At 46.6% G+C, this 284,058-nt stretch overlaps 10 protein-coding genes and 3 pseudogenes across 17 annotated transcripts in view; 5 read left to right on the top strand and 8 right to left on the bottom strand.

The window, feature by feature from the left end:
* NAE1 (NEDD8 activating enzyme E1 subunit 1) overlaps window positions 1–4,631 on the top strand; it is a 24,118-nt gene extending 19,487 nt beyond the window's left edge. Inside the window, exons 17-20 of the mRNA XM_079800352.1 lie at window positions 713–805; window positions 2,960–3,074; window positions 3,158–3,207; window positions 4,421–4,631. Coding sequence (XP_079656478.1) covers window positions 713–805; window positions 2,960–3,074; window positions 3,158–3,207; window positions 4,421–4,530 — 368 coding nt within the window. The 3' untranslated portion in view covers window positions 4,531–4,631. The remainder of the gene's footprint in view (window positions 1–712; window positions 806–2,959; window positions 3,075–3,157; window positions 3,208–4,420) is intronic.
* Window positions 4,632–8,872: 4,241 nt separating this feature from the next.
* Window positions 8,873–42,520, top strand: TERB1 (telomere repeat binding bouquet formation protein 1; the record flags this gene model as incomplete). The annotated part of the gene is made up of 17 exons (XM_079799647.1): window positions 8,873–8,903; window positions 10,970–11,080; window positions 11,276–11,404; window positions 14,641–14,772; window positions 16,061–16,121; window positions 16,217–16,332; window positions 16,794–16,916; window positions 21,488–21,640; window positions 22,787–22,918; window positions 24,299–24,424; window positions 25,537–25,697; window positions 30,816–31,156; window positions 32,233–32,297; window positions 32,604–32,699; window positions 38,450–38,599; window positions 38,891–38,956; window positions 41,814–42,520. 17 exons carry the CDS (start codon window positions 8,873–8,875, stop codon window positions 41,999–42,001), a joined length of 2,181 nt encoding a protein of 726 aa, XP_079655773.1. The 3' UTR covers window positions 42,002–42,520.
* Window positions 42,521–46,523: 4,003 nt separating this feature from the next.
* On the top strand, window positions 46,524–71,592 carry DYNC1LI2 (dynein cytoplasmic 1 light intermediate chain 2). 2 transcript variants are annotated; one of them, XM_079799397.1, is made up of 13 exons: window positions 46,531–46,821; window positions 46,988–47,061; window positions 49,088–49,204; window positions 55,420–55,650; window positions 60,894–61,063; window positions 62,198–62,291; window positions 63,229–63,364; window positions 65,426–65,537; window positions 66,007–66,066; window positions 66,836–66,877; window positions 67,269–67,386; window positions 68,471–68,587; window positions 69,746–71,592. In XM_079799397.1, the coding sequence occupies exons 1-13, from the start codon at window positions 46,715–46,717 to the stop codon at window positions 69,844–69,846; spliced, it is 1,479 nt and encodes a 492-aa protein (XP_079655523.1). In that variant the 5' UTR covers window positions 46,531–46,714; the 3' UTR covers window positions 69,847–71,592. The 2 variants fall into 2 exon arrangements, with proteins under 2 accessions (XP_079655524.1, XP_079655523.1); XM_079799398.1 differs by lacking the exon at window positions 55,420–55,650 and having other exon boundaries at window positions 46,524–46,821.
* Window positions 71,593–92,540: 20,948 nt separating this feature from the next.
* On the top strand, window positions 92,541–143,962 carry CMTM4 (CKLF like MARVEL transmembrane domain containing 4). Its single transcript, XM_079800709.1, has 4 exons — window positions 92,541–92,942; window positions 131,565–131,741; window positions 134,374–134,472; window positions 135,838–143,962. Exons 1-4 carry the CDS (start codon window positions 92,757–92,759, stop codon window positions 136,000–136,002), a joined length of 627 nt encoding a protein of 208 aa, XP_079656835.1. The 5' UTR covers window positions 92,541–92,756; the 3' UTR covers window positions 136,003–143,962.
* A 575-nt stretch (window positions 143,963–144,537) lies between these two features.
* Window positions 144,538–153,212, bottom strand: CMTM3 (CKLF like MARVEL transmembrane domain containing 3). Its single transcript, XM_079800708.1, has 5 exons — window positions 152,912–153,212; window positions 149,295–149,450; window positions 147,192–147,287; window positions 146,716–146,836; window positions 144,538–145,655 (listed from the first exon to the last, which is right to left on the bottom strand). Exons 1-5 carry the CDS (start codon window positions 153,056–153,058, stop codon window positions 145,627–145,629), a joined length of 549 nt encoding a protein of 182 aa, XP_079656834.1. The 5' UTR covers window positions 153,059–153,212; the 3' UTR covers window positions 144,538–145,626.
* A 9,823-nt stretch (window positions 153,213–163,035) lies between these two features.
* LOC307092469 (CKLF-like MARVEL transmembrane domain-containing protein 2) lies at window positions 163,036–174,562 on the bottom strand (the record flags this gene model as incomplete). The annotated part of the gene is made up of 4 exons (XM_079759752.1): window positions 174,095–174,562; window positions 173,838–173,996; window positions 163,946–164,047; window positions 163,036–163,251 (listed from the first exon to the last, which is right to left on the bottom strand). Exons 1-4 carry the CDS (start codon window positions 174,395–174,397, stop codon window positions 163,036–163,038), a joined length of 780 nt encoding a protein of 259 aa, XP_079615878.1. The 5' UTR covers window positions 174,398–174,562.
* A 14,180-nt stretch (window positions 174,563–188,742) lies between these two features.
* On the bottom strand, window positions 188,743–196,906 carry LOC307092470 (chemokine-like factor; the record flags this gene model as incomplete). Its single annotated transcript, XM_079759753.1, has 3 exons — window positions 188,743–188,859; window positions 191,710–191,805; window positions 196,844–196,906. 3 exons carry the CDS (start codon window positions 196,904–196,906, stop codon window positions 188,743–188,745), a joined length of 276 nt encoding a protein of 91 aa, XP_079615879.1.
* Window positions 196,907–201,268: 4,362 nt separating this feature from the next.
* Window positions 201,269–226,523, top strand: TK2 (thymidine kinase 2). 4 transcript variants are annotated; one of them, XM_079800704.1, is made up of 11 exons: window positions 201,269–201,441; window positions 202,350–202,381; window positions 208,738–208,812; window positions 211,192–211,245; window positions 213,734–213,823; window positions 215,712–215,785; window positions 220,789–220,877; window positions 221,491–221,570; window positions 222,780–222,860; window positions 223,260–223,325; window positions 223,962–226,521. In XM_079800704.1, the coding sequence occupies exons 1-11, from the start codon at window positions 201,327–201,329 to the stop codon at window positions 224,058–224,060; spliced, it is 855 nt and encodes a 284-aa protein (XP_079656830.1). In that variant the 5' UTR covers window positions 201,269–201,326; the 3' UTR covers window positions 224,061–226,521. The 4 variants fall into 4 exon arrangements, with proteins under 4 accessions (XP_079656830.1, XP_079656832.1, XP_079656833.1 ...); XM_079800706.1 differs by having other exon boundaries at window positions 201,270–201,441; window positions 223,202–223,325; window positions 223,962–226,523; XM_079800705.1 differs by lacking the exon at window positions 201,269–201,441 and adding an exon at window positions 201,452–201,995.
* An 8,097-nt stretch (window positions 226,524–234,620) lies between these two features.
* Window positions 234,621–254,063, bottom strand: BEAN1 (brain expressed associated with NEDD4 1; the record flags this gene model as incomplete). The annotated part of the gene is made up of 5 exons (XM_079759754.1): window positions 234,621–234,915; window positions 235,837–235,981; window positions 240,963–241,181; window positions 241,236–241,273; window positions 253,999–254,063. 5 exons carry the CDS (start codon window positions 254,061–254,063, stop codon window positions 234,621–234,623), a joined length of 762 nt encoding a protein of 253 aa, XP_079615880.1.
* A 202-nt stretch (window positions 254,064–254,265) lies between these two features.
* On the bottom strand, window positions 254,266–256,406 carry LOC307092472 (guanine nucleotide-binding protein subunit alpha-12-like; annotated as a pseudogene). The gene is made up of 2 exons: window positions 256,403–256,406; window positions 254,266–255,298 (listed from the first exon to the last, which is right to left on the bottom strand). The product of its transcript is annotated as a guanine nucleotide-binding protein subunit alpha-12-like (transcript).
* A 9,352-nt stretch (window positions 256,407–265,758) lies between these two features.
* Window positions 265,759–268,473, bottom strand: LOC307092473 (casein kinase II subunit alpha'-like; annotated as a pseudogene). Its single transcript has 2 exons — window positions 268,332–268,473; window positions 265,759–266,567 (listed from the first exon to the last, which is right to left on the bottom strand). The product of its transcript is annotated as a casein kinase II subunit alpha'-like (transcript).
* Window positions 267,061–268,026, bottom strand: LOC307092404 (Y-box-binding protein 3-like; annotated as a pseudogene). The gene is made up of 2 exons: window positions 267,637–268,026; window positions 267,061–267,413 (listed from the first exon to the last, which is right to left on the bottom strand). The product of its transcript is annotated as a Y-box-binding protein 3-like (transcript).
* A 9,078-nt stretch (window positions 268,474–277,551) lies between the features above and the next one.
* The window catches only part of CDH5 (cadherin 5), a 34,755-nt gene continuing 28,248 nt past the window's right edge, over window positions 277,552–284,058 (bottom strand). The window contains exons 10-12 of the mRNA XM_079800710.1: window positions 283,992–284,058; window positions 281,644–281,889; window positions 277,552–280,312 (exon numbers count right to left, since the gene is read on the bottom strand). The exon at window positions 283,992–284,058 is cut by the window's right edge and continues 42 nt beyond it. Coding sequence (XP_079656836.1) covers window positions 279,792–280,312; window positions 281,644–281,889; window positions 283,992–284,058 — 834 coding nt within the window. The 3' untranslated portion in view covers window positions 277,552–279,791. The remainder of the gene's footprint in view (window positions 280,313–281,643; window positions 281,890–283,991) is intronic.

Here is a 284,058-nt window from a genome sequence, read left to right on the forward strand (position 1 = left end):
GTATAAATGTACCGCAGCTTTAATTTTAAAGAGATTAATATTTTATGTATAATAATAGTGAGTATATGGTGATAATATAAATGATAATGGAAATATTTATACTCTAAATTTAATTCTATAAACCTATCCAAGTAGTCATAATTTCACAATGTAAAACTTAATACATATATACAATTGTATTTAGGTAGGTTACTAAGTTGTGTGATAAATAGAAGAGCTAAAGTCAGCATGTTACTACTTTATTTTTTAAAAATATATATTTCTTTATTGACTTCAGAGAGGAAGGGAGAGGGATAAAGGGATAGAAACATCAATGATGAGAGAGAATCATTGATTGGCTGCCTCCTGCACGCCACCTACTGGGGATTGTGCCCACAACCTGGGCATGTGCCCTTGGCCGGAATCGAACATGGGACCCTTCAGTCTGCAGGCTGACGCTCTATCCACTGAGCCAAACCGGCTAGGGCAGCATGTTACTACTTTAGTAGAGATTATGGTGACTACATAATAGTCTAAGACAACTGGGTTTTATCTTAATGTATCTCCCTTTATTTTACTATTATTTATCATTTTCTATTTTATTGTCACAAAATACTAAAATTTTGTGGTAAAATTGCCTTGAGACCTAAAATTTGAGTATATAGTAAGGTCCATCCTTTATTGTTTTTATGTCATGAATTATCCAAATTATATTGAATTCTTTCCCTTTCAGTTTCCAGCATGGACAGTCCAGATAATGAGGTAGTATTATACTTAATGTTACGGGCTGTGGATAGATTTCATAAACAACATGGTAGATACCCAGGTAAGAATAGCAATCGAATTATCAAATATAATAAAATCTTAAGTAGACACTTGAATTAAATCTTAAAAGTGTTCTTGGGTGTTTACAATTGGTCCTTGATTTTTACATTGCAAACAGTTTACATTATATCTTATTGAGGAACTACCATTTGTTTTGTAAGTGTAACTATTTGCAAATAGTGTTTGATTCTAAACCATTACAAGGGAATGTTGGTTGAATGGATAGCATATAAAAGAAAACATTTTTCTGTCATTTTTCACAGTTTACCTCTAAGAGTCACTGAGTTTAATTTAGTGGAAATGGAAAGTCACAAGAAGTATGCCAGTGACTCCTGAACTCAGAGCTCTGAAGATATAGAGATTTCTTTGCTTAATATCTAATTTTTGTTATCTGTTAAATATAATGATTAGGTAATTGGCATAATTTCAAAGATTTTCAGTTGCCCAGAAAATTGTTATTAAGATAAGTTTACTTATGCAGGATTATTGCATAGCAGTACATTCTAGGTGTATCATAAAACCTGTTGCCCCAATTGATGTCATATGTCTAGTGAGTTACAGTCTTAATGAGCTAGAAGAAAGAAAATGCATAAACACTATATGTATTGCTTTATTTGTATTATTTGATTAGAATGTTTTTTTATTATTCATTGAATAACAAACCATCTCAAAACTTAGTAGTTTAAAACAATAAATTATTATATGATGACTTTGTGAATTGGCTGGGCTCAGTTAGGCCTATCTCAGTGAGGAGCAAGGATCTTATTGATGCCTGTAACTGGAGTCATTCTGAAGGCTTGACTGAATTCGACATCCAAGAAGTCATTTTTGCTCAGATGTCGGCCCTTTAGTCAGGAGTACTGGAACTGCTGGGGGCTTGTCAGGCATCTGTCACCACATAGCTAGCTAGGGTTTCCTTTTAGCACGGCAGTTCTAGGGTAGACTTCTTACATGGTGTCTGGCTTTCCTAGAATTAACATTCCAAAAGACCCAGCTGGAAGGTACAAGGCTTTTTATGACTTAAGTCTTAGAAGTCACAGCATCACTTATGTTGTGTTCTATTTGCTTCACAGGGCCAGCTTAGATTGAGTAGAAGGGGGCTACATGAGGGCACAAAGGGGTATACATTGGGGAGCCATCTTGGGAGAGTAGCAACCACATAGAGCATAGGCTTTGAACCTAGGTTCAGATCCAAGCTCTGTCACTTACTATCTCTTGAACTTGGATGAGTCACTGTTTCCCTCTAAGTCTCAGGTCTCATATTTATGAAATGGCAATAATAGTATCTACTCTATTAGACTGTTAGGGTTAAATATGTGATGTATGAAAATCACTTTACACACTGCCTAGCACCTTGTAAGTACTCAATAAATGGTAGGTATTGCAATTATGAGGAAGAGTAGTGGTGATCATTTTTAAACCATAGTAGTTAAAAAATACTGATTTTTTTTTAATACGTGAATGTTATGGCAATTATATTTTAACTTCCAGTAGTAATAACAATTAATAGCTTACCTTTGGAGATGTTATAGCTTAATTATTAACAACTGTCTGGGCTTGTATCTGTTTTGCTATTTATGAGCTAAGTAACTCAGGCAAATAATCTGTGTCTCAGTTTTTTCATCTGTAAAATGGGAATAATAGTACCTACTTAATAAGGTGATTGTGAGGATTAAATTAATCAGTATACATATGGTATTTATACTAGTAACCAGCATCTGTTAATGCTCAATGTTACCTGTTGTTATAGTTTTATGTCTTCTGTGTCATTTAATCTCTTGGAAATGAATAATAAACACCATAATTTTTACAAAGGGTATAAATAGGACATCACTTTCTCATTCATTCAATTCTTCTATCAAAGTATTGAGCACCAACTGTGTGCCAGACACTCTTCCAGATACTGGAGATGGAGCAGTGAACAAAGCAGGCTTATCAAACTCAAATTTCAATAGGTTTTTGATGGTTTCTTTGATTGTTACAGGTTTGTGATGTTTGCAAATATTGGTCTCATACATTCTGTTATTTTTGTTCTTCATTTTCACACCTTACTTTTTTTATTAGAACACCTGAAACTAGAGTAAATAAAGGAGGTAGCCATTCATTTTGAATCATGTTTATTTCAATTAAAATTAATTTGCATGTATATTTGTAGGGGTATCTAATTATCAAGTTGAAGAAGATATAGGAAAGTTGAAGTCTTGTCTCACTGGCTTCCTTCAGGAATATGGACTATCTGTAATGGTGAAAGATGATTATGTCCACGAATTGTGAGTATTTAAGCCATATTAAGAAATAATACTTGTGCCTGTCCTAAGCTAGTTGAAGTTCATATCTCCTTTCTTTCCTAAAGTTGCCGATACGGAGCTGCTGAGCCACACACCATTGCTGCGTTCTTAGGGGGTGAGTTCCAAGGATGAGAAGACTGGCATCTGTTGTTATATAGTATAGTTATGAAGTTTTTTTTTGTTTTTTTTTTAAGGTTTTTATTGATTTCAGAGAGGGAGAAATAGAAACATCAATGATGAGAATCATTGATTGGCTGCCTCCTACAAACACACCCTTCCCTCCGCCCGCCCCCCCCCCCCCCCCCCCCCCCCCCTACATGCCCTTGATGAATCAAACCTGGGACCTTTCAGTCCGAAGGCCAACGCTCTATACACTGAGCCAAACCGGCCGGGACAGTTTTGTTTTCTTAACTATTTTACCGAGGGAGGTCAGTGAAGCAGGATGTTGAATATTAAGTGGCACAACGCCTTTATATTTCTTCACTTTGTCCAGGTTTTTGTTTTAAATATCTTCCCTGTGAGACCTTCCTCACTCCAATTTAAAGCTGAGGCCCCCCCTCTTGCACTCATGCCTTCTTCCTGATGTTTCTCCTTAGCACTAAGGCCATTTGAGATGCTGTTTTACTCATTTGCAAATGGTCTCTCCCTCACTGTGCTGGAAGGGAAGGTCCATGGGGCACTGACTTTGTCTTCTGTTCCTACCATATTCCTGGTGCCCAGAACAGCATCTGGTACAGAGTAGAGTCTCACATTGTACTTAATTAACGAGTATTTGTGAAAGATCAAGCTTCAGGTTATAAAAGATGAAGAATTTTTTCTTAGTAATTTTTTTGTTTGTTCTATTTTTGTTTTGAGTAGTTACAGCAGTATTTAATAGAGATTCTTTCCAAATTACAAATGTATTTAGAACAAATACACCTTTATTCCCTTTTTATTGTAAAAGTAAAGCAGAAGGGAGTCCTTAGAGAATTTTTTCTGCCTATATGTATCCTTTAAAATGCAATCAACTATACTACTATTTGGATTTTTTTTACTTAATATATCTTGCTAATGTTTCAAAACCACCATAATTAAAAATACTTCATTCTTTAAAACTGTGGCACAATATCCCAAGCTATGAATGTATAAAACAAAACTTTTAATAACATAGTTATTAAAAATTATGGTCCTTTATTTTGATATGACCGTAAATTATGTCTGTTTTGGATTACTTTTAAACACCTTTGTTTTTAGAAAATGGGAAGGTTTTCTTTACAGAATTGATATTTTTATATAATTCTTGAAACTTACCTTTTTCAAAGATTTGCTTTTTTCCTTTCTCCTTGCAGGAGCTGCTGCTCAAGAAGTTATCAAAATAATCACCAAACAATTTGTAATTTTTAATAATACTTACATTTATAGTGGCATGTCACAAACTTCAGCAACTTTTCAGTTGTAGAATAAGTATCCTCTGTAGTGTGTTAATAATTGAGACTGTAATTGCCTTTGGGTTGTGCTCTAATCTGTAAAATTCTGCCAAGGGAAAACTGTTAAATTGTTTGCTTAATAAACATTTTCTCATTTGTAATAATGTAGTCTTGTTTGGGGGGCACTGGCGGGGGGGCCGGGAGGGGGATAGTGTGTGAAGGAAGCAGTCATGTTTCCCAGAGAGTAAGAGCTATCCATTTATAATTGAGTTCGCTATTTTCAGCTTGCTATTTCAGTTACTTATAGAAATGGTGTTTCATCAGAAATAGCTTTAAGTACTTTTTTCTTACAGTCTTAAATAATGAATTTAACACATGTGTAGATTTTAGCTCTGGACATCTTAGGACCACCCCCATTTGTTAAAATTAATAGAATTTTAAAAGCAAATATTTCAGACGTATTAATTTTATCAGAAAACAAGGACATAATGCACCTCGGAGGGAAGGAGGGCCCGACTTCCGGCGCCCCTCGTGCGGCGCCCCTCGTGCCCCTCCAGGCCATACTCCGTGATGGGTGATCGCCTCTTCCATCAGGGAGCCCTCCCAGCTAAGTCTTTGGGGTGAACACCCCTCTGAGTAAAGGAAGCATTTACGGGCAGGGAGATTGGAGGATTTACCCTTGAAGTTGTGACTTTTCCACCACTTAAAGACGTCAATCCACGGGTTTGCTAACACCTGCCCTTGGGGAGAGATTCCCCCTGGGGGCGGGGATGCCGGAAGTCCCGCCCCACGGAAGTGATTCTTGTCCTCTCGGTGGGAAACGGGCAGCGGCGTCGTGGTAGGCAGGCAGCAAAGGATAAAGAGTGGAAGCCCAGAGCCTGGCGACTTGAGGGTAAAGACCGTGGCTCCCTGCGTGTTCGTGTTCGGGTCCCCCCTCAGCCCGGCCCCGGAGCTGTCCATTGCCGCCCGCGGGCCCAGGTGTTCCTCACAGTGGCCAGGATGCCGAAGGCCCCGCTGTGCCCTTAGCCGGCCCTCGTGAGGGGATGGGTTGTGCGTGTGGGAAGGGACCTTTCTGAGGAGGCTGCAGTCCCCACAGCAGCTGGTGGACAAAGCGTTGGCTCCCACCATTTAGTCAGGTGTCTAGAGCGTGGCAGTTTTCGACTTCAGACGCCACGGCGCCGCCCCAGGTGATTCTGATGTAGGGAAGGGTGGGAACCACTGGGGAGGTCGTCCCGGGACAGTGGGCGGACCCTGCGCCCAGCCGCACCTGCTGCCGCCAGCACCGCAGCTGGGCCCACCCGCTGCTGGGGAATCGCTTGGTGGTGGGGCCTTTAGCCAGCGCCCTGTCCCTCGCGCGGCGTTGGACAACCTGGTCTACGGAGAGCCTGAGGCACCGCCTGTGCTTTTTTTTTTTTTCCTTTATTGATTAAGGTATTACATATGTGTCCTTATTCTCCTCTTGTCCCCCCACCTCCGCACCGCCCCCCCCCCACACTCAGGCCCTCACCCCCCTGGTGTCTGTGTCCATTGGTTAGGCCTGTTCCAAAGGAGTTCTGCCAGCTCTGTTCTGCCAGTTCATGAACGGAAATTCAGGAAACTGGGTGGGCTTAGCCTTCCCTCCTTGGAAAGATCACGTACCTTTACTTGTGCAAACGGGTGAGATGAGGAGGATTTAGGCGACGGCTGCTCCAATCTACTGACTAAAAATATAGTTAAAAGGTTTCTAGAACAGTGCTTGGCCTCCCATAGGACTTATGGGACATTAGAAACTTGTATTATAAAAATTGTGATAAATAGAAAACTGGAATACAACACCATAGAACCACCAGCTAAAGACAAGTGTTATGTTGCTGTTTTGTAACAGAAGTATTTTTCCTTACTTTTAAACATTTTGAGTAAACAGTATCCTGTGAATGTACTGTAATATGCTTAACCATTTTAAAAAATATATATTTTATTGATTTTTTACAGAGAGGAAGGGAGAGGGAGGGAGAGTTAGAAACATCGATGAGAGAGAAACATTGGTCAGCTGCCTCCTGCACACCCCCTACGGGGGATGTGCCCACAAACCAAGGTACATGCCCTTGACCGGAATCAAACCTGGGACCTTTCAGTCCGCAGACCGACGCTCTATCCATTGAGCCAAACCAGTTTTGGCCTAACCATTTATAAAATGGAATATTTAGGTAAAAAATGGCAAAACTAGTCTACGTTTGTATATTACTTTGTAAAAGATTCTCACATTTAAAATTGTTTAGTTTGGGAATTTTATTTTCATTTTGAGAGAATGAAAAATAGAAAGGATAATTCGGTGTCTCCCATGAACCACATAATGATGAAGTACATAAGTATTTTAGAGTTCTGTAAGTTCTGATTTATTGGTCTAAGAAGTTAATTGGACTGATAGATTTTTTTTTCTAAAAAATTAGCATTTAAAAATAAAGCAGCCGAAACCGGTTTGGCTCAGTGGATAGAGCGTCGTTGGTCTGCGGACTGAAGGGTCCCAGGTTCGATTCCGGTCAAGGGCATGTACATTGGTTGCGGGCACATCCCTGGTGGAGGGTGTGCAGGAGGCAGCTGGTCGATGTTTCTCTCATCGATGTTTCTAGCTCTCTATCCTTCTCCCTTCCTCTCTGTAAAAAATCAATAAAATATATTTTAAAAAATAAAAATAAAGCATATAAGAGGTCAGTCATATCAGGGCTGCTGGTTATTTTAAAAATTATTATAACAAATGACATATAAACAAAGATTTAACAGTGGAATACTATCTTGAACAAGCCATGGGTTGTTGGAAAAATTTTTAGTATTAAGCTTAGCTTATGAAGAGAAATGCAATTCTAATGACTGTGTATGTGTGTGTTAAACTTCTGATTCATGAAGGGATGCCCAATCTGAAAGGATGGGATGAAAATTTATAGGAAAGACAATAAGAAGGACCAGAAGAGGACTAGTTAGATTTAGTTAACCAACTATTAGTGTGTTTATCTATTTATTAAATATATTTTTATTGATTCAGAGAGAGAGAGATAGAAACATCAATGATTATCATTGATTGGCTGCCTGCTGCATACCCTCTACTGGGGATCAAGTGCCATGTACGCTCCTGAGCCAGGAACCTGGGCATTTGCCCTTGATGGGAATCGAACCGGGACCCTTCAGTTTGCAGGCCAATGCTCTATCCACTGAGCCAAACTGGGTAGGGATTCTGTGTTTATTTAATAGAATGTGTTGAATGCCTGTAGTACTTAAGAATACCAGCTGCGCCCTAACCTGTTTGGCTCAGTGGATAGAGCGTCAGCCTGCAGACTGAAAGGTCCCAGGTTCGATTCCAGTCAAGGGCATATACCTTGGTTGCAGGTACATCTCCAGTAGGAGGTGTGCAGGAGGCAGCTGATCGATGTTTCTAACTCTCTATTCCTCTCTGTAAAAAATCAATAAAATATATTTTTTTTAAAAAAGAATGCCAGCTGCATTTTTAAATGTTTTCAAATATAATTCATGTAACAACTCTGAAGTAGGAATTTCCCATTTTACAGATAAGGAAACTGAGCCTCAGAGAACTAAAGCACACCTTGTATCACAAATGTAATAATTTGTAGATTCAATCTCTGCTCTCTGGCTTCAGGAAAACTATTCCTTCACTGTCCCTTTGCATTTATAATCCTGGACTTCTCAAATGTTCATCCATCCATCCATCCATCCATCCATCTATTTATTTATTTATTTATTTATTTATTTATTTATGTGAAGGAATTGTTTTTTTAAAGAATTCTTATTGAAATTTATTGGGGTGATATTGGTTAATAAAATTATATCGGTTTCAAGTATACAATTCTATAATACATCATCTGTATATTTCTTTTTTTAAATATGTTTTTATTGATTTCAGAGGGGAAGAGACAGGGAGAGAGAGATAGAAACATCAGTGATGAGAGAGAATCATTGATCGGCTGCCTCCAACACACTCCACACTGAGGATTGAGCCTGCAAACCAAGCATATACCCTTGACCAGAATCAAACCCGTGACCCTTCAGTCCACAGGCCGACTCTCTATCCACTGAGCCAAGCTGGCTAGGGCTGTATATTTCTTTTTTTAAAATCTGTTTTTATTGATTTTAGAAACAGAGAGGGAGGAAGGAAGAGGGAGAGAGAAACATCAATCGGCTGCCTCCTGCATGCCCCCAACGGGATCAAGCCTGCAACCCGGGCATGTGCTCTGACCGGGATCAAGCCTGCAACCTCTGTGCAGGGGACAATGCTCAACCAGCTGAGCCTCAGGGCTCATCTGTATATTTTAAACATTGATTTAAGTGGAGAAAAATACCTTTATCTTATAGGTGAAATATAAGGGGGAAAAAAAACAGACAAGCATGGAAAGTGAGGACACAAAGAAAATACAAGGTGAGAAATTCATGGATCATATGTCTGGAATTAGTTTCATATATTTGTGGGTAATACTGCAGATTATCTGATAGGATCCAGAAAATGAAAGAATAATTCAGCAATTTACATAAATATTTATCAAGCACCTACTCTGTGCCTGTCACAGTCACTGGGAAACTGACATTCTAATGGGAAAAGATATACTGATAATTAGAACACCATATGATAGTTGATTTAATGGAGGTAAATACAAGAAGAGTTGGGAACCTCAGAGAACTACCATCAAAGTATGCCTGGAAGATTTCAGACTGATCCTCAGTATAATAAAAATGAAATCCATGGGCATGGAGAAAATTACCAGAGAGGAAATATTAAGAGAGAATAGAATGGGGAATAGTGTTCCTCTTAATGCACACCATCACATAAGGATTTGGCTAAAGACTGAAAAAAACATTTCAGAAAGGTGAATGGAGAGTCAGGAATGTAATGTGGGATTTTGGAAGTCAGCCTTAGTGTTATTGACCCTTCAGGTCCTGGGACCCAAATCAGAGTCCTTCTGCCCAGTATTGTTTACACCAATAGAACAAAACCTACTTTGGTAAAGCAGAAGGAATGGAAAGGGTGAGCTCATGCTCTAATGGCACCTTCTCTCCAACTGGGAAGGACCCTTCTATATTTATAGGCTGTGGCATGGAGTGATTAAATTCTTTTTTAGGCATGGGTAGTTATTCTTCTGTTGCACTTGGCCCTTTTGTGCATGGCCTTTTTTTTGCACATGATGCCCCATACCATCTTGGTCTTTGCGCTCACCCCTCTTCATTTTGAGGTCAGGAATCTTCTCTAGTTCCTATAAGCTAGCATAGCTTTGATATAGTTTAGGTATTGAGAAATGTTAGGTCTTTTAGATGATAGCCAGATGACATTAGAAGAATGCTTTGTGAGAAATATTGCTTGAAAGCATCAGTGTCAAATGTTCATAGTTGTGTAGAATCAATATTATTTCTTCCTTAAATATTTGGAAGAATTTACAAATGAAGTCATCTGAATTGAACCTGGAGGGTTTTTAAAAATATATATTATTTTTATTAATCTCAGGAATGGGAGAGGGAGAGAGAGATAGAAAAATCAATGATGAGAAAGAATCATTGATCGGCTGCCTCCTGAACACCCAACACTGGGGATCAAGCCTGCAACCTGGGCATGTGCCCTTGACGGGAATCGAACCTGGAACCCTTCAGTCTACAGGCTGATGCTCTATCCACTGAACCAAACCAGTAGGGCTGGAGGGTTGTTGGTTTTTTTACAGAAAGGTTTTCAACATTGGTTTTAATTTCCTTCAGAGATATGATTATTTAGGTTATCTGTTTCTTCTTGGGTGAGTTTTAGTAATTTGTGTTTTTCAAGCAATTTGTCCATTTCACCTAAGTCATACAGGTATGAAGTTGTACATAACCATTATTATCTGTAGAATCTATGGTGATGCCATCTCTCCCATTCTGATATTGGTAATTTGTGTCTTTTCTCCTTCATTCCTGATCAGTTTGTGTAGAGGTTTTTCAGTTTCATTAATCTTCTCAAAGAATCAGCTCTATTGTTTTTCTCTTTTCTATCTCATTAATTTCAGCTTTAATCTTTATAATTTCTTCCCTTCTATTTGCTTTGGGTTTAATTTACTCTTTTTCTAGTTTCTTAAGGTAGAAGCAAGATCATTACTTTGAGACCTTTTTTGTAAAACAGGCTTTAGTAGCATCCCACAAATTCTAACGTCATATTCTCATTTTTATTTAGTTTATGTCTAAATGGCAGATATTTAAACCAGTGTAGCTTTAAAGAGAATAATATTTGGATTTTCTATTCCTATATTTCATGAAAGGTAAAGATCAAATAATTTTAAGAAGTTCAAGTTCTTTTATTTAAGGAACATAATTGTTTTATATGTCTTTATTTGTTAGACTATAAAAGTAATGCATACTTATTTTTAAAAAGCAAACATTACAATGATATATATTTAGAAAGTGAAATTTAAATGGTTACTTTTTAAAAAGAAAGATTTGGTTTAAAATAATGAAATTTTTGTTCTTTAGAAATGAAGACTGACCTGAACTTATTATTGGAGTGTCTGAAGTATCAAATGGACAACCCTTTATCACAAAAGGAAGCTTTGGTCACTATTCATTCAATTTGTCAACAAAACAGTAAGACATGATAGTGAATTTTTATCTATGATTCTAGTTCTTTAGTATTGTGACATATGAAATATGCATAGCCCTTTTCCTTCCACTCAGTTGCTCTATATGTTTTGTTACTATGTTCATATGATTTATTTTATTCTTAAAAGAATAATCATAATAAATATGATTTCTGTCTTGTTTTGTTTGCACATCCTACAGGTGATGCAGGTGTATATTTTCGGGAAATTGGTGGTTTGATGTTTGTAAAAAATCTTGCAAGGTCAAGTGAACATAGCATGGTGAAAGAAGCAGCCTTATATACTTTAGGAACTGTTGCAGAAAAAAATGGTAAAATATAAAAACTTTATTTCATTATCCTTCAAGCATTGTGTTATACGTTAATAAACTACTAAAAATAATTTTAGAATTAAATGTCTTTTGTATGTGTCTGGATAGTTTTATCCAGGTATTTTATTTATTTATTTATTTATTTATTTAAATTAATGTATGCCGGTCCTAGCCAGTTTGGCTCAGTAGAGAGAGCGTTGGCCTGTAGATTCAAGGGTCCTGGGTTCAATTCTGGTCAAGGGCACATACCTGGGTTGCAGGCTTGATCCCCAGTCGGGGGAGTGCAGTAGGCAGCCAATTAATTATTCTCTCTAATCATAGATGTTTCTATCTATCTCTCCCTCTCCCTTCCTCTCTGAAATCAATAGAAATATATTTTTAAAAATTAATGTATACCAAAGATTTTATTTAACTTATTAACTAATGAAGGAATCAGTAAAAGGTCACAAGTGTTTTAAAGGCAATGGCAAAAACCAATATAGGCATTTAAGAATGCTGAAATCCTATGTAATAAAAGGCTAATATGCAAATTGACCAAACGGCAGAACGACTGGTCGCTATCATGCACACTGACCTCCAGAGGGCAGACACTCAATGCAGGAGCTTCCCCCTGGTGGTCAGTGTGCTCCCACGGGGGAGCGCTGCTCAGCCAGAAGCCAGGCTCACGTCTGGCCAGCACAGCAGCAGTGGCGGTAGCCTCTCCTGCCTCCATGGCAGCACTAAGGATGTCCAACTGATGGCTTAGGCCCGCTCCCCCAAGGGGCTCCCAGATTGCAAGAGGGAGCAGGCAGGGCTGAGGGACCCCCCCCCTGAGTGCACGAATTTCGTGCACCAGGCCTCTAGTAGACTTATAAATAGGCACTTAATTGGTCAATATCTGCAGGGCAATAATTAATTGCATTCTAATGTCCAAATGTTTTGCATTTCTGTTGACAGGTGTAACTTGCATTACTATCAGTTTAAAAAAATAATTTACAGAATTGGGAAATAGCTCAAAGACAGTGAAAGACACAGATAATCTAGAAGGGTGCACTAGATAGGACATTCAATAATAATTTTGTCCATTCAAAATCTTTCACATTCTCCTTGGCATTAGTTGGAAATAATTATTTTCACTTTATTTTTTACTACCATGCATACGTTTTATTTTTTTTTTAATGAAAATAAAATTCATCCTTCTTTCCCATTTTGTTTTGTATTTTGAGCCATAGGAAAGTTTTCCATAGTCCCAGCTTATAGTGGAATCTACCCACATTTTCTGTTGGTATTTGTATGGTTTTTTATTTCACTTCTACATTTTTGATTCTTTTAAATATTTTCTGAATTATGGTGTGATGAATAGCTCCAGTTTTACCTTTTTTTAAAATGGCAACCCAGCTATCCTAACACTTCTTATTTAAAAAGTAGTTTTTTTCACACTGATTTGAGATAGTACCATCATCAATCACTTAATGAATTTTTATATGCAGTGGGTCTAGAACTGATTTTTCTATTTTGTTCATTGAATCAAAAGATGGAGATAACCTACAACCATCTTGTATATGGATAAATATACTCTAGGTATACAAATTCATACAATTTTTCTGAAATGAGTTTGAATCTAAACCATTGATTTGTTAAACAACTTTATATTCTTACTAGAGTACCAGTGCATGAAATTTGTGCACAGGTAGGGTCCCCAGGACTGGCCGGGGATCAGTGCTGATCGGGGCCTTCTGGCTGCTGGCCGGGGCCTTCCTTTCCTGGCTGCCAGCTGGGGCTTTGCTTTGTTCCGCGCCACCCCCTGGTGGTCAGTGCACGTCATAGTGAGCGATTGAACTCCCTATGGGACACTTTGAATATTAGCCTTTTATATATAGAGATATTTTTATCCATTAAATATTCATTACTTGCTAAGATTTAAGCTGTGTGCTAGGCATTGGGGATAGATTAGATCAGTGATGGGCAACCTTTTGAGCTTGGTGTGTCAAACTTCGCCAAAAAACTGAGTATAAACTCGGGTAGTGTGTCACTTTGAGGAAAAAACATTATTTCGCAAATGTTTCATCCTCAGGAGCAGCAAATGTTTCATCCTCGGCATGCAGCTGCCTCAGCGGCCACGTGTCATCAGAAATGGCTACGCGTGTCAGTGCTGACACGCGTGTCATAGGTTCGCCATCACTGGATTAGATATTGTCCTTGCCTTTAGAAAGAGTCTAATAGCTGGTTTTAGACACCGGATAAAATATTGATTATAGCCCTAACCGGTTTGGCTCAGTGGATAGAGCGTTGGCCTGCAGACTGACAGGTCCCAGGTTCGATTCCGGTCAAGGGCATGTACCTGGGTTGCAGGCACATCCCCAGTAGGAGGTGTGCAGGAGGCAGCTGATCGATGTTTCTCTCTCATCGATGTTTCTAACTCTCTCCCTTCCTCTCTGTAAAAAATCAATAATATAGATAGATAGATAGATAGATAGATAGATAGATAGATAGATTATATATCCATGTGTTCACAAATTATTTTTTTAAAATCTGTTTATGATTATCACACAAAAATTCCTACTGTCATGTAGGTATTTTTTGGGAAGATATTTTTATTTCTAAAAAAATCTTAAAAAATAGCACAAATATCATTTCTTCCTCTGTTTTCTAAAGTAGGCTTCTGAATTTTCTTAAATTTTTCTCTTGCTATGTGTTGGTTACTTACTCATCCTCTTAAATTTTGTGTGTGTCATATATTTTTTTGTTGTTGTTAATTTTCACCTGAGGATATTTTTTCCCATTGATTTTTAGAGAGAGTGGAAGGGAGGGAGAGAGACAGAGAAAGAAACATTGATGTGAGAGAGACACATCAATTGGTTGCCTACTAGGGATCAAGCCTGCAACCAAGGTACGTGCCCTTAACTAGAACCGAACACGGGACCCTTCTGTCTGCAGGCTCTATCCACTGAGCCAAACTGTATGGGGCTGTGTGTGTCATATTTTAAGTTTTTATTCAGTTAGGTTTTTATTGGAAATTCTATGGGGTTGTGGTACATTTTTTAGAGCCTAGATCAAGTACTTTTGATTAAGATATTGCTTCTTGGGAGGTGGGCGGGAGGGAGGAGGAAAAAAAAAAGATATTGCTTCTTTGGTCTGCTAATTTAATAAGCACGTATCAGTTTGTCAGAGATTTTGTTTATGTACAATAAATGTCAATGAAATGATATTTGATTTGTACTATGCAGAGAAATTAAAATTATATTTTTATATTTCAGTTTATTGTCAGCAGACTTTGTGCACTTCAGAATTGTTTGAAGACTTAATTTGGTTCTTATCTAATAATGATTCAAACACAAATTTGAAAAGAATGTCTGTCTATGTTATTTTGGTTCTAGTTTCAAATAATAGTAAGTACATTCTTTTATGTTGTAGAAACAGTTTTTAAAAACAATAAGTTGGGATAATCATTATTAATCCTTTTATTCTAGTCCTTATGTTTTTTGTTCTTACTAACTTATGAGAACTACTAGCTTTAAGAGAATTAATAGCATGCATTTAATTGTTCAATATTTATTAATTTTAACAAATAGTAAAGTGATTTATATATTTAATTAACATAGAAAAGAAACAGCTTTAAAAGCAAAAGAGAGGCATTTAATGGATTAGTTTGGTTGGTATATCACTAAATTGGCCATTTAGTTAGTGTTTGCTTTCAGTCAGCAATGACCTTAAATTTCATGTAGCTCTTACTAAAGTTTTTGTTTTGTTTTTCAGTTTTTATTTTGGAATAATTTTAGATTTGCAGAAAAGTTGCAAAGATAGTATAGCATGTTCCTGTATACTTACTGCTCAGGCCAAGGTTATTTTTTAGCATTGCTTTATTTACATCTTCAAATTGTTAGAAATTTTATAATCATTTAAAATGCTTCTAGATTTTATTTTTTCATCTTTGAATTTTTTAATATTTTGGAACATTTTATTTTGTAACACATAACCATGCAAAATACATGTTTTGTAATTTTTTTATAATTATCTTTTAATATATATTTTTTAATTGACTTCAGAGAGGAAGGAAGAGGGAGAGAGAGATAGAAACATTCATAATGAGAGAGAATCATGGATCGGCTGCCTCCTGCAAGTCCCCTACTGGGTATCTACGGGCCTCATATACAGTATATAAATATATATTGTGATATATTCATGCATTTCAGGTCTCTGTTATATGTTTTGAAACTTTGCTATTTTTTCATATCACTTCATATTGTTATTTTTTAGTGATTTCTTCCTCAATACTTCAACTGTCCTTTCGTTCTTTTATTTTTCTCTTTCATGGATGCCATGTTCTTTGGAAGCTTGTTTAGACCAAGTTAATGGCCTTTTAGGCTTCCTCCATGTGAATAGCTCACTTTTTGAATAATAAGAATTATATGTCACGGGGAGTGGGGAGACATCAGGATTTTAGAGATACTTAGGTGGGACATGGCCAAAAAAAGGTTGGGAACCACTGCTATAAGCATAACTAATATATTTCCCATAATCTTGATTAGGTTTTATCTACCATAATTGTGTTATACTTTGTAATACTTTAAAGTAATTAAAAGTTATTTATTAAAATACTACTTAAATGTTTTCCATTTCTGCCAAGTTACTTCTAAACAAAGTCATATTCCTGTAATATGTGGCTATTCTTTTAAGGGACTGGACAAACACTTGTGAGAGAAACAGGTTGTTTTAAAATTCTGTCAGAGTTGTTCAGGTAAGCAAATATAAATTTCTTGTTATTAATTAGTCATTACTTAAGACCTTAACACATTTTTATTAATTCACTTCCTTTTCTTTTTAATATAATAGGGCAGTCCTTTCAAAATATGAGTTGAATTTGTCAGATAAAAATGTTTTCCAGAATTATCAGTTGTGGTCGTCAGTGTGTGGTACTCTGTGTGTCTGTGTCAACAATCCTCAAAATGGTAATTATCTCAAATATCCTATATAATAAAACCCTAATATGCAAATCAAACGAATGGCAGAAAGGCAGACAACCCATCACTTTGATGTGCACTGACTACCAGGGGGCAGACGCTCAATACAGGACCTGCCCCCTGGTGGTCAGTGTGCTCCCACAGCGGACCGCGCAGCCAGAAACCAGGCTCAGGGCTGCGAGTGAGCGCAGTGCGCAGTGGGGATGGTGGGAGCCTCTCCCACCTCCGCAGCAGCACTAAGGAGCAGCGAGCAGGCGGGCAGTAAGAAGCGAGGGGTCCTGGACTGTGAAAGGGCACAGGCCAGGCTGAGGGCGCCCCCTCTCCAGCCCCCCAGTGCATGAATCTCGTGCACTGGGCCTCTAGTATGAATATAAAAATAAAGATAAGAACAAATGAAAATTTATATTTTCCAAATATATTAAAATATGATTAACTTTGTCTTCTTTCAGATGAAAATCAAAGACTTTGCTGTTCACTTTTTCCACATGCTAATGACTGGCTAAAAAATTGTATGATGCCTGAGATAATTCGCCCTCTTTGTTCATTTATTGGACTCACTCTTGCAAATAACAGTAAGTATACATTATTCTACGAGTTGTATTTGAAGAAGCTATTTCAAAGCATAATAAAAAACTATTGAATTAGTTATTGTATTAGTTGAATTAATGGATTAATTTTATTCCAGTAAATTGGGTCATTTTAGATGCACTTAGACTATCACAGATAGGAAAATCTTAAAAGTAAATGTGTTGGGTAGATATTGGGAAGTATCACATGATCTCACTCGTATGTGGACTCTAACGAACAAAATAATAGATCTAGAGACATAGAAGCATAGTACAGACTGTAGAATTTCAGGTGGGAGATGGGGGAGGTGGAAGTGATCAACCAAAAAACGTGTGTGTGTGTGTGTGTGTGTGTGTGTGTGTGTGTGTGTGCGCGCGCGCGCGTGTGTATGTGTATATGCATAACCCATGGACATAGACAATAGGGTGGTGAAGGCCTGGGGTGGAGGACAGGGGCAGGTTAGAAGGGGTCAATGGAAAAAAGGGGACATATGTAATACTTTCAACTTTACTGGTATTGATTAAAATTTTTTTTTAAATGCTAGTAATACGAAATATTGATGAAGGTGTGAGCAACTAGAACTTTCTCACGCATTGCTGATATTTATTTTCAGATGTTTAAAGCAAATAGTCATGTTTCACATGCAAAAGAACATATATCTCTATGATTTCAAAAATTGGAATCTATATTCCTAGCTGGTATTGCTCAGTGGATAGAGTGTTAGTCTGCAGACTGAAGGGTCCCCGGTCTGATTCTAGCCAAGGGCACATGCTGGGGTTGCCGGCTCAATCCCCAGTAGGGGGCATGCAGGAGGCAGCTAATCAATGATTCTCTCTCATCATTGATGTTTCTATCTCTCCCTTTCTCTCTGAAATCAGTAAAAATATTTTTTTAGAAATTGGAATCTATATCCATGGTGCTTTGACATTTCCTCTTTCTCTAAAAGCCATCTTGAATGAGTAATCGTAATAGGACCCTGTTACTCTCAGCAGAGTGGTATGAAATATAGATTAGAGGAAATTTGAAATATTCAGTGTACAAGTATAGACCCGCGGTCGCCAATCTTTCGGACCTCACAGACAACCAGTGGTCCGTGGACCACCAGTTGGCAACTGCTGGACTAGACTGTTGTTTATAAGCCTAAATTTTCATTACTTACGTTATAAACTAAAAACCTCTGTGGTAACACAGTGTCGTTTTCATCTAAGCATTTAAAAATACTTACTTTTAAAAAATTTTTTAAAATATGCTGATTTTAATAATTATTATATTTATTTTAAATTATTCTAAAATTCATGTGTAGTTTGATTTAGGGTTCTCCCCCCCGCGCCCCCAGAAGCTATATTTAAAATTTTTTGAATTGCAGTTTACATTCAATATTATTTTGTGTTAGTTTCAGGTATACAGCATAGTGGTTTGCATATACTTTATACTTCACAGTGTTTGCCAGATGTTGTCAGTACCCGACTGGCATCATTCATAGATATCACAGTATTATTGACTATATTTTCTATGCTGTACTTTACATCCCCATGCCTGTTTTGTAACTACCAATCTGTACTTCTCAATCCCTTCATCTTTTTCTCCCAGTTCCCCAACTGCACTCCCCTATGGTAACCATCAGTCTATTCTCTTTATCTATGAGTCTGTTTCTGTTTTGTCTATTTGGTGTGTGGGTTTTTCCCCCCAAGTTTTTAAAAATGAAAATACTTTGCTGTAAAGAATCCTGTTTGGAGTCTCTATAATATTGAAAATGTTTGCTTATCCTTAAATATTTCCTAACTTTCTCAGATGTAGAAAATTCTGAACATAATTTTTTATTTTATTTTATTACATATTGTTTAGAATACTTATTATATTTTATTTTTTTATTAATCTGCACTCCAGGATATTTTCTTTATTGATTTTTAGAGAGAGTGGAGGGGAGGGAGAAAGGGAAGTAGGGCTAGGGAGAGAGAAAGAAAGAGAGAGAGAGAAACATTGATGTGAGAGAGATACATCAATTGGTTGCCTCTCAAATGTGTCCCTACTGGGCCAGGGATCGAACCTGCAACTCAGGTACACGCCCTTGACTGGGAATCAAACCCTCGACCCTTTGGTGCTCGTGTTGATGCCCTAATCACTTAGCCACATCTCCAAGGGCAACACGATTTTTTTAGATTAAGATCTTTGTTTTGTATGGAACAATACCAAAAGTAATTCTTTTGTTTAAAACATCTTGGCTCAATTTGTGGTACTAGGGTAGGCTGGGAAGAAGGTTTATGGCAGAATTGTAATAACTAGCCCATATATTCATTGATGTAAGCTCATTGCTGGAATGGGGGTTTTAGAGACTATTGTATGCACAGACTCATAGATACTTTTTTTTATCAGAATCATTTTCACAAGGGAACAAAAGAATTTAGACTCTTAAAAAAGATATCTGTCATTGATTCTTTTCTTGGAACAATTGTCATGACTCAACATGTTACAATTTTATGCTCCAAGAAATAAAAGAATTAGGCTTAAATAAGATGGATGAAACGTGTTCTTTTGGAACAGTTAAATTACTTAGCTGTTTGTAGATTAAAGCAATCTGAGGAATGACTTATGTTGGAATTCAGAAAATAGGCAGCTTGCTAATTGGACTACCAAGCTAGATCAATGAATCTATTCTTTATAGCTCTTTTGAAGAATTTTAGTTTAATGTCATTTTTGCAAAATATGCCAGTTCTCACTAAAGGAAGCAAAAGAGGTATCTAACACAAGCAAAAAAACTATACTGTACATATACCTGTACTATGTCAAAGTGAATTTCTTACATAAGGAAGTAATTTATGTTACGACTATGTATATGTGCAGGTAAAGATGGGATTTTTCATTCTTTAATTTTGAGATTTTTATACACTTGGCCCTGTATATGTGGGTTCTGCATCTACAAATTCAAGCAACTGTCAATAGAAAATATCTATATAAAAGCCCAGGGACCGAATGGCATAACAACCAGAACGACTGGTCAACCAGTCACTGATGCGCACTGACAGCCAGGGGGCAGACGCTCAATGCAGGAGCTGCCCCCTGGTGGTCAGTGTGTTCCCACAGTGGGAGCGCTGCTCAGCTGACTGGGATGAGTGGAGCTCCCACAGCGGGCCGATCCCTGCAGGCCATGCCCTCCACGAATCTGTGCACTGGGCCTCTAGTTCAAAAAATAAAGTTCTATTGTTGCTGACATGTAGTTAGACATATGATGGTTACGTCTGTACTGAACATGTACAGATTTTTTTCCTTGTCATTATTCTCTAATCAATCTACACTAATAAAAGAGTAAGATGCAAATTGACTGTACCTTCGTGATGCCCACCAGCCAATCAGGAGTGAGTATGCAAATTAATACAACAAAGATGGTGGGTTAATTTGCATATGCAGGCGCCAAGCAGCGGGGGGCGGGTTAATTTGCATACGCAGGTGCCGAGCCGCTCCGGGCCTCTGGGCAGCGTGGGAAGGCAGAAAGGCAGCTCCAGGCCTGAGCAAAAAGGCGGCTCCGGCCAGAGCAAAGGCGGTGCCAGCAGCCAGGGTAAGGAAGGCCCATTCTTGCATGAATCTCCATGCATCAGGCCTCTAGTACAGTATAAAAACTATTTACATAGCATCTACATTGTGTTAGGCATCATAAGTAATCTAGAGATGATTTAAAGGATGTGTATGGGTTATATGCAAATATATACATATATATATATTTATACACACACATATATAAAGAGATAAAATATATATATATAAACACACACACACACACACACATATATATATATATATATATATATATATATAGAGAGAGAGAGAGAGAGAGAGAGAGAGAGAGAGAGAGGTAATATGCAAATTGTCCAGGACGCTGTAACATCACAACCACTCAGGAGGAGGCTGCACGCACAGGTGGGTGGGAGGGGACTGCGTGCGAGGTGAGGCAAGCCATGGATGGCGCAGGCCCAGAGCAGAGATGGGGGCCTGCCAGCCGCTGCGCGCCAGCAGTCCTGCCTCTGCGCGAGCTGCAGAGGAAACACCTTTTCTGACCGCTCATTGGCTAAGCTCCCGGTACGCCACTCACAGTGTTCTTGGTAACTTGGGTAATAAGAATCCAAGAAGGTGATCTAGGGTTTTCCACCTCCTAAAGGAAAAAACGAAGGTCTGCTGCTGGAGGGGCTAAGAAATGTCATATCCTGCCCTAGCTGGTTTGGCTCAGTGGATAGAGCCTTGGCCTGCGGACCGCAGGGTCCGGGTTCGATTCTGGTCAAGGGCATGTACCTAGGTTGCTGGCTCCTCCCTGGCTGGGGCCCAGGTCAGGGCTCATGCAGGAGGCAACCAATCGAAGTGTCCCTCTCACATTGATGTTTCTCTCTGTCTTTTCCTCTCTCTTCCATGCTCTCTAAAAATCAGTGGAAAAATATCCTCAGGTGAGGATAAAAAAAAAAAAGAAATGTCATATTCTATGAAAGGACACCTTAAAAATGCCTAAAGAAAGTTGTCATTTTTTTGTGGTGAATGAAACCATACAATTGTTTTTGTTTGGGGTGTTAATCGTTCTACTTTATTCCTTAAGCACATGTTCAGAAATACTTTATATCTGTGGGTGGACTGGATGTATTGTGTCAAGTTCTTGTGCAACTGGAATCTGATTCACATAAGACTCTTTCAAGTGCTAAGCTTGCAGTGGTGGTGACAAAGACAGTGGATGCATGTATTGCTGATAATTGTGAGTAAAAATGCTTAGTAATTTTTCTACAATTGCATTTTGCTTGAGTTCAGCTTGTGAGGGTTGAAATGGTAGCTTGAATATGGATTATCTATTTTCTCATAGAGGTTATAACTTCCCTAAGGGTTCAAATCTTCTGACTTCAAGTCTAATTATAGATTCTATCATTTCTAAGCCTTTGTTTCACTTAAAGTGGCATTGAAGAGTTTAGATGAGAAATCAAGGGACATTTTGGAGACATAAGGAATGGAAAACTATCTATAAATTTTTAAAAATTTTATAAAGAATTAAGGTATGCCTCTTTCTGGTAAGTGTGAGGTCTGACTTACCCAGCCATTACTAGTGAGTGACAGAACCAGAGTTGAACCCATGCCTGCTTCTCATAAACACTGAGGAATGATAATCTGAAAATTTGTAATAAGCAACTCTTGACATTCACAAATAACTGAAATAAGTAGGTTTTTAAAAAAATCAGTTATTGAGGGCCTGCTATGCATAGGACTCTATGTGAGCTCTAGAGATGCAAAAATGATTAAGATATAGTCCCTCAAGAAATTCACAACCTTATTAATGATATAAATATTATTAGACTCTTGGTGAACTCTCTTAAGAACACTGTGAGCAGAAGTATAGTTTAAAATGGCAGACTTCTTGAATTCTGTCACATCTCAGCTTCAGGTATGCTTCACTGCATCATCAACATCAATAGAATCATGGCCAGTTAGTAGTGGATTTCATTGACAAGCAGGAATTGGTTACATAGGAAGGTCTTTACTGTCCAATCCAGATAATAAGAGGTGTGTAAGATGAGAATAAGCATATTCAACTTTTAGGAATGCTTCATATTACCAACATTATGCAGGATAAATAAGAAACCATTCTTTAAAAAACTTGCTTTAGTAAAATATCTTTAATATGAGAAAAAGGATTAATGATGGCTATATAAGCCACTCTCTTATTAGAATTCATTTATTTATATTTATGTATATATGCACACATATATTAGATGTTATATAGATATATAAGATCATTCTCTTAGGATAAGATCTGAAAAACAGTATATGTAAGATATGAGAAATAGTATATGTATAGTTATAAGTTTTAAGTTTGTATTTACTCTTTTTCTTTTCTATTTTATATTAATAGCTACTTTTGGTGAAGTATTATCCAAGTACCACATTGTTTCAAAACTTCTGGCATTACTGCTTCATGAAAGTCTGGATTCAGCAGAAAAATTTAGCATCATTCTTACTCTTGGTCATTGCACAGAGACTTGCGGTAATACTGGATTTACTTAGTGTGCTTATTAAAACATTGGGTGGAAATACACTTTTTTTTTCCTCCTAGTTATATGAAAGGCTTAAAAATAGTGCCTTTCTCCCATTCATTCAGGTCCCAAACCAGTCATTTTGTTCTTCATCCTTTATAATTTATTGTATTTAGTTGGCCCCTAAGACCTGTGGTTCTGCATCTTTTTACCCTTCTGTATATCCCTTGCTACCCAGTTCCGATGCTTCTCTCCCAAGACCCCCAGCCCCTTCACATCTTTTACCAATGTTATTGCAATAGACTGTTCCCTGTTTTCTCTTCCATCTCTATTTTTCAGTACACACTTCACACTGCTGCACAGATTTAATCATATTCTTCTTCACTGAAAACCTTCAAAAGTTCTATCATTTCCTTCTCTACCTCTCTTTTTTCTCCTTGCTTCCATTTTCCTCCCTCTCTTCACTCTCCTGCTATTCTCCCTCTTCCATTCTCCTCCTTTCCAACTCTCTTCACTTTCCTCTTTCCCTCTCTTCCAATTTCCACTCTCTCCCCTTCCACTTTTCCACTCTCCTCTGTTTGCTCTCTTGTTTATTCTACTCTTCCTTTCCTCATTTTCAGTTCACTCTATTCTCTTTTTTTAAAATATATTTTTATTGATTTTAGAGAGGAAGGGAGAGGGAGAAAGAGATAGAAACATCAATGATTCAATGTGCCTCCTGCACATCCCCTACTAGGGATAGAGCCCACAACCCAGGCATGTGCCCTTGACCGAAATCGAATTGGGACCCTTCAGTCCGCAGGCCAACGCTCTATCCACTGAGCCAAACCAGCTAGGGCTCTATTCTTTTTCTTCTATATAGTTTAGGATTTAGTATACTTTTTAAATTTTTATTTTTTTAATTGAGGTTTAGTTGAGAACTATACTTTAAAAAAATGTTTTTATTGATTTTTAGAGAGAGAGGAAGGGAGAGAGATAGAAACATTATCGATCGGCTGCCTCCTGCACGTCCCATTCTGGGGATTGAGCCCACAAATCGGGCATGTGCCCTGACTGGTAATGGAACCATGATTTCTTGGTTCCTGGGTCGACGCTTAACCACTGAAACACACCAGGCGGTTGGGAACTATACGTTTTTAAGAACCAAGTGAAGGCATTTGTTTACACTCATGAGATATGATGCTACTCTGTGGTTGTATTTCAGAGATCATCACTTATGATACATCTTATGTGAGTCAATTATTTCCTAAATTGAATATGCTTTTGAAACTGTTGGTTTTTCTCTAATTTGGACTATGTTCATAATTACCACAAGGAAGACTTATGATCTTATGTAAATAGTTTATGGTAAAATAACTTTCTTCTACTTTACTTTTTTATATCTTTTCCAGAGGAAAATCAGTATGACCTTTTTAAAAACAATGGGCTTCCACTCATGATACAAGCCTTAACTGAATCTCAGAATGAGGAACTAAACAAAGCTGCCACTTTTGTGCTTTGCAACTGCAAAAAAATTAGTAAGTTTATCATTACTTAAAAAAAATACCAACCAAAGTTTATGAAGGGGAATTTATATCTGCTTTGATGAGCCAGCCCCTTTAGCTCCCAGGCTCTTCTTACATCTGAAGAGCAGAATATTTAATTTGGACATGACACGTAGAGTATTTTGGCATATAAAAAACCTATATGGAAGAGAGCAACAGTACAGATAATTCACATATTTTATGTAGTGTGGACAAATATAGTTGTAAGACTTAAGTTTGAGGGCTATGGGTAATGATTAAATCATAATGCAAAGTGTTATTATTTATTTGAAAAATGTTTGAGTGCCCATTATTAGCCAGGCACTGTGCTAGGCATTAGGAATATAGTGATGAGAAACAGTCTGTGCACTCACAGAACTTAGTTTAATTAGAGAAATAGATAGTAATTGAATAGTCTCAAAAGTGAATGTATTATATAAACTAACCTAAGAGTTTAGAATGGATAGAGCACAGATCTTAGAGTCTGTAACAAAGGACTAAGACCTAGACAGTAGGGCAGAAAAGGCTTCAGGAGGAAATGATTATTGAGCTGAGATCTGAATGTATAGAGTTCATTAGATGAAAAGAAGGGCATTTTCTATGGGCGAGGATCTCAGGGCTAAGCAACAGTGAGGCACAAGACCTTGTGATAGGAAGGAGCCTGGTGCATTGAAGGAATTGATAGGGCCATGGCCATGAAAATGATTTTTGTCTTTGTGTAAGAAAAATTGCTGCTACATCATGTGTAAAGAGAATTTTAAGGATTATAGGAAGGAACTACTTTATGAAAACTATTTTTATGAAAAACTACTTTAAAACCGGTATCAATACCTGAGGGTGTTTATATGCCTGGGATAACATATTTTCATGCTATTCTCTTTCCTATAACTCTGAAAAATAAAGTCTGTTTTATGACACTCTGGGTCCTGGACCTCTGCCAACCACTTGCTTTCCACTTATTTTCAGTATCACTTGGGTGGTTGAGATAGTCTAGAAGGGCAAAATTTAGGGCAGGTGTGGGGTATGAAGTTGTCCTTATTTAAAGTGTTAAAATAACATTTCTGGTAATGGATAAACTCACTGTTTTTTCCCCCCGTATTGCAAAGCTGAGAAATTATCTCTAAACCTAAGAGAATGTCCTTTTGATGAAAAAGAAGCAGAACAATTACAAGACATAAATATGAAAGAGAAGAATATTGAAGAGTACTGGAAGAAAGCAAAGGACATTCTTCACAGAATAGAACAGCTTGAAAGAGAAGAAAATGAGGTTGGCTTCTTTGTTTCAAAGAATATAGAACTTTTTTCAAGTATTTTTTTTAATCTTTATTGTTCAGATTATTACAGGTGTTCCTTTCCGCCCCCCCCCCCCCATAGCTCCCCTCCACCTGGTTCCCCACCCCACCCCATGCCCTTACCCCCTGCCACTGTCTTCATCCATAGGTGTAAGATTTTTGTCCAATCTCTTCCTGCACCCCTCAGGCCCCCTTCCCCCTGATAATTGTCCGTCCCCTCCCTTTCTATGTCCCTGATTCTATTATATTCACCAGTCCATTCTGTTCTTCAGATTTTTTATTCACTTGATTTTTAGATTCACTTGTTGGTAGGTATGTATTTGATGTCTTTTTGTTGTTCATAATTTTTACCTTTACCTTTTTTTTCTTCTTCCTCTTCTTAAAGAATACCCTTCAGCATTTCGTGTAATCCTGGTTTGGCGGTGATGAACTCCTTTAGCTTTTTCTTGTCTGTGAAGCTCTTAGTCTGACCTTCAATTCTGAATGATAGCTTTGCTGGGTAGAGTAATCTTGGTTGTAGGTTCTTGCTGTTCATCACTTTGAATATTTCTTGCCACTCCCATCTGGCCTGCATAGTTTCTGTTGAGAAATCAGCTGACAGTCGTATGGGTACTCCCTTGTAGGTAACTAACTGTTTTTCTCTTGCTGCTTTCAAGATTCTCTCTTTGTCTTTTGCCCTTGGCATTTTAATTATGATGTGTCTTGGTGTGGTCCTCTTTGGATTCCTCTTGTTTGGGGTTCTGTGCTCTTCCTGAACTTGTAAGTCTATTTCTTTCACCAGGTGGGTGAAGTTTTCTGTCATTATTTCTTCAAATAGGTTTTCAGTATCTTGCTGTCTCTCTTCTTCTGGCACCCCAAAAATTCGGATGTTGGTACACTTAAAGCCGTCCCAGAGGCTCCTTATGCTATTCTCACACTTTTGGATTCTTCTTTCTTTCCGCCTCTCTGGTTGGGTGTTTTTTGCTTCCTCATATTTCACATCTTTGGTTTGACTCTTCGGGTACCGTGATCTACAGTTGAGTTTCTGTGTATTCTTTATTTCAGACAGTGTGTGCATAATTTCTGACTGGTCCTTTTCCTTTTTTTTTTATATTCTCATTAAGGTCCTTGAAGGTCTCTTCAAGTTTCTCAGCGGTTTTTAGAAGATTCTTGAGTAACCTTATAAATGTGGTTCTGAACACTGTGTCGTCCATTAGTTTACTTTCCTCTATCTCTTCTATTCGTGACATACTTTGGTGTCTCCGCATTTTGGCTGCCTCCCTGTGTTGATGGAGTGGCTTTGTGTGGTCAGTGACCTATAGGGGCCGGTAGCTCAGCTTCCCCAATCACCCTAGGTGGTCGCTCTTGGTACACCCCTTTGTGGGCTGAGTGGAAAGTCTTGGTGTAGTTAAAAGCCTTGATTGCTGTTGGTACACTGGGAGGAATTGACCTCCAGGCCAATTGGCTGTGAGGACCTGCTGTGTCTATAATGGAAGCACTGCTGCACTGGAGACACGCTTGTGGTACAGGGCTTGTTTGAGTGGGGCTTTGGTGCTCACTGAGTCCGCCTCCCGAGTGTGTCACTTATGGATGTGAGGAGTTGAAATCTGATGCCTCACACTGACCATTAGGTGCATTGGCTTCTGAATCTCCAATGGGGTGCAGTTCAGCTGCTGTCTGAGGCTACCCTGCAGGAGCTACAGCGAGAACTGCCGTCCTCTCCTCCCTGCTTGGAGCTTGGAGTCCTTGGAGCTGTCTGTACGGGGTTGCAAGTTTACTAGTTTAAACTGCAATAGAGAAGGCCATTCATATGCAAAAGCCGCTGCTAGGAGCTTGGGTGTGTTTGTAGATTGTGCGGGGCGGAGTCTCAGGCGTCAGTAGGCTAAGGCGTGGCAAACAGCAATGACTGGCAGTGAGCCGCCTCCAACTGTTTCCCCACGCCTCCGACCATGTCCTCGCCGTCTCGCACCTGGCGCAGCCAACAATTCTACCTCCACGCAGCTCTGCTAGTAAGCCACCCTCACTCCGACCCAATGGCAGACAGCCCAGTCTCTCCCCAGAAACTGGATTTCAGAGAGATTGGGGGCTTGTCTCTCTTCGGATTGAAGAAAGCAACGCCCGCCTGCAGCTGGGCTCCACCGCCAGCTTGTATCACCCGTGCGCACTCCCCTGTACCTCAGTTTTTCAGCGTTTGTGCCCTGATTGCGTCCTTCGGTCTAGTTGTAGAGGTTCCGCTCAGCCAGCCTTCCCGCGGTTCTGGGTGATAGACGTTCTTTTAGTTGTAGTTTTGGAAATTGTTGTGGACGGCAGCAGCCCAGCTGTTTATCTACGCCGCCCTAGAGCCTTTCCTTTTTTTTCAAGTATTTTTGAGCAATCTAGGTTAGAAGGTAAAAGATTTTTCTTGCACAGGATGTTGCCCAACCAACTGAGCCACACTGGCCAGGGCTAGTTGCTACTCATGTTTAAGAGTCAGATGCTAAAATTCTCCTTGGAAAATTAGTTGACTGTGGATTCTCATAGGATTAAGTGGGTGATTTGGAGAACCTCCAATGTCTAATCTCCTGCCTAGAGATTGTCAACTAGTGTTCTGGAATCAAAATGGGGGACGACAGCTTGGGGTCTTAGAATTCAGTACATAAATATTAGCTTATTCTGTTTCTTGTATAGTATTCTGCCTTCAGCTTTCCTTGGAGTCTTCCAGTGTGGAGACTGTTTTGTCCCTTCCAGTGATTATACCGGTACTAGAGGCCCGGTACATGAAAATTCATGCACTGGAGGGGGGGGGGTCCCTCAGCCTTGCCTGCCCCCTCTCACAGTTTGGGAGCACTCGGGTGGGAGGCGACCTGGCAATCAGGGGAAGGCGACCCCCCATCACACCTCTGCTGCTGCCACTGCTGGCAGTGCAAGCCTCGGCCGGCCCTGGTTCCCTGAGCCTCGGGGGGCCCTGGGTGGCTGGGCAGCTGCCATCTGAGGCTTGTCTGTACCTTGGGCCAGCCCTGGGCGGCTGGGGGGCCGAGGGGGCTGGGGACTCCGGAGGCAGGCGTGCGGCAAGGCCGGACCCGCATGAGGGCGGGCCTGGCTTTGCTGCATGCCTGCTGCCCCAGCAGGACTGAGGGGACTGGGCACCACCATCTTGTGGCTGTGGGCGCTGCCATCTTTAAGGGTTGGGCAGTCAATTAGCATATTCCCTCCTTATTGGCTGTGGGTGCCGTCATCTTTGCGGCAGCGTGAGGGTCAGTTAGCATATTCCCTCTTTATTAGATAGGATTTCCAGCCTTGGGAAGGGAGAGGACTTTCTGGTGTTAGTCAACTACCTGCTAAGTGTGTGTTGAGAGCTTGGTAGCATATGTTAGGTAGTTTCTTGACTTTTCCCATTGTAAGCTTTGCATTCAGGTTTATCAAGACTGCTAAATAGGTTATCATTCACCTATTTGCTACTCAGTTTCCAAAATGTTGTTGCTTTTATTTCTTCTTTCATTTCTCCTGTCCTTGTGGGGTTTTGCCTTTTTTTTAAAAAAACTGCTATTCTAATTGGTGTTTTAGAAGGAACAAAAATAACCCTAGCTGGTTTTGTTCAGTGGATAGAGTGTTGGCCTGTGGACTGAAGAGTCCCGGGTTTGATGTGCCCAGGTTGTAGGCTCAATCCCCAATAGGGGGTGTGCAGGAGGCAGCTGATCAATGATTCTCTCTCACCATTGATGTTTCTATCTCTCCCTCTCCCTTCCTCTCTGAAATCAATGAAAAAAAAAAATTATTTATTTATTTTAAATCCTCACCTGAGGATATTTTTCCATTGATTTTTAGAGAGCGGAAGAGAGAAGGAAAGACAGAGAGAGATATCGATGTGAGAGAAACACATTGATAGGTTGCCTTCTGCATGAGCCCTGACCAGGGCCCAGGCCAGGGAGGAGCCTGTAACCGAGGTACGTGCCCTAGACTGGAATCAAACCTGGGACCCTTCGGTCTGCCGACGCTCTATCTACTGAGCCAAATCAGCTAGGGCAATAAAAATATATTTTTTTAAAAAATGGAAGGACCAAAAAAATTAATATGGGTGTTAACTTCATCATCTTTACCTGGAAGGCCTCTTTATTCTTTTTTTTTTTTTTTTTTTTTTTTTTTTTTTACAATTTCAGAGCATTCCATTGAGGAATATGCTAGCTTCTACCTTAGCTATTACAAACAATGCTGCAGTTAATAACATCAACATTTTGTAATGTAAAAGTGTTTATAGCTATGCATAATTTTTATTATGAAAGATACTGTCAAACTGTTTCTCCATAGAGGTTGTACCAACTTATACTCTCACCTGTAATGTACGAGTGTTTCTCTATACCCTTTTGATCTCTGCCAATGTCATAGATGAAGAAAGCTATCTCAGTATAGCTTTAATGTTTATCTTATTCTAAGTGGGATGGAGCACTTATTCATATGTTTAAGAGTGATTTATATTTTCTTTCCTGTGAACTGTTCATCTTTTTTGCCTATTTTTCTACACTATTGTTCTTTTTCATATTTTATTGTAGTAGCTTTTTGTAAACATTAGTAGAAAAATTATACTGTAGTTCAAGATATGATATACATATTCTTTCTAGGTGTTTTGATTATCATTGGGTTTGCTTCTGGCCCCTTTTTCCTCTTGAGTTCCTTCCAACCCCCCACTCCTTACATTATTCTTATTCTCTAGCAGAACTTTTAAAAAATGTTATGTGGTAAACTATATTAGTTTTTTTCTTTTATGATTTGTAGATTTTGTGCAATAGTTGGAAAGGTCTTCCTCCCCTTGAGAATATTGAAATGTCATGTTTTCTTTTAGAACGTACATCATTGTCATTTTTATATATCAACATTTAGTTCATTTCTTGTGTAAATTGTGAGAAATGGACCCAATTTATTTTTCCCCAGATGGCTACCCAGTTGTTTCTAAATAATTTATTGAATAAACTTCCTTTTATTTCTAATATAAACTGCTCCTTTTATCATGTATATTCTATTCTTTTATCATATATATTTATAATGTATAAACTTTCCCTACATTATTAAAAGGGTATAAATTGGATTATACAGCAAATGGATTACCTTGAAATTATTTACTTGTCATTTTTACATTATAGGAAAAAACACAAAGAGAAAAATATAAAGATAATGTTTCATCTATGAACATAAATATTCAAAATACATTGAAACACCTCCATACGGATAGTATTGGTCCCAAAGCAGAAGATAAGGATACAAGCCAGTCTAGAAAGCTTCAGAGTTACAAATCTCATGGATTTATGTCTAAAGCATGTACAAAAGATAACCAAATGAAGACCCTGTTAAAAAGTGCAAATCCAGTTAATGCTTGTTACAGGGAGAGTGGGCAAAGTAAGACTTTATATAAAGCCAATCCAAGCTGCAATCAAAACTTACAGGAAGAAACTTTTGAAAAAAAAGATTCTGTTTCTCAATCAAGGTACGTCTAATAATTGTTTCTAACATTTAGAAAATTCAGCAAATATTTTTTGTTCAGTACTGTGTGCCACACTATATAAGCACTGGGATATAGAAATGATAAAACAATGTCTTGGGAGCAGCCTAAAGTAGGAAATGTTGGGAAAGTAGTTTTGGATGAGGAAGTAGGAAGTATGGGCCAGTTCATCTAGGGCCTTGCATGTTATATTCAGGATTTTCAGTTTTAACTCGTAGAGTGTAGGGAGCCATTGACAATTTTAAATTATATGTCATGATCAGATTTGAATTTTAGAAAGGATACTCAAAAAAAGTGAAACCCTGTACCATAAGTAACAATGCATGCACTGATAATCCATCAGCAATGTAGCAAAAACCAGTTTGTAAGTTTAGTTTGATAAAGGGAATAGGATGTGATGAAAATCTGCTTTAGGCTTGCCTTTTCGTTTGTTCCCTACACCTCACTTCTGCTACATGTCCTTTCTCGCTCACAATGTAGCCTGTGGGGCTGGATCTGGGATTGTAGCTTTCTTCTTAAATCCTTTCTTGTGTTCTGCTCTTCTGATGGTTACTGTGCTATAAGGAAAACTTAAAAGGATGCTCCTATGTTTGGGGAAGGTTGCAGAGTAAACTAAGTATTAGAAAGATGGACTGTATAATTATCATCCATTTTTTTTCTCCTCAAAACCATTCTTAATGTTAATTTTAATTGATTTCTCAGGGATGTGGAATTGGGAAGCCGTGAGATGCGTTCTTGGGCCAGCCTTTAGCACTTTAGCCCTCTCAATTCTTTCTCTTTTTTTGTGCTCATTTCTTCCTATATTCCTCCTTTACGACTTTTTGTTCCATGTTTCTGTTGGCATCAATGTTATTGCCCTCTGGAGTCTTGTTTCAACTCCACTTTTAGAAACAAGGTTACCACCATCTCATACCTTACTTTGGCAGAATTTGATAGATTTTGGTTGATCCCAGCTCCAGCTCCTTCTGCCTGCCAAACACTCAGAATGCTTACAGAAACATTTGTACACACACCAAACTGTATATTTACTTTTAGTAATCTGGTATCTTATTTTCTTTCAGTGTCTGTGTTTTTAAACATCCAAATCCCATTGTCAAAAATAGAAAGCAGCAGTTACCAGTAACAGGTATGATTAAAATTTTTTCTTCTTTGATTTTTCAAGAAAACACATATTTAGGTGACTAATATAGCCAAAAATGTCCATCAGTATATCTGCCCTCTAACATGTCAGCCACACCTCTGACTCTCTTTCTGGTATATGCTCAGTTACCTTTTATTGACATCCAGAACTTTTTTGTTTATTCATTGGATGACTGGATGTGAAATACTCGGCTAATGTTTATGAAAATCTCTTGATAACTAATAAATCTTATAAAAATGTCAGGTTCTTTTTAGTATTCAAAAAAATCTTGCATTTTGCAATTTTTTTTAGATCCATTTACATTATGTTCAGATATAATAAATAAAGAAGTCATCAATTTCCTATCAGCTGACAATTGTCCCAAAATATTCAAGTATAGATGCTCAGGTAAATATTTTTTAATTAAAGTTATTTCATAATTAAAGTTTTATCTGGTAATAAGTAGAATTTGTAATAGGTTCTGCATGCATGATTTAATTTCCTTTGGAAAAATAACCATTTGTAGTATCATAAAACATTCAAAATATTGCCTTCTATCTGTATCATCCTGTGCTCCCAATATTTGTTTATATGAATCAATGTAGCTAAATTTTATTACTGTATTATTCTCTTTTTGTCAGAAGTAATACTTTTTTTATAAGTTTTACTTGTGACAAAGTAAACTTTAAGTTCAACTTTACTGAAAAAGTTAAACATGTTTTCTGTATGCTTATAATAAATGTATAAGTGTTTCTAGTGTTCCATGCCTCATCATTTTTTCTGCAGGACTATTTAAAAAATTTTTTTCAATTAGTTTATATTTAATATTATGTTGTATTAGTTTCAGGTGTAAAATATAGTGGTTAGATAATCATTTACTTTACAAATTAATTCTCCTGATATTTCAAGTACCCACCTGGCACCATACATAATTATTTCTGCAGGGCACTTGTAAATGTTCCATAGTGCTTATTCCATCCCTTCTCCTTCTCCTTCATACCCCATCTCTTTCATCTTATTCTCTCACTGTGCACTCTATGGAGAAAATTGAGGCTATTGCACATTAGGCTCAAAATATTACTATTCTTCTGCCTTGGGTGTAGAGTTTAATTTTATTACTCTAAAACTGATTTCTAGCTATAATCTGAATCCCATCTCTTTTTTTCTTCCCATTTTAATATTTGTGAAGTCTTTCTCTTTATTTCCTCTCTATCCATTAACTCCTTTTGTCCCACCTTAAACTATATTACTTTCTCCTTACCTTAAAAATCCAATAGTGTGATTTGCTATTGCTTCAAATATTGATCTACTCTTCTGTCACCATTTATTACCAGATTCATCTTTTGCTCCCTTCTCTCTCAGTATATTCATTCCGGTTTTAACTCTCTGCAATCTGGCTTTTTTTATTGCCTTTCTACTAAACATTAATGTTAAAGGTTACCTGAAGAGACATCCCTCCCCACTCCTAATCCAATGACTTTTACCAAAAATTCTTACCCTCTACTATCGCTGCACTGTTGACTACCATTCCTTGAAATACTCTTCTGTCAATAATTTAATGCCACAGTTCCCAAACTATTCACCCAGGCTTCCTAAGGCTCTGCAGTGAACTCACAAGGGCACTACACAATATTTTAAATTTTATAAGTGAAGCATAAAATGGTCAATATTTTTTGGATACTACATGAACTACTAGCTCAAAGTAGTTCAGAGTTTCAACATTAGATTGCACTACATTCTTTTTGATGATATCATGTCTTTGTGGAGCTATGTTTTCAGTAATAGTTGTGATAAAAATCAAACATCACATGAAAATCAATGTGGAACAGGAAATAAAGTTGGAAGTACCTAGTCTGATTCCAGGGTTTGAGAAGTTATTCTATACCCAGTAGGTACACACATTTCATTAGGAAGTAATTCTAATTAATAAGAATGAAATACAAATATTTTTTTCTTTCAATTTAGGTGTCTTGTTTTTTCAAGTAGCTACTAAATTGTTAGAACATAAGTACTTATTAAGTTGCTTTGAACCTAACAGGATGGTTGGCATTTCTTTTGGCTTAGAGGTGCCATAAAAAAATCACCAAGATCTTAAGGGTGCCATGAAGCAAGAAAGTTTGAGACCTCTGGTCAAAAGTATTCCAATTGACAGAGTGGACGCTCTATAACTGTTAACTTCCTTTCAACCCTTAGTTAGTTTGTGATGTTTCTTTCCCAGTTCCTTTCTTCCCTCAGTGATGATTCATTCACTGATTTCACAGACACTTGGGGAGTGCTTATTCTACGGCAAGCACTGGAATCAAGATGAATAGAACTCATTCCTCACCTCAAGAAGTTGATGGTCTAAAACAATTCCATTTAATCCCCTTTAGTGCTTTATCATTATCTTTCTGCCAAATTTCTGCAAATATTCCCCCTAAGACATAGTTTACAGTACTTACTCAACTCTGTTGCATCAACCATCATCCTATATAATAAAGAGGTAATATGCAAATTGACCATCACTCCAACACACAATATGGCTGCTCCTATGTGGACACAAGATGGCCACCACAAGATGGCCAGCAGGGGAGGGCAGTTGGGAGGGACCAGGCCTGCAGGGGAGGGCAGTTGGGGGCGACCAGGCCTGCAGGGGAGGGCAGTTGGGGGCGACCAGGCCTGCAGGGGAGGACAGTTGGGGGCGACCAGGCCTGCAGGGGAGGACAGTTGGGGGCGACCAGGCCTGCAGGGGAGGGCAGTTGGTGATGACCAGGCCTGCAGGGGAGGGCAGTTAGGGGTGACCAGGCCTGCAGGGGAGGGCAGCTGTGGGGGACCAGGCCTGCAGTGAAGGGCAGTAGGGGGCGACCAGGCTGGCAAGGGAGGGCAGTTAGGGGTGACCGGGTCAGCAGGGGAGGGCATTTGGCGGTAACCAGGCCTGCAGGGGAGGGCAGCTGTGGGGGACCAGGTCTGCAGGGAAGGGCAGTTAGGGGCAATCAGGCCAGCAGGGGAGCAGTTAGGCGTCGATCAGGCTGGCAGGGGAGTGGTTAGGGGGTGATCAGGCTGGCAGGCAGAAGCGGTTAGGGGCAATCAGGCAGGTGAGTGGGTGGGAGCCAGCAGTCCTGGATTGTGAGAGGGCAGTCGGACATCCCTCGAGGGGTCCCAGATTGGAGAGGGTGCAGGCTAGGCTGAGGGACACCCCCCCCCCCCGTGCATGAATTTCATGCACCAGGCCTCTAGTTTTACTGATGATTTTCAAATCTGTATCGCTGCACTTGGCTTCTTCCTTGGGTTATAACCTCATTCTTCCATTTCCAGCTGTACCCAGGATATACTTATGTCAATATCTTGCTTTTATTTCAAGCTTAATATATTCAAATCACAGCATCTTTCTTCCTCTTAAGTTGCCCTTTGTTCATCCACTCCATTTCTATTGCTGCTGTTCTTCTGGCCTCCCAGATTTCAAACCTTGAATCATCTATAAATATTTTTTCTCCTTACATCCCCTATTTCTAGTTGTTAGATTTTGTTCTGTTTTTCTTTCCCACATAGGCTCTTTTTGCTTCATGCCTAAATCACTCCTGCAACTTTCTAGGAGTCTTCACTTTCAAGTCTCACCAACCCCCAACTGTAATGTACATATTGCTGTTAACTTCTCTTCCTAATATGTGCTTTTTGTCATGTCACCATGCTAAAGGACCCTCAGTGCTTCTCTATCAAATTCTCTGAATCAAATTCTCTGCTTGGCTTTAAAAATTTTGTGAAATTTTGTCCTGCTTCCACTTCTTAAATTTTACTGCACATTTATTCTCTTTGAGTCTGTCAGAAATGTGTCATACTATGCCAAACTTTGTCAGTCAATCAACCACCAAATTATTTGAGGTATCCTAAACTTCTCCCTAACCCCAACAGCTCATTAGTCACCAATTTTAACTCAGAAATCTCTGCATTCTTACTGCAAATGCTCTGTTTCAGAATCCCCTCATTTATTTTCTGGAATGTTGACGTAACCCCTCAATTGATCCTCTTATCTTCAACTGAGATTTCTGTAAGACAAATGAAATCATGTCATTTCCCTGCTTAATAAATATCCTTCAGTGCCTCCCCACTGACTACGATATTTAAAAATCTTCAGCATGGCTTTTAAGACACTTCTTGACTTTACCCTTTCAACCTTCACCAGCCTCAGCTTTTCTCCCACACTTCTCTCATACCTTTTACTACAGCCACACCAAAGTACCTCTGATTTTGTGAACACACTATGCGTTTTCATTCTTCTGTGCTTTTGCACATGTTCATTGTGCTAGAAATGTCCTCATCCCAGCCAACTTTTCTGCCTGGATAATTTCTCCTTGTCCCTTCCAAATGGGCCACTAATACCATTAAGTGACAGGCAGATGGAGAACTTTATAATAAATAGATGTGGCTAACATTACCTGAACGTACTGATCAACCTTAACACTAAAAACACATAAACTCTATGTGCCTCTTAATATGATGCAGTAAGAAGTATACAATACTACCTGTGAGGAATTCTAAAATCAATTGAATCTGAATCTGATCAATCCTTTAGATCTAATTACTAATTTTGGGGGTACACAGGAACATTTTAAAGGCTATAACTAGGATATAATCAGCAAAACCCAGGTTTTGGGAAACTCCATAGTTCAAATGTTCCAGTATTTACAACAAGTAAATGATAAGGAGGAAGAGAGGAGACTTGATAGATTAAAATAAACTGAATGTAATGGTAGACTTTGTTTGGATCGTGATTCAAAGAAAACAACTGTAAAAAGAAAGTTTTGAAATGATGGGGAAATTTAAACACTAGGTATTTAATTATATTAAGCATACTTTTCTTAGGTGTGATAATTTATTTTGTGTTTTTTTAAATCCTTATCTGTTAGGGATGCATACAAAGTATTTATAGATAAAATAATGCTTTAATGCAAATTCCAGGCTTCATGATCTAGTGCAGCAGTCTCCAACCAGTGGTCTGTGGACCACTGGTGGTCCGTGAGGTTCGAAAGGTTGGCAACTGCTGATGTAATGTGTACATTGGGGGCAGGCAGACAGAATACATGGAGTATAGATAAAATGTGATTGCCTATCTATCTATCTATCTATCTATCTATCTATCTATCTAATAGAGAAATATGCTAATTAACCAGGACACCGTAACAGGTCGACCAGACAGGAGGAGGTTGCATATGCAGTGTCAGGGGCAGGGTGGCAGGGGCCTCTGTGCGCCTGCACTGGGAGGTGAGGCCTGATCAGCAGCGGCTGTGGCTGCTTCAAGGGCCAGAGAGAGAGGCAGGGCCTGATCAGCAGCAGCTGCGGCTGCTGTGGGGCCCAGGGAGTGAGGCAGGGCCAGACCAGCGACTCGAGGGTTGGCGGCGCTGTGCAATTTCGAATTGTGTGTTGGGCTCCTAGTTAGTTAATAATTATTGAAGCTGGGTGATGGATACATAGAGGTTCATTATGCTTTTTCTTTTCCTCTAGTGTGTTTGAAATTTTCCATAATGAGACATGAAAAAAAATACAACTGGACATGAGTTATTTCTTTAACATATCTTTTCCTAACAGTGACTCCTGCTTAGAACCAGACCAAAGTAGATGCTCCTTTGCTATATCACCATAACTCTGTTCACACCTCTATCGTAACACTTATTTCAATACTAGAGGCCTGGTGCGCGAAATTCATGCACTGGGATGGTGAGGGTGATCCCCTCAGCCTGGCCTGTGCCCTCTCGCAGTCTGGGAGCCCTCGGGGGATGTCTGACTGACAGGGAGGGGGCCTAAGCCAGCAGTCATCCTTAGTGCTGCCGCCACCGCCACTGCGCCCGCCAGCCATGAGCCCGGCTTCTGGCTGAGCAGCGCTCCCCTTGTGGGAGCACACTAACCACCAGGCAGCTCCTGCATTGAGCGTCTGCCCCCGATGATCAGTGCACATCATAGCGACTGTTCGTTCCACTGTTTGGTTGCTTTGCATATTACCCTTTTATTATATAGGATGTTGTGTTCGTTATATTTCCATCTCTAACAAGACTTTGAACTTCTCGACATATTTAATTAAATTCCTGATTTGACTTCAGTTACTATCATAAAGATATTTGTTTTCATAGATTTGTTATTAGACATTTTGTAACATTTATACATCACTTTAATTTGTTTTCTTTTAGGTTGCATAGCAGTAGGAAAATCCCTGAATAGCCGAAATTTTAGCAAGCTCTTGCACTCTTGTCCATATCAATGTGATCGTCACAAAGTCATTGTGGAAGCTGAAGACAGATATAAAAGTGAACTAAGGAAATCACTTATCTATAACAAAAGTAATTAATTCAGTAGCTTTAAAATTGTAATTATGACTATACCTTCTGAACTATGACCTAGAACATATATTAAAGCTCGAGGGTAAAATAATTTTGAAAAGAAAATCTGTCTCTGATTTATGATGTATCCAGTAAGCATACTTAGTTTTTGGTGGTTTAAAAATTGTTCCTAATCCACTTAAGGATTCCTATTAGAAAGGGAAAATAAGGGAAATAACATGCTAATGGAATTGATGTGCTGTTACTCAGATTGATATACTAAGTATGCTAAATGTTTTCCATATTTTTCAGAAATTCTGCTGACCCCACGTAAAAGACAACTACTCAATAATGAACGTACTACCTCTGGAGGAATAAGTGAATATATTTAATTTAAAACATTTTTATTGATTGATTTGAGAGAGAGCGGAAGGGGGGAAAGAAAAAGAAACATCAACTTACTGTTCCACTTATTTTACAAAGTAAAATCATTTGCAGAGCCTCATGAAATGTACATAATTAGGGCTACACATTGATTATACAAAGGGATCCTAAATACTGTTTTGTGACATTCAGTTCATACATGCATACATCTTTTTTTTGTGGGTTAGAATTGCTTTAGCTAAAAACAAATCTATAATAATAAAAAGGGTAATATGCTAATTAGACCAGACATCCTTCTGGACGTCATTCTGGATGAAGCCGGGGCCAGAGGGAAGCCGCTCGGGTTCTAGGTGCCTGCTGGCAGCTGGAGGGAAGCCGGTGCCGGCTGCTGGGGGAAGGAAGGCCTACTCTTACACGAATTTTCGTGCATCAGGCCTCTAGTAGTTAATAATTTGGCCTGCTTTTTTAGAATGTAGAAAGGCATCTTGAGGAGGTAGTGATTAGATTGGTCTCATATCTCTCACAAGCAGGCCAGGAAAATTTGATATATTGTCATTCCTCCTTGATAAATTTCTCTTTTGTGTTAGAAACAGTCATCACCACTCAGTCATCACCATACAGAGGGATCCTAAATACTGTTTTGTAACATTCAATTCATACATACATAAATCTTTTTGGGTTAGAATTGCTTTAGCTAAAAACAAATCTATTGTACTAAAAAGGTAATATGCTAATTAGACCAGATGTCATAAATTTGAGATGATTCTTTTGAGAAGGGACCATCGCAGCATCTAATCATTTAAAGAGTCTCAGTGCCCTGGCTGGATTTCTCCTTTGGTTAGAGCAGTGGTTGGCAAACCGCGGCTCGAGAGCCACATGCAGCTCTTGGCCCCTTGAGTGTGGCTCTTCCACAAAATACCACGTGTGGGCGCGCACGTACAGTGCGATTGAAACTTCGTGGCCCATGCGCAGAAGTCGGTTTCCGGCCTGGGCCAGCCTATTTTGAAGAAGTGGCGTTAGAACACTCAAGGGGCCAAAGAGCCGTATGTGGCTCGCGAGCCGCGGTTTGCCGACCACTGGGTTAGAGCATTGTCCCAACACGCCAAGGTGTGGCTTTGATCTCCAGTCAGGGTACATATAAAATGCAGCCAATCAATGCATAAATAAGTCGAACAATAAATTGATATCTCTCTCTCTCTCTCTCTCTCTCTCTCTCTCTCTCTCTCTCTCTCTCTCTCGCGCGCGCGCGCGCGCGCGCGCGCGCGCGCGCGCGCGCGCCTGTCTCTCTCTTCCTCTCTCTCTTTAAAATCAATTTTTAAAAAATTTAAAGCGCCTCAGGGACAAGGCTCTTTTTTGAGATGGATTGCTATCTTAAAGGGATTTGAACAATAAGAGTCTAAAACTGGGCCTTCTTGCCTGTTTTCCTAATGCTCAATCAGTATCAAGAGGAACAATGAAGCCACAGAGGAGAGCCTTGTGCTGTACAGAGCTGCTGCTTCCTTCTAGGCTGCCTACTACCCGGCTGCAGTAACCTTTGGGGAATTGGGCACAGATGTTAAGTGTAGGAGTCAGTGAGGTGGCAGCTGCAATGGAAAAGCGGGGATTAGCTTTACATGAACAATTCTGTACCCTAATCTCCTGAATGTTATAATAACCCATCCAATACTGATTACAATGAGTTGAAATCATTTAGCAAGTGAAACAAATCATTTCTTAGATAACCTCAGTTTTCCAGTAGACCCAAAAGTAAGGAGTAATTTCACTGATAAGCTTTAAAACAGTTTTTACCGATAATAACTTCTTTCTTTCAACAAATATTTATTGATCACCTCTTATGTGTCAAACACTGTTTTAGGCCCTGGGGATACAATGGTGAGCAAAACAGACAAAAATTCTGTCTTCATGAAGCTTGCATTCTAAGTAAGATCATTAAGTTATACTCAGACATTATTTTCATTTATCAGCCTTCTGCTGGTAAGACTTTCTCTTCTCTTTTAAAAGATCTGAACTGTGGCTCCTATCATAGGAGAGGTGGACAAATAGCTAATAGTCTTGACGTGCAAGGACAAGATTTTCTAAGCGTTTTCCAGGTCCTACTAAAGTAAATAAATAGCCTTATGTGAATATACCAGAAAAACCCTCCTCATTAGCATCTACATACAGTGATAACATGAATTAGCAATGAATGAAAAAGCTAAAAAGAACTATTTCCTAATAATCATCACCAGAAGATATTTGTGTTTACAGATACCAACTGTACATTCTTTCTGTTGTAGAAAGTATTTCTAAAAGTCAGTTAAAATTTTCCTTCCCCTTTTGCAGCCATTTTTTAAAAAGTTTTAACAACAACAACAACAAAAAGTTTTAACAAGTTGAGCATATAAGTATTGAATTTTTAAAGCAAATTTCAGAAGCCCTTTATTCTTTAAAAATATTAAGACATAATTAAATAACAAGTGTTGATATTCTTTTTTATTCTATGAAGTTATGAAGCCCTTTGGGAAGACTGTATCTATAAGATAGGTAAGCTGTTTATTAACTGTCCTCACAGGAATGTCGAAAGAATTAACAGTCAAATGTTTGTGAACTTTTGTGTTTCTTTATTGAAAAATGTTGTAAGTATTATTCCAATAGGATAAAATTAATGAAGGAGTCACAGTGATAACATCTAGCTTAATAGAAAGCACTCAGCTTCTAAAAATTGAAATGGGTTTCTATTTGATAAGTAACCCAGGCATGAAGTTTTCTCACTATATAGTTCTTATCTTTAGAATAAATTAAGTACTTATTTGGGTCTCAAGATTTTTATTTTTCCAGCAGGTACTAATATGTACTCCAATTCTCATTACAGAAGAAAGAAAAAATCGTAAAAACTTTACTGAAGAAGAAGTGAATTACATTTTCAGTGGAGTTAAGAAAATGGGAAATCACTGGAATGCAATTTTGTGGTCTTTCCCCTTTCAACAAGGACGGAAGTCTGTTGACCTTGCTCAGAAATACCACAAGCTGACCAAACGCCCCAAGTTTGTGGGTCCTTAATTGGAAGAAGACTTGTCAGTTCCTATTATGAACTCTTTTTATTTTATTTTTATTTTCCTATTGTGAACTCTTAAAATACAGTGCCTTGAGGATACAAAATTTAAAATATTCTTCTAAACTTTCATGAGACAGGGAATGTGGAAACAGGAATATTGTTTTCATTAAATCCTTTTTGTGATGTGATGAGCTACAGCAAAATATTAAAATAGTTTAGCCTGGCTGGTGTGGCTCAGCGGTTAAGTGTTGACCCATGAACCAAGAGGTTCCCTTATTGATTCCTGGTTGGGTCGCAGGCTCCCATTGTGGGCTCAATTCCCATTAGGGGGCGTGCAGGAGGCAGCTGATCAATGTTTCTATCTCCCTCTCTAAGTCAATAAAAACATATTTAAAAAAATTGTTTATAAAATACATTTTCAAGATATGGATTAGTAAGACAAAATGCCTTCATTAGGTCAAACATTTGTTTAAGAATATGCTTTTATTTTTCCTTAAGCTCAAAGAACATAGGTCAGAGAAAAAATCAGCCTTTACACTTTGACATTATATTGTAATGAATCCTGTGTGAACATTTGGATTTTAGTATTCTTACCCAGTGAAAATTACTCTCCAGAAAGATAGAATAGTTTCCCAAGCTGCTCAGGTGAGGTTCCCATACACCAAATCAATGTTTGACACTTTGTTAATTGAAATGTTTCCTTGCCCTTGCTGGGTAGCTCAGTTGGCTAGAGCATCATCCCTATGGCATAGGTCAGGGCTGCGGGTTCGATCCCAGATCAGGACATATACAAGGGTCAACCACTGAATGCATAAAGAAGTGGAGCAACAAAAATTAATGTCTATGTGTGTGTGTGTGTGTGTCCCTCCCTCCCCGCCCCCCTCAAATCCATTAAAAAATTTTAAGTTTTCTAAAGGCTAATTGTAAAGTTGCTTTGAATACTTTAAAATTCTATGGTTCACTTCTTTTTGGTGTATGTATATTTACTTTTGCTTTTTAAAAATTCAGAAGAGCTTTTTATTGTTACATCTCAATTTTCCTACTCTTTTTTTGTATTCCATCATGATCCCCAAAGATGTCCATTATACTTAAAATGTTGCTGTGGCAGAGGGATCAAGTATAAGGGCCTGAAAGCTTCGCTGTGCTTCTGCACCCTTTGGAGCACTGCGCCATGTCATTGTAGTAGATTCTTCAGCCCCAAAGGGCATTTCCGTGTAAGCATGAGTTCTTTGACCTTTTCAGATCACGACTATTTCTACTTAGATGAAGCATAATTTTTATTAAATTTCTTCTTTTAAATATATTTTATTGCTTTTTTTTACAGAGAGAGGAAGGGAGAGAGAGAGTTAGAAACATGGATGAGAAAGAAACATCAATCAGCTGCCTCCAGCACACCCCCTACTGGGGATGTGCCCGCAACCAAGGTACATGCCCTTGACCGGAATCGAACCTGGGACCTTTCAGTCCACAGGCCGACGCTCTATCCACTGAGCCAAACCGGTTTCGGCAATTTTTATTAAATTTCTTATTTTCTGACCCACATTGAAAATTCCAGAGGGTCAATAAGAAAATTTTCTATTTAAATCCAAAATTTCCTCTGGGCAAAAGAATAATTGGCAATTAGTAAAATCCCTTGCAGCATTTAAAGTGTAAATGAATCTAGTCCAATATCTGTCTGTTTCCTAAGCACTTTGGGGATTATTTAAATAGTCTTGCTGAGTTATTTTGATTTGTACTTCTCAAGATTTGTGAAAGTTGTTTTAGGTCAAAGGGGTGAACATTTTGGCTGTTGCCTCAGCCTCATTGGTTTAGATAATCAGTTGTCTCTTACCATTGTTCAGATACCATTTAAACATATTTTTCCACATTAAGTGGGTCTTACATAACAGTTCTTTGGAAATTATGTATGTAACACAATCATCAAACACTGCTTACAGAAGCATCCCCACAGTATGACATACTGTAGTTTAGACACTTTTGTGTTTGTCACTGACACTGCATTCAAAATAACCTACTGTCTTCTGAAACCTTATTTTATCCTAACCCTTGGCTAATCTTTGGTTAGCATAAGCTGCTTTCCCCCCCGTAAAATGGAGATATCTATAATAATAAAGGCATAATATGCTAATTAGACCGGACGACCTTCCGGAGGAAGCTGGGGCTGCCCGGGTCCTAGGTGCCAGCTGGCAGCCAGAGGGAAGCCCGGGTCCCAGGTGCTGGAGGGAAGCTGGTGCTGGCAGCCGGGGGAAGGAAGGCCTACTCTTGCACGATTTTCGTGCATCAGGCTTCTAGTTTGGTAATAAAAGAAATGAATAAAAGAAAGCCAAGAAATGACATATTAGAAGACTGTGACTGTAAGAATTTAGACCTAGCCAAATCAACAGGGATTTTAATAATGACAGACCCTTGGAGTTGGAACTGACCTTAGTTATAATTCCTAGTCAGAGGCATGAATTGCTCTATAACAATCTGGACATTGGTGGCTGGCTTTAATTTTGTATATATCCTCAGAAACCTTGATGTACTACTTCACAGGATGGTAACTGATGGTCAGTTCTTCCTTAGCTAAAAGAAAACGTGCCACCCTGCAGCATCTTCTGAAGAAACACAAAAGTTGAATTCCTTTTCCATATGCCAGCCCTTGGGACAGTTACAGATAAGTGTCTATCACTTTCCCCTGTTTTCTCTCTACATCTTATCCTGCATGCTGATGAGTCCCAGATACTTCATGCTTCATTAGAACAGTGTCATATCTCTTTCTGGGCTTAATCACTGACCACTGGATACCTCTGTTTATACACTGTGTCCAGAAAGAATGTGGCCCGATTGGCAGAGTAGGGCATCAGCTTTGCTAGGCCCAATGAGGTTTTATGGACCTTACCTAAAATGCTGCTTGGCATTCTATATGACCAACTCTCAGGTTATAGTTAATATGGTTACGATTTATAGATTATAACTTTTATTCCTATCCTTATGCATTTTTTTATTTTTTTAATTATTTATTTATTTTTTATTTATTTTTAAAATATATTTTATTGATTTTTACAGAGAGGAAGGGAGAGGGACAGAGAGTTAGAAACATCGATGAGAGAGAAACATTGATCAGCTGCCTCCTGCACACCCCCCACTGGGGATGTGCCCGCAACCAAGGTACATGCCCTCGACAGAAATCGAACCCGGGATGCTTCAGTCCACAGGCCGACACTCTATCCATTGAGCCAAACCAGTCAGGGCCATTTTTTTTATTTTTTAAAAATATTTTTGTTGTTGATTTCAGAGAGGCAGGGAGAGGGGAAGAGAGAGAAACATGATGAGAATCATTGATCAGCTACCTCCTGCACGCCCCCTCCTGGGGATGGAGCCCTGCAACCTGGGCATGTGCCCTTGACTGGAATCGAACCCGGGGCCCTCCAGTCCACAGGGTGATGCTCTATCCACTGAGCCAAACCGGCCAGGGCCTGTCCCCAGCTTTAATAAATGTTCCCTCATGTCACCTGGACTCTTGTGAAGTCAAGAACCCACACACTACTGGCCAGTTCTAGGCAGACCCGCCAAGGGCCAGGTCCCCTTTCCTGTAACATGTCATTTTTGGATCCTATAATCCATTTGGCATAGCCAGCCAGGATCAGAATCCTACCCATCTGGAACCCATGCAGGTGGCTGCTTTTCTGCTATATCCCACTTCCTTGTGATATTTAGAAACACCTTGTAAAGTTAGCCTGTTTCCCCAGAGCATATAGTAAGAGCCCTCAGGTGGTGGCCACACCTAAATTTAAGTTTGATAGGTAAAATGTATTTTTTCTTCCATTATATTCTTCGTTCCCCTTTCTCTTCCCTATTTCTTCCCCTTTCACATCTCTTCCTTTTTCTCCTCCCATCCCCAAGAAAGGAAATGAAAGCCGCCAAATGCTGGCTTCCTGATATTATTTTTTAACCTGTTTATAAAGTAAACTCAAGTGTATTGTCAATTGCGGTAAAGACTACCGCCTCACAATCTTCATAGGGTCAATGAAGGAGTGGGTGAAAGAAGGGATATTTATGAGAATTTAAATCTGGTTTAAAGCTCCTCTTTCAATGCGGGGCTTGATTAGGATTAGGCAGACTCCTGATATAACCGGTCAATATCTGTGAATAAGATTGCAAGAACCGGGACGCTATCTTCTAGCATTGAGTTCTTTGGCGGGTTTCTTAAGCTTTATGAACTTAAGGTTCCTCATCTATAAACGGGTTAGATACGATTCAGGGAGAAAATGTGACTCTGGCATACAAGTAAGAGCTAGATAAATGGTGTTATGTATTATCTCATTCCAAAACCTGGGCCTCGCGTCTGTCCATTTCGCTCTCTCGGCCTCCGACGGCGCAGCGGGAGCGGCCAGCGGGAGGACCCGGGAAGGGATGCTGTTGCACCTCTCGGCCGGCAGAGGCCGCCAGCGCGCCCGGTCCCCGCGGCTCTCGCTCCCGCCGCCGCCTCCCCGCGCAGGGCTGCCTCAGCTGCCGCCTGGCCGCCGTCCGCCTCCTACCAGCGCAGCGGCCTCACGACCCGTGAGAGCCTGTGGACATCGCGTTCCAGACGGCGCCCAGCCGGCGACGCGGATCTGCAGGGCAGGCGACGTGAGGCGCGGCGAAGGAGGCGGCGGGCGGCGGGCGCCCCGGCCAGGGTCCTCGCGGGTCCTCGGCGGGCCCGGGGGAGGGCCCTCTTTGTGGCTGCAGTTGGCAAGATGGCGCCGGTGGGGGTGGAGAAGAAGGTGCTGCTGGGCCCCAACGGGCCCGCGGTGGCGGCCGCCGGCGACCTGACCAGTGAGGAAGAGGAGGGCCAGAGCCTATGGTGAGTCCGCGAGACGGCCGGGCTGGGTCTGCCGGGCCGGGGAGGGCGCGGCCGGGCGGGGAGCCGGCCGGGCTGGGCCGGACCGTCCGACAGACTGACGGGCCCTCCGGCGCCGGCGAGGTCCAGGCTGGTCTCGGGACTGACCGCTTTGCCGTTGTCCCCATAGGTCCTCGATCCTGAGCGAGGTGTCCACCCGCGCCAGGTCCAAGCTGCCGTCCGGCAAGAACATTCTGGTTTTCGGTGAGCGCCGGCGGCGGGGCGGTGCCCGGGGAGCCGGGGTGGGCGAGGCGGGCGCCCCTCTCACAGGTCCCAGCCGTCCTCTCCCCTGCCGCCTGCCCGCAGCCTGCCTCGCCCGGTGGCCAGGAGACCCGGGCTGGACAGCCGGAGAGTGGCCAGGTCCCCCACGCCTGAGGTTGGGGTGTTGTCCCCTTTGGGGAGCCCAGTGATGCTGGCGTGGGGTTGTCCGGGATATTCCTTAGTCATTCGGCCGCAACGTGAACGCTTTCCTTCAAACGCTCCTGACTCCCTGCGCTCACAACCTCGACGTTCACCAGACGTGAGCGTGGAGTGGGGGGTGAGTGGGTACATGAGAAAGTTAGGTGGAGGAGGTGGGGGAACAAGGTGACTTGGGGTCGGGGAGATGGTCCAGGAGTCACTCCTCGGTTTTCATGAGTAGTTAAAGGGACTCTGCAAAGAACAGCTGGCCTTGGGGTCTTGGCCAAGAGACTCCACTGCCTTATTCCAACCCTCACTGCTGGGTTACCTGGGTCAGGTCCCTTAACGTCTCTGGTTTCCGTCTCATCCTGCAAGTGGGGGAGTCTGACTGGGTTCATTTCATAAGGCAAACCCATTTGGTGAGTGGGAGCTGTAGGCTGGCACCCGGGCAGCACAGACAACTGTCAGACAGGACAAGAATCTCTGTCCAGGGAGAGACAGATGTGTTGGTGATTGCACTGTACTAGCGAGGCATAGTCAGATTCTTGTGGGAGCATCACACTGCTTGGTGCTGTTTTGAAAGAGGGTGATTTGGGGGGTCAGGTGTTTTGAAGGATAAGTATCACCATGCTAGGGTACAGAGGGTTAGTCATTGCAGAAACACAGGTGACAAGAAAGTTGTGGGGGTTTGGAAGCTGCCAGAAGTTCTTTGTGTGAGATGACTGCTGTGGTGTATTGGGGGTAGATGGTGGAAGGCTGAAAAGTTGATGCTTTTCTCCTGGAGGCCTCTGATTGTCAAGGACCTTTTATTTCACCTCCCTCCCTCCCTTAATCCTCCTGGGAGTCCCTTCGAGGAGGGGAGCAGGTGGTCTTCTTTAGGTGATGACCATTGCACTGGATGAGAGAGGACTCTTAGAGACCTTCCAGAAGTCGGGTATCCAGGTACTCGATCTGTGTTGTAGAAAGGGAATTCTGGCAGCCCAGTAGCAGGTGGCTCACAATGAGCAGGTACTCAAGTCAGGCTGACAGTACCTGCTGGGTACCACGTGATCCAGATGGAGGGCCTGAGTAAGGAAGTGGCATTGGGGATGGGGAAGGAGACCTTTGATGTGTGGAATGCCTGTCAGTTCTCATGTAGGTTCATATTATTAAATCCCAGGGGTGCCTAGGGATATTCCTTGGTGGTGGTGGTTCTTCATGTTTAAGGTTTGTTATTTGGAGGGGAGTGGTTGTTAGTTGGCTGGAGGGGGATGAGGAAGTGCTTGATAATTACTGAGATTGTGCTTAAGCGTTTTGCTTAGGTCTGTAATTATTTCCATTAGTTTCCTAGCCTTCAGGATGCTTATGAAAGAGATATACTAAAATGAAAAGTGAGTAATAGCTTCCATTCTTCTTCATTGTGATGCAGGATCAGATTTTTTTTTTAGTTCAGATTTCCTGTGTTTTAAGGTTAATTATATTTGGAAGATTTCTTGCTTTTCTTGTGGTAAAAGTTTATTTTGTGAGCAACTAACTCCGTCTTTTACTTTCAGTTCTCCAAATGCATGTCTTATAAATTGTAGATAGGGCCTATGGACCTGCTCTAGTCCTTCCCTTGTAAAATAAGGACAACTGCAAGAGAGTGTCATTTTAGATCTTGGAATTTGCCGCCTTTATCACCCCTCCCCACACCAACCACTCTTAAAGCAAAGCCTGCTTTGTTTATGACTGCAGGTGAGAGACTTCAATAGCACGCTTTGCAGGAAATGCTTAGTTCTTAGTGTGAATGTCAAGACTCCTCATTCCTGCCTACAGTAAACAGTACACTTTGTCTTATACCCATTATTTGTAGGTGAAGATGGTTCTGGGAAAACAACCCTCATGACTAAACTACAAGGAGCTGAGCATGGCAAAAAAGGAAGAGGCCTAGAGTATCTCTACCTCAGCATTCATGACGAGGACCGAGATGGTGAGTGAAGCGTTGGTCCATGGTGAGGGCTGAATGCAGGTCTCTGACTCTTTGGTTGCAGCTCCTGCAACATGGCTAGGCATTCTCAATTTTCTGTTTAGTTCTGTCAACCAATGGTCGTTGTTGCCAAGTCAATGCCAACAAGAATCCCCAATTTGGGGTGTGTTGAAGAAGGAAACTTTATTTAGTGCAAAAAAGCTCAATCGTGAAAACAGCACAGCTACGAAACAGCTTAATAGTGTTACATCTCAGTGAGGAGCAGCGCCTGGCTTTGAGGAGGCCCTGGGGCGAGGCCTCTCTTTCACTCAGCTTGGCTCTGCTCCACCTGCTCCTGTGTGCTCCGCTCTGCTCTAGTGAAAGATCTTCAGTGGGGAAACAGTCTTCTGTCTTCAGTAAAAAGGGAAAGTGCACTTCCCAAGGTAGAGGGGAGCTGACGTATATAGACAGAAGTCCCTGTCCCTAGACTCTGATTGGTCAGTGAAGATGCTGATGGGGATTTAGTTGTGTAGCTCCTATTGAACTGGGGAAGTTTCAGCCCTATTGGCTGTTACAGGATTCCAGGAACTCCTCTATAAGGGCTGGCTCAGATGGCAGGAAGGCAGTCAGTGTAGGAGGCAGGCAGCTTGGTGCAACTTCTCCCTGAAGCGTGGTTTGCATGAGAGGCCCCTGTTTAGAAATGGATGCTAGACCATGTTTTTTGTTTTTTTTTAACAAATAGGTATAATTTAAAAAATAAATATTTTTATTGATTTCAGAGAGGAAGGGGGAGAGAGATATAAACATCAATGATGAGAGAATCATTGATCAGCTGCCTCCTACAGGCCCCCTACTGGGGACCGAGCCCACAACCCAGGCACATGCCATTGATCAGAATTGAACCTGGGACCCTTTTCAGTCTACAGGCCGGCCCTCTGTCCACTGAGCCAAACCAACTAGGGCTAGGCCCTGTTTTTTTTGCTTTGTTTTTATTTTTTGTTTGTTTTGGTTTTTTTTGAGCCCAGTAGCCACCAGGAACCCTTCTTCGTAGGTATCTTCTTTCTTGGAGAATAATTCACAGGGGAATCAATGAAGTGTATGTCTTCGTAGGACTTTACTCACTTTCCTTTTTAGAATATGTTAGTGAAAATGGGGAATAGGGCTGTCAGCTGCTGCTCTGGGCAACCCTCACTTTCAAGGAGATACTGAAGCTAGTTTCAGATGTACATAAAGGTAATAAGATGTTTTTAAAAGCTCTAGACTTTTCTGTGAGAGAAATGCATGGCAGACTGATCCATTGTTACTCTTCCTGGTTCTAGTGGAGGATCTGAAATGGGTGTGGTTCAGAGTGTAACAGTTCAACAAATATTCACAGGAGACTTTTCTGAGTCTCTTTGTGACAGTGTAAAAATGCTAATTTCCTGTGTTTCTTTCAGTGGAAGGAATAGGAGCTCATATGTAACTAGAGGCACAATGCACGAAATTTGTGCAAGAGTAGGCCTTCCTTCCCCCAGCTGCCAGCACCGGCTTCCCTCTGGCACCCGGGACCCGGGCTTCCCTCGCAGCCCCGGCTTTGCCTGGAAGGTGGTCCAAAAGGAGGTCCGGAAGGACTTCTGGTCTAATTAGCATATTATGCTTTTATTATTATAGGTAATATTCTCTTTCAATTCCTCATCTCTAGAATGTGAATAGTAATAGTTTCTACCTACAGGGTAGTTGGGTTGATTAATAGTGTGTGGTAAGCACTCTTATAAGGATTAGATGTCATTTTACAATTTGAAAAAATATATATTTGTATTGATTCAGTAAAGAAGGGAGAGGGAGAGAGAGATAGAAACATTGATCGGCTGCTTCCTGCATGCGTCCTATTGGGGATCAAGCCCGCAATGTGGGCATGTGCCCTTGGCTGGAATTGAACCCGGGACCTTTCAGTCTGCAGGCTGATGCTCTATCCACTGAACCAAACCAGCTAGGGCTCATTTTATAATTCTTTCTTGTAAGTATAATTATGAGCTGGATTGGAGTAATGGTTTTTGGTTACCATTACTCAGTTGCCTCCTTTTTAAACTTTTAGGCTTTATATTAGGGTTGGGGCCATGGGGAGATTATTTATTTTAATGGCTCTAAAATAATTATTGGTGTCTAGGTCTTTTTATTTATAGGTAAGTTATATAGTTAAGGATGGGATATAGTCATTAAATTTCCTTTTTTTATACATATATTTTTATTGATTTCATAGAGGGAGAGAGAGATAGAAACAATGATGAGAGAGAATCATTGATTGGCTGCCTCCTGTATACCCCCTACTGGGGATTAAGCCTGCAGCCTGGGCATGTACCTTGACCAGGAATCAAACTGTAATCTCCTGATTCATAGGTCAACACTCAACCACTGACCACACCAGCAGGGCTAAATTACTTTCTTTATGTTTTCCTTTACCCATTTAAACAGTAAGGATCATAATATAAGGGTGATTATATATAAGAGGGCAGATCTCACCACCTCTGGCCCTCTATTTCCTTATTGCTAAAATGAAGAAGCTGGACTCAGGTCCTTTCCAGTATGAAAATTCTTTGATCTCCAAGAGTCATTATTAATAAGAGGGCACGGGTAAGGATTGCTTTTTAAAGCTTGGAGAACTGCATCGTATTAATGGTAACTTACTGGTTATCTTAGAACTCCAGGGTCTTTATTCCTCCTCTTCCTCCCCAGTTTCCTTTGCCATGCTGAAAATTTCCTGAAGGATGTGAAAGAAAGGTAGAAGGTAGACCCAATGCTGAGGATTCTCCTTGTGTAAAAAGGACAGAGGCATTCAGGTGCCATTTAGGCCGAATGGAGTCCAAGTGACTAGGACAACTGAGCCAAGCCTGAGAGTCTCATGTGTCTGAGTCTTTTGCTTCCTGTCTTGGTTGGGCAGCATGGTTATTGTGAAAAGAAATTGGGCATTGGAGCCACATGGAACTGGTTCAGAAACCCATATAGTCACTAGCTGTGACTGACTGAACCACTCTGCACCTCAGTTTCCTCAGTTTTAGAATTGGGTAATATATATTTTGTAGGTTGACAGGATGAGAGGTGGTATGTATCATGTGTAGCTCAGTGCTTAAGACACAGTGGGATTTATAGTGCCCTTTTGAAAAACATGGTGTAGATACTCTGTGACTCTAAGGCCTCTTGTTTCAAGATGGCACAAGCATATTTCATGCCAAAATATCATATTAACCATATTCATTTGCCGTTGAGTTGAAGTACATGTTAACTTTATTTCAGATTCTTTAAAAACTTTTTGGTCTTTGCATTTATGGGATTTTTTTCTAGGCCACCTGTTTGCAGGTTCCTCTTTGAATCTGTGGTTAACTATATCTTTCAGCTGTAGTTTTTTAAATTATTATTATTATGTGATGAGACTAGGTTATAAATATAGCTTGTTCCTGGTTTGTGGTAGGACATGACATGTCAAAGGACCACTGCCATCAGGGCTAGGGGCATTTATTTAATCTTCACATGGGATGTGTATGAGCTCCATGCATATGGGTGAGTTATGTGTAGTGGGCAGTGGGAAGAGAGACTGAAAAAAGGAACTGTGCCTGGTAAGGGGCAGGCTTTAAAATCTGTGGCCTTTATATACAGAGCAGTATTTTTGAAGGAATTCACATAACCCAAACCAAAACTGCTATCTAAAACGTATTAGAGTTTTGATACACCCTAAACAAATAAAAAATAATACTGAATGTAAACTGGAATTGAAAAATAAAATGTATTAGAGTTTTGAAAGTTTAGCCAGATGTAGATACCTATACTGTTGTAATAAAGTTAGGATAATAAGTATTTTTTACAGTATGTTGATTATACAAAAAAAGGTAGTTAACAGCAGACAAATTTTTAAAATGTATGTTGGAATTTATTGGGAAATATGTTTAACCTTTTGCACTCGGATGTCGAGTGTGACTCGACACGGTTAGCATCGGTAGCAGCTCGAGAAAAAAGCAAGCGAGTGCAAAGGGTTAATGTCATTATATTTTGATCGTAGGTGTTCTTCCTCGATGCGCTTTTGAAAAAATTCTTTTTCCTTAAACATGATGACTAAACTTTTTTTAGATATATTATCAATTTGGAGAATTATCTTTTATAATTTGGTCATCCAGTTATGATTATGGAAATATGTTTCATTAAATGTCAGCACTAGCACATTTGTGTGAATGTTTTTAACTTTTTATTAATGGAAAACAAAAATTATATATATATATAAAATCATATATATATATATATAAGGCTAATATGCAAAGTGTCCCCTCAGGAGTTCGACCAGGAGACCGGGAGTTCAGTTGCTCGTTATGATGTGTGCTGACCACAAGGGAGTGGCGTGGAACATGGCAGGCGACCAGCGGCAGCGGTGGGGTGCTGAGGGAGCGAGGGAAGGAGGAAGCGGGGAACGGCACGTGGGTGGCAAGGGAAGGGGGAGGCGGGGAACCTGATCGGCCCTGATCACTGGCCAGGCCTAAGCACCCTACCCCTGCACAAATTTTGTGCACTGGGCCTCTAGTATACATTATAGAGTGAGACTAGTATGAACCCCAATTTGCTTATCATTTGTCTTCAATAGTTACCAGTTCTTGATGAATTTTATTTTAACTAGAGGCCCAGTGCAGATTCATGCACCGGTGGGGTCCCTCAGTCTAACCTGCAGGGATCGGGCCAAAACTGGCTCTCCAACATCCCCTGAGGGGTTCCAGATTGCGCGGGGTGGTTCTCGGGTGACGCACCCCGGAATTGGGCTCCCTCCTCTCTGGTTCCACATGCATCACCCGAGCACCACAGCTGCCAAGTCACTGCACCTCAGCAGCTCCTGTGTTGAGTGTCTGCCCCCTGGTGGTCATTGCGCATCATAGCTATATCGGTCGGATGGTTGCTTAGGCTTTTATCTATAATAATAAAAGTGTAATATGCTAATTAGACCGGACAGCTGAACGACCTTCTGGACGAAGCTGTGGCTGAGGGCCGAGCCCCTTGCATGAATTTTGTACATCGGGCCTCTAGTATATATAGATTATTCTCACCCTTTTCTTCCTTCACTTCATATTGGATTCTTATGAAGTAAATTTCATACATCTGCAAATACTTCCATATGTATATCTAAAACAGGCGTCCTCAAACTATGGCCCGTGGGCCACATGCGGGTGTTTTTGCGGTTTTGTTTTTTTACTTCAAAATAAGATATGTGCAGTGTGCATAGGAATTTGTTCATAGTTTTTTTTTAAACTATAGTCTGGCCCTCCAACGGTCTGAGGGACAGTGAACTGGCCCCCTGTTTAAAAAGTTTGAGGACCCCTGGTCTAAAAGATAAGGATTTTAGCCCTAGCTGGTTTAGCTCAGTGGATAAGAGTGTTGGCCTGCAGACCAAAGGGTCCCAGGTTCGATTTCAGTCAAGGGCACATACCTTGGTTACAGGCTCCTCCCCGGCGCAGGCCCTGGTTGGGCGCATGCAGGAGGCAACTAATCAGTGTATTTCTCTCAACATCGATATTTCTCTCTGTCTTTCCCTCTCTCTTGCACTCTCTCTAAAAATCAATGGAAAAATATCTTTGGGTGAGGATTAAAAATGTAGAGAAAAAAAAAGGTAAGGATTTTTAAAAATGACCATATTGTTGTATCAAAAATAATTGTAATTTCTTAAATCATCAGGTATCCAGTGATTCACATCTTAATTTATATAAGTAATGATTTTATCTTAGCATTTAAATACAAAGGTGTCCTGTCTCTTTGGCACCCTTCGTAATATGTGAACATACTGCTTAGTGTGACAGACACAAAAAAAGTGTTTAACCACAGGCTCAGCAGCATAGCTTGCTCCCTCACAGATTGCTGATGTTTTAAGAAGAATAGGTTATTTAGACTATGGAACAATTGACCAGTAGCCTTTCTTAGTATCTTTTAATTCTTATTGAAAGCTAAAGTGTCCTTTACTTTTTACTCCTCATACATTGCTGGAATCTTTTTATAATGTGGACACAATAAGTTATAGTAGTTTAAAAAGTTTAAAGTTTAGACAAGTCCCTAGGCATTTTGACCAAGAGTTGCTGTCCACTGAGCACTTGGGCCTTTTCTGGTTAAGCATTCTACTTGCGTTCTGTGTGGAATTTTGTGACTGTCACCTTCCAGTTGTTTCCTGGTGTGGCTCTTCTTTCAGCTGTGCTGGTGGTCATTGTCAGGTAGTAACTTAGCTTCAATTCCTTTCTTAGATCACACGCGCTGTAATGTGTGGATTCTGGATGGAGACCTATACCACAAAGGGCTACTGAAGTTTGCAGTTTCTGCTGAATCCTTGCCGGAGACTCTGGTCATTTTTGTTGCAGACATGTCTAGGCCTTGGGCTGTGATGGAATCTCTACAGAAATGGGCTAGTGTTTTACGTGAGCACATAGATAAAATGAAAATTCCACCAGAAGAAATGAGGGAGCTGGAACGGAAGTGTAAGTAAAATAAGGTTTTCTTAATGGGAAAATTCAGTAGTCTCTTTGGATGGTTCCAGCCACCTTTCTTTTGACAATGTCGAGAGGCTGCAAAGCTTCCCTTGCAGAGTGTTTGTGTTTTGTTTGCACCATTACAGTTGCTCCTGTAAAATCAGTAGTCAAAAAGTAGTCAAAGCAGCCCTGGCCGGCACAGTTCAGTGGTTAGAGCATCGGCCCATGCACCAGAGGGTCACAGGTTCAATTCCAGATAAGGGCCTATACCTGGGTTATGGGTTCGTTCCCCACTCCCGGTTGGGTGTGTGCGGGAGGCAACCAACCGATGTGTGTGTCTCACATCAATGTTTCTCTCTCTTTCTCCCCTCCCACCCCCCTTTCCAGTTTCTCTAAAAATCAATGGAAAAACTATCCTCGGTTGAGGACTCAAAAAAAAAAAAGTATTTAAAGCAGTTTTTATATCAAGTGTCACAGTTGAAGAATATTAATGAACCAATATTTTGTATTATCTTCATTGGTTCTCTTGTAAAATAAGGTTTTCCCCTTTCCCCCCCAAATGTGATCAGTTGTGTGCATCTTTTTATATTTCTACTAGAGGTCCGGTGCACGAAATTCGTGCACGGGGTTGTGTGTCCCTCAGCCCAGCCTGCACCCTCTCCAATATGGGACCTCTCGAGGGATGTCCAACTGCCCAGGCAGTCCAACATCCCTCTCACAATCCAGGACTGCTGGCTCCCAACTACTTGCCTGCCTGCCTTCCTGATTGCCCCTAACCGCTTCTGCCTGCCAGCCTGATCACCCCCTAACCACTCCCCTTACAGCCTGATTGATGCCTAACTGCTCCCCTGCCAGCCTGATTGCCCCTAACTGCCCTCTCCTGCAGGCCTGGTCACCCCTAACTGCCCTCCCCTGCAGGCCTGGTCCTCCCCAACTGCTCTCCCCTGCAGGCCCGGTCGCCCCCAACTTCCCTCCTCTGCAGGCCTGGTCGCCCCCAACTGCCCTCCCCTGCAGGCTTGATCGCCCCCCAACTGCCCTCCCTTTTAGGCCTGGTCCCTCCCAACTGCCCTCCCCTGCTGGCCATCTTGTGGCAGCCATCTTGTGTCCACATGGGGGCAGGATCTTTGACCACATAGGGGCAGCCATCTTGTGTGTTGGAGTGATGGTCAATTTGCATATTACTCTTTTTATTAGATAGGATTACTCTCTGCCTGCAGAGTTAGCGTCAGTGGTATGGGGACTTACTGTGATCCCTGCAGCTTGAGTCCTTTGCCTGGATTCCATTGAGGTCCTATGGACCCTCTTATTGGCAGATTTAAAGGAAGCCCACAAGACACATCTTTCACTCCTACCTTAGTTCATTTTGGGATCCAACAAATATGATTTTAGTTCATATAAATAGGAAGGATGTTTTTTGTCATTAAAATGAAAGGCTATTTTAAGACTAAGGATATCCTGGTCCTTTTGAAAACAAAGAACTTTCAAATTAAAGGAAATTTTTTTTGTGTGTTTTTCTCTCTCTTTAATGTGGCTCAGAAGCTTGTTTTTCTTTTCCCTTGCTTCTGTGCAGTTACATCAGCTTCTGTCCACTTGCCAGGAAAATGGGAGGGGTAGGGGAAGGGACTGGAGCTGTGGCGGCGGCGGTGGCAGCAGCAGTCTTGGCCAAGGCAGGCTTGGCTCAGCTTGGCTTATTTCCACAGGATGACATCATTCCCTTTAGTGAATTAATGAGGGCTTCTGGGGCATGGCACATGGGATCCTCACACTTCCTGGCAGAAGGGTTCAGAAATGTTGATATGCTTTTCAAATGGTATTTCTTGCTATGTATCTTCCTGTCATAACTTGATAACGTGCTCCTGTCCCACATTGGCTTAAATAGGGAGTTTTGCATCTAATCTTTAGTTTGCTGTGTTTATGTGTGCTGCATTGATTGGTATGCAGCTCAGCTCATCTGTCTCCAGCCACTGACCTTTCTAAATAATGCCTCTTTTCCCCCTGAAATAGAGATCCTAAAGACAACTTCTCAGAATAGTTGTGAGGCTGAAAAGCAGTTTTTCTTTCACTGCATGTTTAGCATCGTGCCTAGATTAGTGGGTTAATGCACTGACAAACTCAGTTTCCGAATCTGTTTTCTTAGAGTTATATGTAACTTTGTAGATTTGTTAAAACAGAAAAAAAAAAAAAAATAGAGATAGAGCCTGTTCCTTCCAGACAGGGAAAGTGTCTGCCTTGTCAGGTCTGGTCTAGATGTTAGGGATGCATACAGCAGACTAGATGCCTGTTCCTTGGGAGCTTGTGTTCCCATGACAATGGCACACTAAATTAATTTTGTGTTCTTAGTTGTTGATGTCTGTCACTTAGGATTCAGCTGCATGTGACACAAAACCTAAAGTAACAGTGGCTTAAACAAGACTGAGGTTTATTTCTCTCTCATGTAAATAAAATCCAGAGGTAAGCAGTTCAGGCCTGGAAAGCAGCTCTAAGAAGACAGGTTAAGGACCCTGGTTCCTTTTGGCTTATTGCTTTGTCATCTCTAGGGTGTGGTTCTCTTCCTCTTGACAACTAGAGCTCTAACCCTCACATCCTTGTTCCAGACAGCAGGATGGAGGAAGAGGAAAGAAGGGCTGAAGGGCTCGTGCCTGGAGTCTATGTGGCCCTGTGTTTAAGTATCAGGGTTTAATTCATTTATAAGGAAGAAGAAGAGAGAGGACCCTGGAAGGCAACAAGTAATTGCTGGAACCGATCCATGCCCCATGACTCTGGTCAACCTTCTGAGGACCTCTCTTGTTTTCACCACCCCTCCTCTGAGATACTGCATGTTGAAGGAGTATCTTTGTTACTGCTGGTTTTAGGTTACATTTTAATAAAGCAGCTGTCTATCCTTTTGCTCAGAGTACTCACGCTTTCCAGATGAATGGGACTTTAGGTATTGTATTGAATGAGCGAAGGGTTGTTACCCAACCTAGTTTCCAATCCAGCACCAGTCTTCTGCCTGCTGAGTTTGGAAAGCTATTCCATGGCCAGCCACTGTCTTGCAGAATTAGGTTCTCCATTGGTCCTGAATCTGTGGCAGCTGTTTGGCTGCAGGACCCATCTGAGGGGAAGGGCAGAGCAACCCGCCCCCAGAGCCGCCAGAAGATTGTGCTTTTGTGTAGATTAGTCTTTCCTGCCTGGGGGTTCCCTTGCTTATCAAGTAGAGCAGGGGTGGAGAACTTTCTGCCAAGGGCCATTTGGATTTTTTTTTAATGTATTTTTTATTGATTTCAGAGAGGAAGGGAGAGGGGGAGAGAGATAGAAGCATCAATGATGAGAGAGAATCATTGATTGGCTGCTTTCAATAATTTTCCAATTAAAATGCCCAATTGTCCAGACAGTAGTGATCTTTTCAATCACTTAAAGATGTAGGCAACCTGGATACAGCATAAATATGTGAGCCATCTCTCATATGTGATTCCTTATTGACTCACTTTGGTTCTTCTCCAGTGTCTCCTCTTGGAGTTATACCCCGGTTTTATTACCAGTTTTCATCTGAATCCATGAGGAATGGGCTGATTTGCTTTTGTTTCTTGTCCAGGAACTGCTTGATCCTGAAAGTCTTCTGAGAAGACATAGGGAAGGAAAAGCAACTGCATGGCAGAGAAAGAGAGTGCTTTTGCATTTTCTTAATGAACATGTGGATGAGAGTATTTTTGCATTTTCTTAATGAACATGTTGTGGATGAGAGTAAAAGGGCTTTGACCCTTTAGTCTTATTGGGCATAGAAGGGTAGAACTGCCTATTTGCTCCTCTGGCTCAGAGTAGCTTTAATCATCATGTCCTTATTCTCTGGCCTTACGTGTGAGCCTTGAAGCACCCATGTGGCTTTGTGTTCACTTGGCTTAACTAAGGCCATGGACCACTCAGCCTGAAGGCCTTCTGTGGGTTGCACCTGGGCAAAGTAGTGTGGGTGCCAAGAAGTGGATGTTGTACCACTGACCCCTTGTGTTAAAACAGGTCCTTGAACAGTGTACATGTGACTCAGGATCTCCTACAGATGAGACCAAGTCCACGAGAGTGAGGATGACGAGATGGGGGTGGTACTGGGCAAGCCCAGCCTCCCTCCTCAGTGTGGACATATCTCAGCTCTATGCAAACAGTTCTTGTGGAATTCAGATGGTTTTATTCATTCTAATGAGGACTCTGAGGAATTTTAGAAGTTAGCTATTTTTGGTGGTTGCCTCTGCTGAGGTAACACAGTCCAACTATCCTGATATTTTGAAAAAGTATGATATTTAAGAAAAGTGGCTTTTATAGTAGGAATTATTGAAGCCTTGAAGTTTTTTTTTAAAATATATTTTTATTGATTTCAGAGAGGAAGGAAGAGAGCTAGAGAGAGAGAAACATTAATGATGAGAGAGAATCATTGATTGGCTTCCTCCTGCACATCCCCTACTGGGCGGGATTGAGCCCGCAACCCAGGCATGCGCCCCTGGCCAGAATCGAACCTGGGACCCTTTGGTCCGCAGGCCGACGCTCTATCCATTGAGCCAAACCAGCTAGGGCAAAGCCTTGAAGTTTTTAAAAAACCTGTTTAAGAGTTGTATGCAGCCTTAGCTGGTTTGGCTCAGGGGATAGAGCATCAGCCTGCGGACTGAAGGGTCCCAGGTTCGATTCCAGTCAAGGGCACATGCTGGGTTGTGGGCTCGATCCTCAGTAGGGGGTGTGCAGGAGGCAGCCAATCAATGATTCTCTCTCATCATTGAAGTTTCTATCTCTCTCTCCCTCTCCCTTCTCTGAAATGAATAAAAATACATCTTTTTTAAAAAAGAGTTGTATACAATTGATGATGTCTAGGGGAATGTGTATTTTTTTTAATATGTTTTTATTGATTTTTTTTAGAGGGAGCGGGATAGATGAGAAATATCATCAATTGGCTGCCTCCTGCATACCCGCACAGGGGAGCGAGCCCCCAACCCGGGCATGTGCCCTGACGGGGAATCGAACCGGTGGCCTCTTGGTTCATGAGTCGATGCTCAACTGCTGAGCTACACCGGCCAGGCCAGGGGAATGTTTTTGCTGCTTTGAAGTTATAATGTTCAAACTGAATATGTCAGAATGGCATTTTGCATCATCATCCCTAATATTGCAGTAGGATGCATTTAGGAAATTTGTCACAATTCTTTTTGTTTTGTGCTTGTCCTACCTTTTTTCAGTTTTCTGAAGTTGGCATGTATCTCTGTGTATGTAATTTTCTCTTCCTTTTTCACCTATAGTTGTGAAAGATTTTCAAGACTATATTGAACCAGAAGAAGGTTGTCAAGGTTCCCCACAGAGAAGAGGGCCTCTGACCTCGGGTCCTGATGAAGAAAATGTTGCCCTGCCTCTTGGTGACAATGTGCTGACTCATAATCTGGGGATCCCAGTGTTGGTGGTGTGCACAAAGGTGTGTGCCAGGGAGCTGCAAACTTGGCTGGATTTGGCGAGTGAACAGTCACCATCTGAAAGAAACTAGGAAGCTTTAATTAGGCGTCTTCCCAAGGGAGATTTGGGCTAATTCGGGATTCATTAAGGTACATTGAATGTGTCAGCATAGAAAATGTCATTTAAACATTGTTGCTGGAAACATGACATAACTCAGTCTGCTCATAACCTGGGTTGATCTCTTCATGAAGCACTATCAATTTATTGAGTGATTCAAACTTAGAACTAAAAACAGTTTTCATTAGGCTGTTGAAAAATATATATGGAAGAGCAGAATTCTTTTGAGCTTTGGTCTGTAAAGTCTGTTGGACTTGAGATGATTTTCAGAAAGGAACATAAGCCTAGGAAAAGAAGGAAGGGAACTTGAAATTTCAGTTTCTTTTATCCTGCAGAATAATGAAGTAGAAATAGAAATTAAGTTCAGGTATAGAGAAAGAAAGTTGTGTTTCTTACAAAATAAAAAGAAGTGACTTTAAAAACATTGTGAGTTTCAAAAGTACTTTAGTCCCAGTCAGAGCCACTGTGTTGCCCAACTATAGGGTGTACCTTTTGCATCAGGTTCTGTGAGAATGGAGCCCTATGGAATGTGCAGTGCCCCACCATGCCCAGTAGGCCTGTTTCTTGATGTGACCTTGTTTGATTCTTGGAACCTGAGTGAGGTGATCAGGGCTATTGTATTCCCACTTTACAGATATGAAAACTGAGGTCCAGGATTAAAAAAAAATATTCAGTTGCTTTTTTTCTTCAAATTGTGTGTGTGTGTGTGTGTGTGTGTGTGTGTGTGTGTGTTTATTGATTTTAGAGAGGGGGGAGGAAGAGGGAGAGATAGAAACATTGATTGGCTGCCTCCTGCACACTCCCTTCTGGGAATCGAACTGGTGACCTCTTGATGCATGGATCAACGTTCAACCATTGAACCACACCGGCTGGGCCGTCCAATTGCCTTTCACTCTTGTCTGTTTAATTAATGCTTGGACTTTTGCCTGTGGCTTTCTTTGGAGCTGTAGTACTTTACTCTTGAAGAAGACACTCTTCTCATGTGCATCAGGCAAAGATGCAAAAAGATAACTCATTTTTCTTTCTGTCTTCCCTGCAGTGTGATGCCGTGAATGTCCTGGAGAAGGAGCATGATTACAGGGACGAGCACTTTGACTTTATCCAGTCACATCTACGGAGGTTCTGCCTCCAGTGTATCCTTGGGGTGCTGTTTTGGGGCCCAGGGGCACAGGCTTCCCTCCAAGTGGAGCACCTTCAAGGAGAAAAGTACTTCCTGAATCCAGAAAGATTCTGCCAGGGAGATACTGTATACATCTTTTTACTAGTTTTGTATTTTACTATGTTGGAATTTGAGACTTAAGAATTTTTGCCTATATTTGATCACTTTTATTTTTAATGTTATACATTTGATAGGCTTTTATATTTAAGAAGAAAGCTGATGTTTGATTTTATTACCAAGATGCTTTTATCATATCTTGGAAGTCTCTTTAAACTTTGCTTCTTTTGTAGAAAGGGTTAATTACCCAACACAGTATTGTTTTAGATGCTACATGTGTTTTGTGCTGAACATGAGAAAGATACTGTGTCAGTAGTTTCTTGAGTCCAGTGTCTATAAAAATCCAATAGCAGTTGGTGCCATAGTCCCACTCCCTAGGGTGGGAGTGAGGGATACGTTCCTATCACTTCTTTTGGACCCTTTAGCTTGTCCGGCTCAGTGGTGGTTACCAGTACATGTAGGTGCCCATCTCATAAAAGTTTGCTTAATGATAAACTTAATCACATGTGAGCATCTGTGTGGGAAAGAATCTGTACCTTGGATATGCTGAGGGTGTTTCCTGGGCTAGCTTCAGAGTCATTAATTTGACTACTAAGAAGCAATCTTAATGGTTCAGAAAACAAGTTTACATGTTAAAAATGAACTGCATGGCCCACTAGCAACATGCTCTTTACTTTTGACCTGGTTTGCCTGCTACTATTATCGTTTTCGTTTTTAAAATTTTAACGCTTTTCTATTGATCATGTATTAATCAAAAACTGGTCAACCTATGGGTAGTATTGTGAGGATTGTGCTTGTGTGTGTTTGCTTTTGTTTCCTGTAGTGAATTGATTTTCCTTAAGCAGATTGCTTAGATGGAGCTGCCTTGATTTACACGTCAGTGAAGGAAGAAAAAAACCTCGACTTGTTGTATAAGTACATCGTTCATAAAACATATGGTTTCCACTTTAACACGCCTGCCTTAGTTGTGGAAAAGGATGCAGTTTTTATGTGAGTTCTTTGTTAGGTGATGCTTTGACATGCTTTTCTTTATTGTACATTTGCTCTTTACTTTTTATCTTTCCAAGTAAGGTGCCTTCTGTCTTACACAGCCAGCTTTCTGCGGCCTTGGGGCAAAGTGTTTGGGCTGGACCTCACATGTGATAGGTACACTCAGATTTCCCTCTCCGCTCCTTCCCAGATTACTTGCCATTCTGCTTCCAGTCTGAGAGAAGTGGGTAGTGTGAGGTCATGGGTGCTGCCTTTCGTCCTTGAGAGCAAGTTGCCAAAACTGATGCCAGCCATTTTTGCCACTTATTGTCTACTCTGGTAAAATACTAGCTGAGGGAAGGAGTTGAAGTAGAGGGAATTGGCGCTTTGGGGATCCTGAATGTTTTCTGTCGAAGCATCTGGTTTCTCTCTGCTTATCAGCAGGCATCCCTGTCAGCATCGGCTTTGGCCATACTGCCTGCTTAGTGTGTTTCACATTTTGGGAGCCCCTGGGCAGGGATTTGGGTACCTGTTTGCCCGAGTTTGTGTCTTTCACTCACTGGAGAATGATAATGCTGTGGATGCATAAATAAATGTTGAAGCTGTGGTCTCTGAGAGGACTTATGCCAGTAGATCAATGTTTTTATGATATTCTCTTGACTTAAAAATACAGGATATTCAGCAAATACTGAGCACCTCGTAGGTACCTGGGTTCTATGCTGAGTACACAGAAATGAATGAGAAGTGGTCCCTGCACATGGCACTATAGAGACATAACCACAGCCAAGGAGAGGTAGGGGAGTAGTGGGATAGTGGAGACAGTGCAGCAGGGAAGGCAGAGGGGTGATGCTAGAAGGATGAATGGTGTGGGCCAGGCAGGCCAGAAAGAATGGAGGATGAGGAGGGACAGTCTATGAGAAGACTGAAGGTGTGAAAGCCAAGAGCTCAGTACTGAATGGATTGCCTCCTAAACATTCAGAGAGAACCTCACTTGGGCTGCTTGTAGACAGCAAACCTAGAGGCTTGGACTGATATTAGAGAATTGTCTGAAGCAGTCAGTGGCACAAGTGCAGAGTAGTATTTGGAGTCGGCCAGTGCCCAGATCACACATGATCCCAGGGAGCAGGAGGAGCAGGGAGACTGGCTGGGTTTGGGGCTGGTCTGGAGTGGAGAAGTATCTTAAGCTTCTGAAGGCTGCATGGGTCATGGCGGTATCTTGATCACACCTTGTCCCTTTACACTTTTGGTCCTTTAGGTAGTTGCCTATTTGAGAGCTGATGACGTCAGCAGAGCGATTTGGGTGCCAACCCCTGGCTAAGCACTGTCTTGGTTTTAGAGCTATGGAGCAGGAATTGAATGGAGAATGAGAGGCCTGTGAGAACAATCAATCACCATCTGTTAGAACTTCTAAAGTTCAAATGTATGTCATGTAGGACATTTTAAATTTGCTCCTTTAGGAAAGTCTGTTGGCTGTGGCTTAACTTAATGGATCCTGGGTACCATCTTGCCCTGTGATGTCAAGCTGGGCAGCATCCATGTAGGAGCCTCAAGGACTCTCTGTGTCCCTTTGGTTTGGGGCTCAGGATAGTGCAGATCGTGGTTCTCCCCTTGGCTCCAGGGTAGATTTTCCCAAACCAGTAAAATGTATGAACCAATCCATAAGAAACTTGTCAAAGACAAGAGAGAAACAGCTCACAGGAGACATGCCTGCATGCCCAAGAGAAACAGTCCCATCCTGAGCTGTGGCCTCTATGCTGGTCTCTGCATTCTCTGCTCTTAGAACAGGGCTCCATTGTGTCCTTGCTCTTCTGGATGGAGTTGTGGGAAGGCTCTGAACACTTGCTGTGGGTCAGCATGTGTAGTCGGTAAGATCCCAGCAGGACCTGCAGTAGGGATCTGATGAGTTATACCTGCAGTAAATTTTGGCTTGTCTACTGAAAGTTGCAAGCCAACCCAGCAACTGCAGACGAGATCTTGTGGGGAAGGAACTCATCCAGGAGTCCTATCTAGCCCAGAATGTGCTCTGAACACTATAAGGCAGTCCCAGGAAAAACAAGTCAATCCCTTTCTTTTTGCCTTTAGACCTGCTGGCTGGGACAATGAAAAGAAAATAGCCATTTTACATGAAAATTTCACAACTGTGAAGCCCGAAGATGCATATGAAGACTTTATCATAAAACCTCCTGTGAGAAAGGTAACCAAATCAATCACTTTAAGAGTTACAGGTATTTTTTTAATGGGAAAAGAAACCTATAAAGAATCAGATTTTACACATTAAACGATCCTAGGTCAGGGGTTCGTAATCCAAGGGCTTTATAAAAAAAAGTCTTTAGATGAAGTGTGGTATTATGCAGGTGGATTCGGGTGGGGCATGAGTGATGGAGTGGGGTTGACGTTTCCCCTTAGGTCCTGACAGTACCTCCGCCATCTCTGAACTACTTAGTTGATTCCTTGCTCCTAGGAGGTGTTAGAACCTGCCAGACTTTTAGAAAGTCACTTGGCCACATGCCAAGGCTGATCTCAGAAAAACAGTCTCAGCAGGGATTCTGCCCAGACCCATGTGGAGACCCTAGCCCAAGATTGCCCTTTCAGCATGAATTTTGATAGTAGCTCAGGTGTTCTTTACCTCTGACCACAAGTGAGTGTGTCTCTTCTCTTCACAGCTGGTCCACGACAAAGAGTTGGCAGCGGAGGATGAGCAGGTGTTCCTAATGAAGCAGCAGGTAAGACCAGTGAGGCCAGAGCAGAGGCCTTCTCGTGAGTGAAATGCCAGTTCCCTGGGGCGAGGTTGCCGGCATCAGAGAGCTGCTAAAGGAGTTTCGAGCAGGTCTCGTTTTCTTCCATTTCTAGAATTGGTGCAGAGTAGGGATTAGACCACCTGCCTCAGGGAATCCCTGCTTGCCTTGCAGATTCTACAGTGATGGGCTTAGTTATCTTTTTAAGTACCTTTTTTTTGTCTGGAAATGTAGGTTTTCTTGGCATCCTTCCCATGTTGGCCAAGTGCCCTGAACTCACTTCCATTATTTCACATAGCCCCCTACAGCCTTGGGAATGAAGGCAAGTGAGCTGATACACCCATTCTGTAGGTGAGGAAAGTAACTTCCCCAGTGAGGCCAGAGCAGAGGCCTACAGGATGCAAACTCAGTCTCACCTGTTTCACTTGGGCTGTTAGACATGCTCATGTCTAACACGGGTTAGACATGACATGTCTGGTGGTGCAGGCAGGTCAACGGGGTGTTAACAGTTCTTTTGCCAACTGTTCCTCCCTTCTGTGCTCTCCTTGCTTCCTTAGCTTCAAAACTGGTTACTTGGAATATATTTTTTCACCAAATACCAAACTGTTCAATTGAAATTTTTGCGTTTAGAATGTTAAACCTATGACTTGGTTGTTGTTAATGGTGCCCTCTAGTGGAATACTTGGAAGTGTTTCTCCAGACCTTCAGTGCACTTGGCAGGCCTTGGTTAATGGCCAGTATGTCCCTCTCTTTGCAGTCACTCCTTGCCAAGCAGCCAGCCACGCCCACGAGAGCTTCCGTGAGTACTTTAAACAGAGGGTCAAGGCCCAGTGTCTTGGGTGTCTTCAAATCTTATACCATTATTTGTAAGAGCGTGTGTGGGCTTTTGTATTTTCAAAGGGAATTTGGTCCCCCAAAGGCCTAGGGCCAGGAACATAGTAGGAACTCAGAAAATATCTGAGGAAGAAATACTCGTCTGGGAATTTGAGTGAACAGGCTTTGTTATCTTGATACCTCTTCTCTCAGGAGAAACAGTTCTAGAAAGGGACTGAGCTGGGAGCAAACTCCCAGTCCTCCCATCCTTCTCCCTAGACTGGAAAATACCCTGTAGACTCATGGTTTCATTTTCGGAGTATGTATTTTCTGTTATTTTTATGCCTTTGTGTGACTTGGGTTGGTTTTGGACTTAGGAATCCCCTGCACGAGGACCCTCTGGCTCTCCAAGAACTCAGGGCCGGGGAGGGCCAGCCAGCGTGCCTAGTGCCTCCCCAGGCACGTCAGTAAAGAAGCCGGATCCAAACATCAAAAGTATGTATCCTGTGTCTGTGGAGAGTGGCTTAGTCCTAGGCTTGAGCTCTGTGGGGATTGTGTGGCTGGGTTTGGAAGGTAGAGACTCATGGGCTGTTTTCTTCCCCAAGAAGGGCTGCTTTCCACATCCCCTCTCTCAAAGGGAGGGGGCATGTAGTTGGCAGAGGCCAAGGCCTGTTTCTTTGTTGGAATCGGTGGCCCTTGCACCTGACTTTGTGTAAGACCTTGGTTAGGCAGTGCAGATTCCTTTGGAGAAGAATACAGTATAAGAAGTCACATTAAAATGTGTGTTTTGAGTCCTTAGTTTTGTTTCTCATTATGTTTATGTTATTACCATTTATGAATTGTGGGACTTACCCCCTTCACTTCTCTTGTGAAGCTCAATTACTTATTAGTTGAAATAGCTCTTTTCCCACTGACTTAGTAATTAATACCCAAAGATGGTAGGTGCAATAAGACCTCAAAACAAAATTTTATTTTATTCTTTTTAAAAAATATATATTTTATTGATTTTTTACAGAGAGGAAGAGAGAGGGATAGAGAGTTAGAAACATCGATGAGAGAGAAACATCGATCAGCTGCCTCTTGCACACCCCCTACTGGGGATGTGCCCGCAACCAAGGTACATGCCCTTGACCGGAATCGAACCTGGGACCCTTGAGTCCGCAGGCCGACGCTCTATCCACTGAGCCAAACCGGTTTTGGCTATTTTATTCTTCATATTTGATGGCTGTCTTCTATTCTGAATAAGAGCTTTTCACAGCAGCTTTGGAGTGTTATGAGATTATAAAACTTTGAAAAACACTGGCTTGGGGACTTGGGGAGGGAGATGATGTAAAGCACAGGTTATCTATTATGCCTCCAAACAGGTGGGAAATCTAAACAGGATTCCACTTATTAATCATGCGACTTGTAACTAGCCGCAGCAGTGGCCGTATATAAGGCATCATAGTAGATGAATGTGCTCAGTATGCTAGAAAGACAGTAGCCACTACTGGATCATTCCAAGCTGAAAACTAGGTTTTATTTGTTTAATTGAGTTATCCAGTTTGTGTGATGCTTTTTTTTCTTAATGTTTCCTTAGATAATGCAGCAAGTGAAGGGGTGTTGGCTAGCTTCTTCAACAGTCTGTTGAGTAAAAAAACAGGCTCTCCTGGAAGTCCTGGTGCTGGTGGAGTGCAGAGCACAGCCAAGAAGTCAGGTACTGACGGACCCTTGAAGACTTATGAGCCTTCTGGTTGAGGGGTGCTGGAGGTGGGAACTGGACAGGAGAGTGATTTCACCTGACCTACACACCCTCGGTTTTCTCAACAGTCAAGCAAAGGAAGCACTTTTCTGCTTTATACTGACTGGACTTACAGTAGGATTACCTTATTACTGAGCAGGTTTCCTGGGCACATTTATGGTGGGATTAGTGTACATGTAGGTTATCAGGAACTGACTGTTGGGTGAATTGAGGTAGGTCCTAACCTATACATGTCCCCTGGTGTAGAAGCTCTGTCCGTTGGAGGTCATAGTCTAGAGCAGTGATGGCGAAGCTATGACATACGTGTCAGCACTGACACGCGTAGCCATTTCTGATGACACGCAGCCGCTGAGGCGGCCACATGCCGAGGATGAAACATTTGCTGCTCCTGAGGATGAAACATTTGCGAAATAATGTTTTTTCCTCAAAGTGACACACTACCCGAGTTATGCTCAGTTTTTTGGCGAAGTTTGACACACCAAGCTCAAAAGGTTGCCCATCACTGGTCTAGAGTGTACCATTGGCATTTTATTTAATTTCTTGTAATGCTTTTTTTTTTTTACTGCCCCCAGTCTGACCGTGCGCTGGAGTCTGTGAACACTCACTGTCTCACTGGAGGGTCATCATTTTTTCCTGCATGAAGCTCACCCCCCTCCATCTGTCCTTCTTTATGTCTTTAGAGCAAGTCTGTATCTTAGAGGTCTCTGAAACAAATAATCAAGTTCCTTGGGAATACACATTTTCCCTGGAAGCTTGAGGCCATTTTAAAAGTTCTTGGCTCTTAATTTTCCATTGGCTGTAAGATATGTTAATACAGTGTTTTCCCTGATGGGTGTTTTCATATCAAAGGATGCCATCAGGGAATCACTCCATCCTCAGGTCAGCCTGGGCCTTCAGGGCTCCTGAGTTCTTGCGCACTCAGAATCTGGTCTGGTGGCCCAGGCTGTGAGCTGGTATTCCCTGGTAGGAAATAGGAATTATTTGGTTTTGGGAACACAGACCTATGATATTTGGAATAAAGAAGGACTGAATTTAGGTCTGCCTCATAATCGTAATGAAAAAAGGTTTTTTTCAATAATCCATCATTGCGTTTTTGTGTTTGTTTTTTTAAAGGACAAAAGACTGTGTTGACAAATGTTCAGGAAGAACTGGATAGGATGACTCGAAAACCAGACTCCATGGTAACAAACTCTTCAACAGAAAATGAAGCCTGATCCTCCTTAAAAGTGCATATGTAAAATGACCAAATAACTATGTATATTGATCTGCTAAGACCAGGATTTTTCTGATACGGCACATGCTATCAGTTTTTTGGGGCAGGGGAGATGAACTTTAAAAAAAAAACTTCATTGGCTTGTCCGAGTGTGAATTGCACATTTAGGAAGATTATGTGTCAGATCCCTTTGTTAAGGATAAGCTTGGACTCGCAGGCATGTTGCTCTCTCGTGGGAAGCAAGTGCCGCTGGGGCTTCATGTGGAGGGGAAGGTAGATGAAGAGAGAGCGAGCCCTCTTCCTTTCAGGGCGGAGCAAATGAGAGCAGGAAATCATTGATCAGATGGTTAGTCTGACCAGGTGCGTGCTAGCAAATTCACTTGTTCTTGGGAAGCAGATTAAGTAGCAGAAAGTCCAGGAAACAAAAAAGGCTTAAAGGAGGAATGAGAGAAGTGATGGTGGGGAAGCTGAACGTTAAAGGAGGTGAAGGAAGGAGGAGATGGGCAGTGTTAGTAAATACTGTGTGTTTGGTAGAAGTTGAATAATCATTTTTAAGACTTAATATCAGAAGCATTTCCAAACTAAACACTAAGCAAAATGGGAATTAGACTTGTTCTGAATGCATCTTTAATTTATGAAAGATGTGTTAAGTATGGGTGTGCCTGAGTCAGGTGGAGCTGACACAGGGATGGGGAAGATGGCAGCCTCCCAGGACTCACGTGCTTGGCCTAGGCCATGTTCTCGTGGGGGGTGCTGGGCTCCATGCATGCGCATGGTGGGGCAGACAGTCACTGGGATGTGTTTCAAGTCAGCAGTTACAAAATTAGTTTACTTTAAATAGTGTTTTCTTAACAACTCCTCCTCTGTTTTTTAAATTTCAAAAACTTTTTTTTTTTACTACCACAGGCTGGCCTACAAATAGAGAATGGGTGACCAACCTCTCATTTGACTATAATGCAAAGTACTACAGAAAGTTTGAGGGAGGTTTTTAATGTAATTGCACACTGATTAATTGGCTTGCACCAGTCCCTGCCTTACTGTCTGTGGAAGCCATCATGTGGTTCCATTGATGCAAAAGGGTCTTGTCCTAGCTCCCTGGTCTGATCAGTGCTATGAGATGGACAAACAAATGAATGTTTTATATTGAAAATGAAAATGATATACTTCTCTTGTTTTATGTTTTTCATAAAATGTAGCTTTTTTTTTCCTTATGGAAATAAGAGTTTCAGGTGTCTCCATTTAGGGCAAATTCATGCACATTATCATGTCACAGCACCATTCTGGAAATGACTTCTGTGGATTTGAAATGGCACTTTTAATTTTATACATGATACAGAACTTTTAAATGCAAACACTACCATTAATTTAATGTCTAAAACTGTTGTCAAACCAAGGGAAAAACCACAGTTCATTTATGTGGAGTTTACTTTTTTTATATGAATGTTTATTGTACTGTGTCTGAGCATAACTTCCCTAATGTTATTACTTTTACATACAAGATTTGACTGACCACTAACATAGTACTGGGCATAACTTAATATCCTATGTTATAGAACAAGACTCTAAAACTGTCTTGAATTGCTTTTTTGTAAAGGTCTGAACACTGTTAAGGAGAAAGCTGAGTATTTACTTGCCTTTCTGACAAACATAAAACATGTTTCTTGTGCCAGTTTTATTATTGAAAATATACTTTTTCACCCTTTTTAAATTCAGTTTTCTTTTTTAAATGTATTGTGGTTTCCAATTACCCAATTGTCCAGGTAATGACAGTAAACTGACTGTGGAGTGATAGTTGTGGGGTAGTGACCAATAGATGCCCAACAGCTTGTGACCACACTAGCTGGTGGGGTCGCTTAATTCCTCTGTAGTGGCTGGGAGTGGGGCACAAAATGAGTGACCTCAGGAACAAGAAAGAATTCTTGGAAAGGCACATGCCTAAGAGGGATATGGAGTGATTTTAAATTTCAAAGCATAATTTTACTTTTCGTTTATTTTATTTTTTTATAATTTAAACTGATAAGCACTTTTGTGTCACTGTAAAATGTACTAAAACCGATGAAATGCTAAGGCACCTGTGTTTTGTGAAGGAGGGTTTCTTGGAGACCACTTTCAGTTTCTCATGACAAATGGATGCTCCTAGTATCAGAGGAAACTATTGCATAGTGTCATGTGCTTAGTGGTTGCCAAAGTCTACCAACTTTGGGGAGCTGCAGGGTTCTTTCTGGGAGGTGGGGGGATGGGAGGGTCTTATTGTTATTTTGGGGCTTTCAAGCATTGGAACCAAAGGCCAAACAATAAACAGCCTTTACGTTTTAAAGTAAAATTCATGTTATTTGCAGAATACACTTGTATGGTAGACTATTAAATACAATTTTATGACTATTTATATACATTATAGTGGTTACATCTGCTGTTTGTCTTTAAAATGGAAAAATCAAAGAAATAAGCCCAGCTTTGAAGATGTGGTCTTACTGAGGCCATGAATTATTCTTTCCTAAAAATGCAACGGGTATGCTGCTAGAATTATTTAATTTTGTTTGCACTTTTTTATTTTGATTGGCATTTTAAAATCAGTATTTAAATTGAAGACTTTGCGTTTCATTAGTTTTAACAAAGTTGAAAGTGACTGCTCTGTACATCATGACCTTAACAATGTTGATACTGTAAGTGAAAGTTCACTGTTGTCTCTATACTAAGTTTATTGGTATTTTTCACTTAAAATTAGGACTGCAGATTATTCCCTGAGCAGCCTTGGTCCAGGGGGGTGGCTCTATCCAGATTCAGTATGCAGTCATGTGGAACCTTGCTTTCTAGTGCTGGGAAAGAAGATGTCTCTAATTACTGGCTTCAATAAACACGAATCCAGACTGCTTACAATTTTTGGTGACTTTCTTTATGACAAATCTTCCCACTGGAGATACATTGAATTGTCTGCTCGACATGTGGGGTGTCTGCCCTGTAGCTAAAAATGTATACCTCTCGAAATTCTCAGAAATTCTGTTAAAAAAAAAAACATTTGAAAGCCATATTTTGAGGTATGTGGAGTTCCACCTAGTGGGTAAAGTACAATCGTGTTAGTGAGTTGTCCAACCTATTTTCTTTCCTCTTGGATAAATTTTTGATTTTCTGAATTGGGCTAGGTCAGTGGTTGGCAAACTGCGGCTCGAGAGCCACATGCGGCTCTTTAGCCCCTTGAGTGTGGCTCTTCCACAAAATACCATGGTCTGGGCGAGTCTATTTTGAAGAAGTGGCGTTAGAAGAAGTTTAAGTTTAAAAAATTTGGCTTTCAAAAGAAATTTCAATCGTACTGTTGATATTTGGCTCTGTTGACTAATGAGTTTGCCGACCACTGGGCTAGGTGATTTTCATTTAACTAATTTAGAAGGCTTGAGGATTCATAGAGGACTTGCAGAGCAGCTATATCAATGGGAATAGTAAAATATGTTCAAGAAAATTAAATTCTTTGTATTAGACATCATTGCATTTCTAATTGTTATAGTTTAAGCATGTTGGTTTTTTTGTTCTTTAAAGCTGATTTAGTATACAAATTATTTCCCCAACTTTTTATTTTGCAAAATTGTAAACCTCCAGAAAAGTTGAAAGAGAAGTATACTGAACTCTCACGTTCTTTTATATAAATTCACCAGTTAGTAATTATCACATTAGGAGTTCTTAAATGGTAATTTTCTTAATCCCATCATTCCTTCTACATTTATTAGCTGGCATTCATCTATAAAGAAGAGTTTTCTACCCTCAGTCCTTTTTGGATTGTGGTTTTTACTATGAATTTGGTTTTATTTTTTTAATTCAAGTGTTATAATCTAATAACTCAGTCCTTTTTTATGCTCAGCTTGCCCCAGATTTGAAGTGATGATCTCCAACTAGCTGTGTCTTTTTTTTTTTTAATTGAGATTTAATTCACAACTTCAAATCCACTTTAAAATGTTGATTTCAGGGATTTTTTTAGTATATTCACTATGTTGTGTACCCATTATCACTATCAGATTTCAGAACATTTCCATCACCCTCAAAAGAAACCCTATACCTAATAGTCCTACTTCTCCCATCCCCCCATTCCCTGGCAGTCACAAATCTCTCTATGGATTTGCCTACTCTGGATATTTTACATAAATGAAATAATACAATATGTAGCCTTTTTGTGTCTGGCTTCTTTTATTTTAGCACTAGAGGCCCAGTGCATGAAATTCTTGCATGGGTAGGGTCCCTAGGCCTGGCTGGTGATCAGGGCCCATCCACTTCCCTGCCTCCCTCCCGCCTCTTCCTTCCCTCGCTTCCTCAATGTGCCGCCTCCTCCAACGCCTCCACCAGTCGTGATTTTACATAATGCCACAATGAGTAGCCTTGTGCATATGTTGTTTTTACTTGTGGAGATGTATCTTCAGGGTAATTTCCTAGCAGTGGGACTACCTAGTCCAGGAGTGGGGAACGTTTGGTCTGTCCCTGCCAAGACATTAGGGGTGAGTTAACTAAATGTCTGACCAAATATAGCAGGCTAATTTTTAAAAATATATTTTTATTGATTTCAGAGAGGAAGGGAGAGGGAGAGATAGAAACATCAATGATGAGAGAGAACCATCGATCAGCTGCCTCCTGCATGCTCCCAGTATGGGGATTGAGCCTGCACCCCGGGCAGGTGCCCTTGACCGGAATCTAACCCACTTCAGTCCACAGACCGACACTCTATCCACTGAGCCAAACCAGCGAGGGCAGCAGGCTAATTTTTAAGTTGAGAATTCTGTATGGCCCTCAAATGATGTTATAAATACACAAATGGTTCTTGGCAGAAAAAGGTTCCCCACCCTGTCCTATTCAAAAGGTAAACAAATGTACTTACGTAGTTTTTGTTTTGAGATGACCAAAGTCCTTTCCATAAAGGTTATATCATCCTGTACACCTACCAGCAGTTGTAGAAATTAGGAAGTTTGGTGAGTAAACACTTATTTTGGGGATTATTTGGTGACACTAGCAGTAACATTGTAAAGCAAATGCTTGTACCCTCCTGTATTCCAGTGATTCTACAGATGTTTCATATACAGTGATTTAGTCTTCACAACAACTCTGAGAGACAAGTGCCTCTATCATCTCCATCTTACTTTCCACATGAGGAAACAGAGGCATGGATAGACTAAACAGCTACCAAGGTCAGAGCCAGAATTGAATTCAAGAGGTCTAGCTTCTGAGTTTCAGCTAATTGTGGCACTGTGCAGGTGTTTATTGTACGCATTTAAAACAGATGGGGAAATACGCCAATTGAAAGTGTTTTCATATGTGGTCCTAAGCGCACGTGTGCTGCTGTTGATAGCCTTTTTCCCTTTCTGTCACAGATGGAGGAGTCATTCTTGTTAGGTGGGAAAATATGGCAGAGAATGTACTCAAAGAGAAAGAATACAATACACCTGTAAAAAGGGGGAAGGGTCCCTGACTGGTTTGGCTCAGTGGATGGAGCATCGGCCTGCAGACTCAAGGGTCCCAGGTTCGATTCCAGTCAGGGGCATGTACCTTGGTTGTGGGCACATCCCCGGTGGAGAGTGTGCAGGAGGCAGCTGATCGATGTTTCTAATTCTCTGTCCCTCTCCCTCCCTAAAAAAAAAAAAAAAAAATCAATAAAATATATGTATTTAAAAAGGGGGGAGGGGAAGGGTCCACAGTCAGTTACTTTGCTGAGAAAGGCAGGTTGTGCCTGCCACTCTCATATCTTGGAAGGATAGCTACCTCTCAAGGCATGAATAGCTTAGGGGGTTACCTGCGGTAAGGGCTTTTGGCAGGCCCTGAGATGTAGACTTTCACCAGGTCTACATCTGGGTTTTTTCTCCTGCCACCTCTGTATTGGGAGCCGTGCATGGAGGGAAGCAGCTGGACTGTTGGCAAGGGAAGGATTAGGCTCCGATGGGTTCCAATCCTGGTACTTCCTCTGACCTTGCAGAAGTCTTACTATGGAATCAGGCAAATTTAGTTTAGACAGATGAGCAATTGATCAAAAAGCAGAACAAGAAAACAACCAAAATTGGGGAACTTCACTCTTTTTAGGCCTTGCTTTGTAAAGTGGGGATAAAATGTCTTTCCATTCATTGTGAACATTAGAGGAAGTACACATGTGCCTGGCATAGGGTAGGTTTTCAATGTGATTGTTGACCCTGAAAATACCTCTAGGAAACTCCCTAATAAACACTGTTCCAGCAACACCCCCTTTGTAGAATCTACCATTTCCATTTGTGGCATTTTACATTTTGTAGTTTTAAATATCATCTCTAAAAAAAACAGGTTGGAGGGATGGATGGATATCCTGTAACCATTCTGGTGTAGTTCTCATGGGATGCCACACGCAGCTGAGCCCTCTATTCTGGAGGCAAGACAGTGCTTGCTCTTTAGTGCTGTATTCCTTACCCTGCAAGGCCTGCAGATAGCCACAAGGATGCAAGTGCTATCTTGATGCCTGCTCCGACTTGACTGACTTGATGAGGCACAGATAGTGTGTTCTGATTAGGAGGAGACTGAGATGACAGGCCTGTAGCAGTGTTGGGAGCAGGAGGCAGGAAGAAGCCAAAACCACTGCACATGGACAGTGTACCCTGCTGGTACAATGGGCCAGGCCACACTTGAGACATAGCCCAGAAGTCTCTTCCTGGGCTTTGATTCTGAGGGAATCTTACAGCTTGAAGGGGGAGGAGATGCTGAGATAGCAGGGGATTGAGAGGCCAGGAATGGGGCTTTCGGGGTGTACCAGATCAGTGGGAACCAGGTTTTTTGGGGGGAGGGTTGAGACCTTGGGCAGCGTTTCACAGAGGAGGAGCCTAACTTTTCAAGTGCTTCTAATCTTGTTAATAAATTCCTATGTGAATAAAGTTAACATTTTTTCCAGTACTGTTAACATTGAATTGTGTTGTATTTGTTTTGTTAATCCTCACCTGAGGATATTTTTTCCATTGATTTTAGAAGGGAGGGAGGGGGGAAAAGGAAATATTGATATGAGAAAGACACATTGGTTGCCTCCCCAAAGTGCCCCAACTGGGCCAGAGGTTGAACAGGCATCCCAGGTACATGCCCTTGACTGGGAATCAAACCCAAGACCCTTCCGTGCATGGGCCAATACTCTATCCACTGAGCCTCAGCGGGCAGGGCTGAACTGTGTTCTATCTTGATTGTTTTCATCAAGCAACTCAAGGTAAATCACAAGAATGTCAAGGTATTTTTATATATGATGTTTCTCTAGAACATTTAATGGAATGTAGTTAACATTCCTAAATGGTCATCAGGCTCTTCCATCTTCCCCACCCTGCCTTCCAGCAAATCCTCCTCACCTAATCAGTTCCTTTAAAGAACTTCTATTTCAAGTTCTAGAAAAGGCAATTAATATCTGAATTTCAGATTTTAAGCATCTTAATTTTTATTAGGAGAAAATTTAAAATATGTCCCTTTTTAAGGCAGTAATTTATTTTAGAGAATGGGGTTGCTTGGGTACATCTGTCAGCAGCCTGTGGCATGTTACATCTGTCCTTGATATTTAAAATATTTGGCACCATTTTGCTGGGAATCCATTTCTGACCTCAGAATCATCTAACAAATGTTAGTCTGGAATTCAACTTTGGAGTGTATAGGACACTAAACACTGTACTTGTTTAAACTTTACATAAAGATAATATGTGCATGTTGAGAAGGTATGTCAGCAATTCCAATTACTCTTTGGTGGTTTTGCTCCCTGAAAACCCATCTGAGAGGATATGTTCTCTCTATGGCAGGCCCACAGGAGGCCAGCAGACAGCAAGTCACTTAACCTCTCTGAATCTTTTTTTTTTTTTAACTTACTGATTTTTTACAGAGAGGAAGGGAGAGGAATAGAGAGTTAGAAACATAGGTGAGCGAGAAAAATTGATCACCTGCCTCCTGCACACCTCCTACTGGGAATGTGCCTGCAACCAAGGTACATGCTCTTGACCGGATTCGAACCTGGAACCCTTCAGTCCGCAGGCCGACGCTCTATCCACTGAGCCAAACCGGTTAGGTCACCTCTCTGAATCTTAGCTCCTCTTCTGGAAAGTGGTGTGGAGAATCTCACTTATCTCATAGGCAAGCTGGCTGCCTTGAGATGCCTGCGTTATGCAGTGCCTAGCATGTAAATAGTCCTGAAACTGAACGAGCCCTGAACTAATGGTGTGAGAGACAAAGATCTTAGTTCTTGAAAAGGCCTGAGAAAGCATCACTTTAAAGATGGGGAAAGAGCCGGACCAGTGGCTCAGTGGTTGAGCATTGACCTGTGCCAGGGCACATGCCTGGGTTTCTGGCTCAATCCCCAGTAGGGGGGCGTGCAGGAGGCAGCTGATGAATGGTTCTCTCTCATTACTGATGTTTCTCCCTCTCCCTCTCTGAAATCAATAAAAATATATTAAAACGATGGGGAAAGAGACCAGAGAGAGAAATTACTTGTCAAGGTCATACAGAAGGAAGCAGAGTCGTGACTGAGAATCCAGGAGTCATTGCTGCCTCCCTGTACCCCATCTGCATACTTTCCCCCACCCTGGGCAGTGCCTAACACCAGGTTTTAAATCCAGAGACATGAACTACTAGTTTAGACTGAGCAGGAGAGCTATTTTAGGGCAGACAAGCTTTCAGCACAACATAAATTCCATCACCTGGGCAACTGCCTGATTTCTTAGGCAAAGCAGTTCTCTGCCATCTGCATGCGTGGGCTTCCGCATAAGTGGTTGAAGTATGTGGCCTCCTGGGGCCTCCTCCCTGCTGCTCAGCAACTACTGCCATCTTCCAAGGAGCCCTGGGCATGAGTGGGTGACACAAGATGCCAGTGATAAGAGAACTAGGTGGACCCTGCTCCTACAGGGCTGATAGTCTTCTGGGAACAACAGACAAGCCTACTGATGTCTCTCACACACAGCTTCTCTGCTCAAAATAAAAACCCAAGTCTTTGTGGCAATCTTCCTCTTTCTCACTGATTTGGCCTTACAAGTCTTTTAGGTGGGCAGAGCATGGCAGATGTCTGGGCTGGGCTGGGAGCTGTGAAGGCCCAGAGCCAGTCTTTGGAACCTGAGCAGAGTAAAGAGAATGTCTCTGGGGTGTCGGGGGACCGGACGGGAAAATGGCGTGGCATGGAGAGGCAGCCCAATAGGGTGAAAAGGGCATCTTTCTGAGTGAGATTGTGGTGAGGGGGCACAGAGTGTCAGAACCCAAGTGGGGCTGGCCCGACTCCGTATAAGCCCGTGGGGTGAAGGGCACCCACCTGGGTTGTCAGAACCTGAGTGGGGTGAGTGAGAGGGATGGTTCAATGTGGGGTCATGTGGCAGGAGGGCATTTGTGCAGGGATAGGGGTGGCGATGGGGATGGGAGGATGGTTACATACAGGAACGTTGATCAAGTAAATGTATGAAAGAAAATAGCCAGATTTCTCACTGACAGAGAAGGGTGTTAAAAATAATGGAAAGAGAAAACTAGAATGTTGGAATGGTGTTGGAACTATCAGTGTGAACTTATGGTCTTTTGGTTTTCAATACACACATACACAAAAACATATGTAAAGAAGTAAATATATATATATATATATTTCCTAGCTGTTTGCACTGAGAGGTCCTGGGAGTGACACAGCCTAATAGCAATGAGCACACCTGGTGCCTAGATCTCCGTTTCTAAGTACCATTTCCAATAAAATAAATCAGGTGGGAATGGTTGGTTCCAGGGCTGGGGCTAGCAAAGTGTAAGTGAGCTTGGAACATCTGTGCCAGAAAGTAAAAAGGGCTCAAAACACAAAAACAAGAGCGCACTGGCCAAATCAATGACGATTTGAGCATCAAAAAAAGAGAAAAGATTGTAATGGAGTATATATAACCCATTGAATAAAATAGGAAGTCATGAATTTATATTGATATAAATTAATAAACTGATTGGAAGTTTCATGAGAAATAGCATTCCTCATCAAAATTTAAATTTATATAACTTATTCCGTGGGTTATCAGACATTACAATTAATATTTAGATGCTCAAATTGTCCCAGGTTTTTTTTCTTTATTACAAGAGTTGGGGGGGGGGGGAGTAACTTGCAGGGGAGAAGCCTGGTAGACACAAGCCTAATCAACTGATCAAAGGGAACATCATTAGGACAAGGAGCAATGACAGGCTGAGCTAAGAATGCATCACTTCTAGGGTGTTTCTGCCCAAAGTGTAATCCTAAGGGGACATCAGACCAACCCAAATTGAGGGACATTCTGCAAAGCAATTGGCTGTAATCTTCCAAAGTGTGAAGGTCATAGAAGTCAAGACTGGTCTGAGGACCTGTTTCAGTCTGAAGGAGACTAAAAAGGCATGACAACTAAAGGAATGCATGATTCTGAATGGGGTCATTTTGCTACAAAGACAGGGACATTGGCAAAACTTGAATGGTGTTAACGAAAAAAAACCATTGAAACCTGTAAAGAATTTTAGTGAGTTTATTTGAGCCAAACTGTCGACATATGCCGGGAAGCAGAACCTCAATGAATTGAGATAATGCTCCGGAGAATTCAGGGTTACATCTATTTTTATACATTGAAATCAAAGGAAAGGGACGTAGGTGAGTTACATGAAATCCATTGGTGATAGATTAGGGAGGTGGGACAAAGCAAAGCGGGGAAACCTCTGGGATAGGGTGAAAAGCGAAATGATGGACATGTGCTTCTCTTACAGAGATGGATACAGGATACTTTAACGTAATTAACAGTTGACAATTAACTTGATAACAATAACAATGAGGGAATGTCCCGGTGCCATTTGTTGTGCCCTGAGGGGTCCGGGGTAAAAAGGAAGTTACAAGTTACCCAGACATCTCACAGATATGTTATCTTAGAGGCAAAAAGGCAAATGGGCTCAGTAAAGAAGATCTAAGTTGATCTTTGTCAGGGAAGATAGCAGCCTAGGAATGACTGCCCACTATAACCTGTTTGTAGTTAAATATTTAATTTTCAGACCATCTTTTGTGGTTATCTTAGGTCTCTGAGTTTTCAAGACTGCCACACAGGCCTCCCCTGAGCTTGTCAGGTTAGCAAGTGGCTTCTTTCGTTCACAATGGGATCAGAGGGTTAGTGGTAGTGATGTGCCAGTAATGATTTCCTGATTGTATTCTGGTAAAGGAGAATGTCCCTGTTGGCAAAAGTATTTGGGGATGATGAGGTATTAGATTGGCAACTCAAATAGGTAAGTGGGGGGAGTTTTTTGTACTGTACTTACAGCCTTTTAAATGTTTAAAAATAATTTTGATATTGTTTCCAAATAAATTTATTAATTAAAACAATCTTTAGGTCTGCCCATGTGTACAGGCTAAAAAGTGCAAGTGGTGTGACATTCAGGCCTTTGGCAATAGCTCCTAGAACCTTCACCCCCATGACTTCTTTAAGTGTGTTCCTCAGCCACTATTTCATTCCGCCTCCCCTAATGTCTTGGTCTCCCAGACTCTGCCCTTCGCGTGTCCCAGCATCATGTTTTCCTGTTCACTCTGATCAGTTACCTAAGGCCTGTCTGTCCTCAGGCTTAGCTCACGTGCCCACAGATCTGGAGGGCTTCAGCCCACTTCCTCTCCAAGAATCAGGCTCCCTGAACCACCTTGAGGGCGTTCCTGGCTGCCCCAGGTTTCCCCAAATGAGTCTGGGGGTATCTATAGATATACTCGGGGGCTCTGAGACCTTTTTTTTTTTTTTCTAAGGTCCACCATTTTTAAAAATACATATTTTTATTGATTTCAGAGAGGGAGAGAAAGGGAGAGAGAGATAGAAACAACAATGATGACAGAGATCATTGATTGGCTGCCTCCTGCATGCCTCCTACTGGGGATCAAGCCAGCAACCCAGGCATGTGTGCCCTTGACCGGAATCGAACCTGGGACCCTTCTGTCCACAGGCCAATGCTCTGTCCACTGAGCCAAACCAGTTAGGGCGAGGCCATATTTTTTTAAGGGCTCTGTACATTATTCAGGGTAACAGAATCTCTACTCCCCATTTGATATAGAGGAGATAAGATTTTGAATTATTCATCTGTACTTTTTGTTTTCACCCAAATCTGATCATGTCAGTCCCCTGACTGCTGGGGCTTTGGGAATCTTCCCAGCAAGGCAGCCTACCTGTCTCAGCCCCTGCCCTTCAAATACCTTTTACCTCTTCTTGTCTGGACAGGAACCCAGACCGCTCACCTCTTTCTGAACCTCTCCGGCCTTTCTGATAGGGCCTTTGCTTAGGATAGCTGTTCTTTCCAGAATGCCTTGCCCTGCCTTGCTTGTTCAGAATAATGACAACAGCAATGAGTAAACATTTGCTGAGTATCTACTTTGTCTTAAGCACAATTCTAAACTCTTCACAGATGAGGAAACAGGCCCACAGAGGTTAATATCTTGTCCGAGGATATGCAACTAGTGAATATAATCCCGAGTCCCGTGAATGGCCTATCCCACATTGGCCCTGAGACACAACGGAGATAAAAGAGGCCTTTGCCCTTTCAGAGCTGATGGCTGGAAGGGCTGCAGATGGATGAGTCAACAGTGAGTCAGAACCCCTGTGATAAATACTTTGATACAAGGAGCTAAGAAAGCCAGGGCTGGAGTACCTGACCCAGCCTGGGGACTCAGGAATTGAGGGACATTCTGCCAAATGTTGATACTGTTTTGATATCTAGCTGGATGAGTTGACGTCTAGCCTGAGTCCTCCAGGATGCCAGGAGTTAGCCCTCCTGTGTGGCTGTTCTGAGCCTTTAATGAGTTAACATGTGAAAGCCATGTAGAGCAGTGTCTGGCAGCTGGAATGTACAATAGCAGTGCCTCCGCCGCCGCCTCTCCCTCCTACTAGCCTCATAAAGGAGTAGGTGTGCTTACTGGCGGGCGGGGGGGGGGCATCAGGTGAGATTATGAATTATGCTTTGGCCTCATGGAATTCAGGGCACACAATTCCATGACAAAGGTAATATCTGTGGGCAGTTGAATCTCAGTGGCTGGAGCTCAGGAGAAAGGTCTGGAGTCATAGGAAAGGAGATGAAGCGAGTGCAGTTGTCCCCTCTTACCTGGCTGCACTTTAGCAGTTTCAGTTTCCTGAAGTGTCAGTTACTCTTGGTCGACCTCAGTCCAAAAACACTAAGTGAAAGATTTCAGAAATAATTCAGCAGTTTTAAGTTGTACATTGTTCTGAATAGTGTAATGAAATCTCACGCTCTCCCACACCTTCCTTCTCAGAAGGTGAATTGTCCCATTGTCCAGTGACTTCATACTGTAAATGCTTCCTACCCGGTAGTTACTTAGTAGTATTGTCACAGTGCTTGTGTTTAAGTAACTCTAATTTCATTTAGTAATGGCCCCAAGTGCAAGAGTGGTGGTGCTGGCAATTCAGATATGCCAAAGAGAAGCAATAAAGTGCTCCCTCCCCCCCCTTTTTAAGAAATATTTTCTTACTGATTTTTAGAGAGGGAAAGGGAGAGGGAGAAGAGAGAAACATTGATGTGAAGGCAATTCATCGATCAGCTGCCTCCTACCTGTAATCAAACTGGCAACCTTTTGGTGCACGGGACGACATTCAACCAACTGAGCCACAAAGGCTAGGGCTAAAGTGCCCCCTTTAAATGTAAACGTGGATATTCTTGATAAAGAGAGGAAAAATATAATATGCTGAGGTTGCTAAGATCTATAATAAGAACGAGTCTCTTGTCTGTGGAATTGTGAAGAAGGGAAAAGAAATTCTTGCTTGTTTTGCGGCCACACCTCAAAATGCAAAAGTCATGGCCAGAGTGCATGGGTAAGTGCTCAGTTAAGATGGAAAGGCATTAGTGTGCTCTCCCTGCCAGGAGCACGCTGTCACCTTGCCCTTCTCCCGCCTCTGCCCTCACAGGCGTGCACCTCCTAAACTCTAAGGGTCTCCACAAGACTTGCAACCAGGGGAGCAATGGGTAGTGGCAGCTCGTCCTGGGCGAAACTCCTGAACCTGTCTCCAAGGCCCCCTTTTCTCTGACTTCCCCGTGAGCCAAAGCAGCCCCTCCTGGGCTCTGTCCTGTTGCTGCTTCTATCCTAAGCACTTCCTGTTTCACTATCCTTAGCTTTGATACATGTACACACACATACACACACACACACACGATGGAAAGGCATTAAATTTATGGGTGAAAAACACAAACAGAAAATGGGTTGCGCCAGAAAGCACTGAGCCTCTAGGAAGACTTCAGCAAGGGATCCTCTGAAAGGAGTGACACCAAACCATTTACGGCAAGTAAGAGATGGTCACAATAAGGTCTTGTGAGAGAGGCCACATTCACATAACTTTTATTACAGTATATTGTTAGAATTGTTCTGTTTTTATTGTTACTCTCTCAACTATGTGTAATTTATAAATTAAGCTTTATCATATGTAAGTATGTACAGGAAAGAAAAATACATATCTATGGACGTATACGGTTCGGCGCTATCCGCAATTTCAGGCATCCACTGGAGATCTCGGAATGTATCCCATGCAGGTAAATAGGGGATGGCTGTGGCCTGAAGGACGTTGACTCTAGGGGCCAGTCCTATGAATATGACTGGAAAGAGCAAGCAGAGAGATAGGATGGTCAGGAGAGCCTGGGGTCATACATGCCAAGCAAGAAGGCAGATACCTTTGGCAGGATCACATGCTGCTGAGGAAACTCATTCTCAGCCTTCAAGACTCAGCTTAACTCCTTAAAGCCTTCCCTGCCCTCTCCGGGCCCAGATAATGGTATTGACGTTGTACCCTGCAGATACTTGGAGCAGCACAATCCTGCCCCCACCACAGGCCTAAGCAGATTCTTAGAGGAGTTGCTGAGAATCTACATCTCGAGTGATTCCTCTGCACATGGAAGTTCACGAACCCCTGCATTCTAGAGAAAATGCCCAGGTGGGAATCTCTGGCTCAGCTCAGGTCCCATGCCCACCCTGAGCTATGTTCTAGGAGGACAGGGAACCATGCCTGGTCATTCTTGGGTCAGGTGCCCACGCTTCCTGGGAGGTGGAAGTAGAAGAGGAGTAGGCCCAGGACAAGGGGGTGGTGCTGTCAGTAGAAGCAGGGGGCCCGGCTAGTGTTGCTCAGTGGTTGAGCTTCGACCCACGAACCAGGAGGTCACAGTTTGATTCCTGGTCAGGGCACATGTCTGGGTGGCGGGTTTGATCCCCAGTAGGGGTTGTGCAGGAAGCTTCACTGATGTTTCTCTCTCTCCCCTTCTTCCTTACTCTCTCTGAAATCAATAAAAACTTATTAAAAAAAGAAAACTAGGGGGATGGATACTTGGCAGACAGAAACAAACACGTCTGTTCTGGTTCCACAATTACTACCCGCACAGTTCTTTTGAGAGAGCCTTGGGGCCCCAGCATGCAGCCCAGGGCCTGGCAGACACCGGTGGGCCACCAGCAAATGTTTGGTTTAAGTAAGTTGCCTCCTAGCTACCTCAGCTGCTCCCTGAGGTTCACAGGCTAGTTTAGCCAGCACCCGGCCTGGCATGGCCATGGGTACTGGGGGTAAGTGAAGGCAGTGCTCACATTTCCTTGGAGCCACCCTTTGAGCCTTCTTCCCAGAAGGCCATTCTTCCTGTGCCATGGGAAGGGAAGGCAGCAGGCAGCCGGGGAGAAGCCAGCAACTGCTGAGCAGACGAATCTTCCCTGAGTTGTCAAGTGCCAGCAAGGTCTGGAGGCCGCAGTAGGAACTGGGGTCCCACAAAGGCTGGGATTCCACTGGAGGCTCCGGGGAGGGATGCAGATGGATTGGCTCGGGTTGTCCTTGGTCATAGGAACCAAAGGAATGTCAAACTGGAAAATCCCAGCGAGCACTATTTTTAGAGAAGATTTGGAGAACATTTTTCCAGCTGAAGGGACAAGTTTTTTCAGAAGTAGCAGTTGACTCTAACCCCTGAACCGCTCTGCCTGGAATTTGGCCCAGCCCCGGCCCCTCCCTCCAGACATGTGGGAACACTGTTGGAGGAGCCCCATCAGTCCCCCCACAGAAGACAGGGGCATCTGCTGCTTTCAAACACCAAAATGGATTGTTTATTTTTACATCTTTGAGTTAAATCCCTCAGACGTAAGGGATTTATATGGGCACTTTTCTTTAAAAGGCCTTGTAAGAATAGGGAAAATCATATCAAAACAAGTTGTAAGTCATGTAACATTAAACATGAGACTTTCTTGGGTGTTTGGTTCATGCTTAATATTGATAACTAGAGGCCTGGTGCATGAAATTCGTGCACAGGGGTATGTGTCGCTCAGCCCAGCCTGCACCCTCTCCAATCTGGGATCCCTCTCACAATCCAGGACTGCTGGTTCCCAACTGCTCGCCTGCCTGCCTTCCTGATTGCCCCTAACCGCTTCTGCCTGCCAGCCTGATCACACCCTAACCACTCCCCTGCCAGCTTGATTGATGCCTAACTGCTCCCCTGCCAGCCTGATTGCCCCTAACTGCCCTCCCCTGCAGGCTTGGTCACCCCTAACTGCCCTCCCCTGCAGGCCTGGTCCCCCCCTCCAACTGCTCTCCCCTGCAGGCTTGGGTCCCCCCCACCCCCACCAACTGCCCTTCTCTGCAGGCCTGGTTGCCCCCAACTTCCCTCCTCTGCCAGCCTGGTCACCCCTAACTGCCCTTCCCTGCAGGCTTGATCGCCCCAACTGCCCTCCCTTTCAGGCCTGGTCCCTCCCAACTACCCTGCGTTGCAGGCCTGATCCCTCCCAACTGCCCTCCCCTGCTGGCTATCTTGTGGTGGCCATCTTGTGTTCACATGGGGGCAGCCATCTTGCGTGTTGGAATGACAGTCAATTTGCATATTACTCTTTTATTAGATAGGATTATTTCTGATAAACTTAATTGGTCTTCCTACTATATACTTTATACTCAAAATGTTCAATTTCACCACCACTGTTTATTTATTTTTTTTTGGGGGGGGGATTCTGTTTTAAAAATATATATATTTTTTAAATCTTTTATATTTTTATTTATTTCAGAGAGGAAAGGAGAGGAAGAGAGAGATAGAAACATCAATGATGAGAGGGAATCATTGATTGGCTGCCTCTTGCATGCCCCCTACAGGAACCCAAGCATGTGCCCTTGACCAGACTCGAACCTGGGACCCTTCAGTCTGCAGGCCGATGCTCTATTCACTGAGCCAAACTGTCTAGCACTCACCACACCTGTTTATATTTTTCTGTTGAGATAGAAGTCTTTAGGGCTCCTGCTAATTACTGAGCTTATTAAAAGTAGTAGATTCAATCTACTGTTTAATTGGAGTTACAGGAAAAGCTACCCCCATCCCAACACTCACAGAGATGCACTGGGAGAGATCTCAGTAAGAAATGGAGTGAAATGCGAACCCTGCCTCTCATCTCACCATTATCAGGCACTGCCTCCAGGGGCAGAGCCTGCAGGACCACAGTTTGGGAGGGTGTTTTGCTCCCAGCCCTTCATGGAATTTAGAATCTAAAGTCCTTGTAGGATCAATGCTTTTGGTGTTAAGGACCCTCCATCAGTCCATGAATCAGTGTGCTTGCAGAGAGGGGCTAGAGTGAGTAGTCCCCCGACTTGGAGGTGGTTGTCCTTGGAAGGAGACCAGCCCAGGGCTGAGTGGCTGAGGGACTTGGGAAGAGGCCAGGCTTGATCCAGGTAAAGAAGAGTATCCTGAGGAATAGCCAATATACTTGGAGGATGAGTTCAGGGGCTGAGATAAGAATCAGCCTTACAGTTGCTGGTAGACTCTTTCCGCTGGCAGCAGCTAATAAAGTAGCATCTGGTTTATTCATCAGTCTCTTCTGAGTCCGGTGGCCTTGAGTCAGCCCTTGATATGTGGCTCAGACCCTGAAACCCAGAGATCTGTCCAAAGGCTGCCTTGGCTTCCTACGCATTTATCACTAATTTACCTTCTCTGTCGCTTATTTATCTTCATTTTGACTTCAGCTCTTGTAAACACCCTCGAGGCACAGCTATAGCCACCGACTCATGCTATATTGCAATTTAACACTGAGGAAGGCACCAAAATACCACGTTTTATCTACTATTACTATGTGGGATTCCCAACAACGCCTTTTGGAAGTCTGTGAACTTCTGTTAAAAAGCAAAAGTAAAAAAATTTGAGTCTGTCCTTGGAACTAAAAATAAACTCAGGCTAATGTCCAGGGACAGGAAACAATAAGTGCTGGAGGAGAACCTCCGATCTTCCTCCCTCAATCCGTCTCCCTCTTGTGGCCAGAGAGCATTCTGAAAGGCCTCACCCGGCCACTCTCCCGCTTACCGCTTCGTTCAGAGGTTCAGAGTCCACCCTTGCATGGGGCCCGTGAAGCCCTGCAGAGACTGGTCCATGGCTACCTTTCAGCTTAGGTCTTGTCTGCCAGTCCTCCTCCCCTTGAATTCTGGGCTTGAGCCTCTTCACTGTGCTTTGCTTTTGCTTGTGTCTGAGCCTTTGCACATGTTCCCCTGCCCAGAACACACTTCCACCCACCCTTACCATCTCTTTGCCTCGCTAATTGCTGTTCATATTTCAAATATCAGCTGAAATTGTGAGCCACAGACTCAATTAAATCTTTGCTGGAAATCCCCATACCACCATGAACAGCACTCAGCGCACGCTGTTCTATTTACTGGGTTCAGTACTTGTTCTCCACAGCTCTGCTGGCTGGAGCTCTATCTGCCTTGTTAACCACTGACTCTCATGTTCCTTCTTTATTTTTTTTAAATATATTTTATTGATTTTTTTACAGAGAGGAAGGGAGAGGGATAGAGAGCTAGAAACATCGATGAGAGAGAAACATCGACCAGCTGCCTCCTGCACACCCCCTACCGAGGATGTGCCCACAACCAAGGTACATGCCCTTGACCGGAATCGAACCTGGGACCTTTCAGTCCGCAGGCTGATGCTCTATCCACCGAGCCAAACCGGTTTCGGCTCATGTTCCTTTTTTTAAAAAAATGTTTTTAATTTAGATTTTATTTTTATTAAAGCTATAAGTGCACATGGTTGAGAGAATCAAATAGTTCCACAAGGCCTCAAACCCCCATTACATTTCCTGCCTCCAGAGGCAACACTTCGTAACTTTTAACTGGTTAGTTTTGTTTTTACCTTTATATATATTTTTTCTTATTGAAAAGTATTACATATGTCCTTTTTTCCCTCCCAATGACCCCTTCTAGCCCGCCCCCACCCCTTACCTTTATATTTGTAATGAGCACGCATACACTGCTACCTCCTGGTTTTTCAGTTTGAAGCATCTACTGATCTCCCCTGATGAATGATGAGCATTTCAGCCTCTTGCACACCCTCCCCATCTCCCTATCACACACGCACACATCTGGACCCTATCCTCTCCTAATGTGGTCACATACTTTTGGATAGGTCAGTATTCATTGTTTACATTATTATAATTATGCAAATATTATTCACAGGTGAGCCATGTGATTTACCATACTTATCCTTTTCTATACATCATTTTATTTTTCCTGCAATTAATATCTATGAATATTTGCTTAGTTTCCTAGGCATTTATCACTAGTTTATTTCATAACTTTCCCCAAACTATGTATCTTTCTTTGCTGTTTATCAAGTATTTCCTTAATTTCTCCTTGGAGAAGTCTCTGGCTGCTCCATTCTGGGCTGGCTGGCTCCCAGCCCCGCTGCACAGGGGCCTCTGCCCCCTTCACCTCTCTGTAGGCTGCATCCACCCTCTCTTGGACCCTCTGTTCTCTGCTTCCTTGGTTTATTAATCTTCACCTGAGGATATTTTCCCATTGATACTAGGGAGAGTGGAAGGGAGGGAGGAAGTGAGGGAGAGAGAGAGAGAGAGGGAGAGAAACCTTGATGTGAGAGAGACACATCAGTTGGTTGCCTCCCACTGGCACCCTGACCAGAGCCATGGATCGAACCTGCAACCCAGGTATGTGCCCTTGACCAGGAATCAATCCCGAGACCCTTCAGTGCACAGGCCAACACCCTATCCACTGAGCCGCACCAGCCAGGGCTGCTTCCTTGGTTTAAATCTTTGTTCTGGTGGTGTCCTCCTCTAGCTGCCTCCTGAGAAAGAGACAGAGAGACTCTTTGCATGTCCGAGTCTTCCATCCACCCTCACACCTGACTCATACTCCAGCTGTAATCAGACTTCTTAGGTGGGACCGCTGCTCCTCAGGATGTGGAAGGGTTTGCTCCATTCCCTTGTAGCTCCCAAAAGTCTGACGCCTTTCTGATTCCTGATCCTTCATAATGAAACCTGCTCTTCCTCCTGGAACCTCAAGGCTCTTCTCTTTGCTCCAGTGGTCTGATGTGCCACTCACTATGCTGGGCACTGGTGGGTCCTTTAAGTCCAAAACTCATGTCCTTTGGTTCTGAAAAATGTTACTGAATTATTATTTTATGTTTTTTTCCTTCCATTCACTCTCTTCTAACTTTATGGAAGTCTTATGCTATTATTCTCTTGGACTATAGCTCTAATTTTCCCCCCCTCATTTTCTATCTCTGTTTTTTGACTCTATTTCCTGTGAATTTTCTTTCCTTTAACTCTTTTTTCTTCTTTCATATCCTATATAATAAAAGCCTAATATGCAAAACGACCAAATGGCAGAATGACTGATGATATGATGCACACTGACCACCAGGGGGCAGATGCTCAACACAGGAGTTGCTCCCTAGTGGCCAGTGCGCTCCCACAGGGGGAGCGATGCTCAGCCAGAAGCCAGGCTTATGGCTGGCAAGTGCAGTGGCGGTGGTGGGAGCCTCTCCCACCTCTGTGGCAGCACTAAGCAGCGAGCAGGTGAGCAGTAAGGAGCGAGGGGTCCTGGACTGGGAGAGGGATGTCCGCCTGCCGGCTTAGGCAGGGAGCAGGCTTAAGCCGGCAGGCAGACATCCCCCAAGAGGTCCCGGACTGCAAGAGTGCACAGGCCGGGCTGAGGGACACCCCCCTCCAGTGCATGAATTTCGTGCACTGGGCCTCTAGTTACTTAGTATCCAGGGATACACACACACACACACAGTTTTCAGTATGGTACCCCTGTCCTCAACTGTGCCTAGTGATTCTCAGCTGAGACCCTCTGTTTTACCTTCTCCAGAGACTAGAACTCCAGTCTTGGGGGATGAGCATGAGAGGGGATCCAGGGATCCAACTGCTTTTTAAAAAGACTCTCAATTGACCTTGTTTTTTTTTGTGTTGTTTTTTTTTTATTCCCGCCTTCACCGTCATTTCTAGATGTGCTGGTGCTGCCCATGCCAAAGCCTTTTGTTCTGTGATAGAACCTAAGTTGCATTTCAGCCTTGGCCTGTGCCAGCTGACGGTTTAGCTTTCTTGGATCTGCTAAGTCAGTTACCACTTGCCCATTTGCTTTTCTGCTTCCAAAATTTTGTTGCCCTTGTCTCCTTTCCCATTCTTAGTCCCAATAGTTTTATGCCCTTTAAATCCCTGTAATTGTCATTTCACTGAGATTTTGGGAGAGAGCAGAGGCCAGAGCCTACATCCAATGATTCAGCTTATCATCTTTGACTGTCAGCCTGTCTCCAGTCCCTAGCATATTGTCTAGCACATATTAAGTGCCCAATATTTGCTGATTGAATAGAGTATTACTAATAATTAGAGTCACTAAGTTTCACCTTTGGTAACCCAAAGGTGAGAGCCTTTTGGAATTTACTGCTTAGCTTGGAATTCACAAGTTCATCTGAGTTGTATCTTAGGCAACATTGTGTAGTGAAGAGAGTTGGAACCTGGACTCTACCCACCAATTAATTGTGTGTCCTGGGACAAGCTGCTGCAGCGCTGAAGTCTCAGTCCTCTCTTCTGTAAAATGGGAACAATACCTCCGTGGAGTGCCTTGCTCAGTGCCATCACATTATGGCTTGTAAGAGTGGGATACCAAAGCAACGATTCTTAGAAAGTCAGTGTTTAATTTAAGCTTCACACTTGAATTGTAAATTGGCCCCTAATTAATGCCCTTCAGCGCAAAAGTCTGTGTTTAACCTGACTGGATTAGACAGAGATCGCAAAACTTTTTCAACTCAGAGAGGGTCACCGAGGGTACTCTGCTGTGTGCTAGCGTCCCCAGAACTTACATGGTAGTTATTCACAAATATTTATCGTGTATCTGTCCGGCAGACCCGTACTCAGCGACCCTCACTCACCCCTACTCCACACCCCGGCCGCGCTCTGCCCCCGGCCTCAGAACTGGTTGGTGCAAGGCGCCCAGGGTAGGAGCCCAGGCGCCTGGCCCCCGTCTGGTCAGCTAACAGTCCGCGTCAGGCCAACCCTGGGCCACGCGGCTCCAGCACGGGGACGGCGCGGCGCACCTCCGTGTTCCCCGGGAAGTCCTCCAGGCTACCTGCAGAGGACCCCGCTTCCTCCAGAGGCTGCTCCCTGGGCCAGCACCTCCGTGCCCCTGGGTCGGCCTCGACCCTCGCCCTCAGCTCGCGTTCTCCCCGGTCCACACAACCCGGCTTCCCCGACCCCCGCCCTGGCCCTCAGGCATCGCCAGGCGCCGCCCCGCGGCCCCCGCCGGCGCGCCGGCAGGTGAGGGCGGGGCCTAAGGACGCCCCGCCCCTCCCGCCCCGCCCCGCCCCCCGAGAGCCCGCGGTCCGGCCGCCGCCTCCGCCTCCCCGGGGCCTCGGAGCGCCGCCGAGCGGCCGGCGGGCGGGCACTCGCTCCGCCCCCTCCCGGCCGCCGCGCCGGCTCCCGCCTCCTTCCCTCTCCGCTCGCTCCCGCCTCCTTTCCTTTCCGCTGCTGAGGCGGCGGGAGCCGAGCCCGAGCGGACCGAGCCGTGGCCGCAGCCGGCGGCGGGCGCAGAGGAGGAGGAGGCGGCGGCAGCGGCGGCAGCGGCGGGGCGGGCCGCGGGCGGGCAGTCAGGCGGCGGCGGCGATGCGGCGGCCCCGCTGAGCCCCCCAGCTCCGGGCGCCGGGGGCCGGCCGTGCGAGGTGGCCCGGACCGCCGGCAGCATGCGGAGCGGCGAGGAGCTGGACGGCTTCGAGGGCGAGGCCTCGAGCACCTCCATGATCTCGGGCGCCAGCAGCCCGTACCAGCCCACCACCGAGCCGGTGAGCCAGCGCCGCGGGCTGGCCGGCCTGCGCTGCGACCCCGACTACCTGCGCGGCGCGCTCGGCTGCCTCAAGGTCGCCCAAGTGGTAGGTGCCGGGCGGGGCCCCAGGTGCGGGCGGGCGGCCTAGCCCGCGCGCCTTCTCCCCCGGCTCCCTCCCGGGGCGCAGGCCCGGCTGGCCTCGGCCGCGCATCCGCTTCGCGGGGCCAGACCCCTGCTCCTCGCACCCCCTCTCCTGCCCGGGGTCCCAGGGCCGCCCTTTCCACTCCCTTGCGGGTTCTGCCTCAGGTGTGCGCCTCCTACCGGAACACCTGCCCCCGGGCCTACCTGCCGGCTCCCGCCTACGCTGTCGCGAGCCGGCTTAATGCTCGGGCTTGGGGGTCCGCGGAGCCGGCCTGCGGGTCCTGTTGCCCCTGGATACTACTGATCACAGCAACTTGTGTCAGATTGTCGCCAACATCCACCCCTGCCGACGGTCCTTCTCCGTCTGCCTCCACCACTGGGGACCGTGGCTTGGTTTCCTCCCCGGCGCCTGGGAGCGCCGGGCATGTGATAGACGCTCAATAAATGTTTGTGCCATGGAGCCTTGGAGCCTAGATTCAGTGGGGGAGCCGAGATCTGCCCACAAAAGTCTCCAGTTTGCACAGTAGAGGTGCGATTCCTTAATTAACCTAGAACACCGAACCGGCATCCCTCAGTCCTCCGCCCCAGCACCGTGGCTGGCATTGCCCAATTGGTACCCAGAGTTAAATCACTCCGGGAGGGCAGCCAGTCCGGGAGGTAACCGAAACAGAGAACTTTCTGTTGGACTTGTCTATGGCAGAGCTCATTTCTCAGAATTCTTATTTTTAGCTTCCAGGGTGTTCGAGGCAGGGGCCTGTCAGCTCTGCCCCTCTTTTGTGGTTTTGTAACAGGCCTCTCTGGGCAGTCCCTCAGCTCCGTTGTGGACAGGGCATGCTCCGGTTCAGGAAGACTGTCCCGATGTTCCCTGTCACAGGTAGGCCTCCCTCCGAGGCCCGGCAGCAAAACTTTAAAGACTTCTCAGAGAGCTACTGTAATGTAGGTACATTTTGTTTCTTCCAGGCATCGGGCTTCTTTTTCTGACTTGAGTACATGGATAAACGTTCCTTGGGACTAATATAATGTGGGGACACCTTTTAAATAAAGGTCCCAGTGTTTGTAGACTGCAGGATACAGACTGTTTTATGTCTCCTGGGTGAAAGGCTTATTCTGCTGGTTGCTGGAGGGTATTTCTGAAGGGCTCTAAGGAAAGACAAAAGGAGCAAGTTATGCCTTCCCAGAATTTTAAACCGACCTTATCCGGTAAGCTGCAGTGCTCTGTGCTCTGAGGTATGTTGGTTGGTAGTCAGGCATTGCTGTTAGCAAAGAGAATGGAGGAGGTGGGGGGAGGTGTGTAACTGCCTGTTAAAAGAGGCAGCTAGCCAGTGTTTGAGTACAGCACAGATAACCAGAAATGAATAAAAGAGAGCAGGCAGGAACTCGGATCCAGGTAGAATATAGGGCTTTGTTAAGCACCTTGCTTTGTTTCCTCTGTGGACTTCTGAAAGTAGATAGAACTTGCCACTCAAAAGATCTGGTAAAGAAATTGAAACCCAGTAGTTTGTATAAAATGTTGTCCAGCAGTTATCACCTCATTGCTGAAACTTTGTCAGCTAAGGCCAGAAATGGGAGCCAGTGGTACCTTAAGGTGTTGTTTTGGTGTGCAAGCATGTCAAACTCAAAGGCTAACGGCTAAATAAACGAGGCATGCGGTCCGAAGGCCATGAGTTTGACATGCTTGGTGCAGAGCTTTCCTTTGCATCTGGAAGAACTTTGGGGCCCAGCCCCTAAAATCTCACCTAGCGCTGCCATTTGTCTCATCTCTAGAGTTTAAACAGCGAGAGGTTATGTGGAGGTGAGTGAAAGATGGGAACCTGCTTGGAAGGTATGGCAACTTGAAACAGTCTTCTGCCCCACAGGTTTTGCTCAGTGGTTGAGCAGAGGTCAGGGTTCAGTCTCCATCAGGACACATGATCAGGGTCGGGGCATGCAGGAGCAGCCCATCAATGGTTCTCTCTCATCATTGATGCTTCTATTTCTCCCTTCCTCTCTGAAATCAATTATATATACTAAAATTAAAAAAAAAAACACACACCAGTTTTCTATGTACTTGGCTTCTCAGCCTTGATAAAAAAAATCAGGATTTTTTAGGGAAAAACCCTCCAAGAAATTGAAATCTAAATTTAAACTGGAAAATAAGGCTGAAGATATTTCTAAGGTGTTACACAGCTCAGAATTCCATCAAGAAATATGGATAAGCCGAAACCGGTTTGGCTCAGTGGATAGAGCGTTGGCCTGCAGACTCAAGGGTCCCAGGTTCGATTCCGGTCAAGGGCATGTACCTTGGTTGCGGGCACATCCCCAGTAGGGGTTGTACAAGAGGCAGCTGATCGATGTTTCCAACTCTCTATCCCTCTTCCTCTCTGTAAAAAATCAATAAAATATATTAAAAAAAAAAAAAAGAAATATGGATAAGCCCTAGCCGGTTTGGCTTGGTGGATAGAGTGTAGGCCTGCGGACTGAAGGGACCCAGGTTCGATTCTGATTCAGGGCACATGCCCGGGTTGTGGGCTCGATCCCCAATGTGGGGTGTGCAGGAGGCAGCCAATCAGTGATTCTCTCTCATCAATGATGTTTCTATCTCTCCTTCTTCCTTCCTCTCTGAAATCAATAATAAAAATAAAAATAAAAGAAATATGGATAAGTCCTCATTCTGGTTTTTGAGAAAAGTTTGCCTTTTTTTCATTTCCGTTTTTATAGACATTTCTTGTGGTCTGTGGTCCATTGCAACCTGTAGATCCTTGCTACTCCTAGTGGTCAGCAGCATCTCCAGCACCAGAGAGCTTGTTAGAAATGCAGAATCAGAGAGGCCTCCCCCAGGTTTTCTTATTCTTACTCCCCCCCCCCCCCGCCCCGCCCCCACCCCACTCCCTCTAAAAATCAATGGAAAAATATCCTTGAGTGAGGATTAACAAAATAAACAAACAAAAAGTGCCAAACGTAGAATCAGCATTTTAGTTCTGAAAGGACCCCCAGGGAACTCTTTTGCTTCAGATCCCTTTCTTGAGCCCCTCCCATGCCTGATTGTCCTGACCGTTGCATTGCATTTTTGTAGGACTTTTTCTAACAAATTGGGTAATAGATGTTTAAATTCAGATTTTAGCTCTGCTGATTTTGAAATCTTTTAACCTTGTTGTGTCTTGGCTTCATCAGTAAGTATGTGGGTGGTAATGATTGAGCATTTTAGGAATTGTAGGAATTAAGGGGTTAATATTTGATAGGTGCTTTCCTGGGTAACTCAGAGACAGATATGAGTATTTGCATTCAAGGTGGGGTAATAATATATCTTTTATTTGATGGAAACCATGGCCTGTTTTCATCCAAAGCCAATCAGCACAGTCCCTCATGGATTCTTTTCTCTGGGGGATGTGCTGGGGCAGGGGAGGGGCTTTGCAGGTGATGGTGGTAAAGTGTTTCACTGCATTGCATTCTCAGAGTCATTGTGGCTCCTTATAAAACAGTCTCATTTTCCTTTAGGAAGATTGTTATCTTTGGAAGTTGTCTTCCTGGTCAAGGACTTGTAACCAAAGTCTAGCAGAAAAGCAAAGATAAAACTACTCTTCAGTTTTCATGATAATTAAAAATAGTAAAATTATCATCTAAGACCTCAGAAAAGTGTATAGTACACATCTGTTTTATAGAACCAGATGAAGATAGTTCAAGAAAAGAACACTATAGACCAGTGATGGCGAACCTATGACACGCATGTCAGCACTGACACACGCAGCCATTTCTGATGACACGCGGCCGCATGCCGAGGATGAAACATTTGCTGCTCCTGAGGATGAAACATTTGCGACTAGAGTCTTAGAGTTAGTTTTTTCCTCAAAGTGACACACTACCCGAGTTATGCTCAGTTTTTTGGCGAAGTTTGACACACCAAGCTCAAAAGGTTGCCCATCACTGCTATAGACCAATGGTCCTCATGAACACAGACCCAGAAATCCTCAACAAAAAACTAGGAAATCAGATCCAGCAACATTAAATGTAAAAAGAATAGTACACCACAACCAATTGTGATTTATCCCAGGAACAAAAGGCTGTTCCACTTTTCCAAAATCAATAGATGTATTCCACCATATGAATGGCTTAACAAAAACCACATGATTTTGTCAGTAGATGCAGAAAAAACATTTGACAAAATTCAACATTCATTCATGATAAATGCTACCAGCAAACCAGTAAGAGAAGGGAACTTTCTCAACTTGAAAAGGAGCTTCTACTGAAAAATCTACAGTTAACACACATAGATGCAGCTAACATAGTGGTGAAAGAGTGAATGCTTTTCCTCAAGATGGGGAACAAAGTAATGACATCTGCTCTCACCACTGATATTCACCATCCTACTGGAAGTGCTAACCAGTGCAAGAAAAATAAATAGAAGGCATACAGATTGGAAAGAAAGAGCAACTGTCCCCATTAGCAGATGGCATGATTGTCTATGTAGCCAACCCTATGGGAATCTATAAAAAAGCTGGGAATAATAAGACAGTTAGCAAGGTTGCAGGATACAAGGTCAACACACAAAAGTCAATTGTATTTCTATATCCTAGCAACAAATCATTGGAAACTAAAATTATAAAAAACACACACAAAACAACAAAAACCCATGTCAGTTGCAGTTGATCTGAAAAGAATGAAATACTTAGGTATAAATCTAACAAAACACGTATACAATTGGCACACTGAAAACCGTAAAACACTGAAGAAAGAAATCCAAGACGATCTAAAATAAATGGACAGCTGAAACCAGTTTGGCTCAGTGGATAGAGCGTCGGTTTTCGGACTGAAAGGTCCCAGGTTCGATTCCGGTCAAGGGCATGTACCTTGGTTGCGGGCACATCCCCAGTGGCGGGTGTGCAGGAGGCAGCTGGTCAATGTTTCTCTCTCATCGATGTTTCTAACTCTCTATCCCTCTCCCTTCCTCTCTGTAAAAAATCAATAAAATATATTTAAAAAAATAAAATAAATGGACAGACATACTGTGTTCATGGATTGGAGGACTCAGTCTTGTTAAAATACCAATTCTCCACAAATTGATCTGTAGGTTTAACACAATCCCACAATTCCAGCAAGATGTTTTTAGAGACAAACTGATTATAAAATGTATATGGATAGTCAAATTAGTTAGGGAAGGGGATGGGGAAGGTTGGTGGAAGAGTGTTCAGGGCAGAGGGAACAACATAACCCGAGTCACCTTTGTTTAGAGCTCTATGTGTGTATGTGTGTGTTGGGGGTGGGGATGGGAGGTGGAAGGATTCCAAGAATATGAACTTTGTCTCTTATCTCCACGAGGCTTGGCCAGTGGCTTGTTTACTTCAGGCCTCAAACAGGTTTTCTCAGTTGAAAATAGGGGCTGATGTTAGTACCAGTGAGCCTTCCATTCAAAGTCCTTAGCAATTCTCACATACCCAGTCATCTTACCCTGTTGCACTATAAAATATCTCTGGAATGATACAAGTTGAGAAACTGGGTGGCTGTGGGCCAGCGTGGAAGAGAGATTTATTTATTTATTTTTTAAAATATATTTTTATTGATTTCAGAGAGGAATGGAGAGGGAGAGAGAGATAGAAACGTCCATGATGAGAGAGAATAATGGATTGGCTGCCTCCTGCAAATCCCTCACTGGGGATCCAGCCCACAACCCAGGCATTTGCCCTTGACCGGAATCGAACCTGGAACCTTTCAGTTCGCAGGCTGACGCTCTATCCACTGAGCCAAACCGGCTAGGGCAGAGATATATTTTTCACTGTATGGCTTTTCATACTTTTTGAGTTGTATACCACATGCAAATACCTTCTGTTCAAAAATAGCTAAAGTGTTAGCTGTTATGAGTTCTACCTTAGTATAGATTAGCCCTAAAGCTAATATACTGAGCATAAACTTTAATTAAGCTTTTATTACTGTCCTTACTTTATAATTTGGAGGCCCTTGAGGATGATTTAGATAATACAGAACTTGAAGGAGCTTGAAGCTTAAATTTTTTTCAATACGTTTTCCTATAAAGCAAGCATTCTGCACAATAGTGCTTAATATATTTGTTGAAGCTAATGACAAAATTTCTTCCATTTGAAAGGAATGTACCCTCATTTATTAGTTAAAACACTGTATGAGGATGGAATGTACTATATAACATGGTGACTACAGTTAATAATACTATATTGCATACTTAAGAGTTGGCTAAGAGAGTAGATCTTAAAAGTTCTCATCACAAGAAAAAAAATTTTGTAACTATGGTGATGGATGTTAACTAGACTTATTGTGGTGATGATTTCGCAATATGTACAAATGCTGAATCATTGTTATACACCTGAAACTAATTTACATGTGAATTATATCTCAATTAAAAAATATTGGAACATTGAAGGAAATTAGGAAAGAACATTTAGTATGATGGATTCAAATGAAAAGAGCTTTGGCATTGTTTTCTTTCAAAGGCTGCTTAAGATCTAATGATGATTTCCAACTTTTTCCTGTTAGGAAGGATGCTTCATTAAATGGGCTGCATTCTCCTTTTGCTCTGTTATTAATTTTTGTTACATTTCAAGAAGTGCTTTTATTACATCAGAGGGCAATATCATTAAATTTCTGAACATTAAAAAAAATTATGGACTTGGTCAGCATTTTCCCTATAACATACCTGGAGGTCTGGCTTACCCACAAGTACTTACCAGTGGGAAATGGTGAGCTTGGTAAGACCTCTGGCTCCTACTGAGAGGGCCAAATTAATTCTCTGTTAACAGCCCTGGAGGATCATGGTTAATTAGAAAGTGGTCAGAACCTTTCTCAGGTCATGGATGCTTAGCGGAGGAGGCAAAGACCGGAGGGTGTGTACCCTGCTGAGTCCAAGATGCTGCTTCCTCCTGGTGGAATGGATGTCTACCTGGGTCCTGGAGAGAGGCGTTTTCAGCCGAGAGGTAGATCTGGATTTACCTGGGCTGCAGCACATATGTGACCCACCCCATTAAGGGCCCGAGGTCTGTATGGCAGCCGAGGCTGATTATTTTCCAGGATGGTCCTGTTAGCTGTTGAAATAACCTGGAAATACCAGCATTCTGGCCTTCAACTCATAGACACTATCACTGTCTCTTTATTCTTATTCCTGGAAGTAGCTCCAGATCCTTTTGTAGGATGAGGTCAGATTTCTTTGGAAAGTAAAGTTGTTTGTTAGAGAATAGAGCAGTAGTCAAAGGCCTGTGACCGTGATCACAGATCTGTTTTCCCAGACAGTCCCAATTTCTTGTGCTGTCTCATTAGACCATCTTTAAGTACTTCCTAAGTTTTGTAGAAATTATTTGCTTTAAGTTATGAAAGATTCCAAGCACCGAGATTAGAGTAATTCTTGTAGCAAGTACTCATGTACTGACATTGTGTCCTGAGATTTCTGTTTGGAAAATAAGATTATTCCTGGGGGACAGGCTGTGTATGCAGAAGTAAAACAGCAGGATGAGATGTGCTGGGGCTTGGAATCCTTAGCAAGGTGGGCTCAGAGGGCCCAGAAGGAGGAAGGGTGGCCTGGGAGAGGCCGAGAATACGAGCAAGGTAGCCCGGCCAAGGGGATGGCCTCAGCATCTCCTGAGGTGGCGAAGAGCCAATTTAAACCTCTAAAGGCTCAGTTCACAGTAGTCCCGGGCTGGGACTAGCTGAAGGGGGGACGGATGAGAGGAAGGGTATAGAGTTCAGAGAGTGACACTTCCTTCGGGACAAGACCTTGCTTTCTTAGTATTGGAAACTAAATATTTTTAAGCAGTTAATTTCTTGAGGGGGAGGATTTTTGTGTGAAAAATTCTCACTTAAAGGGCAGCCCAGCCCTCATCGCAGTGCCTCTCGTGTGTGGCCTTGTCTCCTCACATAAAACGGTGGGTCTGTCACTGATTCTCAGAGGGGAGTCCCCAGGGAGCCCCGGAGTTTATTACTATAGAAATGGAGGATTGAGAGTCAGGCTGAGGGGCTGGGTACTAATTATATTTCAAAAAGTCTAATATAACCTGCATTCAACAGGCCTTTTTAGATTGGAATTTTATGGTACTGATTATTTCATGTTTATCAGAAGCTTTGATTAACATTTGGTTAACTTACTCCTGCCTCAGAGTCTTTGCATTTGAGGTTTATTCTTTCATCCCTTGCCTCCCAGCCCTTGCCCAAAAATGCCCACTTGGCTCTGTTCTTCAGAATTGCTGTTCTGCTTAGAAGAGACCTTCTCCGACTGACCACCCTATCTAAAGTAGGGCACTGTCCAGCCCCCTCATCCGGCTTTATTTACCACCTGACTGGATCAACTCCATGAGAACAGAGGTGTTATACGTTTCCCTGCTTTATTCAGTGTCTGAAACAGTGCCTGTCACATAGTAAGGCATGGATAAACAGTTGAATAGACGAATAGACATATCTCTGTTTAAGAAAAGAAAAAATAATGGAGTATTACTTAATGTAGTTTGTAAGATTAACTTATTTGAAAACATGTGATCCGTAAAAGAAAAATAACATATTTATATATTTATGATTAAATAAACTTCTGTTCTAAGTGTAAAATGTTGGGGAGGAAATGTGGGAATAAAATGCCATTGTAATTATTATTTTCTTTTTTTAACTGTAAGTTTTTAAAGTGTATTCACTGCTAGCTACTAGGAAACAGAAGCTTTTGCTTAGGAGGCAAATTTTTGTAAAAGGTGGGGGGGACCATAAGAGGCTTGGCCAAGCCTTTTTTTTTTTTTTTAACATATTTTTATTGATTTCAGAGAGGAAGGGAGAGGGGAGAGAGAGATAGAAACATCAATGATGAGAGACAATCATTGATCGGCTGCCTCCTGCATGGCCCCTACTGGGTATATAGACTGCCTGCAACCTGGGCATGTGCCCTTGACTGGAATCAAACGCAGGACCCTTCAGTCCACAGGCTGACGCTCTATCCACTGAGCCAAACCAGCTAGGGCTTGGCCAAGCCTTTTGCTTAGGTAAGTGTAAAATGACAACCGGGGATTCTGTAATTATTATTGAAGTTGTCTGCTTTTTGCTTAACGTGTTGGGAGAGAGGGTCGCTCAGGGTCTGACAAGCTAACTTTTTGAGAACCCTTAGAGCGAGCAGACACTTAACATGTGTAAAGAAAGAGTTGCAAGTGGGATTGCGGTGGAGGGTTCTATTTGTTGTTTTTATAAAGGTCTCTGATTAAAAGAAAAGAACAGCAGTTCATGGGGCTAGAGAAGTGATGCCTCTATCTTTTGGAGACTGGAGAGAACCATAAGAAATACTGCAATCCAAAATTTTGTCTCTGAACATTTCAAATGATTAGTTAGATTTGGGAATTAAATGGGTTAATAAGCACTTAAAATGATCAGAGTTTAACCAGAAGTGGATAGTTTTGGATGGTTTATTTCTTTGCCACTGTGATGACGGGCGTAGTGGAAGCCTTCATTTTTGTGGTTTCTCGTTTATTCCAGCACAGCTATGAAAAACAGTTTAAGGCTAAAAGATTTTTGTGCCAATGGAAAAAAACACACGCCCCAGGAACAATGGCTCTTCCAGCGGTAGTTGCTTCTTTAATTTGGCTATTTTCAACCATTTTTGGTTCAAACCCTATATACATGTGTATAATTTGAGATTGAAAGTTGGCTAAATAACTTTAGAGGTAGATCAAGATCACTAGCTGGATTGTGGCAAAAATTCTAACATGTTCTCCCCCTTTAAAAAAACACTATAGCCCTAACCGGTTTGGCTCAGTGGATAGAGCATCGGCCTGTGGACTCAAGGGTCCCAGGTTCGATTCCAGTCAAGGGCATGTACCTGGGTTGTGAGCACATCCCCCGTAGGGGGTGTGCAGGAGGCAGCTGATTGATGTTTCTCTCTCATCAATGTTTCTAATTCTCTATCCCTCTCCCTTCCTCTCTGTAAAAAAATCAATAAAATATATTAAAAAAATTAAAAAAACACACTATACTTTATATATATTTGAATGTGTAGGTGGGGGTAGGCATTGAAAGACATAAATAGGACAAAAATCCTGCCTCCAAGGGGCACCCAGTCTACTTGGGGTTAGAAAGTACACAAACCAAGTGCTTTAATAGAGGCTAGGGATAGCAGGCATGTCAGGGAAGCCCTGTGGCCTATGGAAAATGGGTACATTCACATGTTAAGTGTTGATGTCAGTGCCTGGCATAAGGTGTGGTGTGTCCTGTGGAGAAAGAATGTATCAGGTTCTGGGAGTCAAGGGCAGGCCTCGGAAAGGGGTGGTAAGGAGGTGAACCAGGTATGGTTCCCCAGGTAAAGGTATGAAAGGAGAAGATGTGGGGAGGAGGAACCAGATTGGAAAGGACCAGATTTGTTAGGTTAATGAATTTGGATTTTCTGAAAGAGATGGGGAACAGTTAGAGCTGTGGTTGCTGAGCACTAGAGATGTGGCTAGTATGACTGCGGTGCACATAAGTATAAAATACAAGCTAGAGTTTGAAGATGTAATAGGAAAAAAAAAGTAAAATAACTTAATTTTTTATTTGATTACATGCTGAAATAATATTTTGACATATTGGGATAAGTGAAATATACTATTAAAATAATTCTACTTGCCCTAACTGGTTTGGCTCAGAGGATAGAGCATTGGTCTGCAGACTGAAAGGTCCCAGGTTCAATTCCAGTCAAGGGCATGTACCTTGGTTGCAGGCACATCCCCAGTGGGGGATGTGCAGGAGGCAGCTGATTGATGTTTCTAACTCTCTATCCCTCTCCCTTTCTCTCTGTAAAAAGTCAATAAAATATATCTTAAAAAAAATAATTCTACCGGTTTCTACTTTAAAAATATGGTTATTAGAAAATTTAAATTTAGTAATTTATTTATTTTTTATTTTTAATATATTTTTATTGATTTTGGAGAGGGAGGGAGAGAGATAGAAACATCTATGATGAGAGAGAATCATTAATCGGCTGCCTCCTGCATGCCCCATACTGGGGATTGAGCTCGCATCCCAGGCATATGCCCTGACTGGGAATTGAACTGTGACTTCCTGGTTCATAGGTTGACGCTCAACCTCTGAGTCACGCTGGCCGGGCTAAATTTAGCAATTTAAAATTACATATGTGGCTGACATATTTCTGTTGGATATCTCTGGGTTAGAGGGTGTGAGGAATGGCTTTGAGAAGGATGAGATGATAGCAAAGCCTGGTAAGAGACTTAGTAATTCAGGTGAGAAACAAAGACCAACTGGTCTTTTGGCAATGAAGGTGGGAAGGACATGACAAATGGGACTTAACAGATGCCAATCAAATTTTGTTATATTCCTGGTTTTTATTTTACATTACACTAAATTTATTTCTCAATGAAAAGTATTGAAGCAAATACTTATTGTGCACTTACTATGTAAGATTGCTAAATGTTTTACAGATGTTACCTCATGTAATGCTCACAGCAATCCTCTGAGGCAGATAGTTGACAGATGAGGAAACAGAGGCTGTATTGAGACCAGTAACTCCCTCAAGGTCCCCACAGCTAGCAAATGGGGAGCTATGCAGCCTACCTCTTGGAACCCCCGTGTGTGTCTGTTTCTACACCGTGAGGCAGGTTATGAGCACTGTTTCAGCATCACTTGTCTTTCCTATTCCACAGGGACTTAGCCCATTTCTATGTCCTCTCTCCTGCTGGCCCCACTCCTGGTGGGTCTGCCAGCCTTGACAGCTCTCCTGTGTCCCAGTTCTGGCACAATACATGGGTTGCACCTGTTAGAGCAGGGGTGGGGAATGTGTAAGCCCCGAGAAATCATTTGGCCTGGCCCTGTTAAGGCATTAGGGGTGAGTTAGTTAAATGTTTGACCAAATAGAGCAGGCTAATTTTTAAGTTGGTAATTTTGTATGGCCCAAGAATGATGTTATAAATATCCAAATGGCCCTTGGCAGAAAAAAGGTTGCCCACCCCTGTGCTAGAGTCAGAGGAGAGGTGATGGTTTTATTATAAAGGGAGGTCCCTCAGCCCTTCTCTTCCAGTTCCTTGGATTATCAATGAAATTTAACAGTTGCTGATACCAGAGCCAAGGAAATCATGTGGAAGCTGGAGACAATGTTTGCTGGTGGAGGAGGCGTAGGAAGGTAAAAATTGAGACTTGATTATCCTCTTGTATGCTCAAGCCAGTAGACTTTTTAAAAAATATATATTTTATTGATTTTTTACAGAGAGGAAGGGAGAAGAATAGAGAGAAACATCGATCAGCTGCCTCCTGCACACTCCCCACTGGGGATGTGCCCGCAACCAAGGTACATGCTCTTGACCGGAATCGAACCTGGCACCCTTCAGTACACAGGCTGACGCTCTATCCCCTGAGCCAAACCGGTTAGGGCTCAAGCCAGTAGACTTTAACGTAATTGGAGTTGGAAGAATTATTGACCTTTGGAACCTTTTTCCCCTTAGAGCAGCTAATACAGAATATTGGCACCTTTTTTTATTTAGCTTGTGGGTATTAAAGGATAGTTTTTTTTTCTTTTTAATATACATTTGTGTTGTGTGTTTTTTTTAATTAAAGAAATATATATTTTATTGATTTTTTTACAGAGAGGAAGGGAGAGGGATAGAGAGCTAGAAACATCGATGAGAGAGAAACATCGATCAGCTGCCTCCTGCACGCCCCCCACTGGGGATGTGCCTGCAACCAAGGTACATGCCCTTGACCAAATCGAACCTGGGACCCTTCAGTCCGCAGGCCGACGCTCTATTCACTGAACCAAACCAGTCAGGGCCATTTGTGTTGTTTTTAAAAAAATATATATTTTTATTGATTTCGGAAAGAGGGAGAGAGAGAGATAGAAACATCCACGATGAGAGAGAATCATGGATTGGCTGCCTCCTGCAAGTCCCCCACTGGGGATCGAGCCCACAACCCAGCCATGTGCCCTTGACCGGAATCAAACCCGGGACCCTTCAGTTTGCAGGCTGACACTATCCACTGAGCCAAACTGGCTAAGGCTAAAGGATAAGTTTTAAGAGGTAAAATCATAACTCTCATACCAATATAAATTACTTTATTAATTAATAAGGGAATGGTAAGAAATAACAACTTGTTCAAAGGGAAATTCAGAGAGCAGACACACACACACCTGTGGACGCACACATACCCCATGAATGAATTTGAAATAAATTGTAACTCTGGCTTTGAGGGGATCAGCTGTTTCTCCCACAGATAGTTCATTTGCCTGTGTGCAGACAGGAATCACTTGCATTGCTATCAGTTAGGTACTACTTGATAGAGTTGCAAAATGGCTCAAAGACAAAGGTGCAAATCCCATAACATCAAATAATTTGGAAAGTTATGTTCTATCAAGGCCTATTTTTCCATTGAAGATACTCAATAATCTCTTTGGTCCAGTTTGAAATCTTTCACAATTTATCCTGAGATGGGGAATATCTAACCTGTGCATGTTAGAACTTCCCAATTTCATTCATCCCTTTTTCTGTGTTTCCTCTGTTCCTCCAGCCTGACTTGTTGGGTTGTTGGAGGAGGATCCTTTATGGCTTCTTGTACCCCATTCTAGATTTCCTTGGTCACTGTTTTTCACAAAAAACAGATCTTGATTATCTACATTTAGGACCATGCCCTTTAGGAGCCTGAGTTAGGCTAGAGTGGCAAGGAGTACAGGTAAGAGGATTACCTGCTGCCATAGGGTGGGTGGGGAGGGGACGTTAAATGGAAAGTGGCTGAGAGAAGTGCTTGGTAAATACTAGCTATTATTCTTAATGCCGATAAGTCCCACCTCATCTAGCCAGGTCTTAGTTCAGTCATTCTCCCATTCACATTCTCTCCCCATAAATCTGTTACCTCAACCTGGTTGGAAGCTCCTTGTTCCCCAAAGTAACATGCTGTTTTTGTGAGGCCACTCCAGCCCTCTGCCCAGGAGTGAGTGGACTGGGGTAAGGCAGGATCCTATAGATCTCTTTCCCCTACTCTCTTTCTGCTGGCCCTGCCATGTCCATCTTCATAGGGTTTTCTTTGTTCTATTGATGTCCTATGTCCTGTGATGTTCTGTGATGTCACTCTAGCTTCATTATAGCCTACTTTACATTACATATGTCCCTCACTCTGGACTCTCTGGCTTTCTGAACAGATATGGATATACTTACAGTCTTTTGTAATCCTATCTAATAAAGACAGAACATGCAAATTGACCGTCACTCCACGACAAAGATGGTGGTGCCCACAGCCAATAAGGAGGGAATATGCAAATTGATTTGACAAAGATGGTGGCGACTGGGCCGGGCCGCTTGCGTCGTCACCATGGCAACGATGCAGGCGTTCTGCCCCGCCCTGGCCTCTGGGTAGCGCGCATGTGCAGGCATGGAGCGGCTGGAGCGGGACAGGATGCCTGCTATGTGGGGTGGGGGAGCGGGGGGTGGAGGGAGCTACAAGCGGGTGGCAGGGCTGGAGCGAAGGCAGAAAGTGGCGGCCAGAGCAAAGGCCCGGGTCCCGGGTGCTGGAGGGAAGCCCGTGCCAGCAGCCAGGGGAAAGAAGGCCTATTCTTGCCTGAATCTTTGTGCATTGGGCCTCTAGTAAGCTTATAAGCACCTCCAAGTCTGAGACCCAGTTTTCTCCTGTTGAGTGTACATAGTAGTGAACACTTGGCTACTTGGTAATCACATTCCAGTTCATCCAAATTCAGTTTGATGTATTAATAAATTTGGAACAAGTTCCAAATACAGGGAAAAAGTAAAAACAAGTAATTTATGTTGAAGGTGTGTCTTAGTCTGTTATGAAAAACAAACAAATGTAGGTTGGGTGGTTTAAACAATAGAAATTTGCGCTGGCTGGTGTGGCTCAGTTGGTTGGACATTGTTTAGTGCACCAAAAGGTCACTAGTTCAATTTCCGGTCAAGGCACATACCTAGGTTGCTGATTTAGTCCCCAGTAGGGGGCGCAGCTGATCAATGTTTCTTACATCGATGCTTTTTTCCCCCCTCTCTTTTCTCCTCTCTAAAAATCAATAAACAACAGAAATTTATTTCTCACATTTCTCACTCTTCTGGAGACTGGTCCATGATCAAGATACCTGCAGGGTAGGTTTCATTCTGAGGCCTCTCCTCTTGGCTTCTAGGTGACTGCCATCTTGCCATGTGCTCACATGACCTTTTCTTTGTGCATGCCTGGAGAGAGGGGGAAAGATTTCTCTTCTTTTACAAGGACACTGATGTCATCCTCAGGGCCCCATCTCATGACATCATCTAACCCTAATTACTTCCCCAAAGGCTTCCATCTCCAAATAGCACATTGGAAAGTTAGGGCTTCAACATATACATTTGGGTGAGGGAGATGTAATTCAGTGCATAGCAAGGTAAGAGCATGGTATACTAGTAAATCAGTACTGGAGGTTCAGGGTGGCTCCAAATATCTTGAAACTCAGAATTTTAGACAGAAGGAGTCTTGTGTGCCCCTCCTTTGTTTTACGGGTGAGGAATCTGGCCCCTAGAGAAGTTGTGACTTACCTGTGGCAGCCCAGTTTGTTGGTGGCCTTGGAACCTGAGTCTCTGGCCGGCGTTCTTTCCCCTGTGACAGCTGCTACTGGAGGGGTGATAGTTTGATTCCTTTCTGTGAAGCCAGATGTGTGACAGCTCTGTGGATTCTGATAATCTTTCTTTCTTTCTTTTTTTTTTTTTTATAATTTTTCTTATCCTTTGTATGATTTTGGGGAGAGAGGATGGGTGGTAAATTCCCTCAGGTGTGTTTTAGGATAGTAGTTTTAGGAAAGACTAGAGATGACGAATCAAGTGTGCTTGTGATGCTCTGTTTAAATTGCAGGTGTTTAACCAGCCCAGGAAAATTGCCCAAGTGAATGTACCGGGGCAGGCAGTTGACTGGGGAGTCCCAATGTTGGACTGTAATGAAACCCTGATGTTTGCAGGTGTAAATTGATTTTTAGTTCCTTAATTTCTTTAATAATAAATTGATGTCAGGATAATTTGCCAGCACATCTATATATATAAAAGCCTAAATGACCATTCGCCCTGTAGCTATGATGCGCAGTGACCACCAGGGAGCAGATGCTCATTGCACAGGCATGGAAACATGGAACAGACTGATGAATCTCAGAGGGCAGGAAGACATTAACCAAAGATCTTATATGTGTACTAGAGGAATGGTGCATGGATTCGTGTACCGGTGGGGTCCCTTGTCCTGGCCTGTGGGGATCGAGCCGAAACTGGCAGTCCGACATCCCCCGAGGGGTCCTGGATTGCAAGAGGGCGCAGGCCAGGCCGAGGGACCCCACCAGTGCACGAATCCATGCACCGGGCCTCTGGTTGGTTTATATTCCTTTGAGCTTGGTTTTGCAGGTGAAATTGGTATACAGACCCCCACTTGTGACAGGTTAGTATATCCACATGACTCTCTGTCTGGTCCCGACATGTGTGATGGTGGTGGAGGTGGTAATGAGGATGTTGCTGGTGTGGTGCTCAATAAAGAATGACAAATTGTAGGGAAAAGGAAATCTGGGGAGCTCACCAGGGCCAGTAGTTTGTGGAGCCTCTCTTATGTGTCTAGCTCTACAGAGTTCTGTAAGATATCTGCTTGCCCCTCCCCCTCCCCCCCTCTCTCCCTCTCTTTCTTTCTTAATGGACTATAGAATCAGCCATTGTGTCTCAGACCAGATCAATATAAATGAAAGCAAAGTTTAAAAAAACTTTAAAAAAATTCTACCTGTTTACAATAGTAAACTTCTTAATACTTAACACACAGAGCATTAAGACCTGCTGAATACAGGATCAGTTCAGCAATGTTATTGTCATAGGGGAACACAGAAAGTCCCCGGCACCCTGTTTTAAATCTCTGTTGTCCAAGGCTACTTTGTACAGCCGGCAGGTTGTGCACCGCACAGTGGGTCTAGCTGAGAGGGTGAGGGAGGCTGAGAACCAGCTGCAGGCTCTCTTTGCGAAGGCTTAGGCCCTGGCACCGGAGAGGGGCTGCCAATGCCCAGCTCGTTAGTCCAGAGGGGGTGCCCTTTTCCGTTTGCTATCCTCTTGCCAAGCCAAGCTTCCACCCAGACTGGGATCTGTTTCTAACTGGCACCGAGGTGCTATATGGAGCAGCTTGTATCTTATTTATTTAAGTGGGAAACTTATTCTAGAGACATGGCTTAACTGGCATATTAAGCTAGACGGGAGAGTGTATTTTTAACTAAGACCAAATAAAACAAAAATGTAAACTTTAATTTTCCAGATATAATACTTTACACAGATTTATTTTGAATTACTAAGCATGTGTGAGGCCTTCCAGCATTCTGTGTGGTCCTCTGTGAGGCATGTCAATGATGTATTCCGTAGTGCATGACTGACTGAATGAATAGAAATAAAAAGGTAACTTGCTGCCTCATTTCAACAAAAGCTCCCATGTTGTTGAAGTTAAAAACTTTGAGTTCTGCTCAGAACCTAAATTATCATTAGAACATCTGTCAAACAGTTGATGATGTGCGATGGGTAGTTGAGGCTGGTGCAGAAAACCCGATACCACTTCCACTCCAGGAGGTCCTGGCTGGGTGTGTGCACTGAGGGGGCCTTTGTGACTCACTGGGTGGGCTGCTCCAAGGCCGAGTCATCTCTTCAGTGTTGGGCAACGCTGAGTTGCCAGGAATAGACACAGGGGTTCCTTTTGGGTTTACTCAGAACCAGGTAAACCAGGTCTTGGAGGGAACCAGGGATGGCCCAGCAGCCAGGCCTCATGAATCTTGGGGGTTTTACTTGAATCAGTTATTCACTCAAGAGGACTCATTTTTCTTCCAAGCTTCCCAGTCAGGAGGCAGCCCATGGCTCTTGGGCCACCACGGGCCTATGTCCTCCCCTCACAGGCTAGACTGTGACCCAGTCACGTTTGAAAGAGGACTGGGCTTGCCCTGGCTGGTTTTGCTCAGTGGATAGAGCCTCGGCCTGTGGACTGAAGGTCAAGGGCATGTACTTTGGTTGCATGCTCTATCCCTGGTTGGGCGAGTGCAGGAGGCAACCAATCAATGTGTCTCTCTCACATCAAAGTTTCTCTCTGTCTCTCCCTCCTCCCTTCCACTCTTCCTAAAAATCAATGGAAAAAATACCTTTGGGTGAGTTTAACAAAAATTAATTAATTAATTTAAAAAAATACTGGCTCTGCCCAGCTCCATGCTGGCCCCACTCTAGCCTGAGGCCCACCAAGTGCTTCATCCTGTGCCAGCCGGGCCTGCTTATGGAGGGGCATCTGTCCATTTGGCTTCTGAGCACTGATGGCCCTTCCGGAGGGGCTTCAGCTGTTCGGGGCTAGGCTCTGCCCTTCAGCAGTGGGTTCAGCTCTTTGGGTCTGGGTTCAGTTCTTCAGCCTTAGGCTCTGCCCTTCAGGACTGACTTCAACTGTTTGGGAGGAGGTTGGGCTGGGCTGGGCTCTTCGGTACTAGTGTCAGCACTTAGGGACTAGATTCTTAGTCCTTGGCTGGGCTGTTTGGGACTCGGCTCGGCCCTTCGGGACTAGGTTTCACTCTTTTGGGCTCGGCTCGGCTCTTTGGGGCTCAGCTCAGCTCTTGGGGGCTAATCTACCCCCTTCGGCACTGGGTTTGGCTGTTCAGGTCTGGGCTCGGCTCTTCGGGGTTAGGTCATAATTCAAGACCACAGTTCTACAAGAAAATTAAAATATTACATCAGATGTTATTTATAACTAAAGAAGTCATAGACAGGGGAGTGGGTGATGAGGAAAGAAAATGTCATGGCCTTGTAAAATTTTTTTAAAAATATTTTTTAATTGATTTCAGAGAGGAAAGGAGAGGAAGAGAGAGAAACATCAATGATGAGAGGGAATCATTGATTGGCCACCTCCTGCACGTTGGACCAAGGTTGTAACCCAGGCATGTGCCCTTGACTGGAATCAAACCTGGGACCCTCCAGTCCACAGGTCGACGCTCTATCCACTGAGCCAAACAGGCCAGGGTATGGCCTTGTAAATTAAGAATACTCTGTTCTGCCCGGCCTGTAATGCCCAGTGGTTGAGTATCGACTCAAGAACCAGGAGGTCACAGTTTGATTTCCCGTCAGGGCACATGCCTCGATTGTAGGCTTCATCCCTAGTAGGGGGCATGCAGGAAGCAGCTGATCAATGATTCTCTCTCATCATTGATGTTTCTATTCTTCTCTTCCTCTCCTTCTCTTTGAAATCAATAAAAACATACTTAACAAACAAACAAATACACTCTACTGGGGCCTCCTAGAAGAACAGGTGTTGCTTAGAGGCTCGGTTCAGCTGTTCGGGTCTGGCCCTTCAGGGTTAACCTCCGCCCTTTGGCACTGGGTTTGGCTGGTGGGGCCCAGGGGCCAGGGAGGCCAGCATATGCCACTGTGTCTGTCTCAGATAGCCAAGGACTGGCTGCTGTCGACCTGAAAGAATCCCAGGAGTAGGTCTGGTCAGGGACCTGAGTGGAAGTTGAAAACCTGGCCAAAGAAGGTAGTTTTCTTAATAAAATGTGAACCTTCTGCCTTGTTGCTTCCAAGAAGAAAAAAACTGGCTGAGGAAAGTGCTGTTTTAAAGTATGCAGACTGTGAGGGCTATGTGGAAAGCATCGCTGCCTGACTTGTTTGCAGTGGGAAACACAATCTCTTGCTGTAGGAATGCCGTATTAAGAGGCCCTACGGAACAAACCACATTTCACTGTGAAGTAGCTGCACAAAAGTGGAGGACAGCATTCAGACTCTGAAGTGTATACCCGGAGGTATTTTCTGTAAATGTTGGAGCAACCCAAAAAAGCAACTCCTAAAGGTCAGAGGAATCATAAAAGAATGCTTATGCAAGGTTGTAGGCATTGCATTTTCTGATAGAGATATATTTGTACATATTGTAAATGTATTCTGATAGATGATCTGTTTAAAATCATTCCAGGTCTGACTGCTCTGACGCTAACTTGCTGACTGTGGTTGAATTCCGGAGAGCACGTCTGATTGGCCTGATTGCCACTGTCTCTATTTGGGTGGGGCTTCCCCAGCCAGGCCAAGTTAGAGATGCTTGACCAGCCGCTGGGTAGGCTGCCCTTGGGTCTTTTCCTGTGACATGACTCTTACTCTCTCCATCACAGCCTTTGCTTCAGCCCCTTCCAAATTTCCCCGTCTCCTCCTAGGTCCACTGCCCTGCCAGGATCTATTCTGCCTCATCACCATCACTCACAGACCTCCTTCCATCTGAGCACCTTACCACTTACCTGACTCCCTCCCCGCTTTATTCAGAAACACCAGAGAAGCTTCCCATGTTTCTATTAGTCATGTTCCAGCCACACATCTGGTGAAGTGTCTTTCGGAAATCTGGTACTGTATGAGGCTTACAAAGCTCCTTTATGTCAGGGAGCACAGTCTAAGTCATATATAAATTGATCTGTAATATAAATATCATATTTTTAATTTGAATGCTATTTTCTGAAATGGAAGAAAATTACTTTCTGATTATAAAAGTATTGTGTCTGTTGTTTAAAACAAATCAGACTACTATAGGAAAAAAATGAAAAAATTAAAAATCACCACTATTCTCATTAGCTAGAGAGAACTTCCATGAATAGGTATATGTTGTTTTAGACTTTGTTCCTGTGTGTTCATACTTGTAAAAATGGGATATTATACATTGGGTATGGCACAAGTGGTTTTTTAAAATTTAGTTATAAATAGATTTACATTATTGCTTTTAAGAACTTTTCATGGAAGTACAATATACATACAGAAAAGTGCACAAACCTTAAGTATACAGCTAACATCTCAACATTATGCCTCATTATGCTTTAAATCGGGGGTGGGAAACGTCCGGCCCAAGGGCCATATACTAGTAAGCCCATGAAAGCATTTGGTCTGGCCCTGGCAAAGCATTAGGGGTGAGTTAATTAAATGTTCGACCAAATATAGCCAGCTAATTTTTAAGTTGATAATTTTGTATGGCCAGAGAATGATGTTAAAATATCCAAATGGCCCTTGGCAGGAAAAGGTTTCCCACCCCTGCTTTATTTTTTTATATTTATTTTTAAAAGATATTTTTATTGATTTCAGAGAGGAAGGGGGTCAGGGGAGAGAGAGAGATCAATGATGAGAGATAATCATTGATTGGCTGCCTCCTGCATGCCCCCTACTGGGGATTGAGCCTGAAACCTGGGCATGTGCCTTGACTGGGAATTGAGCCATGACCTCCCGGTTCCTAGGTCAGTGTTCAACTACTGAGCTATGCTGGCTGGGTGGGGATGCTCTCCAATTGGCCTGTCTAGTAGCCCACCCTGTCTTGCTTTTGTTTTGGTTGCCATTTTGGAAATTGATCTGTTTCTTTCTTTAGAATATTTTTGTTTTGTTTCATGACTGAGTGATAAAATTGAAGGCTTTTATTCTATATTTTGAATCTGGAAAAACAGCATTTAAAAGCTAATTTGGAATTTGTCAAATCTTGGTTTTGAATTAAACCAATAAGAAAAAAAAATTTATTAAGGGAGTGCATTTTCTTTCTGAGAGCATAAGAAAACCACCAGAAGTTTGAGCTATAGAAATTTGGGCATGTGCCAAGGATGTTGGTGGTCTCTACATGTGCTCTTTTTAAAATTAAAATACAGTAAAATGTACTTTTGGATATACAGTTCTGTGAGTTTTAACACATACATACATTTATGTAGCCACAACAATTAGGATACTGTATAGTCTCAACCCACAAAACTTCCTCATTCTCCTCCTTTGTAGTCACACCCAACCCTTGACAACTACTCATCTGTTCCCCATCACTATAGCTTTGTCTTTTCCAGGATGTTATATGAATGGAATCATAGAGTATGTAAACTTATGAGACTGTCTTTCACTCAGTGTAATGCATTTGAGATTTATTCGTGTTGTTTTTATCAATAGTTCATTCCTTTTCATTGCTGACTAGTTTTTCATTGTAGGTATGTACCACAGTTTCTTTATTAATTTACCTGTTGTAGGACATTTGGGTTGTTTATAATTTTTGGTGATTATGAATGGAACTGCTATAAATGTTCATATACAGTTTTTGTGTGAACGTAAGTTTTTATTTCACTGGGGTTAATACCTAGAAGTGTAATTGTTGGGTCATGTGGTTACATGTATGTTTAACTATATAAGAAGCTGCTAAATAGTTTCCAGGGTGGCTGTACTAATTTTCATTCTCACCAGCAGTATATAAGAATCCTATTTGCTCTGCATCCTGGCAGGCACTTGGTATTACTGTCTCTCTCCCTCCCCCCAATGTAATGCTTCTCATAGTGGTTCTAATTTGCATTTTCCTAAATAGCTAATGATGCCAAGCATCTTGTGCTTATTTGCCATCTATATAGTCTTTTTGGTAAAGAATCTGTTCGTCTTTTGACCATTTTTTAAAGAAAAGTGGACAGTTTGTTTTCTTACTGTTAAATTTTGAGAATTCTTTATATACTTTGGGCATAAGACCTTTGTCAAATACATGACTTGCAACTATTTAAGCTCAGTATTTGTCTTGTTTTTTTTTTTTCAGTTTCTTAACAATGTCTTTTGCATAACAAGTTTTTAGTTTTAATCAAATTCAATTTATCAAGTTTTTCCTCCTGGATTATGCTTTTGGTGTCATATCGAAGAACTAATCTCTGGTCATCAAGGTTTTTTTTCTCATGACTTCTTTTTGCAAGGCAAATATCTTGACTCCTGCAGGAAGGTGCAATGCACAAGCAACAAGGCAGGCAAGCACAAAGAACGGAAGTCTGTTCTCCTTTTTATCCCTGACGAGTTACTGCACCGCACCCTCTCATGATTTCTTCTAAGAATTATAGTTTCATGTTTTATTTTTGGATCTATGACCCCTTTGAGTTAATCTTTATACAAGGTGAAAACTTTAGGTTGAGTTTCATATATTTGCCTATTGATGTGTAGTTGTCCCAATGCTATTTGTTGAAAAGACTATCTTTTCTTCATTAACTTGTCTTTTTACCTTTGGTGAGTTCTGAAATTTTAGCATTTCATTTAGAGCAGGTCTACTGACTATGAATTCTCCTAATATCCTTTTTTTTTTTTTTTTTGAGAAATGTCTTTATTTCACATTTATTCCTGAAGGTTAGTTTTGTTAGATATAGAGTTCTGGGTTGACAGTTTGTTTCTCAGCACTTTAAAAATGTTATTCCACTTTCTGGCCTCCATGGTTTCTGATATTAAATCAGCATCATTCAAATCATTGTTTTGTTATGTATAATGCGTAACTTTTATGTTTGTTTTTAGGACTTTTTCTTATTTAGTTTCCATGGTTTGATTATGATGCATCTGGGCATAGATTTCTTTGAGTTTTTTCTGTTTGGGGTTTGCTGAGCTTCTTGAATCTTAAATTTATGTCTTTTGCCAAATATGGGAAGTTGTCTCTTATTATTTCTTCAAATACTTTTTTTTATGTTTCATGCTCTTTTTCCTCTACTTTTGGAATTCCAGTCACAAACAGTAGACCTTTTTGTGCCTGAGTCTAAGCTGGGGAATTTTAGAGAAAAAAAAAAAAAAGAAACTGACTGCTGGTTCAGTGGTACTTTGAATTCTGATTTCCCTGATCTGTCTACTGCTGTTTATTTCTCAGAGTCATGTAATAGTTGCTTCATACATTGTTTCCAGATTTATAGCAGCATTTAGTGGGATGGACAGGGTGGGATGTATTTAACTGGGATTACAAAATTGTGATATTTGGAAGCTTTCTAATTTGTTTTTATTGCCTGCAGCAAATAAGCTGTTAGCTTGCAGGCTGCTGGGGCCCTGGTCTGCTTAGGCTGAGTTGTTTTTGTTTTGAAAGTAAGGGAATATTTAAAATATGACTCTGGATATTGCTGGCATGTGCAGGGAATCATAAAAATATTTATTTTAATAAGGTTTGGATTTAATAACTTAATGAACAGACTTTTGCCTGCATATGTGAAAGTGGAGTGTCCTACATAAGGAAAGGTTTGTGACCACTCAGTTCAGCTCCTACCACCAAAATTTAAGTCTTTTACTTCATTCTTTACTGACAAATATTTAGCTTCAGCATGACTGATGTCACCTAAAACCTGTTGACTGCCCTCCTCTATTCTGTATTTCTGTAGCTGAATCTTTGAACCTTAAATGTTTGCCAGTTTGAATCAATTCATGGCATCAGCCTGGCTTTCTATACTGTTGGGATAATTTTGAAGGTTCTCTTACATAGTAACAATTCCAAGTCTCTTATCCATAAACATGGCAAATGATAAGCCAGCCCAAATAATTGCTAGAAACTTATGTGGGCAGGGGCCATCCCAAAGGTCCTTCACCTGAACCGTGTTCTAGGCTGACATGAAACATTAATTATCACCCTTTGGGTAGTGTTTAGTTACCTTAGTGATTTTGTTTCCATCTCTATCATTTTGCCTTTTCCAGAATGTCACATTAATAGAATTACAAAGTGTGTAGCCTTTTAAGTCTGGCTTTTTTTCTTCTTCTCACTTAGCATGATGCATTTGAGAAATTGTTCCATGTTGCTGTGTGTTCCCCTGGAACGCCTGCATCAGTAGCTTAACAGCCATTGGTGATCATGGCTTAGATCAGTGGTTCTCATTGGAGGTGGGAGGAGATTTTGTCTCCCCTACCTCCCTCCCCCGAGGGGGGTAGAGACCAGACATTTTTAGTTGCTATCACAGGAGCTGAGTCAAGTACTGGTACTTAGTGGGTAGAGGCCAGGGATGCTGCTAAACATCATAGGATGAGCCCTTGCTGGGTGGCTCATTGTTTGGAGCATCGTCCCATACACCAAAAGGCTGCGGGTTTGATACCCAGTTGGGCAGAATGTTTCTCTCTCACATTGATGTTTCTCTCTCTCCTCCCCTCTCTCTTTCTCTCTCTCCTTTCCTCTCTCTAAAATCAATAAAAACATTCCTGGGTAGGAATTAAAAATAAAATAGCCCTGGCTGGTGTTTCTCAGTGACTAGAGTGTTGACCCATACACCAAAGGGTCACATGTTCGATTCCCAGTGGAGGGCACATACCTGGGTTGCAGGTTTGATCCTGGCCTAGTCAGGGCACATGCGGGAGGCAACCAATTGATGTGTTGCTCTCACATCAATATTTTTTCTCCTACCCTCCCTCCATCCCTTCCTCTCTCTCTAAAAATCAATAGAAAAAATATCCCTCCCCCACCAAAAAACAACAACAACAAAACCCAAAACCATTGTAAGACGCACAGGATAACCCCACCACAAAAAAACTATGTGGTCCAAAATGTCCATAGTCCTGATTGTGAGAAACCTTGATCTGAGTAAGTGTTGGTATCAGAATTTTGAAAAGATCCCCATATGAATCAAGTATGTGAACCACTGATATAGACTAAGAGCCACAGGAAATCAGAGAGAGGTAAGAGTGATTTGGGTTGAAGAAAAAGCCAGAGAAAGCTTTAGTGGGGGATGGCATGAATGGGAGTTAGAAGGATGGTTTTGATAAGTGGATAAACAGAAAAAAAATATTGTTAGGTTGAGTCCAGCAAAGTTAACATCTTCTAGTTTTCAGATGGATTGAGAATCTCTGGCCTAGGTCCATTACAAAGTGGTGATTTTCTAATTCTGTCCTTCCTTCTTTATTTTAGCTGAAATTCTGTAAGGCACTTTTCCTCATCATCCACTTGATTACTCTGAAATACAGTTTGTACAGGAAAGGCAAGGTACATGCTTGATACTTTTCCTTTATTTATCACTTTTCCTAATTACAAGCTGATGCTTTAGTAACCTTCAAAGACGAACAATTGGGCTTTCCCCTTTATAATATCAATGCTTCTCCCCTGTCAGTTTTTTGTGCTCATTTAAAAAAGACTTCTTATTTTGAAATAATTTCAGACTTACACAAAGGTGGGAAAAATAGTATAAAATAATATATACTTTCACCTAGACTCTCTGTGTATATATATATTTATCTAATATATATCTTCTTAATCCTCACCCAAGGATATGTTTTTATTGATTTTAGAGAGAGAGGAAAGGAGAGAGAAGGAGAAAGAGAAACATTGATGTGAGAGAAAAACATCAACTGCTCTAGTATGTGCCCTGACCAGGGATTGAACCCGCAACCTTTTGGTGTATGGGATGACCCTCCAGCCAACGGAGCTACCTGGCCAGGGCTATTTATCTAATATTTTAAGCCTTTTGGGAGTACATTGCAGACTTGGTGCTTCTTTATCCCTAAATCAGGAAATTAACATTGATACAATACTATAGCTATAGACTCCATTCATATTTCCTTTATAGTTCAAGAAAATCCTGGGTCATGTGTTCCGTTCAGTTGTCACGTCTCTTTAATCTCCTTGAGTCTGGAATAGTCTCTCAGCCTTTGTGTTTTATGTCATTGGCATTTTGGAAGAAGACAGGTTAGTTATTTTGTAGACTATCCCTGAATTTGGGTTTTTCTGACGTTTTTTCCTGTTTAGATTCTGGTTATTTTGTGGTATTGTCAGGGACACCACAGAAATGATATTGTATTCTTTTTAAAAAATGTTTAAAATATTTTTATTGATTTCAGAGGTGAAGGGAGAGGGAGAGAGCGATAGAAACATCAAAGATGAGAGAGAATCATCGATTGGCTGCCTCCTGCACACCACTTACTGGGGATTGAGCCTGCAACCTGGGCATGTGCCCTGAACGGGAATCAAACTGTGACCTCCCAGTTCATAGGTCCATTGGTCGACGCTCAAACGTTGAGCCACACCAGCCAGGCTGATTATGTATTCTTTTCACTGCATCATATCAGAAGCAAATGATAGAGGTTTGTCCCATTGCTGATGATCTTAACTTGGTTAAAGTGATGCCTGCCAGGCTTCTCCCCTGTCAGGTTACTTTTCCCTCACACCCCCTAACCCCGCCATGAAATTAAAATTAGCAAGTGTATTTGTGAGGAGATACTTATAAACTATGTAAATAGGTTGTAGTCCTGACTCAACCCCAGTAGTCCTTGGTAATGTCCTTGCCTTCTGATATGCTTATCGGAATGTCCTGTCCCAGACCTGGAATCTATCATTTCTCCTAGAAGTTCTTGTTCTTGTTCAGCCTGGGCACTAGAGATGGGAGTCCGGATCAGAGGAGTCTGTGTGCTGGGGAAGTAGGATGACAAAGCCCTGGGAGCAATGAGGAGAGGCAGGATAGGAAGGGAGCAATGGAGGTCAAGGTGGGTGGGGGCTGATTAGCAGTGTCCAGTGTTGTAAAGGGTTCAGGGACTGGGTTTGAACCCCAACTCTGCTACTGATGAGACTTTGTAATCTTGTATTGGTTGCTTAACATCTTTCCCTCATTTTTGTCAATAGGATGGTGATTAAAAACCATGTGCTTCTTGGGGTGATAAAAATATTCACAATGGTGATGGCTGCATATCTTTGAATATACTAAAAACCACTGAATTATCCACTTTAAATGGGTGAATTTTATGGTGTGTGAATTATATCTCAATTAAAAACAAGCAAACCGACTCAGCCCACAAAGGGGGGTATCAAGAGCGACCACCTAGGGAGATTGGGGAAGCTGAGCTATAGCGAGGCAGCCAAAAGGTGAAGACACTGAAACAGGTCACGAATAGAAGGGATGAAGGAAAGTAAACTAATGGACGACACAGTGTTCAGAACCACATTTATAAGGTTACTTAAGAATCTTCTGGAGGACCAAGATGGCGGCATAGGGCAGACGCCTGATTGTTGCCTACCACAACAATTTTGAAACTACAACTGGAAAACAGAGCAGACACCATCCAGAACAATGGCCGGAGGAAATGCTGAGAGGGAATTGACCGATGGGAGTTGGGATCGGGAAGACGAGGCTCAGCTGGGTCCTGGATCCAGGTGTGCTCGCCCGGCGACTGGTTGCCGTTGCAGACCCGAGTGCCGCCACAGCGACCTCGGACCAGCCCGCCGCCGCGCACCGGGCACACCTGCCGCCCAGCGAGTTCTGCGGCAGCCGCCCCGGAGCTTTGAGAAAATGGCCGAAGGAATTGCTGAGAGGGAATTGACCAACAGGAATCAGGATCAAGAAGACGAAGCCCCGCTGGTTCCCGGGTCTGGGTGAGGCCGCGCCCCTGGGTCCGGGTGTAGCTGGATCCCGGGTCCGGGTGAGGCCGTGCGCCCCTGGATCCGGGTGAGGCTGGGTCCTGGGTCCGGGTGAGGCCACGCGCCCCCGGGTCTGGGCGAGGCCGCGTGCCCCTGGGTCCAGGTGAGGCCACGTGCCCCTGGGTCCGGGTGAAGCTGGATCCCGGGTCCGGGTGAGGCCGTGTGCCCCTGGGTCCAGGAGAGGCCACGCGCCCCGGGGTCCAGGTGAAGCTGGATCCCGGGTCCGGGTGAGGCTGTGCTCCCCTGGATCTGGGTGAGGCCGTGCGCCCCTGGATCCGGGTGAGGCTGGGTCCCGGGTCCAGGTGAGGCCGCGCCCCTGGGTCCAGGAGAGGCCATGCGCCCCTGGGTCCGGGTGAGGCCACGCGCCCCTGGGTCCGGGTGAGACTGGATCCCGGGACCGGGTGAGGCCACGCACACCTGGGTCCAGGTGAGGCCACGTGCCCCGGGGCCCGGGTGATGCTGGGACCCAGGTCCGGGTGAGGCCGCGCGCCCCTGAGTCCGGGTGAAGCCGTGCCCCTGGGTCCGGGCGAGACCAAACCAGAGGAAGTTGGACCTGCATTACCACCATTTGTCCACCATCCAGAGTTGAAAAGTCAGTGCCGATATGTACACATAAGGAACTGGTGGACATTGTAATCAGGTCTCAAAAGAACTGTTGGTCCAGAAAGAAACTTACTACAGACTGATTCATTTGCCTGTCAGCATAACTATTATTGCTCGTCTCACATTCGGTTCTTATAAGTATATTTCTAGTAACACATGATCTCGCTCATCTAGGGGAAATGATGAACAACATAGACTGATGAACAAGAACAGACCCAGAAACAAGGAGGCATCAATCGGACTGTCGGGCCTCAGAGGGAGGGTAGGGAAGGGTGGGGGTAGCGGGGAGAGATCAACCAAAGGACTTGTGTGCATGCATACAAGCCTAACCAATGGTTGGGGACAACAGGGGGGTGGGGGCATCCGTGGGGAGGGGTGGGGGATGGGAATGGGGGATGAGGACAAATATGTGACACCTTAATCAATAAAGAAATTAAAAAATTAAAAAAACAAGCAAACCAATTGTGTTTCTCACAGGATGGAATGGCGATTAAATGAGAGAATGCTTGTGGTAGTGCCTAGCACAGCATTTGACCCACAGTAGGACTTGGCAAATGTTAAATTCCTTAGGAGGACCAGAGGGTCACATTGTAGGGACCACTGTTTTTATTGTCTCTAAAGCTGGGGACACCATGTACAAAGACTGTGCTGATTTTGTGTAGTAAGGTAGGGAGGAAGGAACCTGAATCCGCAAGTCCTTGACTCTGTGGCAAGGCCCTGGGGGTCCCAGGTTTGGCCACTTAAGGAGGCTCTTCTCCTGGACCCGCCCCCCCCCGCCCCCCGCCCCCAGCTCAGTTGGATGATGCGGAGGTGCTGGGGGCTGTTAGGGTCCACGGGTCTCATGGCTGAGCTGGGTTTTCCAGGTGGGTCTCCTCCTGGCCTCTTTGAATTTATGGTTCATTATTTTAGCCTAAATTAATCTTTAGAAAAAAGCTACTCTTGGTCTTCTTGTTTCTCACTCAATGAGAAAAGCAGTGCTCTTTCCCATGCGGTTAAGGTGGTTTGTCAGAGATGTTAGGGTGGGGAGCGCCCAAGAATTAAAGCAGAGAGGAAGGGGAGGGGGAAGAGTTTGCTTTGGATCACGTGGGGATGTGACGCTGCTCCCTGGGATTTCGGCTTTATCCATGAAGCCAGGACGGCTTTATCCATGAAGCCAGGACGCGGGAACAGAAAACGCGAGTGCCAGCAGCAGTTAAACATCTTCAGCTGTGTATGGTTTGTGTCTGTGTCCTGTGTCCTCCTCATGTGCTTCCTTAGTAATGTAAATGGGCTGAAATGTAACTTTTTGGGCAGGGTGGCATTTGCAGTAAAATGTTGTGGGTATTCTTTTGGCAAGAAAGATGCTGACCGTCCTGTGGTTTTCTGAAATCATGTGCAATTATATCATCAAACCACATAATAAGATTTTCTGGACTTTTTTTAAAAAACAAAATATTTTGCACTTCACTGGGTAACGCTGTCTGAGTGCTCTAGGTAGTTGGCTGTCCAAGCCTATTTTAATTTGTCTGAGACGGTGATCTGCTCTGGTGAGCCATTGTTGACAAGTTATCCATGGGTTTAATCTGTGTGCATTCATGCTCGCTGCTCTGTCAGTATAATAATTTATGTTAAAGGTGAGAGTCTTGCCAAAAATGAAATTGAAATACAGTCTCCTGAGTTCAGCTCTTAACTTATGTATGGCTTTAGGATTCCAAAATAGCAAAATTATTTACACAGTAGAACCCAGCTTGAAAAATGTGTCAGGAGTACTAGTTGAGTAGGTCTTGTGACGTGGGCCAAACTCAGACCAAACCAAGCCCACAGCTTCCTGGAGCCGCAAGCAGGAGCCCTGGCCCTCGGTCCTCAAATGAAACAAAGCCTTCAGGGTTTGAAGTAAGCACAGCTTGGGGTGTGGCTGGTTGGACTGGTGACAGACCTGCCACTGCCCTGGTCCTCTCAGCCACCTCTTTTCTTCTGTCCCCCCCTAAACCCTTGGCAGCCTCCCGCTTTTTGTCCTAATGTCTCCCTTTCTTCTCAACAACAAGGAACGCACTTGCCTGTGCCCCGGCTCCTTTGCTTAACTAATCCTGCTGCCCAGTGAGTGCTCCCTGCCAGCCTGGGTGCCCGAGCACCCGAGGGCATTCCTGCCCTTCCAGAGCAGGTGGTTTTCTTTTCATTTTCTGCATCTCACAAATCCATAGCTTGGACACTATTTATTTAGCTGCAGAAAAACAATGGAACCAGAGATCAAATGCAAATACATTGATTGCAGGTTAAACCATTTATACCTGCATTTAGCGCCTTTGATTTGGAACCAAATAGTATTTGCTTATTGTTTATTGTCTTGGGGGACAGGAGGATAATATTTTAAATCTACCTTCCTCATGGGATGTCCTCCCTTGAGGGGAGCAGCTCTCGGATTATTTTTCTTAGAAAAATGCAGTAGTAGTTAGAGCCCTTTGAGAATGGGTAATCAGATGGTGTGCTTTGTCAGAGACCCTCATGGCACTGGCTCCCTGAGTCCTAGATTGTGTTCCTTGAGAGAAGTCATGTAGTGATGCTTTTTCCTTTAGGCAAGTGTGTGTGGAAGGAACAGACCCTGGATAAGTTATATGTTAGTCATCTGGTGTACAAGAACGAGGTATGGGGAGGAACTAGCTTTGGGCCCTGGGCCAAACCTTCTGGGCTACACGATGGAGATGCCACCTGTTTCCTCAGTGGGTGTGAACATCAGAGATAAAGAATGGACTGTGCCCAGTACAGAGCCTGAGAGCATCCTTACATTATTGATGCTCCTCTAAATGCAAGGCATTGTAATTCTGCGGTGCCTTGCAGTGCACAGCTAGCTATTTGAGCTCCTTCGGCAGACCATACAACATGGCCTGCGAGCTTATGTTTTAAGTGATCTGTCATTTAACAGACATGTCCATATTAGAGCAGCTTAAACCCCTGGCTTCGGGACTCAGATAGATGGTGGGGAAGGCCGTGTACCTCTTCGGTGGTTCTAACTCCAGGATCCTGTCTTAGCATCAGCTGTGCGTTGAGAATGGAGCTAGTTTCTGAAGTGCAGTCACTTCCTCACCCCTCCACTGCCCTCTCTGAGTTCTCTGTTCTGCACATCATGAGGTCTTTCAGCAAAAGCAGCAATTTAACAACTTGCCTTTGGGTCTTTGTGGCTCAATAGAAGCTACGTCTCATCTTTCAAATATTTTTTCCCCCAGTGTTGGTGGAAAGAGAGACACTTTAATTTTGAATGTGCTAGAGTTGATTAGGACTTGATTTGATATTGAAGATACTTTGGATCCTGCTGTGAGTGTGTGTGTGTTCATCACTTAATTAACAAGGTCCTCAGGGTCCTCAGTAGTTGCTACCCTGCTGGGTAAATGAGCTTCTGTTTTTCACTCTGTGCATTTAATTTGTGCATGACCTGAGCACTGACAAAGTTGAGTACTCACGGGCACATGGCTTTTTTTGTTTCCCAAACGGTTTTTCCTCCCAACACTGTGATGTATTGTTGACAGGTACACTGAAGGAAAAGAAAAATTTCTGTGTTCAGGTAACATAATCTACACATCCAATAAAGACAAACAGGTTATGTAATGTGAGGCCTTTTAGAACTGGTAATTTGCTGATGTACCCCAAGGCCAGGGATACAGGTAGGATTTTGTCTAACCTGTGAAGAAGTCTTCATGGATATTAGGGACATGGGTTATGGTTACTTTCTGGGGGTCCTTCCCATCACATTAGTGAGAGTAACAGTGGCCTTTTTATCATGTGCCTGCCTTCGGCTGTTCTGTGCCCACTTCCTGCCCTTCCAGGAAGTAGGATTGTGCGCTATCAGGGAGGCTTTAGGGATGATGAATTCTTCTGATAAAGGGACCAACTTGGACTTGCAGGGTGACTTTCATTTTCCATTGAAGTTTTTGTCATTTAAAAATATTCTTGAGCCGAAACCGGTTTGGCTCAGTGGATAGAGCGTCGGTCTGCGGACTGAAGGGTCCCGGGTTCGATTCCGGTCAAGGGCATGTACATTGGTTGCGGGCACATCCCCGGTGGGGGATGTGCAAGAGGCAGCTGGTCGATGTTTCTAGCTCTCTGTCCCTCTCCTTTCCTCTCTGTAAAAAGTCAATAAAATATTAAAAAAAAAATATTCTTGAATAGCTTCAAAACAAATAAGGATTGATTCTTAGAGTGCACTAACATTTAATTCATAATAAACCTGGATGTTTCAAAAGTGTTTATACATATGATATTTAACTTTTAAAATAAAAATATACATTTATTGTAGAAATTTGAAAAATAAAAGAAGCCTGTATTTTTAAAAAGTCTATTTACAATCTTAACCACATAGATGGATATTGAAATTCTGATTGTTTTGTTTGTTTTAAAAGAGTTTAAGTAACATAGTCAATATCTTTACCCTGACAATCTGGTAAGAGCTTATCAATAAAACCATTTGAATCCGGTGTCTTTAAGAGTGAGGGGGGTGGTAACATATTCATCCTGTAAATTTGTAGTTTTGTATTAGATACCCAGGGCATGTGCAAATTAAACATTATGCCTTTCTTGTCACCATGAACTGGATTATGCTTAGTAACAAACTTGAAATCTCAAGGTTTAACACAAGGGAGGTTTCCTTCTACTCATGTTACAGTCTCTCAGATCCTTGGTAAGCAGGTTGCCCATCAGCCTCACACAGAGCCACCCCCCACCCCCCCACCTGGAACATTGCTGGCTGTGGGGAGGGGGGAGTGAGGAGGGCGGGGGGGGGGGGGGCGTGAGGGAGCGTGGTGAAACTGTTCATGGTTCCTAAAGGCTGCTGCCAGAAGTAACAGATGTCTCATCCACTCACCTTTCGTTGCCTAAACTCAGAAGTAGATCAGGTTTAGAGAGACAGATGATTTGGAGGCCCAGTTTAAGGAAGAAGATACAAAATTAAATATATAAAGGTACAGTAGTGAATATTTAGAATGAGAAACACATTAAATTACAAATTTAAAAAGTGTTCCCTTTCTATTTTTGCCTCCACTAAGATGGATCATTTTTGAACTTGAGTATAGTCACTTAATTCTGAAAAAGTATACAAAATTAATCTGAAATGTACTAGTAGATGTATGTCTGAGCAATTCAGATTTTAGATTGCCACTGCATTGTATCACGCATCATCATTTTATGATCAATATGCTCTTACACTGCATACACTGACTTTCTGATGAATACGTGTAGGAGGTTGTCACTGGAACATTAGTTTCTTCAGGCTGTTTCAATGCGTTGGAGGCAATTTTATGTGCCATTGATTTGGGATTGTCGGACCTTGTCAGTTCAAGATTTGTCAGATATGTGAACTGACACATTGGGAGGCATGAACTGTAATCTCCTATACACGTACTCGCTCTTTGTAGTACTGCCACAGGTTTCTGCCCTACAGACCCTGGAATTCTAATAAATTTTATTTCATGTGATTCCCAACAAAAAGGGAGACAATGTTGAATGTGTTTATAATTGCATGACTACATTATTGAATATATTCCCGATAGGGCACAACTTCCATTTAGATACCAATGAAACCACAATTGTCCACTTGTAGTATCTTGCATTTGATTATCTGAAGAATTCTCCACAGATTAGCTTCTGGCTCCATATGTTTCAAACCCTGTTTCTCCTTCACCACCGACATACTTCTGTGGCATTGTAGGACCCACTTATCTTGTGAATTTTAGGGCCTGTTTCTTCATTATGATGTCAGATCAAAGCATATCTGGAAGCCATTCTTTCAGTGGGAAAGCTATAGTAACCATATGCATGAAAGTGAAAGCTAAACCCCAATTTAACGTATCCCTCACTCAACTTTTAATTTGCTGAATCCCCAAAATGCTTATTCTGTTCCATCACCACCTGGCAAAAGGAGTTGAGATAGTCAAGAAGTTGGAGTGCTGAGTGCTGAGTTCAGAAGTTCTGAAGCTTCATTCATCATCTTGAGGATAAATCTGCCTTGGGAAAATCTCATAGCACAAACCCAACCCCACTATATGCCTGCCACTATGTATTGGTGAGTGATACTGTTCATTACAAAAGCCTCCAGAAAGGTCCTGACAGTTGATACAACATGGACTAGAAAATTTTTAAATGTTTTATAGTAACTTAATCAGCCAACCCCCATCCCTCCCTTCCTACTTTTTGATGCTGCCAATCATACTTAGCCACAATTGTAGAAATCTGACAGCTTTTTAATATCAATTTACGTGTCAGCTATTTTTTGTATGCTTTTTAATTGATTTTTTTTAGAGAGAGAGGAAGAGGGAGAGAGAGATAGAAACATTGATGAGAGAGAAACATCGATTGGCTGCCTCCTGCACGCCCCCTACTGGGGTGTTAGCCAACAATCCGGGCATGTGCCCTGACCAGAATCAAACCAGCAACTTCCTGGTGCATGGAATGATGCTCAACCAACTGAGCCAGGGCTTAATTTTTAAAAACCTCTTCTTTAGAATATGAACTAAGGAGCAGGGAATTTTATGTTTTGTTCACTGCTATATTAAATGGTCTATTAGATTTGCATGTTCTTGAAACCATTTTTATTTTAATATTTAAGAATGTAGGTGTTACCTTCCCACACAAATATGGTTGAAGTTAGCATACCAGAAACATTTGTAACTCATCAGTATAGTGTGTTATTTCTTGCCCAAGATTGCTAGATCCAATTACAGGGGTAAAAAAAGTTTAGGAGTTTCCCTTATATGAACTATTTCTTTGTGAATTGCCTGCAAGTCAGGCATGTAATTCAGGTGGAGAATTAAAGTCTATGGTTCTGAAGATAATAAGGAGCCATTAGGAGAAGCACAAAGTATGTGCTTAAACACCCATATCTTTGATTTGCTGATTATAATAGAAACTACAGGCCCAGTGCACGAAATTCATGCACGGGGGTGTGTGTGTCCCTCAGCTCAGCCTGCACCCTCTCTAATATGGGACCCCTTGAGGGATGTCCGACTGCCCGTTTAGGCCCGATCCTACCGGGCAGTCGGACATCCCGCTCACAATCCAGGACTGCTGGCTCCCAACTGCTTGCCTGCCTGCCTTCATGATTGCCCCTAACTGCTTCTGCCTGCCAGCCTGATCACCCCCTAACCACTCCCCTACCAGCCTTATTGATGCCTAACTGCTCCCCTGACAGCCTGTTTGCCCCTAACTACCCTCCCCTGCAGGCCTGGTCACCCCTAACTGCCCTCCCCTGCAGGCCTGGGTCCCCCCCAACTGCCCTTCCCTGCAGGCCTGGTCGCCTCCAACTTCCCTCCTCTGCCAGCCTGGTCACCCCTAACTGCCCTCCCCTGCAGGCTTGATCACCCCCAACTGCCCTCCCTTGCAGACCTGGTCCCTCCCAACTGCCCTCCCCTGCTGGCCATCTTGTGGCAGCCATCTTGTGTCCACATGGGGGCAGCCACCTTTGACCACATGGGGGCAGCCATCTTGTGTGTTGGAGTGATGGTCAATTTGCATATTAGGCTGTTATTAGATAGGACAGAGGCCTGGTGCACGGGTGGGGGCCAGCTGGTTTGCCCTGAAGGATATCCTGGATCAGGGTGGGGGTTCTCTTGGGGTGTGGGGCGGCCTGGGTGAGGGGCCTGAGGTGGTTTGCAGGCCGGTCATGCCCCCTCGTGACCCAAGTGGAGGCTTTGGTATCTGGGATTTATTTATCTTCTATAATTGAAACTTTGTAGCCTTGAGCAGAGCCAAGCCTGCTTGCTCCGTGGCCGCAGCCATTTTTGTTGGGATTTATTTATCTTCTATAATTGAAACTTTGTAGCCTTGAGAGGAGGTCAAGGCAGGTCAGGGTGTGCGGAAAGCTTGGCTTCCTCCATTGCTGAGGAAATCCAAGCCTCCTGCTCTCTCCGTGGCCGCAGCCATCTTAGTTGGGTTAATTGGCATACTCGTTCCTGATTGGCTGGTGGGCGTGGCTTATGGGTATAGTGGAGGTACGGTCCATTTGCATATTACTCTTTTATTAGATATGATGTGAAAATACCACATACTGCTGGAAAAAGGTGTCTTTTTCTGTGAAAGTATTGGCAGTGAAAAAAGCAGAGCTACCCTTCCTTTTCTGTAGGGATGCTAACAAGTACACCAGGAATTGTTTTATGGGTTTTTAGTGACTCCATGAGCCCCCAATTATTGACTGTGTGCAAATTATGTTGCTTAGTATCTTGGGAGTAGAGAGAGATGGCCTGGCTGTATCATTAATCCTATATAATAAAAGGCTAATATGCAAATCGACTGAATGGCAGAATGACCGGTCACTATGATGTACACTGACCACCAGAGGGCAGATGCTCAACACAGGAGCTGCCCCCTGGTGGTCAGTGTGCTCCCACAGGGGGAGCGCCCCTCAGCCAGAAGCCGGGCTCACAGCTGGCGAGTGCAGTGGCAGTGGCGGAGCCTCTCCCGCCTCCATGGCAGCGCTAAGGATGTCCAACTGCTGGCTTATGCCTTCTCCCTAAGCCGTCAGTCAGACATCCCCCAAGGGCTCCCGGACTGTGAGAGGGCACAGGCCGTGATGAGAGACTCCCCCCCCAAGTGCACGAATTTCGTGCATCAGGCCACTAGTGCTAAGCATAAGAAAGGTAGAATTCAATCACAGAGGAGCAAGCTTTCCTGAGAGAGGGTGGAATCAGATAATGTCTGGCAGGGAGGGACACAATCAGGGAAGGCACGGGGAGGAGGTGGCATTGAGTAGAGCGTTGAAAGGCATGAGTGGATCTACAGTAGGCAGAGAAGGGCCCCAGAACAGCATGTGCTTCCCATGCTGGAATCATCTGAGGATCCTGTCAAAAATGCAGATTCTGACTCTGTAGGTCAAGGAAGGGGGGAGTAGAGGTTCTGCTGATGTCGCTGGCTTGAAGGAGGCTTGAAGGACAGATCTGGAACCACCGAGCTGCCTCCTGTACGTCCTTGACCTTTGGAAACTGTTGTAGGCTTGACTTAAGGTAGGTTGTGAGGTGCTTGGTTAAAGAGGTGAAGTAGAGGCCAGGAGCTCATTCCGATCTGGTTTTAGGTGTGAGAACTCCACGCCTTTCTTTGATCACAGGACCATTAACTCAGCCTTTGTTTGGGCTTCCTCCTTTTCCTGAATTCTTCCTTTCAAAGTTCACCTGGTAATTTCCATTGATATCTGTTTGACTTTCTGGTCTCCAATCTCTTGGGACATATTGCTAGACTGTAACTTTGATCCTTCAGAAAGAAATTGATTCTGTTTTTGGTATATTTAACAATGGTTTTATCAACTGCCAGTCTGTCTTTTTGTGATCCAGTCGAATGATAAACTTGTAAAAACCATAGCTCATGAATTAACTAAATGGGCCTCCTTTTTAGAGTAGAGACTATAAATTAGAAACGTGTGTAGACAGTGTCCACTTACTCATGGCAGAGATAGTACTAAAAAAATCACAGAGACATTACTTTCTGCTTCTTCGCAAGGGCCACACCGCGACAGACTGGATTCAGTGTACTGTGGTGGGGCTTAGATATCCACACGAGGAATTTGATAACGGCTCTGTACCTTTACATCCTCATGTAAGCATTGAACCAGGTCATACTGCTGACATGATTAACTGCTGTCCCCAGAGGGAAACTCTGTGGCTGCATAGGGTGGCGGTGGTGGGTTTTATTTAAACGTGGCAGGCACAGCCCAGCCGGCGTGGCTCAGTGGTTGAGCGCCCACCTATGAACCAGGAGGTCACGGTTCGGTTCCCGGTCAGGGCACATGCCCAGGTTGCGGGCTCAATCCCCAGTGTGGGGTTTTCAGGAGGCAGCCGATCAATGATTCTCTCTCATCATTGATGTTCCTATCTATCTCTCCCTCTCCCTTCCCCTCTGAAATCAATAAAAATACATTAAAAAAAATAAATAAATGTGGCAGGCACATATGTCCCCGGATGTGTACTAAACCTACATACACATGTTATGTTTCCAATCTTCTTCCTAGATTTTGGCCCTGATTGCGTTCATCTGCATAGAGACCATCATGGAATGCTCCCCGTGTGAAGGCCTTTACTTTTTTGAGTTTGTGAGCTGCAGTGCGTTTGTGGTGACCGGAGTCTTGCTGATTCTGTTCAGTCTCAACCTTCACATGAGGATCCCCCAGATCAACTGGAACCTGACGGTGAGTACAAGTCACCACCCTCCGACTGTGAAAGGATCGGCTGCTGCTTGGCCCCAAGGGAGAGTGGGAACCTCTCCATGTTGTGTTTGGTTCCAGTTCATTGTGGTACTGAAATATTCCATTGTAATTCAACTGTGAAATGTTACATTTCTTTACTGAGTTGAATAAAACTATAACTTAAATGGAATCTTCACTAATGGCAGAAACATCCTAACAATTACTTTGACCTCTTTGAAGATGTCATTTCAATTTCATGATCTTCTGAGAAGATTAGTGATGTCGATATGTACAGAATATGGGAAAGAGACAATAGAATTAATGCATTTTTGCATATTTTTCACACCGGACCCAAAATCCATTTATAAAAGAATTAATTCGGGAAGAATTGAAAATATGAATGAAAATGGCAATAACTTGCAAAGCCTTGGGATATTATTAAATTCAAAGCAACTGGGAGGACTGGAAGGAAGGTTTAGTGTTTGATCGGTCTTGAGTGGAAATGTGTCCTCTTCTCCCTGTGGTTTGGGTTCTTAACCCTGTTTGACAGCCTTACCCTCCAATCAGCATGGGAAGCTCCTGGCTGGTCACTCCCAGGCCCCTTTTCCTGGTCTTGTGGGTCTTGTCTTTACTGTACTAAACGAGAGGAAACTTAATAGCATTTGGTTTTCTTGGTATTTCTTTGCAAGTAAGCATGTGACGGAGCTCAGAGGGAATCGGTGAGGGAAACGCAGGCAAGCAGTCAGCTGCCTCAGCCTTCTGTGCCTGTGGGAGGACCCTGTGGGCCCCACAGCTTCTAAGAGGGCAGCAGAGGAGAGGAGGGCGCTGAGACCAGCTACCTCGGGAGAGCGCCTCTCTCTTTGGCTGGTGTGGCACCATGGAAGTGTGGCCCAGGTGAGGGAGCTGGGGAGGAGGCCGGAGCTGGTCACCTTGCCTGGCAGGGCCACTCCCATGTGGTCCTGTGGGGTGCCCAGAGGAGAGGGTCTTCCGACAGGATGCTCTCTGTGTTGTTCAGACTCTTTTAGGAGGAAAAATAAGAGCAGAGCTGAACCAGAAAAGTGAAAGACATTGAAGACTGAGTTGGTTTTGTCTCAGCATTGAACACTGAGAAAAATGTGATTTAAATTTAAACTCTAAAACCTCAAGATAGTGGAGGCATTTTGTCTGAGTTTTTATGACAGGTTTTAATGTCTCAACTATTTTTAAGATTAAGTTTGTGTTACCTGTAGGAAAATGCTTACAGAGTTGTGATCTAAATTGATAGCGTAGTAAACAGATAGCAAAGAGAACCTCATAAACCTCCCCCAAACAAAATGCAAGCTCTGTGGGTTTTGTTGTTGTTTTGTTTTAGATGTTAGTTTTTATGTGTAGGCCTCTGATGTTATAAATATTAGCTTGTTCAAATTTGTTTTGAACACTGTGCAAATCAAACCTATTTGTGGGCCAGATATGGCCAATAGGCCTGGAGTTAGCACCCTCTAGGCCAGATCCCCTTGATCTGTTATTGGAGTTACTTGGGCTCACACCTGTACTCACTAGTATGTTACTGGAGGAGGGACTCGAAAACATGGTATGTGAGGGTGACCTTCCTTTGCTTCTGTTAGCGTAGGAGGGCTGCAGCCGGGTGTTTCAGGGCCCAAACAGGAAACATGGAGTGGCTGCTTATGAGACTGCAGGGAGTGGGGACAGCTGTGGCAAACTGGAAAACATGCCTCTTATAGAGTACATATCCCATTAAAAGTATTTTATTTTATTATTATTATTTAATATATTTTTTATTGATTTCAGAGAGGAAGGGAGAAAGAGAGATAGAAACATCAGTGATGAGAGTGAATCATTGACTGGCTGCCTCCTGCACATCCCCTACTGGGGATCGAGCCTGCAACCTGGGCATGTGCCCTTGACCGGAATCGAACCTGGGACCCTTCAGTTCTCAGGCTGACGCTCTATCCACTGAGCCAAACCAGCCAGGGCCCATTAAAAGTATTTTTTAAAAGTTAAGTACCAATGTTGACTAATATCCCCCCCACCCCCCAATCCACAGTGAGGGCATGCCTGGGTGTGCCCCCTAGCATAAGTGGAACAACGCACGTTAAGAGCCTTGGTTTTGTTCCGGGGCCAAGGAGCTCAAGCAGCAGGTGCCGACTAACTTTTGCAGTACTCTAGTTTTAAGCTTTTTAAACTGTGCAAGTAAGTGGTTGTTATAGAAAAACTGGACGATATAGATATTAAAATAGAATAAATAAAATCATGTGATCACGCAAGAGAAATGAAAACACGTCTGCAGAAAAGCTTCCACATGCCAGGATGATTTGAATGAGTTTTTAAGAGACAACAATGGAACCCTAAGTGGTAATTAGTGTGCATGTCCTCGATAGGCTAGCAGTTTGCGTTTCTGTAATAAGTCATTGAGAAATGGTGACGTGGGTTTTGCCGTGTGGTTTATCCAGTAGCATCATCCACAGTTATGGTGTTTGCCTTCCTTTGTACAACCAACACCCCCGGGGCCATTGAGATGAAACTGGAGCCAGCACAGAGGCTGGGTATTGTTCTTGTTTCGAAAGTTCTTCAATGGCTTTCAGGGCAAAGCATGAGATGCTTCTTTTCAAGTGATTTTGTTTATCTTTTTCTTTAGGATTTGGTCAACACTGGACTCAGCACTTTCTTTTTCTTTATTGCTTCCATTGTACTGGCTGCTTTAAACCACAAAGCCGGAGCAGAAATTGCTGCCGTGGTAGGTGAACTCAAGTGGTTAAAACATGGGCTGATGCGTATACTTCTTGTGACTTGCTGTCCTCTGTCCCCTTATATGTGTCCTACTCATTGTCCTTTAGCTTTTTCTTTGCTAATGAAATTGTTATTGGGCCAGTGGAGGTCCCAGTCCCTTCAGTGCTATGGTTCTCAAACTGTGCTTCCCGGAACAGCAGCCTCAGCATCACCCAGGAACTTGTTAGAAATGCCATTCTCAGGCTCCCCCAGAGCCACAGAATCAGAAATGTGTTTTAACCCGCCTCCAGCTGACTCAGGGGCGCACTCAAGTTTGAGAACCACTGCTCTAGTCTGTTTCCAGCAGGACCCTGGATGTCTGTCTGTTAGTGGTGTTGCTTTTTCCAGCCTACGGGTCTTAATGATGTGGAGGTCTTAATGGAGAACACAGTCTTGACACCACTTAGTAGTCAGATGACATTTTTGCTCTTCAGGGTAGAATGCCATGGGGGGTGGGGTGGGAAGCAGATAATGTAAGATTGTCTCTGTGCTCTGCATTTCTGTATTCTGTATTTACAAAGAATATGTAGCATTTTTGTAATGGGGGGATTAAAAGGTTCATGAAAAATATTAAACGAGCTGCTCTCCCAGGTGTCACTCAGTAGATTCATCAGTCATTATTAACCAAGCCAAACCTGCTGCTTCTCACCCTGGAGCTGCCTAGGTGACAGGCAGCTGGAGAGCAGGTGGGGGTTTGAGGGCTGTGCTTTGGAATATCAGGCCTTATGGCTTGAGTTGGGCTCACACATGAGCCCCTGATTTTCTGTGTGCATGGGATTTTGTCTACATGTATTTTTCTCATCTGGGACCAGTGACCATGAAGGTGCTGTAAAGGAGGCATTTTAAAATTTTTAATTGATTTTAAATATGTTTTTATTGATTTCAGGGAGAGGGAGAGGTAGAAACATTAATGATGAGAGAGAATCATTGATCAGCTGCCTCCTGCACACCTTCTACTGGGAATCGAGCCCACAACCCAGGCATATACCCTGACTGAGATTCGAACCATGACCTCCTGGTTCATAGGTCAACGCTCAACCGCCGAGCCACACCGGCTGGGCAAAAGGCATTTTTGTAATTAAAGAAAAAAGATCCAAAATACTTTGTGAGAAACCTTAGGCTGTCTTCAGGTCAGGCAGAAATGGACATAGTTACAGGGACATAAAACAATGTCTTCTGTGGGTCACATGACTATAGATTTGGCCACAGTCTGACAGCTAAATGTTCATCCGGCCAGGTGTTGGGGGCACAGCTGTAAGCCGCTCAGGGTCCTGCCCAGACACCTTGTAGACTGCTGATGTGTCTGAGGACTATCCATGCCTGTTTCTCGTAGATATTTGGCTTCTTGGCAACAGCGGTGTATGCGGTGAACACATTCCTGGCCGTACAGAAATGGAGAGTCAGCATCCACCAGCAGAGTGCCAATGACTACATCCGAGCCCGCACCGAGTCCCGGGACGTGGATGGGCGCCCGGAGATCCAGCGCCTGGACACATGAGGGCCCGCCAGAGCCCTCCCTCATCCTCGTGCCCGTCCTTTCAATCAAGTTTTCTTTCCCTCGTCATGACAGATTCTCACGTGTTTAAGCTGAATTTTGTCCTCTTTGGTAAAGTTCATTTTGGGAAAGGTCCCCCGCCTCCCCCAGAGTGGCCCTGTTAGGTATGTGAGGCGGAGAGCCCCTGCACCCTGCTGTGTAGACAGAAGTGGGTGGGAGAGACCTACGGGTTCTCCAGCGTTTGGTGGCCGTGGGAGCAGCCCGTCTCCCTGGCTGCCATGTCCACTTTAGGTCTTCACCGGCCCTGAGCACAGGCTTCCTTCCCATCTGACTCTGAGCCACCCTGTCATATGTATTTGTGACAAGTCAAGACTTTGGATTAAATGGGGGCTGCCACAAGGGGGGAAGTCAAGGAATGAAGGTACAAGGTTGGCACAGTCTGTCAGCAGTGATTCCTGGGCAGCCCCCATGGTGAGCTCCATCAGCGTTAGTCTTGCTGCCAGGATCCTCCCCTACTGCTTGTCTTCCATGCCCCGGGCGTCGAGACAGCCAGCACAGGCCCGGCAGCCACGTGTGGCACTGAGGGTTGCAGTGATGGGTGTGCTGGTGAGCTCTGGGCTGGGTCTGGACTTTGGGGGGATGGGCAACGCTGGTGTCCCCTTGGGACAGCTCCACAGAACTGTTGACATGCAGGAGGGTTACCTTTCACTTCCCACCTGCTGAGAAAACACTCGATTCTTCCTCAAATGAATCACCTCCCTGATCCCAGATTCTCCTCCAGGAATATGGGGACCATCTTGTTTTTCTCTCTCCTAACTACCCTTAATGCTTTGAGGCTGCATTGCAGATTTCCTATCATTTTACCTCCTCAGGTAAAATCCAGGAAAGAAACGCAGTCCATCCCGCCAGCCAGAACACCTGCCCGTTTGGACTGCAGGTGGGGACCCTCCATTAGAGATACGTGCTAATTCTCAATGACCTGGGAAAGTTCTAACGTGATTCTGTGTAGACTTGTCTAGGACTCAAAAATACTTGAATTTGCACCATGACATCCTTTCATTGATATTTGAAAAGGCACGAATTGAAGCTTTTCAGGGTCCTAACTATGAACGTCCATCTTAGAAGTTGTTGGGAAGAAATCTAGGTATGTCCAATTTTTGAACTGATTCTTGCTAAAGTGAAGATTTTTGTGGTGAAGGAGTTAAATGAGCCCCTATGATGCTGTAGTGTTGTCTTTTTCTTCCTGTTGGAGATTAATTGTATCTTTTATGGAAAATTGTTTTAATTTGTCAGGTTTTCACTCTGAGCTGTTTTTGATGTTTACAAACCTCACTCTAGCTCTAATGCTTTGTGATTAGCCCTCACCAAGGAAAAAACAGTTACTGCTGGTGGGAAAGTGGGAAGATCTTGCAGTAACGCGGAGAACCTCCAGGAGCTTGTGCTAGTGAACGATCCCAGCGTTGGCAGCGTTCTGTGTGATAAGAGAGAATAGGGAATGTCTTTGGGGGTGGCGGGAGGAGAGCATGCGTGGGAAAGCGTCCGTCTATGCGTGTGTGGCATTGCATTCTTCATAAAGAGCAGCGTTGGGGGATTGATCAGGTGGCTGGGGATTCCTAGGAAATGGTACTCTGCTATCTCTGAGGGGGCGGGGTTAGGGGTTAGCTCCCTGAACTGAACATCTAGTACAATCTGAGTTTTGCTGCAGTTCTTTCCCTGGGCACCGGCCCAGGTCACATGTGCAAGCCCCTTGTCTGCTTCAGGGGCCATGGCTGTGGGTGCAGACCCAGCTGGTCTGGGGGTAACTCACCTCCCTCTGCTCCCCTAGAGGGCAGCCAGGCCTGGTCACAGTGGGGCGTGCTGCCCAGAGGGTCTGATGGAGCCCTCTCTCCATGTCTGTCCTGAGGCAGTACAAGTCACGCTTCACAAACTTTGAACCTATTCTATATAGGGATTTTTTTAGGAGATTCTAACATCTGGATTTTATCTGTTCATTTTATGTATTTATTTTGCATTTGTTGAGTGTGTATGCCTAGTCAAAATTGGGCTTATCTCACTCTGCGAGTTCCCTTTAAAAACAGGGTCACAAAGACTCGGCCTTGCATTAAATGGGCCCTGCTTGGAAGGACCACCCTGTACTTTATCAGAAATCTCCTGCCGGGAATCATGTGACTTGGCCTCAATAAAAAGCCGCCTTTGAAGTGAGATTGAAGGAAAGAAGACCATTCAGGCAGGATTGCTGCCCAAGTTTTCCCAAGGCACTTCCATCGGACCAGTTGATCATCTCGGGAGAAGGAACCTCCTGGCCTCCTGAGGCTGTGCTGTCAGCGGCAGGAAGCCGTGCTGAAGCCCATGGACCCTGTAAAGGCTGATGCTGAGGAAGAGTGATGACACCGAGTGCCACAGAGCGACTTAGGAGTTAACGTGCATCGTAGGGTTAGACTCTGGAATAATTTATGTCCCTGTAACTATTTAATATCCTTTGTGCCATGAGGCTCTCCCATGGAGTTTGTAAATATATTTCTTTCTATTTAATTAGCTCTCGCGCTGGTGTGCTGCACCGCCATCCATCTCGTCACCTGTGGCAGTGTGGTGGTGAGAAGTTGTGAAGGGGATATGCCTGTCCAGGTGACTGTAAAGACACCTGCGTTCTTCTTACATTGCCTCTGTACAAACAAGACAATCTAGATTTCTGGGGGCCTATAGCACTTCTTTTTCTGGCAAATTAAAGGAAGCGTGTTTTTGCATTTAATAGTTCCAATATGGGTCAATGTCAGTTTGTTTGGGGGTATTTTCAGACTGAGGCAATCTTAGTGTTTCTCAATTTTCTGGTGGGATGATAATGGCTTTCATGGTCTGTGCCAAACCTGAAGAGAGCTACAGTTGCTTTGTGCATTTGAATTTGTTCCTAGCGACTGTATGGTTGAAACCCTCAAGCATTTGGTGGTTTTAGATGGATGCAAACACTGACGTCTTCAGAGAAAGTTTATCTTGGCACGGATTTGGTGGATGTGGTATTTTTTCTCTCTGATTCTCCTTTATCTTCCCTTTACACTGAATGAAGGCATGAAAGGAAATACCTTCTCCCTTTCATACAAAGAGATTGCAATCATGAAAGCCCAAAGGCACTTGGCCCCATATAATGCTGGGGAAGGACCAAGGCATTTATAGGTTAAAATCTCATAAAAACCCGGCCAGCATGCTCAGTGGTTGAGCATCGACCTATGAACCAGGAAGTCTCGGGTTTGATTCCCGGTCAGGGTACATGCCTAGGTTGCGGGGCTCAGTCCCCAGTGTAGGAGGCAGCCAATCAATGATTCTCTCTCATCATTGATGTTTCTATCTCTCTCTCCCTCTCCCTTCCAAAATATATTTGAGAGATTACCTTTGCCTAGAAAAAGGCAAGAATGTAGTAGCCTGCCCAGTCCCAATACTTATCCATGTCTTCCTTGGCAACCTGAACTGAAGGGTCGGCATCAGCAGAGCCCAGCCTGGCCACAGGGAAGCCAGTGAGGGCCCGGCTTGGCTCTGAGGGCTTGGCTTGGGGAGGTGGACAACACTCATTGCCCTTTGGGTACCATTACTGTCCCCTGGTAGGAACGCTTAAGCCCCTGGGTGGGTATGGCGTGTATCTGACTTCCACCCTGTGCTGGAGGCTTCTGGTGAGAGCTTTCCTTTTTTCATTTCTTACCTGAGGATATGTTTTCCATTGATTTTAGAGAGGGGGAGGTGAGAGAGAAACATGGATGTGAGAGCAACATCTGTATACACCATGATCAGGGATAGAACCTGCAACCTGGTTTGTGCCCTGACCAGGATCGAACCCGCCAGCCTTTAGTGTACAGCACATCACTCCAGCCAGTTGAGCCACACCAGCCAGGGCCATTCCTGCTTTTTTAAAGTAGGCAGCTTCATCTACCTTCTTGAAGGTTTCTTTAATTCAGACTTGGGGTTAAGCCATAGCTGGTCTCTGAGGAGAGGGAGCAGTCTTCTGTCTGCATAGGTCTGTGAATTCTTGCTTGCAATGAATGAGCCTTGAATGCCATCCTCCCCCTCCCCCCATCTGTCGTGTTCTACGTGTGGCCCAGCCTCATCTTTTCTTATAGACACTTGCACTGTTTGGGAAGAAACCCCTCTCCGTGTGTTTAAGAGGTGGACCAAGTTCTAATATCCGGCTGTGCAAGATTTTCTGTGGGATTTTAGAACCCATCCTAACAGATGAGTAGGGTGTGGAGACAACACGTGGCTAATTTAGTGATTCTGGGAGGCAGTGGCTGTTTATGTGGTTCCACTGGTGCCATCCCTGTTCAAAACAAAGCAACAGGAAGTCGCTGTGCGATAGCCTGGTTCTCATTTTCTCCATATCTTATTTATAGGAAAATGACGACATTGAACAGGTAGTAAAAGGCACAAACACTTTCTAGGTTGAGAGCTGCTGCCGATTGATTCTCTCGAGCAAAATAAAAAGTTGCTTCCTGCTCCAGGGATTGCCATTAGCTTGTGAAGTCTCCAGCCCACTTTTTATTTCTCAGTGAAGTTTGCAGAACCCAGGGCTCTCTCTTCCCCATGTCTTGCTTATTTTATCAGCACCCACTTTTAGGACGAGAAGGGTGATGAGGTGGGAGCTGGGGCAGGTCTGAGAGGTGAGAGGAGGGGGCCCCTCGGCCCAGGCTCTGTCTGCTGTGGGGCTGTTGATAACTAGACTGGTGACCGACCCAAGAAGTCTTGAAAAGATGTACTTGGTTAACTACCTTTCCATCCCCTTGTCTTTGGAACAGTGAGGTCTTGTGTTCTGGAATCAGCTTGAGAGCCGGAGCTGAATGTAGGGCCAGTGTGCCGTGGCGCCCGGAGGGCTCTGGATGTTGTTTGGGAACTCGCACGTCTGGCCAGGTGACTTGGATTCTGGTTTCGGTGCTACCTTAGAGCAGACTCGGACTGAACACTGCCTTGTAAGCTTCCCAGCTCTTTACAGAATCACGTGTCTCTTCTCTTATCAGATAGTGTTGAAATCATAAGAATGGTCTGGTTGAGAAGGTAATCTGAAATATTTGAACCTTTACATTTCTTTCATTTCGAAACTGTCTCTGAAAGAAAATACCCTCAAAATCTGTGAGATCTAGAACTGTCTTCTGAAAGCGAATGTTCTGTTTGACTTGTCTTCACACCAGTGAACGGCACTTATCCCCTCTTAGGCCTGAAACAGAGCAGTGGGCCCAATAGATTTTCCCTTTTTTGGTCTAATCTATATTCTTACTCCATTTGGATATAATTTCTCAATCTGGGTGATTTTTTTTTTCTAGTTTATCTTATTCCATAGGTATAAGGGTAAAGAAAAGTTACCCACAAGCCCACTGAGTTGGAATGAATCAATGGCAGTTTGCCTAGAATAAAGTTTATATTATGGATCCTTGATTAGTCTATCTTTTTCATAGGGTTAGTTTGTTGTCTACTTTTTGTTGTTATTAATCCTCAGCTGAGGATATCTGTCCCCCCTCCCCCCATTGATTTTTAGCGAGAGTGGAAAGGAGTGGGGAGAGACATAGAGAGAGAAACATCAATGTGAGAGAGGGACATCGATTGGTTGCCCCCCGCACGTTCCCAACCAGGGCCAGGGATTGAGCCTGCAACCGAGGTATGTGCCCTTGACAGGAATCAAACTCGAGACCCTTCACTTTGTGGGCCGATGCTCTATCCACTGAGCCAAATTGTATACATTTTTGATGCCAAGACTAATTCAGGCACCCTGGAGTGGTTTGGGCTGCATTACACAAAGGCTGGGGAGCCTTCATTAAGGGGTTAATAGCCTGGGCTCTAGTGAGCTATCAGAACTTGTATGGTTCTCATTTAGAGGAGGAAATTGTCTCAGATGACCTTTGTTAGTGGGATTAGTGTGAGGCTGAAAGTTTCTTTTCCTAAGTGTGCCTCAGAGGAGAGAAGGTGTGAAATAGTTGATTCCATAATAATCTGAAACCCAGTAGGAAGCACCTCCTTTTATTAGAAAAGCCACCTGAAGGGAAGGCCAGGAGGTAAGGCCTGTGTGGGGACCTGGTGCCCAGGCCAGGCTGGGCCACGTCTCGCTGGGGGCTGCTTCCCTCTGTGGGTCATTTTGCTTTCCTGCCTTTTCCAGAATCGATTTGCAAGTTTCAAGATTCTGTTCCCATCTCTGCAGAAGTGAGGCAGGCAAATATTCGGGGTTTGAAGGGAGAACTGGCTGGTCCAAGGGCTGGGGGAAGGCTGACTCTGAGGACAGGATGCCTGGGAGGCCCCCCAAGCTGGCCCCCCACAGAGGGGCCACCTGCTTCCAGCTCTCCCACCCTGTAAACCCACTAAGAATGAGTCTTCAAATCCTGTCTCAGGATGAAATGGCGTGTGCGGATAAAGCTTTTCATAACTTGATTTTTGATGCGGTTCCTCTAAGAACGCTAGGGATCGAAACTGTTTGTATATGTTGCAATTTGTAAGGGTTCAGGAACCCATGGCAAAAACACTTAACTAATTTATTACAGGTATGACTGTCCCTGCCCCTCCCATAATAGGCAATTCTGTCTCTGTATATTTTACGACAAATAATAATCACTTCACCTTTGGTGCCTTCCGTGTGTCGGTCACGTAAACACTCTTGTTAATCATGGAATTGAAAGGAAGATGTACATTTAGTTAAACCAGATAACACTATTTTTGTAGCGTGATTTTAGATTGTGTCCTTTTACTATTGCTTTCAGCAGTGCTGGTTTTGCGGTTGGCCATTTTCCCTGTAAACCTCCTATGTCTTTAAAGAGAAAAAGACAAAACCACCCCTGGCTGTTCCTAGCTCCCCTCTGCTGCCTTGTTTCTGCTTATTTAAACAGTCTGAGAGTGAGAGTATATTTCTGTGAAATAATTCTTAATCAGCATACCTGCATTGGGCATTTTTTAACCCCTTGTTCAGTCGAGGGAGATACTGCTCACCCCAGACAGTGAGAGGAACGCGGCTCCACAGGGAAAGAACAGAACAGCACCTTGGTGCTCTGACTTCCCTTCTCTGGGGCTAAGCCCGTGAAAAGGCCGTTGTCTGGGGCTAGTGAACCAGAGGAGTTCGCAGGCCTGGCTTTGCTGCCTGCGGCTGCCGGACCCCCCGCTGGTCCCGGGCTCACCTTCCACCGGATCCGATTGGTTGGTAGGCCTGGGTAGGCTCCCAGGCCCTGTCCGGTTTGGGGCCTGAACAAAATAGATTCCCTGCTGTGAGGAGCTTGATGAAATCACTACGAGATCACACTCTAGCTGCCCCCTCTTGCTTCCCCATCCCTGCAGGACACGAAAAATCTTGAGGAAACTAGCTGAGCCATTGCAACATGAAGGAATGGATTTATTGAAACAAAACTGTAGCTTTTTTGTCCTTTCTGAAGGCCCGAATATGTAATTATTTTCTAACAAAGCAAGTCAAGTCAGATGGCTAATAACTCTAGGTGATCACTCATTGGTATTGGCCCAGGGGTACTTTGGGGAGCGATGTTAATTTAATAACCATTACACTTTACTTCGTAAGTCTATTTCCTTTAACAGTTTAGACACAGCTGGGGGGTGTTCTGAGGTGATGCCCATGTGGTAAACTTTGGTTTATGCTGGTGGCTGGTCAGAGCTCCCACCCTGGCTTCTCAAACCGACACGGGTGCCCTGGGGTGGGCACCCCCCGCTCTGACTGGCTCGGGGGTTGGACTCTGCCCACTTGGAGTGATTTTGGGCCCCAAAGCCTTGGCTCCTGTTGGTTTGTCCCCAACAGCAGACAAAGCCTCACATTGCCCTCAATCCCGCCCCCCTTTTTCTTTTGAAGGACCAATTTTTCATGGTACTTGTCCTGATTGTTTTCATAGTGTTCAAATCTGTATTTTTGTATGTAGAGGGAAATAATTTTCTCAACACTAATCGCTAATATTGTATTAAATTGTCATGAAGGAGTTCTTGTTTAATAAATGGACATGTAAAAATGGTCTGGTCTCTTTCCCTGCTCCGACTTACCTCCCGCCCCTTCAAAGGCCGTGGACCCAGTTCCTGCAATGGGCCTGTTAGGTGGAGGTTGAACACAACCAGCGTCCACCGGACGAGGCCTCCGGGGACAGGTGTTGACAGGCAGCTGGGCTGGGGCTAGAGGTTGAGCAGAAACCCCCACCGTGACCCCTCGTGGCCTCTGCACATTCACCGTTCACACACATCCTCAGAACGTGCGTGTGTGGAAGTTGGGGCAGAAAGCTTGCTGCTTCCCATCGGCCTGGGCCCAAGTGCCGAGAGGCTGCTCCGGGGTCTGGCTGCCGGAGGGGTGCGGTGGGATGTGCCCTGATACTGAGAGGCCCTGGGCCTCAGAGGGGCTGGGTTACTTGGGCAAGTCATCGAACCTTCTGTCAGTTTCCTGGCCTATAAACAGGATTGTGTGAGGAGTAAGAGCACAGGCATGAGACGCTTAGTGGGTGCCTGGCATGGAGCAAGTGTGTGTGCGTGTGCGTGTGCTGACGCTGATACTGGATGGCATTGCTCTGGGTGGTGGAAGGTTTATTCACACACTCCAAGCAGGTAGTCAGTCTGGTTTAATTCATTATGGCTTTTTCCAGGGGAGGAGATTCACATGCAAGAGAAGAACAAAAGTTACAAATGCTCCCAAATGGGTCCAGAACTCTGGCTCATTTCGCAAGGCCTCTTGGTCACAGGAAATGCTATTTAAGAAGCTGCTTTTGTATAAAAAATTACATAAAGTCACAAAATCCCATTGAAGATATATACACAGCACAGGTCCTTAGGAGACACAGAAGGCGCGTTTCACCTCTTGTGAGGCGGTCGGGAGACCTGCGCTGGCCTCTAGAAGCACATGGTCCTGAGTGTCCAGGAGCCTGTCGCCTGCTGGCGGACCCCCAGGGAAGAGTGGCTCTGGCTGGGCCTGCCCAGCGACCCAGGACGCTGTCCCTTCATGTGGCACCCCTGATCTTTTGGACCTGGTAAGCTACTTTACGAGCTTTTCTTTGAAATGCTCTTAGACCCAGAATAGTCATGTCCCCTGAAGAAGACATGGTTTCCAGGGGTGTGAGGAGTCAGTTAAGGGCATGGCAAAGGCCAGCTTCCTCCCTGCTTAGAGAATGAAGGAGGTGGTGCTCCTTGAACCAAAGAATCTTGGAAGGATCATTCTCGACAAAGTGCCTGGCATGGGCAGGGGCACCAAATGCAAAGGTCACTGGGGCTGGGGGGCTGGCGGTTGGCCCCTGGTGGTTTCTGTCTTACTTCAGTCGTCCCGTTACCTCCTCCCCCCACCCCCCCCCGCCCGCCGCCGGCATGAATATTCCTGTGACAGATGTCACATGGCTCCCTTTGTGCTTATTTTTGGCAGAGAGGTCAAAGGGCTTAAGGTCTGTGGGACAGAAACGAGGAGTGGCGGAATATTCACGATGCCCTCCTGTGCAGAGCGGTTAGATAGGCTAAGCCAAGGGGCGCCGTCTTGCGTGCAGGGCTCAGAAATGTCACCTTGGGGCTGTGAGGAGGCCTGCTCCTCTGGAGAAGTGACAGCCTTCCTCCCAACACTCCCGGTCCCCAGGCCTCGCTCCGGCCAGCCGGTCAGAAGAGCAGGAGGGAAGGCCCGCGTGGCTCGGGCTGCCAGGGCAGGGCAGCCCTTTAGTCGGAGTCAGAGTCGGAATCCTCTTCTGAAAAGAAAGCAAAGAGGAGGCTTGGCAGGAGTCTCCTGGCTGGTGGTGCCCAGGAGCCGTCTCTGGAGAAGCACAGCCAGGCCACGCACGGGCTGGAGCCCCGACTCGGGCCCCTCCTGCAGCTGACTGTGCTGTTGGTGGGGTCTGCTTGGCATGAGGGCCAGGGACCCTCCACAGGCAGCTGCTGCCACCTCCGTGGTGCAGCCAAATGCAGGTGGGAGCCAAATGCCCTTTCCTTTGGGGCTCCATGCGCCCTCAGTGTCCCTGAGTTGTTCTCACATGGGGTGACAGGACATCTGTACCCCAACCCTACCCCACAATTTAGCAGGACAATGTGGGGAAAACCATTTTCTTGTCTAAGAAACTCAAATATACTAGAAGATCAGGAAACCTCTTTTGGGCCATTTTACAGTTTCAGTCCCCCCTTCCCTCCAGTCCCAATCCTCGTTTTATATTGTGATCAGAAATAGGGTACGGCTGTGTGGTCACAGATGGAAAACCAGCCATCCAACTTGCAGGCCCCACCCCCTTTATTTTTAAATTAGGCAACGGCACAGCCATTGTGAGCTGAAGGGTGGCTGGAGGGGCCAGAAGGCCTGCTGCACTCTCCTTGGATAAAAAGCAGAACAAGCCCAACTTGCCTGCGTGCTGCGGGTAAGGCTGAGAGCGAGCTTGGTTCCCTGGCACTTAAGCCATGGGGCAGGCCAGACTGCAGGGGGCGCTGGTCACTTTGCAGCCCAGTGCACAGTGCCCAGGAATTGAAGCCACTGACTGGCTGCCCTGGGGGCTCATCAGGGACCATTTAACAGAGATGGAGGTGCCAGGCATGCCCTCAGCTCACCCTTCCTGGAAAGGCTCAGGCCCTGGGGAGCCCTGTGCTCGTCCGAGGGGACCGGCTTTATGATCAGTGCTGCATGAAGGGATACGAGAACCAGGCTGTGAAAACACTTCCTGCCCATGGGGAGAGAGGGCACGCTGCTACTCCAGCCTCAAACCAGCCAAGTGTCAAGTGTCCTCAGGGGAGAGCAGGGCCCCAGCCCGCAGGGTGGCCACCCACCTTCCTCCTTGTTGGCTGTGGTCTCGTCTGCAGAGCCCCCTTGTTTGAGGAATTTGGCCACGTCATTGAAGATCAGGTAGAAGTCAATGGCAAACACGATGGTGGCAAAGAAGCCAAACACCTGTGGGATAGAGGACAGGGTGGGTGGGATGGTCCAAGAGACTGAGAGGCACCTGCCCCAGCCTCACCTCCTGTGTTTATCTGATTGGACAAGCAGCTCAGATTGGCAGGCACAGGCCCCTCCCATTAATGAGAAATGGGAAAAGGGGCTGTTAACTTGGCTGGCAAACACCCTTTCAAAGCTGGGGCAGAGTGGATCTCCAGTAAGAGGCCTTTGGGGGCCTACGCAGGGAGAGAATATGCCCCAGACGCTAAGCGTGTGTGCTAAGAAGCATCTGTGTCTTTAGGAGGGGTAGGGTGAACTTGAGGGGGGCATCACTGGCCACCCCCCTCCCAGGGGTAGGGCAGTTACTCACCCCGGCCGCTTTGGAAGCCCCATCCGAGTATTTGGCGACAGCTGTGATGGAGATGGCAAAGTAGATGAGGGCCGCTGTGACACAGCGGAGGAAGTCCTGGGGGAGAGAGGGGCACGGTCACACCGCCCTGAGCTCCATGGAGTGGGGCACCGCAGGGGAGGGGCCAGCTGGGAGCTTAGGCAGGGGAGAGGGTTCAGAAGACACCAGGCAGCAGGAACAGGGCTGGAAGCCCACTGTTCCGGAGGAGGGGGGGCCCGGCAGCCTGAACACATGCCTGGCTCCCGAGTCCAGCATCTGTGGGGCTCCCACCCTGTCCTCCCACCGCCACTCCTACCCCTGCTCAGGTGCCGCTTGCAGGCTGCCAGCAGCTGAGACTGCCCTGCCCCTGGGCCTCACGTTGTCACATACTTGTTGCAGATCCGCTTATGAATTATGGTTTCTGTTTACTTGTCCCTAAAATGGGGACACAGAGGGTGCTGCCCATCAAGAAGAATGCTGGGGATGAAGTCAAGAAAAGACCAAGGTTGGGGTGTGTTTGTGTGTGAAAGCTGGGGCCAGGGGCAGGGGCAGGCTGGGAGGGGACAAAGGGGACATATGTAATACTCAACAATAAAATTAAAAAGAAAAAAAAATTTTTTTTAAATGACAAGAAAAGACTAGGGTTCACCCTGACGGTGGGGCTCAACTGGTTGAAGCATCGTCCCATATTCCAAAATGTTGTGGGTTCGATCCCCATTCAGGGCACGTGTGAGAGGCAGCCCATCGATGTTACTCTCTCCCTTCCTTGCTCTCAAATCAATAATAAATTTTTAGCCGAAACCGGTTTGGCTCAGTGGATAGAGCGTCAGCCTGCGGACTCAAGGGTCCCGGGTTCGATTCCGGTCAAGGGCATGTACCTTGGTTGCGGGCACATCCCCAGTGGGGGGTGTGCAAGAGGCAGCTGATCGATGTTTCTCTCTCATCGATGTTTCTAACTCTCTATCCCTCTCTCTTCCTCTCTGTAAAAAATCAATAAAATATATATTAAAAAAATAATAATAATAAATTTTTAAACTCACTTTATTAAACAAAAAGAGACAGACCAGGGTTCAAGTGCAGGCTTGCTGTTCCTTCTCCCTGGCCCATTGACCCACTGCATACAGTGGAAGTCTGAGGCAGGGCTCTGGGCCCTCCCGGGTGATACCCCAAATTGCCAGAGGGCTGAGTGAGGGTCTGGGTGAACCCTGTAAGTCCTCAGTTGACGTGCCCTGCCCTTGTTGAAATGGCTTGAATTCCTGTAGCTGAGACTAGGGAGCACCAGCGCCACCTCGTGGCCAGGGGCAAGGATGCAGTCTGGGATTCCCTTACAGCAAGCATGTCAAACTCCTGGCACAGAAGGAATATTGTGGCCCAGCCAATATATCGGTATGTGAGAAATGTTTTAATAAGAATTTCGTAACCTAATTTTTTACAATATCCTGTTATACATAATTATTAACGAACTACAACGTTTACTATAATCGTGTTGCATTCATTTCCCTTACGCACCTTACGCGCAGGCGCACCATTTCTGTCCACTAATACCAGCAGCGAATATTTTAGCAGCTGATTGCCACATCATTAGTCTTATACTGACTTGTTTGGTGTGTGCACAGGAAATATTTCGCTTTCGGAGAACACAAAAAGATAGGTTTATTTGCGTTATGCTTATTAATTTGTGCAGTTATTCAGTGTCTGGTAAGTTAATGTTCAAGAAAAAATATTAATTTTTACTAAAATGTTCTATTTTATTTTAATGATTACTCATTTACTTCAGCCCTTTGTATTCAGCATGTCTCTATTGAAATAAACCTACGTTTCTATGAAAATTGAAGCTTTTGTTTTTTTGCGGCCCACATAAACTTAAACCTTGTTTATTTGGCCCATGTTAGCCTTTGAGTTTGACATGTTTGCCTTACAGAGACACCTGGAGGCCCTGACCCGGGTTTCACAGCTGCTGAGTGGTGGGGCCCAGATCACCTGAAGCCAGGCCTACCCGCCTGGCTCCAACCAATGGCAAACAGCCGTTCCAGTGCATTGAAGAAAGGGCAGCCAACCGCTTCCTCTTGGGGCCCCAGCCCTCACCATCATGGGCCAGCACAAGCCCTGCCACTTGTCATTCAACTGCATGGCATCAGCAAAGAGGAAGAAGAGGGCCAGCAGGAACTCCAGGAGGGGCGCGGTGAGGAAGGCGGATGCTGAGGACGCCACGTAGCAGACAAAGGTGATGAAGGAGAGACCCTGGGTGGGTAGGGAGCGAGAAGTCAGAGCCTTTGCACAGCCCCTCACCCAGTCACCTTTGAGCCCCCTGCAGTCAGGAACAGAGGCGGCTCAGGAATGGAAGTTGATCTGCCCTCAGTTCTGCAGCTGCCAGGCTTAGGACCTGGTCATGGGGCCCAGGCTCACACCTGTGTTGCCCCCAGTGTTTCTGGGCATGGCCCTTAGTCCTGACCCCATGCCAGCTCCTTGCCAGGACCCAATCAGGAAGTGCCAGCCTCCTTTGTGTGTCCAGCCCAGCCCCCCAGGAGGCCACTCCCTGGGGCTGCTCACTCCGCCCCCACCCCACCAGGCTCTATGGCAGAATCCACCCAACTCAGATGATGTCCATCAGGGGCTCATCAGACCTAAGCAGTCTCAAGGGCAGCCCACTGAGCAGGAACCAATTTCAAAAATTCACTCCCAACGCACAAGATCTGTACTGTTCACTGAATGCAATCTACCTGAAAAACAATAAAATCTTAAATTTAGTTAAAGATACGGGGGCTGAAGTGTTTAGAGTTGAAATGTACTGATGTCTGCAGTTTACTCTAAATTCATTGAAAAACAAAATGGAGCCCGGCTGGTGTGGCTCAGTCGTTGAGCATCGACCTATGAACTAGGAGGTCACGGTTCAATTCTTTTTTTTTTTTAAATATATTTTATTGATTTTTTACAGAGAGGAAGAGAGAGGGATAGAGTTAGAAACATCGATGAGAGAGAAACATTGATCAGCTGCCTCTTGCACACCCCCTACTGGGGATGTGCCCGCAACCAAGGTACATGCCCTTGACTGGAATCGAACCTGGGACCCCTGAGTCCTCAGGCCGACGCTCTATCCACTGAGTCAAACCGGTTTCGGCACTGTTCAATTCTTGATCAGGGCACATGCCCAGGTTGTAGGCTCAATCCCATGTGGGGTGTGCAAGAGGCGGCCGATCAATGATTCTCTCTCTTCATTGATGTTTCTAACTATCTCTATCTCCCTTCCTCTGAAATCAATAAAAAAATATATTTTAAAAAATGGATTGATAGATGGAGATATGTGATAAAGTAAATATACCAATGTGTTAACAACTGTACAATCTAGGTGGTGGGTATATTGGTGTTAAGAGTATAACTCTTGTGACTTTTTAATATATTTGCAAATTTTACTACTGATAAGAAATAAACATCCAGGAGAGGAGCGTTGACACTGATGCCCCAGGTCCCGCTGGTCCCTGGGCGAGGGGCACTGAGGAACTGAATGAAAATGTTCTCTGCAGCCCTGTCCATGCACTGTGCGTGGGAACTGAAGCTGCCAGACGCCGAGCCCCCAGTAGTTCTGCAGACTGTGTGTGTGGGGCGGTGGCCTGGGCCAGTGCCCGCTGAGGCTTGTGGGATCTCCTGGGATCCTTGCCACCACCCCATGTGCCAGGTGCTGCTTACAGCCCACTTTACAGATGAGAAGACTGAGGTTCTGAGAGGTGAGGTGATTGCTCAGTGTCATGCAGCTAAAAAGAGGATACCAGGATTTTGAACCCAGGGCTGGCTTGACCGGCAGTGGCGTTAAGCAACCCTGCCCTGGGGGTGTTGGCTTTTATCTGGTTTCTGTCACTGTGTCTGGGTCTGAACACGTCTATGGCTGAGTAGCTCTGAGTGGGGCCAGGGGGCCTTGCAGGGACACCCAGAGGCCTCACAGGAAGCACTGAGGCTGCTTCAGACAAATGAGCTACAGAAATCACAGGAAGTCCCCAGGGCACCCACATCTGTACTGAACATGGCCCTGGGGAAAGCTGAGTCCAACGTGAACAGATGGGTAACTAGGACACAGAGGCAGCCGAGCCTGCTAGCACCTCCCAGGAAGACAAGGTGTGGGACCCTGACTCAGCCTGTCCCCAGCTCCTGCTGTACTTGTGTCCCTCTCCTTCCTGCCCCCCCCCCCCCCCCGTCCCGCCTGATTCTAGAGATCCCCCTCTAGATTCCTGTTTCCTCATTCTCTGATTCCTAGTTACCACTCCCCCCCCCCACACACACACCCCGCCCGCCCTGTTCCTGTCCCTGCCAGCCTCCCCATTTGCGTGGGCCTGGGGGCAGACCAGAGGTGACTACAGGAGTCGTGAGTGCAGCTCCCCTTGTGACTTCAGCGCCCACCCTCCCTCCCTCCCCACGCCTGACACTCCCAGACAGATTCCTGACTCCCAGCTCTGCCCTGGGCCTCCTCTATGCTCTGGCCAGCTACCCCTTGACTTATGAGGGGGCCTGAGTGGGGTGGGTTTGGGGTCCCCTCGGTGGATGGTGGACTCAAGGCTTCTCCCGGAAAGTAGCTTCCATCGATCTCTTGGGTGGGGCTGGAGTGGCCAATCAGGAGGCAACCCCTTGAAGTGAGGGCTGTGGGTCCTGCTGCCTCACTTGGGAGTTGGGCAGGTCCTGGGCTGACCTCTGGGCTGACCCCAGGCACAATAGAGGTGATAGGGCCACAGACCGCCTCCTGACGTGGAGGCAGGATCCTCCTCCTGACCCCTACCCCCCTCGGTCCTTGCTGTCCTCCAGGCCTCGCCTGTCAAATCCCTTAAGCTCCCGCCTCAGCTTTCTTGTCATCAAAATGGGAATAAAGACGGAGGCTGTCGAGTTGCTGGGGATCTAAGGAATAAGTGCCCCTCCCTCATCCCGCGTCCCCTCTTCCTGGTCTCTTCCTCCCCTTCCCTCCACGGAGGGCCAGGACCAGCCCCCAGCCCACTCGCGGACAGTGCGGGGGTTTTCGCAGTGTCCTGAGGACAAAGGCCTGGCTGGCCCGGGTGGGGGGAGCGGGAAGGAAGAAGCAGCTCAGCGGGGGCGGGGCGGGGCGGCTGGATCCCGACTAGGAAGGGGAGGAGGGGGATGAAGTCACCCCGCTGGGCTCCGGCCCCCGCCCCTCAGCCTGCGTGCCCCCCATAGTGCTGCTGGGGCCTCACCCATTCCCAGGGGTCCCCTTCCCACTCGGTGCTGTCCCCATCCCAGCTGGCTGGGCTCCACCACAGCCTCCGCCCTGCAGCTCGAGGCCCGGCTGGCCCTCCCTGCGCCCAGGAAAGAGGGCAAGAGCGCCCGACGCCGGGTGCGGGAAGGGCCGAGCGGGCGGAATCCTCCCCGGGCCCAGAGAGGGCGGAAGCGCCCGAGGCCACACAGCGCCGCGTCGCGGGACCTCTCCCAGGCTCCCCGGACCCCTCACATTCCCCTTTCACCCCAGTCCTGGAGGCTCGAGATCGCTTTTGCCTCCCCCAGCTTTGCACTCGCGCGTGGAACAGCCGGGAGATCACGGGTTCGGGCCCCGCCTCGCCTCTGCCCCGCGCGCTGAGCTACAGCGAGTCCGTCCTAAACGCGGGCGAGTTTGCCCAACTGGACGGGGCTCCGGGAGGGGTCCGCCGGGCGCGCCGGACAGGGGCCCCCGCCCCCCGAGGGGCGCCGCCGCGGGGCCGCGCCGCACTCACCGACTCGGCCAGCAGGAGGCGGCCTTTGAGCGAGCAGAGGAAGGCGCGCGCGGGCAGGAGGGCGCGCAGCCCCGGGACACCCGCGCCGGGCGCGGAGCGGCCGGCGGGCTCGGGGTCCGGCTCGGGGTCCGGGTCTGGGGGCCACATGGCGGCGGCGGCTGCACGGACGAGGGTCGGTCTTGCTCCCTCACCTCCCGCGCCCGGGAGGGAAGCGGAAACCCCGGCTGTGCGGAAGGAGAGAAAGGCCAGGCGAGCTCGGCGCAGGGGCGCATCCCCCGCCGCCCCGCCCCGCCCCCGGCCCCGCCTCTCCCGGCCCCCTCCTCGGCTCCCACCTCCCTTCCCCTCTTCCGCTCTCATTCCTTCTCCTCCCTTCCTCCCCTCGCACCCGGGACCCGCCGCGGCGCTGGCCTGGGGCTCCCTCAGACCCCTCACGTTCTCCTCTCGCCCCTGTCCTGGAGGCCCCAGAACTTGTTTGCCACCCCCGAGGACCCTGTCGGAGCGCCCACCCCTCTGTCCTTGCCACAACCCAGAAGGGTGGTCTGCCCTCGCTGTCTCCCGTCGAGCTTCCTGCCGGGCACAGGTCCGGGGCCCAGGATCCTAGGCGTCCCAACAGCAAAACTCTGCCTGGTCCTCCCGCGGCTCTGATCGCGCCGTCAGCTTCCCACCCCCTCTCTCTTGGCCATTCCGCCCACCCCGCACCCCTTTATTCCGGGGGAGGGAGGCTAAGGCACAAACCTCACGGCCTATACGCGGCACACACGCGCGCGCCTGCGCACACGCTCATTCTCAGGGCGTCAGTTCAGTGGAGCCAAGACCAGTCCGTGACATGCTGGCTGCCCGGGCCTCTGCGAGGGGCACTGCCCTCCATCCTTCCACCCCAAGAGCCAGAATCCCGGGGGTTGGCCTTGTTCTCGCTCAGCCTCTCTCTCACCACGAAGGCCACGCATCTTCACCTCCTACACTGTCATCTCCGTCCACTTCTCACCACCACCAAGGCCCCCACCAGACCTCAGGCCACCCTTGTCTCCTCCCTGCACTGCTCCGAGGAAGCAGATGGGAATCTTGGGAGCTTCCCATCTTGCCCAGGGTCTCCGTATAGGGCAAAACACAACCCCTCGCTGCCCTCTCTCCCCTTCCCTTCCACCCATCTGCTTTCTCACGGTTCCTTAAACCAGGCTCCCTCCTGCAACCGGGCCTTTGCACGTGCTATGCCCCTGCGTGGAGTGCTCTTTCCCACCTTGTTAGCTGACCAGTCCTTTAGTCTTCTGTGATCAAAAAGCAGCAATACTTCCTCAGGGAAGACTTCGCCGACCTCTCCAGCTAGGTAAGAGGCATTCATTTACTTATTTATGGATTCATTCAACAGCAGAGCGGGGACCCCAACCTGAGGGGAAGCCCCCGCTTATTTTGGGGGTGTGGGTAGACAGTAAATGTATCCAGAAAATCCTGAATAAGGTGATTGCTGGTAATAGATGTCTGGCAGGTTCAGAGGGCAACCAGGCAGAAAGGACTCAGCTAGGGACCAGTGAGAGGAGACAGATTGTGGAGGCCCAGGCCCTGGAGTTTGGGATTCACCCCAAATTCCCTGGGAGCAGGCCAGGGAGGGGAGGAGTTAGATCAGAGGACCACCTGGTTCTAATCTATGTTAATTAAAATGTGGCTCAAAATTGCAACTCAGTATAAGAAAACAACCCAGATTTTTTTTTAATTTTTTAAAGTATATTTTATTGATTTTTTTACAGAGAGGAAGGGAAAGGGATAGAAAGTTAGAAACACCAATCAGCTGCCTCCTGCACACCCCTTATTGGGGATGTGCTCGCAACCAAGGTACATGCCCTAGAGTCCAGGGGTCCTCAAACTTTTTAAACGGGGCCAGTTCACTGTCCCTCAGACCGTTGGAGGGCTGGACTATAGTTTAAAAAAAACTATGAACAAATTCCTATGCACACTGCACATATCTTATTTTGAAGTAAAAAAACAAAACGGCAAAAACACCCCGCATGTGGCCCGTGGGCCGTAGTTTGAGGACGCCTGCCCTAGACGGAATCAAACCTGGGACCCTTCAGTCTGCAGGCCGACGCTCTATCCACTGAGCCAAACCGGTTTGGGCAACAACCCAGATTTTAAAAGGGGCCAAAGATTCGAACAGACAATTCAACAAAGGTGTACGAACATCTAGTAAACACATGGGTGAAAAGCTGCTCAACATCCTGACATCTAGAAATGCAAATTAAAGGCACAATGAGATACTGCTTTACACTTATTAAAATGGCTTAATGAAAAGGGATGCTACTATTTAAGTGCTGATGAGGATGTATAGCAGATGGAACTTCCATACACTGCTGATAAAAAGGTTAAACAGGCCCAGCTGGCGTGGCTCAGTGGTTGAGCATCAACATATGAATCAGAAGGTCAGGGTTCAATTCCCAGTCAGGGCACGCGCTTGGGTTGTAGGCATGATGCTCTCTCATCATTGATGTTTCTATCTCTCCCTCTCCCTTCCTCTCTGAGATCAGTACAAAATATATTTTAAAAAAAGTTAAACAGCCTAACCGGTTTGGCTCAGTGGATAAAGCATTGGCCTGCGGACTGAAAGGTCCCAGGTTCGATTCCGGTCAAAGGCATGTACCTTGGTTGCGGGTACATCCCCAGTGGGAGGTGTTCAGGAGGCAGCTGATCGATGTTTCTCTCTCATCCATCGATGTTTCTAACTCTCTATCCCTCTCCCTTCCTCTCTGTAAAAAATCAATAAAAAAAAAAAAAAAAAAAAAGTTAAACAGTCCTGCCCGGTGTGGTTCAGTTGGCTAGGCATCGTCCCGTACACAGAAAAGGTTGTGGGTTTGATTCCCAGTCAGGGCATGTACCTAGGCTTTGAGTTCGATCCCTGGTTGGGGCAAAACAACCAATGTTTCTCTCTCTCTTTCCCCCCTCTTCTCTCCCTTCTCCTCTCTCTGAAATCAATAAACATATTCTCAGGTGAGGATTAAAAAAAAAAGTTAAACAGAGGTCTATCATGTAACCCAGCTATTTTACTTGTAGGTATTTACCCAAGAGAGATGAAGGCAGGGGTTTATACATAGGCTTGTACACGAATGTCCACAGCTCTATTTTTAATAGCTTAATGTAGAAAACACCCGTTGGTTCATCAGCAGGGGAAGGGATACAGTAACTGTGGGACATCCCTTCCAGGGAAAGTATCTCAGCAATAAAAAGGAATAAATCATTGCTAAGTGCAACAATATGGTTGCATTCAGCAGACAGGATGTTGAATGAAAGGAGCCACAATCAAAACAGTGCATGCTATATGATTTCCACGTTTATGAAATTCTAGAATACGTGAAACTAAACTGTGGTGACAGAAATCAGATCAGTGCCTGGGGTCGGGGCTTGAGGAAACTTTTTGGGTGCTGGAAATGGACTTTATTTTGACAGGAGTGGTGGTTACTTGGGGACGTACATTTCTCAAAACACATCAAACAGTACTTTTAACATGGGTGCATTTTATTTTATGTAATTTACATCTCCATGTACTAAAAGGGCACCAAAAACAAAATACGGTGTCAGCCCAGAATGACCGAGAGGGCCCAGGGAGAGGGCAAGGAGAACCTGGTGGGTGCCCTTGTTCGAGTTGGCTGGAGACCCCGGACCACTGGCTGTGCGCTCCCTGGGGACCAGCCCCAGCCCAGAACCTGTCACAGAGGAGGGCACCATGAAATATCTGCTGTGGAATGGAGGAGGGTGGCTCTATTCCTTTCACGTTCCTTGTGGAAGGAATAGTTTCCGTTCTCCTCCACTGGTTTATTTATTTTATTCTTTGGATTATAATGAACTACTATTAGACTTCATTTTATTGGCTGTTGTTCCATCTTTGGCCAGTAGGTGGGCTCATGCGCACTCCTCTCCCCCCCCTTTTTTTCATTTCCTTCTTTTCTGCCACTATGAGATGCTTCAGGTTCATTTTGTCTTCTCCCCATCCATCCTAGGCTGGAATCGCCGATTCTCCAAGAAGCCCTGGGGCCCTTTATCGGAGAATGGTATTCAGACACCAAGGTCTCTCTGGGCAGTTTTCATTTGCATTTCTCTAGTTCTGAGTGGCACAAGCACTTTTGATTTTTACATGTGTGAGAGCCATTTGCATTTCCTTTTTCTGAGAATTGACTTTTCACACACAGGAGAACACACTTGCCAGGAAATTAGTCCTTTTTTTCTGAAGTGTGAGTTGCGAATGTTTTTTCCTGCTTTGTCATTTATCTTTCACTTTGCGTTTTTGCCATACAGACTTTTTTCTTTTAGAACTTGCTGATTTCTCCTTTAATCTATAAATGTGAATGTAGCAGTTTTCCTAATGCTCACCATCCTTACATTTGTGGGATGTGCCTTTCTTGGTCAGGGTGTTTGCTCTTTTGCTAAATCTCTGGGTTCATTTAGGTAATATTTTTATTTGGGATTTTTGCCTTTGTTTTCACAAATAGAATGGACTTGCAGGTTTTGTGTGTTTTTTTTAATTTTACTATTTGTGTTATCCTTTATGTAAGTCTTTCTAGTTTCCTAATGAAGACACTTAAAGTTATATATTTTTCTCTGAGGACCAGTTCAGACACATGCCAAAAATATTGCTCTCGTTTTTACCCATTTCTGAATAGTTTGTAGTTTCAGTTTTATTTTTTAAAATATATTTTTATTTCAGAGAGGAAGGGAGAGGGAGAGAGAGATAGAAACATCAATGATGAGAGAGAATCATTGATTGGCTGCCCACTGCACACCCCACGCTGGGGAGGCATCCCACAACCCCAGGCCAGGAATCGAACCATGACCTCCTGGTTCATAGCTCAGTGCTCAACCACTTTGAGCCACGCCCGCCGGGCATAGTTTCTGTTTTAATTTCCTCTTTAATCTACAGTCTATCTTCTCTCCTACTGGAATTCCAAGTAATTAGACCTTTTGGTACTGTCTCTAAAGTCCTTGAGGCTCTGTTCATTTCTTTCAATCTTTTTATTCTCTTTTGTTGAGATCAGATCATTTCTACTGATTTATCATCAAGTTCACTCTTTCCTCTGTCATCTCCATTCTGCTTCTAAGCCCATTCAGTGAGTTTTTAAAAAATTTGGTTATTGTATTCAGTTCTAAGATTTCCATTTATTTTTTATATCTTCTATTTCTCCACTAAGACTTTCTATCTTTCCATGTGTTTTATTTATTCTTTAAAATTTATTCTTAGAGCACGCTTATATTTTCTTTAAAGTCCTTCTCTGATCCTCCTAACATTGTGTCATTCTTTTCTTTTTTTGTTTCTTCATTTGTGTCATTCTTGAGGTTGTTCGTTACCTTTTCCCTCATAAGATGTTGAGATTTTTCTAGTCCTTCATATGTCAAATAATTATTGATTGTATAATGGACATTTTGAACATTAAGGTTTTTTTCTTTATTGATTAAGGTATTACATATGTGTCTTGTTCCCCCGTCCCCGCCCCCCCCCCGCCCCCCCAGCACGTGCCTTCACCCTCCTAGTGTCGGTGTCCACTGGTTAGGCTTATATGCATGCATACAAGTCCTTTGGTTGATCTCTCCTCCTTCCCCCCACCCTCCCCTACCTTCCCTCTGAGGTTTGATATTCTGATCGATGCTTCTCTGTCTCTGGATCTGTTTTTGTTCATCAGTTTATGTTGTTCATTATATTCCATAAATGAGTGAGATCATGTGATATTTATCTTCCTCTGACTGGCTTATTTCGCTTAGCATAATGCTCTCTAGGTCCATCCACGCTGTTGCAAATGGTAGGAATTCCTTCCTTTTTACAGCAGTGTAGTATTCCATTGTGTAGATGTACCACAGTTTTTTAATCCACTCATCTGCTGATGGGCACTTAGGCTGTTTCCAAATCTGAGCTATGGTGAATTGTGCTGCTATGAACATAGGGGTACATATACCCTTTCTGATTGGTGTTTCTAGTTTCTTGGGATATATTTCTAGAAGTGGGATTACTGGGTCAAATGGGAGTTCCATTTTTAGTTTTTTGAGGAAACTCCTGTTCTCCACAGTGGCTGCACCAGTCTGCATTCCCACCGGCAGGGCATGAAGGTTCCTTTTTTCTCCACATCCTCGCCAGCACTTGTCGTTTGTTGATTTGTTGATGACAGCTATTTTGACTGGTGTGAGATGGTCGTTTTGATTTACATCTCTCGGATGATTAGTGACTGTGAGCATGTTTTCACATGTGTCTCGGCCTTCTGTATGTCCTCTTTCAAAAAGGGTCTATTTAGGTCCATTGCCCATTTTTTGATTGGGTTGTTTATCTTCCTTTTGTTAAGTTTATGAGTTCCCTATAAATGTTGGAGATTAAACTGTTATTGGAGATAACATTGGCAAATATTGAACATTATGTTTTGAATTCTGGGTTTGCTTAACTTTTATAGAGATTTGTTGTTGTTAAAGCAGACAATCAATCTGGTTAGATTCAGGTCTACCCACCATTGGCCTGTCGTTTCAATGTCCAGTCAGTTTTTAAAAGCTTTGCAATGTTATTCTGGAATAAACCCCACTTCATCATGGTGTAGAATCTTTTTCATATGCTATTAGATTTGGTTTGCTACTATTTTGTTGAGAATTTTTTGCATCTATAGTCATAACAGATACTGGTGTTTAGTTTTTTTGTGATATCTTTATCTAGTTTTGGTATCAGGGTGATGCTGGCATATAACATGAGTTAAGAAGCATTCCCTTCTAGTTTTTGGGAGAGTTTGAGAAGAATTACTAATTCTTTTTTTAATATATATTTCTTTATTGATTTCAGAGAGAAAGGGAAGAGGGAGAGAGAGGTAGAAACATCAATGATGAGAGAGAATCATTGATCGGCTGCCTCCTGCACTCCCCCAGCTGGGGACTGAGCCTGAAAGCCAGGCATGTGCCCTTGGCCGGAATTGAACCCGGGACCCTTCAGTCTGCAGGCTGGTGCTCTATCCACTGAGCAAAACTGGCTAGGGCCTAATTCTTTTCTTTTTTTTTTTATTAAATATATTTTATTGATTTTTCACAGAGAGGAAGGGAGAGGGATAGAGAGCCAGAAACATCGATGAGAGAGAGACATCGACCACCTGCCTCCTGCACACCCCCCACCGGGGGATGTGCCCGCAACCAATATACATGCCCTTGACCGGAATCGAACCCGGGACCCTCTAGTCCGCAGACCGACGCTCTATCCACTGAGCCAAACCGGTTTCGGCAGGGCCTAATTCTTGAAACGTTTGGTGGAATTCACCAGTGTAGTTATCTGGTCTTGGACTTTTATTTGTTGGGAAGTGTTTTTGGATACTAATTTAATCTCTTCTTTTTTTTTAAAATATTTTTATTGATATCAGAGAGGAAGGGAGAGGGAGAGAGAGAGAAACATCAATGATGAGAGAGAATCATGGATTGGCTGCCTCCTGCAAGCCCCCCACCGGGGATTGAGCCCACAACCTGGGCATGTGCCCTTGATGGGAATCGAACCCGAGACCATTCAGTCCTCAGGCCGACACTCTATCCACTGAGCCACACCAGCCAGGGCTAATTTAATCTCTTCACTTGTTATAGGTGTGCTGAGATTTTCTCTTTTTCCTTCTGTGAGTTTGGGTAATTGTGTATTACTAGGAATTTTTCCATTTCATCTATCTTGTTGGCATATAATTAAGTTATTCATAGGATTATCATATAACCCTTTTCCTGTGTGGTCAGTAGTAACCATTGTTTTCATTTCTGATTTTAGTTGTGTTCTTTTTTTTCTTTGTCATTATCTAAAGGTTGTTAATTTTGTTGATATTTTCAAAGAGCTAATCTTTGGTTTTGTTGATTCTATTTTTTCTCCTTATTCTTTTACTTATCTCTGGTCTGTTGTTTCCTCTTTTTTCCTAGCTTTGGGTTTAGTTTGCTCTTTTTTTTCCTAGTTCCTCAATGTGTAAAATTAGGGCGTGGAAAAACTCTGTTTCAGATACCTGCCTCCAGGGGTGAGAGGAATGGCCACACAGAGGAGTTTAACAAGGTCCACCCTTTTCTGCTGGATTCTGAGCACAGCCATATTTACCTTACACTTTTAGGTAAAATTTACATACGATGAAATCACAGATCTTAAGTATGCAGTCAAAGGTTTGACAGATGTATTCACCTGTGTAACCAGTTCCCCAAATAAAGATATCCAACTGTCTCATGCCCCCAAAGTCCCCTCATGCTCCTTTGTAATCAACCCCCATTCTCCACCTCCTGAGGTAACCACTGTTTCCATTTCTTTCACTATATTTTCCCTTGTTCTTGAACTTCAAAATAGAATCATATGGTATGTTCTCCTTTTTATTTAAAAAAATGTTGATTTCAGAGAGGAAGGGAGCGGGAGGGAGGGGGGGAGGGAAACATCAATGATGAGAATCATTGACTGGCTGCCTCCTGCACCCTCCTGCTGGGGATCAAACCTGCAATCTGGGCCTGTGCCCTGGCCAGGAATCAAACTAGTGACCTCTTGGTTCATGGGTTGATGCTCAACCACTGAGCCACACCGGCGGTGTGTCTTCCTTTTGGGTCTGGTTTCTTTCCCTCAGTACTGAGTGAGATTCATCATTATCTTTTACTTTTATCGCCATTCTCCATCATGTTTTCTGTTGCTGGGGAGTATTATATTGTGTGAACGTAGCACAGTGTACCTCCTTTGAAACATTTGGGCTTTTTTTTTTTTTTTTTTTTTTTTAGTTTTTAGGCTCGTATAACATTCTAGTATATCAGTCCTCTTGGCTAAATATCTGGGGGGATGTAATTCTGGGTCATTCGGCAGGAGAGTGTACATGTTTTAGTTTTTCTCTAGAATGTGAATCCCTGTAGGCTTTCCTTCTTTTAGTAGGGTTGCCTTACCTGACCTGGCCAGCAGGGGGTGGTGTGAGGGCTACAGAGGTGCACTCGAAGGGTAGAGACCAGCTCTTCCTGTTTCACCAGGGACCTGCTCCAGTTGCCCATCTTTCCCACCTGCTTGACAGGCAGCCGCCTCCTCCTCCGCAGCAGCCAACTGTGTCATCTCCTCCCACTGGGAAGCGCACCCCAGTCTCCCCATGGCACTTAGGACAGAGGCCAAAGTCTTTGCCCTGGCAGCCAAGGCCCAGCTGACTCTCCCCGCCTCCTTCTCATGTGGTTCCTGGCTGAGCTCATGCCCCCTCCCCCCCTGCCCCTCCTCCTAGCTCCTCATGCATCAATTTGGGACCTCACTTTTCTTTCATGAGGATGACTCTTGTCCTGCCAAATTGCCAAGTGGCTGGACTGTCTGGTGAGAGTGAGGCCCTGACGCTGGTGGTGGTGGTGGTGGGGTGTGTGTGTGTGTGTGTGGAGGGGAGGTGCCTGCATGTGGGAGCCGTGGCTCTGGGCTTATACTCAGGTCTTTACTGGACAGAGATGCTGCAGGTCCTATGGATCGTTGGCCATCTCCACAGCAACCAGCCCCCGAGTCCCTTCTGAGCCCACCCTGCTTGGCCCACTCCAGCCTGACTCCGGTTCAGAGGCCCTGAGCCCTGAGGAGGTGCCACCACCCCTGTCGCCCTCCTCCCATGGGTGCTTCACATGAGGACCCATCTTATTTTTCTCCTAGCAACTACCTGAACGCTTTTAAAAAATATCAGCCCTAGCCGGTTTGGCTCTGCAGAGTAAAGGGTCCCAGGTTCGATTCCGGTCAAGGGCACATGCCCAGGTTGGGGGCTTGATCCCCAGTGGGGAGCATGCAGGAGGCAGCCAATCAATGATTCTGTCTCATCATTGACGTTTCTCTCTCTCTCTTCCTCTCTAAAATAAATAAGAATAAATAAATAAAAAATAACGTGGAAAAGAAATGCATCCTTTGTTTTCCACTCTCTCCTTTTCCTCTGGCCCCTTTGGCTGGTCAGCGTTGACAGCCAGCGTCACCCACATGCTGGTCCCCCAAGCCCTCACTCACCGCACCAAAACTTTCGGTAACTTCGGTTGCATGAACAAAAAAAATCCATTTAAAGAGAATTTCTTTTCCGAGCAGAGGTGGTTATTTAAGTGGAAAAGGAAATCATTGAGGAAGAAGACAAGGAAGACAGTGGGACTCTGCTTCGTTGTAAAACGCACGGCCACTTCCGACCACAAGCTTCTTCGTGTCATTTCTTGCCCGGCTTTGCCGCCGCCGCTGGCTTTCCCTTTTTGTCTTCCTTCGGCTTTGCCGCCCCCGGTTTTGCCTCTTCCTTTGCCTTCGCAGCATCTGCCTTTCTTTGAGGAGGAACCAGCACATTCCTTTTGACCTTCTTGCCTCTGAAGTGTTTTCTTTGAAGGCATATATCGATTAAAGGGAAAAATGCAGCCACACCAATAAGGATCTGGAAAACAGAAGGAGCCTCTCGTGACTTTTGCTTTTCGCCCCGAAGTTGGCCTATTTCATTCCTGGTTTCTTTTCTTTTCTTTTTTGTAAAAAGTATATTTTTATTGACTTCAGAGAGAGGAAGGGAGAGAGAGAGCGATAGAAACATCAATGAGGAGAGAGAATCATTGATTGGCTGCTTCCTGCATGCTCCCTACTGGGGATCAAGCCCAAAACCTGGGCACGTGTCCTGACCAGGAATTGAACCTTCTGATTCATAGGTCAGCGCTCACCCACCAAGGCACACTGGCTGGGCTCCTTCCTGGTTTCTAATAGTAAGCAGGTGCTGTAAAAGACACCCCCTTGTCCCCTTAAATGGCCAGACGCCAGAGACTGAGCCCCCCACTTCCCCAGTGCCCTGTCACCCACTGCTTCTTTCTCTCTTTAAACCCGGTCTGGGGGTAGGGAGGGAGCTTTTGCCTCTGGGTCAGCAGCTACAAGGAGGAAGCCAGCAGTTTGGCTGGCTCCCTAGACATCAAATTTATTTCAATGGCTTCTCCACTGGGAACATTTATCAGCTTTACTTTCAAACTTTGCTTGGATTGCAAGATTCTGTGAAAAGCAATTCTGTGGCCTTCAAACGGGGGAAAACACCCGTTCTCCAAAAAGAGGTGATTTCTAAGCAAATAAGCAGCCCCACAAGGGAGACTCACCACAGCAATAAAGTAGTTCATTGGCATGGTTTGGCGAGTTTGCACAGCGAAGGCCGTAGCGCCGGCCAGGAAAGCAGTGGCGAACAGGTCATTGAGAAGGTCCTGAAAGCACGGGAGAGATGAGTGTCAGTCAGCCTGGGACCGAGCCGAGGCCCATGGACAGCCCACCTGGCAGAGCTTCCTAGAAGGAATGAGTTTCAAACTTCTGTCTAATGGAAGAATATATAAATATTTTATATATATTAACTAATAATGTCTACACTAATAAAAGAGCAAGATGCAAATTGACCATACCTTCGCAACACCCACCACCCAATCAGGAGCGAATATGCAAATTAACCCAACAAAGATGGCGGGTTAATTTGCATATGCAGGCGCCGAGCAGCCGGGGGCGGGGCAGGACATTTGCACCATCACCACCGACGACGCAGGCATTCCTCACCGCCCCAGTCACTCAGGGCCTCTGGGCAGCGTGGGAAGGCGGAAAGGCGGCTCCCGCTGGAGCAAAGGTGGTGCCGGCAGCCAGGGGAAGGAAGGCCCATTCTTGCACAAATCTTCGGGCATCAGGCCTCTAGTGTATGTGTATATATATATATATATATATATATATATATATATATATATATGAAGATAAATATACACCTGGCTAGGTGAACATACCTGTGGCCCCTCAGCTGGGTTCTTTGAGTCAAGACCCAAAGCCCAGGATCTTTTATTTTTTAAACTTTTAAAACTTTTATTGATTTCAGAGAGGAAGGAAGAGGGAAAGAGAGAGAAACATCAGTGATGAGAGAGAGAATTGCTTGGCTGCCTCCTGCACATCCCACACTGGGGATGGAGCCCACAGCTGGGCATGTGCCCTGATAGGGAATCGAACCATGACCTTCTGGTTCATAGGTCGACACTCAACCACTGAGCCACACTGGCTGGGCTGACCTGATTTAATCTTAACCACTAGTCTACAGGGCCCCATCTGCAATTGTAGTCATACTGGGGGTTAGGATATCAGTGTATCAAATTTGGGGGTATGCACACATTCACTCCATAACAATTCCATTTTCTCAATTCTGAGCTAGTGCTAAAGTTTTATAGCAATTCAGATATCTCATTGGGCACGTCCATCCTTGTCATTCTTTTAATTCTTCCATAAGACTTTTCGAATCATCTTGTTAAGTTCCATGAACAACCTCTGTTCAGATGGAATCTCATTTAATTGATAGATTACTTTGGAAGTAAATTGCCATCGTTATGATAGCAGCTCTTTGCATCTGTGACTGTGTGTGGTATATTTCTCCATATTTTTAGGATTCTCTTTTGTATTCACTAATGAAACGTTATAATCTCTACATAAAGTCATACACATCTTTGAGCAGTTTTATTCTCAAGACACCTAGTAGTCTGTTGTTTAAAATGTTTGTTTTCTCAGTGTTTGTTGCTGGTAGTCAGGAACACTATTGTTTTTGTCTCTGGTAACCTCAAGGACCTCAGATCAGTTCTAGTAATTTGACTGTAGATTCTCTTGGATTTTCTGTGTAGAGAATCAAATGATGTATGAGTAATGCTAGATTCCACCCCCCTCCCCAATCCGTATACCTTTGTTTTTCTTGTCACATTGTACTGATTCAGATCTCCAGCAGAATGTTGAATAAAATGGGGACAGTAGTCATCTCTCAGGAAATGCTTTTAAAGTTTTACCATGAAAGGAAATGTTTATTGTAGGTGTGGGTAGATGCTTATTATTAAAATAAGGAAGTTCCTTTTTTTCCCTAGTTTGCTAGAGATTTCTAAAAATAAGTATTGAATATTACTAAATAGTTTTCCAGCAGCTTAGGAGATGGTGAAATGGTTTTCTCCTTTAAATGAAAGATGGTGAATTATATTAGTAGAAGTTTGACAACTAAGCCATCTTTACATTCCTGGCACACGCCCTGCTTGATCAAGAGGTATTGCTTGCTTATACTAGTATGTTACTGGATTCAGTTTGCTAATATTTTATTGAGGATTTTGTGGCTACATTAAAATAAGATAGGCTGCCGAAACCGGTTTGGCTCAGTGGATAGAGCGTCGGCCTGCGGACTCAAGGGTCCCAGGTTCGATTCCGGTCAAGGGCATGTACCTTGGTTGTGGGCACATCCCCAGTAGGGGGTGTGCAGGAGGCAGCTGATCGATGTTTCTCTCTCATCAATGTTTCTAACTCTCTATCCCTCTCTCTTCCTCTCTGTAAAAAATCAATAAAATATATTTAAAAAAAAATAAGATAGGCCTACAGTTTACTTACCTTATACTGTCTGGTTTTAAGATCAAAGTCCCACCAGGTAGTACAACATATTTTTTAAAAAATATATATTTTATTGATTTTTTTACAGAGAGGAAGGGAGAGGCATAGTTAGAAACATCAATAGGAGAGAAACATCGATCAGCTGCCTCCTGCACACTCCCTACTGGGTTTATGCCCGCAACCAAGGTACATGCCCTTGACCGGAATCGAACCTGGGACCCTTGATTCCACAGGCTGACGCTCTATCCACTGAGCCAAACCAGCCAGGGCTAGTACAACATATTATAAAGCCTTTAGAAAAAAAAGAGAGAGAGAGAAAGGGACAGACCAATGAAACTGAATATAAAGTCCAGAAATGAACCCTGCATATGGGATTTAGTATTTTAACAAAAATGCCATTTCAAATCAGTGCAGGAAACATGTACTATTCAGTGAATGGATAAATCAAATGATAAGACAGCCATCAGGGTTTAAAGCTAGAGCCATGATTCACACCAGAGAGCAAAATGGCTTCAGAGAATCAAAAGGTTTAAATATAAAAAATTAAACAAGCGCCAGATGAAAACATGGATGAATTATTTTATAACCTATTTTTCCATTTTTTTGTGTTAATTTTTGTAAGTTATATTTTTTCCAGGAAATTAACTATCTAAATTTTCCAATTTATTGGCACGGAAGTTTACATTTCCCCTGTGATCTTTAAATGCTCTTGATCTTTAGACTAACATTTTCTTTCTTAAAAAAAAAAAAAAAAAAGACCTTGAGAAAAACTTGAGATCTATTTACTTTATTAGTCTTTTCAAAGTCCGATGTCATTAATTTTAGCTCTTATCTTTGGCATTGCCTTCTTAATTCCATTTTTTGTGTGTGCCTTCTTGAGATAGATACTTAAATTGTTAATTTTCAGTCTTCTTTTCTAATTATATAGATTTGAAATTGGATTATTTCGCTGCATTCTACCGTATAACTAAATCTCCATATGTTTAGGGAAAACATTAAATTACCCACCCCCAAACACATGGGGACTTAGTTAAATTTTACTGATTCATTTCTAGTTATAGTGCATTGAAATTAGAGAATGTGGTCTGTATTATATAAATTCCTTATTATTTGTTTACATTTACTTTGTGGTCTTACTAAGGATATAATTTAAATGATTGTTTCAAGTGTGCTTGAAAAGAATATATAACCTGTTACTGTTTGGTGTAGGATTCCATATGTTCTATATGTCAGTGGATCAAGCTAGCAATTACTTAGGGAGAGATGTTAAAATCTGGCACTATGGTTGCTATTCACCAATTTTTCCTTTTAATGAAGTCAATTTTTGTCTTTTGTTTTTTGCTATATTGTTAGGTGCACACAAGTTCAGAATTGCTATAGGTAATGGTCTTCTTTATATGCCTTTTTAAAAACATAAAATTGATATAATCTGGTATTAAAGTTATGCTATCTTTTTTTAGTTAGTATTTTTCTGTTATTATTTTCCCTCATCTCTTATAATCTTGCTCCACATGCCTTGTAATTAGGTATATCGCTGGATTTTTATTTATTTATTTATTTATTTAATTTTTATTTTTTATTTTTAAATATATTTTATTGATTTTTTATAGAGAGGAAGGGGGAGGGATAGAGAGTTAGAAACATCTATGAGAGAGAAACATCGATCAGCCGCCTCCTGCACACCCCCCACCGGGGAAGGTGCCCGCAGCCAAGGCACATGCCCTTGACTGGAATCGAACCTGGGACCCTTCAGTCTGCAGAATGATGCTCTATCCACTGAACCAAACCAGTCAGGGCTTATTTTTAAATATATTTTTATTGATATCAGAGAGGAAGGGAGAGAGAGAGAGAGATAGAAACATCAATGATGGGAGAGAATCATTGATCGGCTGTCTCCTGTACACCCCCTCACTGAGGATCAAGCTCACAACCTGGGCTTGTGCTCTTGACCAGAATCAAACCCAGGACCTTTCAGTCCGCATGCCAATGGTCTATCCACTTGAGCAAAACCGGCTAGGGCCATTATTATTATTATTATTATTATTATTATTATTATTTTAAATCTTTATTGTTCAGATTATTACCGTTGTTCCTCTTTCCCCCCCCCATAGCTCCTCTCCATCCAATTCCCACCCCACCCCTTGCGCTTACCCCCCCTCCCCCACTGTCCTCATCCATAGGTGTATGATTTTTGTCCAGTCTCTTCCCGCACCCCCCACATCCCTTCCCCCCCCCGAGGATTGTCGGTGCACTCCCTTTCTATGCCCGATTCTATAATATTCACCAGATTATTCTGTTCATCAGGTCTTGCCAGCCCTGAGCCCGGCTTCTGGCTGAGCGGTGTTCCCCCTGTGGGAGCTCACTGACCACCAGGGGGCAGCTCCAGCGTTGAGTGTCTGCTGCCTGGTGTTCAGTGCGCATCATAGCAACTGGTCGTTCTGCTGTAAGGGTCGCTTAGGCTTTTATTATATAGACTAGTCATTTTGGACTAGGGTCCACTCTAATCACCTCATCTTTTTTGTTACTATATATATTTCATTGATTTCAGAGAGGAAGGGAGAGGGAGAGATAGAAACATCAATGATGAGAGAGAATCATTGATCAGCTGCTCTTTCCCCTGGGGTTCAGGCCTGCAACCCAGGCATGCGCTCTGACCGGGAATCAAACATTGACCTCTGGTTCATAGTTTGAGGTTCAACCACTGATCTTATCTTAATTTGATCACCTGCAAAGATCTTTTTTCCAAATAAGGTCATATTTACAGGTACTGGGAGATTGGACTTCAACATATTTTGGGAGGACACAATTCATAACAGATAGTAACTTTGAAAGAGATAATTCTTGGTTGACAGTTTTTTTCTTCTTTCAGGACTTTAAGTATATCATTCCACTGCCTCTATGATTTCTGATGAGAAACTGGCTTTTAATCTTATTAAGTGTTCCTTGTATGAGATGAGATGCTTCTCTCTTGAGAATTTCTCTTTGTCTTTGGACAGTTTGATTATAATGTTTCTTAGTGTGGATCACTTTGAATTTATTCTACTTGGTACTTTTTGGATGTGTAGGTTTATACCTTTTACCAAGTTTGGAAAGTTTTGGCCATTATTTCTTCAAATATTCTTTCAGCCCCTTTTTCTCTCTTCTCCGTATGGGACTCTGCATGTTGGTATGCTTGATGGTGTCCCAAAGGTCTCTTAGGGTCTGTTCGTTTTTTTCTTTATCCTTTTTTCTTTCTGTTCCTTACACTGGATAATCTTAATTGATCTATCTTCCAGTTCACTGATTCATTCTTCTGCCTACTCAATGTGATGTTCAGGCATCCTAGTGAATTTTTCATTTCAGTTATACTACTTTTCAGCTCCAGAATTTGTTTGGTTCCTTTTTGTAATTTTTCTTTAATGGTATTATCTATTTGTTCAAGAATTGTTCTTTTGGTTTCCTTTTAGTTCTTTGAGAATTTTTAAGACAGTTAATAGAAAGTCTTTGTGTAGTAAATCTAATATCTGGGCATCTTCAGGGATGGTCTCTATTAATTTTTTTCTGTGAATGGGCCATGCTTTTTTCCCCCATGCCTTGTAATTTTTTGAAATCTGGTCATTTTTAATATTATAATGTAGAATAGAATCCGTTCTCCCCAGGTTAGTTGTTGCTGTTTGTTGTGAGTTGCAGTCATTTGTATGTTTCGTGACTTTTTCTAAACTATTTTTTGAAAAACTGTATTATTATTCTTGTGTGGCCACTGAAGTTTCTGTTTCATTAGACTAAATGTCAGGTAATGATTTGACAGACATTTCCTTACATATCTTGAAACAAACAAAGAAAAATACTCTACCAGTCTCTGCAGATTGGCTGTGTTAGGGCACTCCTTCAACACTTATCCAGGCTGTTTGCAACTCTTAGTTTTCACTTGCTGCATGTGCATAGCCTAAAGATCAGCCAGAGGTGACAGCTTAGGGTTTTTTCTGAGAATGCATCCGGCCCTAAGCATGTGCCTGGCCTTCTAGATTCCCTGGTATAGAGGAAGCTTTTCAAAGCTCTTATTCTCCCATGTATCTCCTTCCCCAACCTCTTCCTTCCCAAATTTCTGGTCTGTCTACTGCTTGCTTCACGTGTTTTCCCTTGTCCCAGGTGGCTGTGGTTAGTTAGTATATTTGCCTTCAAACGCTTTTGAAAAATTCTATCCAGGAGGCTACTTCAGCTCTGAGAAAGCTCTGAGACAGATGAAACAAAGGCAAGTCCCCAGCCAACCCCTCAGGGAGCCACCAGACAGGCCAAGACACACAACCGTTACAACTGTAATTCTTTGAGAACAAGGTCTATGCTGTTCCCTCTGCCACCAACAGGGAACGTGGCCAGGAATGTGGACTGTGGTCTTCATGGCCATTTCCCCTCCTCCATTCGCTTGAATCTCTTCTTCTGGAATCCCTACTAGGCTTATGATGGGCTTTCTCATTCCATATTCTCTTTCTCAACTTCTTTCATATTTTTTCTCTTTATCTCTCAGTGCTATAATTTCCCCATATCTTTCAATTCACTAACTCTCTAGCTTTGTTTGATATGCTTTTTAACCCATCTATTGACAATTTTATTTCAATAACTATGCAGGGTGAGGCAAAAGTAGGTTTACAGTGTGAGTATGCAAAACACAGTTTATTCTTGTATTATTGTTTATTAATTATTGCATTATTTTCCATATGAACAATATGGAAATATGTGATTAATTCTAGACATTATACTTTGTACTTTAAAAAAGATCTGTCTAGTCCTGACCAGGTAGCTTAATTGGTTGGAGCATCATCCCAATACGCCAAGATTGCGGGTTCAATCCCTGGTCAGGGCACATACAAGATCAACCAATGACTGCATAAATAAATGGAACAACAAATCTATGTCTGTCTGTCTCTCAAATCTATTTTTTAAAAAATTAAAAAAGATCTGTCTATCCTTTCATCATGTCTTATTCTTTTCTTAGTGCTCTTATTTATGTCTTTAATAATTTTAAGTATATTTCCTATTTTCTGACAACTCTTCAGTTATCTTTTCAGTGTTCTAATCCTCCTATTTGTTATATATGCTGATTCTTTATTCTTACTCGTGGGGATTTTAAACTAAGATGCTTTGTAGTTTTGAACTGTGAGTTCATATTTGACAAGATCCCCTGGTCCCCCATGCCCACCCTGTGAGAATCTATCTTTAGGTTTTGTGATTTTGTATTTAATTCTGTCAGGAGTTCCATGGATATCATCTGAATATCATAAAATTGGGATAAATTTTCATGCTAATTCTCAGGCATTACATTCTCTAAGATTTTTAGGCTGAAGGTAGTAAAAATTCAAACCAAATCTGTATAAAGTCCAAGCTCAAGATTTATATTTCTCAAGGTGGTCTTTTTTAAAAAAATTCTTTATTGTTTAAAGTATTACATATGTCTCCCCCCCGCCCTTGACTTCTCCCTGGCTGTTCCCACCCCCTAGCACATGCCCTCACCCCCCTACTGCCTCTGTCCATGGGTTATGCTTATATGCATGCATACAAGTCCTTTAGTTGCTCTCTTACCTCCCCTCCCCTGCCTTTCCTCTGAGGTTTGACGGTCTGATTGATGCTTCTATGTCTCTGGATCTGTTTTTCTTCATCAATTTTTGTTGTTCATTAGATTCCACAAATGAGTGAGATCATGTGATATTTATCTTTCTCTGACTGGCTTATTTCGCTTAGCATAATGCTCTCCAGGTCCATCCATGCTGTTACAAATGGTAAGAGTTCCTCCTTTTTTACAGCAGGGTAGTATTCCATTGTGTAGATGTACCACAGTTTTTTAATCCACTCATCTGCTGATGGGCACTTACGCTGTTTCCAAATCTTAACTATGGTAAATTGTGCTGCTATGAACATAGGGGTGCATATATCCTTTTTGATTGTTTCAAGGTGGTATTTTTTTGTTTATTCCACTCTAAGCTCAAGCAGAGATGAGCATGCTTTTTTGCTTTTTTTTTTTAAATATATTTTTATTGATTTCAGAGAGGAAGGGAGAGGGAGAGAGAGAGATACAACTCGGGATGTGCCCTGACTGGGAATGGAACCTTGACCTCCTGGTTCATAGGATGATGTTCAACCACTGAGCTACGCCGGCTGGGCAAGCATGCTTTCTTGTTTCTCTGCGTGGGCAAAGGTATCTTCTCTGTCTTCCCCCTAAGGGTGTACTGTAGTCTTTACAGGGTGCTGGCTTCAGGCAGGGCTCTCAGTTCTAAATCCCCACTTTGCTCGGGACCAGCGCCTCATCACCTAACTTAAGAATGGATGAAAACCCATACTCCTAGGGAACACCTCATGAGCCATTCCCACCAACTTCAGTGGCTTATTCGATCACTGCTCCTGTTTTCCATATCTGGTGCCTGTGTGTTCTCTCTCTCTCTCTCTCTGCCAGCTCAGCCATTCAGTTAAAGCAATGATGGTTACATTCCCCCTAGTTTTTAGGTAAGTGCAGCAACAGGAAGATTTCCAGGCTTCACTGATTTCTCATCTTGCTGGAGCTAAAATAAAAGTGTCTTCTCTCAAGCTACTTGGCTGGGAACTTGTTCTCTGCCTGTTCATTTTCTCTGTCCTCTGCTTATCCCAAGAGCCTTATTGGCCCTCTCCTCCTTCCTCTCCATACTGAGGATCCCCATATACCTCACTGAGACCCGTGGGTCCCTGGACCCTAGTAACTTTTAACAAGTCGGCAGGACAGAGTGCAGTTAAGGACTCAGATTCTACTGACAAAGCTTGGGTTGAGTTTTTTTGTTTGTTTGTTTGTTTTTTGTTCCACTTACTGGCTGAGTTACCTGGAGGCAAGTTACTTGGCCATTCTTGAGCCCATTTCGTGTGTCAAGTGAGAGAAGCAGGGAGCACAGGACACTGGAGGCATGCTGGGAATGTGCAGTGAATGAGGGCCTGGCTTCGGTGGGGTTAGGTCTGTGCTCTGTGGTTACACAGGCAGTGGGCAGGCATTCAGGCCCACCAGTCCTCGGGCACACCGTCACGCACTTTACATGACACCTCAGGGACAATCACAACAGTGAGTATTGCTGACCTCCCGTTGCAGACGAGGGGCAGAGGCTCCAAGTGGTTGGGTAACTTGCCCAGTACCTAGTCCAATGGACGACTGACTGCTTTGACCTGAACCTCTTTCTGGGTGGAACACCCTTTACAGGGATAGTCACTGGGAGATCTTAGGCTGTTTTAGAAGTAATTTAAAAAAAATTCTCATTTTATTTGACCAAGTTGTGGGAAGATGGTTTTTCTCTGAGTTCAGGGGATGGGGTATCTTCTGGGTGCCCTCCCCAGTCAGATGTGAGCTGGCACAGGGCTTGGGAAGAGCAGGTAGTGGCCACACCTCCCCTCCTCCCAAGTAGAGCAAACCCTCCCCAAGAGCCAAGACCTTGGGGTTTGACCAGCAGGAGGGTAAGAGCCTCCTTCCCCCAAGATGGGCTCTTTTCGGAGCCTTTTCCACCTAAATTCAGCCGCCTCTACCCCAGCGCCATCCAGAGGTGCTGAGCCCACGCCTGGCACAGATGCGGGCGGGGAGGCAGGTCTCTGTGAACAACACCTGGGCCCGGGCCGGGCTCCCGCACTTACAGTGATGGGCCACAGGATGAAGGGCATGTATCTGTTGATGGCGAACGAGTAGACGATGATGAAGAAGAGGAAGACGGACAGTTCCATGCTGATGATGAGTGTCAGGAGCGGGTGCACGACGGTGCCGGTGAACATGACCAGCGCAGCTATCAGGCAGCCCTGTCGGGAGACACGGCCAAGGGCTCTCACCGACTCCCGGCTCCTCCTGGGCCTCGGCGGCCCGCTCCTCCCTCTCTCTCTCTCTCCGGGCCACTCACCACGCTCAGGATCTTGACCTCGGCGTGCCCCATCACCCAGAACTCCTTGTTGCTGTCCTTCAGTTCCCACCTGTAGCGGCGGCACCCCTTCCTCGTGCCCACTTCGTCCTTGGGCTGCACGGATTTGGGCTTGGGCGGCGGCGGCGGTTCGGCTCCCTTCTTCTCCTCCCCCTTCCCCTTCCCCTCCCCCTCCCCGGGGGGCTGCTTCCCCTCCCCCGGGGGTTGCTCTCCCTCCTTCTTGCCGCCGGGAGGAGGAGGGGCCCCCGCAGCTGGTTTGCCCCCCTTTTTGCCTTTGTCTGCCATCTCTGCGTGGACCCTTTCGGCTGCTCACGGCCCGCCCAATGCCTTGTGCTGTTCCCGGACAGGCCTGACCTTGAGCCCGCCGGGTGCCAACCGACTTGCTCAGAGGCCACGCTCAGCCAACGGCCAGAGACCAGCGAAGCCCACGCGTGGTGCCCTCTGCACGCGCCCTGCTCACCGTGGGAAGGTCGTCCCCGCACAGGGCCCGCCCCGCCGCCCGCCCGGCCCCGCCCCCACGCAGGAGCCCCGCCCACCGCCCGGGCCCCGCCCCCACGCAGGAGCCCCGCCCACCGCCACGCCCACCGCCCGGGCCCCGCCCCCACGCAGGAGCCCCGCCCACCGCCCCGCCCACCGCCCGGGCCCCGCCTCCGCCCGGGGCTCCCCTCCCAGTCCAGCGTGGCCCGGCCCCGGGGCTGGGTTGGCGGGCAGCAGGGCGGGGTCCAGGGCCTCGGGTCCCCCCCCCGCCCCCCCCCCCCCTAGACCGCGGTGCCCTGGGCGGGAAAAGGCAACTGGACTTGGACACAAGGCGACACACGGAAGCAGAAGCGTTCCCGGCTCAGCGGCCCTGACTTTATGGTCACGTGTGTGGGCCGACACGGGTGACAGCGGGTGAGCTCAGGGCGCGGGAACAGCCTCTTTTGCCAGCGCGGGTCCCACGGCGGCTGGCTCCGGGGGCGCAGGGCTGAGCATCTTCTCAGACTCGGGCTTGGGCGGCTGGTGGGGTTCTTCCCCCGCTGGGGAGGCCTTGGCTTCGCCTTCCAGGCCCAGGGCTTTTTTCATGGCTTTCCTCACCATCTTGGTGACCAGGGTCGCATCCACGAGACACACGATTGCCGCCGCGAGACACAGGGCCTGTGGGACACAAGGCCCCATGCGGGAAGGAAAGGTGGGGTTACTGTGCAGCTCCGGAGCCACCTGTCTTCTTGCCCCTCTCTGACCCTCCGCGACCGGCTGCGACCCTTTCTGTCATTGCCAGGGAAAGGGATTTTGGAAATGGTGGGTTTTGCCGACACTAACGACCTCATCTGACTCACGGGGCACCAGGAAAGGCCCAGAGAAGGACACTGGACTGAGGAGGCTCCGGGTGGGGTTGGGGTCCTGGGATGGCCCTTCGTGGACAGGACTCTTGGGCTAAGATTGAAAGGGCAGGAAGGAGTTCCCGAGGGGACCAGCTGGGAGGAGAGGAATCTGGTGTGGCTGAGACCTCTAGAGAGGTTGAGGGAGGGGCAGAGCTGAGGCTGGGGAGGTGCAGGATGTGGGACTTTATCAAGAGGAGAGGTGGGGGTCGGACTCAGAAAGCCCTCTTGCCGAACGGAGAGGTGACTGGCCAGTGACCCAGGCTGGAGGCAGGGGGACTAGTGTGTGTGTGTGTGTGTGTGTGTGTGTGGGGGGGGGGGGTCCTGCCATCCAGGTAAGAATTTATGGAGACCAGGCGCTAGGAGCCGCTGGCCGGTGGCAGAAGACTTGGTGGCTGAGTTAGCAAATGGGGACCAGCTCCTGTCTGCCTTGGATGCTTCTCTCTCTGGTGACCTAATCTCTGGCTGCTTAAATGAACTTTTCCCAGGCAGCTCTTGCCCCATCTAATCTGCGAGTCCTCCTGGGGCAGTGGTCGACAAACTCATTAGTCAACAGAGCGGCAAACCTTGGCTCGTGAGCCGCAGTTTGCCGACCACTACCCTGGAGGAAAGGATTCTATCCCCAACAGAGTTCAGGCCTGGCACAATCCAATGGGACTGGCAAATATTTACTGATTATGGAATGAATTCAAAGAACTTCAACCTTTTTTTTGGGGGGGGTGTTAATTTCTCTTCCCATGGTTTAACCTCTTAAACCAAAGTCTCACCTCCCCACACCCCCACCATCTTCCAAGCATGTAATCTGCCATATTTTGTGCCCTTCATATGAGGATTCAAGTTTCAGTTTATCCCAGCCTGTGCCATATCTGTGAAAATGAGAGTTGTCAAGATTGAGTCAAAACATGCCTAGCCTTGGCCTGGCCTGTGTTGCTCAATGATTAGAGCGTCATTCCACCCACTGAAGGGTCTCGGGTTCGATTCCTGGTCAAGGGCATGTATCTGGGTTGCAGGTTCGATCCCTGGTCCTGGGTCTGGTCGGGGCACATGTGGGAGGCAGCCGGTGGATGTGTCTCTACGTCTCTCTCCTTCTCCCTCCCTCCCTTCCATTCTCTCTGAGAAGCAATGGAAACAATATCCTCAGGTGAGGATTCACAAAACAAACAAGCCTAGCTTTGTGTGGGGCACTTGCTGGATGCTGGAAAGTAATTTCCTCCCTTGGACTTCCTCCCTCCCTCCCTCCCTCCCTCCCTTCCTTCCTCCCTCCCTCCCTCCCTCCCTCCCTCCCTCCCTCCCTCCCTCCCTTCCTTCCTTCCTTCTTGAATAGGCTGGGTCACTCACTTTTGATAATGTACTCCCTCCTCCCTCACTCTACAATCATTCTTTTCATGTGCTTTTAAAATATTCTCTAGTCCAGCCCGAAAAGTCAACGTCCTATCCTATATAATAAAACCCTAATATGCAAATCAACCAAACAGTGGTACGACCAGTCACTATGCCGTGCACTGACCACCAGGGGGCAGATGCTCAACACAAGAGCTGCCCCCTGGTGGTCAGTGCACTCCCACAGGGGGAGTGCTGCTCAGCCAGAAGCCAGGCTCAGAAGCCGGGCTCACAGCTGGCGAGTGCAGCGATGGTAAGGAGCTAGGGGTCCTGGACTGCAAGAGGGATGTTCGACTGCCACTTAGGCATGCAGTCTTGGACTATGAGAGGCCACAGGTTGGGATGAGGGACATCCCCAGTGCACAAAATTTTGTGCACTGGGCCTCTAGTTTATATATATAAGAAAAAAAAAAGTCCTATTTATAGACAAGAATATCTTGTTGCAAATGGTTTAAAAAATAGTGTATACAATTCTCAAAAGGGGTTCAACAACTTGCTTTTATCCCTATTTGGAGAATGGGTATTAGAATGAAGATTTTCATGAGCTTAGAATTTGTGTAACTTCACATCTTCTGAAGTTCTTGTTCAGGGAAGAGAGGGGTGGTGGGGAGGGTGTTCTGTAATGAAATAGAGAAGGTGTGCCAGTTCTCCTTTTTCCGGAGTCCTGAAATACTCAACTACAATGGAGTCCTGGAGGCCTCTACTTACCCCTCCGACGTAGAATAAATGCCTCCTTTCCTTTTCTTGTATTGTCAAGATGGCAACTATTAAAAGGAACACAGTTGTAATGAAACTGTTGATAAGATCCTGTAATACAGAATTGAAAATGATCAACTTTACATGAAAATGTAGTTTCACAAAATATTTAAATTGGTCAGTTACCTATCTAAGGATGGATGTCTGTTGCAAACTTTCCCTCTGATTAATATTAGGAGAAATCCCCAGCAGCACCGTTCTTACATCTTACATCTAGAGACATGAGTTTATGTGACTTTAAGGTCCTGGATAGGACTTTGTCAGCAGAAACAGGTTTAATTTCATTAAAGAACACCATTAAAAAAATAAAAGCTGACAACTTTTCCATCAGACGTTTCTTCAAGGCCACAGAAAGTGAGCATGAAAACATCTAGAGGCTTGGGGGCCTAGCCCAAATTGGTCTTCCAAATATATGATTTTCGGAAGCCTTATATTTTAATTCTGAATTCTATTCCACAATACATTTGTTTTAATATAAAAATAAAATTTTAGACCTGGCGGATGTGGCTCACTGGCTGAGTATGGACCTATGAACCAGGCAACCACCATTCAATTCCCGGTCAGGGCACATGCCCGGGTTCCAGGCTTGATTGCCAGTGGGGGTGGGGGTGGGGGGTAGGGAGAGGTGTGTGCATAGGAGGCAGCTGATCAGTGATTCTCTCTCATCATTGAAGTTTCTATCTCTCCCTCTCCTTTCCTCTATGAAATAAATAAAAAATATTTAAAAAATGAAAATTTTGGGTTAGGACTTTACTGATTTAATTCCATCCCCAAATCTTTAGGTAGAACCGATCCTTTAGTCGTTGGGTCATATTTATTCTGTAGGTTCACACATCCTGAGAAGGCAGGAACCCTTCTGGGGAGCAGGCCTGATATTCTGGAGTGAATGCCTGTGCTGTTGTTGACTTTTGCGCTTTCCTAAGACATGGCCACAGTTGAGTCTGCCCTGACGTCTGTGCCAACATCCTTCCTTCTGGATTTCAGTGCCGGGTTCTTTAACTGCTAAGTGATGGGTGAGGATGAATGGGCGGGGGCACATCCCGGAGTATAAGCAGAGGCTGGGCTTTGGTGGTGGAGCAATAATGGAAGAAGGCACTCCACGTGCCAGTGGCACCAGTTTGTGGGGAGGGGCAACAGCCCAGGGTGATAGAGTCCTGATATGGCCCAGGTAGCTAATTGGAACATTTTTAGTCTTAAAGTGGCCTGACTTAGTAGTACCAACCCGTCTGGTGTCCTTGCCCAGATAGAGCAAGGAGCCTGCCATCCAGTGTATGGAATCACAGAGGCTCTTCAAGGTGCCAAGCACTTCCCAGTCATTATCTCACTTAACCCTCATAAGCACCCTGCACGGTCAGTACGGTTGTTACAGCCCAATTAAGGGGCTGTCACAGAGGCTTAGAGGGGTTCATTAAATTGCCTACGATTGAGTATCTGCCAAGGGATGGAGTCAGAACTCAACGCACTCTTGCCTCCCAGCAGGGACTCCCACATAGCATGGAAGGGCAGCCTCCATCTTTGTCATTTTCTGTGGAATGGGTCATTGAGGGTCAACATGGATGGGACAAAAAGGTGAGAGTGCTTCTCGTTGATGTCATTTGTTGAGCTCATTTTTGGCCTGCCAGTTCCCAGATGTGTGACCGGGGGCATGCTTTGTCACCCCTCTGTGCCAGCATGCTGATTTTTAATATGAGGCTAATGATTGGGATTCGTGGGGTTGATCTGAGGATTACATGGCATAAGGAATCTGAAAGCAGCAGGTAAGTGCCTGGCGTCTAGTGGGTAGTGGGAGTGCATCAACACGTAGATTCGTGATATCTGGCCTCAAAATCAGTAAACTTTCCGCAAATGCCAAGTGTTTTTCCTGTTGAGACTGGCAAGCAGGGAGCCTTTCCATCAAATGTGAACCTGCTTCTCAGAAGGGCACTCATGTCTATTATTCGGGCACCTGGTGGGTAACACTGTAAGGGGGACGTGGAGCAGGGCTGGTGAGGGTTGGAAGTGAGTTCCAGTGCGTTCTATAGGCTGATTGATAGGTCTGGCTGTTGTGGGGCAGGTATGGCGGTTTGCAGCGTTGTACCTGAGGACTGCAAACTAAGATATTGGAAGATGTGAACAAGGGCTCTTACAACTAAGAAGCAGAGTGTAGACGTTTTAAGATAAAAATTAACTAGCCGTGGTCATGGGCCATTGTGAATTTGGATGAAAGTACATTAATAATGATACTGGTACTAAACCAAATACAGACCGGCCCTCCCCAGCCAGCCTCGGATTCCCCATCATGATTCCACCCCCTCATTGGACTAGTGGGTGTTACGGTTTACTGTGATCCTTCCTCAGAAAGAAGCACTCTCCTCAACTGTCCCTGGGAGCTCATGTTTGCCTTGTACCCAACATTGCTATTGTAGCTCACATTTCTTGAGCACTTACTATGTGTCACATACGGTGCCAAGGTGTTAATACATGATCTCATTTGATTCTCACAACGAACTTTCATTATCCCCAATTCACACATGGGGAAGCAACTTGCGGGGGGGGGGGGGGGTTGTTCAGCCAGTGAGCGGCTCTGACCCTCAGCCGTCTGACTAGATTGCCCAGGGCCTTCTCCTGACTAACCCCGCTTCCTTTTGCCTTAGACACAGACCCTCTTATTGGCCTCGTCCTTGACAAAGACACGTTCTCCTTGATCGGGTAAAATCGCAGTTGAGCCTTGCAACATGCAGTAGGACTTCTGGCTGGTTTCCCTGTAAATGCCCTCCTTATTCATCATCGTTTCTCTCCCTCTCCCCAACCCCCCGTGGCTCAATGCCCCATTGATTCAAGTAGCCTCTGCTGAGCAAAATGAGAGATGGGTTTGCTACTTGTCAGTTATTTTCCTTAAAGCTCTCCGACTGTTCTCCGAGATAAACAAAATGGTGTCCAACTAACTGGGAAAGAAAAAGAGGCTCTAGTGCCGAATGCTTATTTTTAAATATCACTATCAGAAAGAACGTTAAACGTTTAAATTTGTTTTACGACGTGTGGTATTTGTAACAGGCATTTATACACAATCAACATCGGATGGTGGTCAACCAGCTGCAACTTTCATTGGTTCCACTTGTGCCTGGAGCTCTCCAAACAGGTGGCAGCGTCTGATCAGAAATCGCCAGAACTGGTGTTTTTCACGAATCTTACTTGAAGGGGATATTCTAAAGCTGATGCTTCTCACTTCTAAATGTAAAGACATTGCTGGTAGTTTATGAATCATCACTTCTATAGAGCTTTATTTTAAATTATGTTTATTGTGTGTGTGTGTGTGTGTGTGTGTGTGTGTGTGTGTTTAATTGCTTTCTACTGGCAAGAACATCTGCTTGACCAGGACTCAGTTTCTCTGACCATCCTGGGTAATATTTTTTACAATGTAGAAGTGTTAAAAAATATGGGCTATTCAGAAGACAGTGATTACAGTTCATACATTTCTTGGGTATATTGACAGGTGATACTAGACGATGGTGGCTAAAATTGGTAATGAAGTCGAGAAATGAAGAGAGTGCCTCCGTGTGTGTGTGGGGGGGGGGGGGGATGAGGGAAGCTGTATTCTAACTCGCTCTGGTTCAGAGCTGCGCTGATGAGTCCGGGGCTAGCTGAGAGTTGGATGGGCGCCCTCCCCATGGGTGTCAGGGTCCCTGGCACAGCCTTCACCCAAGCGAGAAGCTGCAGTTGAGACTCGGGTGTGGGTCCCCAAGCCCAGGCTCCATCATATCTCCGGAGAAGGAGACCCTGCTGCCCAAATCTGGTCCCAGAGTCTACAGACCTCGTAGGCCATCTATGTGAGGCCAGCACTGTGTGGTGCTGCCCTGCTGAGGGTCTAAGCCAGGGGTCCTCAAACTTTTTAAACGGGGGGCCAGTTCACTGTCCCTCAGACCGTTGGAGGGCCGGACTATAGTTTTAAAAAAACTATGAACAAATTCCTATGCACACTGCACATATCTTATTTTGAAGTAAAAAAACAAAACGGCAAAAACACCCGCATGTGGCCCGCGGGCCATAGTTTGAGGACGCCTGGTCTAAGCCTTGATTCCTCAGACTTTCTACCTCCCTGCTGGGGACTTTCCATCCTTAGCCCTTTACCGAACAAGGATGGGACTAGGGTAGTCAGGAACTTTCTCTTCCTGTGAGCCTTTAAGGAAATTGACACTTAAAATCAGTACTCCTGCCCGGCTGGTGTGGCTCACTATGAGAGTTGACCCATGAACCAAGAGGTCACAGGTTCGATTCCTGGTCAGGTAACATGCCCAGGTTGCGGGCTTGATCCCCAGTAGGAGATGGGCAGGAGGCAGCCGATTGATGATGTTTCTATCTCTCTATCCTTCTTCCTACCTCTCCTTCTAAAACTCAATGAAAACATATTTAAAGTCGGCACTCTTTACCCTAGTCCTTTGCCCCCTGGACACTAAACCATGTAGCCTGGAGAGAAGGGCGGAAGGTGGCTGCTGGGCCAGCTGGACCCCTGTAGTGTGTGGGCGGGGCTTCAGGCCAGTGCAGAGTTCTGAAGCAGTGGCAGTGTGAGCCCGGTCACATGTTCTCTGCCTTGCTGCACTGACCCTTCGTAAAGGTCCCAGGTGACTCCTGCAGCTTGATGCCAACCTGTCTCCAAGTCCGCCTACTCTCTGAAGTTTCAACTAGTCACCTCCTGGGCTGATACCCATACTGTCCCTAAGCCAGCAAATTTTAAATCGGGCCAAGCCCTCCCTGTGGGAGCTATTTACCCTCAGAGCAATCGTATATACTCATGTCCTTCATCTAATGGAATCCGAAAGGGCAGGTTAGGAAGGAAAGGAATGGATAGGAAAAGAGAATAGTTTTGGATCTTGTTTTGATGGATGTTTTTAGAAACCTTCCAAGTCAATTAGATCACTCACCACCTGATCAACTATGTTGGTTAGTATGTGGCTGCTTACTATGTGGGCTGCTAGTTAGTTGAACATCGGGATAACTGGGCAAACTTTGTGGTAAGACCAACTTTCCCAACTATGAAGCCCCTGGGAGTTCACCAGGCATATCCACGTGCTGGTCCAGGCCCTGGCCTGCACCCTGGAGGACAGGAGCGAGGAACAAGCAGGGACTCGGAGTCACCCTCTGGGCTCCCGGAGCCACCCGCAGAAAAGAGAACGCTCTCACCCAGACAGAGGTAGCAAAAGGGGGCCTGGCTTTATCAGGGTTCACCAAGGCCTGCAAAGGTGCAGAGCTGGTCGGAGCTGCCCGTGACCACTGCCAGAATAGCTCCTCTCCCAGGACCTTCGTGGTTCATGCTTAGGAGACCCACCTCTTGCCTCTGCCTAAGACACTCCCTGGACTCCCGCCCTGGGCCTCGCAGCCAAGCATGGGGCCTTGGGGCTCTCTCTCTCCAGCTTTATGGCGGTTGACCTTTTCTCCGAGGGCTCGGATCCTCCTGCCCATGGCTCTGACCTTGGTGCTGTGGAGCCCTCAGTCACCACTCCCAAGGGCCTGCTCCCCGCCACATCCCTAGGACAGTCAGTCCATCCTTGGCTCCAAATTTGAAGGAGGCCAAGAGGAAACAGGACAAGATACAGAGAACATAAAATGCTGAGACTCTGGGGAGAACAAAGATGTAGGGAGCGTGGAAACAGAGGAACCATCACAAGCAATAGGGCAAAAAGCCCCGAAGAATCTGAGCTTTAGAGTCTGGCAGACCCGGGTTCAAATCCGAGTTTCCGTGCCTACACATGACCACGGGCAACTCAATCCTTCAATCCAATGTTCTCCCCTGTCCAACGGGGCGTGGGGGTGACTACAACCTCCTCGGGCTGTTGTGAGGATTAAATAAGGTGGTACACGTGAAAACGTATCTGGCGCATGGCATGTGCTCAGAAACAGTTACTTTACCTTCCCTTCTCGGACATTTCCACGGACAGAGATTTCCGTTTCCCCCAGGGAAACCTCTCCCTGGTTACAACTCCACCACTAACAGGGTCTTCCATGTGTCCAATGGGAGCTGCTCAGAGCTTTGCTTTGTCTGCTTCCTGTTGCTCGGCACTTGGTGGGACAGAGAGAGCTCAGCAGTCTTTTCAGAAAATCCCTCAGACACTTGAAGAAAACATTTGCGTTTTAGCTCCATAGCAACCAATTCTACCTGAAGGCTAGACGAGGTCTGAGCTCAAGAGTGAGGATTGTCCGCGGTGCCAACTCAACTGGTTAAAAGCCACCCTTTGAGGTAAAAGAACCTTCTAGAATCTAGGGTCTGCTGGACACGTCCTAAGGAATCGTTACTGTGTGCCAAGCGCTGTGCTGTTGGCTTGAAACACGTTGAAGTGTCACAGGAGCCCAGCGATTGCGACCGCGCTCTTCCTTCTCTGACGCAGAAACGGAGGCTGAAGTTCACACAGCGAGGAAGGTCTACACCCAACGGAAACTGAATTCCCGCTCTAGTCTGAGGATGCAGCCTCAGGCTCCACAATAAATAGCGCTCATCTGACACCGGAGGGATTAGCTTCAGGAACTTTCAGTTGCTAAAGACGGTGGGAATGCCGAAGCAGCTAGAATGCGCAATGTCTTTTCCCGAATCCTCTACCATCTGGCACCCTTTGGGGAGTACGGACCCTTAACACACATGGAAAGGTTGACTCCTGCAACCTTTTAGGGCATGCGTGACCATTTTCTGTACCTCTGCCGTGTCCGGTCTTGCTTTTTTTTTGGGGGGGTGGGGGTGGCTGGAAAGGGGTGTGGGTGTTTATAACCTGTTAGAGAGGGTGCTGTTTGCAAAGTGTCTGTTTTACAAGCAACAGGTAAGAAACGTGTACCGACTGACTATATGAATGAAACACTTCTTTAGGACGAGCTGCGGAGTGCCCCGTGTTCAGAACCATAATGAGGTGGCAGCAGGGGTGTGCGCTGGTTGCCCTGTAGACAGAGGGGTCCAAGGCTAGTCTCTCCCCGGGGATAGGGAGCACCTCACTGGCAGAGCTCAGCTCTGTCCTTGCCCGGAGAGATAGCTCTGGGTGTTTTCCCGTAAAGAGAGCCTCTGCTCTGGGGCCGAGGGCAAAGCTTATATTTGAATTATGAAAACGAACACTTACAAGTAAGGGCCAGTGTATATAAGTCAGCAAGTGGTGAAGGGTTAGCATGTATATTAGAATAAATAAAATAACGATGAAGATTTCCAGAACTGTGATTGCTATGTATGACTCTTGGGCTTCCGCGATGATGAAGCAAGTTAATGCTCCTATGAGAAGACCCTGCAGTGAAAGAAACAGGTTTTGTTTTAATGCACGTGGACTATTAAAAAACCCCACACACCATAAATTGTCAAATGCAAATCTGATTATATTGAAATTGCCTATATTGTCTTGAACATACACTTTATTTTTTAAAATTTTTTGTACTTTTAAGAAATGAAATAATACACACAAATAATAAAAACGCACACAGTAGAGGAGGGTAAAAAATGCCAGTTCCTTTCACCTCCCTTAACCCAACCCTAGTCTGACTCCTTAAAAGTAACCACTGTTAACAGTGTATGTTTTATACCCAAAAGAAGTGTGTATATACAGATAGAGTAGAGAAAGTAGATATTGATTTCGATAGAGTAATGGAGAAGTCTAGCTTGCTTTCTCTCCAAATAGCTGCGGATCATCCCAACGTCATTTATTGGGAAACACCAGTATTTTCCCCACTGACTTAATACCCATATTTTATTATACACTAAATTTTCAGTGAATTGGGTCTTTTTTGAGACTGTTTTCCTCCATTGATTAGATGATTACTTTTCTAGTACTTTTGAAATGACAGGAAATTTGTTTTATATCGCATTATCTGACCTTTCCATACTCATTCTCAGATTGTTTTATGCCTCCCATGCTTGTCTTGGTCAAATTCCCCAACTAAGTCTTTTGGTAGTATTTTTATTGGGGTTTCGTTTAATTTATAATCTGGAAAAGTTATTGCAAAATTTGGTCTTGCTATTCAAGAACAGAGTATGTCTTTTCTGTTGTTTTTGTGGCTTTTAAATATCTCTCAACAGAATTTTTAAAGTTTTCTTCATAAGGGTCTTTCAAATTTATTTCATTTCATCTTGGATTCTTATTTTTTTAAAAATATATTTTATTGATTTTTTACAGAGAGGAAGAGAGAGGGATAGAGAGTTAGAAACATCAATGAGAGAGAAACATCGATCAGCCGCCTCCTGCACACCCCCCACCGGGGATGTGCCTGCAACCAAGGCACATGCCCCCGACCGGAATCGAACCCGGGACCCTTGAGTCCGCAGGCCGACGCTCTATCCACTGAGCCAAACCGGTTTCGGCTTAGATTCTTATTTTGATTGCTGTTGTAAACAAAAATATTTTCCTTTATTTTAAGTGCTTGTTTGCTCATTTCTACTAATGAGCTAGTAGAAGTTACCTTATTCTAAACTGTTTCCCAGTTGACTTTGAGTTTTTTAGATATCAGCTGGAAGAAGTGATATATTTTGTCTCTCTTTTCAAATGTTCTTACTTCTTTTTCCTAATTGTGATCACTAGTGGTTCCAGAAAATTATTAAATAACAGCATTGATAGTGGGCATCTTCTTTGTTCCTCATTTTAATGGGAATACTTCTGATGTTTAATTTATATGATGCTGACTTTTGGGTTTATTTTTACAATGTCAATGAAGTACCTATGTATTTCTATTTTACTGGTCTTTTCTCTCTCTCTCTCTCTCTCTCTCAATCAGAGATGAATGTTGGATTTTGTCAAATGTGTTTTGGACCCTACTTGTACTATTTTCTTCTCTTTGTACTTATGATATATACTAGAGGCCCAGTGCACGAAATTCGTGCACTCGGCAGGGGAGGGGAGGAGTGTGGGGGGAGGTGGGTCCCTCAGCCCGGCCTGTGCCTTCTTGTAATCTGGGAGCCCTCGGGGGGGGGATGTCCTGTGTTGAGCGTTTGCCCCCTGGTGGTCAGTGCATGTCATAGCGACCAGTTGTTCTGCCAGCTCTCCGACATCCCCCAAGGGGTCCCAGATTGCGAGAGGGTGCAGGCCAGGCCAAGGGACCCCACTGGTGTACAATTGGGGCCGGGGAGAGATGTGGGAGGTTGGCCAGCCGGGGAGGGCTCCAGGTCAGTCCTGATCTGCCAGACCCCAGCAGTAAGCTAACCTACTGGTCAGAGCCTCTGCCCCTTGGTGGTCAGTGCCCATCATAGAGAGCAGTTGAGGGGCCTTAGCATATCATTAGCATATTATGCTTTAATTGGTTGAACGGCCAACTGGATGACCGGACACTTAGCATATTAGGCTTTTATTATATAGGATTGGGGACTAGTTTACTATGATTTTAATGTTGAATCATCTTATGTTTCTTCTTCATGGTGTATTTTTCAAAAGTTCTGATGAATATTGTCTGCTAATATATGAATACTTATTGCTTTGATACAAGCGAGATTTCTACTTTGATTTCTTTTTCTGAACTTCGTCAGGGTTTGATTACCACTGCTATACTGACTTTGTAAAAATAGTTCAGAAGTGTTATTTCTCCTCTGTTCTTTGAAAAACTTTGAATAGTACCAGAATTACATCCCCTGAAGGTTTGAAAGAGTTAACCTGTGCAAAAAGCTGGTGTGATATATTTTGGAAAGATACTCATTTGATAAGTTCTCATTTTCTTCTGTGCTTATGTTGGGCTCTTTAGGTTTTTCTCTACTCTGGGATCACTTTTGGTGATTTGCATTTTCCTAGAAAAAATCAACGATTTCGTCCCCTTATTCAAACTGATTTGCAAAACAAACCAGTTTGAATAATTGGGCGATCCACTCCTGTGGATCCTCTCCGTTTCCTGGGGGTTTGTGATTCTTTTCCCTTTCTGGTTTCTAACTTTGAATATATGCCCTCTCCTCCCCGCTTTGCCCATTATAGTGGCGAGAGGTTTATCAGCTTTATTGGTCAGTTCTATTATTTGTGCTTGCTGATTTACACACTGCTGCTCTCATCTTCATTGCTTCCCTAATCCCCTTTGTGAAGGGAAACCCAAGAAATAGAAAAGTAGGACAGGAAAAAAAGAAGCCAACTTTAGTAGTGAGGTTTGAGTGTGTGTAAGGAACAAGAGGGGGGGAGGAGGAAGGGGGAGGCCACATGGGGCGGGGGTGGAGAAAGGGGACATCTGTAATACTTTCAACAATGAACATAAATTAAAACAAACAAACAAACAAACAAAACCAAGGGTGACTGGCCAGGGGACCTAGGGGAGGCTTCCCAAGGCTGAGGCCTGCATCTGCCCTGCTTGTGCCCAGCCCCTGCCCGGCCAAGGCGCCAGCTCTCTCTACTCACCAGCCTCACGATCTTCAACGCTCCCGTGGGTGAGAAGAAAAAACGCTTGATGCTGTCCCTGAATTTGGGTGGGACTTTGGTCCGGCCCTCCGCGCGCTTTTGGATCGCCTCCTTCTCCGATTCGCTGATGGCATTCAGCTCCGATTTGCTCGGGGCCACTGGTTCATCGGGCTTCTGGCCTGGGGCCTTCTTGGGGCCTGCGGGTTTCCCTTTGGGTCCTGGTTGCACCGAGCGTATGGAGGACGACGCTGAGCGTTTGGATGGATTCTTGGTGGGTGCGCTGCGCCCGGGACGCCCCGAGGCGCCCCCTTCAGGTTCCGCATTATCGTAAGAGGACATGGTGGGCCCCGGGCCTTAGCTCTGTTAGGTTGGCCCTGCGGCTCTGACCCTGCACTGCGGCCGCCGGCTCTCCCACGGCCACCGGCGTCGCGCCCCAACGGCTGCCGGCTGCCCATCCCTCGCGCGCACCAGCTCTCCCTGCCCGAGGACCAACCGGACTCTCCAGCCACCCTCCTTGCCACCCGGGTTGCGCCGGTGCCCAGCGTGGGAACTCGGTGTCGCCACTCCACGGCTTCCGTGCCGCCAGCCAGCCAGGTGGTGCCGCGGGCTCCTCTGCTGCCCGGGCCGGGAGCGCAACCCCCGGCCGATGGCCTCCAGGCACCCACCGCGCTCTGGGAAGGTGCAGTCCAGGGGATGCGCTGGGCGCCCAGGCCCTTCATCTCTTCCTCCAGCTCCCCGATGGAGGCGAGAGGGAAAGCAACGGCAGAAATCACGTGGGGAAAAAAAAAATAAAGAGATGTGTTTAATCCTGAAAAGGTCTCTAAAATGACACAACTTATATTTCGTCATGAATAGCTTTTTTCTGATAAGGACCGCTGGGATTAAAGAGAAGCTTCCGGTAAATCAGAGCCGCGTCGGCAAGGCAGAACACCACCACCAGGAGGCCGAACACCTGCAGACAAAGACACAGAGTCACTGCTGGGGCCGCCGCCTGGACGCTGTCGCTCACACAGGGTCGTTTTTTTACCAAGGGGTCTGCCCACCGGCCTCCTCTCCTGCTGGGGCACGGGGATTGCTGATACTGTAACAGTTAGGGTATAACTGGAAGAGAACTCGGGGACCATTTTATTCTCACTCCCAAGTTTCCCCAGTGCCTGCCCGGAGAAAGGGAAAGTATCATTGAAGTGAGCAGAAGTGCTAGTGAAGTGGGGTGGGCTCTGAAATAAAGACTGGCCTCGATCTCTCGACTGTCTCCTGGAACGTACTGTTGCAAGACCTACTGCTGATATTGAGTCATCAGTCAACACGTCTATCTCCAATGTTCCACCGTTTGCCTTTCCGGTTGCAAACGCTACTGGAGAAAGGGTCAAGGTGAACACCGGCTCCAAGATGAAAGGGTGGTGCTAGGGGCTGTGATGAAAGCTCTGGGGAACTGGAGTGATAAGATTATCTCAGAGGCTTGGCTGTGTTCCCCTACGGGGCGGGGCTCTCCACGGGCCCTGGGGAAATAAAATGGAGGTCAAGGGACTGAACTAGAGCGTGGTCTTCAAGCCCGCTCTGGCCGCTATTTGAGAGCTGGTGCCTGGGCTGGAGAGGGGGCATCCTGCGTGCTGTTTGCTCAGCTCCATCTAAAGGCCTGGAAGTCTGGCTTTCTGCCTCCAGACACCGCTCCTTTTCCGCCCTGAATCTCGAGCGTGGCCTCCTAGGTTCTGACCACAGGAAGTGCCTTCTACCTATGCTTTCATGACTCTGGCACTCTCCACACATTGCTGGTTCTTCCACCTGGAAACCCTCCCCTCCCCCCTTGATTCCTGGCAAACTTTGATTCCACAGCCAGAGAGGAGTAGCTTCCTCTTTTCTGTGCCCCGAAGTACTCTGTCAACAGCTCACATACAGCTGTTCACACTGCTGTCTCTGGCATTAGGCTCTAAGTGACTTGAGGAAAGGGCTCATGTTCTAGTCCAGTGCCATCCCAAAGACAGAAAATGTGTCACCAAGCCCGGCCAGCGTGGCTCAGTGGTTGAGCACCAGCCTATGAACCAGGAGGTCACGGTTTGATTTCTGGCCAGGGCACATGCCCAGGTTGTGGGCTTGATCCTCAGTAGAGGGCATGCAGGAGGCAGACAATCAGTGATTCTCTCTCATCATTGATGTTTCTATCTCCCTCTCCCTTTCTCTCTGAAATCAATTTTAAAAAAGTGAATGAATGAATGAGTAAATAAGTGAATGAAAGTAAATCCTATGCCTGGGTGACCCCTCTTTCTCCATAGTAGAGGGTAAGAGTATCTTTAAAGACACCCGGGGAAATGGCTGTTGTAGCACTATTTCATTTCTAGAGTAATTCCCATCCCTCATGAAGTTGCTTAGGGCCTAATGAGGGCGATGAAAAGCCATGGACTCTGACATACATGGCTATCTGAGAGTGATCACTTCTCCTAAGCGGTCCATACTATGAAAAGACAAGGAAGTAGAAGGGAGATTTATTTAATAACTTCCTAATTCACTTCTCTAGATCAGAACCTAGAAAAGCCAAATGATTTTGAACCTCCTATAAGAAATCCTTGAAGAAACCTTGTTGAAATTCTAATGAAAAGTTGTATCAAGTTTCAATATACATAGGGGAATTTTTTGTAATGGTCAGTGCTCTCATTCAAGAACATATATCTCTTCTTCAAATCTGCTTTTACAGCCTTTAGTAAAATGTATTTTCTTTTCAGCAAAACATACCTATTAAAAATACACATATCTTGCCCAGCTGGTTTGGCTCAGTGGATAGAGCATCGGCCTGTGGACTGAAGGGTCCCAGATTCGATTCCAGTCAAGGGCACATGCAGGAGGCTGCCGATCTCATCATTGATGTTTCTCTCTCTCTCTCTCTCTCTCTCTCTCTCTCTCTCTCTCTCTCTCCCTTCTTCTCTGAAATCAATAAACATACATTAAAAAAAAATCCTTGAAGGGTATCAGGTGGGACTATTTCAACTACATTACTTGACATTTTTTATTTTGGCTTGCTTTCCAGTATAAAGTCTGATTAGACTGATTTGTATTTCATCAGAGTTCAAAATAATTCTTTAGTTAATAGTCTTCCTACCATGATTCCCTTATCAGGAGACATCTATTATATTCCCTCTGAGGAAGGATCTGGACAAGAACTAACTGAGCTCAGAATAGTCTGTCTCCCCTTAACAAGTGGTACGTTTTTATTTTTTAAGAAATATATTTTTATTGACTTCGGAGAGGAAGGGAGAGGGAGAGAGAGATAGAAACATCAGTGATGAGAGAGAATCATTGATCAGCTGCCTCCTGCAAGCCCCACACTGGGGATAGAGCCACAACCTGGGCATGTGCCCTGACTGGGAATCATACCATGACCTTCTGGTTCATAGGTCAACATTCAACCACTGAGCCACACCAGCTGAGCAGTATTTCTTTCTTTCTTTTTTATTTTTTAAAGGGAGAGCTATGAAACTTATTCATGGTATTTTGCTTGACATGAAGTTTCTCAAACCTAAGTATTATAACTGATACTTGTAGCTTTTCTCAGTCTAGTCTAGCTCTACATATCTATGAGAAATATGTAGGAGCCTCATTATTTAGTTAACTTCATTTTATTGTGACATCATATTCCTTCACATTAATCAGGGCATATAGTCATACAAAAAATATTAAGCCACTGGGTGCTGTAAGACCTCAGAGGCCCAAGGATGAATACAGTATAGAGATCTTTTCTTGTATCTTATTTTTTAGATAAAGTGAATTCTGATCAAACCTAAAGGAAGAAACCGGAAAGGCCTCCACTTACCCCTCCAAGGACAGTAAATGTCGTGGTTTCTGGTATCAGTGCCAACACAGATATGATTATCATGAACATGGCTGCTACCAGTGAGTTGATAATATCCTGAAAACGCAGAATAGAAAGGTCAGCTTTACATGAAGATCACACACACACACACACACACACACACACACACACACACACACACAAAGTAGGAAAACAGAAGAATGAGCTCCCCAAAGATATACATAGTTCCATTTTATTAAACAAATTTATTTAGTGTTTATCGTTTTAGAAGTTCAAACTGCTATAGTAAAATGACACCTATATTGTGTTTGGTCTACAAGGACGTCTAGTAGTCCGCTTAACCTAGAATACACCAATCATTGATTTCCTTAATAGGCTTATTTTTTTTTTTTTTACTTAAATGTAGTTGGAGGGGAACTCCTCTGGTTAGGAGTAGAAGACCTAATACATGGGAGGTTTGAGGTAGAATGGTGCATTGGGAAGTCAGGATGCTCAATTATAACAATATGAGAAGTGTAAAGTAGTCGACACTGTCAATCAAACCACTTTATAATGTGACTGAAATGCAGTTAATAAGCCTAAAAGCAGTGCACTCTTAGGAGAAAGTGGTAATTTCCAGGAAGAAACTCCCACACATCTCTATGCAATGGTTGGCCAATTATGCTGTCATTCTGATGATGTAGCTCATTTATGATTTCTTGAAACGAAGCATTTTCCTTCTGAACTGTGGCTTAATGAGGTGCAGCTTACATTTTGAATGGGGGATAGTGTGGGCAAGGTAAGTCATCTTTATTCTGGAATCATTTATGTATGCTTACAGACAACTAGAGACAGGAAGGAATTAACACAGAAATATCAAACTTCAAAACCCTGGTAGCTCAAAAAAGTAGTGATTCAAAAGAAAATAGGAAAGAAAGAGGGTCAATGGGGACAGGTCACGATTAGATATACTTAGGAAGAAAGAACTTCTCATTTGCAGGAGATACTAAGACTACCTGCCCCAGGTCACTGTCCCAGGTCAGTGCCCCCGGGGTGCGGGACATGCTGCTCTGCTTCAGACAGGCAGCCCTGCTTCCTGTGAGTGACGTGGGTGTGTGAGTAGGAAAGGCTTTGAATCAAAAGGCTTTACTGTTCTAGATTCTGCAGAGCACCGCAGGAAAAGGAAGGGTGCACCTGCCCCGGGGCGTGGGTCTCCCTTGGGTCCTCGCTGGTCTTTCTCTGGCCACTCCTTTTTCTCACCCCAGATGTTGGTATTTCCCACATTTGGCTTCAGCTTCCTCTACACTCTGAGCCATGTAGGCCAGTCTCCGAGCTGATTTCCATCACCAGGGAGTGTGATGACTCTCAAAGCCGCAGCTCTAACTCCTCTCTCCTTGGCTTCAGATCTGTCCTGAACATTTCCATCTGAATATCCCACATGCAACGAAAACCTAGTATTTCTCAAACGGAACTCACCACCTCCCACCCTGCTTGGTCCTTCCTCAAACCTATTCTTCCTCCTATACTTCCTGTCTCATTTTCCTCTTAAGATAGTTATTAAAGGGCAGGCAACCATGATTCTCCTTGGTTACTCAGTCCTACCCATTCTACCTCATTAACATCCCCTTTCTCTCCAGCTGTTGTTATAACCTTAGTTCAGGCCTTGGTCAGTTTTGTGCCCGGATTGTGGTAACAGACTTTTATGTGATCTCTCAGGCCTGCCTCTACTTTTGTTCCATTTCAAGCCATTATGGACCCTGTTGCCAGTGCCATCTCCTAAAATGTGAGCTGATCATGTCACTCTGCTACTTCATCTTTCTTAAAAATTTTTTTTTATTGATTTCAGAGACAAAGGAAGAGGGAGAGATAGAAATATCAATGATGAGAATCATTGATTAGCTGCCTCCTGCACACCCCCTCCTGGGGATAGAGCCCGCCATCTGGGCATGTGCCCTGACTGGGACTCAAACTGTGACCTCCTGGTTCATAGGTCAATGCTCAACCGCTGAGCAAAACCGGCCGGCCGGGCTGATACCTAATCTTTCAAAAACTTTCACTGGCCTTTGGGTTAAAACCCAGGGCATACAAAGCCCTGTGTGCTCTGACCTCCTACTGCCTCCCAGGCCTCCACTCTTTCCCCCTCTCTTCTTTCCAACTCAATACTCCAGCCATTCAGAGCTACCTGCAGGTCTTTGAGGGTCATGCTCTTTCCCCCCGCTGCGCCCTCGCATACATGGCTCCCTCTACCGGGAAAGCCCTTCCATCCCTGTATCAGTCTGATAACTACTTTTCATCCTTCAGCCCTCAGCTCGGGCCTGTTATGATTGGGTCCCCTTCCCTGGCTGGGTGCCCCTACACCATCCTGGGTGCACATCTGTCACAGCACCTATCACACTGAATTGCTCATCCGTCTTTCTTCCTGGCGACACTGAAAGTTTCTCAAATCTGAAGATTTGTGTTTTGTCTTATTAAAGAACCCATCACAGAACCTGGGATGAGCAGAGACTTAATATTTGGTGAATAAATGATTTCATTAGATCAAGAGCAGAGAGGAATCTGGGTATCATAATGGAGTAATAACTTAGTTGGCCATATAGCATCATTTTGAAAAGATTACAGTATCAGCAAAAGTGTGATCCTCAGAGATTTAGAGACCACTTTCAGGAAGCTACACATAGTCCACTCTCCCCCTCAATGTTCAATGTAGGGCATCCTGTTCAATGTAGGGCTCCAAGTTTATTACTTGTAAGAAGCTCCAGAGAATTATTAGTTTGGAGAAAAATAAATGCTAACATGTGTTAAGTTTTAATAACCCCGGAAAAGCAGAATATGAAGAGCAGCTATCCAACTTTTCGAGCACAAGAGTAAAAGGATGTGGACCAAGGTCATCATCTCCTTGAAGAAATCCTTGGGATCATTTAGGGTAGGCCTTTCTCCCACTAGATGATGTTATGTACTCTGTGGACCAATGGATGAAGGCTTTTAATCTCTTCTCCTAGACCTCCCTTGAGACAGGTCCAGCTCTATAGTGTGGATGAAGGAGGAGTTTGGAGGGATGCTGTGAAGGTCCTATCTAGTTCCAAGATTCACCCTTTTTGGGATTTCTCAGCTTGTGATTAGCCTGAAATGATCATCATTGGCCTTAGATGGTGGTTTCCGGAGGTGCCACTTTAAGGCATGCTTCTGGTTTGAGAATAGCTCTCAAGTCCTCTTTTTAAATAGGGGTTATCAGCTTGGAGATCACTTGAGGAGGAGGAGACAGGTGCAGCAGAGGGTCTTAGGAGGCAGGCCTCTGGAGATAGGATGCTGGGGATAAGACTTGAGAGAGGAGACAGAGTTGAAGTCATTCTTTTTCTCCTAGAACCAGCTTATAGTCCAGACTGCAGGACCATATACACCTTAACTAACGTCTTCAACATGCCTATTTTGACAGCGTATAGAACGATGTGGGCACTCCACTGGGCAGTTATTCCTAATGTTACGAATGTGGCAGATGAAATCCATATGCTACTGAATAAGGCTCTACAAGATGCGTTAATGACTGCAGACTTTTAAAATAAGATAATTATGTGCTTTATTGAGCCTCCCAAATTATTTTGATTTTCCATTTAGTGATCAGGGATGTGTAAGATATAGATACTGTGTATTTACCTCCATCTCTACTCCCCCACCCCCCAACTTTGAGGACAAAGCAGCATGCATTTAAAAGGAAGATAAAGATTAAGAATGTTCTAGACTTAACCATGACCTTTAATTTAAAAATGTTAAAAAGATTGACACTTAGGTGAATTCTCCTGAGAGAAGGGTCAGCCACATCTACTTTAGACGGAGTTCAAAGGAGAATTTATGTGCTGTGACTCCCCTGGTCCCCTGAGAATCTCCCCCAGGGACAATATAGAACACCTTAGAGTGGGTATCGTTTCTCCTTCCTAAGTGTATCAGAGATTTCCTTACAGGCTTAAGAAAACGAAAGAATGGAGTTTATTAAAATGTCTCCCTATGGCAGGAAAAAGTAGGTAAGTTTAACGGTGAAACGGAACACTTACAAGCAAAGGCCAAAATAAAAAGGTAATTACGCGATCAAGTCTGAGCATATATAAAACTATGAAAAAGAAAATAATGGTGACTTCAAATCCAGTGATAACAATGTATGGCTCAGGGGCTTGTGAGATGATAAAAAAGGTCATGGATGTCGCAGTTAGTGCCTATAGGGAAAAAGCACAGACATGGTTCATCAGTGGTTATTGAATACAAGTGTAAGCTGTTAAAGTGATCATTTCTAAAAAATACCTAAATGAACCAGTCTCTGCCATACACACATCTAAAAGGCACGACTGAAATGCACGGATGTGTGCATACGGCAGAAACCATTTATTTAGCTATTCACAGCGTTCACTATAGCTACTCACCAAGTGCTCAGCTATGCCTGTTCCCTTTGCTTTCTGGGAATGTACTACCTTCCCCAGTGGCCATTTAATGTTGGGAACTTTCCCGGTATAAAATTCTTCCTCATCGTCAGCAGAACTGGTTCCCTGTAACTTTAAACTATTTCCACCCCATCTCCTATATGTCACTTCTTTAAAATTAAAAAATTTTCCCCCTTCCCTCTTTTTCTTGAACTCCTTCAGCATAGTAGTCTCCTATGGCAGTTTCCACTTCTCTAACTAGCCCGGCCACCTTCCTCCACATGATGATTCATTCTCTCCGAATGTCTGTTCAGAACTGACTGCAATGCTGCTGCAGGCCCCACACGCCAGGCTCTGGGCTGAATGAGCCCGGAGCTGGGTCCCATCAAACTTCTGACCGACAGTAAAGAAACACAGCATCCGCCGAACCCCCTGAGTCTTCTATCTCGCTGGCTTCTGAGTGGTCCCAGGGCAGCTGCCTCACCTGGGAACCTGGGGACCTGGTTTGGGGTCCAAGTGGAGGCCATCCAGGTAAATAGGCTGATGTTGCTGTATGAGTGTGGAAAGCACCCCCGGGGGAGGACAGTGCCTTATCTCTCTCCTTCCCGCTGGGATGCCTGGCCTCTAGGGCGGCCTTGATAAAGACAAGGTTGGAAGAGAAGACCGGGCATTCTACTTCCTACTCTACACCCAGCTCACTGCCCGTGAGCGCCTTGCACGCCGCCCCCCGCCCCGCAGCCGGCCCTCACCAGCCGCAGCATCTTCACATGGCCTTTCACGCTACAGCAGAAAGGGCGATGCTTCGGATTCATGGCGCCCGCAGACCCGGCAGCAGCACTGGCCCTTCAGCCCCCCTCCACGGGCCTCCTGCGGGGGCCACAACGGCAGCAGCCGCCTCGCACCCCCGCCCTCCAGGCTAGGGGGTCCCCTTCCCGCTCTCACGCGCGTGCACGTGTCTGCACTGCCCGCACTAGTGCGCATGCGCCCTAGCCTGTTCTCTGGCAAGCTGCAGTTTTTGCAAAGTGAGCCTGGTGGGGAGCCAGCTGGCCAGGCCCCTGTGAGCACGTGAGCACCGCCCCGCCCCGCCCTGCCAGGTACCAATGGCAACTGCTTTCCAGCTCTCCACAGTAACTTTCCTGTCAGAAAGCGCCCCCTAAGGGGATGGTGGGGAGGCAAGGAAGGGAGTCCAGGAATGTTTGTCCTGCCACCCCATTCTCTGGACATCACAAATGCCATCGTCTGGAGTAGCCACCATCACCCTCTCCTCAAAGCATTTATCATTAGCTGATATTGTAGATATCTTTAAAAAATATTTTTATTGATTTCAGAGAGGAAGGGAGAGAGACAGAAACATCAGTGATGAGAGGGAGTCATTAATCGGCTGCCTGCTGCATGCACCACACTGGGGATCCTCCCTGGCCTGTGTGGCTCGGTGGTTGAGCATAGACCTATATGACCCAGGAGGGCCCTGGTTAGGTTCTGGGCTTAATACTATAAATTGCACAAAAGCAGGGACCTGCCAGTCTGCTTCTCTCCCTGCAGGATCCCCAGGATCTGGCATATGGTAGGTACAGAATTTGTGTTGTCTGAACCAATGGCCTGGGCCTCCTACCCTGTCCTTGCCCCCAGGGAATCACTATCTGGTTTGTGAGCTTGTTTGCTCTGTATATTTTTATTTTGGCCTCTCACACACTGTTGCGTGTTCTGCCACAAAACAGTCTGAAGCCCTTCAGATACTCAGTTCAATTTGTTTTTGTTTGTTTTTATATATTTTATTGATTTCTTACAGAGAGGAAGGGAGAGGGATAGAGAGTTAGAAACATGGATGAGAGAGAGAAACATCGATCAGCTGCCTCCTGCACACTCCCTACTGGGGATGTACCCGCAACCAAGGTACATGCCCTTGACCGGAATCGAACCTGGGACCCTTGAGTCCGCAGGCCGACGCTCTATCCACTGAGCCAAACCGGATAGGGCTCAATTTGTTTTTCACTAGTGCTCCTATGAAGCCATAGCGCCACCATTACAGAGCCTTTCTTTTTAGGGATGTGAAGAATGTGTGGCTCCTTTGATGTGATGTAAATTCTGTCCTGGATAACTTGGCCATCACCCCCATCCATTCAGACCTCTTTGGATCCTGCCCATCTCATCTTTAGTCCGTTTCATCCAGTCAGATCCGATCAGCATGTAATGACAACAGCCTCATGTCAAATCACAACATATTTTGAACTTTACCTTGGAGTTTGTTTATGGAGGACACAGGCTTGCCCTGTGCGAGGTCTGTGGCATATACTACAGGAAGCACAATGTGGGCTTGAGGCTTTCTGGTAACAGAGGGAGAGGCTGAGTGAACCCTCTCACAAATGACTTCCTTTTCTCTGTCCACCAGGTGACTTCCAGCATCTTGCACTCCTGGGAGAGGTGGGACACCCCTCCACCCAAGCACTGGAGTGGGCGCGCACACAGTCACTGCTCCTTACCAAAACAGCCTCGGCTGCAGGGCCTGGGCTTCATCTACCTCACACCTGGGCTGATGTTTTGCCACCTGACTATGGCTGGGTTTTACAGGCTTCCTCCCCACGTCTTAGTTGTCTGCCCAATGTTGCTTGTGCCTTTGTTAAAAGATAAACTGAGGCGTATTAAAAAGTTTAAGAGTTTATTTGAGCAAAAATCGGTTTGAATCAGGCAGCATCCAGTGTAGCAGATAGGATCTCTGAAAAGCTGTTCAAAATGGAAGACTTTTTAAAAAAATTTTTTTTAAATACATCACTTGTGTTTTTTATTTTTTTGTGTGTGTTTTGTTTTAATCCTCACCCGAGGATATGTTTCCATTGATTTCTAGAGAGAGTGAAAGAAGGAAAGACAGAGAGAAACATCGATGTGAGAGAAACACATCGATTGGTTGCCTCCTGCATGAGCCCTGACCAGGGTCTGGGCTGGGGAGAGCCTGCAACCGAGGTACATGCCCTTAACCGGAATCGAACTCAGGACCCTTTGGTCTGCAGGCCAACGCTTTATCCATTGAGCCAAACCAGCTAGGGCAAAATGGAAGACTTTTATAGGCAGAAAGGAGCAGGAACAAGGATGTTATACCAGGCAAAAAAGGTGGCTGGTTATTGTAGGCTACTTTCTTTTAGGGGATAGTAGGGGTCTTACCTGGCAGATTCCATTTCTGGGAGAGCTGGAACTATAATTAAGTTAAATCTTGGTTTGGAGATGTGGGCTTAGCATAAGAGACTCCATTTTGGGCCTGTTGTCTTGCTCTTGTTTTGTTGACATACTAGAGGCCCGGTGCACGAATTTGTGCATGGGTGGGGTCCTGCAGGCTCACCCTGATGGGCAGATCTGGCTGGGCTGGCCTGGAGGAGGGGCCACTGGTGGTTGATGAGCTGGCCCCACCCCTGATGGGAGAGGTGATTGGGACGGGGATGGGGGGGGGGGAAGGGGCTGCCAGTGGTTGTTGGCTTACCCTGCCCCCTGGTCAAACTCCAGGTCCAGGGGACAATTTGCATATTAGCCTTTTATTATATGGGATAATATCCTATTCATTTCAGGTGTACATAATAAGGACTTTATATTTAAATATATTATGAAATAATCCCCATGATAATTCTAGTTACCATATTATTGACTGCTTTACCATATTATTGACTGCATTCCCAATGCTGTACATTACATACCCATGACTTGTTTATTTTATAATTAGGAGTTTGTACCTCTTAATCCCCTTTACCCATTTCATCTGCCCTTCAACTCCTTCCCACTCTGATAACTACCAGTCTGTTTCTGTTTTGTTTGTTCATTTATTTTATATTCCACCTATAAGTGAACTCATATATTTGTCTGTGTCCAACTTACTTCACTTAGCATAATATCCTCTAGGTCCATCCATGTTCATACAAATGGCAAGATTTCATTCTTATTTTATGGCTGAGTAATATTCAGTTGTGTGTATGTGTGTGTGTATAAAAATCTTTATCCATTCATTTATCAATAGACACTTAGGTTGCTTCCATATCTTGGCTATTGTAAATAATGCTGCAATGAACATAGGAGTCATATATCTTCTTGAATTAGTGTTTTTGTTTTCTTCATGTAAATATCCAGAAGTGAATTGCTGGATGATATGGTAGATATATATATATATATATATATATATATATATATATATATATTTTTTTTTTTTTGAGGAACCTCCTTACTGTTTTCCATAATGGCTGAACAGTTTTAGATTCCCACCAGTAATATACAAGGGTTTCCTTTTCTCCACATCCTCACCAACACTTGTTATTTGTTGTGTTTTTGACAATAGTCAATTCTGACAGGTGTGAGGTGGTATCTCATTGTGGTTTTGATGTGCATTTCCCTGGTATTGAAGAGACTGTCTTTCCCTATTTTATATTCTTGCCCCCTTTGTCATAGATTAATTGACCACATACGCGTGGGTTTATTTCTGGGCTCTCTATTCTTTTCCATTGATCTATGTGTCTGTTTTCATGCCAGCACCACATTGCTTTGTAATATAGTTTGAAATAGGAGACTTTTGTTCTTTCTTTAGATTGCTTTGGCTATTCTGAGTTTTTTGCAGTTCCATACAAATTTTAGGACTCTTTGTTGTTGTCTTTTGTTTGTTTGTTTGTTTGTTTGTTTACACCTTCCTGAGGGATCTAGTGCATTTACAATCCAGACTCTGGATATGTCAAGAGTTCAGAGGAGAGAGTGCAGGCTGTGATGCAGCATAGATGGGCTTGCATTCCACCTCCACTCCGTGATGAATGCTTATGATCATTTAAACAAGTTGCCTAAGTTTCTGAGGATCAGCTCAGCTAGGAAAATGGGAGTGACAACAGCCATTTGCAGGATTCGTGGGAAGAATAACTGACACGGCGAGTGTGTGCCGCGTGCCTGCCTAGAACAGGCGCTCGGTAAAGCGATCTCCGGTAATTGTTAACCAGTCAGCCGCTGGTATTATTGGCCACCCATCCTCCAGGCGTGCCGAGCCATGGGTTCATTCTGCCAGCGTCCACTTAGCGCGAAGATTTTCTGTCTGCAAACAACGAGCTCCTCGCCTTGAATTATTTTCGCTGTCGGGGACGGGGAAATGGGACGGGGTCTCTTTAAGGGCCGGGCCCCAGCTGGCGCCCCGCCGAGCCGGCGCGGGATGGAGGCTGCGCGAGGCCGCCGACTCCGCACAGGAAGGAAGCGCGGGCCTCCGGATCCGCCCGCCGGGCCATGCTCCTGCGGCCGCTGCGGAGCTGGGCCTCCTGGGCGCTGCGCCGGGAGGGGCCCGGGAACCCCGCCTGGAGTCCGGGGCTGCGGGGGGCACAGCGCCGGGCCTGGCCTCGGGGTAACGCGTCTCTGGGTACCACGCCTTAGCGTTCAGCGGAGCCCGCCCCACTCCCCTCCCTCGGCTCGCGGGACCTAACTGAACCCCAAACTCCCAGTTGGAGGCGCGGGGGTTCAACGCCCGGCACCGGCGGGAAGGGGCGGGGCAGCCCCTGGCACACGCCCCAGACGCCCGCCGGCTGCGAGCGGATGCGACCGTGGGGCGCGGGTCCGGTCTCTTGTCCGGAGTTGGGGAGCCCTCTAAAGAGCAGAAAGAACCCCACTCCCCGTGGCGGAGGCTGCTCCTGTCCCCCGCCCACCTCCTGGGCCGATTCCGGGGGCCGTGGAGGTGGGGGGAGGCGGAGGCTGGGAGCTGCGGACAGGCAGCCAGCCCCCCACGCGTGGAGGGACCACGGCTAACGGCCCGTTCCTCGCCCTCCCTGGGCCTCGGGCTGTTGGGTGGCGCCTCCGAACCACCCGTGAGGGGGGTGGGGTGGGCCGCGATGCCAGCCCCGGGCCTAGAAGAGAAACCCGAGTCCTGGGCAGGAAACCTATGGCCACGGCCAAGTCTTACCTGTGCGTGCGAGCGGGGCCCACTCTGTGTTTTCATTTACTGGACACCAACTGTGAGGGTCAGCGATATTAAATGTGTGGAAAGTGGAAAGCCAGGTGTTATAACTAAGTGAACACGCTGGCACGGTTGGGGCGCAGGCGTGCCAACAGGCCCCGGGTGGCAGGGGCACGGGGTCACACAGGTAGACAGGTGCAGGGGGTCTGCCTCTCTCCGGCCACCCGGTGTCATTGGAAGACATTTTTAGGTCAGGGAGCAAGCGCAAAAAGTTCTGTTTTTGTGGTGGTTTAGCAAACTAGGACAAAGAAGAGTGAATCATCGAAAACTGAGCTTAAATACGGGTTTCCTTTCTTTTGTAGATAAAGAAAATGAGAAAGAGAAAAAGTCAGTGGTAAGTCCCTCTTTTTATGTGCACTCTCCATATACATAATTTATGTTGAGGAGGGGCATGAAGGGATATACACACAGTAAAAAACAAATGCCAGAGGATCTCCAGGGATAGGAGGGAGGTCTGGCTCCATCCCTGGGTCTCAGACTCCCTCCCCAGCTTATATGATGAAATGTTATTCACCCATTCAGAATCCTGTTTTTGAAAAATATTTAATGACCTGGAAAGGTACTCATTATGCAAGAGATGAAAAGAAAAAAATACCAAGGATAAAAATCTATGATGTAGGAATCAAATGAAATAATATATAAACTTTCCATTGGAAAAAACCCCAGAAAGAAGTATTACAAACTATTGCAGAAATTGTCAGTCTGGTTAAGGCAGAATTGGGGAGTGCTAACAGTGGGTTTGAATGAGGGAGAGAGAATTTGGGGGGGTAAGGAGTCTTCCCTTAGTTATTTGTTAAATTAAACAGGGTTCCTTAAAAAAGAAAAAACACACAGCCCACAGCAACACAGCTTTAGTGAGTTTAATTTACATACCCCCAAATTCACCCATTTTAAGTGTACAATTCAGTTAATTTTAGTAAATGTACAGAGTTATGCAACATTACCACAGTCTAATTTTAGAATATTTCTATCACTAGGAAAAGAAACTTCCTGCCCATTCACAGTCACTCCCCCAGCCTCAGGCTACCATTAATCTACTTCCTCTATGGATTTGCTTTTCTTTTCTTTTTTTTTTTAAATGATGAATTTTTTTTTCCAAATATATTTTATTGATTTTTCACAGAGAGGAAGGGAAAGGGATAGAGAGCTAGAAACATCGATGAGAGAGAAACATCGATCAGCTGCCTCCTACACACCCCCCACTGGGGATGTGCCCGCAACCAAGGTACATGCCCTTGACCGGAATCGAACCCGGGACCCTTGAGTCCACAGGCCGACGCTCTATCCACTGAGCCAAACCGGTTTCAGCTGGATTTGCTTTTCTGAACATCTATATATATAAAAGGCTAATATGCTGAGTATCCCACCGTCCGACCGGTCACTATGATGCGCACTGACCACCAGGGGGCAGGTGCTCAGCGCAGGAGCTGCCGAGCTGCAGTGACTTGGCAGCAGCATTTCTCGGGTGACGCACTCCAAAACCAGAGAGGAGGGAGCCCGATTCCTTGCGGGGCCACATGATTCTACCTTTGGCTGTGGGTTATGTTGTTGCTGGGGCACTGTCGGCCCCAAATCTGGTTTACTGCACACTTGCATTTGCGTTCCACACCCTGTACGACAGCAAGTATGCAGAGTGCCCTCTTGCACTCTGGGACCCCTCGGGGGATGTCGGAGAGCCGGTTTCGGGCCGATCCCTGCATGCCAGGCTGAGGAGGGAACCGAGGGAGGTTAATGCCAGGCCGTGTCCAGCCCGTCTTGCCCAGTCCTGCCCAGCCGGCCACCTTCTAATTACCTTTCAATGTGCCTGAATCTGTGCACCGGTACACTAGTTTCTGATAAAAGGGAATCATATAGCATTCAGTCTTGTGGGTCTACCTTCTTTCACTTAGCTTGTTTTGAGGCACATCCACGTTGTAGCATGTATCAGGACTTCATTCCTTTTTGTTGCCAAATAGTATCTGATGGTGTGGATGCACCACACTTTATTTACTAGGTTTTGGACATTTGGGCAAGTTTCCTTTTTACTGCCTATTTCTCAGGGTCTTTTGGTTCCGGTGGGGGCTTGGAAGCCCTAGCCCGAGCCTGTTTGCCTCTGGAAAGCTTGGTTCTGATTAAACATCGGAATGGCCGTTATCTCTGGAAGCATGAGTGATTTTTATTTTCTCCTTTTGGTTCTCAGTATTTCATACTGCAAGAATGCTTAACTTCTCTTCAGGGAAGATTAAGTGTTGTTATTTAAAAATTAGGCTAGGTGTGCATCACAGTGTTAATTGTAACCACAGGAAGTTGAAATTTGACAAGGAAGATGTAAACTTTGGCACATGAAAGAGAGGCGGGCCAGGCTGGCCACATCCTCCCCCAGCATGGCAAACATCTGTTCTTGTCATCTCTTCTAATCTCCTGTGACTTTCCTTCCATCTTCACACTCACTGGGTGCTGCTGTGTGGGTGCTGGGACTGGCTCCTGAGTCCACAGTGCTTGGCACATACTAGGCCCTCAGTGAGCAGTTGAAAGACTCTCAAAGATGAGAAACGTGTGTAGAAAATAATCCAGGCCTGAAGCATGCTGAAATGTAATGATGTTCATCTCTCAGTAGTTGAATATAGACGGTATTTTCTCCTTTATGAAGTTTTTCTATTTTCTTCAGTGGGCATGCTCTCCTTTTATAGTATTTTTAGATATGACTTTTAAGAAAAATTAAAGACTTCCTTTGCTTGATTCCTCTTTCTTTCCTCGGTGACAGGAGAACTTTGTGGGATTCTTCATGCTTGCCTTGCATGCTCTGTTATTAATCGAAGGCCTTAGATTTACCAACTTTTAGGATTTCATGGTGGGAGTTAGAACTAGTATTTTTATTTTTATTTTTTTGCATTTCTTGACTTTTTATTTTTTAAATAAATCTTTATTGTTCAGATTATTACAGTTGTTCATCTTTTTTCACCCCCATAGCTCCCCTCCACCCAGTTCCCCCCCCACCCTCTGCCCTTACCCCCCCCCCTCGCACTGTCCTCATCCATAGGTGTACGATTTTTGTCCAGTCTCTTCCCGCAACCCCCACATCCCTTTCCCCAGAGAATTGTCAGTCCACTCCCTTTTTATGCCCCTGATTCTATTATATTCACCAGTTTATTCTGTTCATCAGATTTTTTATTCTCTTGATTTTTAGATTCACTTGTTGATAGATATGTATTTGTTGTTCATAATTTTTATCTTTACCTTTTTCTTCTTCTTCCTCTTCTTAAAGAATACTTTTCAGTATTTCATATAATACTGGTTTGGCGGTGATGAACTCCTTTAGCTTTTTCTTATCTGTGAAGCTCTTTATCTGACCTTCAATTCTGAATGATAGCTTTGCTGGGTAGAGTAATCTTGGTTGTAGGTTCTTGCTATTCATCACTTTGAATATTTCTTGCCACTCCCTTCTGGCCTGCATAGTTTCTCTTGAGAAATCAGCTGACAATCGTATGGGTACTCCCTTGTAGGTAACTAACTGTTTTTCTCTTGCTGCTTTTAATATTCTCTCTTTGTCTTTTGCTCTTGGCATTTTAATTATGATGTGTCTTGGTGTGGGCCTCTTTGGATTCCTTTTGTTCAGGGTTCTGTGCGCTTCCTGGACTTGTAAGTCTATTTCTTTCACCAGGTGGGGGAAGTTTTCTGTCATTATTTCTTCAAATAGGTTTTCAGTATCTTGCTCTCTCTCTTCTTCTGGCACCCCCATAATTCTGATGTTGGTACGCTTGAAGTTGTCCCAGAGGGTTCTTCACTATCTTCATATTTTTGGATTCTTTTTTCTTTTCCGGTTGGGTGTTTTTCGCTTCTTTGTATTTCAAATCTTTGACTTGATTCTTGGGATCCTCTAGTCTGCTGTTGGATCTCTGTATATTATTCTTTATTTCAGTCAGTGTATGCTTAATTTCTAATTGGTCCTTTTTTATATCCTCGAGGGTCTCGCTAAATTTATCAGCGGTTTCTAGAAGATTCTTGAGTAACCTTATAACTGTGGTTTTGAACTCTGTATTCAGTAGTTTGCTTTCCTCCATTTCTGTCATTTGTGACCTGTTTCTTTGTCTCCACATTTTGGCTGCTTCCCTGTGTTGATAGAGTGGCTTTGTGTGCTAGGTGTCCTATAGGGCCCAGTGGCTCAGCCTCCCCAGTTACCTGAGGTGGACTCTCTGGGTGCACCACTTTGTGGGCTGTGTACACAGTCTTGTTGTAGTTAAGCCTTGATTGTTGTTGGTATCACTGGGAGAAATTGACCTCCAGGCCAATTGGCTGTGAGAATCAGCTGTGTCTATGATGGGAGAACTTCTGTGCTGGAGACACCCTTATGGGACAAGACTTGCTTCAGTGGGGCTTTGGTGCTCACTGAGTCTGCCCCCTGAGTGTGTCCCTTATGGATCTGAGGAGTTGTTATCTGGATGGTCCCACTCTGACCATTGGGTACACTGGCTCTTGGATCTCTAAGGAGGTGCTAATTTAGCCTCTGCCTGAGGCCACCCAGCAGGAGCTACGGAGAGATCTGCAGATTCCTCTTCTTTGTTTGGGGTTTGGAGGTGCCCAGATGAGGCCCCGCTGTGAAGCATTGCAAGCTGCTGTGGGGCCTTGGGCCTTCTTTTGGATGTTCTGGGTCTCTCTGACCCAGCTGCAGTTTTTTTTTTTTTTTTTCCAGCTGCAGTTTGTTAGGTAATTGTAGATTGCAAAGGGCCAAGCCTTTCATATGCAAAAGCCTCTGCACACAGCTTGGGTGGGGCGGGGTCTCAGGGAATCCACAGGGCGGAGCAAACAGCAATGGCTGATCCTCAGCCCTGCCCTAAGAGGCCCCCGGGTCTCAGTGTTCCTTGGTAATCGCTGCAAGCACCTCTGAGAGAAAGCCGCCCTTGAGTTCCGCCCGATGCCAGACAGTCCAGTTTCTCCCCGTATGAGTCTGGGTCCCCAGAGTCTCGCCCGGAACTGGAGTTCAGAGCAGTCGGGAGCTTGTGTCTCCCTCCTGATTGAAAAAGACAACCGCGTACTCAGTTGCCAGCCCTTTCTGCGCACGTGCCTCCGTACCTCTGCCTTTACTTCCGCACCTCCTCTGAGTCTCAGTGCTTTTCTCTTTCCTTTTAGTTGTAGAATTTCCACTCCGCCAGCCTTCCTGTGGTTCTGGATGATGTCCGTTTTGTCTTTTAGTTGTAGTTTTGAAGTGGTTGTGTGAGGCAGCAATTTCAGGTGTTTACCTATGCCGCCATCTTGGTTTCTCTCCAGAACAAGTATTTTTAGAAGAAGATTTCATCTGAACAACATGTTCTTTGTAGAAAGAAATAATGTCTGTATAGAATGATGTTTGGTTGAGCTCTTTTTAAATATTTAGGAAGAAGAAAAGTTGTTTCTTTGAAAAATCTATGAGCCCTGGCTGGTGTTTCTCAGTGGTTCGAGCGCCAGCCTGTGCACCAGAGGACTGTGGATTGGATTCCCAGTCAGTGGCCTATACCTGGGTTGTAGGTTCAACCCCTGGCCCCTGTTGGGCACATGCAGGAGGTAGCTAAATGATGTGTTTCTCTCACATTGATGTTTTTCTCTCCCTTCTACTCTCTAAAAATCCATGGAAAAAATATCCTCGGGTAAGGATTAACGAACAAAAGAAAAAGCACAATAAAAATCAAGTCCACTAGTGCCCTAATGGGATCTCTCTTTTCACACTCCCTTGGGTCCATTTATTTTATAGTTTTGCTTTCCCAAGGAGTGAGCTGGGATGGGAGGGTGGCCGGGCATCTGTGGGAAGTGTGATTACCCAGCTCTCTTGGATACATTTTAGGATCAAGGCAGGAGGAAACCTTTGCTGACTGACAGCGTTTACAGGAGGTGGGGCAAGTTATGCCCCATGTTTTCTGTAGGGTGTGACTGAGACTCCACTGGGGTCATGTGAAGGGGTCCGCCAGGCCTGGGTGTGAGTTCCAGCTCTTTCCCCTGCTAGGCCTGGGACCTTAGGCAAGTCACTGAAGTGGCCCACATTTCTCTGGATGCCTCCAGCCCGAGTGTAAAGGTCATTGTGCAGCAGGATGGGTCCTTCACTGACTGTGCCCCAGGGATGTTCTCAAGGGCCAGCGTGTCTTCTTTCATAGGCGGGACTGCCCATTTCCTCTTGTGATCTGCCGGACCCAAAGTCCCCAGCAGTGTCTGCCTTCCAGGCCATGATTGAGCACGTTTTCCGGCACAAAGCAGCAAGTTAGGCTCTAGACAACATATACATGCTTTCTAATCTCAAAGCCTTCAGAAGTTAAGAAGGCAGCAAATTTAGGCCTAAAATCTACTGGTCTGAGGGATTGAGCTAGGGAAGGGCTGAGCTAGGGTAGCAGGGGGCAAGTGGTGGATGGTCTAGGGGTTGACATAGGGCGGGTCTGTCCTGGAGGGCAGTGGTCTGGTGGCCCCCCGCGGTGGGCGCGGAGCCTGCCCCAAAGGGGAGGGTCAGTTTGTTTATTACTAACAGCGGGCTTTGGGGGTTCCTACCCTTTTTCCTTGTAGATTTTAGTGGTGTAATATTCTGTGTATGGCTTTTTTTTTTCCTTTACTGCAGACCCTATTTTTGTGTACACGTTGAAGTCTTGGACTAAACCAATTATGCTGTTTACCTGAGCCCCTCTGTAGAAATTCTTCCCGATATTCCCCCAGGGGCTTGATTACTGTTTCTAACACGCATTTGTCTTTTGCCAGATCTGTGTTGAGGGCAATATAGCCAGCGGGAAGACGACGTGCCTGGAGTTCTTCGCCAACACAACAGACATTGAGGTACGGCCTCCACAGCAGGCTCCTAAGCTTGACAGAGTAATTTATAGGGGGTGTGGAGCAGCCCTGCCCAGTAGAGATGTAATGTGAGTCACAAATGCAAGCCACATGTAGAATGTAAAATTCCTAATAGCCTTGCTAAAAAAAAAACACACCCAAAAGAATATTTTATTTAACATTATATATTCCAGATGTTATCACACCAATAGGTAATCAGTATAAAAATCATCAATGAGCTATTTTGCATTCTGTCTTTCATACTAAGTCTTTGAAGTCTGGATTGTATTTTATATTACTAGCATATCCCAATTTGAACTAACCCATTCCAGCTTTTTCTTTTTAAAATAAGTTTTTATTGATTTTTATTTTTTTTTATTTTTTATTTATTTATTTATTTTTTTAATTTCTTTATTGATTAAGGTGTCACATATTTGTCCTCATCCCCCCATTCCCATCCCACACCCCTCCCCATGGATGCCCCAACCCCCTGTTGAACTTAACCATGGGTTAGGCTCTTATGCATGCACACAAGACCTTTGGTTGATCTCTCCCTTCTCCCCCCACCCTCCCCTATCCTCCCTCTGAGGCCCGATAGTCCGATCGGTGCCTCCTTGTTTCTGGTTCTGTTCTTGTTCATCAGTCCATGTTGTTCATCATTTCCCCTAGATGAGCGAAATCATGTGTCACTAGAGATGTACTTATAAGAATTGAATGTGCGACGGGCAATAATAGTTATGCTGACAGGCAAAAAATCAGTCTGTAGTGAGTTTCTTTCTGGACCAACAGTTCTTTTGAGACCCAATATCAATGTCCACCAGTTCCTTATGAGTACATGTCGGCACTGACCCCTCAGCTCTGGATGGTGGACAAATGGTGATAATGCAGGTCCGACTCCCTCTGGTTTGGTCTCGGCTGGACCCAGGGGGGGCACGGCCTCACCCGGACCCGGGACCCAGGCTCACCCGGATCCAGGGGCCCGCGGCCTCGCCCGGACCCGGGGCCCAGGCTCACCCGGCTCCAGGGGCCCGCGGCCTCGCCCGGACCCGGGGCCCAGGCTCACCCGGCTCCAGGGGCCCGCGGCCTCGCCCGGACCCGGGGCCCAGGCTCACCCGGCTCCAGGGGCCCGCGGCCTCGCCCGGACCCGGGTGCCAGGCTCACCCGGCTCCAGGGGCCCGCGGCCTCGCCCGGACCCGGGTGCCAGGCTCACCCGGCTCCAGGGGCCCGCGGCCTCGCCCGGACCCGGGTGCCAGGCTCACCCGGCTCCAGGGGCCCGCGGCCTCGCTCAGACCCGGGTGTTTTATTGATTTTTAGAGAGAGGAAGGGAGAGGGATAGAAAGAGAAACATCAATAAAGAGAGGAACATCATCTATTGGCTGCCTCCTGCACACCCCCTACTGGGGACTTCGCCTCAACCTGGGCATGTGCCCTGACCAGGAATTGAATCATTGACCTCTTGGTTCCTGGGTTGACGCTCAACTGCTGAGCCACACCGGCTGGACCCATTCCAACTTTTTAATAGCTACATTGGCTCATGGCCACTGTATTGGACAGTGCAGGTACAGAGCTCCCCACAGTCTGGTTAGGAAGAGTTTACATGTGAAAGAAGGCAAACTCTTGAGCATGGCTGGGATGTTACAGTGTACGTGAGTTTGCAGCGAGTATTACCATGCATAGCCAGCTAACACAATTTCTAGTTTATTTACAGCTCAGTCACTAAGAATAATCTCTACACCGAGACCCTGACCTGACCCTTTTTCCTCGTAGATTTTAGTGGTGTAATATTCTGTGTATGGCTTTTTTTTTCCCTTTACTGCAGACCCTATAATTTTCAAACTTTAGGATCATTTGCTTTCCTCCTTCCCTTTTCTCAGTGATTGGGCGTTGACCTATGAAGAAACAAGATTCTTAGCTATCAGTGTGCTCAGTGCAGAGATCAGAGGGCGGAAATGGAGGCAGAGCAAGTGGCCAAGGTCACGGGAGAGTTCCCAAGCTGGAAGTTGGGCTTCGATTCGCAGCCGGAGTGCCTGCAGTAGCTTCTCTCACCTCTCTGCCGGCCGGACACGCCGGCAGTGAGGGCTGGGATGGAGCACACAGAGGAGGGATTGAGAGAACCTCCCTTGCCCTTAGGGAGCTCCAAGGCAGCCAGAGGTGCCATGTGCCTACCCTGGTGTGCAGGGATGGATAGTGCTGTCTTGAGCCATTTCTGGAAGTCACGTGAGGAAGGCGTGTTTAGACTGAGTTATGGCCTCGCACAGAGGGTTGCTCAACTATTTTAGCTCAGCCTGGATGCCCAGATCTTCATTTTATCTCCCGCAGCACTGGCATGCTTTCCTTTCGCAGGCTCAGGCCGGAGCAGCCCTTTGATGTTTTCTTTCTCTGCAGGTGTTTCCGGAGCCTGTGCCCAAGTGGAGGAATGTCCGTGGCCATAATCCTCTGGTGAGTGTGTTGTTCTGCGTGCACCACCAGCTTCTTCTTGAGTGAATGGCGGTGCCTGAGCCTGCCCCCTGCCCAGGCATTCGCCACGCTCTTAGCTGGGTTGGAGGCGAAGGAGGAGGAGACAAATGGAAAGTGGCTGCTTGTAGGTGTTCTGAGGTCAGGGATCTTGGAGACGGGGCTGGGCAGGTGCAGAGCCCAGGGACCTCCTGTCAGTGATCCCAGACGATCTCAGGTGGTTAGCCTTGGTTACCGGGGATCTGCCTCCTGCTGTTCCTTCTCCTCCCACCCTCTCCTAGAAGAATCCCATTAGAAACCAGGTCTCCTCAGGCCTCGCCTCCCCAGGACCCATCATCTCTAACCAGTTACCTTAGTAAACCTCCGATTAGGATTTGCACTTGGCAATGTCCCGGGGCTGCCTCAGGCTCACCCTGAGGCTTCCTGTCTGCTTTCCCAAGGGTGGACCTAGCAAGCAGGGGCTCTAGTGTGCTTGTGCCCCTTGCTCTCCTTCCCCATTCAGAAGGCTCTGCTCTGGCTGCGTGAACGTGAAGGCTGGAGTCTTGTCCTGTAAGAGGGAGCTTAAGAAAGGGCTGCTGGTCCGGGAGCCTGCCCCATGATGTAGGGATGACCAGCTTCATTGTTCAGGCAAGGAAACTAACAAATGCATTGCCCAAGGTCACACACTGGTAAATGATAGATGTAGTTTGAACCTTGGACTAGAGGGAGCCTCTATAGTCCCCTCATTTCTAGCAACACAGTTGGGCTCTCCTGGAGTGGTTCTTAGACTCTTGAGTTCCACTGGGGCCGGGGACTCTGTCTAATTTGGCTCACTGTTGTTTGCTAGAACATAACACACTGCTGAGCACTTAGTAGGTGCTTGTTTTGTTATTCATTCAGCCACTAGTTGTTGTCTGCGCCTGCTCTCCTGGCCCTAATATTCTGGTTTGGGAAGGCAGAAGACAGTTAAATGTATGATACGGCGGGTAGTGGTTGGAGCTATGAAGAAATCTAAAGCAGGTAAAAGGATATTATTTAAATAAGTCAGAAACTCTCAGAGTCTTTGAATAAAGAATCCCAGAGACATGAACAGACTTTTCACCTCTGTGCATGTGGGAGAAGACAGAATGCCAGTCTTTCTCTCTGGGCATCACAGAAAAGCCTCAGAAACATTATCATTCTCTAGGAAACCGGGAGGATCCAGGGCTGGATTATTAAGACAACTAGAGTTGCAGACTTGAGGGATTATGGTGATATTTCATAGGGCACAGTCCCAGTCTCAGAACTTGGAGTATCCTTGGTTCAAAGAGCATTTCCAATGACAGTTTTGTAATAACAAATATAACAGAATTAGATATTTTTGCCTAAGTTTCCACTCTGGGGGGAAGGTCAAGATTGGTAGTTTTGTGAAAAGTCTCAGTCCATCACTATCTGAATTGGCTTTCTAATACAGAAGGTGTTTGTTTCTGCAGCCGTCAGACAAGAGTGCTTCCCCCAAACTTTCTGAGATTTTCTTTTACCCAAAGTTAGGAGCCTGTAGTTTTCTTTTTTTTAATTAAAAAAAATATATTTTTATTGATTTCAGAGAGGAAGGGAGAGAGAGAGAGAGACATCATTGATGAGAGAGAATCATTGATTGGCCACCTCCTGCATGCCCCCTACTGGGGATCAAGCTTGCAACCTAGCTTGCAACCTGACCAGAACCAAAAGGTGACCTCCTGGTTCATAGAAGCCTGCAGTTCTGAATGCAGAGTTGGAGATTTATTAGTTAACGCCAAGAAAACAAACAAACAAACATGGAAGAGTGAGACTATTAGTAAGTGGCATATGAAACATGAAGTGTTTTGTATTTACAGGCAGAAGATGGGTTGGGGATTCTATTTTACACAGGAGAGCTGGGGAAGGCGTCTGCTTGGTGACATTTGAGCAGAGACCTAAACAAAGTGGGGAGTGAGCAGTGCACATATCTGGAGGAAGTGCATTCAGACAGAGGGCACAGCAGATGCAAAGGCCCCGAGGTGGGAATGTGCTCGGTCTGGGTGACACTAAGGAGGCTCGTGTGCTTGGAAGTTCACAGAGCCAGAGGAAGAATGGTAGGAGACGAGAGAAGATGGAAGTGATTGGGCTCTATGGGTCTTAGTAAGGGCTTTGGATTTCATTCGGAATTCAGTGGGAAGTCACTGGAAGGTTCTGAGCAGGGGAATTAAAAGAACTGATTCAGGTTTAAGAAGCTCACTTTGGCTGCTGGATAGAGAATAGACTCCAGGGGCTCAATGAACATTGTTGAATGACTGAATGAATGTTCCCTGGGGACTTTATATAGGCTCCCGTTAGTGCTGTTGCTGGGCTGTCTTATAAGTACTCCAGTGTCTGTCTCTGTCCACTCTGGGTTTATGTCTGGCCCCACTTCAGCCCACATTACGAGATGGCTATCTGACCAGAGTCCCGTAGGTAGAGCACTTTGAGGTAAGTTGCTGTGTTCTCCCTTCTGCAGGGTCTGATGTACCGTGATGCCTATCGATGGGGCCTCACGCTGCAGACATACGTGCAGCTCACCATGCTGGACCAGCACACTCGTCCGCAGGTACTTTCAGATGCTCGGGTTCAGCCTTCGTAACATGGTCTTCCGATGAAGGCTCTGTGATTGCCAGGAAGGGAACCCTCGTAAGGAGGCCTCACTCCTGGGCCTTCAGTGCCGCTCAGCCTTCTCTGTCTTGGGCCAAGGACTCTTTTTTGCAGCTCTCTGAGGAACGCTCCCCCGCCCCCCTCCGCCCCAGCAGCCCCAGCTAGTCAAGAAGTTGCTCTGCTACCACTGTGAGCCTGAGTCTTCATGACCCAACCATGACTGGGCTCCCCACCATTTAATTCAGTTCTTCTCAAGGTGTGGTCCCTGGACCAGGAGCAGCAGCACCGGGGGACTTGTTAGAAAGGCACATTTTCTGGCCCCATCCTGGACCTGCTAAATGAGAAGTTCTGGAGATGAGGCCCAGCAGTCTGTGCTTTATCAAGCTATCCGGGTGATTTTAATGCGCACTTTGTTTGTTTGCATGTTTGAGAACCACTCTAAACTTCACAAGATCTGGCTCTTGGTTCAAATTCTTGAGAGAAAAAAATCTGATTGGCTCAGCTAGGGTCAGGTGTCCAGCCCTGGGCCAATCAGGTGTTGGGAAAGTCATGGCGCACAAACAGGCTTCTTGGGGAATGTGAATAGGGGCAGTTAGGAGCCTGTAGAAGCAAGGCTGGCTGAGGAGATCCTGATTGGCACCTGTGGTTCAAAACTGCAAGTACAACCTAAAAGAGCAGCTTTGAAGGCTCTCCAAGGAGATCCCTACAGCCAGTTACACGGATGCAGCCACTTGGCTGGGTGGTTTGATCAAGGATTGGGCACTTGGAGCTATAGCTATCGATCTTCTACAAATCCGTGTAGATAATGAGCAGAACGGTTTGAATTCCTATCCCCCCAAATGTCTGTATAAATGATGCAGTTAGAGGATCTGCGGTTGGCACTTTTCCCTTTGCTCACCCCACTTTTCCTGAGTGGGAGTCACTCGCAAACCTGAAAAGTATCATATGTGAATGTAACGGGACACACCATGGAGGAGGCCTGGGTCAGACGAACAGGAAGAGAGATGGATGCGTGGGGAACTAGCAAAAGGTGGTAGTGGAGAGTGATAAGGAAGGCAAGAATGGAAAAACAGCAGGGAAGACGATGGACAGATAGATGCACAGGGGGAGGGAGTTAGGAAATCCCTGGGTCATGGTTTTGAGTCTCACCCTGATCTTCAGGTCCCATGGGTGCTGTGTGTGCATGAGTACCATGCTTCCCTGTGGGACACTGTGGAAAAGGGAAGGGTCATCTGTGGACAGTGTGAGCATCCTGCCACGGACGGGCAGTCAGTGCCTCCTCCTTCCTGCTGGGGGCACAGTCCTTCCCGTTTCCAAAGGCTGCGGTGGCCTCCACACAGCCCCGTGGGGAAGGGGAGAAGTTGGCAGGTCTCGCAGCCTGTGGGGCTCCAGAAAGCCAGGCCCTGAGGCACTGCTGACGTAGTCCCCACAATGTCACCCGAACCCCTCTCTGGGCTCTGCCTTAGGCATTCAGATCCCTCTGCTTAAGCAAAGGCACCCCGTTTAGGTCCGCGGTAATCCCCACACTTTGCACTCACACCGCTTTGCTGGCCAGCACTTGGCAGTTTTTCTAGCACTTCCCTAAACCCACAATCCCGGCGAGGCTCTCCACTGCTGGGTAAGAGGCTGCTGCTGACGAGCCCTGGCCTCAGCATTGCTGCTCCGGCCACTGAGCTTCCGGGTCTGGGGGGCGTGCAGGCTGAGGGAGGAACATAGATGAGCCTGTGTGAGCTTCTTGATTCTTATATTCAGCACAGACCACAGTCGGGGAGCACAGGCATTCTTCAAGCCTTCCTGACCTCCTCCTCTTTGCCTGCGTTAGTGAATCACTTTTTGTTTTATTTTAGACGTCACCTGTACGGTTAATGGAGCGGTCGATTCACAGCGCAAGATACATTTTTGTAGAAAACCTGTATAGAAGGTATCATAGTTTGCACTATTGATATTGCATTAATTTGTTCAAAATGAAATTGGAACTTGTTTACCCAAATGACAGATGTTGAGTACCTACTGTGTTGTATCCGTTATCTGTTGCCATAGTAATGCTGTGTAACAAACAACCACAAAACCTCAGTGGCAGGCAGCTGTCTACACCGACTGCTCAGCCATGTCGGGTGGTCGGCCAGGCGGCTCTGCTGACCTTGGCTGGACTCCCTGATGTGTCTGGGGAATGGCTGGTCTAGGATAGCCCTGGGAAGGGTGAGGAGGTGACTCATCTCTCTTTCTCTTGCCTCTCGTCCTCCTTCTGGGACCAGCAAGCGAGCCTGGGCATCCATTCCTCATGGTGGAGGCAGCAGCACCAGCTGAAATGCCTGATTGCTTTTTCAGGCCTCAGCTTCACTTTTCTAACACCCCATTGGTCAAAGCTGGTCACACAGCTGACCCAGTCTGAGAGGTGGGAGGGCCTGTGTGCGTTATGTGGCAAAGTGGGAGGACATAGGGAGGCGAAGATTTGGAGCGCCTAGAACAATCAGTCCAGCACAGTGAGCATGATATTTGTGGGGAATGTAGGGAAAGGCTGTGGTGTTTAATCTTTGGGGCTGCTTTCCTGCCCTTGTAATTTCATACACATTTATCCCTCCGCTGCCCCTCCCAGGAAGCCTGGCGTCTGTGATTAGGGTTTCCCTGGGACAAAGAACCATGGGAGAAATGTACAGTGTCCTTATTTCTGTTCTTGGAATCTAATACTTTTAAGCTCATACGGCCCCCAGAGGGCATGGATTCCCTGAAGACCTTGTTGGAACCTCAGTCAAGACCAGTTCTAGTCTCACTTGATGAAGCCAGAGGCTGTGGGTCGGGGTGTGGGCTCAAGTGCTCCAGAGGCTGCTGGGAGCACCGTGCACCGTGCACCGTGGCGGGCCAGGCCATCCACCACTGTGGTTTCAGGGAGATGTGAGAAGGTTGTGCTCCTCAAGCCCTTTCCCTGAGTCCTCAAAGGGCAGAGGAAGATCACGCAGGCCACCGACTCCTCCTTGTCCTCCCAGCCCCTGTGGCCCACAGCAGGCTGCTAACAAACGGGACATTTCTGTGACATTTCCTCTACGTTAGAAAGTCATTGGATTTTGCATTCTAGCCCATAACATGCTCTTTGGTTTGTATCTGTAACAAACATCCTGCTTAGCATGTGGCTTGGAGTACCCCCACCTTTAGCCACGTACTCCAGAGTCCCCACGTTCGGGAGGCAGAGGATGAGGGGCGCAGCACTGAGAAGCACGTTCCCAGTGCAGGGACTCACTTGGGAACTGGACCAGCTTATCTGTCTGGCCTGGAAATTGAGGCATATACTCAAGTGGTCAAGGGGCAGAGCAGGGACCCTGGGCAGGAGCTACATTATCGTCTTCTCCACCTGTCCTTCCCCTTGGCACCCTCCAGACTGCCTTGTTTGGCAGGTCAGGAGTTGAGATGGGATTGGAAAGCAGTGCTCCTTCCTGATTGGTTGGGGGAACTGTCATGTACCTGCTGTGAGGGGCAGCAGCCATGAGGGAGTGGGGAGGGACATCTAGGTTCCTCTCGTTAATAAGGCCAGAAGCATTGGGCCCATTGGAGCCCCCCAAGTGCTGGGTCAGGGGAGCCAGGCCTTACAGTCGGCATTGCCCACAGATCACCGTGCCTCAGGTCAACATGCAGGCGCTGCTTCGTCGTCCAGGGTGGGGCCCGAGAGCCGGCATGTCTAACGCCGGGCAGCCACCATCCTGCTGGTTGGGGTCACACTTGGAGGGGCAGGGCCTCAGAGGAACCAGTCCCCAGGTGGCCTTCAAGGAACCCTTGTCCCAACGCTTGGCCCTTTTCCTCGGGAGTTTTGTCCCTGGAGCTGCCTGGGGGTGCCTCTTGGCCTTTGGTCCTGAAAGCAGGAGCCCGCCCTGCCGGTGAGGTTGTCTGGGCAGGGCTTCCCTGGGTTCCTGGCTGCCTGCTCTTCCTTCCACATTTGTTGCCTCAGGTTTTGGCTGTGGGGTTTTGTTGTGTTACCTTTGTTTCAGGCGTCTGAGTTATTCCTAGCTCAGGACTGGGGCAGCCAGAGGTGTTCTTTTTGGAGGCAAAGTGAAAAGTGCTTTTAGCCAGACTCAAGTGTCAAGTGGAAGGAAGACCAGGCCTTCATAGTCACCCTCCTCCCACCTCTAGCTTCCCTCGAGGCGTGGGTCATGCACAGTGATGTGTGACTGAGAAAGATGTTTTGAGAGGTGTCTGTCCCGCAAATACAGATGCTTTCGTGTTGAGCCTAGTCCCAGTGTGGCTCAGAACTGGGTTGGGCTGGATCCTCTGCCTGGACCTGGAGGAGGATGTGTGGGTTCCCACCTGGGAGCTTGTGTGGGGACAGTCCTTTCACAAGGCAGGAGCTAGTGGCCGCTGCCCCTTGGCATTGGGGTTGATCTTCTCTTTCTCAGCAGCTCTTGCAGCCTCCGCTTGGAATCGGGGGGTCCTGGCCTTGCTGCCTGCGGGTGTAGGCTCAGGTGCCCAGAGAAGCCCACAGATTGGAATTCTGCCTCCACCAAAGCAGAATTTCTTGAAGGGTAGTCTTGCCTGTTGGGTCTCAAACAAGTGAGCAATTCTCCTAGGGAGAGGCCCCCTCTTCAGCCCCCTCCCCTGCCCCTGCCAGTTAGGGGTGGGCAGAATATCAGTGCAATTAGGCCCGGGGCTTGTGTGACATCCTGAAGAGGGAGATGTGTGTGTCTCTCTCATGGATGTTTCTCTCTTTCTCCCCCGCCCCCCACCCTTCCACTCTTTAAAACATCAATGGGGGTACTTACCTGGAGGTGCCATGATCAGGAAGGTGGTTTCCCAGGGCGAGGCTTAGCCATTGCACTCCAGATGTGCTGACCCCTGTGACTTCCCAAGTGTGGGAAACTCGACTGCATGATTTGTGGTGGCGGAGGACTGCATTCGCACTCTCCCCTGGGAAAAAATCAACGGGAAAATATCCTCGGTGAGGATTAACAACACAAGGACCCTGAGTTTGGAACAACAGGCAGGTCCTCCTGCCTCCCGGACTGGCCCTGGGGCTTGGACTCCTCCCCCTGTAGTTCCGATGGGGACTTGTGGCCTGGGGCTCGCACCTGAGGACATGACCCAGACCAGCCCCTCGGTGGACAGACCAGGGAGGGCGAGTGGTACAACAAAGAGCACTGGGTTTGGAGGCAACAGAGAGCCGGGCTTGGATCCCTGCTCAGAGTTGAGCTTCTCTGAGCCTCAGTTTTCCTCATCTGTGAATGGCCTCACGTGGTCTTGTGAAAACAGAAGAAAATAAGTATGCAAGGTGACTTGTGCTGTGTAAACTGGGGGCTCTCTGGGCCTCAGGGCGAAGGTGGCAACAAGCTGTGCCTAACAAATACAGTCAGCAGAGTTATGGGGACCCAAGACCTTGATTGTGCCACTTACTATCGGGGCGGGTTCATGAAAGCCCTCAGCTCAGGTTGGTGAGTTGGGCCTTTGGATTTTCTGTGGAGGCTCTGTTATCTGTGTTCCACGGAAAGCAAAGCAGTGGCCTGTTGGGGGCGCTGGGCACGCCGTTGTCCAGGCAGATGGGGGGTGGGAGGAGGGAGGGGAAGGAGAGGAGAGGAGCAGGCATAGTTGCCAGGAGGAAAACCACAAAGTGGGCAAAACAGCACCCACTGGCTGACATGCCTTTGGGTGCCCCACTGCACACAGCTCGGGCCCTCCGCTCTCCTTGCTGTTGCTCTCACCAAGCCCAGTTCTGAGTGGGTCGGAGATGGATGTTAAAGGGGGAATGCCTCCCCTGGGCCTTGGAGGGTCACCCAGCTGCGGCCATTCTCGGTCTTTCCTGTTTGTTTCCTCCGGCCGAGGAAATCCGCAGGAGCCAGGTGGACGCCAGGTCTCCGCACCTCGGCTCGTTCTTCCTTCCCCTCTTCTTCCCTTCCTTCCTTTCCTTTCAGTTACACTGTAAGGATGTGGCCGTCTCCCCTGATTCCCACTTTTGATTTGAGAATTAATCTGTTGTTAAATTTTGGAAAATACAGCAAAGTATAAAGAAAAAAATAAAGTCTCACAAAATCCCACAGGTCAGAGAAAAGCACTTTTAACATTTTGGTGTTTCTCTTTTCAGTCTTTTTTCAAACTTTGTGGATGAATACTTTAAAAAATTTGGTTGGTTCGTGTACAGTTTTGTTTTTTGTTGTTTTTGCTTCTATTCAAAACTTTATTCAAATCATGCAGTTTTGTATCCTGCTGTTTTCATTGAATTATGAGCATGTGAATGTCATTGAATATTATTTTACAGCATCATCTTTCAGTTACTGCATGGTTTTCTGTTCTATAGATGTATCAAGGTTTAGTTTTTTAAAAAATATGTTTTTATTGATTTCAGAGAGAGGAAGGGGGAGGTAGAGATAGAAACATCCATGATGAGAGAGAATCATTGATCGGCTGCCTCCCACATGCCTCCACACTGGGGATCGAGCCTGTAACCTGGGCATGTGTCCTGACAGGGAACTGAACCATGACCTCCTGGTTCATAGGTCAGTGCTCAACCACTGAGCCACGCCAACCAAGCCCAAGGTTTAGTTTTTCATCATTTTAAACAGTGCTACGTGGACATCTGTGATTAGTCCCACAAAATGAATTTCTAGAGGTGAAGTTGGTTTGCCGTGCCACCTCCTAACCCGAGCGCCGTCCCTGTTCTCAGGGGACAGGCTTCAGAGCCTCTTTCTCTGCTTGGAGTTCGAATTCGAAATGGGTTTCTCATCGGGCAGTGCCATGACTCGGGCTGCCTTACCCCATAGCCCGTTGCCAGGCGGCGGAGGCCGGAGGTGTGAAGGTCCTGGTCATCTCCACGTGCCCTTTGTCATGTGGGTCACACTGTGGTGCCCTTGACAATGCCCTTTCAACCAAGGCCATCGCAGTTACTTTTGGGGAATGGCACCTCCCAGAAACTCCCCTGTGGGTAAGCAGAGCCCTCCCGCCTCATTGCAGCGGGAAGATGCCCGAAGTGGACTACGTGATTTTGTCGGAATGGTTTGACTGGATCGTGAGGAACATCGATGTGTCCGTGGATTTGATAGGTGAGACAGCCCAGGCCCGTCCTGACTGCCCTCCTGGGCCTCCCTCCCCTGGGCCCAGTGAGGATGAGCTTGTCCAGGTTTCCAACCAGCCAGCAGCGGTGGGGGCGGGGGCGGTACTGTGGTGCTTCTTTCGCCACATCAATTCAGCCTTGTGCCCAAGGGCAGATGGAATTGGGGGGCTCCTGGTCCCTCCTGGAGAAGCAACTGGCCTTTGTTCCTCAAGCTGTTCTCCCTGTGATTTGGCCTTTTTTTGTTTGTTTGTTTGTTTTTTTTTAGTTTGTAAGGGAGGGAGGAGATGACAAAACCAAGACATTAACTGAGACCCACCGGGGGCTGGGCCCTGTGCTAAGCTCTATGTCTGGAGCCTTATTGAGCCTCACAATGACCCAGTGGGGCTCATGCCATTGAAAGGGAATGGAAGTCAGGATGTGGGTCAGGGTGCCTGTCAGGTCACACGGCTGGTTGGTGGTGGAGCTGTGAGCCGACCTTGGTCTGTGTCTCCTGCTCAGAGATGCTGGCAGATGTTTCTCTCCAGGCCTTGCCCACACGCCTTCCTTCCCCTTCTCCTTGGCTTTCACTTCCAAGCCATGAACATGTGTTTTTTACATCTCAGTTTATCTCCGGACCACTCCTGAGACCTGCTATCAGAGGTTAAAGATGAGATGCAGGGACGAGGAGAAGGTCATCCCATTGGTAAGAGCCCTTTAACCTGGTTAGAGATGAACGGGGAGCCACCAGCACCCCAGCCTGGCCCCTCCCTCTGGGAGATCCTGTGCTGCTGTCACAGAGAGGGAAACAGGAACTGAGCGTATCAGAGGGGGAACTCTGACTTCCTCTGTGGCTGGAGACCCCACGTCCAGATCTGCTTCACTTCCTGTGTCCAGACTCAGCGGTTGGCACCCTCCCTGTCCCTGCCCAGGCATCACCCGGGCTTGTCGGGCCCGCCTCCTGAAGGCAGCTTGCCTCCGTGCCCTCTGGATCCCTTCTAGAACATGCCCTCTTGCTCACTGCTGCATCCCCAGTGCTTAGTGCTGTGCCCGGCTCGGAGGCGACACTCATTGGTGGTGCTTACTGCTTCACCCTCCTGGGCCTGGCTCAAGGCCACATGGACTCTAGTTGGGATTGTTGTACCTGCTCTCCTTGCCCTGGTCCCCCACTGCCCACATCTGCCTCTGAAATCCAGCCTCCACACTGCTGCCCGGGTGCTGTTCCCACTGCAGAACACCACGTGTGCAGTGTCCCAGCCCCAAACCCTCAGTGCCTCATCACGGTTTAGGCCAGGGGCGGGGAACGTCCAGCCCGGGATAAGGCCCGAGAAATCATGTGCCCTGCAAGGCATAGGGGTGAGTTAATTAAATGTTTGACCAAATAGAGCAGGCTAATTTTTAAGTTGATAATTATGTATGACCCACATGATGTTATAAATATCCAAATGGCCCTTGGCAGAAAAAAGGCTCCCCACCCCAGGTCTAGAGTATCCGTAGGTTAAGGCAGTGGGAGTGGGGCGCCCAGGCCAGTGAGGGTCACATTCCTCTTGTTGGGAGGGAAAGGTTCAGGCTGCCCAGGGCTGGGATGCCTGGTCATGGCATGGCCATGCATCCCCCTCCCCCAAAGGAACTGGTGGCTCTGCTGTTAAAAAAAAAAAAAAAAAAAAAAAGGGCAGTAAATGAGAGAATCCCAGTGGGAGGATGTGGAAAGCCCCAGCAGCCAGGCCGGGCGGGGCTGGCCGGCGGAGTGAGCAGCGGCATTTTTCACTGTCCACCTGAGCCAGGTTGGTTGTCATGGGCTTCTTTGTCCAAGCCACTGCCCATGGTCATGACCTTCACCCTACCTGCCCGACCCTGGGGGGAGAGGTGTGCTCGCTCCCTCGTGTTTCAGCAGCCTGTGTGTGTTTCCCGGCAGGAATACCTGGATGCTATTCACCACCTCTACGAGGAATGGCTCATCAAAGGGGACCTTTTCCCTATAGTGGCCCCTGTTCTGGTAAGTCCTCCTGATAGGGCGGGAGACTTTTCTAGAAGGAATGTCGGCCACTCTGCAGTCTGGGGAAAGGGCCGAGTCCTGCAGCGCTCGGGAATGTGGAGGAAGGCAGCAGGGAGGGTGGGCGGGTCGCTGTCACTCTCCCAGTCCCCATTCTGGATGAGTCTCAGGGACTTGGACAGACCCGAGAGAAGGCGATTTGACTCAGTGTCATTATACCAGTGGCCACAGTAGCATCTCACTTATCCAGCATCATCAGTGAAGGAATGTTCTAGATGGCTAAAGCCTCTAGACCCGGGTTTTGGCCTTAACCATTTGGGATGGTGGTCTTTCTGATGCAACAGTCCCTTCTCCAGTGGATGGCAGGCTCGGAGCCTCACTGCACCTTTCCTGGTGACTCAGGGCATCCGAAGGAACATCATCTGCTGTTCTGGGCGGGCACACAGTGATGCCTTTAGGAGGTGTGAGGTGTGTAGCACTGTTTGCCCCAGCTTGCTAATATCTCGGAGTTCCTGTTTTTGCTTTTCACGGCAACCCTTCTTTCTCCTTCCGACACTTGCCATTTCTAACTCCATTGCTGTGTCTTCCCCATCCGTGATTCTTTGCTTCTCTGTCCCCTTGCTTTTGATTTGCTGCTGCTGAATCTCTGCAGGCAGGCACTGGCCACCTAAGACGGCTAGGAATGAGTATGCAGTGTGGACTTGCGGAGGGCCGTGCACAGACTTTGCGCCTGGCCTTGGGGCCATCTCTTTGGGCTGCTCAGACTCTTCCACTCCTGGCTCTTCCAGGCAGGGAGGTTGCTGGGAAGTGAGATATTACAATAGTGGGCTTTAAAAGAAGTACAGTACAATTTCCCCTCATTGTAGAAAATTAGGCGGTATAAAATGATGAGAAGAAACTCATTTATGAGCTCACTGCAGGGACAACTGTAGTGGATTCTTAAGTGAAAATAGAGCCGAGAATTTAGATTGACCTAGAACGGGCGCTGTTTGGCTTTAACGTGCCTCTCCCCGCCTCCTCCTGCCTCCTGCTCTCTCTCTTCATCTGTGAAGGGAGGAGGGTGCTGAAGCGAGTGCAGGCTGTGACTGTGTGTTTAATTTCCAGGTGATTGAGGCTGACCACGACATGCAGAAAATGTTAGAACTCTTTGAACAAAACCGGGACCGGATATTAACTCCAGGGGATCAGACACAGGGTCCATAGGACAGGAAAGATCGTGCCAGAAAAATGCCCGCGGCTGCCAAGTTAGCCCTTAGGAGCGATGTGGAAAATCTCCTCTTGGGAGGGCTTCGAATCTGGCTGGATTTGTTCTCCTAACGGTCTTTCTCCTTTGCTGGTGTCTCTCTCCTGGGTTCCTGGCCCTAGAGGGTAAGTGGCGAATGGGACCAATGGGGTTGTCATGCCCTTCAAGGTTCGCAGCCTTGCCGGGCCCCTCTGATGAAGCGCTTAGGAAGGCCTGGCTGACCTCATGCTGGGTTCCCGGTCTCACCCCTCAGCCACACAGGAGGGTGAGAGTGGTCTTACATCCCAGCGTCGGAAGTTGAAGCTCAGAGAGGCTAAGGGATTCCCCAAGGTGACACAGCCAGGGAGTCGGCATCATCCAGCCTTTTGGCAATTCCAAAAACGTTCCCCTGCCCCACGCTGCCTCGTCCTGAGAGTCCCGTCTGCCCCGGCTGGAGACCCTCACACCTGCGTGGGGAGAGCCAGCAGTGCATGGGGCAAATGTCATCCTTTCGTTATGACTTTAGCAGCTCTCAGGACAATCAGCATTTCTAGACGTTCACAAAATTGTACATGCTTGGCCCAAGGCCAGCGTTCAGTGGTTTCTCAGCACAGGCCACCGTGGCGTTTACACCTGGGCACCTGGGCTTCCATCCACGGGAGAATTCTGCGTTGGCTCTGAATGGTGCCTGGTCTCCTGCTGATGAAGGTCACGCTGCCAGTTCCCTCTCAGGGACGTGGCCTGTGGCCCTGGCTGGTCTGCCCAGTGCCAGCAGAGCACGGGGCCTCCAGCCCTGGCTTCCGAGGCTCCCTTACCCCGTAGTGGCCTTATGTGCGACCGAGAGTTTGTTCCCGGGGGAGAGAGGCAAGGGGACGCCTTCAGCCATAAAGCATGAAACATCTTTACTGGTTCAGAAAAGATCTTAGCTTCGCTCAGCTGTAACTGCATTGAAGCACAGCTGTCTCTCGAGTCCACATGGAACAAGAGGAAGGCAGCATGTTGTCTGAGACGGTCTGGGTGGGAAGCCGGGCTTGCAGGCAGGGGCTCTTGGAGCACACAGCACTGGTGGTGGAGGGGAGCAGAGGCCCCAAGAGCAATGGTTGCAAACACGAGGAGGGGCAGTTGTAAACTCTGGGGGAGACAGGCCTGGACCCCTCCCTTCCTGAGAAGTGGTTGGTGTAAACGAAGGTTGGGAGGCCTTGTTCTGGCCTCTGTGGGTGTGGCACCCGGCACTAAATAGGTGGCAGGTGTTCCCGGGGTCCAGTCCCAGAGGGAGGCTAAGCGGGCAAGCACGCGGGCTTTTAGCCCTTCCTGTCTGGACTGCTTCTTGGGCTGTGTGGGCAGGAGGAGGGGCAGCAGCCCAGATGATCGACTAGGAACCTGCTACCAGGACCCTTCACATGCGGGGGCCATCTTTGAGAATTTGTATGTGATCGGGCCACTGTTTTCCCCACAGCTCAGTCTGAGCATCTGTTCTGGGGAAATGGGACTTTTTTTTTTTAAATCCTCCTCTGCAGTAGCCAATAAATCCTTCACCTAAAAGCTGATGTTCATTCTGGAGCGCTTCCTATGCCAGCGAAGTTAGCCCCCTGCAGCATCCTATTGCCCTAAGTTAACGTGTTGTTTTTTAAGCACCAAGTTTCCTAACCTGGGACGTGTGGGTGCAGAAGAGCTGGCCGCGCTCCCACCTGGCACCGTGGAAAGGATGCTGCATGGATCCACAGTGGCCAGGACTGGTCACAGAAATCTCCCATGACATGGCTGGAGCCCAGCTTGCATGAGGGCTGCTTTCCCTGGGTGGCAGGCAGGGCCGGTGGGGGCAGGTATTAACACAGCTGCGAGCCCGGGCAGGAAGCCAGCAGACGGGGGCCCAGCTCTTAGACAGGAGGGAGGCACTCCCCAGGGGTCCCGGAAGCAGCAGGGAGGAGCCCAGCAGCGGCAGGCGGCCCTGAATTGCTGGCTTCGCTAAGTTCTTAGGCGGCTTCTGTAGCGCAGGAAGTCGGTGCACCCAGAGCTGCCTCCGCTGCTTTGACTCTTGCTAATTAAAAAAATATATACATATACATGTATTTTAATAGTTTTTAATATATATATTTATTGATTTTAGAGAGGGAGGAAGAGAGAGAGAGAGAGAGAGAGAGAGAGAGAGAGAAGCATCACTGATGAGAGAGAATCATTAATCGGCTGCCTCCTGCACGCCCCCTACTAGGGATTGAGCCTGCAATCTGGGCATGTGCCCTGACCAGGAATCGAAACGCAACTTCTTGGTTCATAGGTCAGTGCTCAACCACTGAGCCACACCAGCTGGGCAAGCGTTTCTTTTCAAAAAGTTCCCATTTCTTATGGACTCTGGAGCCTCACCTGCTGTTCTGTGGCCTGAGGGGAGGGGGGGAGGGGCACGGCTGCCTCTCAGGCTCTGGGAACCGACACCTCTTCTTGTGGTGGCTCAGCCGTGGAGCGCCTCACACCCCACGCCGATGGTTCTCTGTCCGTTGTCTCAGTCTGGGCAGACCTTCTCCCTGGGCCAGCTGGCCTCCCACCCGCCTGCTCCCTCACGCACAGCCTAGACAACAAGCGGTCATCAGTTGCTAAGTTTTAAATGAATCTCACTTCTGGGATCCACTTAGCTTTGTGGGTGGGGCTTGGGATTTGGGTCCAGTTTCCCTAGTTACTGACTGCGGGGCCGTGGGCAGGTCACTCACTTCTGCGGTCCTGTGTCTCCCTCCCCTGGACACGGGCTCTGTTTCCCTCACAGGGAGGGGCTGCGCAGATTGGGAAGGGATGGGCTACATGGGGGAAGAACATAGCCGGTACTTCCTGCTCCTTCCCAATCCGCCCACCTCTCTCCGCTTGGCTGGAGAGGTGACCAGACTTTCTTGTACTTTCACTGGCAAAGTTCCTGGAGGGGAAGCTGTTGGTGGGCTGCTCCAAGCCAGGGCGGCAGAGATCCTGCGTTCTTGTTAAAACGTGCCTCCCCATCAGGGCTATGGGGGAAGTACTATCTCAGGGTCCTGGCCAGCCATTCGCTCACCCTGGAGTCCCCAGGCGATCTGTAAGCAGGCCTCTGGTCTCTCCCTGCCTTCTGACAGCCCTTCCCGTGCCCCGGCCCTGTGCCAGGCTCTGTGCTGGGCGCCAGGCCTGCACTGGTGAACAGGACAGACACGGGCCATCCACTCCTGGAACAGCTCATTATAGCTGCTTTCACCCTGAAATATCCTCCAGAAAACCCCCCCGGAGGCAGGAGGCACCAGCAGCCTCACTCCAGTACAGCAATCTGTTCCAAAGAATGAGTGACAACCAGTACAAACAATGGGATTTCAGTGAAGGAGCGGGTGCAAAATTAACATCTACAAACAGTCCACAGAGGTTATGAGGGTAGTGAAAATCCCCCAATGCTAACAAAGAAGATTAAATACTTTGGAATAAATTTAGCAAGAAATGTGCAAAACTATACAAGAACAATGTTAAAGGCACCTTGTAGGACTTGAACAGTCCATTCTCGGGTGGCAGGACTCAGCATGATAAAGATGCCAGTTCCCCTAAGTTAATTGACACATTCAACACAATCCCACTGGACACCTCATAGGCTATTTTATGAAGTTAGTCACATTTGACCAAAGTTCATGTAAAAAACCCCCCACAAACCCGTAGAAATAACCAGGAAACCACTGAGAAAGAAAAGCGATGATGGGGGACTCACCTTACCACACATTCAAACACGGTCACACCTCTGCAGTTAAACCATGTGGTCCTGGTGCAGGCAGATACACACAGACCAGACTAGAGAGCCCGGAGAGGGCCCCACGTACACGTGGACACAGCATCCGATGAAAGTGCCACCTCAAGTCTTTGGGTTGGAGATGGACTTTTTAATCAGTAGCGCTGAGATGATGGATCCATATCTCACACCATTCCCCCTGGTTAGGGATCTGAGTGTAAACATTAAAACCATACAAGTACTAGCAGGAAACGTGGGTGAATTCTGTTTTAAAACCTTGATGTAGGGAAAGCTTTCTACCTGAGGGTCAAAATTCAGGGGCAAATAAAAGATGAATACATTTGAGTAAATAAAAATTAAAAACTCATGTGACAAGAGCACACACACCATAAACAAAGACAAACTTGAAGCATAATCACAACATACATCACAAAGGGCTAATATCCCTAAATACCCATGAAGATTATTTAAAAAATGAAGGACAGAGGACCAAAAATCTAATAGAAAAATGAGAAAAAGACATGAACAATTTACAAAAATGGCCCTTAAACATGAAAAATACTCAGATTGACTCAGAGAAATGCAAATACTGTGGTCTGAATATTGTGTTCCCTCCTCCCCCAAGTTCATACACGGAAACACTAATCCCACTCATGAGGGTAGGGCCCTCATGAGTGGGATTAGTGCTCTTTTAAGAAACCCCAGAGCCCCGTCCACCATGTGAAGACACTGTGAGAAGTCAGCAGCCTGCAGCCCGGAAGAGGGTCTTCACCAGAACCCGCTGTGCTGGTACCACAATCTCGGACTGCCAGCCTCCAGGACGGTGGGAAATAAATTTCTCTTGTTTGTAAGCTACCCAGTGTGTGGAATTTTGTTACAGCAGTCCGGACAGACCAAGTCAGCAAATTAAAACTGAGATTCCATTTCTCACCTACCAGCTGGCAAAAACAACAAATCCACCCCAAAAACCCAATGACCAAAAAACCCACATTCTGTTGGTGAGAGGCCATGGGAAAACAAGCACTCTCAAATCGTGTTGTGTGTGTGTGTAAATTTGTACAACCCTCTGGAGAGAAATTTGATAATATCTAACAAATGGCATATATACTTGCAATATGACCCAGCAATCCCTCTTCTAGGATCTAATATGCTTTTCTACAAGAAAATATATATGCACATGGTTATTGATTGCGGCATTGTTTGTAAATGCAAAATATTGGAAGCAACCTCAAGTCCCATATACACGAGAGTGGTTAAGTGAACTCCAGTACATCCACATGAGCAGTGGAGTAGTATGCAGCTGTAAAAAAGGACGAGGAAGATCTTTGTGAGCAGATAATGTGATTTCCAGGACACGCTATTAAGTGAAAAATAAGCAATGTCCAAATGAGCATCTGGAGTGTGCTTCCCTTTCGTAAACAGGAAGAGGCCTAAGGAAACAGGTGCGTGGGGAGTGCTGGAAGGATAGCCAGAAACTGCAGAGCAGGGCAGGAAGAAGGAAGAACGGGTTGCAGGGCTGAGAGGGAATGGACCTGCGAATGTATCTTTTGCATGACGCTGACTCCTAGAGCCACCGTAACGGTTTCACGTTACCCCCTCCCCCAAATGAACAATTAAGGTCAACTGGGATGTAGGGGGAACTGAGAGTGGAATATAGACACACTGTCAAGCCGTAACAGTTTCACAAGTGAATAGCAACCACACTGGCTGGGAAAGAAAACAATATTATGGTTATGGGAGATAATTAGTTGCAGGGGAAGGAGTGAAAGGGAATTCTTTGTACTATTTTGAATGTTTTCTCTAAAGTCTAAAATTAGTTAAAAATAACTCCATGAGGAAAAAAAACAGAATGCAACACTATAAATGTTAAAATTCCACATTTTAAATGTATGTACATGTAGGAAAGAAAGGCTGAAGGAATTGCACCAACACCATAATTTTGGGTATCTCCAATGGTGGACGTTGTGATTTTTTGCTTTTGCTGCCATTCATCTGTATTTTCTGAGTTTTCTACTCCTTTGATGGTTTTATTTGATGGGTCCTGGGAAACAGTGGAGAACAAGACAAAGTATCTCATGGAGCTTACATTTTAGTGGGGGACATGGAACATGAGTGAATACATTTAAAATAGCTTGGTGCAGAAAATTCACCCAAGTTGATGTGATGGGGAGATTGGTGGCCAGGAAGGTCTCTCCCAGAAGGGGACATTTAAGGTAAGAGGTGAGGAACCAGAAAGAGAAGGGCTGGGGTATGGAGAGGGAGGGGCAGAGGGAGCCGTGGGCAGAGGCTGCGAGGTTGGGGTGGCTGAGCTTGGTTAGGGCCTGGAGGAAGGCAGGTGGGCTGGGGCGGGGCGGGGGGGGGGGGGGAGGAAGGGGCACGGATGAGCTCGGAAGGATGGTGAGGGGCTGAGCCTGGGGCCTGGTTTGGCCTTGGGAGCCCCTGGAGGGAACTGAGCATATGAGGTTTTTTTTTTAAAAATTGATTCCAGAGAGAGGAAGGAAGAGGGAGAGAGAGAGAGAGAAACATCAGTGATGAGGGGCAGCCAGCAGCCTGTGGTGTCCACAGCCATTGCTCCTGTGTGAGAATGAAGGCAGGGCAGGCAGCAGAACCAAGAGCCAACACACCTGACCGTGTTCTCGGGCCCCAAGGGCCAGCTGCGCCTGAAGCTGGAATGATCACGGACAATTTAGGCACATGAGCCGATAAATAGCCTTTCTTGTTTAAGTTGGGGTTCTGCCTCTTGAAATTGACTAACAGGCTCAGAGCCTGTCAGTGAGTGGAGGGCCCCCCACTTCCAGGGCTGTCTACCCCCACTCCACCCTGTAGTTCAGCTTCCAGCTTTGTGGCAGGTCACGGACCAGGCAGCCAGCAGCCATAGGGCAGAAGGTAGGGCAGACCTGGGATGCCTTGGAGAGATGCTGAGCAGGCACAGCTGGGCTACGACCCTGTGGGCAAAGGCAGGCCCCGCCCCCAGCCAGGCAATTGGTCCTGATAGAGTTCACGTGGGCTTGGGGAGGTGCCACGTGAGGTCAAGCCGCGAGGTCAAGCCGCGAGGTCAAGCTGTAAGGTCAAGCCAAGCAGAGCCCAGGAAGGAAGACTCGCTCTCCCACGAGGACGCTGCGGGTCCTTCCATTGCTCACAGCCAGAACCTGGCCAGTCATCAGGTCAGTCACCTGAGAGGAGAGTGGATGGCCTTGGAGTGTGTATGTGGGACCTCTGAGTGTGCAAGGGGCGCTCGTGTGTGTGTGTGCACCAGAGCCGTCTAAGCAGACGCACACAAAACCGTGGGTGCTGTGAGCTGAGCGAAGCTACATTCAGTGTGTTCAGGGTGTCTCCAGGAGCAGGGTGTGGGACCCCCACGAGTGGACGTGCAGGGGGCTTGGCCAGCCGCGGACGGCCATACTTTGTACCAACCCTCCTTCCTCCTTCTCTCGCGTGATTTCTGCTGCTCGTGTGGCGTGCTACTGGTGCCCTGTGCAAAGACCTTGGAACACGCCGTGTCCACACACGCCGGCCCATTGTGATAGCCTCACATGCCGTCAGCTGCAGCTCCCCTTTCTGAAGACTGTGGCGAGAGGAGGCCACCCAGCCTGCACAAGGGTCCCTCCTCAGCCCCCACCCCTCAGGCCCCTGGCAGAGAGAGGTCAGCCTTGTTTGCAGAAGGACCTTGAATGCGGTGCCCTATGTGGCCACAGGGCGTGTCGTGGATAGAGGAGGCAGGAAAAGCCGAGCCCAACAGTCCCCTGTGCCAGTGGGACCCTGAGTGTGCTTGTCGTTGGAACGGGGTGTCAGTGTAGGGTGCTACAGTCATTCCCAGGAGGAGGGGCCCCAGAACACGGAGGTGGCCCCTGAGCCATGCACACTGGTGTTCAGGACAGAGGAGTGATTATATCGCATATAGAGATGGGGCTTAGGCAGCAGGCTGTGCCCAGAGATGCTGGGGGGAGGGGGGGCGCGCTATTCCTGAAAATGGAATTCTTGAATGGGTTAAACCTCATGGAACATCCCAAGGGTGGAAGGCAAGTTTCGTCTACAACTCTGAGTGACCTTGGACAGTGGGTTTGAACGTGGGACAAGGGAATTTGCTCGTTCTTCAGGTGTAGGTTCATTTGCTTTGAACAGTGGCAGCAGGTGGCCAGCGGGTGGGTTCATTTGCTTTGAGCAGTGGCAGCAGGTGGCCAGCAGGTGGCAGTGTGGGCTTGGAGCGGGACTGATGGAAGCAGGACTCTTGTTAAGTCACTGACTACCCACATACTCAATATTCGGTCCAACAGGAACATGGCCAGGCTTCAGTGGGCGCTAATTTTGAGAGAAGAATGTATTTTCAGTTTGATGTTGATTCCTGTTTCCTTTCCTTAGAAGTTTCAGGTGGCACAAGCCCCCCCTTAGATACCATGTTACTTTTTTATTTTGAAATTTTAAAATAAATCTTGTTGAAAGTATTCATAGACGTTCCCTTTCCCTGCATTGACCTCTTCTAGCCCACCCCGCCCCAGTTACTTCTTGCAACACTTTTTACTGAGATGATGTATTTATTTCGAACACAGAAAAGATCCACTGTTGCTTAAATAGCGCTTAATCCAGGAGCAAGAAAAGCTGTTCACCTTCCAACACTGATGAGTACATAGGGGGTGCCCCCCGGCCCCCCACCTACAGCACTCTTAAGGGTTGCAGAAGCAGGATGGGTTTCACCCCTGGAGTGCATGTAAAGCTATACAGTACAGCAGACAGATAATTTTTTTGCCTGAAAAAAACAACAACAGTACAAGTAAACCACAAGGTGACAGAACTGCTTGTAAACAAGGTCCCTACTCCACGTGGAGCCAGAAGCTCCAGGTGCTGCCGAACCTTTGACCGGATTCCTTTCAGTCCTGCACGGACAAAAATACTGGTTCTGTACAAAATAAAATTCACAATTGCCATTCATGCTAGCCCTCTTCTTAAGAATGGGGTTAGTGAGTTGTTTTAGCCCTTTGTGGGGTGGGGGAGAAGATGGAGAAGGGGTGTTTGGTGTTGAAGGACGGGCGAGGGAGGCAGAGTGGACTTGAGGTCTCTGCTCCCTGCCGCTGGTGATGCTGGTGGGACCCTCCTCAGAGGTTCCCAGCTGCCCCCCTCTGGCAGGCTGGGTGTTCAGGGGTCCTCTCTGCTACCTGCCCGGTCTCTGATGGAAACTGCTGGACCTCATGCGCCAACATCGGGGCCTCTCTACCCCACAGGCGTCCTTCTGTGGCGCCCGGCATCAAGGCCGAGGTGCAACCACTGGTCCTCGCGGCGGCGTGAGGGGGGTCGCGTTGCCCTACATTGTCTCTGCCAACACCCCAGAGGGCGGTACCAGCTCCTGGGGCCTGGCTCCAGCCCCTGTAAGCTCAGGCCGTCTGGGCCCATCTTTAGCGAGGGGCCGCCCCTGCGTCTCAGAGCCCTTATGTTCTTTGAAGATGCTCAGTCCTGGGAAGTGGCTGGACTGGTAGGGGGGCAGCTGCGACCCCTGACCACCATGGCACACCCACCAGGAGCCCTGCTCATCCCTGTGGGTCAGGGCGGGGGCTCCCGAGATAACTGGGCTGGCACTGCCAGGCTGAGGGCACTCGGTTTGGTGAGGGCAGAGAGGGCTGCAAGGGCCTCCAGGGGGTGCCTGAGCCCCGCAGGCCCGTGTCCGCACCTCGTAAGTGGCAGATGGTGATGTGGCTCTGATGCCCTGGACTTGGTAGAGGCTCAGTGGGTAGCTGAGTCCCACTGAGACCTGTCCCACCAACCAGGGGACAGGCAGCCCTTGGAGGGGGTGGGCAGACAGCTGACCTGTGACGGTCAGGCTGTTTCTAGAGACAGAATCAGAGTTTGGGCACCGCCTGCCAGGCGAGGGCAGGGGCAAACAGGCCCGGGAGGGGCGGGAGCAAGCTCTAGCCCCTTCTGCACCTCTCTCCTCCCATGCTGTCTGTAAGTCATGACCGGCAGGCTGCGGGGGGACGGGAGGTAGGGAGAGCTTCCTTTTGAATGAAACCTTCACAGATGAGTTTGCATGGTGCGTGTGAGGGGGGGGGCGTCTGTGTATGTGTCTTCACATGTGTGAGGCATGTTTGAATGTGTATGTACACATGGGTATTCAGTGTGTATATGTCTGTGTGTATAAGTTGTATTATATGTGTGCATGTAGGAGTGCTGTGTGTGCGCGCAAGAATTTGTGTGTGTGTGTTTGTGTGTGCATGAGTTTGTGTGTGTATGTCTATGTGTGCATGAGTTTGTATGCATGTGTTTCTGTGTGTGTGTATGAGTTTGTGTCCGTGTGTGCGTGTGTGTATGTGTGCGTGTGTGTATGTGTGCATGAGTTTGTGTGCGTGCATGTGTTTCTCTGTGTGCATGAGTTTGTGTGTGCGTGCACGTGTTTCTGTGTGTGTATGAGTTTGTGTCTGTGTGCGTGTGTGTATGTATGTGTGCATGTGTGTGCGTGTGTGTATGTGTGTGTGTGTATGTGTGCATGCATGTGTTTCTGTGTGTGTGCATGAGTTTGTGTGCGTGCATGTGTTTCTGTGTGTGTGCATGAGTTTGTGTGCGTGCATGTGTTTCTGTGTGTGTGCATGAGTTTGTGTGTACGTGCATGTGTTTCTGTGTGTGTGTGCATGAGTTTGTGTGTGCGTGCATGTGTTTCTGTGTGTGTGTATGAGTTTGTGTCTGTGTGCGTGTGTGTCTGTGTGCGTGTGTGTATGTGTGCGTGTGTGTGCGCGCGCGTGTGTGTGCGTGTGTGTATGTGTGCGTGCACGCGCTCCCCTGTGTTCCCGAAAGGTCTTCCTCAGCCCCTAGGGACTGGCAGGCCGTGACCTGCTGGCACTCACACAATCATCTCTGGGCTGGAAGCCAGGCTTCCTTTTGGGGTCGGTGGGCCCTGGAGGCCGCTTGGCTCCGGTTCTGAGCCTGGCAGTGGCAGCCGGCTCAGTGGAGGGCAAGGCCCCCCCACAGCCTCGTAAGGGGGCAGGGCGTCCACGGAGACGGTGTGGAGGTCGCTGTGCGCCGGCTGGTGTCCGCCGGGGCTGTGGCCGCCCTCGGTGTCCATCAGTGAGTAGGGTGGGGGCGCCTCCGTGGGGAGGTACAGCTGAGTGGCCCCTGGCCCCGTGCACTCTTCGTAGCTAGAGAGAAGGAAGGGGCTCCCTCAGGGCCTGGGGCCTGGCCCTCGGGCGGGTGTGGGTCTTTCCCCAGAGCTGGGAGCCTGCGCTCATGGCGGCTCCAGGGACACCTCTCCACCCCACAGAACCAGGAGACCGAGATTCTGGTCCGGGCTCCGCCGCGTGTTCTGTGTGAACTCCGCGAGCGGGTCTCTGAGCGCCGGGTCGCAGGTGGCTCCGAGCAGCAGGGTGCTGGGCACCAAACGTCTCCCGCTGGCCCCTGAGTGTGGGCGGAGCTGCCTGGAGCAGCCCCAGGCACCCTGATCTGAAGTCTCTCCAAAGTGGCCCTTCCAGCCCCCGGGCCCCTCTGAGCCTGAGGTGCGGGCTGAACCGCGCCCTCTGGCGGGAGGGCACGTGCACTGCCCCTCCCCGCGCCTGGGAGCGGAGGGAGAAGGGAAGCCGGAGGGCTGAGGGTCCCCTGGAGGAGAGTGAAGGATCAAGTACTAGCCGGAGGGTGGCTGCTGGAGGGTGACCTGCCGGAGGGTGGCTGCAGGAGAGGACCTAGAGGAGAATTCGCCAATGGGACAGGGCCGCCCGATGGCCCTGAGTGCAGTTTGGATGCACTGACCCCGTCCCAGAGGATGGGCTTTGGGCTTTGGGGGCACAAACGAGGGGGCTGGGGCCTGGACCCTCCAGCCCACCCCTTCGCCCCGGCCTGAACGGGCTGAGCTTTCTCTTTCCTCTTAAGTGTCTCCTGCGGCATCTCTGAGTCAGACCCTGCCTCCCTGGGACCTGCTTGGTCAGGAGGTGAGAGATGGTCACACCCGCTGAGCAGATGTTTTCTGCACCTGTGCCCCTTGGGGAGGTGTTGCTATTTCCCATGGGGGGGGGGCATTGTGCCCAGAGCCCCACCCTCTCACACCCTCTCCCCAGGAGGCCTCCTACCTTGGTGGAGCATCCATGTGCAGCCAGTGCAGCCTGCTGGCCTCCGCCTCCCGGTGAGAGCTGCCAGCGGGTGCGAGCCGGTCTCCCCGGAGGCTGCAGGCGCACTGCATCCCGCGGCTGCAGGGGGAGGAGCGCTCCTGGGAGTCTGCAGGGAACAGACATTCGGCCTGGGCCTCAGCGACCCCCCAGAATGTGGCAGCCCAGTACTGAGCAGTGCGTGATGAGCTTTGGTAGACGTGGTACTGGGGCTGTGGGAACGGAGCAGCCTGACCCAGCCTGGGGTCAGGGAGGGCTTCCTGGAGGAGGTGCTCCCAGAGCTGAGTCTTGTTTAGGATTTAGCCAGGGGAAGGGGGCAGGCTGGGCAGAGGGAACAGAACAGCTCAAGCCACGGAAGGAAAGAAAGAGTGTGGTGTGAGCAGGAAGCTTTGAGCGGTGGAGAGGGTCTGGGGCGTGACAAGGGGGCAAGAGGCTGTCCGGGAACGCGGGCTACAGAGGTCTCTGGGGTCAGGCCTCCCTACTCCCTGCTCCCAACCGCACACTCTTCCCTTAGGTCAGTGGTCGGCAAACTCATTAGCCAACAGCGCCAAATATCAACAGTACAACGATTGAAATTTATTTTGAGAGCCAAATTTTTTAAACTTAAACTTCTTCTAACGCCACTTCTTCGAAATAGACTCGCCCAGGCCGTGGCATTTTGTGGAAGAGCCACACTCAAGGGGCCAAAGAGCCGCATGTGGCTCGCGAGCCGCAGTTTGCCGACCACGGCCTTAAGCTATCCCAGGGAGAAAGGGTCTTCTGTGATGAATTCTAGTGACTCAGTATACCGCTTTCTCTTCTGGGTATGTATGTATGTATGTATTATTTTTTAAAAAATAATTCTTTATTGTTGAAAGTATTTCTTCTGGGGTTTTGACCACATACTAGCACCTCAAAGGCTCCGAAAAGTCCTGCAGCTGAGGAACACATTCAGTTGTGTGCTTCTCCAGCATTTGACCACAGGATCTTATTTCCTTCTATCTAATGACACTGCATGGGAAATGCTGGTGGAGCACAACCTTCACATTCTACAGCTGAGGTTCAGAGAGGCTTGGGGACCTGCCCGAGGCCACACAGCAACTTACTGACAGGGCCAGGGGCCGCTGGCCGTCCTGGCTCCTCAGCCTGTTAGCTCGCCACCTCCCCATTTCTGACAAGACTCCAGGTGGCTAGGGGCAAGTGGGAGCTGCAAAAATGGCTGAGCCCTGACCGGTGTGGTTCAGTGGATAGAGCGTCAGCTTGCAGACTGAAGGGTCCCAGGTTCGATCCCGGTCAAGGGCATGTACCTTGGTTTTGGGCACATCCCTAGGAGGGGGTGTGCAGGAGGCAGCTGATGGATGCTTCTCTCTCATCGATGTTTCTAACTCTCTATCCCTCTCCCTTCCTCTCTGTAAAAATTAAAGTATATTTTAAAAAAATGGCTGAGACTTGAGGTCTCCCCAACACCAAAGGCCTCCCAGGTGGCTCGTCCCCCCAGAGGGCAGGGCTCAGCATCAGGGCGGGGCTCATCTGGGGTTGGGCTTATGACCTTTCTTTGAGGTCACCCCCTGGCCACCCCCACTCTATAGAGTAAGAAACGGAGGCTCAGGGTAACTCTAAAGGCTGCTCTTTCCACGCCCGCCCCTAAGCTCTTCTCCCCGCTCTAGGGGCAATGGCGAGTGGAAAAACATGGATGCAAAACTCTCTGCATTTACACCGCGTGGGGAGGCGTCGCCTCAGGGCAGCGAGAAGGCGCCCGGGAGGAGACATGCCACGGGTGCCAGCCGGGCTCTGTCCGGATGACGGGACCACGGCCCTTATTTTCTGCTTTATACTTCCTGTATCTAAGGGTTTTTCCACCACGAACTCACATTGCTTTTATAGTAGGACAAAGGAGCCCAGTACCGTGCCGTGGAAGGGAGCGGGAATGAGCTCTGCTTCTCTTCAGGGCTTCAGCGGAGGGTGGGTCTGGGAGGACTTGGGGAAGAAGCTGAGGGAGGAGACAAGCAGGAGACAGCAGGGCGGCGGCCACCAGGGCGCTGGGCTCTGGCGCGGGCCTGTCCCTGCCGGCGTCGTCGGGGAGGATCCCACCTGCTGCCCGGACCTCGGGAAAGCAAGGCTGTTCCGGGCCTGCGTGGTGGGGGGGGCGGAGGAGGGGGGCCCTGGTGGGCAGGACCGCCCACACGGCCGTCCACCCCTCTCCTTGGGCTGCTTTTCCTGGGCCTCCCAGGGAAACCGAGGCTGCTCTTGGCGCTCCCGTGGCTGTCACTCAGTCACAGTTCAGCCACGCTGGATGCCGTGGAGGACACCTCGGAGCTGCCAGGCCGGCGGCCGGCAGGTGGGGGCGCCAGCCTACGTGGCCTGGGAGCAGGTGTTCGAGGGGAAAGATAATGGAAATCGTCACCACTTACTGAGCACGGACTCACTAGCCGGGTGCTGTCTAGCTTAGTCCTCGCAATAACCTTTGGGGGTGGGTCCTGTGTACCCATTTCACAGATGACTCACTGTAGGTACACAGAGGCTCAGCACCTTGCCTGAGGTTGTTCAGTAAGAACGGAAGATGAGGGCCGTTTTGGACACCCTGCGTGTGAGGCGGCCGTGGGGCCCAGGGGAAGAGGTCTCGGGGACGCCTGGGGGCAGGGTCTGGAGCGAGGATGGTGGGTGGTCCTGAGGCTGCCGTGGGTATAGAGAGAGGACCCAGGGCCCCGGCTCCGGCTCTGAGGACCTTGATGCTTTCCTCCTCAGGCAACAGGAACCCCCCCAAAAGTCTGGGAGTGGAAGGAGAGAGACGGAGAGTCTGTGCCTGGGGCCAGGGAAGGGGGTGTTTGAGGACAGAGGGATCCCCAGTGCCAACAGGTCAGAGCTCGGTGCTCTGCCCACAGCGGCACCCAGTGTGCTTTTCCTCTCTCCCCTGGCGTCTTTCTAAGGCTTCTGGCAGCCCCACCCCCCTGCACCCCCAGGAGGCTGGAGGAAGGTGTGGGGGCATCAGCACCTCCAGGCTCCCCACTGAGGCCCCAGGGAGGTGCCACAGCCACAGCTGAGACCAGAAATGGCTAGGGAGGTAGGAGCCCCACAGAGGGGTCCCCACAGCAACAAGGCTGCAGGGTGCTGACAGCAGGCGTGGGGTAGCAAAGGCCGGGCTGTGACCTCCTGTCACTCTCCCTGCTCTGGAGGTCAGGGCTAGGTGTCACTCGTGTGGCAATGGCGCTGGGGCCCCAACAAAGGGGTGCCCCCGGGCCCAGCTCTCCTCAAGGCCACGGTTGACCGCTCAGACTTGAGCTTGGGAACTACTGCGGACCCTTCGCCACGTTCTGAGTACCAGGCTCAGGCTTGGGGGCTTCTAGGCCCTTCCACAAGTTGTCCAGTTTCCCGGCCTTTACAATGGGCGGACGCCGTTCCTGCTGCGAGGAGGGAACAAGGTGGTTCCTTTCCTTGCCCACAGAGCACTTGTTCTGGGTCAGGTCCTGTGCTGGGCTGTGGGCCCACGTGGAGGGGAGCTTTGTGCAGGCCCTGCTGTCACTGGCGCCACACAGCCATCCGGCGGCAGGGCCACTGGAGGAGGAGGGACAGTGCCAGGACGGTGCAGGGAGGAGGGTCCAACTCAATCGGGGAGGGAGGAGTGGGGGGGGGGGCAGAGACTCTCCCAAAAGGAGAGAGCATCTGAGCCCGGTCTGGAAGGACAAGCAAGCTTTTGTCGGTTGGGGCAGTATGGGGAATGGCATCCTGGACGTAGGGATGCAGAGGTGCAGAGGTGGGCAGGAGCTTGAAGGAGGTGCTCTTTCTGTCCTGTAGGAGGAGAGAGCCTCGGGCCCTGCCTGGCTCTGGAGCCTCCAAGCACTTACTCTGCGGTGTGCATGGCGCCCCCTGGGGTCAGGCCACTCCACAGGCCTGCTTTTCCCTGTCTCGGGAGAAGCCCTGCAGGCCGCAGGGCAGGCTCTTCCCGCCCTTGAAGGTCGTCTGAGAATTAAATACCGCGGGGTTCCTTCCTCTGCTTTTAAGTCCCTGGCCCTTCCGGGAAGGAGAGAGCCGGGGGGGGGGGGGGGGGCCTGCATTCTGTGAAAGGTGGGGCACCCTCGGCAGGCGGGCACTTTGGGACTGGGCAGCCCAAGAGTTCACCACCAGCTCTGTCGTGAGGGTGACCCTGTGACGGGGATGGTCTCAAGTCAGTTCTACTTGCACTTTGCAGGCTCGTCATTCATTCACTCGTCACTCAGCCCATGCATTTATCCATCCACGTATTCATTTACCCACTCGTCCCATCCGACACCCCACCTAGCCACTCCCCTATCCTCCTATCCATCTTTCCATCCATCCACCCACCCACTCACACATCCCACCCAACCCACACATCTAACCCCCATCCAGCCAGCCATCTACCTCTCCATTCATCCATTTCTTCCATCCCCCCATTTAGCTATCCATCCCTCATCCCAGCCCTCATCCCTTTCTCCAACAATCCATTGATCCATCCACTCACTCACCCCACACCTCCCCGCACCTCTTCACCTCTTCATCCCCCTACCACAGTGGTCGGCAACCTCATTAGTCAACAGAGCCAAATATCAACAGGACAACAATTGAAATTGCTTTGGAGAGCCAAATTTTTTAAACTTAAACTACATAGGTAGGTACACTGTTATTAACTTAATTAGGGTACTCCTAAGCTGGCCTTTGCTAAAAACTCAAGGGGCCAAAAGAGCCGCATGTGGCTCGCGAGCCGTAGTTTGCCGACCACTGCCCTACCAGATGACCCTCCCACCCCACTCACCTATGCCTTTCTCCATCCATCCCTCCATCCCTCCATCCCTCCATCCCGGCACCACCTGGACCAGCTGTCAGTACAGCCTGGGCCAACAGTGGGCGGGGCTGGGGAATAGCCACCTGTCTCCCCTCTGACCGGCAGCCCCACCCTGGGCAGACACCCAGGCTCCTCGCGCCTTTGAGGACATCATGGTGAGCATCTGTGAGCTCTTCCCGCTCACCCAAGACCTCAGGATGCCTTCCCTGCCCACCCTCCCCCTCCCACGGCAGAGCGGCCGCCTCCTTGATGCGTCCTGGGTTGCAGTCGCCATTGGATGGAGGGCCAGGCCCTGAGAGGGGCAGCAGCTCACCTGGGCCATCCTCGGAGTCTCCACGGTAGTGGCGGTGGCGGCGGGGCGGGTGCCGGGCCTGCCTGTCCCAGCGCATGCTGCCCAGCATGATGGTGACGCAGGAGATGGTGATGACCAATCCTATGACTACACTTGCCATAATTATAGGAGACACAAACACACTTTTCTTCCCCAAGTTCTCTAGTTCAGCGTAGAAGTGGTTGGTATGGTTGGGCCAACCTATTGGGAGCAAAAAGAGAGGATTCTGAGCTGCGGCACAGACCTGGCACACACCTTCCTCCTCCACCCCGCTGCCCGGGAGGTAGGCATCCCTGGCCCAGTGGAGGAGACTCTGAGGTCAGGACCAGACACTCTCTCCTGGCCGCTCTTCCAGGGAGGAGGGGCGCAGAGTCCCGAAGGAGCCTAGGGCAGCAGGATCTGACCTCCCCTCCGCTCCTCTGCAGTCTCTGGCCTAGGAGCTCACCTAACGCAGGGATAGGAAAAGGGAAGCTCAGAGAGGGCAATGGGCTTGCCCAGGGTCACACAGTGAATGAGTGAACCCAAGACTCAGTGCTAGACAAGGACTCTCCTCCCCCGAGACACAAGGTTAAAGGGTCAGCAGTTCTTCACCAAGGTCTTGGGAAGGACTCTGGGGGATGCACAGGAAGATGGAGAATGAGGACCAACTTTGCTGGCCTCCAGCCATGGCCTTCCGCCTCAGGGCTGAAACCTACCCAGGGGACTCCGGGGCAATCAGACAGGCCTTGGCTGTGGGCTCAACTGCCCCAGACATGCGGTGCTGGGGGTTGGATCAGATCAGGGAAGGCTTCCCGGAGGAAGTGAAGCCGGGAGGCATTCTGGACAGGGGGAGATTGGGACAAAGGCCCAGAGGTGGGGAGGGACTCCTAGGAAGGGGCGTGGCGTGGTGGGAGCATGGAACAGTTCCTCAGCGTGTAATTCACGGACCGTGGATTCCTGAAAACATTACGGGGTGTTTTGGGGACGAGCCCTTGATCTCCTAAACCTCCCAGATTCCTTAGAAGCCCTGGTTGTCTTGGCACCCAGGTCTTTTATTCACCAACATCCGTGTCCTGAGTAGGTGGATGGCCCCAGGGTCCTCGGGGAGAAGGGTCCCTCCTTGGCCACCTTCCTTGGGGGGGATCCCAGAGCTCCTCCATCAGAGCCGATCTGCACCTTAGGCTCTGGCGACGTAAGACACAGATGGTCCTGGGTTCAAACCCTAGCCCTCCCTCCAGCAGGTGGTGCCCTCTGAGTAATTCACATTTCGGAACCTCTGTCGCGTCACCTGTAGAATGGGAGCAGTGATCTCTGCTATGAACTAATGAAAGCACACTGGCTAGCAGGATGCCTGTACACAGTAGGTGCTCAATACATAACAGTGAAAGCTGCAAATTATAAAAAGAGACCTCAGTGTGAAAGGCAGAACGGTGAAGCTTTAGGAGGAAAACCTGGGAGAACACCTTCCTGACCTCGGATGTCTTAAACAGGATACAGAGGCACCAACCATGAACAACTGGAAGGTTTTGGAAGAAGACTTTTTAAATATATTCACCAGCGGCAACCTGCCCCGGATCACTGGAGAAGGCTTACCAGGGAGGTATCTGTTTGCACAGGCGTCTGGAACTGGTTGGGGGATCCCAAGACGCAAAAGGGTCCTTCTTCACTTCTCTGTGCAATCATCCATTTTTCTCCATTAGCTGTTTCACGCTAATAGGTCTGCTCTTTGGGGAAAACCCAAGAGAGCAGTTGCAGCATCCATTACCGCCGTTCAATGTCACACAGTATCAACAGAGTATCATGTGCCTTGGGATGACACAGGAAGTGAATTTTGAAACCTAGCCCTCATGGTCAAGGAGGGGACCTAGAACAGCCTTTCTTCAAATAAGTGATAAGGAGAATGCCCTGCAGGGTTCCTTTTCAGCAGCGGACAGGAAACGTGCGGTATTTACCCAGGCTGTCTTCTCAGGGGGGCTCACATTCCCCGCGCCCGGGTCCCTCTGATTACCTGTCTTTCAGGGTGAGTGTTGCTGTAGTACTTTTCATCCTGCAAAGACTTTTGCAGATGAAGTATCGTGCTTGGCGACTGGATTAAACTTAGAAACAGACCCTCATTCAGGTTCCTTTTTTTATTTTTTTAAATCAGGTTTTTGCATTCTACTCTAAATCAAAGCCAGTGTTAGACAGAGGGAAAATAATTGTGCATACCTTTCTCTTCCGGCATTATTTCACCGGCTTGCCATCCCCAGCGCTCTTGTGACAAGACAGGGGTCTAGAGCTGGGCCTTTCATTCATTCATGTGCACTTAAAAATATCCTACTGCAAGAGAATGTGCTGAGATGGAGCAGAAACTGGTATTGTTAAACCAGCGACTGAAGTTCAGCCACTATGGTGGTTATAGAAATTAGCGCAGTGTTTTTACTTAAGGCTCAAGATAATTTATAATTTAAAAGAATCCCAAGAACACGCCACAGGTTTCTGAATCTACAAATTCCGTTCTACACTGCATATTGTCTGGGAATTGGATAGTCGTGCTGTTTTAAATAATTGGATTTTACACTTGGTATGAATGCCAGTGTGCTGGTGTCAAGCAGCTATAACTGGTCATTTTACTCCTTCACAAGAGTAAGGAGGGCGCGATGCCACAGAGCTACTATTTTCATTGTTTATTAGAGAGTGTTGGTGACATGCTATGCGCTTATAGCCACATGTACTATGAGAGTCCTTAAACTATGGAGATCATTGTTGAGATTTTAAAGCATGGGAGGTACCTTTCTAACTTGAAAAACATATGAGATTTTGGAAAATGTTTAAAGTATTTTATGAGCAATCCTTTAAATTTCATTTAACCTAGAACCTGAAATTTCAATAACAGACAAAACCTCTTTAACAAGGCTGCCATTCCACTGAACAGGTGCCCACCTTGGCTTTCATCGATATAAATTTTTAATCTTGGAGGTGAAGTAGTAAAGCCCTCGTTCTTAAGAACTCCAAGAGAGTGTTCCATAATCTTATCTTCTGTATTATTGCCTGTAAAGTTTAAGGTTAAACATGAGTAAAGTAAATAATTATACATAACACTTGATAAATGTTATATCTAAAAAGTTAAGAACATCTGTTAATCCAAAGATACCATTATGAGAGTGAAAAGGCAATCCAAAAAGAGGGAGACATTTTCCACAGTAATGTATCCAACAGAGGACTTGCATTCAGAATATAGAAAGAATTCCTATAAATCAGTAATAATAAGATCTAATAGAAAAATGGGCAAAAGAGTCAAACAATCATTGCTTCACAAAAGATGATAGCCAAGGTGCTAAACTATATGTAATCACCAGGGGAATTCAAATGAAAGCCACAGGGTGATATCTCTGCCACCCACCAGAATGGCTAAAATGAAAAAATCCAGACAATACCAAGTGCTGGCAGGATGTAGAGCAACTAGAGCTCTCAGACATGGCTGGTGGGGATATGAATTGGCACAGTTACTCTGGAAAACTGTTTAACTCTAGCTATTAAAGCCAAACACACTCTCTCTCTCTCTCTCTCTCTCTCTCTCTCTCTCTCTCTCTCTCACTCTCTCACACACACACACACATTTTACCCTCTAACTCAGAAATGGTACTCCTCGATGGAATGCATTCTCCAACAGAAATGCATCCATATATTCACCAGAAGCCGTGTCCTAAAACTGTGCATTTCAATATGGTAGCCACTAGCCACATGTAGCTAGTAATTAAAATAAAGTTTAAAATTCAGTTGCACTAGCCACTTATCAAGTGCGCAGTAGCTACACATGCCGGCCAGGGGGGTGGGGGGCTATCATGGACAGTGAAGACAGAACATTTTCATTATCATAGAAAGTTCTATTGGACAGCACTGTCCTAGAACATTCACAGCGGCACTACCAATTCACAGCCCCAAACCGAAGACTATTCAAATGCCCATTAAAGTAGAATGGATACGTGATTTGTGGGATACTCACACAATGGAATACTATATGGTGATGAGAATAAATGATCCACAGTTATGTTCAGTGGTATGGGTGAATCTCATAATGTAATGTTGAGCAAGGAAGCTGTGAGTTTAGTTTGTTCAGTACACCGATGACTTGTGCACCTTTCGGAAAAAAAAAAGGAAGGAAAAGAAATCCCTGATTTGTAGTGTTTGTCAATACCCCTGGTGTAAATACTCCCATCATGGTGGATTTCATGCTGACTACCAATGGTTTAACAACAGCTCAGGAAACTCCTGAATATTTAACTATTGACTCTTGTGAGCTGGCATTTCTACTAAACAAACAAACAAACAAACAAACACAAACAAAACGACTCCAGAGAATCCCCAGAAAAGGAACTCCTCAGTTCTCAGTGCAGATGTTCAGAGAGTCTCCCGGTGCCTTGGGACCCGGAGGGGGTAAGATTGCAGCAGGCAGGAGGGGAAAGGCTTGCTGGTCTGACTGTCCACTGCCTCCATGTGAGGCTGAGGGGGGCCGGTTGTGACAGCTTTCTTCTCCGGTTAACAGTTTTAGTTTCAAAAGAGGGCTGTTCCTTCCCCGGGAACAGTGGGCTCCGTGTGGAAAGAGCACTTTATGTGGCATCCGGCTGGGCGCTTCCGAGTGTTAGCCACAAACGTGCTGTGTGACCTGGTCAGTCCCATTCTGCATCTGAGTGTCTGCGTCTGTGGTGTTGGGGTAGAGTCCCAGGGCAAATCCCAGAGGGCCAGCAGGTGACCTCTTATAGCCAGTCTACAAGAACCTGTTTTAGGAAGTCATGCCATCCTGGGCCTGTGTTGAGGTCTGACAAAAGGCTGGCACTGCCGAGAACCTGCCACAGTGCCTGGCAGCAAGCTCTGGTCTCTCTGTGGTAGGTCAAACCTGGCATCAAACGAAAAGGCTGGCACGACTGTTTCCATTTTACAGATGAGCACATTGAGGTTTCTGGATGTTCAGATTCCACAGCCGGCGTCAGTGCCAGGTTGTACTTGAACCCAAGCGCTGTCTCCCAGTCTCACTGACTCTGAGGGAGACCCACGCCCACCCACACGCTCTGCCAGGCTGCGATCACTGCCAGCCTGTGGACAGCCTGGGAGCTGCCCCGCTCTTGCCCCCGACCTCCTGAGCTCTGACCCTAATCACTGGTGCTTGTTTTTCCTTCTAGGGACTTTCCCCTTTGCCCCTCCCAATGGGCAGGGGGTAGGGCTGTGGACACTCAGAGAGCCCTACCCTAAGTCTTCCAGGTTTGAATGGGAGATCTTGGTATCTTCGCGTGTACCGAGCAGGATCATTTGCGAGCTAGGAAAGTTAAAGCGATTCCCCGGTCGGTGCCTGAATTCCCAGAGCAGGTCTAGGTCTGGGAGGGAGGCGTTAAGGGGCCCGCTCTGCGTCCATTGCAGAAATGTGCGAGGGCGTCGGCTGCATCTCGAGTCATGCACTTGCCGGTTGTTCAATAAGCACGCATTGAAGCAGTGATTTCCAGGTTGGGTCTGAAGAGAGGGCCCCGATTGGGGCGAAGTCAGAAATGCCAACCTGTTGACCCAATTCGGAAACCCCAGGATTTCCTTGGGCAGTTGGCAGAGCTGGGTGTGTTGGAGGAGAATTGAGGGTCACCCCCCCCCTCCCAGATTTCTGGCCCTAGAGACTGAAATGTCTGGTGTCCTAAACCAGGACAGCAACATCAAGCAACAGTGGCTTGGAGGGGAAGACAAAGACTTCTGTTCGGGACAGGCTGACCTTGAGGTGTCGGGGTGGGGGATTCCCAGGGGAGACAGGCCAAGGAAGGAACCAGAAACTCAGGCAGAAGCTGGGGCGGGGGTGGGGGAGAGGGCAGCGGAAGCTGCCGCTTAAGGCAGTGAGGTTGAGGGGGTCTGGAGGGAGTGAGAAGGCCAGGGGCCAGGTTGGAGCCGTGGGGGCGGGTGCAGGAAGATCCACCCGCCCCCATCAGCCCAGCCGGCCAGAGGAGAACCCTGGGGGCTCAGAGTCATCGACAACGTTGAAGTGACCAGCAGGGTCACAGGTAGCCAAGGACTGGAAATGCTGGGAGGAACTGGGCGACGCAGAAATCAATGAGGTGTTCGGCGGGGGTGCCGCAGGGCGCCCAGTGAGCACAGCGGATACAGGCTGGGAGGAAAGGGAAGGAGGTGGTCAGACAACGTGGGAAGAGTTGGGCAGAAACGGAGAGAGATGAGGGAGGCAGGGGAGGCCCCAAAGCCCCCCAGCAGCTGGCCTGCCGTTGCCTGGGACCTGCTGCCGATGAAATCTGAGTGGACCCCCACCTGCAGGCAGATGGGAGCAGAACTGCTCTGGCTGAAGCAATGGGGGGTGCAGGGCCTAGGGCTCTGCCCACCTGGGCTCACCCTCCCCTCCAAGGAGTGTCACCAAGCCCTGGAGCCCTCCAGAAGTGGGCATGCAGAGGGCTGTGGAGGCCTCTACTAGTGCAGATGGGCAGGGCTCTGAAGGGCCTGGCTTGACCTCAGAAGGTTCTGGAAAGCCCTCCACACTCTGCCCATCTCCACTCCCAGTGGCTCATAGGGGCGAGGACATGACCCCCTTAAGCTCTCTGTGGGGCGGATGTCTGTGGGCTCTGCCGTGCCCCTGGGTGGCAGCCTTTCCCCCTGGCATGGGGCTTGGACTTGGATTTCCTGATAAGGCACCACAGCCGCGGTGACAACAGTAACAACAAAGTATTGAGTTCGTACTGTGTATTAGCAACGATCTTAGCTCTTGACCTGAGCCCTCCTTGGGTACCCCAGGTGGCCAGCAGCCAGACTGGGCACCCCTACCTCCCCAAACACCCCTCTTTGCACAGTGACCCACTGCCACCTTATTCCCCTGGGGCATGCCTGGTGATCCCACCCAGACAGGCTGCGCCAGCGCCCCCTACCCCCTACTGCTACAGCCCCTTGATGTTCAAAGATTTAATAATTAGGGTTTCAACCATTTGGAAGAAAGACCGCAACCCCAAGAAGCGTGACATGTAACCTGTGGTAGGAATTTGGACAGACAGCGGTGAGTGGGGGTGAACCTGGGAGAGGAATGATGGCAAGTAGATAAATGGGGTGAAGGTGGGGTCCCTGATTCCACACAGACTTACAGTCCCAACTCACCCAGGAAAAGGGACGGGAGTCCATGCTTCATTAGATGAAATGAATTAGGAGATGAGGCCTCCCCGTGGGGATGCGCCAGGGAGGGTTTCCTTAGGACAGTGAATGCCAAGGAGCGTGTTCTGTGCAGCCCCAGTCCTGTGAGATGTTCCTTGTGGTCAATTAAATTTGGGAAGACCACTGGGCTTTCTCATTCCTATGGAAGCCTTACAACACACATCACCACATTAAAGGCTCTGAAAAGTCCTGCAATAGCAAAACCTTCTTGTGTCACCCAGCATTTCCCATGCTCGTTTGGTTATGGAAAATTTTATATATATTTACTAGAGGCCTGGGGCACGGATTCGTGCACCGGTGAGGCCCCTTGGCCTGGCCTGCACCCTCTCGCAATCCAGGACCCCTCTGGGGATGTCAGACTCCTGGTTTCGGCCCGATCCCCGCAGGCCAGGCTGAGGGACCCCCACTGGTGCACGAATCCATGCACCGGGCCTCTAGTATGCACATAAGATTTTTTGTTAATCTCTTCTTGCCCTCCCTCCTTCCCCCTTCCCTCTGAGATTCATCAGTCTGTTCCATGTTTCCATGCCTGTGCATTGAGTGTCTGCCTCCTGGTGGTCAGTGTGCGTCATAGCTATTGGTTGAACAGTTGAACGGTTGAACGGTTGAATGGTCGGCTTGTTGCTTAGGCTTTTATATATATAGATTTTTATTGATTTCGGAGAAGAAGGGAGAGGGAGGGAGAGATAGAAACATCAATGATGAGAGAGAACCATTGATTGGCTGCCTCCTGCACACCCTACGCTGGGGATTGAGCCTGTAACCTGGGCATGTGCCCCAACCGGGAATCAAACTGTGACCTCCTGGTTCATAGGTTGATGCTCAACCACTGAGCAACGTTGGCCAGGCAGCCATGGAAAAATTTTTTTAAAGTAACCTCGTTAATATTTCTCAGTGGAGCCACGATCCACACGTTGGGAAGTAATGATACAGACAAACTGACAAAAATGAGATGTCTCTTGCAGACATCAGGGGTCTTATGCGTGGCCCTCCCCGCACCCATCATACCACATCCACCCCTGGAGCTCTCTGGCCAAACATTCTAGCGCTGTTCTCTGTAACCCCAACTCCAACGTCTGCCCTCGCCTGGCCATGAGCCACAGAAGGATGCAGAAGGAAACTTACTGGGGCAGACATCTCTGAGAGACATCTTGGAGCAGAAGGGTGAATGGGTCCGCCCACACAGCTCTGACTCTTCACCTGCAGAGACAGAAACAGACAGATGACAGGGTGCCCGCACAGCACCCACCGGCCTTGCAGGCTGTGAGCTCATGTCCCCTGGGCTGTCAGCCTCAGGGGAGAGGATGGTGACTTTGAGAGCAAGTGCCCATTCTGGCTGGGGGCCGGGGGAGCTCTGGGCTGCAGAGTATGGGGTGCTAGAGCAGGGATAAGGCAAATTTGTGCTGGGGTCTCCAGGGTGGGTGAAATATCTCTCCTGGGTGGACCCTTGATTGGGAATAGATGTCATGGAGTTCTCCGGACTCATGAACCTGTGAGATCCCACTGCCTCAGTCAACTGCCACAGGCCATGGCATCCTGGGCATCTTATAGCTGTTGGGACTAGATGGACCCTTAAAGACCAGCCCAATGTCCTCATTTTTAAAAATTTAATTTAAAACAATTTTTAGAATTATTTTTATTTTTTAAAATATATTTTATTGATTTTTTTTTTTTTTTACAGAGAGGAAGGGTGAGAGATAGAGAGTTAGAAACATTGATGAGAGAGAAACATCGATCAACTGCCTCCTACACATCCCAACTGGGGATGTGCCCGCAACCAAGGTACATGCCCTTGACCGGAATCGAACCTGGGACCCTTCAGTCCACAGGCAGATGCTCTATCCACTGAGCAAAACTGGCTAGGGCTAGAATTATTTTTAAATCTTTATTGTTGAAAGTATTACATATGTCCCCTTTTCCTCCCCATTGACTCCCTCCAGCCAGCCCCATCCCCACCCCCCCACTCTGCCCCAGGCCTTCAGCACCCTATTGTCTATGTCCATGGGTTATGCATTCAAAGTCATTGGTTGATTACCTCCCACCCACCCACCCTCCCCGCCTTCCCTCTGAGATTCCACACACTGTTCCATGCTTCCATGTCTCTGGGTCCATTCCATTCATCAGTTTATTTTGTAACTTAGATTCCACATATGAGTGCCATCATGTGATACTTGTCTTTCTCTGACGGACTCATTTCACTCAGCATGATACTCTCCAGGTCCCTCCATGCTGTCTCAAAGGGGAAGAGATTCTTCTTTTTTACTGCTGCATAGTATTCCATGGTGTAAATGTACCACAGCTTTTTTATCCGCTCATCTATTGATGAGCACTTGGGCTGATTCCAGATCTTAGCTATTGTAAATTACACTGCTATGAACACAGGGGTGCATACATTCTTTCTGATTGGTGCTTCGGGTTTCTTGGGATATATTCCTAGAAGTGGGATCACTGGGTCAAATGGCAGTTCCATATTTAATTTTTTTAGGAAACTCCATACTGTTTTCCATAATGGCTGCACCAGTCTGCATTCCCACCAGCAGTGTACTAGGGTTCCCTTTTCTCCACATCCTCGCCAGCCCTTGTCATTTGTTGATTTGTTGATGGTAGCCATTCTGACAGGTGTACCTCACTGTCATTTTGATTTTTATCTCTCAGATGATTAGTGACTTTGAGCATTTTTTTCATATGTCTCTTGGCCTTCTGTATGTCCTCTATGGAGAAGTGTCTATTTATGTCCTTTGCCCATTTTAAAAAAATATATTTTATTGATTTTTTTACAGAGAGGAAGGGAGAGGGATAGAGAGTTAGAAACACTGATGAGAGAGAAACATCAATTAGCTGCCTCCTGCACACCCCCTACTGGGGATGTGCCTGCAACCAAGGTATATGCCCTTGACTGGAATCGAACCTGGGACCTTTCAGTCTGCAGGCCAACACTCTATCCACTGAGCCAAACCAGTTTCGGCCCTTTGCCCATTTTTTAAGTGGATTGTTTGTCTTCCTTTTGTTAAGTTGTATGAGTTCCTTGTATATTTTGGATATTAACCCTTTATCAGATGTATCATTGGCAAATACGTTCTCCCATACAGTGGGCTCTTTTTTCCTTTTGTTGATGGTTTCTTTTGCTGTGCAGAAGCTTTTTATTTTGATGTAGTGCCATTTGTTTATTTTCTCCTTAGTTTCCTTTGCCTTAGGAGATTTATCTGTAAACATAGTGCTACTAGAAGATGTCTGAGATTTTGCTGCCTATGGTTTCTCCTAGAATTTTTATGGTTTCATGACTTACATTTAAGTCTTTTATTCATTTTGAGTTTACTCTTGTATATGGTATAAGTTGGTGGTATAGATTCATTTTTTTTGCATGTATCTGTCCAATTTTCCCAACACCATTTATTGAAGAGACTCTCTTGACTCCATTGTATGCTCTTGCCTCCTTTGTCAAATATTAATTGAGCATAATGGCTTGGGTTAATTTCTGGGGTCTCTGTTCTGTTCCATTGATCTATATGCCTGTTCTTTGTGCCGGTACCAGGCTGTTTTGATTATGGTGGCTTTGTAATATAACTTGAAGTTTGATATTATGTTTCCTCCAATTTTTTCTTTCTCAAAATTGTTGCAGCTATTCAGGGTCTTTTTTGGAATATTTGTTTTAGATCTGTGAAATATGCCATTGGTATTTTAATAGGGATTGTATTGAATCTAGAGATTGCCTTGGGTAGTGTGGACATTTTAATGATGTTGCTTCTACCAATCCATGAACAGGGTATATTCTTCCACTTGTTTATATCTTCTTCTTTTTTTAAAAAAAATATATTTTATTGATTTTTTACAGAGAGGAAGAGAGAGGGATAGAGAGCTAGAAACATCGATGAGAGAGAAACATCGATCAGCTGCCTCTTGCACACCCCCTACTGGGGATGTGCCCACAACCAAGGTACATGCCTTTGACCGGAATCGAACCTGGGACCCTTGAGTCCGCAGGCCGACGCTCTATCCACTGAGCCAAACCGGTTTCGGCTATATCTTCTTCTATCTCTTTTTTCAACGTCCTGTAGTTTTCTAAGTACAGGTCTTATGTCTCCTTGGTTAAGTTTATTCCTAAGTATCTTACATTTTTTTCCTTATTTGAGGAAGTTTATTGCTACATTTTTGCAATACTGGATGAGGCACCACTATCTCCTGCTCCTCCAACATCTCAATACAAAAGACAACAATCAAGGGTGACAGTGAAATTAAGATAAAAAATGACAAAAGCCGAGGCTTTAGAGACAAGGGCTAGTCTATGTGTAGAAAGTTGTCAATGGTTTAGTTCAGCCTCACAAATAGGAACCTCTTTTCCGGTTAGGACGTCTCCCAGGACTTAGAGCAGCGCCTTGGACGCCCTCCTCAGCCGGGGTGCCCGGGCTCAGCGAGTGAAAGGACAGAGCAGGACAGCACAAAATGTACTGTACCCTCCATCCTGTGTAGCTATGTATAGGACTCCTTTTTCTTAGAAAACTGCGAGAATGTAACAGTTGCATAAACCTGCCAATAGGAATGTAGAGAAGTAGACTCAGTCCAAATTAGGCAAGCCGCACAGTTACATCCCCCCTCCCCCCATGTAACCAGACCCCTGCCCCTGCCCCCTGACCAATTAACGGGGCCACAAACGTTCCCCCTGCCCACTGCTTTGGACCCCCTTTAAAGCCTTTGTTTTCCCAAGGCTCCTCCCTCTCCCCACCTCGCTGCTGCGCTGGTGTGTGTGTGAGTATGGGACTGAGCTCAAGCTAGCTTGAATACAGACTCTTTGCTTTTGCATCGGACTCGTCTGGTTCCCTGGTGGTTATTCTGGGCATAACAGGAGAAGCCCACAGGGGTGAGGGGTGGGCCGAGCTGGTCAGGGTCCAGGCCTCCAGGCCATCCCGCCCCGCTCAATGCGGTCACAGTCCCTCACACTCAATAAAAGTGAGGGAGCAAACGGGTCAGCCTGCCTAGAGGCAAAGCGCTCAGGGCCCAGCTGCCTCTCCTGAGCCCCGTTTCCCAGCCGGGGAGGACCAGCCCGCTCCTCACACCTCTGAGACCCTAACGCCCCCGCCACCGAAGGCGACCACGACCTCAGAACCGCCTGCCTGAGCTGCGCTGTGCCCCTCCCCTCCAGGCCACGCGTGGGCCGGTCCTGGGCCACAGTCTCCGCTCCGCAGGGGGCAGCACCCAAACAGCAGCTTCCTTCTAACCAGAGCCGACCCTCAGCACACGCACCAGGGAATTTCACGCTGAACACGGTGACAGCAAGGTGACTCAGGCAGTGGAGTGACCCGCGGGCTGTGGAATGCAATGCACTGTACAGCTGTCCCTCCTGCAAGCTGGGAGCACGTGTTGTGTGGAATTCTAAAGGCAGAGCCTGGACAGGACCCGATGGAGGGCGGCCTGAGAAGGCGATGCAGAGGAGCAGTCACCTGCAAGGCTGGCGGGTGTGTCTTTGCAGCGCGGGGGGAGGGGGAGGGGGTGTCAGGGCAGGGCGGTAGGGAATAATGAGCACCACCAAGCGCTGTGTGGACAGCGCACACCCCCATCCCCCCCCCCCCCCCCCGCATTAAGGCGCGACACGCCGGAAGCCCACCCCACCCCAAAGGCTGGGCCCTGGGCTCCATCTCACAGCCGGCAGGGCTCTGGGACACGGCAGAGGAGTTTTAAAAGGCAACGCGTTCCCTCTGGGAGGGGCACCGAGACCCCGGGGCTGCGCACTGGGTCGCCTACACACTACCGCGAGGCCGGGCTCTGGGTCAGTGGCAGGGAAGCCCAGCAGCTTAGAGGGAGAGCCAGGCAGGCCGGCGGTCTGTGCCGGCGTTAGAGAAGGCGCACGCACATGCGCGCACACATGCACGCGCGCATGCACACACACCTGGACACGCGCAGGCGCGCGCACTGCGCCATGGCGCTGTCGCGCTGTCGCAGCAGCAATGGCATTTCTGTATGAAGCTGTGCTACTCGACAGCACAGAGCCTCACCAGCTGCTGCCGGAGTCTCAGTAGTGTACCTTCCCCAGGATTCAGCAGCTCATCGCAGCCCCGAGTCCTCCATGCGCGCGGGCGTGGCCGCTCCCGCAGGTGCGTGCTGCGTGTGCGCCGGGAACAGGAGGGCGGGGCCGGATCGCGCGGCCCGGCGCGCTTCACTGCAGCACAATGTCCTTGAGGTTCTGCAGGATCGTGCCCTTGACGGCGTGGAACACGTAGCGGTCTGTGTAGGTGGCCGTGGTGCCTTGCTGTGGTTCTGGCGCCGGGGTGGAAGCACTGCAGCAGGCAGCGCTGCACGCCCTCCAGCCCGTGCGGGTCGCCGCGGAAGCCCAGGAAGTGCTGCCTGGTGGCGACACTGCGCACCTTCTCCCGCCTGCAGGTCCGTCTTGTTGAGGAAGAGGACGATGTGACGATGGTCTCGAAGATATTCACGGGCTCCAGCAGCCGGTTGGTGTCCGTCCTCCACGAGCACCTGGTCGTGTTTGCTGGAGGACACCAGGAACAGGACGGACGTGAACCACTTCCTGGCGCTGGGACCGCTGGCCGCCCACGTCCACCATCTTGAAGGGGATTTTCTTGATCACAAAGTCGTGCTCCACGAAGCCCTTGGTGGCCTTCCTGGCCAGCAGGAGGTCCTGCTTGCTGGGGAAGGAGTTCAGCTGGCCGACCCGGTCCAGGTTGTCCAGGAAGGACGTCACCGACTCACCCAGCTGGAACTCGCCCCTGCGGCCCAAGGCCTCCCGGATGCCCGAGTCCCCCCAGAGGGCGCCCAGGGCGGCACGTACAGCTCGAAGGTGACGGGCAGCCCGGCCTTGTTCTCGAAGGCCATGAGGAACATGCCATGCTTCTCGTTCTCCGCGTGCTGCCACGGGATGCTCAGCTTGTCCCGCACGTCCACGAGGACCTTGGAGCCCTTGAGGATGTTGTCGGTTTCGCGGAACTCGAGCAGCGCCTTCTGGTCGAACGCGGGCCATGGATGATGCGCATCTGCTTGAGGAAGGCGGACTTGCCGCTCTCGCCTGTGCCCAGCAGCAGGATCTTGACGAGACGCTGATGTCCGGGCAGCGCCGCAGCACCTAATGCTCCGCGTTGTGGGCCCCGCCGCCGCCCACCCTGCGCTCACGGCCCCACGGGCCTCAGCCGGCAGCAGGAAGCGGCTGAGGGTCCGCACCGCGGTGGGCGTGGCAGCTCAGGCCATGGACCCCCTCCACCCCCTTCCCGCGCGGGCGAGGCGAGCCCCCACGGCAGCTTGGCCGACCCTCAGGCCGCGTCCAGCCACCGCCAGTATTTTAATTTTTTTGTTGTTGTAATGGTAAATGGGATTGTTTGCTTAGTTTCTCTTTCTGAGCATTCTTAGTGGTGTATAAAAGAGCCATCCATTTCTGGGTATTGATTTCGTATCCTGCTACATTGCCAAATTCATTTATTACATCCAGTAGTTTTTTGGTGGCGTAATTAGGGTTATCTATGTACAATATCTTGTCATCTGTGAATAATGAGAATTTTACTTCCTCCTTTCCAGTTTGGATGCCTTTTATTTCTTCTTGTCTGATCGCTGTGCCTAGGATTTCCAGTACTATCCTAGATAAGAAAAGTCGGGAGTGAACGGGTGGAATGACCAGTTGCTATGACACACACTGGCCACCAGAGGGCAGACACTCAATGCAGGAGCTGCCCCTTGGTGGTCAGTGCGCTACCACGGTGGGAGCGCTACCCCAGGCCTCCAGGCAGGAACCTGGGCTGCGACCCTCGCCTCCTCACCTCAGGCTCCTCCTCCTCACTCCCTGCCGCCTCCTAAGGACGCCTGCAGGCCACTCAGTGCCACCACTGGGCTTGCAGAGCTGACCCTGGAGGCTGGGAGGCAGTTGGTAGCCGCTGAGGGACTGAGGCCTACTCCGCTGCCTCTAAATGATATTGTCCCTGGGCCCCGACTGGGTCCCTTGGAGAGACAAATGCTCTGGCTCCACTGAAGATGCTGGACCAGGAGCAGCCCTCAGAGGGCGGGTTCACAGCCAATCAGCTGACCAGGATGAGCGGTCCTCCTACAGCCAGCTGATCCCGCAGGCCACGCCCCCACCAGCGCAGGATTCCCGTGCACTGGGCCTCTAGTCTATCATACATAATAAAAAGGTAATATGCAAATTGCATCACTCCGCTATGCCCACGATTGGGCCGGCTGGAGGCGCGGGGGGCGGGACTCAGGGTGGCCGATTGGCTGACGGGAGGAGTGGGGGGGGGGTCCCCGCCCCCAGCTCCTCTCACCTGCCTAAACGGCCAGCGCTGCGGGATGACCCATGGGGCCGGCTGGAGGCGCGGGGGGCGGGACTCGGGGTGGCCGATTGCATGGCTGCCGGCATCAGTTTTCCACCACTACCAGTTTTCCTCTAGCCACCTGCCGATCGGAGCGCCTCCAGCCAGCGCCATCGGCCACCCCGAGTCCCGCCCCCAGCCTTCGGGAGGCGCTCCGATCGGCGGGTGGCCAGAGGCCAGAGATCGCGCTGGCGGGAGGCGCTCCTATCGGCAGGTGGCTAGAGGAAAACTGGTAGTGGCGAAAAACTGATGCCGGCAGCCAGGTGAAGGGAAGTCTATTGCACGAAACTTCGTGCAACGGGCTTCTAGTGCTAACATAAAAGGGTAAAATGCTAATTAGACTGGGAGACCTTCCGGGAGACCTTCCGGACTTCCTTCTGGACAAAGCCATGGTGGCGGTGCCGAGGCAGAGGCAGTTAGGGGTGATCAGGCCAGGAGGGGAGGGCAGTTAGGGGTGAGCAAGGCCGGCAGGGGGGCAGTTGGGGGCAATCTGGCTGGCGGGGGGACAGTTGGGGGCAAGCAGGCTGGCGGAGGGGGAAGTTGGGGGCAATCAGGCCCACAAGGGGGACAGTTGGGGGCGAGAAGGCCGGTGGGGGGGCAGTTGGGGTCAAGCAGGCCAGCAGTCTCAGTGGTTAGGGGTGATCAGGCAGGCAGGCAGGTGAGCGGTTAGGAGCCAGCAGTCCTGGATTGTGAAAGGGATGTCTGACTGCCGGTTTAGGCCCGATCCCACAGTCAGACATCCCCCAAGGGGTCCCAGATTGGAGAGGGTGCAGGCTGGGCTGAGGGACACCCCTCCCCCCTTGTGCACAAATTTTGTGCAACGGGCCACTACTCTATGTAATAAAAGCCTAAGTGACTGTTATGGCGGAAAGACCAGAATGACTGGTCGCTATGATGCACATTGACCACCAGGGGGCAGATGCTCAATGCAGGAGCTGCCCCCTGGTGGTCAGTGCGCACCCACAGGGGGAGCACCATTCAGCCAGAAGCCGGGCTCATGGCTGGTGAGCGCAGGGGCAGTGGTGGGAACCTTTCCAGCCTCCTTGGCAGTGCTAAGGAGCAGCGAGTCAAGTGGTAAGGAGCAGCGTGCAGGTGGGCCATAAGGAGCAAGGGTCCCGGACTGCGAGAGATATGTTCTACTGCTGACTTAGGCATGCTCCCTGCAGGCAGACATCCCCCGAGGGGTCCTGAACTTCAAGAGGGCACAGGCCGGGCTGAGGGACAACCCCATCTCCTGCCACCAGTGCACAAAATTCATGCACCAGGTCTCTAGTATTGAATAAGAATGGTGAAAGCAGTCATACCTGTCTTGTTCCTGTTCTTAGGGGAAATGCTTTTAGTTTTTACCCATTGAGTATGATGTTGGCTGTAGGTTTGTCATATATGGTATTTATCATGTTGAGATATACTCCCTCTATTTCCACTTTTCTGAGAGTTTTTATCAAAAATGGGTGTTGGATTTTGTTGGATGCTTTTTCTGCGTCTATTGATATGATCAGGTGATTTTTGTCTTTCAATTTGTTTAAGTGATGCATCACCTTTATTGAATTGTGAATATTGTACCAGTCTTGCATCCCTGGAATAAATCCTTCTTGGTCATGGTGTATGATTCTTTTAATATATTGCTGGATGCCATTTGCTAATATTTTATTGAGGATTTTGACATCTATGTTTATTAGGGATATTGGCCTGTAATTCTCTTTTCTTTGTAGTGTCCTTATCTGGTTTTGGAATTAGGATAATGCTGGCCTCATAAAAAGAATTTGGAAGTGTTCCTCTTGGATTTTATGAAATAGTTTGAGGAGTATAGGTGTTAGTTCTTCTTTGAATGTTTAGTAAAACTCCCCTGTGAAGCCATCCGGACCTGGGCTTTTGTTTGCTGAGAGTTTTTTGATTACTGCTTCTATTTCATCAGTTGTTATTGGCCTATTCAGGTTTTCTGATTCCTCCTGATTCCATTTTGGGAGATTATATTTTTCTAGGAATTTCTCAATTTCATCCACATTGTGCAGCTTGTTGGCATATAGTTGTTCATAGTATTTTCTTACAATCCTTGGTATTTCTGTGGTGTCGGTGGTTACTTCTCCACTTTCGTTTCTGATTTTATTTGGGTCCTTTCTCTTTGTTTCTTGATGAGTCTGGCTAATGGTTTATCAGTTTTGTTTATCCTTTCAAAGAACCAGCTCTTGGTTTCATTGTCCTTTTGTATATATATATTTTAAATCTCTATGTTATTTATTTCTGTTCTAACCATTATTATTTCCTTCCTTCTACTTACTCTGGGCTTTTTCTTGTTCTCTTTCTAGTTCTTTAAGTTATAGGGTTAGAAAGTTTATTGCAGATTTTTCTTGTTTTTTTGAGGCATGCTTGTAGTGCTATGCACTTCCCTCTCAGGACTGCTTTAGCTGTGTCCCAGACATTTGGGATGTTGTGTGTTCATTTTCATTTGTTTCCAGGAAGTTTTTGATTTCTTTCTTGATCTCATTGGTAACCCATTCTTTGTTTAATAACATGCTATTTAGCCTCCATGTGTTTGAATGTTTTTGGGTGTTTTTACTGTAGTTGATTTCTAATTTTATTCCACTTTGATCTGAGAAGTGGTCTATCTTTGTGAATGATCCATGTGCACTTGAGAAGAATGTATATTCTGCTGCTTTGGGGTGAAATGTTCTATAAATGTCAATTAAATATATCTGATCCAGTGTGTCCTTTAGAGTCTCTGTTTCCTTGTTAAGTTTTTGTCTGGAAGATCTATCCAGTGAAATCAGCAGGGTGTTAAAGTCCCCAATGATGACTGTATTGTTGTTGATCTCTCCATTAAAGTTCTTTAAAAAAATATACTTAGGTGCTCCTATATTGGGTGCATATATGTTTACCAGGCTTATATTCTCTTGTTGGATGGATCCCTTTAGTATTATGTAGTGACCTTTGTTGTCTCTTGTGATGGCCTTCATTTTAAAGTCTATTTTGTTGGATACGAGTATTGCCACTCCAGCTTTTTTTTTTCTTTTCCATTTGCATGGAAAATATTTTTCCATCTCTTCACTCTCATCCTGTGTGTGTCTTTTGTTTTGAGGTGGTTCTGTTGTAGACAGAATATATTTGGTTCCTGTTTTTGTATCCATTTAGCTACCCTATGCCTTTTGATCGAAACATTTAATCAATTTACATTTAGGGTTATTAATGACTAGAGGCCCAGTGCATGAAATTTGTGTACTCGTGTGTGTGTGGGGGGTGGTCCCCTCAGCCCGGCCCTCGCCTTCTCGCAGTCGGGAGCCCTTGGAGGATGTTTGACTGCCAGCTTAGGCCTGTTCCTAAGCTGTCAGGTGAACATCCTTAGCGCTGCCATGGAGGTGGGAGAGGCTCCTGCCACTGCCACTGCCCTCGCCAGCCGTGAGACTGGTTTCTGGCTGAGCGGCACTCCCCCTGTGGGAGAGCACTGACCACCAGGGGGCAGCTCCTGCATTGAGCGTCTGCTCCCTTGTGGTCAGTCTGTGTCATAGCGACGGGTCATTCTGCCTTTCAGTCGATTTGCATGTTAGCCTTTTGTTATATAGGATAGTACTTATTTATTGTCATTTTAATTCTGTATGGCTCTGTTTCTTCTTATTATTACAGCAGTCCTCTTAGCATTTCTTGTAATGCTGGCTTGGTGGTGATATATTCCTTTAGCCTTTTTTGTCTGGGAAGCTCTTTATTTGACCATCTATTTTGAATGATAGCCTTGTTGGATAGAGTAATCTTGGTCTCAGATCCTTGCTTTCCATTACCTTGAGTACTTCATGCCATTCCCTTCTGGCCTGTAGAGTTTCTGATGAGAAATCAGGTGTCAGCGTTATGGGGACTCCTTTGTAGGTAAGTTTGCTTTTCTCTTGCTGCCTTTAAGATTCTTGTCTTTCATTTTTTGGCATTTTAATTATGATGTGTCTGGGCGTCAGCCTGTTTGGGTTCTTCTTTTTTTTCCTTTTTTTTTTTTTTCTGGTGTTGCAACGTGAAAGCTTCTCTGAGCAAGAGTTTTTAACCATGTATCTCACTGTAAAAATAAACATATAAAATGCGAAGACTTCCCCAAATGCAATGACCATTTGCCCATCTACTCGTATTTCTACAGTGTTGTGTCTAAGTGTTGTGCTGGCTTGGAAAGAGTCTGTGACAAGTCACTGGGTTTCGAGGCAGAGCTCATTCTATCCACTGTCACTGGTTTGGCTATGGGGTTAGGGTCTCCCCTTCTCTCAGCTTCCCCTTTTCTTCTTCTTCTTCCCTGATGGCCTGGATGTGTTCTGAGGAATGCTGTTGAGGAGACTGGTCCAGGGATTGGCTTTCGATTCCTGCCAACCGCTGTTCCTCTTCAATGACTTTCTTCCACATCTTGTGGTTCTGCACGAGGTGCTGAGTTATTTGGCAGTAGGTTTTCCTCCTTTTGAAAGTTTTCTTTCTTGGAGATTCATGATTTTCATAGATTTCCTCTTCATTTGGTGCTTTTTTTTCTTCCTCCTCTTCTTCTGGGTCATCGTTGTCTCCTGACTCATCACTGCCTTCCACCCATTTCCCTGGCATCAGTCTGGCTGAATCATAGAGAATACACAACGTGAGAGATAAAGGATTCCTGAAGGTTGGCCAGTTGGGAAGCAGAATGGTCCATGAAGGGGCTTATTGGTAACCCAAGGCTGGCCTCTTCGTCACCCTGTTCATAAAATTCACTGACAGTACCTTTGTCCACTGAAGATTGAGCTCTTTACATTTAGCTGGCGCATTGATATCAGCCAACTTTATACACATTTGACAAACTAGTAGACGATCATTTTCTTTCTTTTTTTTCCCTTTTTTTAAATTAAGGTATTATATGTGTACATATCTTACCATTGCCCCCCCCCCACGCCCATACATGCCCTCACCTCCCAGTGTTTTGCATCCATTGGTTATGCTTATATGCATGCATACAAGTCCTTTGGTTGATCTCTTATCTCCCCCACCTCTCCCTAACCTTCCCGCTGTAAGTTGACAGTCTGTTTGATGCTTTACTGTCTCTGTATCTATATTTTTGTTCATTAGTTTATAATGTTCTTTATTGTCCATAAATGAGTGAGATCATGTGGTATTTTTCTTTCATTGACTGGCTTATTTCACTTAGCATGATGTTCTCCAGTTCCATCCAGGTTGCTGCAAATGGTAAGAATTCCTTCTTTTTTATGGCAGCATAGATTCCATTGTATAGATGTACCATAGTTTTCTGATCCAGTCATCTGCTAACGGGCACCTAGGCTGTTTCCAAATCTTAGCTATTGTAAATTGTGCTGCTATGAACATAGGGGTGCATATATCCTTTCTGATTGGCGTTTCTAGTTTCTTAGGATATATTCCTAGGAGTGGGATTACTGGGTCAAATGGGAGTTCCATTTTCAGTTTTTTGAGGAAACTCCATACTGTTCTCCACAGTGGCTGCACCAGTCTTCATTCCCACCAGCAGTGCACGAGGGTTCCTTTTTCTCTGCATCCTCGCCAACACTTGTCGTTTGTTGATTTGTTGATGATAGCCATTTTGACAGGTGTGAGATGGTACCGCATTGTTGTTTTGATTTGCATCTCTCGGATAATTAGTGACTTTGAGCATGTTTTCATGTGTCTCTTGGCCTTCCTCTGTCTTCTTTCGAAAATACTCTATTTAGGTCCGTTGCCCATTTTTTTTTATTGGATCATTTATCTTCCTTTTATTAAGTTGTATAAGCTGCCTGTAGATGTTGGAGATTAAACCTTTATCAGTGATAACATATGTTCTCCCATAGAGTGGGCTTTCTTGTTGTTTTGTTGATGGTTTCTTTTGCTGTAAAAAAGCTTTTTATTTTGATGTAGTCCCATTTGTTAATTTTCTCTCTAGCTTCCATTGCCCTAGGGGCAGTGTCAGTGAAGAAGTTCTTTTGGCATATGTCTGAGATTTTGCTGCCTGTGGATTGCTCTAGTATTTTTATGGTTTCCCGTCTTATGTTTAAGTCCTGTATCCACTTTGAGTTTATTTTTGTGTATGGTATAAGTTGGTGATCTAGTTTCATTTTTTTGCATGTATCTGTCCAATTTTCCCAACACCATTTATTGAAGAGACTGTCTTGACTCCATTGTATGTTCATGCCTCCTTTATCAAATATTAATTGATCATAGTGGTTGGGTCGATATCTGGATTCTCTATTCTATTCCATTGATCTATATGTCTGTTCTTGTGCCAGTACCAGACGATTTTGAGAACAGTGCTTTGTAATACAGCTTGAAATCTGGTATTGAAATCCCTCCTACTTTATTCTTCTTTCTCAGGATTGCTGTGGCTATTCGGGGTCTTTTTTTATTCCAGATGAATTTTTGGAGGGTTCTTTCTAGGTCTGTGAAATATGCCGTTGGTATTTTAATGGGGAGTGCATTGAATATATAGATTGCTTTGGGTAGTATGGACATTTTAATGATGTTGATTCTACCAATTCATGAACATGGTATGTTCTCCCATCTGTTTATGTCTTCCTCTATCTCTTTTTTCAGTGTCCTGTAGTTTTCCACGTATAGGTCTTTTACCTCCTTAGTTAAGTTTATTCCTAGATATCTTATTTTTTTTGGTGCGATGGTAAATGGGATTGCTTTTTTATTCTCTCTTTCTGTAAGTTCACTATTGGTGTATAGAAAAGCCATAGATTTCTTGGCATTAATTTTGTATCCTGCTACATTGCCGAATTCATTTATTAAGTCTATTAGTTTTTTGATGGAGTCTTTTGGGTTGATGATCATTTTCATTGGTCCAATCTATTCCAACACCATCGTTTACCACTTCACCCTCCCTCTGTTGGAGCACAAGCTGGGTGGCTCCACAGGGAATATTGTGCGTTGGCCCTTTAAGAGGGTGCCCGAAATTTCAGCCAATGCTTTTTGGCAGGGGGAAGGAAGGGGAGATATGATCTCCCCAGGCCTGGTAGGGAAATCTCCCTGGTGTGGTAAGCTGCTTGGGGAAGTGTGATTTCAAACCAGAAAATTCACTAAGACTCTCTAAGTGTCTGGGATCTGTGCTTTCTAAAAATACATGTGTAGAGGAGAAACCAAGATGGCAGCATAGGTAAACACCTATACTGCTGCCTCGCACAACAATTTCAAAACTGCAACTGGAAGACAAAACATCTATCACCCAGAACCACGGGAAAGCTGGCTGAGTGGAACTTCTACAACTAGAAGGAAAGAGAAAAGGACACTGAGACTCAGAGGAGCTGTGGAGGACAGAGGTGCAGAGACATGCATGCACGGAGAGGGCAGGCGGCTGAATATGTGGCTGGCTTACTCGCGGCGCGTGGAGATGGTGGATGGTGGGCAGCAAGTGCGCGGCTAGCTTTCTCATTCGGGAGGGAAACAAAGCCTCCCGACTGCACTGAAATCCAGTTCTGGGTGAGACTTTGGGTACCCAGACTCATTCGGGGAGAAACTGGACTGTCTGGCAGTGGGCAAAACTCAAGAGCAGCCTTCTCTCAGAGGAGCCTGCAGCCATTGCTGCGGGACACTGAGACACAGGGGCCTCTTAGGGTGGGGCTGACAGGAAACCAAGGCTGTCTGCTCCACCCTGAGACTCCGCCCCATCCAAGCTGAGCACAGAAGCTCTCCCAGCGGAGACACAGCTGATGATCCTCACAGCCAATTGGCCTGGAGGTCAACTCCCCCCAGTGATACTAACAACAATCTAGGCTTAACTACAACAAGACTGCACACATAGCCCACAAAGGGGCACACCAAGAGTGTCCACCTCAGCTAACTGGGGAGGCTGAGCCACTGGGCCCTGCTAGGACACCCAGCACACAAAGCCACTCCATCAACTCAGGGAAGCAGTCAAAATGCGGAGACAAAGAGGCAGGTCACAAATGAAGGAAATGGAGGAAAGCAAACTACTGGATATAGAGTTCAAAACCACGGTTATAAGGTTTTTCAAGAATTTCCTAGAAAAGGCCGATAAATTTAACGAGACCCGCGAGGATATGAAAAAGGATCAACTAGAAATTAAACATACAGTGACTGAAATAAAAAATATTATACAGAGACCTAAAAGCAGACTAGAGGATCGCAAGAATCAAGTCAAAGATTTGAAATACAAAGAAGCAAAAAACACTCCTCTGGAAAAGCAAAAAAAATCCAAAAATATGAAGATAGTGTAAGGAGCCTCTGGGACAACTTCAAGCGTACCAACATCAGAATTATGGGGGTCCCAGAAGAAGAGAGAGAGCAAGATACTGAAAACCTATTTGAAGAAATAGTGACAAAAAAACTTCCCCCATCTGGTGAAAGAAATAGACTTACAAGTCCAGGAAGCGCACAGAACCCCAAGCAAGAGGAATCCAAAGAGGACCACACCAAGACACATCATAATTAAAATGCCAAGAGCAAAAGACAAAGAGAGAATCTTACAAGCAGCAAGAAAAAAACAGTTAGTTACCTACAAGGGAGCACCCATACGACTGTCAGCTGATTTCTCAACAGAAACTATGCAGGCCAGATGGGAGTGGCAAGAAATATTCAAAGTGATGAATAGCAAGAACCTACAACCAAGATTACCCAGCAAAGCTATCATTCAGAATTGAAGGTCAGATAAAGAGCTTCACAGATAAGAAAAAGCTAAAGGAGTTCATCACCACCAAACCAGAATTATATGAAATGCTAAAGCGTATTCTTTATTAATTTATATGTTTTTTTAAATAGCAACAAGATTTTATGGTGAGGCAAATCAACAAAGGTTACAGTGAGCTCCAAGGTATGCACTCAGCATCTAACTTCTGAAGAGATGGATGGACCTGTTCCTGGCATCACAGGGTTTAAAGTGACGTCTGCTGACACCCAAGGGGACTCATGAGAGGGACTGCAGTTTGCTCCCAAATTAATACGCTTAGAGGAAACTGCAGGGCTGAGGTACATTTCCTAGAGAGCTCATGTCATAAAAAAATACATAAAACATGAATTTGTAAAAGAGTTAAAAAAAAATGCTGTCGCTCTTTTAATATCTCCTGTTCATAAGTGAGGCTGGTGTGTCAGTACAGGCTGCTGACGTGCGGCTAAAACTTGAGCCTGAATCTCACCAAGGAAACCCAGACCACAGTGGAATAGACAGGAAGTCAGGTATTCAGAGCTGGTTGACCGAACGAGTTAATTCAGCAGTGGTCTCCTGTGAAACACAGGTCAGTACACGACTCCGAGTCTCCCATCTCCCATGCATCCCACAGGGAGCGGCCCCTCAGATGCTGAACTAGGTGCGTCTCGCCCGCTGCCAGAGCGTCAGCGCCCTGGAGACTAGGACTGGGGAGTTTCTTTCTTTTTGACAGACTTTGAGGTTTTTACTCTTCTTTGCGTTGAGAAGGAATGACTAGAATTTTCTTTGTATCACACTGGAGTTTTCCTTCTAGGTTTGTGTTGGGTTGGTTGGTTTTATTGGCAAGCATCAATGCCGCATTTGCCGTCAGTCTCCGCTGATGGTCGTATCGCAGAAGTTTGTCCAGAAGATCTAGGGCCTCGGGGCTGACGAGGCGTCTGTTCTCACTACGTATAAAGTTTTCCCAGCGTTTCCATGAATGTTGTCCCAGGATATCGTTGAAGTGCGGGTCTAGGTCTAGGTGATACTTCTTCAGATACCCAGACAGCTCATCGGTACCCAGGGCCTTGGCAATGCGAACAAGCTGGCCATAGTTGTCCTGTCCGCGGAAGAAGGGTTCCTTTCGAAAGATCATGCTCGCTAACATACAGCCCAAACTGCACATGTCCAAGCTGTAATCATACACCTGGTAGTCCACAAGGAGCTCTGGTCCCTTGAAGTACCTGGAGGCCACGTGGACATTGCACTCCTGAGCAGGATGGTAGAACTCTGCCAAGACCCCAGTCTATCGGTCGCAGCTTTTTCTGTTGGTGATCTATCGTGACATTGTGAGGTTTCACATCCCTGCGCATGATTCCCTTGCTGTGGCAGTAATCCAGAGCTTTAAGTAGTTCATATATATAAAACCGGATATCAAAGTCTGTCAGGATCTGGTAAAGTTGCTTAAAATCTGTATTTTTTTTTTCCTTTCAAGGGTAAAAATTTTATTTTTTAGGAACTTCATGCTGCACATTTTCAGAGAATCGCATAAGAAAGCAAAAATGTTATCCTCCCCTCATCTAGAAATAAATAAGAAGAGCATAAAATTTCTTTATAAATCACGACACTTGGAAGTTTAGCACCAGCATCCAAAATGAACTAGAAAGGCAAACAAAAAAACATTTACTATATATTTCAGATTTCTTTGGTTGGGGTTCTCCCCATGTAGTATTAATATTTCTTCTTTCAATTCATATTACCAAAACAGTAAAAACCAGGAAAAAAATAGAAACCTAGTGGTTGCCGAAACTGGGGAGGTTGCTCTCTTGTCTTCTGTGCAGGCATTCCAGAAAAACTGCTGGGAACATTGGCTGACATTCTCGTCTTGTACTTGTTTCCTAAAGAAGAATTGTAAACATTCCAATGTCTACATCTTAGTTAATTAGTCCTCCACTTGATTGCTTGGCTGTTTCTTTGGCATTGGTAAGGTCGTGTCTGCTTTTTGTTGGTAAGGTCGTGTCTGCTTTTTGTTTCGTTTTTTTGAGTGGTCATTAATTCTTTAGGTCACCTAGTGATGGTGAAGGTGCTTGATGTTACTCAGCACTGCTCGGCTCGGTGGCACGTCACCTGCCTGGGTCCCTTTGCCATCTTGCGAAGGAGCATTCCTCGGGGGCGGCGCGCCAATAGTTGATAGTTGCACGGGCGCTGGTATCCGCGGCGAACCGATGGCTGGTTTGGACCATGGGCCGCTTGTTGATTCTCTTTATCTTCAGCTTCTCCCACAGCTGGGGCAGGTCGTGGGCGAGGAGGTCCCCTACGGTACCTTGGGGCCGGTAAGTTGGATTTCGATGAACCGGTCCCTGAAGTTGAGCTCCCTCTGAGACTCCATCCTGGATCTCTCCAACCTCACCAGCCTGCATTCTGTTGGGATGGGGATAGCCCCGTGAGCGACGGTCAAAGGTCTGTCCCACGTGGTAAGGGAACCCCCGCCGGGACTGAGGGCAATACCGGGGGCGGCGGCGCAGCTGACTCCTGGCCCCAGAGAACTGCCCGTCAGTGGCAGTGTGTGTGTGTGTGGGGGGGGTGTCAAATTCTTCACTGCTGCCGCTCCCTTCCTCCTCCTCCTCCTCCCCGGCGTAATTACCGGGAGGTCCACGGTGGCGTCTGCCCTAGTAACCGCGTCTGGAACGGCGCCCATCAGCCGCATCACGGCTCCCTTCTGCAGGAGCTCCACCTGGGCCGCTCACACTGGCTGCTTCGGCTCCTTCTCTCCTCCAACTCTGCAGGGTCTCCTCCTCCTCCACTGCGCAGGCATTCCCGTGGGCTATTCTTCTCGGTGGCAGTTTGATGCACAAATACATCTTTTTTTGGCGTCATTTCAACTTATAAACCCATATCCATTTCTGACGTTGAACCATTTGACAGTGCCAAGGACTTTGGTGGCGAGAACTTTTTTCTCCGCGTCTTCGTTGCCGGTGGGGGCCGAAGAGGCGGGGGCCGCGGGGCCCGTGGGTACGGGGGGTGGGTCGCGTCCCCACCGGGTTTGGGCGCGGGGTTTTGGGGGCCCGCGGCGTCCGCCCCGCCGGAGCTGCGGGAGGCGGTGGTGGCGGCGGCGGTGGTGGTGGCCTCGCCCGCCTCGCTCAGGCCGCCTCCTTGGCTCTCACTCGGCACCTCGGTGGCGGCGGGTCGGCGGTTAGCGCGGCTGGTGGTGGTGGTGGCGGCGGCCGGGCTCGCTCTCGGGGAGGTCGGTGCGGGTCTCGCGGCGGAGGCGGCTCGAGCTCTCGGGCTGCGCGCTCGATCTTACCGCCTAAAATCGGTATTATTGATAGATGCAAATACCACGAAGGTTCTCCAGAATCTTAACCTCTCCCTTTATCTTCTTCTTCTTCACTGGCTTGAGAACTTTTTACAGCCACTCTCTCATTTTTGATTTAATGGCCTCGGAAACTTCACTGTACTTTCCCCGACCAAGTTTCCGAGCCCGTGGGTAATCACCGGGTCACCCCAGCTCCGGACGGGAGGCTCCTCAGGCTGCTCCCCTCGGCGTAGACCCGGGCCCTGTGCATGGCGGGCGGGACTGGGGGTGCCGCGGGGCGCGGGGCGGCGGGGCGCGGCGGGCGGCGGGGCGCGGCGGGCGGCGGGGCGGCGGGGCGGCGGGCGGAGCCGGCGGCGGGGCGCGGAGGGCGGCGGGGCGCGGCGGGCGGCGGGGCGGCGGGCGGAGCAGGCGGCGGGCCGCGGCGGCGGGCGGGCTGGGGGAGCGGGGCGGGGCGGGGCGGGGTGGGGTGGGGGGAACGCCGTCCAGGCGGCCGGGCCCTGGTGCAGCGGCCGGTGGGCGGCTCTCGCGCTGAGCCGCGGCCTCTGCTCGGCTCGAGGCCCCAGGCGGCAATGGTGGTACCAGCAGCCGCGGCCGCCGGCCAGGAAAAGGTGAAGGGTATTCTTTAAGAAGAGGAAGAAGCAAAAGATAAAGATAAAAATTATGAAAAACAAATACGTATCTATCAAGTGAATCTAAAAACCAAGGGAATACAAAACCTGATGAACAGAATAAACTGGTGAATATAATAGAATCAGGGGCATAGAAAGGGAGTGGACTGACAATTCTCGGGGGAAGGGGTGGGGGGTGCGGGAAGAGACTGGACTAAAATCGTTCACCTATGGATGAGGACAGTGGGGGGAGGTAAGGGCATGGGGTGGGGTGGGAACCGGGTGGAGGGGAGCTAAGGGGGGAAAAAAGAGGGACATTTGTAAAAATCTGAACAATAAAGATTTATTAAATTAAAAAAAGTGAACAACAAAGAGAGCTACACAACATTGCTAAGAGATATTAAAAACAAATGAATGGAGAGATATACCATGTTTATTGATTGGAATGAAGCAAGCTGATCGTTCAAGCAATATGGTCAAGTTGTGTCCATATAACAACTAAACGTTCCCAAAGTTAAAAACACACACGTGTGTCTACGTCGAGGACCCCTACTAGCCCCTCTTTCTTCCCACAGCGTCCTGTGATTCTGAGATGAAGGCCCATTTTGTGGGGCGTGGGAAAGTGGGGGAGCGGGCTTCTTAGGACAGGAGGCATTATATTTGGCTTTCTGTGGTATGAGTTCCACGGCGCAGGGTGCCACTGGCATCTCGGGGCATTACAGCTGGAGCCTGCGGGCGTTCGCGCGACTGACGGCGCGATGGCGCGTTCCCGTGGCCGGCGCGTTCCCGTGGCCGGCGCGTTCCCGTGGCCGGCGCGTTCCCGTGGCCGGCGCGTTCCCGTGGCCGGCGCGTTCCCGTGGCCGGCGCGTTCCGGGCTGCGCAGCCGGCGTGAACTGGTGCATCCGAGCGGCTGCCGCATTCCGTTTACGCAATGGCGCGTTCGCGTGGGGGCGGACACGCCCGTAGCTCACAGGGGAGGGCGCGGTTGGTGCTTTTTGCGGCCCCGCCCGCGCTGGTGGCGGCGGCAGCGGCGGCGGCGGCGGCGGCGGCGGCGGCGGCGGCGCATGTGCAGCAGCGACCTCCCGGCTTTTGTGTTGCAGGGTGGCCAGCCCTCTGGGAGGCCGCAGGAAGAGGTGAGCTGTGGAAAACGCCATGTCAGTGGTGCCCGGCTCAACTGCAGTCATGTAATTAACTACATATCATCTAAGGCCGTGGTCGGCAAACGGCGGCTCGCGAGCCACACGCGGCTCTTTGGCCCCTTGCGTGTGGCTCTTCCACAAAATACCACGGCCTGGGCGAGTCTGTTTTGAAGAAGTGGCGTTAGAAGTTTAAGTTGAAAAAATTTGGCTCTCAAAAGAAATTTCAATCGTCGTTCTGTTGATATTTGGCTCTGTTGGCTAATGAGTTTGCCGACCACTGATCTAAGTAAGGTACGATGTACAGACTCTTCAATTATGATGAGTCATAGTGGTTTTAAATATACATACACATATATATATATATATTTAAATCGGAGCTCTTTTTTAACATATATATTTTATTGATTTCAGAGAGGAAGGGAGAGGGGAGATAGAAACATCAATGATGAGAACCATCTATTGGCTGCCTCCAGCACGCCCCCTACTGGGGATGAGCCCACAACCTACGCATGCGCCCTTGACCAGAATTGAACTCCGGGACACTTGTCCCCAGGCCAATGTTCTATTCACTGAGCCAAACCAGCCAGGGCTGTGTTAAGTATATTATAGTAGCAAAGTTAGATAGCCCTTAACCTTTCTAAGCCTTTCTGTAGTTCTCAACTATACTGGGAGGTAGAAATATTGTTCCCATTTTCAAGAGGACACTGAGGCTCTGAAAGGTAAAGCTCCTGTCCAGAGTCACATGATATAGTCCATTTCCGGAAGTCCTCCAGGTCTGAGTGTCTCCCTTCAGGAGGCCGAGAGCAGATCTTGGCCTTTCTGCCCCCTCCCCTGTGCTCAGAGCATGTCCAGGTCCCTCAAGGCGTCTAACTGATTATTCCCAAAGACGGAAGGTGAAACTCAGAGCCCATGACCTTTCCTGCGTGGAACCATGAGGGCCGGGCCCTTCGTGAGCCAGGCTCCAGCCCCAGGAAGGCGTGGAGAGAGGAGGACTGCATCCGTGGGCCCGCGGAGGGGTGGGGTGGCAGCTCTGAGGGGTGGGGCCAGCAGCTCTGTGGTTTGGCGATGCGCAGCCAGAGTGGAGAAGGTGCGGCGCGGACGCCCCCTCTCCCACCCTCAGTACTGAGATACAGCAGCGGAGGCGGCAGGCACAGAAGCGGGGAGGGGGGGGGAGGGGGACGGAAAAGGAGGGGTAGAGGCGGGCATGGCCTGGGTGACCCACACACCGGAGGTTTAAACTTCCTGGCTCAAGGGTGGGGAGTGGGTTCTAGCTTCAAACTCCACAAAGCCCAGACCCCCTTTTCTCTTCCACCCCGACCCAAAGTGCATCCCAGTCCCCCCTTCTTGGGTAGGATGTTAAGGGATGCTCCCTCCAAACCGACGGCAAGGGGCTAGGGAAACTGGATTATGTCCCTAACGCGGGGTCGATGCTCGTCTGGGACTCAGGCAAGAACCTGGCAGACCCCTTCCCCGCGGCCCGATGGCGTGTTCAGAACCAGCGTGGCGGGTCCGGGTGGCCTGCACGGGGGCACCGGCCAGGAGTCGGGGATCCTTGGGGATCGCGTTCGGGGCGCGCTTAGGCTCCGCTTAGACCTCGTGCCCGCCCTCCTAGCGCTGAGCTACCCCAGGTGTTCGTAGGGTCACGGGGCCGCCGCAGAATGGGGGAGCGAAGAGGGGGCCGGGACCCCCTCCTGGGGCCTCCGGGACCCCCTCCTGGGGCCTCCGCAGCACCACCCCAGGCCTCACGCTTCTTACTCGCTTGGCTGCTTCCTCTGCTCCGTGCGCGCTGCCGTGCTGGCTTCAGCTGGGATTCCCGCTCTGGTTCCCGCGCAGATGCTTCTGCGCGCGGTGGCTCTGTTCTGGCGTCGCTGGGTGCAGGGGCGGGACAGAGGCGGGGCCAGACGGAGTGGACCAGTTGCCCGTGTTCCCGAGTGGAGGCCGCGTGGGCTTCCCTGGCTGGCCCTGTCTGCCGCAGCCTCGCCCGGCCGCCCCTGCCCTTCCTCCCCCCCCCGCCCCCCCCGCAGCTCTCCAAGTGGCTGTGCGCCCCCCAGCGGGCTTCAGCAGCTGCGCTGCCACCCACCCGCAGGGCGCCGGGGGGAGGCCAGCGAGCCAGTCAGATGTGTGAGGACAGACAGACGTGTGTAGAGAATGACATACAGACTGCAGAGAGCAAGAGGACACACATACAGATCTGTGCAGAGAAGGACAGACAAACGATACAGACCCCTACAGGGAAGCGTAGACAAATGATACTCAAGGGTGGAGGAGGGAAGGAGGAAAGGCCATGGGGTTGGACAAAGGGCCTCTCAGGTTCCCTTATTGAAGACTCTGAGAGATGTTTCCCTCTATCCTGGCCCCATCCCTAGCACGCATGCCCCCAGGAGAGCCCCAGACGGAGCTGGAGTTCCCCAGCCTGAGGCCCACCCCCTCCACAGTCGGGGAGGGATGGCGAAAGCAGGGCAGGAGGCAGAGTCCAGAATGAACAGTGACCAAAGGAGGCTTGGAAGTGTCCTCACCCACCGAGGCCCGACCACACAGGTCCCTCTGCCTCCACCCGGGGAGGCCCGAGGCACGCTGACTGGCAGAGCTGCGGTGCCTGAGGTTTGTTTTCTCCCCCAGAGCCGGCTCTGCCCCCACCCTTCCTGCAGGGCCCATCAGCTAGAGGACAGTAGGGTTTGTTGTAAAGATTCTTGGCTTGGGAGGTGCCTGGAACCAGGGCACTTAGGGATGGCACTGTTTAATGCTCCAGGACTGGCTAGGCAAAAGCAGGGTGGGGCAGGGTAGGAGAGCCGGGCTTGGACACTGAGGCTGGGGCCCCTGGGGCCAGGAGGGATTATGGGGTATATTGTGACCCTCAGAAGCTCCAGGATATGGAAGCCAGGGCCAGCTGCTCCTGTGATTGGGCTTGAGGCCTGGGAGTCTTCTTGGAAGAGGAGGGGGTGGTGGACAGATCTCATGGATCCTAAGGGTTAGACAACTATGCATACAGGGAGCAGGCCCTTCAGACAGGAAAACTGAGCTCAGAAACCAGGATGAGGGGGTTACATTAGCAGGAATGGCAGAATAAAGAAACCCTATCTTCTATTAAGGCAACGAGGACAGTGGAAAAATTGTCAAAATCACATTTTCAGAACCTTGGAATTAATTGAAGACTTAACCACAATTTGGGGAGTGTCTATTAGGAAAATGGCTAAATCTTGGTATGCACAGTGAAGTTGGGTGTGATTCAAATTACCCTAGTCTCACCCAGCCGGCATGGCTTGGTGGCTGAGCATCAACCTATGAATCAGGAGGTCACAGTTCAATTCCTGGTCGGGACACACGCCCGGGTTGCAGGCTTGATACCCAGTAGAGGGCATGCAGAAAGGCAGCCGATCAATGATTCTCTCTCATCATTGAGGTTTCTCTCTCTCCCTCTCCATTCCTCTCTGAAATCAATAAAAGTATTAAAAAAAAATTACCCCAGTCTTGAAACTCAGTGGCCCCACAATCACAGTGAAAATAAGCAGCCTAGCAACCAGCGGAAGGGGAGACCAAAGCCCAATGCCCAGATAATTTTCCTAGAAGGCCTCATTTTATTTTATTTATTTATTTTAAAAATATCTTTTATTGATTTTATTTTTATTTTTTTTACAGAGAGGAAGGGAAAGGGATAGAAAGCCAGAAACATTGATGAGAGAGAAATATCAATCAGCTGCCTCCTGCACACCTCCTACTGGGTATGTGCCCACAATCAAGGTACATGCCCTTGTCTGGAATCGAACCTGGGACCCTTGAGTCTGCAGGCCGATGCTCTATCCACTGAGCCAAACTGGTCAGGGCCATTTTATTTACTTATTTTTGGTTAATCCTGACCAGAGGATATTTTTCCATTGGTTTTTAGAGATAGTGGAAGGGAGAGGGAGAGACAGAGAGAGAGAAACATTGATGTGAGAGTGACACATCAACTAGCTGCCTCCCTCACAGGCCCAGATCGAGCCTGCAACCGAGGTACGTGCCCTTGGCTGGAATCGAACCCGGAACCCTTCAGTCCACAGGCCGACACTCTTATCCATTGAGCCAAACTAGACAGTGGGAGAAAACCTCATTTTAAAGGTTTTGTTTATTTAACCTGACTGGAAGCTTGCACAATGCGAATAGCCTTTTGTTGGGAGAGTATTTGTTGAAAACAATCAATGGTAATTGTGTAACATGGAAGCTGCTTAAGGCAGGGATAACATCGGGGGCAAATAAGACACTGATGAAAAATCTTAGAAGGAATAGCTGGTGAATGAGCTGTCCACAGTGGGCTTTGAAAACCTTGGGCATATTCCTGGGAATCTAAAAGGCCACTCACCTGTATAAAGCTGTGCACATGCCCAGGCAAGACCTGGAAAAGCTCCAAGTTTTCAGCGCTGGCTGACCCTGAGGCTCTGTGCAACCAGAAAGTGAAGGCTAGGGCAGCGTTGTAAACTGCCTGCCTGCGCTTGGAAGGACTTCCCCAACATGCACACACAGCCCTCAGCAAACTCCGAGGGACTTACTGGTGCCAGGCATCTAAGGCCGTGGTCGGCAAACCGTGGCTCGCGAGCCACATGCGGCTCTTTGGCCCCTTGAGTGTGGCTCTTCCACAAAAGACCACGGCCTGGGCGAGTCTATTTTGAAGAAGTGGCGTTAGAAGAAGTTTAAGTTGAAAAAATTCGGCTCTCAAAAGAAATTTCAATCGTTGTACTGTTGATATTTGGCTCTGTTGGCTAATGCGTTTGCCGACCACTGGTCTAAGGGAACTCTGCCAATTGTTAGCTGACCACCACCAAGCAGAGGCTTCAGCGGCCACACACAACAGAAAGTACAAACTTTATAGTATTAGTTTAGGACAGCCACTAAACAAAGTGCAGGAGAAACAAAAACCAGTCACAACAATAACCCCTAGGGCACAAGGATCTGGTTTCACAGTTGTCACATTATTTAAAACTAGAGGCCCGATGCCAGAGTAGGCCTTCTTTCCCCCGGCTGGCTTCCCTCTGGCACCTGGAACCTGGGCTTCCCTCTGGCCGCTGGCAGGCACTCGGGACCTGGGCTTCCCGCGCAGCCCCGGCTTCATCCAGAAGGTCGTCTGGTCTAATTAGCATATTATGCTTTTATTATTATAGATATGCAGGTTGCTACAAAAACTATGAAACATCCAAAAAAACAAGAAAGTATGGTCCATTCCCAGGAAAAGAAAAAGCAATTAGTAGAAACGATCCTCATGGAAACCCAGACGTTGGACTTAGTAGACAAAGGCTTTAAACCAGTTACTTAATATATGTTTAAAGAACTAAAGAAAACCATGTGTAAAGAACTAAAGAAAAGTATGAGCATGATGTCTCACCATCTTTGTTGATAGAGAATATCAACAAAGAGGTAGAAAGCATCTAAAAAGAAACAACCCTAACCGGTTTGGCTCAGTGGATAGAGCATTGGCCTGCAGACTGAAGGGTCCTGGGTTCGATTCTGGTCAAGGGCATGTACCACGGTTGCAGGCTCCCCCCTGGCCCGGGCCATGGTCAGAGGATGTGCAGGAGGCAACCAATCGATGTGCATAGATGTTTCTCACTGTCTTTCCCTCTTTCTTCCACTCTCTCTAAAAATCAATGGAAAAACATCCTTAAGTTAAGATTAAAAAATAAAAAAAATTAAAAGAATCAAATAGGAATCCTGGAGTTGAAAGTACAATCAGTGAAATCAAAAATTCACTAGAAGAGCTTAAGAGCAGATGTGAGTTGGCTCAAAAAAGGATCAGCAAACTTAAGGATACGTGAATTGAGATGATCTAATCTGTGGGATAGAAAGAAAAAAAAATGAAGAAAATTGATAGTTCCTTAGATACTATTGGACATCAGCAAGCATTCTAAAATATGTATAATTTGAGTCCCACCAGAGAGAGAGAAAGAGGCAGGAAGACTTTGAAGAAATAATGCTCCCAAACTTCCCAAGTTTGAAAAAAGTATTAATCTACATATCCAAGAAGTTCAATGAACTCTAAGTAAAATAAGAATTTACCTTAGAATTTATCCTAGACACATCATATTGAAATGATTGAAAAGCAAAGACGGGGAATATTGGAAAGAGCAAGAAATAAACATTTTTTTCACATACAATGCTTCCTCAGTAAAATTAACAGCCATTTCTCCTCAGAAGACAGTGGGCTGACTTTCACAGCGCTGGAAAAAGCCTTTAAACCAGGAAGTTTATGTCTGGCAAAACTATCTTTCAAAAATAAAGGAGAAATAAAGACATTTACAGATAAACAAAATGGTAGGAATTTCTCACTTGCAGATCTTCCTACAAAAATATTAAAGTGAGTCCTTCAGGCTGAAATGAAAAGACTCTAGACAATAGCTTCAATCCACAAAAGAAAGAAAGATCAGCAGTAAAGGTAATTGTATAGGTAGATATAAAAGTTCAAATAGACATTTTCTTGTTCATTACTCTTCCCTCCTGTATGTTTTAAAAGACAACTTTTAAAGTTGCATAAGGCAATCATTGTAAATCTATGTTGATGGGCATACATTGTATAAAAAGTATTATGTATGACAATTATGCAGTACAAAGGAGAGGGTGGTAGTGGAGCTATACAGGAGCAAAATTTTGTATTAGGCTGGTACAAATTCTAACTCTATTGTTATAAGTTGAGATTTTAAATATGATCTTCAAGGGAACCACTAAGAAAATAACTCAAAAACTAGAATAAAAGATTTGACAAGATAATGAAAATGCTACACTAGGTAATATCTATTTAACGTAGAAGAAGGCAGTATTGGGGTAATAGAGCGACAAAAAACAATAGGACACAGAAAACAAATAGAAAAACGGCAGACAGAACTATCTTATTGGTAATTACGTTAAACAGACAAGGATTAAACATTTTAATAAAAAGACAGATTGGCACGATGGGTAAACTGCCATGATCCAACTATATTTTGTCCATAGAAGACACACTCTATATTAAAAGAAACAAGTAGGTTGAAAGTAAAAGATGGAAGAAGATATACCATATAAACAGTAACCAAAAGAGAGCTGGAGTGACTAATGTCAGACAAAATAGATTTTAAAATAAAAATTGTTCCTAGATGCAAGAGGTACATTTTCTAATGCTGAAAGGGCCAATCTGTCAAGAAGATAAAATCATTTAAACTTACATTCCCCTAACAGCAGACACCAAAAATACTCAAAGCAAAAATGGATAGAATTGAAGGGAAAATAGACAATTCAAGAATAATTGTTGCCCGACCCATGTGGCTTAGTGGTTGAGCATTGACCTATGAACCAGGAGGTCATGGTTTGATTCCTGTTCAGGGCACATGCCAGGTTGAGGGCTCGATACCCAGTGTGTGTGTGTGTGTGTGTGTGTGTGTGTGTGTGCAGGAGGCAGTCGATCAATGTTTCTCTCTTGTCATTGATGTGTCTATTTCTCCCTCTCTCTTCTTCTCTGAAATTAATAAAAAATACATAAAAATAGCTCACTCTCTCAGTTCTAGAAATGGAAGAATTTCAAGATCTTTATTTAGGTATATAAAAAAATACAGTACATTTCATGCACCAGTGTGGTCAATATATAGTCAATATCCTTAGAGCAATTATGACAATGATAGGAAATAGAAGGTTACAGGAATTTGTTTATTCAACTAAAACACCCGGATTAAAATTGTTAATCTAAATAGCAAACTTGTTATGCAAAAAATCTTATATGTTTGTGAGACCTAGACATATATAAGTATTATTAGTAAAAAATTAAGTAGTTATAAAAAAGTAGTTATTGGTTAAAAATAAAGTCAGTGTTATCTACAATCCCCTGATATGTAAGGGGCCTTCAGAGTGGGGACCTTAGTCATGGCCAAGGGTGAGCTGGTTTGCCTCCATCCCTGCCCCTCCCTTTGAGTGATTCCACTTCTCCCAGGTGCCTTTGTGCTGGAACGTTCCCCTTGTGGCTGAAAGGGGGAGAGGCGCAGAGGACTAAGGGGCTTGGATGGGATGGGGGCCTTGCCTTCCGCAGGGTGTGCCTGAAGGACAGGGCCCTGCTGGGGTTCCCTGAGATGCAGCAACAACGAGGTGTGAAGGCAAATGGCCTGGCTCCGTTGTGCAGTCAGAGTTGGGTTTGGACATTGGCCAGCGTTGCCAATTGCTGTGGATCATATCTTGAGTGCCTCTGAGTCCAGAGATAAGGAGGAGAGAGAGAGAGAGAGAGAGAGAGAGAGAGAGAGAGAGAGAGAGAGAGAGAGAGAGAGAGAGAGAGAGAGAGAGAGACAGACACAGCAGGAATGAACGACCAGGCCAGGCAGAGATGGGAAGAGGTGTTCTGCTCTGGGCACATCTGTTCCCACTTCCCAGGCAAAACTAGAGGCGTGTCAGTGAGTCTCAAATCGGGGTCACGCTCCTCCAGGCCCTCTCTGGAGAGTGGCCCTCTCCCTCTGGTCTGTCACACGTGATCTTCAGTGTCCCTCCAGGATGCATTCACAGTTGCTTCACAGTTCAGCAAGCCGCTTCCCTGACGTAGGCTGCAGTCAGCTCTCAGTGCAGTCCAGGAACTGGTGTGGCAGGCGGATGAGGGCCCCTGAGGACCCACGTTGATAGCTGCCAAGGGCCCCTCCCTCCCTCTGCACAGGCCTGGAGAGGGGCCTCGGAGTGGGAGGGGTCTGGGGGCGGGGCCTCGGAGTGGGAGGGGTCTGGGGGCGGGGCCTCGGAGTGGGAGGGGTCTGGGGGAGGGGCCTCGGAGTGGAAGGGGTCTGGGGGGAGGGGCCTCGGAGTGGGAGGGGTCTGGGGGAGGGGCCTCGGAGTGGGAGGGGTCTGGGGGAGGGGCCTCGGAGTGGGAGGGGTCTGGGGGGAGGGGCCTCGGAGTGGGAGGGGTCTGGGGGGAGGGGCCTCGGAGTGGGAGGGGTCTGGGGGGAGGGGCCTCGGAGTGGGAGGGGTCTGGGGGCGGGGCCTCGGAGTGGGAGGGGTCTGGGGGAGGGGCCTCGGAGTGGAAGGGGTCTGGGGGGAGGGGCCTCGGAGTGGGAGGAGTCTGGGGGAGGGGCCTCGGAGTGGGAGGGGTCTGGGGGAGGGGCCTCGGAGTGGGAGGGGTCTGGGGGGAGGGGCCTCGGAGTGGGAGGGGTCTGGGGGGAGGGGCCTCAGAGTGGGAGGGGTCTGGGGGCGGGGCCTCGGAGTGGGAGGGGCCTGGGGGCGGGGCCTCGGAGTGGGAGGGGTCTGGGGAGGGTGTGAGGAAGTTGAATCGGGGCAGGCGGCATGGATGGTCCTGGGCTCCCTTGGGACTGGGCTGCGGGAGTGTCACCCACAGGCCATTCTGTCCTGCCCTTTGCCTCCAGGGAGACGGGCACTAGGGCCTCCCCAGCCTCACTGGGCGGGGCGGGGGGGTCAGGGGGGTGTTAGGGACCTTAGGGGAAGACCTGTCTCTGGTAGTTGAACATCAGCTCTTTGAGGAGCCAGAGAAAAAGTCTCTGCATGGGACTTGTGGTCCTGGGGACAGGGTTCTGTGGAGGTCCAAGCCCAGACGGACCCCCAGCTTGGATTTCCCAGCGTTTTGGGGGCAGCCACCGCTCAAACAGGTTCCTGGACATTTCAGGGCCCTGGCGTTTGCTACCCAGGGTGGTGAGGTCTCTGGACCCACAAGGAAGGGCTGCTGGGCTGGGGGGTCGGTGCTGTCCTTCCCGGTCAGGCCTGGTGTCCAGCTGGCTGGAGCCGCAATGGTTTGGGTCCCCAGGCCCAGCGGCACCCGCCCCTAATATGGCAGCTCCTCCGGGGAGTCCGTGCTGTACAGCTCGGCCAGCATCTTGAACCTGGGCCCCCAGTCGTTGAGGAAGTCGTAGTCGATGTCCGAGTCGGACGAGCCGGTGCCCAGGGTGCTGAGGGACTCGGCGATGGACTCGGAGCCCTCGTAGTCGAACAGGTGCAGCGTGTCGTAGGGCAGGCCGCTGCCGTCGTGGTCCGCCTCGTCCTTCTTCACCTCGAGCACAGCGGCCATGTCCCCGAGCTCCCCGGGCCTGGGGGGTGGCAGGTGCCGCGGCGGCTTCTGCACCTTCGCGTACACCGATGGCCGCACGTCCCGCGTGGCGCGCGGGGGCTTGGGCCCGCCGTGGCGCACCGAGTTGAGCACCGACACGTCGTAGCTGGTGGTGTCCATCTCGCCGCCGCCCTCCTCGTCGTAGGAGACCAGCTGCTCGTGGATCTCGGGCACGCTCTTGCCGTGGGCTCGGTTCTGCTTCCGGAGCCGCCGCCGCAGGAAGAGGAGCACGGTGATGACTGCGCGGGAGAGCCGGGGGTTAGAGGGAACAGGAGTCAGCCGCGGGCTGGCCCGACCCTGCCCTGCGCCCCCCTCACCCCTGGGAATTCCGGCCCCTTCCCGGGGATACCCTGGCCCCACACAGGTTTGCTTGGGTCCAGACACCTGGTGGGTCCACCTCCCCACCTCCTTGGGACAGAGTCTCGGCCCCCCCATATCCCCCCGCTCCTGCCGCCCCCCCCCCCCCCCCCCCCCCCCCCCCCCCGTGGTCCGGCCTGGCTGTCAGAGGCCTGGTAGGGTGGGAAGGGAGAGGTACCCAGCGGGCTTCCCTCAAGTTCATTCTCTCCTCGTGTCAATCTCATCTCATCTGCCTGCATCATTTCCTCCCTCCTCATACCACTGTGGCAAACCTTCTGCCACCTTTTCTTTTATTTTTTCAGATTCTTTTTCTTTCTTTTAAAAAAAATTGATTTAAGAGAGAGAGGGGAAAGGAGAGGGAGAGAGACTGAGAGAAATATCATTGTGAAAGCGCAACATGGATCTGTTGGTTGTCTCCCGTTTGCATCCCCTCTTCCTTCTGGGGTTCCTGAAAGCACCTCCCAAATAAATCACTTGCACCCCAATCCTAGGTTGTGCTTCCTGGGAAACCCAAGCTAAGGCAAGGCCTGAAACGCTCCTAACCAGGAAAAAGGTGATACCGAGGCAGGAGGAAGCCTCTAAACCAGCGGTTCTCAGCCTTCCTAATGCCGCGGCCCTTTAATACAGCTCCTCATGGTGTGGTGACCCCCAACCTAAGACCATCGGAAAACACAGATATTTACATTACGATTCATTAACAGTAGCAACATTACAGTTATGAAGTAGCAACGAAAATAATTTTATGGTTGGGGGTCACCACAACACGAGGAGCTGTATTAAAGGGCCGCGGCATTAGGAAGGCTGAGAACCACTGCTCTAAATGGAAAGAAAGCTCCAGAAAGCTCCTGGAGATAATCAAAACTACACGTTTTTAAACTTTGCATTTCTTTCCAAAAGGTGAACTGGATCCTCTGTTTTCAAAACAGTTTTCATGTAAATAGATGCCAAGAATGGTGCCTGGCACACAATAAGTTGAATGTCATATTGAAAGAATTTTGAAGTGGGGGAGGATCCTTGAGCTCTGTCCCCGTCCCCGCCCCCCATCCTTAGGCACCCAGGGAGGTGAAGTTGGCTGTCCTATCTCACTGGGGCTCAGGGTGGGGACTGGCTCAGGGCTATCCCGTGGGCAGGAGGCAGGATTGTCCTGGATCCCTGGCCTCTCCCTCCCTGGGAGCAGCCCCCTCCGCGTCCCCTCCCGCCTCCGGGCACTGACCTGTGATGGTGAGGATGCAGAGGAAGATGGCTACCAGCACCGGGATGATGTTGTACCCCTGGTAGAGTTTCCCGTTACAGAAGGTGGCCTCGCCATGCTCGTTGCACTTGCACACGGTCACCGTCAGCGTGCTGGTGCCCGTGAGGCTCGGCCTCCCGTTGTCCGAGATGAGCACCGGCAGGTGGTGGACCTTGGTATGCTCCCGGTCAAACTGCCCGTACTTGACTGTGACGTTGGCCGTGTTATCTGGAAGCACCAGGGTCTCAGAGTCAGGCTGTGCTGCCTGGAGTGCCTGGCCCCTGGTCCACACTGACAGTGTAGCTTGTCTCCTCCTGGGAGTCCTCCTGGATTGTGCCCGCCCATGTGCCACCTGGGGTGCCTCTGTGTTCTTTGCGTCCCCTGCCTTATGTTTCAGCCTTCTGTTCTTCCAGAGGGGGGGTATGTTTTGGGCACTCCTTTGACTTATCTTCTAAGCATGGCTTGGCCAGAATGTAAAATCCCTGTTTTCTGTTTCTGTGGGCAACTGATAATGCCTGATCCCTTCCTCCCTAACTCCACTCTAATGGTAGGTGACTCTCTTTCAGATCAGTTAATGAATGCATTGTTTTAAGCTTTGACAAATAATAAGCGGGGAAATAAAGTTTTTAAAAGTCTTTTAGATCGGGCTAACTTCTGAGACGTTTTCTGTTATCCCTGCAAATTGGTCAGAGAGTAAAAACAACGCTTACGTTCCTGGGCATGCTGAGGGAATGATTACATAGGGACTTGAGAGTGTCTGGGGCAGGCTGGACCTGGGACTGTGCTTTGGCTCAAATTTGACTTTCCCGCCCAGCTCCAATCAATGGTTTCCTGTGCAGAACCCCCCCGGGAGCGTTTTAAACCTGCAGGCTTTCAGACCTCACCCCTTCCCAGCCACCTCCTTTCCTTGCGTCCCTCTCCCCCTTCCACATTTCGGACTCAGTGGCTTTGGGCAGAGGACAGATAATCCGCCTTTTGTAGGCTTCCTGGGAGGTCATGATACTGATAGTCAGGGGAGGGAACAGGATTTGGAGGAGATATTTGACCGCTGTGTAGGGTTGGCCTGCTCAGCAAGCCAGCCAAAAGCAAAGGAGGCCGTATTTTAGATTTCAAATGAAGGCCAGTTCATTTCATTATTAAGTAGCCTTGTCTATTATACTTGAGAGTAAACAATATGGCCGTTGACACTATGGGAGAAATGAGTGCTTTCTCACTATACCCATTTAATGTTATAGCAGGACATTCACGCTCAGTGAATCCAAGACCAACAAGCTTGCCTCCTGGCCGCACAGGGGGGTTCTTTGGGGTAGCACTTAAGCTTTCTACCCCCTTGCAGACCTCTCTGAGGTGAGAATGAGGTGGACCTTGGGATGGGGTGATGGGTATTTTTGCCACATTAGTTACTACTAAAGACAGTGAACGCTGAGTCATCTGTCATTGACTGTCAACACGTCATGGCCACCTTCCCTGTCCCCCGGGAGGCTGTGGCTGATCCTCTGGGTCTGCCCCACTCTCAGAGACCCCTTTTCCCTGACCTTCCTTATTCTGACCTTGAAGTGGCTGTTTCTCTACAGGGATCCTCACCAACCACAGTTTTGCCAATCAGGGACAGGCAGGAATTCCACCCCATGCTGGGTGATTGATTGCTCTAGTTAGATATAAGGGGGATTTTTATTTTTATTTGTTTTCTGAGGAAGCTGTTGAAGCTACGGAAACCTGTCTACCAGTGACTGGAGTGCAATCAACTCAGCGTGATCCCACTCCTGAGCGCTTACTCATTGGGAGCTCTGATTGGCTACTACTGACATCACAGGACTCTCTGGGCTGTGATTGGTGGACCAGATCCTGTCCCGGGCCCTGGGTGGTAAGTAGTTATTGTAATTGAATTAAGACCGAGTTTTCTGATTCCTTGGCATTTTGAATTCCACATTCCCAGTTTTGACTTTTTGGAAGTGACCTCAAAGTTCCATGTTGTAGAGTAATTTGTCATTATGCTGAGCTCAGAGAGTGCGTGTGAGAAGGAATCTCTTGGCCAGTTTGGGAACCTTGGTATGACTGTCTGCACCCCATATCTATTCTGTTCATCTAGTCTCTGATGGGGAATGGCAGGCTATGCGGCCTTGACAGTTTGGCCAGGGCACCTCTGACCATTGTATAGGCCAATAAGGTATTTGGCAGAAGTTGTACAAAATATGCCATCAAATGAAAACCCCAGTGAGGCCTTGCCCTCAGTTTGTTGGCTTGAGCCTTGACCCTGGTGCTTCGATACTCAAATAACCTCAGTCCTGACCCTCCTAAGAGCCAGGCTAACTATGTTCATGTGGACGTACCGTGGTTATCAGTGAGGGTGAAGTTGCTGTCCTTGGTGTTCAGGGAGAATTTGAACTTCACATCTTT

This window comes from Cnephaeus nilssonii (genome assembly GCF_951640355.1).
Source record: "Cnephaeus nilssonii genome assembly, chromosome: 20".
Taxonomy (NCBI): Eukaryota; Metazoa; Chordata; class Mammalia; order Chiroptera; family Vespertilionidae; genus Cnephaeus; species Cnephaeus nilssonii.

Excerpts from the sequence above, each read along its gene's own strand:
- DYNC1LI2 (XM_079799397.1), top strand. The coding sequence starts at position 46,715 with ATGGCGCCGGTGGGGGTGGAGAAGAAGGTGCTGCTGGGCCCCAACGGG. Across the intron at positions 47,062-49,087 it reads CAAGAACATTCTGGTTTTCG|GTGAAGATGGTTCTGGGAAA; the intron begins GTGAGCGCCGGC and ends CATTATTTGTAG. Across the intron at positions 61,064-62,197 it reads TGTTGGTGGTGTGCACAAAG|TGTGATGCCGTGAATGTCCT; the intron begins GTGTGTGCCAGG and ends TCTTCCCTGCAG.
- CMTM4 (XM_079800709.1), top strand. The coding sequence starts at position 92,757 with ATGCGGAGCGGCGAGGAGCTGGACGGCTTCGAGGGCGAGGCCTCGAGC. Across the intron at positions 131,742-134,373 it reads AGATCAACTGGAACCTGACG|GATTTGGTCAACACTGGACT; the intron begins GTGAGTACAAGT and ends CTTTTTCTTTAG. Across the intron at positions 134,473-135,837 it reads GAGCAGAAATTGCTGCCGTG|ATATTTGGCTTCTTGGCAAC; the intron begins GTAGGTGAACTC and ends TGTTTCTCGTAG.
- CMTM3 (XM_079800708.1), bottom strand. The coding sequence starts at position 153,058 with ATGTGGCCCCCAGACCCGGACCCCGAGCCGGACCCCGAGCCCGCCGGC. Across the intron at positions 149,451-152,911 it reads GCCTCCTGCTGGCCGAGTCG|GGTCTCTCCTTCATCACCTT; the intron begins GTGAGTGCGGCG and ends CTACCCACCCAG. Across the intron at positions 146,837-147,191 it reads GGGCTTCCAAAGCGGCCGGG|GTGTTTGGCTTCTTTGCCAC; the intron begins GTGAGTAACTGC and ends TCTATCCCACAG.
- TK2 (XM_079800704.1), top strand. The coding sequence starts at position 201,327 with ATGCTCCTGCGGCCGCTGCGGAGCTGGGCCTCCTGGGCGCTGCGCCGG. Across the intron at positions 201,442-202,349 it reads GCGCCGGGCCTGGCCTCGGG|ATAAAGAAAATGAGAAAGAG; the intron begins GTAACGCGTCTC and ends TTTCTTTTGTAG. Across the intron at positions 208,813-211,191 it reads CCAACACAACAGACATTGAG|GTGTTTCCGGAGCCTGTGCC; the intron begins GTACGGCCTCCA and ends CTTTCTCTGCAG.